At 45.3% G+C, this 237,752-nt stretch overlaps 1 protein-coding gene across 2 annotated transcripts; it reads right to left on the reverse strand.

Annotated features, from left to right (window-relative positions):
* Positions 1-678: 678 nt before the first annotated feature.
* On the reverse strand, positions 679-213,676 carry GFRA1 (GDNF family receptor alpha 1). 2 transcript variants are annotated; one of them, XM_086680958.1, is made up of 11 exons: positions 213,528-213,676; positions 212,927-213,226; positions 211,829-212,122; positions 210,540-210,623; positions 151,478-151,492; positions 64,541-64,877; positions 36,854-36,963; positions 34,029-34,163; positions 30,181-30,362; positions 4,978-5,031; positions 679-3,858 (listed from the first exon to the last, which is right to left on the reverse strand). In XM_086680958.1, the coding sequence occupies exons 2-11, from the start codon at positions 212,964-212,966 to the stop codon at positions 3,703-3,705; spliced, it is 1,407 nt and encodes a 468-aa protein (XP_086537084.1). In that variant the 5' UTR covers positions 212,967-213,226; positions 213,528-213,676; the 3' UTR covers positions 679-3,702. The 2 variants fall into 2 exon arrangements, with proteins under 2 accessions (XP_086537084.1, XP_086537085.1); XM_086680959.1 differs by lacking the exon at positions 151,478-151,492.
* Between the last annotated feature and the right edge of the window lie 24,076 nt (positions 213,677-237,752).

Here is a 237,752-nt window from a genome sequence, read left to right on the forward strand (position 1 = left end):
CAAGAACAGTGTTGAAAGAGAATCAGAAAATGTGAACTCACTTAAGCAGCCCTTTTCTGGTCTACAGTTTATTGACTCCGAGAAGTCATGCGTGTCTGACCACATGAATGAAAACTTACTTTCCAAATGACAGCTCCTCCAAAGCCACGATTTTGTAAATAGTAACAAGAGAATTACATTTTTTGCTAGATTCTAAGGAATTTGCTAATTAGACAAACTTTCACTGCCCTTCTATCTCTTTTCCCCACTAGCACTTTACACGGACTCAAAAACGCTTCTGCTCTGCTCCCTTCCTAGTTCAGCCGATGGAGTGTTTGGGAGCATCTAATTTGAAGTACAAAGGGACAGGTGGGTGACAGGATGCAGCTGGAGGGGACCCGTTCTTGGGGCGTACGCATGATAGGAACGGTCTTCATACAGACCAAATCAAAGGCCGCGGCAACTCCAGAGAAACACTGTCCCACATTTGACTAACTCGAAGACAGTTTCTAAGACACTTTTTACTGCAGGATAAAGAATTGTTAAATAGTTTTATTTTATTTTTTTTTCAATGAAAACCACACTCCTATCACACTCTGGATACAGTTCGCTATACTTAATAAAAAATAATCTATGTAATTCTCAACTTACACTCTAGGGACTTGAAACAACTCAGCTATGGAAAAATAAACATCGAAGTGGCATTCTGAATCCTTCTCTTTATTGTGCGCTGCTTTTTCCTTCATGTGCTCTATTAAACATACACTCATACACTCAAACATACATTGGTCAAAGATATTCAACATCACAGTGGAATGAATGTGCTTCCAATCAATTTGGCAATATCGCCCTCCTTTTGGGTTCTCTTAAATAAGCAGGGCGTGGCTAGACTCGAGGTGAGAGGCGTGGTCTGCACGGACGTAAGTTACTATTTTTGTTTGGTCAAAATCAACGACAAAGAGATGCTTTCTGCAAGAGGCCCAGACCTCAGCCGACAGCCCTTGCATTTGGTGCTACCCTAATTGCAGGGACAGAGGGACAGGAAGTAATCACTTTTGCTTTCAGCGCTGCACAAGGAAGTCAAAGATTTGAGTCACTTGCCTGCTTTAGTCCTGGGACAAATGATGGTGGTGTTTCAGGTCCACGGTGTTCAACTGAGAATCACACCGGACAGCAGAAACATTTGCTCGGCAGCATTTTGTAAGAATCTCTCTAACATGGTGTCATTGAACATCCTTCCCCCTGTTTATTGAATCAGCAATGTATTTTCAAATTTAGAATTTGGTAACTCTAATATGCTTCTCTCTGTGAAGAAAAATGAGATCTTTGTTGGTGATAGATGAGGCTTTCCAAAATTTAATTTATGTGTTGCACATCCCCGTGTTCTTCACTGAAGGCTACCCTTGTTAGCTCTGATAACTCGCACTTCCTCTTCGGTCATCTGAAGCTAATTACAGCTGCTGTTCACCGCAGAAGTAATCAATAGCTTTCTATAGTAGACCGCATAGAATCAGACCCATATACAATTAGTCCAATGTAGATACACAAAGATACCTTAATTAAAACAAAATACGCTCTGTAAGAGATATGCTTTCATAGATGACTGGAATTCCAAATATTTCGACACATTTAATGTGTTTATTCAAAGTCAGAGTCTTTATGAAACCTTTCACGACTCAAATCTGTTTGATGAATTTCCCTTGAAAACAGTTTGAACTGAAAAAACTCAGTACTTGGTATTATACATTTATGTTTATTAACATTTGGATATAAATGTACTTCAAACACCAATAAGAGCTAAGAGACTATGCCTTTATCTTGGATCGAACAGATTTCCCACCCCAGTGATTTGATTAATTCTTACAAGGCAAACATCAGCGGGCAAAGGGGATCAGTATGAACTGTGCACCTTGAGTTCCTCCTCCAGCCCCCCTACTGATGTGGGAGAGATAATGCTCCCAGCACTCTCTTCAGGTGGAATCTCCTCTTCTCTACTCAGTGTTGGAGAAGCATGGCTCCTAGCACTCGATCATTGCAGATTCGGAACGTCGCCATCAACCAGACTTTGAAAGTGCACTTCAGGGTCTACTTGTTTAAGGATGAGAATGATGGAAAATGATGTGCAGTGAACAAGCCAGATGCCTTGTATCCAGAGTCCTGTTCCCTATATCTTTACCAGCCAACTCTTCTCCACAGACCTATCATTGGTCCTCCTGATCCACAGCCTTCTTTCTTTCCCACACAGTCTGTCAGAGTCTGTCATGGAGGACACACAACATAACAAGATGCAAGTAGGGTCCTGATGACCTTCTGACCAAATCACTCTAACCAGCGGCGAGGTCATCACCATTGAGAGTCAAGACAACCCTCAGGAAAAGACCTGGGTAGGCTGGCAAGGATCTGCTTCAGAAGAGAGGGCAGCAGGTCCCTGCCCTCCGTCCCAGCCAAACCAGTCTCTGTCAAGTCACATGAAAACCAAGGTACTGGATTGTGTCAACTGTCACAGGTGCCATCAGATTTTGCAGGGCATTGACAAATGGCCACCAGTTTCCTCACGGGAATGCACGCTTGCATGTCAAGAAATGATAAAGGACAACACCTGGCTGTTCTGTTTCCTCCTGCCTGTCCGCAGTAATGGGGTGCAGAGCTTTCTGCTAAAGCACAGACTCGTCCCAGTCTGCTTTTGAAGAGCTGTCTTCGTGAAGTTAGCATCGGAGCGAACACCACTTACGAGAGGGAAACGAGCTCCCTGTATTTTGTATTAAATCATCAGTAAAAAATGAAGACAGTATCAGTACTTTCAAAATATAGAAAGCCAATAGTTGAAATCATTTGGTAGTAAAATTTTTTTCCTACATATAACTTCATACGTGTAAAGAGTATTAGAGTGACATATCGGCTATATTGGACTCCTGTTAGTTAAAGGGCTTCTCGCTCAGGGAAGGCTTAGGAGAGTGTCGTTCAACAATCAAGGTACTGCAAACGTTCATGCACACTCGCCTCCCCCCACTCCCCTCCGCCACACTGACTAGAAGACAGACACTACGTTTGGATGCGACAGGTGTCTTTTGTTTGGTAAGAGAGTGTAGAACTGTTTGTAGTACACAATGTGGAAAATGTTAGTACATATAGAAAAGGTGAACATTGATGCAAGCTGGTTTGCACAAAGTCCATCAAGATCCCCTTGATGAGGATCTTTGCTTTGTGACAAAAAAAAAAAAAAAAAAATCCCACCAAAACCTGCACCCATGTTAGGCTAAAATGATGTCATTAGAAACCAGCCATTATGTGACTCTGGGAGATTCTTTAGCAATACTAACTTCTTTCTCTTGCTAGTAACGGCCAGAGTTAAATTGTTAAAATCATCGACATCATCATGTAAAACATGGGCCCAGTTTGTTAGACAGCCAACTTTACAAACTCCCCCTTTACGACACAGCATGCCCCAAAGCCTTTTGAATTTGGAATGTAGCACAGCATCAGGTATCCCATAGAAGCCCTAAGGTTCACAAGATTTCTTAAAAAAAAAAAAAAAAAAAAGGAAGAAAGGAAAAAGAAAAGAAAGAAAGAAAAAGTTCCAGTTGAATGAAACTGTTTTCCCAGTGTCTCAACTGAGCTCCTAAAACTGGAATTTCAGATATACAAGAGGACAGGAAACAGATAGCTTGGTTTTTTGTCTTTTTACATGTCCGCATTGTTTTTTTTTTTTTTTTTTAAATGCAGCTACGATGTTTCTGCCAAAGATAAAGACAAAAAGGTGGACAGGGCGGTTACCACCAGAACCAGAAGCGGGCTCAGACCACACGTTGGAGGAGCAGCCATTGATTTTGTGGTTATGTGGCTGGAAGCACCAGCAAGGCCGTTCTTTTCGTAATCACGCTGTAAGAGAGAATATTTTCATTATCACCCACTACGTGTCTTCCTTCCATCCCAGCATATTTAAACCACACTCTTTCTCTCTCCCGCCCCCGCCTCCCACTGGCTGCACCACTCACTAAAGCTGATCCAAGGTGTTACCACATACGGAGACTTCAATTCACTGACTTGTACTCAGGAAGGAATCCTGAATCTGGGTTAGAATCGGATGCCTTAGGATAAAACGGACAACACCTGCTTCTTGCCCCTCTGCTATGGATTAATGAAATCCTCTTGTGGGACAGCGCGGAGCCTTCATTCACTCCTGCCTCCTGGGTCTGCCAGTAGCTGTGCAAATGGAACCTTCTCCTTCTGGTACCCGTGGGCCCTTCCCAGCGTGGAAGAAGGGCACGAAGAATCATCTTAGAAAAGATACTGGCCCAGGCAAGTATCAGTTCATGTGGAGATGGGCCACAAAGTGCCTTGAGACCGGCAGAGCAGTTGGCAATGTTTCTCTCCATTTGCCCGCCCAACCCTAGGTTTTCCGGATAAAGGGGCCTGCCTTGATTGTCAGGTGGAAAGCCCACACCAGAACTCAGGCTTTCTGGCCCCAGTCAGCACAGCTGTGCCAAGACGGATGACTCCGTCTCCACCACAGCACCCACTCAGTCCCAGAATGCCACATCCCAGCGATCGGCACACTACAGAATCTTCGTCTCATCTGGAAAACAGGGAGAGTAATGTGGCCTGCCTGAGCCATCTCTGGGTTGCTGCAGAGGTCAAAGGGACTGTGCACAGAGTAAGCAGGGGGATTTGTTGTCTGTCTTGTCCCGTGCCGGCTGATTTTACGCGACTCTGGTCACGTAGTCTCCGGGCACCGGAACGACGGCATCCATGCTGGGTCCAGCTCCGAGATGACGCTCCTGGGTGCCACACTTACTCCTAACTTTGTGGCCTGGGATCCGCAGACTGCACTTGGCACCAAGGCCAGAGGGACATGAAAGGGGCCAGAGATCTTTTTCTGGACCTGAAACCTTGTTGCCTTTGAGCCTTGACATCATCACCCGCCTTTATATCATCACCAGGGGCCCAAAGGCTCCGTCTCTAGAAAGGCAGGGAGACCCAGAGAGAAACAGAACTTACATCAGAAAGACAGAGGTGCGTGCTGCCCGATACATTGGATTTCAGCTTCTGTGCCTGAAGAAAAACAAGCACACACACACATAAAATCACTCATATACAGTATGGAATAACAATTACTGATGATCCAGTCAGTTTTCTAGGGCAAGGCCATTGACAGAAATATGTGAGCCACAACGTTGAGCCTATATATAATTTAAAGTTTTCCGGTAACCACGTAGGTAAAGAGATAAAGGTGAGGATAACTGTAATAATATATCTTATTTGACCCAATATATTATCATTTCAACACGTAATCAATATATAAAGTTATTAATGGGATACTTTACATCTTTTTTTCATACGAAGTCTTCAAAATCGGGTATGATTGACCTAGCACATCTATTTCAGACCTGCCCCATTTCGAAGGCTCATTAGCTACTTGTGGCCCCTAGTGGAAACGGCACAAGACTAGGTTACTAAAGGCAAAGTTTTGAAGTCCTTCATATTGGGAACTCATTTATATCTCTAAATATTAATTTTCAGCATGTGCCCTCGAGGGAAAAACGTGGCAATAAAAATTCCCATTCGTTGGTAATATAGAGATACGTCTCCCCGCAGCTTATCTACTTGTTTATTCTTCGCTTCAGTCAACAAACAAAAGCGTATGGTCCCCGGGCTCCCAGGGCTGCTCTCTAGTTGAGTCAACCGCTCACTGCTTGCGAGTGGCGGCACAGGGCAGAGACTCTTAGAGATGGGTCCCCTGGAGGGACAGTGCAGGGCATCACAGATCCCGATGCAGCACTCCTAAAACTGCTTCCAGGGCAGTGGGGAGGGGGCTGAGCCCTGAAGGCATTTAAGCTCCCTGTCGCCTCGCACTGGAGAAAGTCCCCACTGAGCTTCCACCAGAGAACTGAGTTGAAGGAAACGTTCCAGCGCTCAGTTACAATGCGAACTGCAGACCCAGTACAGCCCTTCTGTTTTATAAAGGAAAACAGAGTGCAGTGAAGTTAAGTGACTGTCCCAAGGTCACAGAGCAGTTTACTGGTAGAGACAGGATACAGACCAGGTGTCTAAAACTCTCGAAAGCAAATGTGCTCTTTCTTCCATTACAGTGTTTCTCCCAGGCAATCCTGGCATGCTTGATTCTTCATGTTCTACCTGCCTCCAAATCCACATGAAGACCCCTTCCCATGCCCCCTTCCCCCAGAATAGGAATCTGTTGGCACCAAAGACAGAGAGCTCATGTGCCAACAGGATGACCGTGGTTAAGCACCGCACCTGAATCAAGCAGTGTCTGGGCAATCAGCTCTGAGTGAATGATGCTGGTGGGCTGCCTGTTGTAGGAAGACTTTTGCAACTCCTTGAAGACATGCTAGGCTGATGATGGCACGTTCACCCAAGGAGTAATTTACTGACCATAATGCTACTTGAAAGGCATCATAATCTTTACCTATATTTGCATATGCCAGCTGTGAATATGAAATAGAAACCTTTAAACAGGCATCAAGAATAAGACACTGTGAGGCATCCCCAGGCTGTTCAAAGGTCACAAAATGTTATATATAAGAAGATCAGAGGAGAAATTGAAAGAGCAATTGAACCTTACTCAAAAGCCTACTTGTAATCTGTAGTAATAGCAAATCTGGTCCATTGCACTGTCACCTGCAGAGAATAATGTACAGAACTTTACATGTTTTATTTCTGTTCAAGATTGGAATTGTGCCCAGATACCAAAATGGTCTTAAAACATCACATTTTCTTTTTTCCTTGCCTGTGCATAATCTACAAAAGACACAAACCCTTGCTAAGGGCCTTTGCATAACTAAGAAGTTCACTAAAATGTACAGAGAAAGCAGCCCGACTTCTAGTCTGGAGCACATTATGCCTTCAAGTTGTTGCTGTGCTGTATCATAGCTACACTATGCCTCAGTGTCCAAAACCACAGCCCTCTAAGTTCTGAGGGTCAGGTGGGTCTCCTTCCTACCTTGTTCCGTATGATTAGCACCAGTAAGTAGCACTGTACTCATTATATGTACACGCTGAGATGCCCATTAGCTACACTTAGTCATTTCAGGAACCTCTTGAAATACTACCATAATGCCCATTGTTATTAAGTGCAGTAAAACCTTGGATTGCGAGTAACTTGTTCTGCGAGTGTTCCACAAGACAAGCAAACATTTCTAATAAACTTTAACCTGATACGTGAGTGATGTCTTGCAGTACGAGTAGTACATGACGCCGATGTCACATGGTCGCAACTGAGCCAATGGTTCTTGAAGTTCGCTTTGACGTATGAGTGCTTCGGATTGCAAGCATGTTTCTGGAATGAATTATGTTCACAAACCAAGGCTGTACTGTTTTCGTAAAGGCACTTCTGCCAATGGATAAGAAAAAGTCTTCTGTCTTAACAGATTTTCATAGGTGGACTCTGGATCTGCCTACGTAGATTTCTGACCTTCACTCGTCATTGAGGGTTTCACACTGCGTACAGGCTTATAGGTTTGCAGGCTCTTGCCTTACATCTAGAAATAGCTGGGATAACGGGTCAATCACACAGGAAAATGCATTCAGACTAGCTCCAGGTCTATGAAGCCTCTGCGCTCTTCTTTTCCCAAAGTGGACATTTTGTTGGTCTCTATCTAAAGGAAAGGTCAACGTGAGGTCTGGTCACCCTGCAGCACCACTGACTTCACTGAAAGTGGAGGGAGCATCTCAAAGCTTATCTTGCCTTGAAGACCATTCTTGTTGGCATAACTGGGTAACCTTCAGAGTAAAAGTAATAATGTGCACCCAGACCACTGCAGATGCTCTGAGAAAACGCCTTCTTTCCCGTTAAGCACCTACCCAGCCCACAGAAAGACTTAGCACTCCAGAGGCTTAGAAGTGCACCCACACAGGCCTTCAGATACTCTGCTTACATCGTATATGAACACAGCTTCCCACTGAGAGGTATGGGTGGAAACTCCCAGCACTGCAGAGGCTGAGCTGAACAGCCCTGGAGTTCTACCTGAACCTCATGTGGACCGCAGGAAAGTCTAGGAGTCTGATTACAAGGTGAAGCACAAATGTTACCATTATTGGAATAGCAGGTGGCATCCGAGTAACAGAATCGAAAGATTGCACGTAGACATAGGGTTTGTTTTTTTTTTTTTTTTTTCAATCGCACAGCAAACCTGAAGTGTATATTACAAGATGAGGGACAGTGGGTCTGCTGCCTGGACTGTCCACATCACGTACACGTGGAGCATTGCCACGCTGGGTACCTGGTGCCTTTAAGGGTTAGTAGGCTGCAGATGGAGGGGGCGGAGCCTGGGAGTTTAGACCCGTGTACGTCCAGCTCGCTGCATGCTTGCGAGTTCTGTATCCAATCTTAACCCTTCTAGTGACACCGGGGTCAGAAATCTGATAAGCAGATCAGGAGTCCACTTAAAATCCAGCTCCTAAGGCCCATTTTAGAAGCCTGAGCAACCTATGATTTCCACATTTTAAAGGCTGTTACCCCGGGCATTTTTGGAAACATCATTAAGCTATCGTTGTCTCGCTCGTCAGTTATGATAAATACAAACAAAAATTAAAGGGTGGCTCCCACCTTCCACCATTGCAAAAAGTGCTTACAGACTTTAAACATTGTGTCTCAGGTGCTAAAAACTGGGATGGTCCCAGGAAAAGTTTTAAAAACCAGGAAAATCAAAAAAAAAAAAAAAAAAAACGGAACACATAACAAAACGTCTGAGACCTTTTAAGGTATGAGGTAAGTTAGAAACTTACTTAAGAAGAGTACATTTTACTGCTGAGTTCTGAACTGGTAAAAATAAGGGTGTAATCCTGGAAGTGCTGGCTCAAGGTCCTGCCTGTGGGCCCAGCAGCCCTGCTCATCAACAGCATCCGCAGCGACCCTACACACAGCATGGCCAGCCTGGACCTATCTGGTCGCCAAAACTTACGGTGTGGCTTTACGATACGGCATCTCTTTCAAAAAGGGAGAAGCATACAGAAGAGGAGAGTGGATTTCATTTTTCTGAAAGCCAATTTTAACCACTGCCACAGCATGTTGAAAAATGAATTATTTAATCTCTTTTATGAAAGAGTGCCTCTTTGCAGCTAACTCGTACTTTTGCAGTTATGGAGGAAGCCACCTGACTCTGAGTTGAGGGGGAACAGCGCTACTAAAATACAGTACCACAGGGGCGCCTGGGTGGCGCAGTCGGTTAAGCGTCCGACTTCAACCAGGTCACGATCTCGCGGTCAGTGAGTTCGAGCCCCGCGTCAGGCTCTGGGCTGATGGCTCGGAGCCTGGAGCCTGTTTCCGATTCTGTGTCTCCCTCTCTCTCTGCCCCTCCCTCGTTCATGCTCTGTCTCTCTCTGTCCCACAAATAAATAAACGTTGAAAAAAAAATTAAAAAAAAAAAATACAGTACCACAGGGTTTTCATCTCCAGAAGAGGGAGATGAAAGGGATACTGGAGAAGACTGTGTCCGGCCCAGGAGCCTTGGAAAACTAGGGAACTTGTATTTAGGCACTTCATAAGCCTTGTCCCTCCAGCCGTGTTATAAAACCGTCACTGGCAGTAATCCACTAGTCCAGGCACGTCAGATAATAGAATTTCCACGGCACTGTAATTGTGGGGCCAGACCTCGCCAGTCCCTGGCACCAGAGGGTTAATAAATGCATTAGATGTTGTTAACCTCTGTTACCTGGAGTCAGAACGATGATGACGCTTTGGCTTTTCATCCCAGTGATTAGCATTTGGAAAGCCTGCCATGGTGCCAACGTCCTTCCTGTCCAGAACGCACAGACACTCAGGCCGCTCGCATCCCCAGTCCGGCCCCACCCCTCGGCCACTGCACGCACACTCGAGCTCTGTCCACAGGAGGCTCTCCCGGAGCCTGGGGGACAAGGCAGGCTTTGGAACAGCACACTTGCTCTGTTTATGGAATCAGAGACTTAAAAGCACACCGACTCGGAGCCTGGCCTTTGCTGCCCCAGGACTCTGTTTCTGTAGAGAAGCCAGTGTTTCATCTCAGGTTTTTAGGCAGCTGTCAGCCAGCAGGGCATGGAACATTTCTCTGCTCTCCTCCATGCATAAGGAGAGCCATTTCTGCTTTACCCCCAGAAAATAAAACCAGAGGAAGTTGCCCAATCCAATAGCAACAGACTGTCCAGGCTGCAGCCAAATGGTCATAATTAATGATGCTTCTGGTTCTTTTCTCCCTTGCTTTACTGATTAGAGAGATTCGCTATATTAGGAACCTGTTTGCTTAATGACAGAATACAAGCAATAAACAGAGAAATACACAGACTGTAAAATGCAATCAACTTTGCTCTCCAGCACTCACTAAGTACCTAGCTGCATCTATCACACTTGTCAATACCAGTTTATTAGCATATGAGTCTCTTCTGCAGCATAAATTGGTCCTTTGCTAGGGGAAACCATTGCACGAGTTCCTCCTGAAATGGCCATTTCTCAATTTAAATCTACACATCTTATGTCTTCAAGTAGGACAAAACATAGGAAGAAGGTGTGCACATAATTCTGAAGGTTAACTGAGCAGAGGAACCTGCTTCAGAGTCTGCATTGTTACATTGCATTAAAAAAAAAAAGAGAGGGGCGCCTGGGTGGCGCAGTCGGTTAAGCGTCCGACTTCAGCCAGGTCACGATCTCGCGGTCCGTGAGTTCGAGCCCCGCGTCGGGCTCTGGGCTGATGGCTCAGAGCCTGGAGCCTGTTTCCGATTCTGTGTCTCCCTCTCTCTCTGCCCCTCCCCCGTTCATGCTCTGTCTGTCTCTGTCCCAAAAATAAATAAACGTTAAAAAAAAAAAAAATTAAAAAAAAAAGAGACTCTTCTGACTTTCATGGGCAGTACTTACTATGCAGCAACTCTATTGCGTACTTGATATACACTCATCCAAATTGATTTCTACACAAAAAAGACAAAAGAAGCTGCCTGTGAAGTGAAGCCAAGCTAAGTAATGGCAGTCTGTCCAGTGCTCTGTTGTAGCATAGTCTTTTCCGCTTTTTGGATTTTGCCTGTTGGATTTGGGGGAGCCTGGGGAGGTTTTAACTGCTGGTCTGGTCACAAGCTGTTGGCCAGACTGTCCAAAATCCCTGCCGCTGTCTATTTTGAAACTCACCTTCCTACTGATTTGCTTTTCCTACAAACTTGGTAACAACCACTTGCAACCACTGGTCTGAATAATGTGCAGTAAAGTCAGCTGCGTAAAACAAGCGGACACATAAATAAGACCTGCTCTGAGCCCCTGGGTTTGGATGCTTGTCTTCTAATGCCCGCGCTCCACAGGGAAGGGATCCATTTCCTTTCCAAGCTGATTTTTGCCAGCCCCGTGGACCCTGACACGGGTTGGGGAGGGTCTGAGGGGCTGTGAGGAGGGCAGGGGTGAGATAGGGCAAGCGTCCTTCTAAGGAGTGATGATAATCCTTGGGAGGCTTTTCTACTCGCTACCTGCAAGACACTGAACTGAACCTCAGCCAGAAGGCTTTCATTACTTTAAGTTCCAAGAAAACCTTATAAAGATATTTCACTTAGCGTAGGTTTCAGAAGGCCCACTGGGTGCCAAGTTTCATTAGTCTGGTATGCTCTGGGCAGGTTGAGCCTGGTTGGAAGATGGGGGTGGGGAAAAGGCTTTGGAGGCCTGAAGTCATGCTTCCTTACCCAGAAGAAGGGCAGGCTCAGATCCTACTTGGTTGGGCTGTACAGACAAGGCCTCCAAAATCAGTGCAGTGAACTGAAATGAGGCCAGATTGAGGGTTTATGTGTGTGTGTCTGTGTGTGGGTGTGGGGGTGCGTCTTGACCTTGAATGAGACATGGATTCATGTTTAGAGTCTAGCAAGTCTTGGGTTCCTGGCACTCGTGGGGCGTTCCAAGTTTAACTGTCCAATTTAGGTTAAGCTCAGGGGCCAAGCCTAGAGTAGAAACCCTCTTACCTGACAGGTTTGGGGACTGTGCCCATAGATTATTGGATAACTGAGAAATTAAGTTAAGGGCAAAATCATTAAACTACTCAAAAATTACACACTTGTATAGAACTTTATTTCAGAGTTCCTTTTTTAAAAAATTGTGAGAAGAACACTTAAGATGAGATCTATTCTCTTAACAAATTTAAAGTGCACAATACAGGCACAACGTTGTACAGCAGATCTCGAGAACCTTTTCATCTTGCAGAACTGAAACCGTATACCCACGGAACAACAACTTCCTGTTTCCCCCTCCCCCAGCCTCTGACAACCACCATGATTTAATTCAGTATTCCATGAAGGATTGAAATAGAAGCACAGAAGAAAGCATAGTTGTTTCCATGAAAACTAAGTGGACTACCTTGAAAGAGCCAAATCCTTTTTTTAAAAGAAATGCCTTTGGATTAGGTGTGGGTGAGACAAAATTATAAAAGACTGAGAAAAGTTACAAAAATGTAAAAAGATTCTGCACTGAGATTCCTCTGCAGGTAGCAAACAAATGTCACTACCGTTTTAAAGAAACTGAAACTGGAAATTGTAGACCAGGAACTAATTCTAGGTGTAGCTTACGCAGAACATAAGCCAGGGAACTCCAATCAGCAAACTTGTTTCCATGAGTTTGAGTATTTTAGATATTTTACATAAGTGGAATCCTACAGTGTTTGTCTTTCTGTGACTGGCTTATTTCACTTAGTATAATGTCCTTCAGATTCATCCATCATGTTGCATATTGCAGGATTTCCTTCTTTTTTGAGGCTGGATATTTCATTGTATGTATTACATCAAATATTCTAACTTCAAATCTAAATGTCCATCATTTATTGATTTTTGGATACATGACCAAGGCCACCTTCTTTAAAAAAGCTTTTTGGGGGCGCCTGGGTGGCTCAGTCAGTTAAACATCCAACTCTTGGTCTTGGCTCAGGTCATGATCTCACAGTCATAGGATTGAGCCCTGTGTTGGGCTCTATGCTGACAGCATGGAGCCTGCTTGGGATTCTCTCTCTCTCTTCTCTCTCTGCCCCTCCCTCTCTGACATGTGCATGTTCCCTCTCTCCCTCTTCCTCTCAAAATACATACGTACATACATACATACATACATACTTAGGGGGGAAAAAAGCTTTTTAAAGAAAGAGTTTGTTAGAGTTCCCTGGCTTATGTTCTGCATAAGCTACACTTAGAATTGTTCATGGTCTACAATTTCCAGTTTCAGTTTCTTTAAAACGGTAGTGACATTTGTTTGCTACCTGCAGAGGAATCTCAGTGCAGAATCTTTTTACATTTTTGTAATTTTTCTCAGTCTTTTATAATTTTGTCTCACCCACAACTAATCCAAAGGCATTTCTTTTAAAAAAAGGATTTGGCTCTTTCAAGGTAGTCCACTTAGTTTTCATGGAAACAACTATACTTTCTTTTGTGCTTCGATTTCAATCCTTCCTGGAATACTGAATTAGATTATGTAAGCAAAATACAAATAAAAGAACACAAAAAGGCTTGAGAACAAACATGCCTGACTCTTTTAAGCCTGCCTCTCAACTAGAGAGAGAGCAAGGGCAGAGGTGGGCAGGAGGACAGAGGCCACCAGCTTGGGGCATGCAGTCCGCCTTGGGCGTTAGATGTTCACAAGAGAATGGAAAGGTTGGCTTCTGATGAGTTGGTTACATGAGGGTCAGTTAAAAGAACTTCTACTATGGCTTAGAACTTGCTCCTGGTACCGGCTTGACTGATAAAGTATGATACAATGAACACAGCTTAGGAAGGTCCTAGCCTTGGCTTTTCAACCATCAGCTTTAATTACAATAATCCCTACCCTGCTGCTTGCCTCGCAGAGTTGTTCTGAGAATCAAATGTGAAGGTGGAAGTCCTTGAAAACCTCAGGTTGCTGTTGACAATTGCTTTAGCCTCCCTGTGTCTAGGCTAGTGCTCTTGGACTGGGGCAGGGGCTGGAGAAATGCAAAAGCTGAAGCTAATTTGGCTTGCGAACATGATAGTGACTAGAACTGGCTTATGGTCTTCTGTGATCCCTTGGATTTAAAAAATGAATGCAGTGAAAGAGATACAGTCCAGCAGGATATATCAACAGTCCTCCATTAGCTAAGCAGTCCCTCGGGCTTGCCCGTCAGTCTCCAGCATGCCATAAAAAGGATTCCTGCAACCCTGCACTTGTAATTCAACACTAATGGCAAGATGGCCAGTAGCGCTGGGTGCAGACACCGTCTACGGCAGGGAGCTTCCCATGGCACTCGAGCTGGCCTTTCTTCTGTCCATACTTCACAGGATCATCTTGCATCCATTTTGCTCTCCCCTAAGTTGGGGCAAACACAGGTTGCAAACTACACCAGAGAACTGTGTTTTCCTTCATGGTTAACTTATTTGATTAGTAAAATATTCAGACAAGAAGCAATTATGACCTGTATTTCAGAAAAGTATGCCCAGTTAACAGTCAGATGATGCCAAACAATGTGTGAAAGACATTTTGGTTTGGGGTAGGGGAGGCGTTTTGTATAGCGAACATTCAAGCGAGAACGGTATAAAGGCAACTAGGGGGATGGCCCTAAAATGAAACATTTGTTTTCTCAGATGCGCAGTCGGAAATGCAAATGTGCAAGGGCAACAGAAAAGATTCATTGTGGTCTCTGATGAGAAGTGCATGAAGTCTGTCTCATCAGACGCGCATCCTCATAGCCATCAGATAATATTTATTAAGCCTCTCATTCTCCTGTGCATTTATGTGCAGCTGAGTGCGGCCCCGTAATGGATCTGTGACTTATGGTGGTAACTAAGGTTTGATATAAAACGCCGTGGTCTGCAGACATAACCGACCCTGGGCTTTAGTTCACCCTCTGTTCACAAAATGGAGTACCCTGGGCGCCGTGGAAAACCAGGTGAAAGCAAAAATTTTAAAAACTTGAGAGAAAAATGTGCTCTTCGTACACGGAGAAAAACAGATAACTGAGGAAAACCAAGGAGACCAAGAGTGATACTGTGACAGTTACCATTCACGACGGCCCCCTCCGATAATGACCCCATCTGTGCTTCACTGAACACTCCCCATCGCTCACTTGACTTTCTGAGGGGGGCTCTACCCCGCTGCACGGATCAGAAAAGGAGGGTTCTGAGAGGCTGGGACTCGCCGAGTTTCTGCAGCCTGGGGTGTCTGCATGGAGATGTCTCCAAAACCCATGCATATGGACTCCACGCCAGACACGGCACACGTGATCTCCCATAACCCCCAGATCACCCATAGAAGTAGTTCTTCTTATCCCGCGGACAGCTAAGAAGGGGCCCAGGGAAGCAGTAATAAGCCTGGGGTCACGCATGCTGCCTAGGAGAGGACAGCATCAGCCACCTGGGGAAAACTGCAGTGCCTACTCTGTGCCCACCACCCGGAGCTTCCTTCCCAGACAGCCCTGTCCACGCTGTGACTCCTCTCACGCTTTGAACGGGAGGGGTCCAAGGGGGGGGAGCCTTCTGTTGAACCTCACGGGAGAACCGGAGCCATTTCCCTCCCACGCATGAGCTCCGCGGCTCAAACACAAGGCAGAGCCTATTATCAGGGAGGTATGGTTGGTTAGAGGTCCTAAGGATAAGAGGTCAGCAGGGGATACAAGAAATTGGATTTATTTATAGTATGTGATCTAAGTGTACTCAGAGGTATTCTCATAGGTTACCCAGAACAAGAGAGCATATTTATGGCCAAGATGGTGCAGACGTCCTCGTCCTTTTTATTAAGCATGTTTATTATCCGGCAATTGGGTTAAGCAATTGTCCAACCGCTGAATTACTGTCCCTCTGATGGGCCAGCCTCACTGCCCTCTAAACCGCAGGTGCAAGTGGCCTAATGGCTCTTCCTAGAACACCTTGAGGGGGCCTAGTCTTCTCATCCCCATCTTTAAGTTATTAGCCCCCCTTTTTGACAAAAGCGGTAGGAGAAGGCATCATAAGTGGGTGATCATAAAAAATTGGTTCAAGTCGGGGCACCTGGGTGGCTCAGGCAGTTAAGTGTCCGACTTCAGCTCAGGTCATGACCTCACTGCTGGTGAGTTCGTGCCCCGCATCGGGCTCTGTGCTGACAGCTCAGAGACTAGAGCTGCTTCGGATTCTGTGTCTCTCTCTCTGTCCCTCCCCTGCTTGTGCTGCGCGCTCTCTCTCTCTCTCTCTCAAATAAATAAAACATTAAAAAAAAGACTTAAAAAATAGTTCAACTTGAGGCTGGCTCACTTTTGCAGGGTACATACCCTGTATGATGCCCAAGTTCATGTCCCTGAAAAATCTGGGGGTAAAGGTCACCAATTGTCCCCTTAGTACAGGCTCCTTCCGTCTCGTGCTCAGCACTCACCAACCAGGAGGATCAAATGATGATAAAAACAGTTACTGTGCTGGACTGGAGGCTCCGTTACTACGCTGGAGAATTTTAATTTGTTTAATTATTACAACCCTCCTAGGCAGTAGGTGCTCATTATTCCCATATTACAGACGATGAATCCAAGGATTAAGGACGTGAAATTGCTCTCTATTGAAATCCACAGAAAGGTTTGATTCTACTATAGCAAGAAGCCTGGCCCTTCAGTGTTGTTTATTCTTAAGCACAACCTCTTTTTCTTACAAACAGAGAAAAAAGCAACTTTGAGAACTAACCATACTTCTGTTGGCCTATTGTCTGCGTGATCCCTTGTCAAGCATGGGCACACTCAACGCTTGAGCTACATTATCTCAAAGCGAGCTTGGTTTTGGAGTAAACTGAACGATGCCTGTGCTCTTCATGGGACTTCAGAATCACTAAGGGCTACTACCCACCACCCTCCCCCCACCCCCCCCCCCCCCCCGCCTCGTTGTAACCTAGGGGGCGCCATGTGCCAGGGCAGGAATAGGTACAGACAACAGCTGACGCCTGGAGCAAGTGCCTGCCGCAGGACAGCAAGAATGCCTGCCGGCTGTGGTATCCTGGCTGTGATCTGGGAGAGAATACTCAGATGCTTCTGGGACAGGCAGCCTTAAGTTGTTCCCAAGCAGCACCAACTTTCAGCTAGAAGCTTTCTGGAGCTGACAACGAAGGGTGGGGCTGCTAGAGAACAGAGTGGGAAGCAGGGAAAGGAGGCCCCCATCATTTCAGGGTGATGCAAGAGAGTCTACCACTGCTGGGGACCTCTCTCCTGCTTACTTATCTGGTGGACAGTTCAGGGTCTGCCTCCCTGCCATTCGCATCACAGCCACCGCTGTTAATAACACAAAGCGGACATGGCCCGTGAACCCCAAGCCCATGGACTGCACCCCAGCCAGGAAGGAGCCCAGCCACATGGACTTCCTCTGGCTGTTGCCACTTCTCCGTAACTGCAACACGGCTCTGAACCAGAGCTGGTTCACCCAAGAATCACTGCACCCAAGGGTCCTGGGTCCACGTTGCCAAAGCGTATTCCATGGTAACCGTGTTTGTGTAGAGCCTACTCTTTTATTGATTTTAGCTGTCTGAGAATATAACCCAGGAAAATCCCAAAATATAACAACATGAACTGTAATTCCAATGACAGCATGAATTAATGCCTTTTGCCCAATGCTATATGCTAACACTTTTATTGCTCGTAATAATAGTATACAATTATATTATAATGTAGGGTTCCCCATTTTGCCACTCACTCACAGAATGGTTAAGTATGGGCTATCTGAAGGCATTAATAAGGGACTTTACTAAAGTTAGCAGCTGCGGTTGAAGCAGTGTGATGAAGGGGTCATCTGTAAAACAAAGAACCTTCTAAAGAGAGAACCAATTTACTCCCTGTTCCTGCGGAAGCTTTTCTGGCCTAGCTGCCATCCACCTTGTGCTTGGCAAATAGGCTTATTCTGGCTATCGGAGATTAGGGATAAAATATTTTTTTTAAAAAGGAGGAAACTATAACTCGGAGATACTACACTGGGTGCGCTTAATTTGGAGGGTTTTGTGGTTGAGAAAAATAGATGCCATGATCTGCCTTTGTTGAAAAGGTGACATCTGGGTTCATTAAAGGTGTACGTTAGATTTTGATAAAGGCTATTTTTCTAAGTCATTAAATTGGTTTTTAGGAACGTTATACTCTCCTTCATTTGAACAATTATTAAACTATAAAATAGAATTGCACAATTGCTAAAACCGTAATCTGAAGTTTTACAGCCAGCTATAAAACGCTATATTATTAAACTCCACTGAAGATGCTCAAGCCCATTACAACTTTTTAAATGAATTATAAAACCCTTTACTGCTGATAAAATAATCTTAAATTACAGTATTGTGTATTCCAACAATATGTTGAACCAACGTTTGCTACAATGCAAATGTGCCAATCACAAAAAGTCATTGCTTGAATTAAATTTGTGGAAGCTCATGAGTGATAGCCAGAGCTCCAAGCAAAGCGGAGAGCAGGTGTGTGCAGGCTGGCCGGGGCAGCCCGAGGGAGGGGCCTTCCCATGTTCTTTCCATCATAGGACCAGCCGAGAGCGAGTCTCTCACGTTCAAAGGCTATACACAAGAGATACTTAGCAGAACCCAGTGCACTGTGGGAAGACCTGTGGCAAGAGTAATTTTTTCTGCTTAAATTCACCCCATAAATGAGATTTTTTTAATGTCAAATATTTAGTTATCAAGTACCTCCCCTCAGACATATGTTATGGATGAATGGGGTCCCCCCAAAATTTGTATGTCGAATCCCTATTCCCCAGGTCCTCAGAATGTGACTGTATTTGGAGACAGGTCTTTAAAGAGGTGACTAAGTTATAGTGAAGTTGTTAGGGTGGGCCCCACGCCACTGGAACTGGTGTTCTTTTTTTTTTTTTTAAGTTTATTTATTTATTAAGAGAGAGAGCAAGCAGGAGAGAGGCAGAGAGAGAGGGAGAGAGAGAGTCCCAAGCAGGCTCCGCACCATCAGCATGGAGCCCTATGCTTGGCTCAAACCCACGAACCTGCAAACCACAAGATCACAACCTGAGCTGAAACTGATGGTTGCACGCTTCACAGACTGAGCCACCCAGGCTCCCCGCACCCTAACTGGTGTTCTTATAAGAAGAGGAGATGTGGACACGCAGAGGGACACCAAGGACATGTACACACAGGCAAAGTCACTGCAAAGACATGGTGAGAACACAGCCATGTGCAAAGCCACGGAGATGACCTCAGGAGAACCCAAGCCTTGATCTTGGATTTCCGGCCTCTGGAACCGTGAGGAAGAAATTTCAGTTGCGGAAGCCCCCCCCAGTCCGTGGTGCTTTGTTTGGGTGGCCCAATCGTGCTGATACAACGTGTGCCACCGCCCCCTGCGGTGCGGGTGATGTGCACACCGGCCACCTACCTACCGGGAAGCCTGCCCCCCGAGATGAGATTCCTGTTTTTTTGCTACCAGTTATAGGCTGCAGGCTTCCATGTCCGACAGGGTTTGAATACACAACTGAAGGTGTGCTTCAGCGTGCTGCCTTAATGGAGTAGTACCCAATTTCTGAGTTTGGAATTCAGGCACTCTCCTGGATGAAGGGGCTTGGAAAATGCTCGATAAGCAGTTCTTTCGAAAACTGTTTTTACAACAGCCTCCTTCCTCCCAGGGCGAACGTGGGTGGATCCTGGGAGGCAGCTTCCCTCTGAGCTCATCAGCTGGCAGCCGGAGCCGGGCAGATTAAATCCCAGGAGCCCACTGGCAGCCTCTTCATGCTGGGAGTAGCTGGGCCCATCACGCAGGCCCCTAGGCTCCTTGGCCGCCTGGTCCACAGCTCTGCAGGGAGGCTTCTGGGGGAGCCCAGGAGCAGCCTGGGTGGGAGGCCCCGAGGCTTAGCACTTCTGCTAAGGGAAGACACCCCTCACGGCTCGTTTCTCCCAGAGCAGGGGAAATAAACTCACTCCAAGCAGGAGAGCATTATGCAGAGGAAACGCTAGGTGTAGCCAAGATTTGGGTTTTTTTGTTTTGTTTTGTTTTATGAGACCGAAACAACAGTAGGTGCTAGAAAACACTCCGCGATATGCAGAAATGGTAGAAACGTCACACAGATCATAAACCAAATGCCACAAATAACGTGCAGCACCAAGGTCATTTTCTTAAACAAAAGGCTCAGGAAATGGCATCGGTGCTGCCACAGTCATTGGGATTCAGCACACGTGCTGAGGGCTCAGTGGCGACGAGTCTGGCATTGGCGGTCTGATCTGCATCCTGCTCTGTTACCACCCTTCCTGGAGCTCCCCCCTGCTCAAAGTCCACACGGGAAGCCTGATGGGGGTTACATATAAACGCTGCCACCCACTCCGGTCGTCCGGCAAAAGTCTCCTTTGAAATGTCACCTGTGGGTCACTCGTCCAGCACGCTGGGTGGGTGAAAAACATTCCACAGAAGAATGTGAGGGTGCGGGGCCCTAAAGCCCATGGTCCTTGGATGGTGAGACCCGGGTCAAGAGCCTCAGTTAATGCTACCTCTGATAGTATCCTCAGGTCCCACCCCAAGGGCAGTGTTTCCTCGGGCAAATTAGCTTAAATGTCCAAGCATGGGACTTTGGTGGCAACGGCAGCCCCTTTTCATTGTTCTTGCCTGGACTACCCAGGAAAGATTTGGCCCAATGTGGCTCTCCACTCTTCCATTTCCCTATGTTGCTTATCATGCAGAGAAACCTGAGAAGACTCTCCAACACCTCCATTTCCCTTGTTGTCAAAAGGAAAGGGGGGCTTTGAGGCAGCCCTCATTTCCTGGACAGTGGTCCTCCCTCAGGGACGGTTTTGCCCTCCAAGGGACTTTGGCCATGTCCGGGAACATTTTCGGTTGTCACAATTAGGGAAAGGTGCTACTGGCATCTAGAAGATGAAGGCCAAGGGTGCTCCTAAACACCCTACAAGGCACAGGACAGCCCCCACCCTCCCCACGACAAAGAACTGAGAGACCAAAATGTCAATAGGGCCAAGGTTGAGCAAGCCTGACCTGGGGGAGCTGTTCAATTCACAGCCAAGAGATCACCAAACAATCCTTATCGAAATTTCCAAGATTGGTATAGAGGCGAGCAGCCCACCCTCTGCAAAGAATTCCAAGGAAGCAAGCGGTTTCCCATGAAGAAGCATCTGAATCTAAATTACATTTCAAAAGCACCACTTTGACAAGGACTCACCTTCTCTTATCCTTAATAAGCCTGCTGCACAGGTGGCAAAGCCTTACAGGCTACCAAGCCCAGAAAAACCACTGAAAATAGGACCCATAAAGCAATGCAAAACCCAGCCTGGCCCTTCAGGGCACTTCCCCAGAAGATGGGACAGAGGGGACCAGGGAGATCCAAGTGCCAGAAGCTACACAAAGCTCACAGATGAGAAAGACTCGACCAGCACCTCCTCAGAGCTCGGCGGTACACCACGCGCACCTCACAGGTGGGATCACATTGAATCCTTGTAACATCCCAGAAGGCTCTACCACCATCATCCCCATTTCATGGATGAGGAAGTTGAGACAAAGAGGCTAAGTAGTTTTCCCAAGGATTCACGGCTGGTAAGTGGTGAACCGAGCCCACGTTCAAAATTTCGACTCCAGCTTTCTTGTGAGGAGTTTCACTGCTTGGCCCCAGAATTAAAATCAGAATCTGACTAGCTTTTGTTCCTGGTTTCTGGGAGATAACCTTTACATTCCTGGAAGTTCTTGAGTGATGGGAGGATCTTTGGTATTCATTGAGCCCTGTGCATCACCCCTGAGTTTATGGTAATGAGATGACTCAGAACGGGGGCTGGTCACCAGAAAGACCAACTAGGTTGGGGCTTTGAATCACGTGAGGTCAGTCCAACCTGCCGACCTCCAGGGACCAGAGAGGGGCAGAAGACTGCATTCAATCACATGTCCAATGGCTCAATCAATCATGCCTATGTAATGAAACCCCAATTAAAACTCTGGTCCCTGAAACCACGTGGAGCTTCCTGGGTGGTGAATGCATCAGTGCTCTGGGAGGGTGATATGTTTGATCCCGCAGGGAAAAGCACGAAAGCTCTCTTTTTGGAGACTCTCCCAGACCTCAGCCTACGTATCTCTGCATTTGGCTAGTCCTGCTTTGTATCCTTTATAATAAAACTGTAATCATCAGTAATAGTGCTTTTCTGAGTTCTGAGTCGTTCTAGTGAATTGAACCTGAGGAGTCATGGGAACCCCTGAATGTGTGGCTGGTCGGTCAGAAGTGCAGGTGGCCTGGGGATCCCTGAAGCATGGCTGGCATATGAAGTAAGGGCAGTCTTGTTGGGGGCTGTGCCCTTTAACCTCTGGAGTCTGTGCTGACTCCGAGAGCCAGCGTCAGAATTGAGTTGCTCTAGGGACACCAGTTGGTGTCAGGATAGGTGTCATTTCCTTTCTTTATGCCAGTTTATGAGCCAGTCTGGCATCTCCATCTGCCAGATGTTCAACAAGAATCTAGGAACTGATTTTAATCTATACTGAGTGAATAATGTTATCCGGAAACAAAGAGGTAAAGTGCAGTGATTTAGGTAATGTAGTGTAGCCATTTAAAACACACAGAGGGGGAAGGTGCTACCTTTCCATTTCTCCTCTCCTGCTCCAGTCTCTCTGTGTCTCAGGCTTCTTGTCTGAAAAAATGGGAACAATAGTACTGACCTCATGAAGTTACTGTGGGGACTGAGTGACTGTATATACATATAACGTGCTGAGGAAAGTACTCGACTCATGGGAAGAGCTTATGCACATTTGCTTTATTAATACCCAACCATAAAAAAGGAGGCGATGCATGTTATCAAAGCAAATAGTTCTGGGTTCTGTCACATTACATGGTTTATCATGTTTCTCCAAGTAGGGTCTGGGAGACCACTGGTGTATATGACACTATTTAGGTGGCATTACAAACACTCTTTATTGTTTTAATTTTAATATTTACGGTTATAGAAGATGAGCACACTGATTTGCATATATTTCAGATATGTTAACAGCTTCGGATGAGTCTAAAAATGACAGTGTTGACAGAAGTAAGCATATCTAGTTTAAACATAAATATTAAGCAACTAACATACAGGCAGAACGCAGATATGGGAAAGACTCAAAGTCCTGGTCTCGGAGGCGAAGAGGTGGGGCTGGTTCTCAAAACACTATCTTTCCTGCCACTAAGACTGTTTCCTGTTTACAGGTGTGTCCCCTCTTCCCAATGTCAGCAACTGACTGGTTAGAGAGACGTGGCAATGGCCCCTGGAAGACAGTCCCACTCTGGTACCCAGAACGGACCGAGATCCGACTATTGTCACGGCCCCAGTCACGCTGCCAAGAAGCTGGCTGTTAGGATGACACTCCCAGGACAGTCCTTCTGGGCATGGTGAGATGGAGTTTGGAACAGCTGTAACCCCTCAAGACCTCGTCCTTTTTTTTTTTTTTAATTGCCTTTTGGTTTCCCTTCCTCCTTGTCCTGCCGTCCCAAGAACACCTGCACTTCCCTCCTTCCTTACGACTTTCTTCAATGGCCAATTCTTAGAACTGGCTGGATATCACTCAGTTCAAACGGTTCTTAGAAATTAAGAAGGCACTAAAAAGATCCGTCTTTTCTGCTTCACGGCCTCCCCGCCACTGGGAAGAGCCCTTCCTTTATGGCCCCAGGGTCCAGAGTCAAAGCTCTTGCACATCTCATCGATCACAAGGGTTGGACAGCTGGGCCCTTTGCGTCTGGGCACCGGTTTTTCAATCTTCACAGCAGACCAGAGCGGCAGGTGATATTGTAGAGCAGGCATTCAGAGGAGGTAGGAAACGTGCCCCAGGTCACACAGCAATAAGAACTGAACCAGGGTTCTCACTCGGGTGCATCTGACCCCAGCTCATGCTCTCCCTGGCAAGTCAACTCCAAGGCTGTCAAGCACGGGTTAAAGGAAAGTACCAAGGAGGTGCACGCGGGGTGGCTCTGCCCACTGGGATCGGTGGATGAGCGTCCCCATGCCAGGGGACTCGTGTGGAAATAACCACCTCCCTCTTTCCCTTTCCAGCTTCCTGCCCTCCCACCAACCATCCTGTGTGAAATCCCACCACCCTGGCCTTGTCTCGAGTGCCTCTTCTCCGGTGGAAGATTAACAGGACGCCAAAGCACCCCATGGCTCTGCTAGCATAAATTGCAAGAAAAACATTTAGAATATTGATTAAGTGCTTCATGCTCGAAGATTTAAATTTACCTCCTGTATTTCCAGGATTAGCTGACATAATGGGGTCAGTCTGCTGGCACAAATGATTTACAGAACACCCATTGGCAGCTTTCCTTTTAAAACTCAACACTTAAAATTTTCACTTGGTCACAGCCAGAGGATCCCTGGGTATTTAGCAGGTTTGGATAATTGCCTTCCCACCGCCACATCTAGACTTTTGGGGGGCTGGCCCTGGAAGCGTTTCGAAATCACTTCCGGTCTGGTGTCACCCTATCAGGTACGAAGGGACGGACGTTGTTGAGGTGATGAGGCACTGAGGCAGAGGAGGGGTAGGGCACGCTATTCTTCCAGGATGGGAAGTCGTGCTTCAGACATAGATCATTTTCAATATTCTAATAGTCAATATTCTAATTAAATGTTTCAATACTCTAATATGGAGGAGTGTAATGGATAGGCAAATCTTGCCTGCCCTCTGTCCCTCTCAGCAACCTGTAAACATCCTACATCCTACAAGCACCCAGACCATTTCTATAGGCTTCAAACTGTACTCTGTGAAGAGAAGGAACTGGAGGGAGTAAGGGAGGCCAGCGAGATATCGATGTGGATTCCAGTCCAGTGGATGCTGCAGATTTTCTCCTCCAGGAAAGATGCCCACCTCAAGGCCTTTGCTCCCATGGCCCACTGAGGGCCAGCAGTGTCCCTGTTGTGGGACCCTTAGGGTTAGTGTGGTCCAACCACCAAGGCAGATGATGGGTTATTGTGGGGAAGGGGACAGCCGGCCTCTGCACTGGTGGTTTTAGCAGTAAGCATCCTCACCGTGGCTACCCGCGGGACTGTGCTCGCATCTCTTCTATGACTGAGAAAGCTGCATTGCTGGTTCTTTCCGAGAATGCTGCCTTAAAAGTCCCTCTAGGGAGAGGGGAGGAGCCCTACTTGAGATCTGTCTGCAACCTCTGGCCTTCCATGTCTCCCCACACAGGTTTTCTTTGGCTCACAAAAAAACCTGACTTTGGTTGTGGCTTGTGCTGTTCACCAGAGCCTTCTAACTGGTCACAGCTATTCCACACCAAGCCTGCTGGCCATGGATCCGAGTGTGTGCCCCCCAAATCTACCAGGCTTTCTCCTGTCACATCTCTTTCGTGGGGAAAGAGTGGCAGGGGCAGAGACAGCAAAATTTTCCCCGGGGTCCTCAGCTGCAGCCAAGAGGAGGTATCAACCTGTTTGACCATGGCATCCAAGACCTACAAATGCCACTTTAAGGGGTCTTCACTTTAAGCTTCCAGACTTAAGTAGTGAACAATGATGCCAAGTAGGGATTTTTCCAATGCTTACTTACATCTCCTAAAGATATTTACTTTCAATAAGCGACAAGCACAGTCCATTTGTTTTAAATATCCTGAGCTTTTTTCTAGCTAGCAGACCACTCAAGTGCACGTAAGATGAAATAATTGGTAGAATTTTTAATCTTCCTTTGTTTTTCATGTGACCACTTTGTACAAGTCCAAGGGATATGCCAACAATAGCACAGCCTGCGTCACACTTGTTACTAATATGACTGCCAATTAATCCTGACATGGGAGCTTGGCGGGTTACCCAAAACCTGGCATTTTATCACCTCAGGGGGTTAGCACTTGGACATTTCTATGACATTTTATTCCAATCAATCAACTTTCCTTTTTTAAAGGCGAGCCTTTCATAGGAACTGCAGAGGAGTCCTGTATGCCCCACACCCAAGGCCACCCATTCCTCCAAAAGAATTGCACTTGGTTTGTTGATAATTGCACTTTGAAGCCGACTTTTGAAAATGTTTATTCTTATTTCTTCCTTTCCGAGGGGGAAATCTATCTCAAATGTTAAGACAGAAACTCAAGTCCCCAAGAGTTTTCTCATATTATTGTATATTTTAAAATATTACAGGAGGGTGCCTCTCAAGGGAAGTGAACTTTAGAGCTGCCAAAGATAGTTGACTTTCTCCAAATCTGTTACCAATGGATCCCAAGCTGGTTTAAGTCAGTTCTATTCTGAGTAATGACACATGCGGCTGGGACAAACGCCATTCTAAGATATTTCTAGGACCCCCGGCAAATGGTAATTTATCTGGAGACAGCCAGGCAGGCCAAAGAAGGACAGATGGAGAGAATGAGTCTCCTGGGAGTGATACTCCAAAGCGAGAGTCCTAAATCAGTGCCAGGGACCACGTTCTCGAGCCGAAGGCTCGTCTCCTATCACTCACTCGTCTCCTATCCTCTGGCCTCCAATGATTCTTTCAACTGTTGTTAGTATAGGTCATTCTAAAGACATCACCAAGCTGCAAAAACTTTTACCGGCAAACTTTCAGTCTTTCCCCTATTTCCTGTCTCCTGGAATTGCAGGAAGAATCCCAACCTAAAGCAGGAACTTTGCGTTTTCCTTATTATTTGAATAGCTGCCTTCAGGAAGCATGGGGGGTCATAACTCCTCTGTCAAAACCAGCTTCTCCTCGCCGACTTTTCTGTTCCCCCAACCAAGCTTGACTGAGGTATAACTGACGAATGAAAACTGTATATATTTAAGGAACACCAAGTGATGTTTTGATGCATGTATCCATGACGAAAGGTTTATCACAATCAAGCTAATAAACATAGTGTCGTCACCTGATGTGGTTACCACTTTGGGTGGAGAGTGAGAACAATTAAGATCTGCTCTCTTGGCAAGTTCCAAGTATACAGTACAGTATGGTTAGCCATCATCACCATACTGTATATGAGAGCTGCAGATCCCATCCATCCACCTAACTGCAACCTGTACCTTTGACCAGCACCCCTATATTCCCCCACCACCCAGCACCTGGTAACAACCATTCTACTCTGCTTTAAAAGCCTGATGTTTTTAGATCCTACATGTAAGTGAAGTCGGGAACCTGGAGGACATTATGCTAAGTGAAATAAGTCAACTGCTGAAAGACAAATACTGCATAACTTCCTTTTCTGGTTTTTACTTCCTCCTTTCTGTCCATTCCTAATTCAAAGAAAGAGCCCAGGTTGTCCAAGCTCATGGAATAAGGCAGAGGGACACTGGCTTTGGGTCCAAAATCCCAGCCCTTCCAAAGAAGTACTACATGATTCTGGTTAAATCGCTAGCCTTTCCCTGCCTCAGTTGACTCATTTGGAAAAGGAAAGGACGTCTGCAAGCAAGGCACAACACCACCCTCCATCTGCCGTCAAGGGACCCGGTGGCCAACTGACTCGGGATGAGGCATCGCATGGGACATTTTTAAAGCACCATTCTGGAGTGTTCGTTCCGCCCCAGGGACTGAAGCATTACCCCCATTAATCCCCTCAACTCTCGCAGCTTGGTCATCCTTGAGTTTTGTAGAGGAAGAAGCTGAGTCTTGGAGAAGCCATGATGTCAGTGAGGATAAGAGCCTGGGTCTGAACACAAGCTTGGCTGCAGAGCCTATGCCCTTGCTCCCTGCCTCACATGTGCTAAAACAGGCTCAAGGAGGTCATTGTCTTCGGAAGAAAGGCAAGGTGTGGTGGAACCTGAAGGGCTCCCTGGAAGTGAAATACGGCTTAGCTCCAAGGCATGTGGATTCTGTGTGTGTGGCACAGGGTAGAGAAGTTGGGCAGCCTGCTCAATCCTCGGTAGTCCCACACTTCCATCTCCCCTCTGCTGAGAAGTTAAATGGCAGCCTTGACATAAACATCACACTCTAATTTTACTTCGCCCTCTATTTAGGAGGCAGACTTCCTATCACTGATACAGGGGAAGGAAAGGCGCTGTTTCTTGGGAACAGGGCGCACGTGTCCCCTGATGTTGCCAGGGCAACCTTGCAGTGGCACAGAGCCCTCCTTGTAGGGAGGGGTGGCTGGGCAGATATGTGTCGGCGGCAAAACACTGTGTAGCCAAGGCACGCAAGCACCAGAGGAAGCAGAAGTCAGTCGCCGTATTCTTGGTGGGGAGCGGGGGGAGCAGGGGACAGGAAAGTGGGGAGAATGCCTCCTTATGGCTAACAGAGTCGTCTCTCGTGGAGGAAACTAGTTTCGTGGAGTTTCCAGAGATGGCTATTCTTCTGAAATGTCCTCTGTGAATTCGGGCTGACCTTCCCAAAATGTTGACAAGCGGCATCTTGTCCATTGTTTGTTAAGTTCACTGAGGAGAGAAATGTTTTGAGTACCCAACTCCACGAAGTTTCCCAAACACGGAAAGAGCTCAATAAACCGGATAAATGCTGCATCTGCGGTCATGCTCTGTGCACTCAGACACGTGCAGAAAAGAACCCGGTCATGCTGCGGCCAGAGCTTGCCTCTTCTACCAGCCGAGAATCTTCTGTGGCCCACTATTATCACTGAATGGCAACAGGGTCCTATCCCTCATCTGGCCGCTTGTCTTTCCTGACGCTAGAATCTGAGTGGACCCAACAAGAACCGAAGGCTGACCTAAGAGGAAGCAGGACGCTGAGCACCGGCTGGAGACAAAGAATAGATCCTGTTTCTGTGGTGCGATGTCTGGCTCCAGACCCTCCTCTCACCGGCTGGGGGGACTTTGTGCAAGCCACCTCCCCTTCCTGAGCCTGAGGCCTCCGCTGCAAGACGGGGCAGTTAGATGCTATAATATTCTCCAATCCTCCTCCCAGTTCTGGCAGTTTCTGCACAGTGCTCTGGAGATTGGACATACTCAGGAAATGCTTTAGAAGCATGAAGAACATCTGGAAGACCCTAGGCTGCACGGCTTCCTTGCCTGCCTTCTCCTTAGTGCCGTGTGTGAGTGTGTCTGAGTGTGTCCGAGGGGGCATGTTCCCGGGGAAGACATAGGAGGACGGGGCAGAGACGAGAGTCACTGAATGAAATGTAGCATATCCAAGAAGAAGAGAGGAGACGTTGTGGGAGAGAAGACAGCAAGCAAATCAGAAGCAAAAACACTGCCCCAGTGGTCTATAGGGAACAAAGGGGATTGTGGGTCAGGGAGGTATTGGTAAAAGAAGGTTTCTGGTGAACATTCTGGTGAGCCTTATCCTTGGTGGCAGCAGGGTGGGGAGAGAGAAGGGAGGGTATACTGCAGGGACAAGTGTGAAGTGATATCACAGGGCCTCGCACGTGACTCCTTCCCCAGCATGGCAGGAAGCAGACATTATCATGTGGTCACCACTACCCTCCCAAATACAGGAAGAACCACGAAAGCAACAGGAGTCTCCTAGATCCCCAGCACCAGTTCTGTGACACAAACTCCGTAGGCTCCAGCAAAAGTGTTACCTCACCAAGCCCTGGTGTCCTCAAGTGCAAGAACGAGGCTAGCGATAATACTATTAGTCTTCCACAACCCTCAGGAGGATGGCGTCCAATAAGGTAAAATGTGTGAAAATATTTCGCAAACATATAAATATGCAACGTCTTGCTAAATAGCTGAGTACTCGTTACTACGAAAGAAAATCAATAAAAAGGAAAATAAATGCTCTGTTTTGACTAAAGGCAGGAAAGCACTGTTAGCATGCCATTGTGGGTCTGCCCTTGTAGATCTGGATTAACCCCAAGGAAATCTCTCAGCCATTCTCCCTGGCCTCTATTCACACGAGAGGCTTCGTAGGGTAGCTCCACACGGCTCCTCCTACTTTGGAAAAGCATTTTCTTCTGCTTCTGGAAGAATGAAGCCATACAGGACTCTACGTTGGAGTTAACACCTCCCTAGCGACACTGTCTCTGGCTCACCTTCAGACAGAATTAAGTACTCCACGTCGGGTTTAAATGCCAGCAATGGCGACAACCCCAAGAATACCTTCTCTTTCAATACGCTGCTGCTTTGTAGAGAACACAGAATGAGTGTAATATACAAATCAGTACCCGACTCAACTCTTCCACTCACTCCACAGACACACAGCTTAAAGATTCATCTGCCTAGCCCCCTCATTTTACAGGTGAGGACACCAAGGCCAACTACGGGTACCTGGACCAAAGTCACACTCCCAGGAAATGGGCATCCGTTCCAGAATCCACCTTTCTCCCCACTCTGTGGCACTTCACAATCTCCATTTATCGTGGTTATAATGCACTTTTAAGATTCAAACCCGAGCAGCCCTCCATCATCAGCCATCTATCTTTAAATGCAGTGTAGGAAATTGGTCCGTGTTTGCCCCTCCACCCCCAGAGGCGAGCTTCAGCTGGGAGTTTGGGCTCGGCTCTTACCTGCAGATTTGCACAAGGTGGTAAAACATGAGTGGGGATCTCATTCTCCGACCCTGCAGGCCCCAGGGGCTTGTTCTTGACCCGGAAGGCTGTGGTGGTGGTGGCAGTGGTGGTCTGAACTGGGAGGGCTGGCTGCCACACGGTCACATCGGAGCCATTGCCAAAGGCTTGAATTGCATTTTCTGCAGTAAAACAGGAGGAAATCCAATTTCAAAGTCAAGCAGCAAATGTAACAGACAGGATACACGAAGCCAGAGAGGCACGCTAGAAATTCTGATTGCAGTATTGGACTTCTCTGAACAAAACCCATCCATCCATCCACCCTACACATGCTGGGAGCCAGCCATCAGGTCAGGTGCTCAAAAATCAATTCATTCATTACACACTGCGACGGACACTTAGGTACGTTCAACGTGCAACAAATATTGCTCCTATTTATGTACCAGGTGCTGAGCAAGATGCTTGCCCAGAAATGCTCATCACTTTGAAACCCAGCCTCGAACCTGTATTTTGGGATCCCCATCACTGTCCCATCTTTCAAGAACATCCTCCCGCGCTCTTAAAATTCTATTCGAAACGGGAACTAGTTGGTGCTTTTTTGGAAAAAGTAACATTTCCTTAATTATGAGACTGAGGCAACTTGGTGGCATCCACACTAATTTGGCAGGCAGTGAAATCACACAGCGAAAACTGTGATTTCTTACCACCATGGAGCACCCTATACACTCTCCGAACAGCCTCCGTGAGCCAGGCACTGCTCAGAGTACGGATGGAACCAGTTTCTTTAAAAGAAAATTCTACCCCAAATCTCATCAATATATAGTGAAAATTTAAGTAAGATTATTTTTTTCCCTTTCCGCTCCCAGTCTTCCAAACAAAATCTGCATAATTAGGTAGGAGCAGCCCTGCTTAAATGAAAAGTTTAAAATGTAGAACTTTAAAAGCTTATTACAATTGCATGGGATTAGATTGTTTTTATGGCAAGAGTAAATTGGTTGTGTGTTGTTCCCCTCCCCACAATGAATTAAAAACAGTTTTTAATCAGGTCCTCGGGGATTTGGCCTGGCTTTAGGAATTTTTTATTTCATATTCATTGTGTAAGAAATCAAACTCCCCCATTTGAGACCTGAATGTGCAAATTGTTAATATATGACTCCTTGCTGGCATTTTTTCGATATACCAGACAGAATAATTGAAGCCTAATCTTCCTCTTAGAAGTGACATTTTGTTCTAAAATTGTTATCCTTTAAGTTCAGGCAAACTGGAAGCTTGTTTTCCAAAACTTTACGTTTTTTTAGGCTGTAAGAAACAGCTTTGAATGAATATAAATACCTTTTATGCTCCTAGCCGTGTTACACGGCTTACTGGCTCGGTAGAATGCAGAGAAAGAGAGACGCAGCGGACTGGTTGCCTCGAATAACCCAGAACAACCAGCACCACAGACCGCACAACCCTCCTTTCTCTCATGTGGATTCAAGAGACCCCTTCCCAATTATTGGAACCACCTGTGCTTTCCGGGGTGTTTGCCTTGCACTTGGGGAGTTGGTTCACTTGCTCATTCATTTACTTGAATGGAATGTGAATGCAATGTGTACTAAGTGCCAGGAGCTGCTCTGTGCTAAACATGCAGCAGTGAACATCCGTGATGGCAACAAAAGACAAGAGTCCGTGCCCTCACGGGGGTCCCATGCGGATTGCAGAGGCATGTAAGTGACATATGCAATACATTCCGTGATGAGAAATGCTTGGAGGCGATGACGCAGGAGTAGGGCATGACTCCTGATTTCGGCACGGGTTTGTGAGTTCAAGCCCCACATCGGGTTCTGTGCTGATGGTGCGGAGCCTGTTTGGGATTCTCTCTCTCTCTCTCTCTCTCTCTCTCTCTCTCTCAAAATTAAGAAACTTAAAAAGAAAAGAAGCAGCAGTAAGAATGGAATGGGGAACCGCAGTTCAGATACAGTGGTCCAGGAGGTGAAAGTAGCTTCTGGAGAAAGACCCGAGTGACAGTAACTGCTAACTTACCTCCACCGCAAGCTCATTCTTCTCTCTCTTCCCCTCATCTTGGCCAGGTATTTTGGCTTAAAACCAACTGTTCCTCCCCCCACTCCCAATAACCAGAAATAAACAATCGGTTAAAGTTGTGCTCACGACAGAGGCGTCTGGGAGAGCTCCGGCTAATCTGAAGGCAGAAGAATTAGGTTAATGCATTTGAGGTGGAACCTACAAATGTCAAATCCTTCTACTCTGGAGTCTTTTGCCAGAGAGTGAATTTACAGGTGCTGTGTCTTTGGTATGCCGTGCCCTTTCTGATCAAAGTATAAATGGAATGACTATGAAAAATTCTGGCTGGCTTTGGTCCCTATTGAAGACCAAATGTGTTTATTTTTATTGAAAAGTCATTAGCAAAAAGATGCCGGACTATTCTCCCCTTCACCAAAATATTATTAAGCGGGGACACCTTTAATTTCTCCACGAAAGAGGAGTTGTCCAGCCAGTGTGAGTATGATCTTCTGCCACACTAACCTATGTTGTCACTGCTTTATCTTCATTAAAACTTGCATTCTACCAGAAGACTATGCAGGATGTGGAAAAGAGGGATATATACATACATTTCTTCTTTTTAAGTCAAGACCAAACAAGAGATCCGAGGTACAATTCAGCGGTACACCCAGCATCTTAGCAAATGTCTCCGCACTTCTGAATATGTGTGTGATTTTCAATTTCACTTAGGTGTCCAGAAGCTTGTGTTAGTTTTAAGATGATCAAAACATTTGGTTATAGCCGCATTATTAAAAGTACCTAGTACTAGCATTATTAAAAGTACCTAGGTATTAAAAGTACCTAGCCCTCAGGGGCTGCAGAGAAAGGCACTCGGGCTTCAGATCCACCATTGCACGGATGGTCTATACAAATAAACAGCTGTTTACTCAACTGTGAAATGGAGACAATAATACCCATATCTCCGAGGGCTCTTGCCCAGATTATAAAATGAGGTAATATATATATTGCACTCCCTATAGAGTGAGTCGAAGGTTCCCAATAAATTAAAGGTGGCTGCCACAACGTGTGAGTGAGGTACTCAAGCATCTCAGCTGGACTGTCACCTCCAGTGTGCACATCTCAGTGGATAAAAGGGAGACCTGGCCCAGTCCGACGCATGCCCATTGTTCACACCTGAACAATTCTCTCTATCCCTCACCCTTTGGGAAACGTGTTTTCTAACTGCCTGAAGGACACCACAATCAGAGCCAAAACTATTTCCAAGCAGGAGCCCCCTTAGTGCTCAACTCTCTCTCCCGAGATAACACATCCTGAGGCTCCTGGCCACATGGCCAGCTTATCTCACTCAAGAATTGTTGCTTCTCCTCTGAGCCAATCCTGATCATCCAGGGGGTTATTGATGTTAACGTTCTAATTTTTCTCAGAGAGCCCTTGGAGGCCTACCCCCATCTAATTTGTCTGAGCTTCTCACATCGTATATCGTGCCCAGGTTTTAAGAACCTTTGGAACAGACTTTGTGCTGGTTGCCAAGATCAAAATTTGATCTGTGGGTAGGAGTGTTCTATCCACATAATGTACCCTCCGTTGTTTGAATCTCTTGCTCTCTTAGGCCTTTGGATTCACAGACTTAGCAGCACTGACTTGCTCTGTTCCCTGCTGCGTTGCGTAGTGTGGCCAAGAGATGCTGGGTTCACCATCAGAGATCAGGAAAAAAAGCGACAGAAAGAGAGAGAGTGAGAGAGACAGAGAGAGAGAAGAGGCAGACCCAAGAGACATGAAGGTACAGCTTGAACACAGAGAGGAGAGCATGCTTGTGTTTCCTTCCTTTTTTTTTTTTTTAAACTCACTGAGACATGTATTGTCCTTGAAGAAGTTCAAAAATTTGAAGCACTCTTCCAGATCATTCCCACTGTTGTTGCAGTCACACCATGGGGCCACGCTGAGGCTACTGGAGTCTATGTAGTTGGGGGTCATGACTGTACCTAAAAAAGTAAAAACAAGGCATCTTGTTCTTCTTGTGTGATGATACAGACTTTTCTATAGCCTAAAAGAGAAAACAAATGTTCCTCTGATGGTGGATGCACCATGGATAATTACAAACATTGTGTTTGCTGAGTGGGAAATTATGTTAAGCAGTGCATTTTCTTGGCAATTTATCTTGAGCACATAAAATAATTTACACATTTACTTAAAAAATTGTAACAGAACTCCTTCAGCTGCGCTTAGGGTATTTTTTTTTCTGCACAAATGGTATGGATGTTATGGAGTAGGAGAGAATTAACTTAGAATGCATGAGTTCCCAAATCCCTTGCATTTTCTCGAAAATGTCATTAATCTTCATAAATAGATAGAACTGGTTTTACATATCTTAAAAATCCTTTTAGGACTTTGAATCCACTTTCCTTGGAAGCAAATGGCTTCTTCAAAGCAACACGGGAAGCTTAGATGCTATCCTTTGGGTTACCACACATCCTGAACATATATAACAAGGCCTCTGGTCACCAGACTCTCAACTGATTTAAAATAAAGTCTTCCAAATTGTGAAGGAATTGGAAATAAACAACGGAAATTCTCTAAGCTGATGGCTTCTAGAGTATTGTCTCAATAGTCCTCAAAAGTCCTCAAAGAAATGCTGGGTGGTCTCTCTTGCCTACATCGTCTTGTGTTCATGGTTTTTCTGATGAGTTCTGTGCTGGAGCAAATAAACAATGAATTTATACTTAATACAACCCAAATGTCTTCTTCTGGGTGGCTTGCACCAGGCGATGCCTATTCATGCCAAGAAGCCTTCTGTTTTTATACATTTTTGTGGATGTAAGGAGTAATAGGTGGTCAGTGATCCACAGGATATATTTGGTTCATAGACAGAAGAAAAATTGCTTTGTGAGCTCTTCTGGGTCAAGGACATATCTTCTTTGCCCTACGTTCCTTACCAATCTGAACTACATGATCTCCCATTATACTCTGTGATGGGAACTTTGACCCACAGCAGACAGTGAGCACCTAACTTTGAGTGAGAAAGGAAAAGGCACCCCAAACACTGAGTCAAGAGGTTAAAACATGTGTACTAAGAAACCACTGAATGCCTGGCACCATTGTGGATCTCGGACAACATGGAAAAAGTGGGCACAGGCTTTGTCCTAAAAGAAGTTAGAACCAATGCAGAGGGAAAGATCCAGACCCAAGAGGGAAGTTAATTTTGGTCTGTAAAGTGCGTTGCCTCAACCATTTCATTCCATTACGCGATGAGTATTTCATCAACCTCAGGCATGTAATGGTTTGCCAAGCCAGAAATGCCTGGCAGCAACATGCCTTGTCTACTCATGGAGGATTTAATGAGCATGTATACCTGGAAGGATATGGACTAAGGTGTTAATAGTGATTAGGTCTGGGAGTAGAGTTGTAGATCCTTCCTACTGTCTCCTTGGGTTTCTCTGTATTTTTTTAACTTTTTATAATGAGCATGCCTTAATTATTTCCATTGGTTCTTAAACCTATAATTCCATAGTTGGTAAGTAACCCCTACTAGAGACTTAAGAAAAGGAAAGGGTGAATGCAAATGTGGAATACTGACTCAAGGAAGATACACTCATTGGAACACATACACAAAAATGGTAAACAACACCGGTGAAAGGCATTGCCCAAGAGAACACAGGTGTCCTTTCAAAAAACTCTGGGATGGGTGTGCAGGCACCTGTAATATGCCTGCATTAAGTACCATCGCTGATGTTTTTCTCAAAAGCTCTTGCTGAAGGCACTCTGGTGACAAAAACTGTAGTCCGTGCTGTCATTCTTGGTGGGAAGTTCTTCCCGCCTGGTGACTTGTGCGATCCTGACAGGAACACACACCATGGCTGAGCCATCACACTTCTGACGACTGTGATTTTCCTCACCCCTCCACAGCCTTCACTACGCGTTTTTCCTCAAATGTCAATCGTGACGGAGCCCTGCCATCGAGGCTTCTTCAGGCCCCAGGATCCGGAACACCTGCCTTTCTTCCTGCCTACCCCTTTATCCACAGACACAAATTTGCCTCGCTTGTGACTCTTCTAACTCACTGGTACCCTAACTGTGCTGTTGCCCTGAATGCCCAGAACCTGGTTCTTCTTGGGTCTTGAGAGGCAGAAAACACTGTTTCCGCTATATCTGTTCTCAGAGGGAAATTTTAGGCTAAATCACTCCCTGCATACCAGGAGCTGAGTTACCAAGAATACCAATGGCGAGAAGGACCCCAGTTAGTTAGGGGTTTTATTTCCAAAGGGCCATTTCTGGGGAACAGCCTTTTCTATGTCCCCAGACCGAATGACTTCCACGTTCTCTAATTCAGTTAAATTGGTTTGACTTGCTTCCCTCTTCCACAGCCATGCTTTCTTTCTTGCTGTTGTTCTGTGTGGTCAGTTCTCCACCTGAGATGCTTGTCAGGTGCTCATACTGTAGTTCACCTGCACTGCAACACTCCCTGCTTCCTGCCTCTGCCCTTGCATATCCAGGATCCTCAGTTGCCTTATTTTTTTTTTAAAGGTGAGTCCTATAGGGCTTAACAGCAAAGCCCCAGCACAGAGGGTGACCGGGAGATTCTTCCTTTCACAGGCAGTGACAGGCTACAACGGGAAGAGTCTGTGAGTATTTGTAAACCAGACTTTCCTCCCGTCCCGCTTCTCCCCGATCTTACCAATAAGCCCTGAGTAGGCGAGGAGGCAGTCAGCATAGTTTTCCTTTAGGCAGCTGCTGGCAGACCTTGACTCCGGTTGGCAGTTGGTAAAAAAATCCGCAAGGCGAGATCTACAGTGGGAAGAAAGGGCAAAAAGGGTGTGATTTGAAATACCCTACATTAGCTCCTGGACAAACGTAACTTTATTCCTTCGTTGACAAGCCTTTGTCCACACCAAAAAAAAAAAAAAAAAAAATTACATAAATAAATAAAATGTGAACTCTTAGGATGTTAGCATTCTCTCTTATATACCTCCCCTGCCCGCCTTGCTGTCCCCGCCTTCAACCGGCCCTTGCCTACCTGTGTGTCTGCTTATTTGCAGAGAAGTCTTCAGGGCCTATAACGGGAGAAATCTAGATGCTTTGAAGTTTGCATTCAATATTTATTTCTGACAGACTTATTTGCATCTTTAGGAAATATGCTTCTCTACACACTCACCAGAGATCCACACTGGGAAAATATTTACTTTATACAGAAACATGTCCCTGGCATCAAAATAGGATCCTACAGCCCATCTGCTCCCGTAATTCCTGCTGGCTTTAAAAATACGTGCATTTGTCTTGTAAGTTATCTCTCATCCAACAGCCCAGGGGACAGAGATTTATTCCAGCCAAGTGACATGGAGGAAGGGCTCGTCTCTCCAGAACTGGAGGGGAAAGAAGGAGGGACAGGGACGCTGGCTCTGGGTGAGGTGTCACTGTGTGACTGGGCCTTTGGTGGGAGGCGGTGCATGGAGGAACCACTGACCAACTACTGTACGTATCTGCAGTTTGGGGACTCCCCAGGGACCCACACAGTCCACTGGGAAGCCCTGAGCGGGGGCGACATGGCAGAGACCCAAGGGGGTGAAGAGGGACAACAGACACGCTGGTCGGGCGAGGAAGAGGACTGTTTGTGGCTAACTGGCTGTTTTTCAATCTGAAGAGGGTATTGTTGGAGAAATCCTGAATGAGGACGGGGCCACCTCTGAGGTCATCTCAGCAGACAACAGCTCTGCTTCTGAGTGAAGAACACAATGGACTCCGAGAGAACTGAAATTATCCAGCAATTATGGGAGACAATGGATGGTTGTCCCAGCTTTTTTCACTTCAGCTTCCCCACGCCGGCAGCCAACACACACACAGGGCTGCTTTTACTTCTTTCCATGCAAGAAACTGTATTTACGCAGCATATTGAGGATAGACACAACCTTGCATCCGTGGGCCAGAGCGAGGAGGGATGTGTGGATATCAGAGGTTTGTAAAATGTCCGCAGGAAGCCCATTAAGGTGTGCCTTTACTACGACTCTAACTAGAAGAGAGTTAGAAGGCCCACCAAGTCCTCTAAGTTCACTGCCACTGCAAAGGCAGCACGGTGTTTGTGAGGGGCTGGTCTCTCCTTGAACCCTTTTAAAGAGGGGTGTCTGAGCCTCACTACCTGTGCCGATCTGTGCGCTCTGTATAGGTGCCTGGTTCCATCACCGCCAATCCCCGGGGCAGGTGCTGAAGCTAAGTGGTTTGGCGAAATCCTCCAAATGAGGCTTATGCGTGCCTGTATGGGCGCCCGGATCTCCCACCGTCTAAGCCTAGTTGGTGTTTTCAGACTCTAATTGAACACACTGAAGGGCATAAAACCGGGCCATTTTCTGTAGCCTGGTTAAAGGATTTATTTTTCAGAGGAAATCCCTAACGGTGGCTCAGGCTTACTCAACTGGCTCCAATGGCATCCGGCTTGGACTGAGTGTTAATTTCAGAAGAATTTTCCCGGTCATGAAAGTTAATGATCTAGTGCTCCTGGGCTCCTAACTCCGCAAAGGCCAAATGCGGTTCAGGCAGCTGGGGCTCTAGTTCGGCACACAACCTGAGCGGCTCTCTTTCCCTGACAGTCCCGTGCTTCCGGCCTGTCCCCCAGAGATGGACGAATGGTCGCTCTGTCTCCAAGTCCCCGTTTCCTGTAGTCTCTCAAGCAGCCTATTAACCGAACAGCGCCGTGATGCGGATTACTATCCTTCAGCGAGAGGCTAATGCCACCAGATTCATTTTGTTTAACAACCTCAGAATTGACTCACAATTGGACTCTGGAATGAAGGGCTAATTGAGTCAGTCTGCTGCAGAGAGTATAACCCTGATGGGGAGGATAAAACCAGATATACTGCTCTGAGCAGAACCCTGGACAGGCTGCTTTAGGAGAGAAGATTGTCGGCACAGATCCCTGGTCCTAAGAGGAACACAGCCAGTGGACAGAAAAGAGTTTCAAACTAATTTTGAGCACATGCAGCACTGCCAAAACACTAACATTTCCATGGTTTTGTTTTTCACAGTGGACCCACCTCCTACTGATGTCTCTACTTGGAGACAGGATGGTAACTTCAGGGGATTTGCATTTTACTGAGAGAAACACTGAAGTCAGAGGAAGTTTATCCAGCGTTGTGCTGGAACCAGCTCATTACTGGCCAACTGGTGTATTTTCAGGGATTTCGCGAGTTGGCTAACAGCATGGTGGTAGTTTGAGAGTAACCATAGTAGGAGTATTTGCACCGTGGTGATCGCAAATGAGGGCTTTGTGTTGTTCTTGGAGAAACGGGTGTTTGCTACGTATCTGCACAACCCCGTTTAGGACTATTATGATGTGTTCAATCCTCCTGACAAAGCACCCGTCATGTCTCGGGAGTGAGGTCCCGACCCTCCTGGTGCGGCTTCCTCTCCATCCCCGGTCATTTGGGCCAAATGAAACGGTGTAGGACCAGTTTTCATCTCGTGTTTAGTACCTCCCAAAGAAAGAAAACAGTCGGCCCTCAAACACCCTTCCTTCCTAACATCTTCTCTTACAGACGGACACAGTTCTCTGAAATCTCTCTTTTTTTAGGTTTATTTATTTATTTAATCCTTCCTAACATCTTCTCTTACAGATGGACACAATACTCTATTTTTTAAACGTTTATTTATTTTGAGAGAGAGAGAGAGAGAGAGAGAGAGAGAGAGCAGGGGAGGGACAGATAGAGAATTCCAAGCAGGATCTGCACCGCCAGCATAGAGCCCAACGCAGGACTCAAACCCACGAACCATGAGATCGTCACCATGAGCCAAAGTCAGACACTTAACTGACTGAGCCACCCAGGCACCCCAGCCTCTGAAATCTCTTAAAGTCACATGTTGGTTACATGTACTGACAAAGCAGCTGACCTGTCAGTTCCATGGTTCCGCCCCTGAAAGATGTGCCAGGTGCTTGCGGTATAGTCAGTAAACTCTCTGTCTCTGAAGTCAACCCACCAAGAGAGACAAATAAAAAGATGATAACAATACAGTGGCTAGTTCTTGATAAATGACAGAAAGGCCGCTAATAAAAATAATATCAGACATGAATGAAGTATTTCCTAAGTGTCAGGTATGTCTTTACACACTTTTTATTTTTTCCAACAACTCTAATAAGGTAGGGACAGTTGTTTTCTTATCCAAATTTCAGGAGGGAACCACATCTTAGCAAGTTTAGCCTAGAGTCAAATAGTGAGCAGTAGAACCAAGATATGACCGCACACATATTAACACCGATGCCGCGTGTTAATAAGCTTTTGACGCGACACAGCTAGATGTTGGTTTCAGAGAAGCCATGACATTGGGACTGAGAGTCACAGGATGACTCCGTCCAACAAAGGTGGAGGGGATATACCAGGCAGGAGGGGCGGCATGTGACAAAGTCAGCACGTTCATGGTATTCCCGGGGTAACGACAATGGAATGTTTGTCTTGCCAGATTGATTTAAGGTCTTGACATGTAGGCACACGTTTAATATAACAACCTTAGAAGGTAATCCTACCAGCCCATTTTACAGATGAAGAAACGGAAGCAAAGAGAGGTGAAGTAACTCCCACCAGGTTGTAGACCTCTGCGGTGGAGCGCGACCACACTCAACATCAGACTCCAGAGCCGGAAATCATTTGCAACTACTAAACGTAACACAGCCATCACCCAGATCATTGTGAGCTGTGCACTTGGGATGGCTGAGCCACACGAGGGGAATGGTGAGTGATGGGTGATGATGCTGGCAAGGATGTGAAGAGCCTTGAACGACCTAAGAGTTTGGATTTTATCCTAAAACCAGTGGGAACCACTGAAGGTTTTTAAACAGAGAAGTAACGTGATCAGGTTTGCGTATTAGGAAGACTCCGGGGTCGCTCAGGTGTTCAGCAAAGATTTGCTGGAGACCTCCTCTGTGCCTTCACCATTCTAGCAGGAATGGGGAAGCAGGACACTGGCCAAAGGATATTGGCCAATAGGAGACTAAAGCCAGTGGAGAGCCAGTGGGGAGATCTGAGGACCTGAAGGAGAGGAAGAAAAGAGGATGCACGGAGAGGAGGGTTTTACTAGGTGAGTTTTACTAGAGGCAGGTTTTACTAGAGGCGGGTTTTCTAGACTGTAGAAAGGAGGGGCAGAATCAAGGCGCAGGTAACTCAGCACACAGTGGTGCTGTGGGGAGAACGCAGGAGAGGACAGGTCCACGAGGAAGATGGTGACAGGCGGGATGCGAGCATCTTGCAAATGGTTATAGCTTAAGATCTTCATCTGTCCAGTCGCCAACTATGGTCTGAGCACCTGCTACCCCCCAGCTCCCGTCCCCCAGCTGTCCCAGGACAGCCCTTGCTGAACATGCTTCCCCTGCCCATCTTGGGTTAAGAGTCACATTGTAACCTGTGTCAGTGCCTTCCCCGCCTCGGCTGCACTGATCCAAACACAAAAGCTTAAACGTCCAGTGTGGGATTAACAAAGAAATTCCACGATTGGATTTCTTCTGGAGACATGAAATCTCCATGACTACAAGCAGTGATGAACCTGACTGTTTTTCTCTGAGAAAAGGAAAAGGAAATGAATAGGCAGTAATGTAGAAATGCATCTCCCTCCGAAAGAGAAAATTCCCACCCTCAGAGAGGAGGAAAACGCCGGCAAATGCCAAGTTAGCCTTAGAGAAAGAGAAAACTGCTGAAGAGAAAACAGTGGTTTATGCAGGAAATATACTAAAGGAAGCACGCTGCTAACTGGAAATAGAAAAATGATTATAACGATAAAATCTTGGAGAATCTCCTCAAACAGCATATGGTCTTTTGACGGGGGGGGGGGGGGGCGTGGGGAATCATTTACCTTCTTTTTCAGAAACATTTTTAGGAAAAAGGTGTTATGGCAAACAGGTGGAAAAAAAAAACCATGTGAGTGATGACCAGTTTAACTCATCCTGGATCATCCCATTCTTTTGGATTTTTTTTCCAGGATGAATCCCATTCTTGGACACAAGCCACATGGTTGGTGGAACTGAACTCTGGACGAGGAATTGTGAGGTTTTGAATGAGATCCAGGCTCTGATATGAACTACCCAGAACTCCTGCAGACGTTGCTGAACCACTTAGCTCTTGGGTTACCTTTCCACTTCAGAAATACAATCTATGGGACACTTCAAGATACTCAGAAAAAGAAAGAAAAGAACACTTGTTTTCAAAGCATTATTATTGTTCTCATCCATGATTCCATTACACATGATTTTAGTGTCTTAGGCACTGGGTTTCCTTTGAGTACAGAGACCCAGATTCCTCTAGTAGATCCCCTGATCTCACACTCAAGACAGCTGAAGGCTAAAAGGGTTAAGCTCTTGGTCGGAGTCACACGGTGGGCAGTGGCCGATGGTAGGTGACAGCCTTGGAAGGGAAATATGCAGAGGGTGCTGGATTTGAAGTTCCCAGGGATCTGACTGAAGTCATCAAGTGTATAATTGCTCTCCCCCTCCCATCATTTGACCAGATTGTTCTGCAGAGCCTTCTTCCTAATGATGTTCCACTGACTTTACAGCCTCGGCAAACACTCTGAATGACATTCGGGAGCACAGCAGGGGCCAAGGATGCAGACAGAACCCTGCATAGGAGGGTGGTAAGTCTACCAATGAATTAGGCTTCCCTTAATTAAGGGGCTTTGTGGACTGCCCACACAGGACTGCAGACCTTTGACTGCCCCCTGTAGAAAGCCAGAACCTTGAGACAGGATCCTTTTATTAAGCTGTTTGTGTAAGAAATTACTAGCATTTTTCTCTGAGTCCAATGTGAACATCAGGGCTTTAAAGTCTGGGTTTTCAGCGCAAGCCATTGAGTCTCCGAAAGTTTTCTCAATTAAAGGAAACAAAGTTAAAGGAAACAAAGCAGGCCAGGCCTGAGAGGGACACGCACCTCTTTCTAACCCCAACTCCACCTTTCAGGGTCTCACACCTAAACAAATGAGTTCACTTCCCCAACTCTCCATTTCTTCACCTGGGGAATGGGGCGGATGCCATCCACAGTCGCTCTAGGTGGCTGCTGGGAGAACGAATTATATAAATTATATAAAAGCGCCTCACCCGGAACTCAGAATACACATTGCCTGATACATTTTCACTTCCCATCCCTTCATCTGTTTGCTCCCCAATTCCTAGCCCATTCCAACGTTAAGCCCTTGCTGCAAAACAACCCACAGCAAGCTCAACACTGAGAAATGCACATCTTAGCCTGTCTTCCACTGGCCCCTATATCACAGACTCGGGCTACATCTGGGTAACTGAAGGCGACTCTGACCAACACAAATTTGAGAAGTCTGAAGCCAGGAATCCTGCAGTGTTACCTAATACCCAGCAGTCCTATGAGCTCATAGAAAAAAGTCATTTTTAAAAAAAGCTATTTATTCCTCTGGGGGTTAGGGGAACAGACATATTTTTAAACAACTAAATATCAGTAAGTTTCTTAATGCCGTTCATCTCTTACGCAGAATAAAAATAATTTGAAAAACATGCTGCTAATATTAGAGCCGGGAAGACAAAGCAAGAGTTCTGGAATGGTGATTTTCTGGTACAGTGACACAAAACAGATTTTTCTCTTTCTGTTTTTAGAAAATTACCTTAGCCCTTCTTCCCCCAGCAGCCTACTGGAGAACATCTGGAAAACATCCTCCAGCAAATCAGAGCCTATATTCAAGACATTTTGCAGAGGTGTTTTCTTGCCTTGCTGTTCCCCACTTTGTGGTGTGCACACAGGCCTCTTAGAGCAAAAGCCCAGCATGTTCTCCGGGGGGCAGTCTGTGGAGCTGGGGAGGGGGGTAGTCAGGCCACCCTTCAGAAAGCCAGTCTTCCCCAGGCCTGGGAGTGAGTGTGGCCACTCCAGAGCAAAAGCCCTGGGGCGGGTTCACATACCTAGGCACAAACACTCAAAGCTCTGCACATCTTGAGTTTCTCAGCCCTTTCATGTGGGCTCCCACTCCTGGCGGGATTTTCAAAGCCTCAGCCACTTAACACACTTCTCATTGACTCAGCCAAACTGCAATCCCACATTTTTCGAGAAGAGTACTGTGAGGTCCAAGAAGCCTTGTCTGATGCTGTTTCCTGGGACAAGATGGCCCTTGTGGCCAAGTAGAGATCAATGCCTGTCGGCTTCATCCTGGTCAGCTTCATCCTGATACTTGGAGGCTATAACCCATTGAACAAACACCCCTCTCCCTCCTCACTCGTACTGGAGAACCCTGATCACAACTGCTTATCCACTACCTTGGTAGCTCTGGGCCCAGCATCAGGGTCACAGAAGGCTAGGGACATCGCCCTCTGGGCATGATCCACAGTGCTGTGACAAAGCCTGACCTACCAAGGAAGGACTTTGGGAGATGCAGGTGAAGTCACACATGGCTCTGGTCCCTATGTCCTGCTTGGGGTGTCTCTCCAGGGTGGGGACTCAGGGCAAGCAGGCTTCAGGACAGAGGTGCAATATATCCTTAGCCTCTCTGATGACATCAAGCAGCAGCAGCCCCCTGAAGGAAGTCGGGTCACCATCTGATCGATCTCGGCATCCCTCACGAAGCCACCCTGCATGAACACTGACAGCTGTCAATCAACATCTGCAGAGTGGCTGACAGAGCTTGACAGCTAATCTCTACGTGGCAAATTTGAAAAGCAAGCTATGGCAGCTGGCAAGGGAGTCCACTCCGACGGTGAAGGGGCTCTTGGCAGCCTCGGATGGGATACCCCAGAGCTGTCTTCCAGCCAGCACTCCCTGACCACCCTCACCAATCTCTCCAAGGCACACACTAATGGTCATAGCAAAAGCAGGCCGTAAGTCACAGTAGGGCGCCGAAACTCCTCAAACAGTCCCATGCTGCATCCCCAAGTCAAATAAAGTTGTTTTGTATTATCCATGCCACAACACGTCCTTTGGTGCAGAAAACTTAGCTTTGGCCGTGTTTGTTTCTACAGGAAGAAATCAAGGGAGAAAAGAAACTGGAGGTTTTCTGGATGATTAAATTATCATAAAGCTTTCAGATACCCAATAGCCATCTGTGACAAATATGCTAAAACTCTTTTAAGAGTCAATCTTATCCAATAAGTCTTTTGTATGGCTGCAGGGCAACTTTAGTGATCAGTTTTGTGACTTTTGGCCACCAGGTTTCTCCTTGGGCACCGAAATCTAGATGTTCCGCCAACGTTTCACCCATAGAACTGTGCCTTAAAAGCCCCAGACCAACATGGTATGAATTTGCTTTGTAAAATTCTGCAGGAACCTCCATCTTTAGGAGCGAAGTACAAAAGTTGCCTCACGTTTATCCTGGAACCTAAGAAGCTCCAAGCCAACTGCTCAGGAATCCTGGGGCAGCAAAGGTCACCCACTATGATTTCACTTAATTTTTTATGCCCACTCTCTCACTTCAGAAAGAATTTTGAGATGCACTTAGATGTAGCTTTGATGCAACAGAATACACGTAAAAATGAGTGAGGATGTTTGGGGCCACTTAAAGATAAGACAGAAGCAGTGGTACGGCCAGGAAAAAATGCACACACACCCTTGGCAAGCTAAAAGCTACATATTTGGCTCTGTGCTTTCTAGCAACGACTCGGGAAAAACTGGTTCTAGGATTCATGATTTATCAAAAATTAAAAACATACCTCATAAGGAAACCTACCATAGGCAGAATAAGATGTCTACACTCCACTGTAGTCCCTGGAACCATGGAATAGGTTACCTGACATCATGCGAGGGCCTTTTTGCACATGTGATTGTAGTTTTAGATCCTGAGGTGAGCAGAATGTCCTGCATCATCCAGGTAGGCTCAGTGTAATCATAAGATCTTTAAAAGTGGAGGAGGAAGGCAGATGAGGAGGTCAGACACCATGTGCAAAAGACTAGACCAGCTTTTGCTGATTTTGAAGATGGGGCAGGGGCCAAGAGCCAAGGAGTGGGAAAAAGTCAAGGAAACGGATTCACCCCTAGAGCCTCCAAAAGGAGCTCAGTCCAGAGGGCACTTTGATTTCAGCCCGGTGAGACCTGTGCAGGGCTGCTGATGTCTGGAAAGGTAAGAGAATAAATCTGTGTGAAAGCCACCAGGTTTGTGGTAATCTGCCACAGCAGCGACAGAAAACGAAAACACTACTAAATGTCAGTGCACAGTAGAGATTTTGAATATAGAATTTGAAAATGGACCAGGACCCGATTTCAACGCGGCCACTTGCTAAACATGGCGTTTGGGGTGAGTACCTTAACTTCCCTGAAGCTTCACTTACTCCAGTTAAATGACAGTTAAGTCCTTCAACACTACGAGAAGAGGACTCATCTGTGCTGTGTTTTCTGTTCTGCTCTGGACCAGCCCAGAAGGTCACACTGATCCTGAGACCTCTATGAAGCCCTAAGGTAGGGACAGCCACACTGACATTTTTCTTATAATTCATCTGCTAATAACTCGCCATATAAGATGCTTTGTCTTGAGGTCAAATCCACCTGTTTGAGGTCTACACATACTCGATACACTCATGATTAACATCAGGCTCATTCCTACCATTAAGACCCAAGAGAGATGTCTCCTATGAGTCTTCCACATCCTCTAGCAGAGAAATGTGTTTTATAGGCCAACGGAGTCACACTCACGGAAACAGGTCAGAGCAATTCTACAGGTCACTACACGTGGTCCCCATATGTGACCCTCTACCGAGCTGGCTAGCATCAGGCCTGTATAAATGTAAAAGGGTGCCGTCTGTATGCTCAGAAAGAAGTGTCGCATGGTGATGTTTATAGCCAGAGAAACTGAACTCTAATTACTTCAGAGAAACACAGGTAAATTCTAGAAATTATCCCAAATGCCGTCTGGCCTCCTTCAGTCAAACCTCGCTTCTTTGGGGGGTTCCCAGAAGATGAAAAATTGAAATTACACATGCTCTCTTGAGTTTAATAATTTGCAAAATTCCTCCCCTTGCCCTTGCCCCCAGAGGACAAGCACTAAATACCTCTGTGGTACCTGAGTCCCAAGCTCCAAGCTCTGCTCAGCAGAATGTTAATTCACCTTCCGCACATTAAAGGAACCTAACTTCTGCCTGCCCTGGGAGGGGGTGGGGAAAGAAGGTAAATGGATGTCTGAATGGCTCACAGCCTACACTTGCACAAACAGACTTTAAGCAGAAACATATGAAAATAAGATTCCCTATTAATCTTTAATAGGGTTGCAGACTTCCTAAGGAAAATTATGTTCAATAGTAAATATACACTAGGTCGTTTTTCTTCCAGGCAAGTTGTTTTAAGGTCAACAGAGACTTTGAGCTCTGCAAACAGCTAGTCCCTAATATCTTCCTTCCTGGATGGGGCAATGCTCAGGAGACAGGGAATTGCGGTGTTACGCGTCAAAAGAATATATCACTTATTCCATTGCCATCAGAGGTTAATGCTCCCTTTTTCAGAAAATCTAAACTCCCTTTAGTAATCCATTCTCACTTTGCATATCCTCTGGTCAACAGCCGCCCCTCCCCCATACTCCCAGCTCCAATTTCCCTAAAGCTCTCAGCTGAATTTCAAAGAACATTTCTCCCTTTATTCTTTAGGGCCACGGAGCTGATTTCCATGGTCCACATAAGTTATTTTCTAGTAAACTGTCCCCTCAACCACTCTATCCAACAAGGTGGCCTTAGGGCTTCTTGTGACCCACTCACAGTGCTCTCAGGGGGGAGCTTCCCCCCCAGCGTTGCTTCACTGGCTCTGAGCCCCAAGGAGGGCGTCCACTTTGGCCTTCCCGCCCACATGTTCTCTCCTACATTTCCTAGTTTATGTCTTCACCTTGTTAATAGTCCTGTCTCCACCATAAGAAGATGAGCGCCCAGGATTGGCTTGACGTCTGGCACCAAGTAAATGTCCGATAAATATTTCCTGAATGAGTGAATGAGTGAATGAATGAATGAATCCCAAGTGCCACACACCGTGGCTCCAATCACCTATAGACTGATCTTCATCATGATGTCTTGGTGTTCGGCACAGAGGAGGAGAGGAGAAACAGCGGCCCATGTCTAACTGCCCCAGACAAGGTATTGACAACGACTGCATTCACTTAGACCCAGTCACTGTTGCGATGCTTCAGAGGCCTGCATCATTTAACACACAATAGCCTGACCACCCGGGGTTAGCCTTATTTTACAGTGGAGGGCACTGGGATCCAGAAAGGTCAGCAATCAGCTAAAGTCATGGAGCTGGTAAGAGTCAGAGCCAAATTTTGAAAAGAAAACCACAGATTCTTAAACTCATACTCACCCCCACAACACTGATAGAGGAATGAATGTTCATTTTTTAAATTTTAGTTCTTGGACTTCTGCCGCCATTTTGATGTGAATTGCACATGCTTGAGGAGCTGAAATCTGATTTAAATGGATATAAGTGTTATTTACTAGGTCCAATAAAGTGTGATGACAGAATTAGTGGGCATTCTTTTTGTTTAATAATGCTTGCAGTTTAAAAACATAAAAAAATAATATCTGTTGTGACTGTTCAGCAGGGCTAAATGCAATCCCACGCCACAGCTCTGTAGAGAAATCCCTCGTTGCAGGACTTCCCTCACTGAGCACCTTCCTCCCCAGGCTGTGTGTACAGTCACCCCAGAGGGTACCACTGAAATCAGGAAATGAGGGGTACAAAAACCGGGGCTTCCCAGGCCCACAGGGAGAAGTTAATAGCACTCCCAACCAGCCTTTTCCTGACCTCAAAGAACATTCCTGAGGCCGGAGACAGAAGGCGCCTGGTAGGGGCTGGCCTGGCTGGGACCGTCTCCTTGGGTGCCTCTCCCAGAAAAGCAGACCCGTGTGTGGAGCCTCCCCAGAGCTTGTGTGTGGGCATAGTGGGAAGGGACAGGAGCCCTGACGTCAGACCGTGCGTTCAAATCTCCACTGCCCCTGCTGCCGTGCTTCATCTCTGCACCTCCCCGTGTAGAAAAGGCAGAGACACTAACAGCGTCCCCTCCACAGGGCTGCGAGAAGGATTAAGGCCTGGAACCCACTTCCTGGCACAGAAAAGGGCTAAATAGGAATGTTACTGTTATGACTCTCAAGGTGCTTTGCAATGTTGGCTCTTTCTCTCCCACCACAGGCCTAGGAGCAGGTAATGGGACAGACATCTCTCCTCCTTTACATGAAAGGGCAGGTATAGAGGAATCCAGGAGATGATCAGGATCCTCAGCCAGCGACGGCCAGACTCTGCACGCAAATAGGACTTCGACTGGGTTCGAAGCCACCTGAGGCCATCACACACGCCCCATGTGGCCAAGGAACACTTAGCCTAGCTCCCTCAAGAGGACGGTCTCCCAGAATCCTGTGGACGATATTTGGTGGCCCCTCTTGTATACCCGGAAAACACCACTTCTGCCTTCTCTGAGCCTGGGGATGCTGGGGAGCAGCCCAGGGAGCCCCACGCCTGGGGCTTTCGGGGTGGGCTCCTAAGGGTGCATCGGCAACAAGGTACCCGCGGCAAAGATGCTCCTCTTCGGCTTCACTGTCCAGTCCCAAGCACAAGCTGACACAGGGCTTCAACCTTCCAGGGACCACTGAATCCCTCCAGTGCAAGACACCATGTGTGAGGTGGTGGCCATGGGGGGATAGGGTCAAAGACAGACAAAGGGCTCCTTCGGGATATGGCATCTGGCCTCCCGCCACCTGTACCATCACTTGCCCTCTCTTACGATCGGCAGTGAGCTAGGGGTGAGACGTCACCGTGCACCGTACAGGCCAAGCTTCAAGGACACCTCGGCCCGTGGAACCACAGCACTTCTGAATCGGAAGCATGCGTGTGTATCTGAGTAATCCACATTACAGCCCCATCACGGGCACTGCCCATCCACACTCGTCACAACCACAGATGCTTCCACCTGGAAAACGTGACAAGAGCAGCGCAGAGCATGGCGTGTTAGCTGTCTTCATTTGAACAGTTCGGGTCAAAGATGGCTCCAAAGGTCAGTTTGGAAGGAGGATTCCTTTCCAAGCGATTACCTTGAAACCCTCTGTTTTATTTTGCATTTGCAGCCATCACTCCGCCAAATGAATTGCAATCGCAGGCCAAGCTCGGCCTATGAATAAGGAACCGTCTACATCCTCTGTGCAAAGGAGGCCACTGTCCCCTGGCAGAGGGGCTGCTCAGGCAGTGACTTACTAGCCATTTCTCAATGTCCTTGGTTTCTGAGGAGCTAATACTCAGGCCGGTATCAAAGCCTTTCACACCAGATCCCCACAGTCTTCCGAGGAGAGCCTGACGTTAGTGCAGCACAGAAACTCTGCAGCGTTGTCTTCGCCCTGCTGCTGCCACCGTGGGGCTGACAGCCCACAGCCCACAGCCCAGCCACAAGGTACTATCCTCTCTGACCCTCATCAGTGCCCAACAAGTCCAACCTGGTTGTGCAGCTCCTTCTAACCCCCAGCTGTGTAGACCCCTTTGAAAGCAGGGTAAGACACCTCCGCCAATGTCACTTGGTCCACATTCTTGTGCCTCTCCAAGTGCGGACTCAGGCAGTATCACTGGGAATGTTCTAGAAGTGCAAAATATCAAGCCCCACCCCAGACGTCAGGAATCAGAAGCTGATCCCAAAGCAGGCTCACGCTGGAGAACCACTGCTACAGAGCGGGGGTACCTGGGAGAAGTTCCTGAGTCCAGCTCTCCTCCCTCTCCTGGGAGGGTTCACTCTGTTCTGATGGCTCACTCGCGTCTGATCCTCTGGGTCCCTCAAAGCATGTGGCACTCCAGTCCTGCAGAGCCAGTGAATGAACCAACCACTGGCCAGTATGCAAAGCAAGAAGCACACTTTTTCAAGCCATATACTTTATTTTTAGCTAAAAATGTTTTAACTTGGATTTCTGAACCTGGAACGAGGAAGAGGTATTTCCCATTGGCTTTTGTCTATTTCCAGAGAAAGGTTTTCTAGAAAGGTTTCTAGCAGTGTCAAGATCCTTTGCTGGAGTGAATATTCTTGGAGAGAGGGCATTCCCTCTCCCCCAGACGTCCAGCCAAAGAAGTTCAAAGCTGTCAGATGGAGCCAGCTAATTCTCCAGCAGGAATTTCAACTGCTGAGTGCTCACCAAAAAAACCTCCGACCTCCAGGTTCCTGACATTTGTAACTCTCAGGGTTACCCCTGGTCCAACGTCATTATAATCCATCAGCTCTCACCATGGCAAATGATCCCCTGAGATGGCTCACATCAAGGTGTACCACCCCACCCAGCATTCCAAGGAGCAGAAGTTTACCTGCGATACGAGCTCTTACGTAGGAGAAAAGTGCCAGTGAGTCTTTCTGGACACAGACAGATTTTGCCCAGAGTTCTGCCTGCCTGAGCCGAACGTGACACTGAACCCCTCTGGCATGCCAGAACGGAGAAGGAAGGGCTGTCCGTGAAGGTGCTGCCTGTCAGAAGGGCATCTCTCGGAGCAAGAAACCAAGCTGGGCCCCGTGCACCAGCCTGCCACACGGCCCCAGAGTGACGGCTGACCGGAAGCTCTCAGCCGTTCTGCAGCCGTTCTGCAAGAGCTCTGGCACCCGGCTCCTACCCGGCCCAGCCTCACCATGTTGACCTGCTGGAGGTGAATGGGCTGGGCACGGGCTGTCACACACTCAGGGTGTCTTAGTTCAAGGGTGCGGCAGGAATGTTTGCGCGCGCACACACACACACACACACACACACACACACACACACACACCCATCTAGCCCAAGATTATTCTGGTCCTTCTGTTGTGGCAGCTGTCAGCATGAGGTCTAGGGAACCTGGCCATCTCAGAGAGCCTCTTAGGGTCCGTGAGGTCAAAGCTGTTTTCCTTCCCATGCTAAGTTCTTATTTCCCTTTCTCTCTCCCGTTGTTCTCACGAGAGTGCCCTGTTCTTCCAGAAGCCCCATGACGTGGGATGCCGCAAAAGAGTGAATGCCTGAGCAGATAGAAGGTATAAGGCTCCAGGTGTCCTGAGGCCAGACACTAGATGGTAAAAGTGTAAAACAGGGCCATACTTCTCCCTAAGTTGTTTTGTTTTGGAAATACAGTGATTTTTTTTTTAATTTTTTTTTCAACGTTTATTTTATTTTTGGGACAGAGAGAGACAGAGCATGAATGGGGGAGGGGCAGAGAGAGAGGGAGACACAGAATCGGAAACAGGCTCCAGGCTCTGAGCCATCAGCCCAGAGCCTGACGCGGGGCTCGAACTCACGGACCATGAGATCGTGACCTGGCTGAAGTCGGACGCTTAACCGACTGCGCCACCCAGGCGCCCCAGTGATTTTTTTTTTTTTAATAAAAATCTGTTCTCTTTTTTATGGTAACAGGGAACAGGGCTTCTTGGTGTTATCTTTTTTCTTCGTGTCATTTTTAAATGAAGTAATAAATATGTAAACCTTTCTTCACCTTTGATTCTCAATATAGTGTCAATAGATTTTATCCCACGCATACAAAGCCCCCTGGGAGTCTCAGTCATTTTAAGAGTGTAAAGGAGTCCTGAAACCAAAAAGTTTGAAAACCACTGTTATTTTTTAAAATTTTTAAATATTTAGTCATTTTTGAGAGAGAGAAAGAGAGAGAGAGAGAGAGAGAGAGAGAGAGAGAGCGTGAGCAAGCGGGGGAGGGGCAGGGAGAGAGGGAGACAAGCAGGTTCCAAGCTCAGAGCTGTCAGCACAGAGCCCGACGCGGGGCTCAAACCCATGAACCGTGAGATCATGACCTGAGCCAAAGTCAGACACTTACCTGACTGAGTCACCCAGGCGCCCCACGAAAACCACTGTTTTAACGAGAAGTGAAAAATGTTTGGTGAGGGGCACGTAAGGCCTCTCCTGACAAGACGCAAAGATCTCTTGTTTAAAATTTTTGTTTTAAATGGAATAACTCGACTCCACACTCACGGAGCATCTTCGGAAAAGTATGTGAGCGGTTTGCAAGGGGCACACAGGTTGTGACAGAAGCAGGCGGCCCCCTCTGGGCTTTCGTTCCAGGGACACCACTGTGTGAACTCCTCATCCGTGACAGGGGGGCAGGGGACGGCGACAGCCCCGTTTCGGGGGTTGCGGCGAAGCGCTCAGCACCGTGTTCGGGACATGGCAAATGCCACACAAACGCTGCCCTCCTCGTCATCACCTTCATCACCGTCACCGCCATCCACACATTCCTGTCATCCTGTCCCCGGCTCTGCAGATTCTGGGCTCCTGAATAACGAGCCACTCTGCCCCCAGTCGTGGCTTGCTTCCTAATGGGCTGACAGGATGATTCACAGCACAGAACCACCCAGGGGACAGGAGGGATCGGTCTCAGTGGCACTGAGTCAGTCACTGCCCTTTGCTGGATCGCTCACATCACTGACTCAGACGCAAGCACCTCTAAGAACCCTTTATCCACAGTGACTCTGGGTCACTGAAGTAGCACGTGCCCCTGGAGGCTGCCAGGGGTCCCCCCACTGCCTATTCAATTGCAACAATAGTGAATCCAGCACTTGAGGCCCAACAGTCTCGTGGCCACCTCCGCCCGTGTCTCACTGCGTATCTTTGTATGTCAATAATTGTCTATTCTCGACAGGAACGTTCTTGGGATGACACACGCTCCAAACACCTCTGGACTCCGTCCACCCCCGCCTCTGCCCCCGTGCTTTTCCCTGACGGTGCCACACTGGAGAGACGGTGATGTGGAAAGCTTGGCAATACGGCCTCGCCTTGGCATTTCCACAGGCCGCTTAATGCCGTGGGTGCATACAAGTGTAAAGCAGTAAGAATCTACCCCCTCCACCCACCAGTCCTCCTTTAAAGGTCTCTGCATGCTACTGGGGGGAAGGGAATGTTATATCTGGGTTTCCAGCTTTTTTTTTTCTTTTTTTGGTCCTCTATGATAACAACTTACGGAAAGAGCAAGGGACATACTTGTTGAGTGTTTGCTGTGTTGGGGGGCAGGCACCCCCAACTGCTGATTCATTGGCATAGATACCAGCTGCCCATGCCCTAGAAGAACCAGGACGCCCGCCTAGGTCCACCTCACTCACCAACAACACTGACAACCACTGGGAAAGGGGGGGGAGGGGAAGGCCCAACTCCAGCCTGGTGTGCAACTTTTCACACTGATGGTTCTTTTCAATTCTTGTTTTTCTTGGATGCAAAATTTTCTGCCTAATTAATTGCTTTTGGAAATTACAGAGCGATTTCCCATTCACTGAGTTGGAAATACCCCATAGAAATGTAAATGCCAATGTGACTGTGGGATACCTAACTTGGGGTGATGCCTGAGTGGGGATCTGGGGTCTCCTGGGCGGAGCAGGGCTGCAAGCCGGGCTATGAGACCCAGGCGCGAGTCATACACTATAGCTCCCCCGCAAACGAGGGGGCAGATTTCCTCACGCAGAAATGAGACTGCTCTGGGTCATGGACCGTGGGTACTTCTGTCAAGTGCAAACTGTGCGTGACTAACAGAAACCTTGTCTCCTGTGGACGGCAAGGACAGAGAGGTAACAGCCTCAGCTTATGGGGCCAGCATGCTGGTCAGCATAGGATGCCCTTGGACCCCAAAAACTTATTGGTCTGGATGAGAGGGTAGCCCCCCGGGAACACTGAGGTCTCCCCTTTCCCATTCTTTGCTCACTGGATAAAACTGTTTGCAAAAAGAGCTGTATGAAATGGAAGCAACCCTTTCCTTTGGAGTTAAAAAAGAAAGAGATCGTAAAATCTGTGTGGTTGGCTCGAGGAGAAAGGCAGTTTGCTTGCCTGTGAACTTCACGGGTTTAGTATGTGAAATGGCTGCTGGGCAGAACAGGAGGGTCCCCTTTGAAGAGGAACAAGCCGCACAAAGCAGCAGAGGGGATCGTTTGGGGCTCCTCTCAGCTGCCAGGAACTCTAGGGAGTTCCCACCCATCCCGACTTCAGCACTTCCGAGAAGGACTCCACGTCTCTCGTCCACCACCATTGTTACCAGTGCTGCGGTCACGACGCTATTCACAAGATGGAGGTTTTCCTCTGATTAATGACACGGCCACAGGGCAGGGAGAAGGTAGGAAGGCAGACACCTGGGTGACCCCAACCTGGTGACATAACCATGGATTATTTAGAGCTCGCCGTCACTCTGTGACAGCAAAGAATTCATCTCCCGTGAGGTACACAGCCAGATCCCTGATTTCTGCCACCTTGGGGTAGGTGAGGGTTGAGGACTCTGAACTCCCATGACAGTTTGGCAGGGACTTATGGAGTATGACCAGGTTAAGCGGGAGCTACTGGGTGACAGGCACATGACTCACACATCGAGACCCTCGAGGCCAAACAGACTGTGCTCAATAAATGTGCCCTGAGTGAATGATTGAGTTAACAACAACAACAACAACAACAACAACAGAATAAACCAGTGTGGTGCAAGAGGATTTTTCTCCTACCTGTAGAAACAACTCTTGTCATCAGTAAGCTGTCACAGAGAAAGCTCCCTGTAATAAGCAATGAGTGCTCAAAAGGAAATTAGATAAAGTAAGAGCTTAATGAGCATGTATTACCTGAGTAGATTTTTCTTTAAATGATGCTAGGGGGTTCTGACGGACATTATGTCCTCACTGTCTGCTAAAACTGTCTTTAAAATTGGTGCTGTCTTAGTTACTGAGCCATGAAGAGTGTCTAGATTCAGAGGCTGGCCGGAATTATCATTCTGCTTGTCTGGAACTAAAGGCAGTAAGGCTGAACAGTGTGAGAACATTGTATTCTTGTCACGAAAGACAATCATTTGGAAAAAAATGACGGAAACCAGGTTTTTGAGTTAGCAAGACCCGGTTGACCCCCTCCTCCTCCATGCAGGAGCTGGGCCATCCCTGGGCTCATTGCTCCATGGGCTGTCCCCCCCGCAAGGCAGCTGGGCAGATTAGAGACCACACTTACGCAGCGTTCTCAGCGCTGCTTATCATCAAAGCGCGGTGACTGGGTTGTCGCTTACATCGCACCTTCCTCACACCCACAGGCCCGGGCCCCTGTCCCATCAGTGCCACGCTTCTCTCTCCCAGGCTGCACATCCTTCCAGCCCAGATGGCAGCTCCTCTAGGAAGCTGTACTGACCCACCACTCTGAGTGAGCTGTTCTCACCTTTGTTCTCACTCTGTTCTCCCGTAGCGCTTTGTATCTTCCTGGCCACAGACTACCACGCCAGCCTGTAATGACTGGATGTGTGCCTGCCTTCCTTGCTGCACTATAGGTGAGAAGCTGGGTTTTCACTCCCGGCACAATAACTGCTGGCCAGTTGGATGGATGGATGGATGGATGGATGGATGGATGGACAAACAGTGGTTGGGTGGATGGACAGATTTCCTGTGTTCAAACCAGTGTTACTCTGAGTTCTACTCTTTTTGCCTCCAAGTGACTGACACCCATGCTCACCACACTTTTCTTCCTAAAATCCTGTTTTCCCTCAGATTTGCAGAGGACTTTGCTTGGTTTTCCAACTCTCTAGCTTCTAATCTCTATAAGGTCTCTTTAGACATGTTTACCATAAACCTGGTGTTCGTAAGATTCAGTCTTCGGTCTATTTCTCTTTTCACCACCTTTCCCTGGGAAATAAATCCTATGATGTATCTTCAACAACCTCTGTGTTGATCATTCTAAAATCTACTCCTAGCCCCTTGTCTGAGACCCAGTCATGTTTTAAATGTATCCATTCATTTACCTATCCAGCAAACATTTAGTAAGAACAGGGTATTTTCCTGGGCACAGTTTTGGGCACTTAGGATGTATCATAGATCTCTCCTAACTGTGGAACTTATATCCCAGTGAAGAGGAAAACAATAATCAAAACAAATAAGTAAACTGCATAATGTGTTAGAAGGTGATCAGTGCTTTGAAAAAGGAGAACAAAATAAGGTTGGGAATGTGCAGGGGACACACAGCATTAAATAGGAGGTGGTGCGAGCCTCATTAAAATGAGATTTAAGGAGAGTTGGAGGTGTGGGAGTTTGGAAGCATCTGGAGAAAGAATGGTTATAGCAGAGGGAACAGCTAGAACAAAGGTCTAGGGGCGGGACCTGCCTGGTGCATTCGAGGAAGCAGAGACATCCAAGACAGGATGGCTGGAGAAGAGGCCAGAAAGACAAGGGCAAAGGGACAGTTCCTGTAGGACTTTGGGGCCACTGAAAGGACTGTGCCTTTACCTCTAAGTGCCTGGCTGTAGGAACCTTTCATCCCCATGCAGAACACAGACATCCTTGTGCACTGCAGACCCCATCTGGTTTCTTCTGAGCATAGCACTCCTTCCCTGCCTCTAGTAATGGACTCTGCTGACCGTGGCTTCCAGTGGGTCAAAGTATACATCCCCTCTCACCTCAGTGGCTGGGCCAGGGATGGGCACATGCCACAACCAAGGCCAATCAAAGTCCTTATATGGAATTTTTCTAACAGGTTGCAGTGGGGAAACATCTGTCTGGCTTTATGAGATTATAGGATATGTGCGTGGATATGTGCATGGGTGGCAGCACTCGTGGAGAAACAGGACAGGAGAAAAATGCAGGCCGAGGGAGCAGCGAGGTAACAGTGCAGTGCTAGTGACATGGTGCCCTCCGTTCTGGTCGTGTTCAATGACCCTGCCTTCCCAGTCCTATGAGTTAATGCCCTAGAAGCTTAAGTTAGGTTTCTCTCATGGACCGAAAGAGTCATGAAAGCGTCAAACACAGCATGGCCCAAACCATTCACGGTCCTCTTCCCCCACCTCTAACCCAAGAGACAAGTCCATCCCTCCTTCTTCTGTTCCCCATCCTGGCTACTAACACCATCATCTGCCAGGCCACCAGGTTGCAGAGACCCATGTTAGCCTCCGTCTATGCCAGGTGCTCGGCAAATCCTCAAGTCCTCCCTTCCGTGGTGCCTCAAGTTTTCCAACTATCATTCTGTTCTCCTGGTCACCTCTCCTCCAGTCCACCACAAGAATCTCCCACCTGCTCCCTGGACTCTTCCCAAGCTGATTCTCCTCCACCCTACAACCCAGAAGCCCTTTGAGGCTCAGCTGCCCATGTTTCTCTCCCCTCATAAAGCTTCGATGGACAAAGTCAATACTTCAACATGGCACTGGAGGTTCCCAACCCCTTGCCTTTATATCACACTGATTTTTCTCCCTCCAGGAGAGTCTCCAGGCCCATACCTCCCACCTCTACCACTATATCATCCCCAAACCCAGGGCCTTCCTTCTGCTCGACTTTGCCTGCTTCTCTCCCATGATGCCCTTGGCTCCCGAGACCCTCCGCGATGACACCTCCTTCCCCAAAGAAATAGGGGGCTCTTTCTTTGGGCTTCCTGGGCAGACTGCATTCCATCCCTCTTCTACTCACTTTCACGAATTCAAAGATGGTAAAAGACGGTTCTGGTGCCAAGACTCCATGTGTCCACATGTATCTAAGAACTGACAGAATGTGCAAATATAAAGAAAGGAGTCTGTGATTCTTTCTGTCTTGGGGCCAAGAATGGCAGAAGTGAGTCTGGTGAGGACGTGGGCAGGTGGAGGAAGGAGCAAAGGAACTGAAGCAGGGACTCCGAGCTTTGGGCAGGCACAGGGAAGGGGCTGGCTGGAGAGACAGAGAATGGGACGTAAATCTAGACAGGCATTTTTTAGCGACAGGCTCCAGCAGTGGCAGACAAATGGCTCCACACCGGCCTCTGCCAAAAGAGAGATAAGGAAAGAGATACGAGGTGACAAGATAGAGCAAGTTGTAGCAGGCTCTCGCCTGATTCACAGCTCGGGTTGCCCCTCTGAGCCCAGACGATGGTAAGGCCCGGATAAGGCTTAGCTGGTGCTGAACGGCCACTGGCTTCCTCAGTGCACAGGCTGGGGGTGGGGGCCTGGAAGACCCAACAGGAAGCTGGGGTCAAAGAATGTGGCAGTGGATTTTGGAGGACATCCTTGCTCTTCTCAGGATCCTGATCAATCTGCCGCCTGCACACAGGAGCTCCCCGTCAAGGGTCCAGGGGGCTCCCAGCACACAGGCTGGGCGGCAGGCTGCTCGAGCAGGTGGGGGCGCATTAAAAACCTAGCCGTTCGGCACTCCGAATGCATTGCTAAAGACACCCATGTAATCATTTGAAGTAAAAACTGCTCAAATGAACTGGAAAATGTTTTACTTGTATTTTCGCATATTCCCGAACCTTTCTTTCCATGGTTCAAAAGTTTGCATTGTCTAATTGCTGATTTCCATTTGTGAATGAATCAGCGTAAAATAAAATTAAGTACCAAATTAATCTACCCATCTAGTTTTAGGCATTAATTATCCTTTGAGCCATTTTCTCCTGTGCTTGCCGCATGTCAAGACAAGCCCAGATACAGTAATACAGAATCCAGTTTTCAACTCGGGAATGCAGCCGAAGCAGTGGAGGATGTCCTTGATTTCTGAGAACCACAGTGTGTGGTGGGAAGGAGATCTGATTCCAGGCAAATGAAACACTCCTCACCTTTTAAAGGTGCACTAACACTGTCAGCCCAAGTAAGTTACTGGAGCAGAAATCTGCTGTGTGGTTTTGTGATGTGTTCTCCGGTTGTCCAGTTAATAGATTAACAGCAACACATCTCCTCGAAGTATAACACAGTCAGCCCCAGGGTGAAAAAGTGGTGCTGGCTAGGGCAGTATTTTGAAAATTACCTATGCTGTTCCTCTGGAACTGTACCTGAGAGGCCCTCCTGGTTCTGCTAAAAACAAACAAAACAAAAACCAGGCCTCCAGGACACAATTATAGAATCCTCAGTCCCTGGGGAAAGACAGAACCATATACCTGGTGACTTGATCAAAGCCACCACTCCTGGAAACTATGGGGGCACAGAGCCAGGGTGCCAGGGGAGTGAACAGATCTCCTGCCGGGCCCCAAGAAATCCTTGGGATCAGAGGGCTCAGAGGCCCTGATACCCTCTCTTCTGAGCTTCAGCATTATCAGAATCTTTCTAGAAGGAATGAGATATCCTTGACCAACCACTATTTCACCTTAAAAAGAAGGAACTTCCACAATGCATGACAATATAGATGAACCTGGAGGAATTTATGCTAAGCGAAATAAGCCAGTCACAGAAGGACACATACTGCATGATATCTCTTATACGAGGTATCTAAAGTCATCAAACTCACGGAAGCAAAGAACAGAATTACGGGTGCTGAGAGATGGGGGGCGGGGAGCAGGGTGCCGCTAATCAGTATGTATAAATTTCAGTTACACGAGATGAATGAGTTTTAGAGATTTGCTACAGCACACTGTGCCTACAGACAACGGTACTAGATCTCACAGCCAAGGAGGAAAGGAGGAAGGGAGGGAGGAAGGGAGGAAAGAAGGAATGCAACATTCACTTCCAAATGTACTTCCGGTAAAGCGAAAAGTCTCAGATACAACGTGTTTGACTCGGTGGGCTGGCTCTGGCTGGAACCTGTTAGGGCCCCACCCCCAGGGCACAATGTCAATGCTTTGGGAAACTGGTTATATACTGAGTAGGAACAGAGTTCCCCTGGTGCCCCAGGATGCAGCACCTTTATGGCTTGTGCAGAATGGCCCAAGAAGGGCACAGCCACCAAACCACCCAGCCTCCTCCAGGTCGTTCTCAACAGCAACACCATGAGGCAGCACTGAGAGCCACAGGCGGTGAGCTGCTCAGTAGCCTTAAGCTCCCTCTTTTCCTGGCTTTCCAGGTACCAAGGAAAGGAATCAGAGGGTCCACTGGCAAGGGAGGCAATGTGCTTCAGGGGAAGAAGGTGAGCCTTTTAACTTTCATCACGCCCTCCTCATAATACCTCTGCGTTTGCTTTTCTGTAGACAAGCTTGGAGGCCCCAACCACCCCAAGAGGAAAGGAACCGGTCAGCTTCTCTAAAAGGGAAAGGAAAAAAAAGAAAAGAGTCAAAAGGGAAGCCTCAAGTTGCAACTCGTCTGTTTGAAGGCACAGGGCAGGAGAGAGACAGGTTTTGTGCAGAGGCACCGCTGGACCCGGGCGGAAGGAGCCCGTGTGCCTCGAGTTGGAAACTCTTAAGTGCAGGGGAGTTTTAATGATCCGGAGCAGCTCTGACAGCCGCCGATGTAGAGATGCAAACGGAGCATTTGAAAAGTGTGAGCTTTCAAAGAAAACTGTTTTTAGGAAGCAATGTCTCCTCTCGCTGTCCCTTTCCTCTGGGAATACTTCAAGGAGGTCTTAAGTCATCCTATCCGCGGTGCCTCCCTCTCTCTGAGTGGGTAAGGGTCAGGGTACCTGTAACGCGAAACCCCGAGGCAGCCCCAGCTCCCGGGAGTACCAGCCGCTACTCTGGGCAGTAGTAACTACAAGGGCCTCATCAGGATGGACGGAGGAGAGACCGAAAGAAGGCATAAATTAAAGACAAGATTAATAAAATCTGATGAAAGAAAACACCCCTAGTCTCCCCAGCAGCTTAAATTACATTTACCACATCTGACAGGGAGGAGGTAATCCTCAGTAAGAAGTCGAGGCTCTGGAAAGAAATTATAGGCTAAATAACTTAGCGATGGGTACCACCGGGGAAGCTGCTGATTCACCTTCCCAGGGAAGACTCAAGACAGGCTACAAAGCCCATCAGTTCCCACTGAGACAAATTTCACTTGGTAGGGCCCCTGGGTCATCCGGCATCTGGATTTCCAAACAGCCTGCCAGTTATTCAGGCCACCACCCCACTGCACGGCAGCCGCGGTCACTGCACCCCCCACCTTGGTGTGACCGGGCACCGTCAGTTGTTAGGCAGGACTGTCCCCGCTGTTCCCCCCCGTACATTTCTGCCCCGTTCCGCTGAGGCCACTCTCTGCTGCTGAGGTTGTCTCAAAACACAAATAATTCCTGGAACTTTCTCAGTAGATCAGTCTGAGCCCCCTGCTCTCTGCACGTTCCTTCTGCCATCTCCCCCAGAACGCCCCAAGTTCCCAAATTTCCAGCTATTTCTCACTACAGCTCAGCAGAAAAGCAATCCCACTTGGGTAATTCACACCAGCTCTCCGAGGATTCTCTACATTGAGAAGAGCAGGCCAGGCAATGGGCTCAGGATGGGCTCTCAGCCTGTGCAGGAGGAGGCTGCGGAGAGATCTCCTGCAGAGCTTGCGAGACAAACCTCACAATGATAAGGGAAGTCTCCATCATCACCCGCCTCTCCCACCTCCCGGCCACGGCTCGCTGGGCTCGCCCACAGCTCCGTGCCCTCCCCATACAGCTTCCTGTCTTGAGGCCACCTGGCTTGGACCCATCAGAGAACACCAGTAACATCTACCGTAGAGACAGGGAGGAGCTGCAGCTGGCTGGCTTTCAGCCAACTCCGGTACCCAGAAGAGGGATCTCTTCTGTTTGAAGACTAAAGGGGGCACAGGAACTTGAGTTTCAGATCCGGGAGTCTTCGCAGGAGGGCAGTTCAGAATCTCTGCTCCTGGGGCGCCTGGGTGGCTCAGTCGGCTAAGAGTCCAACTCTTGGTTTCAGCTCAGGTCATGATCTCACAGTTCTGGGTTCGAGCCCCACATCAGGCTCCATGCTGACATGCCTGCTTTTTCTCTCTCTCGATCTGACTCTCCCCCACTCACATCCCTCTTTCTCTCTCTCTCTCAAAATAAATAAATAAACTTAAAAAAAATGAATCTCTGCTCTCTCCCAACCGGCTCTTACAGCTTCTCCCCTGTGCCTTGCTCCTCAGCTACATTCATCTCCCCCAGGGAGGTCATCTACTCCCTGGCTGACCAGCTTCCCCAGGTTACGGCTGGACACAGGCTCTGCCCCTTCCTTCTAGCAAGCTGTGTCCCTGCTTCTAGCCGATAGCTAAGAAAATCTCAGGGGAGGGGCGCCTGGGTGGCTCAGTCGGTGAAGCGGCTGACTTCAGCTCAGGTTATGATCTCGCGGTCCGTGAGTTCGAGCCCCGCGTCGGGCTCTGGGCTGATGGCTCAGAGCCTGGAGCCTGCTTCCGGTTCTGTGTCTCCCTCTCTATCTGCCCCTCCCCCGTTCATGCTCTGTCTCTCTCTGTCCCAAAAATAAATAAACGTTAAAAAAAAATTTTTAAAAAAATCTCAGGGGAGCTGAGGCCTCAGAGTGAGAGAGTCCTTGGAGAAGTGCATTGTGGGAGCACCTGGCTCATCCCAGGGCACAAAGGGTCATCTACATTCTTCCCCACACGGCAAATCACCTGCTCCCAACAATAACAACAACAAGGGGAAGGACATTACTTCCAGAAAAACCTTCAGCATGGGAGGAATCCTGCAGATAATGAGGATTTTTAATTGTCTTTGGTCACTGTTGGAACTAGTTTAAGCGAAGAATGGGCTGTCATTCTATCAGAATAAAACTGGCCAGAAACTCAGCTCACCAGTATCTTCAAAATATGACATCCCCCCCCCACCGTTGCTCTCTGCTCTTTAGAAATGGGGAGCCTATGAGAAAACAAGTACACAGTCACACTCTCATCTCCTTGCCCACCTGTGAACATTTGTTGAGTGCACAGGATTTTGTCAGAGATGGTGTTTGGAGGCTCCTGGCTCTACCCTGGGGATGCAGTGCACCTGTCGTCAAAATGACGCCCCGTCCGCACCTCCAGCCCGGGATCCAGCCTGCACGTCTGAACGCAACACTATCATCGCCTCAGGCTGCAAAGACTCAGGTCTCTGCTTATCAAAATCTGCCTGCATCCATCAGCAACTGAATGCAACCCTAAGTTCTAGAAGGACACGCATCAAATTGTTGACAGTGGCGGCTGAGGGCAAGTGGGAGCAGAGGGGAGGGGGCAGCTACCTAATTCTTTATTCCTTGTTATTTTTTTTTAACACGGAGAATGTGTTCGTGGATTCCTTCAGACATTAAAATAAATGAACGATGTGGCCAAAAAGGAAAAGGAAGGTACTGTTTTCAGCAATAAGGCAGGGCTTAGCAGAGGGTTCTGATGCGGGTTGAGATCCAGAAGCATGACCAAACAAGAGGGTGCCCACTTTTCTTAGCTGCAGGGATGACACACGGCCCAGAACAGACCCAGGCATTCTGGAAGTTCTCTTCAGGGCTGGACACAGTGCCTCTCACTGGTCTCTCCCAGATTTCAGACCTTGACAGTCAAGAGCCCCCATATCTGCAGCCCACCCCTCCCCTGACCCAATTAACCCGTTAAGATCCTTGGAAGCAGCTCAGAGCTTTGCTGAGCCAGCACAAGCCGTTAAGTCACCTGGCCTCAGGTGACCCTCTGTGCTTACTAAGCACCTCTCAAAGCTTTCCCCAGGTTAATGAGAGGAACCTTCCTGACCAGCTTCTGAAAAACCCTGTGTCAACGCAGAGGTCAGTTTCTGGCCAATCCGGTCCACCGCCTGCCTTCCCCTCAGCCTCACCCATCCCCCCTCCCGTTTCTGAAACTCAGAAAACAGGAGCTTGGCCACTGAAGCCGCCACAAAGGTTCTCCTCGCCGGCTCGTTAATCACCCGGCTGCCGGAGCCCGCTTACCTGCAGATGTAATTCGTCTTGCACGAGTCCTGCAAAGTCAGGCAGTTGGGTTTCTCCCTCTCCTCGTAGGAGCACACGGGCACGATGGTCTGCCGCCTCCGCTCCGTGCACGCGATGTCCCGGCAGGAGCAGAAGAGCATTCCGTAGCTGTGCTTGGCCGGAACCTTGTCGAAGAACTGCCGCAGGGCCTTGTGGCACTTGCGCCGGTTGCAGACCTCGTTGGACATGCTGGTGGTGCACGGGGTGATGTACGCAGACCTGTACTTCTTACAGGTGTCGTCGAGGTTACAGGCCTTGGCGGCGTCCAGGCAGTTGTTCCCTTTGGGAACGTGCTCCACTGCAAAGGAGAGAAAGGCAGGTGTGATCGCAGTGCCGGGCGCCTGGCCACGCACACTGCCTGTCTTCACCGAAATCCGGCCTCTTCCCTGGCGCTGCGGCGAGCTCTGATCAACTCTGTGTTTTGAAGCGAATAGGTAATGAGTTCACGACAAGGAGAAAATAGAAGGTGTGCAAAGGCTGGGGACCCGGGGCAGCCCACAAGTCCCTAGTGCTCCCTCAGATGCATAATTAGGCGGTACGGAGCGAGGCCAAACGAGGGAAGGTTGCTTAGGCACCTGCCTGACTACGTGTAAACAAGGCAACAGGAGAATAAGTTTCCAGCTCCTGGTCGGTAAACTGAAATTAGGAGAAAAGAAAAAAGCAACAAATTATATACTTGTTCATTATGCAGTATATAAAATGATATGCTGAATGTAAGTATAATTGCCATGCAATTCCTCCAGGAATATAATTATGTAATAAATGCATATAGTACATGCTAATTACTATATGATTACAGAGTAATTACATGGTTATTTGAGCCTAGAAGACAAAATATTATGCCAGCTCCCTAAACAGGAAGAAGCGGCTACGACGAGGTTGTATTTAAGTTCTAGCTCACAGGCCATTGGAAGAAAACCAGAACAAATTACGTGAAAATTTGCAAACCTCAATTACCACTTAACTTGCCACACACAAAATGTGGGATCTACGGGTCTTGAGGCTGCAGATTAGAAAAATTCAGCTAGTATTCTGTATGGAATTTCAATGGGCTTACAAACATAGGCTTTAGGAATCTCACAAAACATACGTCGCCTTCTGCCCAAACCCTTTCTGCTCATGCTCAGAGAAAACAGAGCTGTCCACTGCCAAGCTGCCCACGGTGCGGCCTGGACAGAGAGCAAGGGGGAGGCCAGGCCCACTGCAGTAGCCAGGTGGACTGGCAGGGCCAGGCCCAACGGACAAAGTCAAAAGATGAGTAGACAAAGGAAATGAAGCTGGTTGTGGGAGCCCTGCCCCCTGCCCCTCCTCCAGCAAGTTCCTGCTCAGGCCTTATTCAGCCCCTGCTTGGGTTCCCCCTTCACTCTCTTTGTGCCCCAGTTGATGGGAGCCATGAAGGCATTTGGGAAATTACAAGAGGCTAGAGAACTGACAAGAGAGGACAAGGGGTCCGTTGGGTTGGGTGGGTCTGAAAGACAGAGTGGTGCATTTAGTACACGTCCAAAGGGCACACAGAATGTTATTCAACCTTACACAAAGAAGGAAATCCTGCCTTAGGTGGCAACAGGGATGAACCCTGAGGACATTGTCCTAAGTGAAATAAGCCAGTCACAGCAGGACAACCGTTGCATGATTCCACTTACAAGGTTTCGAAAACACTCAGGCTCAGAGAAACAGAGAGTAGGACGGTAGTGGCCAGGGGCTGGAGGAGGGGGAAATGCGGAGTTGTTATTCAAGGGGCATCAAGTCTTAGACATGAGTAAGTTCTAAAAATCTGCAGGGCAGCCTCATGCCTACAGTTGACAGTGCTGTATTACACAGTTACGAGGGTCAGTGTGTTAAGAGGGTAAATCTCATGGTAAACGTTCTCACTACAATTTTTTTTTTTTTTTAATGTAAACCGGGACATGGCACACAAGGCAAGTCTAACATTTCAGGGAAAGAAAAACACTTCCTGTTTTACTGACGATGGGTCTTGCTTTAAGAAAACCCTGGACGCAAAAGTCCGAAATCACAAAATGATACCGTGGCACCACCAGGCAGAACCCTATTATGCCTCAGGTTCACGTCTCTGCTACAACACCTGAATCCAAAAATTTAATGTGAAAGGCAATAAACAAGACATCCAGCCCATGTCAGGCGAGCAGCACAAGAAGCCAGCGGCTGCACATACATCCCTGGTTTAGCAAGCGCACCTGGTGCATTTTCTCCATCCTGACCTTCCCAGACCAGCTTCCCTCTGGCTCCCCTGTTTTCACATGCTAACTCCTCAGGACTTAAGAAATGAAATATTCACCATGTGCTCTGACAGGATCACCAGGGCCTACAGGCCTCGGTAACACTTCCAGTCTTTTCCGCTTTTCAGACTTTTAACGTCGTGCTGTTGGGCCCATCAGCAACAGTGATTCATATTCTCAAAGGTCTAGAGTTGCACAGGAGACTTCTAAATGACGCATTCTTAGTGATAATCTAAAATAAATTGATATGACCAAATTCTGGGTATTCTGGATTAGGCCCTTAAGGCTAGAAATTGGTACATAATTTTACCACCTGCATTTCCACTTGCCTTGGTATTGAATGGTGCTTTGTGATCTCTAGCTAAAAAGAATAGAGGCACAGAGGTGTACTTAATACTGAAATGACGTAGCCAGTGATATATGAACAAACGGTTCATGTAAGTTCAAGTGGAAGAAAATGGCAGAACAATTAAGTCATCACATGACACCTAGGAACCCAGGCCTGCTATCCTCCAAAGCAGTCGTGCTGAAACAGAGAACTATATTCCAATTGTAAGAACCAATTTAGTTTACACAAAACTAGTACCCCTTACATCAAATTAATGTTATTAACTTAGCATTTCATTGTTTTCAAAGTTCTGTTCATATTTAACATGTGTGCTGTTTTTATAGTTGTGTAAAATTAAAAAAATAAAAGTTTATAGTTCTTTCTTCCTGAGTGTCAAATAAAATTATAATAAAAATAATAAAACGCAACACATGAGGTCCAGACCATTTATTCCTCTCTTAAAGTAGCCTGTATTATACATAAGTTTTAGAAAAATTGACCTGGAAGAAAGCTCCTTGACAGGGGTCTTGGCAATGAATTTTTGGATATGATAGAAGGAACAACATAAAAATAAACAAGTAGGACATCAAACTAAAAAGCTTCCGCACAGCAACGCAAACCATTAACACAATGAAGAGGCAGCCTATGAAATGGGAGGAAGTATTTGCAGATCATTTATCTGATAAGGGGTTAATGTCCAAAATATATAAATAACTCTTGCAACCCAATAGCAAAAAAAAATAATAATTCCATTAGAAATGAGCAAAGAACCTAAAAAGACATTTTGCCAAAAAATATATTCCAAAGGCCAAGAGGCACTTGAAAAGGTGCTCAACATCACTAATCATTACGGAACTGGAAATCAAAACCACAGTGAAGTATCTCCTCACACCTGTTAAAATGGCTAACACAGAGGCAAGAAAAAACAAATGCTGGTGAGGATGTGGAGAAAAGGGAACCCTGTGCGTTGTACTAGGACTATAAATTGGTACAGCCACTATGAAAGACAGTGTGGAGTTCTCTTGAAAAATTAAAAACAGAACGGTATGATACAGCAATTCCACTTCTAGGCATAAATCTGAAGGAAATAAAATCACTGTCAAAGAGATACCTAAACCCCCATTTTCACTGCAACATTATTTTTTTAATGTTTATTTTTGAGAGAGAGAGAGAGAGAGAGAGAGAGACAGAGTGTGAGCAGGGGACGTGCAGAGAGAGGAGACAAGGGACCCGAAGCAGGCTCCAGGCTCTGAGCTGTCAGCAAAGAGCCCAACGTGGGGCTCAAACTCACAGACCGTGAGATCATGACCTGAGCTGAAGTCATGACTGAGCCACCGAGGCGCTCCTGCAACATTATTTATAATAGGGAAGACATGGAAACAACCTAAGTGCCCGTCAACAGGCGAATGGGTAAAGAAAGCATGGCATATATACACACAATGGAATAACATTCAGCTATAAGAAAGGGAATCCTGCTATGTGCAACAACATGGATGTTAAGTAAAATAAGTCAGACAGAGAAGGCAAATATAGTACAATGTCACTTTTATGTGGAATCTAAACCAATCCCCCCCCCAAACAAAACAAAACAAAACAAAACAAAAACACAAAAAACCAAACTCATGGAAAAAAAAAAAAAAGATCAGCTTTGTAGTTACCAGAGGCAGGGGAAGGAGAACTGAATGAAGGTAGTCAAAAGCTACAAACCTCCAGTTATAAGATAAATAAGTACTGAGCATGTAATGTGCAACATGATGACTATAGTTAACAATGCTCCATATTATATTTGAAAATTGCTAAGAAAGTCAATCCTAAAAGTTCTCATCACACACACAAAGGCATTCTTCTTCTTTTTTTTGTCTCTGTGTGAGGTAAAGGATGTTAACTACACTTGTGATAATACTTTCACAATATATATAAGTCAAGTCATTATGCCATACAACTCAAACTCACACAGTTTAGTTATCTTAAGAAAACTAAAAGAAAAAAAATGGTCCAGTGTATGTCTGCTTAATTATAATAATGTTAGCTTCCTTTTCAAAGTTGTTAAAACTACATAAACTACTAATTTTTTCCTCTTAATGTTATCAAAAAGAAAAGCAATATTTCAAAGGAAAAGCTCTGTACAAAGTGGGAACAGAATGAATCATCTTATGTCCAAACCAATTGCGCAAACTTGACTTCATTTAGCAATTGACTCAAACCCACTTTAAGCTGATTCTGTTTTCCTCAATATATAGCCCTGCCAGAACACTATCTCTTTACCATTATTTCAGAACCTGTGAAAGATTTCAGAATGCACAACCTGGCACATTCAGAGAGGCAAAAGAAAAAAAGAACAAACAAACAAAACAACAACAACAACAGTGAATCGATTTCCAGCTCACAGGTCAGTGTGTGATTTGCTTTTTGTTTCTGAATCGCAGAATATTCCCAGGACCCTTTTTTCAATTTGATATGTGAGGCCAGTCTTACCCAAATAGCAGAACATGATGAAAACAAAAGAAGAGAATTACAGACTAATATTCCTTATAAACATAGATTCAAAAAGGTTAGTAAATAGCATTTAGCACTATGTTAAAAGGATAAGGAACCATGACCAACTAGAGTTTATCCCAAAATGCAAGGCTGATTTAATATTTAAAAGTTAATGTAATTTACCATATTAACAGACAGGAAGAAAACCTGATTATATTTCAATGGACAGAGCAAAAGCATTCAACATATTTCAGCACTCCTTCCATAATAAAAAATGCTCAGCAATCTAAGAACAGCAGAGAACCTTCTTAATCTGATAAAGGGCACCTATGAAAAACATATAGGTAAAATCATATTTAATAGTGAAATATTGACTTTTCCCCAAAAACGTCAGGAACTAATGAAGGATTTCATTCTTACCACCTGTAGTCAACATTGTCCTAGAGGCCCTAGTCATTGCAATAAACCAAAGAAAAGAAATAAAAGGGATAGAGATTGGAAAGGAAGACATTTCTGTTTGCAGATGACTTGGAAAATTGTAAAGAATTTATAAACAACTACTAGAATCAGTAAGTGTATTTATCAGTGTCAAAGGAGATAACATTTACTATATGATAACGAATTGCATTTTGGTAAGCTATTAGCAAAATTTTAGGAAAGAAAATTTAAAAACATAATTCTGCTTATAAGAGAACTCAAAAAGGGCACTTAAAAAGGAATAACAAAAGACATGCAAGACCTCTACATTAAAAACTAAAAAGCACTTCTGAGAAAATTAAGGAAGACCTAAATAAATGGAAATACATACCATGTTCATGGATAAGAAGACACAATATCATTGAGGTAACAGTTATCCCCGAATCGTAATATGCATTGACATTGGCAAGTGGATTCTAAAATTTATATGGAAATGCAAAGGGCCATAATATAGCCAAAGCAATTTGAAAAAGAACAGAGTTGAAGGAGTTTATACTGACTTCAAGATTTACCGCAAAGCTGCACTTATCAAGACAGTGTGATACAGTATAGGCATAGACAATTCAAACAATGGAACATAAAACAGAACTCAGATGAAATACACCCACAAATCTACCGTTATTTAATTTTTGACAGTCACTAAAAAACATCTAATATAGAAGTGGTCTTCAACAAACAGTACCAGGATAATTGAAAATCCGTATAAAAAACGACAACAAAATCCCCACATCACCAAAACCCACATATGTACAAATTAATACAAGATGGATCACAGAGTTAAACCTAAAAGCTAAAATCACAAAGTTTTTATAAGAAAATAAGACAATCTTGGAAGTAGGTGAAGGTTTCTTAAAGAGGACCACAGAAAGCCATAGCATAAAAGAAAGAGAATTTGGTAAGTTAGATTTCATCAAAATTGAAAACTTCAGCTCCTCCAAAGACACTGATAATAAATGAAGAAAATGAATAGACAAATCACAGACTAGGAAATATCTGCAAAACACATATCTGACAATGGATCAGTACCTAAAATATATGTAGAATACCTAAAACTCAATAATAGTAATAAAAAAATACCAATTGAAAAATGGGCCAAATATTTGAGCAGACACATCACAAAAGACAACAAAGGAACGGCCAAGAAGCACATGAAAAGCGTTCAACATCATTAGTTAGCAGGAAGTAAATGCAAGTGAAAGCCGCAATGAGACTTGCTTCACATCCACCACAGTGGTTAAAATTACAGTCTGACAACCCAAATACTGTCGAAGTTGTAGAGCTACTGGAATCTCATATGTTGTTGGTGAGAGTGTAAAATCGTCCAACCACTTTGGGAAAATATTGGGCAGCTTTTTCCTAAATAGTTTTTTTTTTAAATATTTTTTTACTTTTGAGAGAGAGAGAGAGAGAGAGAGCGAGCAAGCGAGCTAGTGGGGTAGGGGCAGAGAGAGAGAGGGAGACACAGAATCTGAAGGAGGCTCCAGGCTCCGAGCTGTCAGCACAGAGCTCCAGGTGGGACTCGAATTCATGAACCCTGAGATCTCAACCTGAGCTGAAGTCAGACGCTTAACCGACTGAGCCACCCAGGTGTCCCAGCTTTTTTTGTTTGTTTGTTTGTTTAATGTTTATTTTTTTATTCCTGAGAGAGAGAGCATGTGAGCAGTGGGGAGGAGGGGCAGAGAGAGAGAGGGACAGAGAATCCGAAGAGGAGTGGGAGCTGATGGCAGTGAGCCTAGCACGGGGCTCGAACCCACAAAGTGTGGAGATCACAACTTGAGCCAAAGTTGGACGCCCAACCGACTGGGCCACCCAGGTACCCCTGGGCAGCTTTTTTATAAAAGTAAACCCATGACTACCTTATGACCCAGCATTTCCACTTCTAGATATTTATCCAACAGAAATGAGGATAAACATCCATAAAAAGACTTGTATAAGAATATAACACTATATTGAGAATAACCCAAAACTGGAAAATCAGTTCATGTATCCATCAATAGGAAAATGGTTAAACAGGCTGTGGTCTATTTGCACAATGGAATACCACTCAGAAATTAAGAACAGATGAACTATTGTTACACACATAGCATGGATACATCTCAACACTACTACGTTGAAGAAAAAAAAAAAAGTCATCCACGAAACGTGCATACTGGGGCATCTGGGTGGCTCAGTAAGTTGAGCGTCTCTTGATTTCGGTTCAGATCACCATCCGAGGGTCACGGAATCCATCACCAAGTGAAACTCCATGTTGAGCATGGAGCCTGCTTAAGATTCTCCCTCTCACACCTCTGCCCCTCCCCCACCCAGCTCATGCATGCAGGTTCTCTCTCTAAAATACAATTTTAAAAAAAGAAAAAAAGTACATATTCAATTATTTCATATATGTGAAGTTCTAGAGCAGACAATTTATGATGAAAAACAGAGGAATGGTTGCTTCTAGGGGCTAGAGGTAAGGATTGGCTGGGAAGGGACAGGAAACTTTCTGGAGTGATGGTAGCTTCTATCTTGATAGAAGTTTGAGTCAAAACCTAGAGAATGGTACACTTAAAGCTTGTATATACAGAAATTTTACAGAAATTTTCCCTGAAAAGGAAAAAAAAGCCTAAACAAATATTAAAAACTGATTACTGATAGGTATACTGAAGTGTGTAGGCAAGTATATTGATATCTGCATTTAAAAAATTTAGATGAATTGATAGGTGGAAAGAAGGATGGATAGATGAATACTTACAAAACAACTGCATTCTCATTTATTGATAGAACCTAGATAGGTCAACTGTAACATTTTTTCCACTTTTCTGTATGTTTGAAAATGTTCAAGCAAAAGATTGGCAAAAAGAAAAAAATAAACCAAAACAAAACAAAACCCAGATTCAAATATACCCTATTAAAATAAAAAGTATCACATGCTCAGAATATGGAAAGCAACTCTTAGCACCCCTCTTTCACCTCTTTTCCTGGTTAAACACTCCATAAATCGCAGGACACATAAAGGAGAGTTGGGTTTCACTTGGTGAGAAGACTGATCCCCCCCATATCTATTTGATAGACACCCCCCCTGCCCCCACCCCCCACCGTGCATGCTCAGAAATGCTACGTTGATGACCTGAGGGCAGAGGAAGAAATGTACACAATGATTCCCGTTTAGTCCTCTTGAGTCACACCCAGTTCCCCATCAGCTCACACACTGCACTGAGGAGCAGGCATACGCCTGTGTTTTACGGTCTGGGCACACGCGCCTTCTCGCCTGCGTGGGGAGGCTTCCGGACAGCTTTGCCATAACTCTGAGTGCCATCCTCTCCACAGCTCATTTTAGAGCTCAGCACTAAAATGCTGCTTTCCCTCCTCCTCTCCATCTCTAATCTCTCCCTCCATCTGCTGTTATTCATTCTTTAACTTGGTAGAATGTCTGGGATGCTGCCTGAATGGGAAGTATTCTCAGAATGAAGGCTGTTTACTAGAAATCCTTTTTCTTGTGGGAGGACGCATGTGTGTGGGCTGTGCAGGCTAAGGAGCTCCTCTCCAGCATCAGCCTAGCACTGTTTTCTGGAGAAAGCCATTGAACCAGCTTTTCCTTTCAAAGTTAGATAGAACCACGTTGTTACTTTGTAGGTTACATATTGCTATTCTCTATCATCATTCTAAGGCTCTTTGGCTGTGATCACATCTGATGTGACTTATTTCCTATTTGTCGGTATAACCTGCCACATAGCAACGGGAGAGCCAGCTCCCAGACCCATGGAATAAAAAGGGTCAGGTGTTGCCGGGGGGAAAAAAAAAGAACAAAACAAAAACAATTAATTAGGAGTCAGGGATTTTAAATGTGGTCCAATCATCTGAGTGTCTTTGTACACGTTATCTTTCTCCCAGGGGACCTCAGTTTCCCCATTTGTGAGAGGGTATATCTACAGTCCCTTCAAGCCTCAAGGTTCTTTGACTTGATGGTTCTAATAAAAAATGCCTTTTCTGATTATAACACCAAGCATTTGGGATACAACTTGACGATCAGGGACAGGGTGTGAAAAGAAATCCTAGCACTCCAAAGCACTAGCCTCTCAGCTATTTGCTGCTCCAAAGTGTACAAGGACCTTGGAACTTTCTCAACCCTGACCAACAGGCAGAGCAAATGCGAAAGACCCCTCCAACACAGGGAGATGTGGAGGTGTCAGGCATGATTTATGCACTGGAAGAAGCTTTCACATTCTGAATTCCTTTGGAGCAAGGAACTGCCTTTATCCCAAGTACAATCCTCACACTGTCCCAAATCAAAGAGGCTATCACCATGGCCATAGCCCCTCATTATTTACACTTAGAAAATGCCACCCTTATTGGCAAATGCTGGAGCCAGCTAACCAGTCAAAATGATTCAGGATGAAACACAGATGGAAACAACTAGAAATCCATTTCTATAGATTATGAGGCGAAATAAAACAGTAAATATGTTAAAATTTGCATGGCTTGCATGAAGATGTGGTTTATGAAGCAGAAGGTTCACAAGACACGGGGAGAGAATGTCGTTTATGAATGCTTGCCAATTTCCGGATATCTTTCTGCCTTTCTTTTTGGGGCTGCAGAACTGAATTCACAACTGGTTTCCTCTTTCTTTCCGACTTGATTAATTACCATGTTAACATAACCACTGTTCTTCTTTTAATAGGATCCCTCTAACGTGTTGTTCTAGCAAATAAAACAAATGGGCAAAAGCTCCAAGATCTTCACAGGAGTAGAGCAGGCTTTTCTGGAAGCTTACACATACGGTCTGATCTTCTGATATCCACGTGTATCATACGGCAAATCCGATCATACAGGTTGTGACCCTTGTAATCGATCCTTCAAGAGCTTGGCCTTTTCCAGCTGGGGTGCTAAAAATTACATTTAAAACGCACACGGCGGCTCTTTGGAGCCCATTTTGTCATTCATATACTGTTTCGGGCATATTGTATTACACAATGATGGATTCCCTCCTCGGCCTGTTTTTTTCATACCTTACATGGCTACATTAAACCTCAAGCCATGCCCAAGTTTTCTCTGGGGTTCACAGTGACTGAACTATTCTGAAGACCTGTGAATTTGGAAGTAATTCTTCAGTCTGATGAACTCACTCACCCCAAGCTCACCCTTTAGAGCTTCCATTTCCATAATGCGCACGCTGTGGCCCACCACCCCCATCCGTACCTTAAAAAATTAGATGCCTCCTATAAGTGGTGTGCAAGTCACATACTCGCTGCTGCAAAATGATTAATAGTGCTGTCTCAGCAAATGGGATCATTACATTTTTAATTAACCTTTCCAACCTCCTCCACCTTTTCCTTTTGTTATACATTGGATCTCTGAAGTTTTCTACTTGTTTATGTTCAACTAGATTGGAAATAAAGGCATGAAAAATGGTAGCAGATGATGCAGGAGTCGTTGCCCAGGTGAGACGGCTGGTGAGGTGCCGTGCCTCATTGTACACGGAATATGGGGACAGGCGCTCAGAACTTGGTGGCTGGGTTCCCACTTAATTTTTGTTTTGGCAGCTTAGCGTTATTTAATGGCCTTGGCTACCAGGAAACTGGCTTTTTAAAATCTCTTTCAACCTAATTATAATTACGGCGTATAAATCATACAATGATCGATTATAAAAATCTCGGGTTCATAAATATTTAACTTAGCATTTAAATCCACACTGCAGGAGTGCATGAAATTTCTGAGCCCATCTCTCTGCAAACAACTGCTTTATTACAGTTCCAATGCCAATTACTGAAAGCCGAACCAAGTTTGTCTCGTAGCACACTCCGGCACATATTTGAGCACCACGGCTTTCCGTGTATGAAGATGGCACAATTTAGTTATTTCTAAAATATGCATGCCTCTCATTAAACAGATATTCTGCAAAGTCCTCTATCGTCATCTTTTAATTCCTCAAGTATGGAGAGACACAATTATGATATTATACATAAAAACACTCATTAAAATATATTTTATCTAATGTAAGATTGATTCTGAGATAATTGAGGTCAGATTTGTTTGGAAAATGTATTGTGACACGTGCAAACTCTGATACGAAGAGGAAATGATCTTCCACGAGGACTCGAGCGAAACAGCTAAATATTTTTCAGCAAAATCATAAAGCCATAATTGGATTTCAATTTAGTAATAGTCGGCCTAAGACAGGCCATTTTTAATAATCTAATTATGTGTTCAGGGCCTACCCCAGAATTCAACGGCTGCTTCAGAACTATTAATTGTACTCAACCCTGTTGCATCGTCAACCATGAAATTTGCTGTTACATGTAGGACTGGCTCCCGGTTAGGAGTATTTCCCCCCCCCAATCTCAGATAATCTTTATAACATCCCCAAATGCCTACTCCTTTCATTTTCTAAAAGTGAAATATTTTAATGACTTTCTCTCAACCAGAACACTTGATCCCAAGTAGCTCAGATTTGTGGTCCTTCTAAAGAAGAAAGAAAATTTCACAGTGAGATCTACAAAACTCTTCCCTATTTTTATGAAGACGCAGAGAGCAGCCTTTGCTTTTGTCTGATTTTCATTAATTAAAGGTATTTAATTGCTAACATCTCATTAGCAGTAAAATTAATGAGTACTTCAACTACAGGAAAAGATCTGCATGATAATGTAAACCTAATTCATTGTATGGGGTACAAACGATAGCTCCATTAATATTTAGGCTGTGCAAACTCCACTGATATTTAGCCATTTCACCAGTAAAAAGCTAAACACATCTTCAAAACCAGCGCTCCTTTGCCCCAGAGAAAACACTGAATGTGGGCCAACCAGGTAATGAAGAAGCACAGGCCCCTCTGCATTACTCCACTCATGTATCACCTCAGAGAGGAGGAATTAGAATGGAAGCATGGAATGGTTTGTTTTCAATAATTTTCTAAGTTACTATTAAATCAAAAGGTAGCCTCAAAGTATTATGCCCCAGCTTTTAAACTACCATACTCAAATTGAGAAATTTCCAAGTGTGTGCCAGGCAAAGTAATCGCTCTTGGAAGCTGGACTCTTACCCCAAGGAGGCTGCCAACACTCCAGACATTTCTTGAAACCCTTCCCTAGGAGCCTGAGGCACATTCTTTCGCATACTCTGAGCCACAGCAACTCTCTGCATCAGGGACAGATTTTCAAAGCCAAATGTCATTTAGCGCGAAGTGTAGTAACAGGCAATAATGTGGCACAGTGCTCAGGGGTAGAAAATAAGTCACAAATATACGTAAGGAGTTTTTCATATGGGTGACTTTCAAATCAGCTCTGACAATAACCAGGGAAGTGGCGTTCTTGAAAAGATTTTGAGCCAATAACAGCACGGGAGTAAGCGTTTTGCTTCTAAGGTGACTACTTTGAAGGGCATCGTTCATTCCGATGTATGCGTTCTCGGTGGGCTCATTAGCTAGTGTTTCTCCAATGAGCTAGAGAGCCGAAGGATGCCACCAGAAGGCAGGCCCGCGGCCCGGATGTTTTTTCCCCTACACAACCTATCAAAAAGCCACTTCCCAATCGATAAAAATGCCCCTCTGCTCTACATAAAGAGAAGGAAAAGTATGCATTCTGAAGCCAAAGAATCGGCTGAAACAATGAAAAATGAAGGGGCCGAAGATCCTATTAAGTAGCCTGGCTGATACTGAGATAATAATGAATCATTGATGATGCTGGCAGTCGTCAGGGCCCTCACAGTGTGGGATTTCAGCAAAGATAAGCTAAATATCAGGTCTTTATTTTTAGTTAAAGAGCATAAAATTCAATGCCTTTCCTCCCACGAGCCTATTTACATACCTGCTGTGCTACCTTTTTGCTTCACCTGCTTCCCAATTAATACCCCATTAAGCCGATCCACCTGCAGTGGCTTTTACCTTCACCACAGCCATGCAAACATCACTCATATGCTACAGCTCAATTGTTTCTTTGGGGAACATAAACAAGAGCTGCATGAAGACTAATGGCAGGACTTTGAGCTTACAGGGTGTGCTGCTTTCCCCAAAGACAGTAGCCAGAGCCTAAGAGGCCGTTTCCAAAGGAAAAGCCCTAGCCAGGCAAGAACATCTAGAAGGAAGTGCAGCCACGTTCCAGAAGATTACGGACAGAAGGGATGTCCATCTTCATTAGTCAGATAGGTGACTCCGGATTACATATATACATCTTTAATGATGTTTTGCTTCATTCGAGAAGGTGTTTCGTGTCAAGTCCGGTTAATCACTTTTTGTTTGCTTAAGGCTTCTGAGGCGACTTATTTTAATTAAGATTAGCTCCTTATTTCTCTTGTATGCAAATAGGTTTTCAGTGTTGGAAGAGCTGGCTCCTTCAAGGGGTGGCGGAACCTAAGGGGTTGGGCATCAGAAGCACCAAGAGGACAAACTTTAAAGGACAAAACCACGGGTTCCTGGGGCCTGTCTCAGCCTCTAAGAATCCGTGTTTTTACAAAGCACCCGAGTGCTGGGGTGCCTGGGTGGCTCAGTCAGTTACGCAAATGACTCCTTTTTTTTTTTTTTTAATGTTTGTTAATTTTTGAGAGAGAGAGAGAGAGAGAATGTGAGCAGGTGAGGAGCAGAGAGAGGGAGACACAGAACCCGAAGCAGGCTCCAGGCTCTGAGCTGTCAGCACAGAGCCCGAAGCAGGGCTCGAACCCGCGAACTGTGAGATCCATACCTGGGTCATCCAGGTGCCTCTGTGACTGACTCCTGATCTCTGCTTAAGTCATGATCTGACAGTTCGTGAGTTCGAACCCCACGTTCGGCTCTGCTCTGACAGCAATGAGCCTTTTTGGGAATCGGTTTCATCCTTTCTGCCCCTCCCCACTGCGCTCTCTCTCTCTCTCTCTCTCTCTCTCTCTCAAATCAAATAAACAAACGTAAAAAAAATAAAGCGCACCCACGTACTTCTGATGACCACACTTGGAATTCACTAACTTTCAGTGTGTTAAACCTTTCGTATTTACTACCCACCTGCACCCCCACTTATTCTCCTAGCAAATCCTGGCTTTCTGGTTGGTTCTGGTCACCGAACATTCGGGAAAGTAGGCCCTAAGAGGTGCTTCTAGTGGGAAGCTCTTTCGGGCCTCCTGCCTTATTCTGTGAAGTTCTTGTTGACCAGAGGGCTTTTCTTGCCCGTGGTCCCAGCGTAACTTTAGAACCAAGCCTAGGCTAGACTTACCAGGTGGGCTAAAAACACAGCTCCCCCTAATCCCCCACGACCTCCCGTGAGCTGCAGAGGAAGCAGACAGCAGAACAGGCTTGTGTGTGTCCATCTACATGCCTCGGTGAACCTCTGTGTTTTATCTCAATGGTATGTGGGCAAGTGTTCCTACTCGTTTCATTTCTGGCTTTAAATTGGTTCCAAACGCATGCACACATTTACTCCTCCGAGCTTCAGTGTAACTCTTGTCCGATCCCCATTTGAAGGACTACACCGGTTAGCTCAAGGATCACGTTTAAACCCTGGCATTTTTACATTGAAATTCCTTACTGGGGACCGCCGCTGTGTCTCTGCAACTTAATCCGCAGCTCTGTCTCCTGCAGGAATCGCAAAGTAAATATGGCTATAACTGTGTGGTGTGCCGTGGGCACCAAGCCACCTCTCCGCGGGAGGCGTTCTCCCACCTGGCTCCTGTCCACGGGATGCTGTGGGTCTGTGGAGGCAGGTCGAGGCAGGTGAGAAACTCAGCACACTTAGGCTGCTTCTGGAACATCCTTCCTCAGTTTCACACACAAGCGTATCAGCTATGGACTTGCTGTGTCCCTGATGTAACACATAAATTAAGAAGCCTGGGCTAAGTGACAGCAATGCCAGCTCTTAGAGCTGAGCTATTTGCTTAGTCAAAACAGGTACAGTTTAGGCAAACTGCACATATTCCAATCCCAAACCTCCTGCAAGCTTCAAAATGTGCCTTCCCAGAGGAAGATCAGGACCTGTGCACCAGCTAGTTTTCGTGAGAAATGGCCGCTTGAATAGTTACATTTAACCCTGGGCGAGGCGGAAGCTGAATATGAGTGTTGGGGTCAAGATGATTTCATGAGCTTTCCGCCTAGAGAGAGCAGAATGACATTCAGCACAAGTGGTGCTGATGCTGCTCTCGGCACCCCTGGATATGCCAGAGGTACAGGGTCACCCTTTCACTAGGGCATTCGGGGACAATAGATGTGAAGAAGGCCGGCCTCAGGATGGCCAGCCATGCTGCCCCTCAGGGGGGAAGGGCTGGAGGGCTGAAAAGCAGAGGTCAATTTCTGTCCTAAAGGAGGACGGCTTGGGTCCCCGACACCCCTGCACTAACAGAAGAGATTCTGTATTGCAGAAAATCCTGTTTTACAATACAGGAAGAACCACACAAAGCCAGACCTTAGATCTCGGTGATTTAGACGGCTTACCACAATATCACCAAAAATAAGTATTAGCCTTTGCGCTTTTGGCCTTAAAAAAAGAATAACGATCGGCTCCTGAGAATTTCTACTGATACTTCCAGAGCTGCCTCCATTATCAAGAATGACTGGACAGACTCCTCCCTGTGGCATTTGCTAATCAACTGAGCCAAGAAAGCTGAGAAAATTCCCAATCTGGAAAATACAGTAGGACTATGGTACCCAGAGTAGAAGCCTGGAGGTTGAAATGGAGACTGGTCTGACACAGTAACGAAGCTGGCCTTCGCAGGACTATCGCATGCCCTTCCCAAGAAGTTCCCGAGAAGTTCTTGGGGAAAAACACAACAAAACAAAATGGAAGCCCAGTTGGCTGTTTGGTGGGGAACAAGGCTTTCTGGGTGTCTATTTTATTTCTTATGTAGAACAGATGATTTTCAATACTGAACTCAAGAGCTTTTAGTTTTAACCGAAAGGAGATCCATCCCCTAGAGTCTTCTATGAGCCCTTCAAGATTTCACATAAGAAGTTCTGTTCAGTATTTTAAGGAGGACCATATTTAGTGATGTTTGAGGGTTGCAGTGGTCGTTTATGCAATTCAGAGATTTGGCTTCTATTAGAAATACATTTGTAAAAAGAAGCAAAAATTAAATGCAGTTTTCAAAAGACAGGTCAAAGTTTTAGAAATCTAACCTATACCCTGAATCTGGGAATTCATTTCTAGTATGATGTCCACATGTTAAAAAGAAAAGAAAAAGCAATTGTCTAAATCTATTTCTTTATACTAATGAGAGGTTCTCTTATTTGTGTGGTAAAGACTTTAAAGTATTGGGGCGCCTGGGTGGCGCAGTCGGTTAAGCGTCCGACTTCAGCCAGGTCACGATCTCGCGGTCCGTGAGTTCGAGCCCCGCGTCAGGCTCTGGGCTGATGGCTCGGCGGAGCCTGGAGCCTGTTTCCGATTCTGTGTCTCCCTCTCTCTCTGCCCCTCCCCCGTTCATGCTCTGTCTCTCTCTGTCCCAAAAATAAATTAAAAAAAAAAAAAAAAACGTTGAAAAAAAAAATAAAGTACCAATAACTCTGGAGTGCTTCCACATCTAAGAGAGAAGAGAAAGGAAATTATAAATGTGCTTATAAACCTCATCCAGTCTTCTAAGGAAAGGGATCACAATCATTTGCTAAGACCAAACACTGCAAAGGGGGGAAAGGTATCCACAGGAGATTAGTGTGTCAGTAAATACATAAAGTACAGAAGTCCCACATATTTGACATTTGAAGAACAAAGCTATCCATCAATGTCCTGGCACAGATCGATCAAACAGAATGCTACTGTTGAAAACCTAATAGTATGATGGTAATAATGTAGCCATAAAACCTCTGGTCTATAATTGACTGCTTCCACTTGAAGCTAACGTGTCTAAAGCAGTGACTAATGTTCACCTAAAGATTTCACTTGCGTTGAATGACAATCAGTTACACCTGACATTAGTCTCAGTGGATGGCTTATGCTGGATAATGGCTCAGGGACAGATATCCAGGGCGTGCAGGGAGAGTATATCCCAAACAAGCAGCACAGGTATGTGATGTTGATCTCCGGCATGTTTCCTCCTGGCTACCTCCTTTGCAAGTGCTGAAGCTGTCCCTCTCTGAAAAATAATTACAAATGTATGAGACTGTAGAGTCTAGTGCCATCCCAGGGCATCCGGGTCTTAGTTGTTGAGTTTTGTTTAAGTGAGCATATTACTATAAATCACATTCCTGGACCCTAAGAGCTAATGCTCTCTCTCTTTGCAATAAGAAACTAGATGTGCAGAACCCAAGGGTAGGAGGCCAGAGGGTGGAGACAACAGGACAGCACTGATGTGTCTTGACTTCCTCTTTTCTCTTTCTTTCTTTCTTTCTTTTCTTTCCCTTTTGTTATTTCTTCCTTTCTTTCCCTTTCTTTCTTTCTTTCTTTCTTTCTTTCTTTCTTTCTTTCTTTTTCTTTCTCTCTTTCCTTCCTTCTTTCTTTCTCTCTCTTCCTTCCTTTCTTTTCTTTCTTTCTTCCTCCTTCCTTTCCTTCCTTCCTTCCATCCTTCCTTCCTCTTTCTTTCTTTCTTTCTTTCTTTCTTTCTTTCTTTCTTTCTTTCTTTCTTTCTTTCCAGCTCCTGGACTGTCTGTGAATCCTGGATGTCATTCCGGTGAATAATTTGGTTATGTGGCTCTTGTTAGACAAGAGATGTGGCCGGACTGTTGACAGGGAGAACTGAAAGTTTGAAAGGAAAGCTCATTGCTGTTGCTAGATGACAAAGAAAAAAAAAAGATTATTTAATGTCAGCACAAATTCAGAGTCTTCCATCAGTACATATGTCTGCCCAAGGGGCAGGGACCAGGCAGTGCAGGATCATTCATTGTGGGCACTTGGCCACAACCAGACTGCTCAAGTTCAGTGATGCCTGGCCACACAGCAAGACCCCGAAAGGGTTGTGACCCACACCTTAGTGTCCTCTTTTGTTTTTAATCTCCAGGGAGGTTTTACCGGCACTACCTGAAAACCACCACCACTTCGGTAATGCTTAATTACAAAGTATGAGAATCCCTCCCTCCCTTTCAACACATGCCAGAGAGAAGCCCTCTGCATCTTTCAGCTGATGGTCCTGAGGAAAGCCCTTCATGTGCTGGATTCAAGTAAAATGAAGTGGTCCCCAGGTTTCACTGTGGCGAAAATCCCCAAGATCTTTCCGTGCCCTGAAATGGATTTGCATGTCTCAGCTTTTCAGTTAGCCAGCAGCTGTTGGTTACCCAAAGCAGAATTTTTTTATCCACGTTGTGAAGTTCATTGTAACTAGAAATTTTAATTAATATGTCTGGTGGCTTCTAATGGACTTTGAGTATACATCAGAATGCTTTGTGCCCTTTGATATATACTTAAAGGTAATTGGGTAGTCTTACTGATGTATTTTTAAAGAGCAAACTATTGATTAATAATGTTTCAGTATTAATATAACCACTTTGTGCAGATCAAGAAACATCAATAGTAGAAAACCCATATTTATCTACAAATTAACAACTCTATATAGATCTGTTACTTTAAACTAAATGGGGTGCATCCAGTCATTACATTCCAACAGGGATGAGACTCCTCCTCATAAAGATTAAAGCTGAAGTTGGCCTTATTTTACCACTGCATGAAATGAATGCTTTTTTTCACCACTTCATGTCCTGATGCAGCTGAAGAATACTAGCTGTAGTAAAACACAGGACCACATCCCCCTCCAACAGGCCAATATCTTTAATGCCTTACTTGATGCAAACATTTCATACTTTGGGAGATTTCACTGCTGCCACTGCCGAGCAGAATGAAATAAATAATGATTGTACTGTTCAGGACGGAGGTTGAGATGATCCGGCTTTCCCCCTGCTTAAAACCGGTTGTCCAGTTCACATATTTGGAGTGTACGTCCATTCAAATTGAATTACCGCAGAGAGGAAGGGCTGGAGCATTTTGGGCTCCTCATGAGAAGTCAGTTCCCGGGGCCGGGTTTTAGGACCCTGGACAGAGTGCTTCTCAAACAAATAGGGCCAGCCAGATCTCTTGGGTTTATTTATTCTTCTAAAACCTAGGAGTCCTAAGGATTCTACTCAAGAGGGTGGTTTGAATAAAATTCTTCAATTGTCTTTGGCAGAGCGTGAAGGGTCTCCTGACCTTTCTGCAGTTATTTTGTGTGGCCAAGACAACCTACAAATGGCAGGCACGGCAGTTTCCGCACGGGGTCCCCAAGCCAAATTTTGGAAAGGCTCCCTTTGCTCTGAGCTGATGACAAAATATCCATATGTTATGCAGATTTAGAGACAGAGAAAGAGATAGCAGCTGACAGGGGTCCTTGTCCTAGCTGAACTCCCTCCCCCTCTGTCTCCTCTACAAGGAACATGGCTGGAAGAGCCACAGCCAGGGAAATTTCACAGACACAAAACTGAGGAGCCTGCACGAGGAGGTCACGCAGCAAGGCATCAGCGCCCTGCATCAGCGCCCTCAGAAAACAGGAATGTGAGACTCCAGGAACCCAATCCCGGGCCACTGTGTCTCGCTCTGATGTGTTTTGACCTGCAAGTCTGCTGGCTTTGTTCAAAAACGTGTGTTGGCCAAAATGTCACTGCTCTATTTGGGAGAACATCTGAATCGGGGCTCTGAAGGACATTACATTAAACCAGTGACTCTCACAGTTTTTGAGCAGGTGAATCTCCTGGAGGGCTTGAATCTCACTCCCATTAGAGTCTGATTCAGTGCATCTGGAGTGAGACCAGGAATCTGCATTTTAACACAATTCCCATGTGATTCTGCTAGACCACATTTTGAGAAATACTGCACTGCTAAAAGAAATGGCTTCCTAGAAGTCTAAGTCTATTAATGAGATCAATGTTCTGCATCCAGAAGTATAACAAGCCAATAATAATCTAAGCCATAACAAGTATTCTTTAATAATTCTCTCAAAATTCTACAACATAATTCACTAATTTGGCTCACTCCTTCATTCATTTATTCATTAATTCATGGTGCTTACACTAACATTTACAGTGCTTACCATAGGCTAAGCCATATAAATTTTGCCCCTATATTCCAAGACCAATATACCTATTTGCACTCAGTTCAAGTTAGTGACTACTAACTAAACAAATGGTATAACATAAATGTGCTGTTTACCTGTGAAGAAAAAAAAAAAAAGATCAGCCACGCAAAAAATAGCCCCTGCTTAAAAACTCAAGGAACAAATACACCCAAGGAATAAAATAGAGTTAGAGAGCCATATGAGAATTTGGCAGAAACTATCAGCTGGCAAATGATGAACTACTTAAAAATAGTCTTATGACAACTGGGGATCCCCTTGGAAAAGATAAAATTAAATTCCTAAGACAACCATACAAAAAAAAATAGATTCTAAAGGAGATGAAAAGAAGTAAATGTGAAAAAAAAAATTTTACACCATTCAGAAGAAAACACAGATTATCTTCATGACCTTGAGATCGGAAAGACATTTTTAAACAAGACACACATACCCCAAACATAAAGGAAAGACTAATAAATTGACTACATTAAAATCAAAAGTTCAGTACAACCAAAACATGCCAAAAACAGAGTACAGAGATAAGCCATAGACCAGGATAAGACATTTAAGTTCACAAAATGACAAAAGAATGATACTCAGAAATCACACAGAACTCCTATGAATCAATATGAAAGAAGAATATGATGAGGTGATCAATAAAGACTGTCAGGCATAAAAATATATTGCATTAAGATAAATTCCGAGGATGGAAAAGAGCAAAATTTCCAGGTCAAAGAGCAAAGAGAGTCATATAAACTTTTGACTGTTAAGAAAAATATTGGTAGGGGCGCCTGGGTGGCTCAGTCAGTTAAGTGTCCGACATAGTCTCAGGTCATGATCTTGCGGTTCGTGAGTTCGAGCCCCACATCGGGCTCTGCGCTGACAGCTCAGAGCCTGGAGCCTGCTTCAGATTCTGTGTCTCCCTCTCTCTCTGCCCCTCCCCTGCTCCTGTTCTGTCTCTCTATGTCTCAAAAGTAAATAGACATTAAGCAAATTAAAAAAAAGAAAAATATTAGTAGTATATTACTTAAATGGTGCCAGTGAGAATCAAATCATTGCCCTATGTTCATTCTGTCGAATGCTTTGAAAAGAGTGATCTTAATTTTATCTTTAAATATCCATGTTACGATATTACATGAATTCATTTCTTCCAATGACATGACCTTAAGCTGAAATATTTTATATGTCTATTTAAAAATGAGGAAGTACACAGTTCCCTAAGATTGTTTTGGGGAAAAGCAAAAGTGCTTGTGGGCCACAGCTACAGAGACCTACCAGACATATGGATAAACACAAGATTTTCACTGTTCATTATTTACTTCCAATTAGCCATTATTTGGGCATTACCCAAATGCCCACTGACAGAAGACAGGACAAATTCCGATATATTCGCATACTATAAATGGGAGTGGCAAGAAAGAAATAAGAGCTATGTGCAACCAGATGGAGAAATCTCAGAAGAGTGTTTGAAAACAAGGCAAGTTGTAAGAGGATATGTATGGAGTAGTAACATTTACATAAAGAATAAATACCTAGAAAATAGTTGTGTACACCTACACAATACTCACATATATGTAATATATTGATACATGTAGTGAAGGTAAAAAAAAAAAAATGCAAGAGAAGGATAAACACCAAATCAAGATGGGAACAAAATCTAATACCTGAGCAGATCCCAGGTTTTGTGGTCACAGCATACATAATTGAGGAGGCTCTCTTTAAGAAGAATACAGAGTTTGGAACAAAATTTGATGTGTATATTATTGTATATGCTACAGTATCAGGAATATTCCCCATAGGGGAGCACCTGTGCAGGTATTGATAAGAACAAAATCACTTACGCATCTGACATGTTTAATGATTTTGCATCTTTTCCCCAATGGGGTAACTTCTGGCTCTATCCATTTCATACTCTGTTTCTCTTCTGCTGCCCGCACACATCAGGCATAGGTGCCCCAGGGCACATTTACATTGCTCTATGACCTCTGGTCCTGTGTGTTCGGGTCATGCCACGTTGCTCGTGAGTGGCAACAGTGGGCAGTGGGCACATCCCCAGAAGCCACACCACCAGAAGTGGGATGTCCAACAATAACGTGACCATACATGGAAGCAACCGGGACCCTCGTAAGACTGTCCTGCGAAACCCAAACTACATTCACTGTTTCCATTTGTATATTTGAAACGTTCCGTGAAGAGATACAGGCAGAGGACACTCTGGGTGTCGCGGCACCCCAAAGTCTCCTGGCGAACGGTGGTGGGGATTTCTGCAGAAGGGACTGAGAAGGCTGTTTGGCCCGAGGGGAGAAGCAGCCTGATGGATCCTGCGACAGCTGTCAGTCATCAAAGGTCAAGTTCACGTGCACCACTGGCTGAAGCTGGTGGTTCACACTGCACCATCACACCCCAAAACGCACACGGTAACACAGCCTTTCTTCCAGAAGAGACCAGTTTATGCCCCTGCTCCCGACTCCCCACAGAAGGAGCTACCTGTTTTATTAAGACAAAAGAAATCGCTAGAGCCAAGCGTTGACTCTGTCACCACATGTCACTTCACATCAGCCGGCACATGTCAAAGAATGACACGAAAAGCTGCCACCTGCCATCCGCTCACAGAGCACATCAAACTTCTTTTTGTAAAACACTTCAACAGTAGCCACGAGAAAATTTCCTTTATGAACCACGATGCCATCTCGGTGAATGAGAACGAGTGAAAATCTCATTTCCCTAGAACTGGAGACAAACAGGGGAGGAAGCGACTGCAAAAGATCTCAAGTTAAAAATACACCCTCCACTCTTCCCACCTACAAACGCTCCTCCCCCACATATCCGTTTCCTGGGGACCACAGCTGAGGTGTCAGAAAGCAGCACGGAGCCTTTTTTGAATGTGAGTGGTAACAATGTCTACCTACAATGACAGATATTATAGGATGTGACAGTTGGGATTCTTTCCACTGTGCTTTTATCAACAGTGATAACAACCAAAGTTATTTGCAGGGGGCTGGGGGGGGGGGGGGGAGGCTGTTTTGAGAATTAGGCCTTTTGTCTCCTGCCTGAACCTTGGAACGCTTTCAAACAGTTGCCAAGAATTATATATAACTTTAGGGCCAAATGTGGTTTCAGAGATAATCTAGTCCAATATTCTAATTTAAAGGTGAAGGGAAGCAGCAAAGTGTCTGGAGTCACACAGCCAGCCAAGGGCAGAGGCAGGAGACACGCTCGCGTCCTCCTATGGCACAGAAACGTGAGTGGTGGACTGCACTTATGGGCACAGACCCTCAAACCAGACCCTCCAAGCCTACGACTTGGGTGAGTGACTTGATCTCTGCGCCTCCATTTCTCCATCTGTGAAGTGGGAATGCGGTAGCAACAGTACGAACCTCACAGGGTTGTTGTGAGTATTGAATGAGATAATACGTACCCGGCACTGAGCGAGTGCTAAATAGGGCTGGCTTTTTGCATTTTACCATTAACCAGTTCACTTACTTCTTCCACAGTGCCATGACTCCACCATCACAGCCGCTGTTCCAGAAAGAGCTTTACAGTGGGTACGTACAGACAGCCTAGTGAATGTAAAATGATCATTTCCATACAGCGACTTATGTAAAATAATTGGCTTTGATGCTAAGGAAGAAAGTCATTAAACACGCGGATGCGGCTTTTTTCAGGGCCTGGAAAAAATGAGGGGGAGGACAAGAGAACGAGGAGACGCAGAACTGAGGCAGGGAGAAGAATGCATCTGTATTCTAATGGGATCAATTTTTAACTTGATTCAAATTAAATTTCAAGCGCATTATTTTTTACAGGAAAGAAATTGTTCTAATAACAAGAGTAGACTGGGTCTGAGGACTGATGCATACATCCAGACAAGGGACTGGCTGGGAACTGTCACCACATAAGCACCCCACAAGCCTAGGGGGATCACCAGCACATTATATGGATCAAGTACCTCCAACGTTATGCATGTCTTTGAAATATGCTTCCAGGATGTTCCTGTAAGACAGAGCCACTGTCATGTTGGAGAAGTTACAGCAAATTAATAAGGCTCTCGACATGCTGGAGAATACTTGGGGTATAACAATGAAGTCATTACTCTTTATCTCCTTGAATTCCAAGAAAGCAACAAATAGCAGCACAATAAAAAATCTTTCATAACAGTTGATTAGAAAATATGGCCTGCGGAAAATCAGGCTCTCGTCGTACTTTGCACATTAAAAATCCAAATATGTTAGAGAAACTGGGATTTTTAACCCCCCACAGCTTTAACACAAAGGATCACATTAATAAGATACAATTTAGATTTGCATTTTTTAATAAGCTCGGGATCAAAGGGAATGCATAGCTGAAGGGGTATTAAACTGTGAACACACAAATTGCTCACGATACACTGGAAGGAGAAAACGCGTTCCCCCCCCCCACCCCCCCCCCCCCCGCAGGAAGACACCTATAATTTGAGAAGTAGAAAATGTATTCTTTCTTTGGTGCATTGCTACTGCGTACGATTTCCAAGCATTTCAGGTCAGTCCAGGTAGATTTACCTGCCGACTCAGTCCATCCTAACTTCCCACCTTCCAACATGTGATTTGAGGACATCCGTGGAGGAGCTGGTTTAGAACTTCTCGTATCATGTACATTCCTAGTTACATAAAGTCAAGAATCGGTCCTTTAATTACTCAGGTTGGGCAGGATATGATTGTGGCTTACTATTTATCAAGCCATTCTTCATTATCATTAAAAACAAAACCGCTACCATTTTAAAGCGTGACCTCGGGGCCCCAGAGGCCAAGAGAGACTCCCTTGTGACACGTTTCAAGCACACTAAGAGTGACCTCCTGAAGATTAATGGTTATATTAGCTAATATTTACTGAGGGTTTACTATGTGTCTAGCACAGCATCAACTAAGCACTCTACATGCACTATCATACTCTGTTCTCCCCATTTTAAAGATGAGGAAATGGAGTCCCAGAAAGACTAAGTGGTGCAGCTGGGATTTGAACTCAGGCAGATGCCTCCCCTCTGGATCTACCGCATCCCTGAAAGTCTGTCTAGTTACTCCTCCTCTCGCTCTCCAGCCCAGCCCACCAGATTCCAAATCTTCTCAGTAGTTGTATATTAAGAGTCTGCGTGGGTCCTTCTCTTTCCATCTGGTGAAATGAGCTTCTTACAACCTCATTCGCTGTACTCTTGCTCTTCTTAAGGACCCCCCACCCTCCATATTGCATCTCCTTCAGGAACCCTCCCAGATCAGGGCTGGCCAGCCTTTCCTGCTAGTGGTCCTGCCTGACATATGGCCTGGAAATGCTTCTGAGGGGTTCCATGGTAGGTGTCTCCGGGATGCCTGCAAAGACCACGCCTCCCAAAGAACTCTTTTAATAGTCAATGAGCACCTCTCTAGTGTCCCTCACCCCCGCCGCATCTGATTAAGCCAAGGTGTCACCATCTGGATCAAGTACTCTCCTTGAAATCTCTCCACTGACTGCTTCAACCAGGACTGGTTATCAAGGCAAGGCCCTTTATAAACCCTGGACATGCTTTCTGCTCCTAGGTCTCCAAGAGATACAGCTGGATTCTTACCACTTCTGTGAATTAAGCAAGTTGAGTTGGTTTCTGTGAGCCCCAACCAAGAGACCATCGACTAAGAAACATTCCAAAGAGGAGCCTCTGTGGTTTATGTTACTGAATTGATGGCATGAGGAAGCCCCTCCCCTGGCAGGGATGCTAGGAACACACATACACCTGTTACAAGGCCAGACAAGGAGGGGGCACCCATGATGTCACACTCAACCACTAATTTACTTTTTGACGGGGAGGAGATAAGTGATGATCATTAATATGGGATTAGAGCAGTAACTTTTGTCACTGGGCAAAATGATATTGAAGGAGAGACTTGAGTGGTGACAATGGATCTGCTAGGCAGGTAAGAGACTGCCAGTTCCTATGGCAAGATGGAAAGAAGAGGGCCCATCTGGAATTTGTTAATGACACTGGAGGGGGCAGAGAGCAGGGCTTGGTGGTTGGAGAGGGCAGGATGCAGGTGGATAGACACATGATGAAGATCTGGCAGGCTGGTAGTTTTGAAATCTCAGATGGGCACAGGCCAATAACAAACAGTCATTCATTTATTTAACTGGTTATTGAGCCTCTACCGTGTTCTAGAAGTGAGCCACAGTTTAGATTGCAGTGGGAGAAAGAAGCAAAGCAGAAAAATAAGTTAAAACACTATGTATTATGGAGGGAATAACATCATGGTATGATGAGGAACCTGCCACCCAATTTTAGGGGCAGAAGTCAGGAAAGAGCTCTCCCAGAAGGCAAGAGAAGACCGGAGACAGGGAAAATCTTCATGATTTGGAGACACCAGGAATAAGGCTTTGTGTCTGGAGCATGATGTGCGAGGCGCAGTGGTAGGAAATGAGGTTAGGGAAGCTGGCAAGGGTCAGGTATACGCAGATTCATAAGCATGGATAAAAGCTTGGCTATTAATTGAAGTGCAATGGGAAATCGTTGAGGGCTTTGAGAAAATAGTGACATGATCTTACTCACTGCCGGGTGGAAAATGGAGGGCACAACAGTGTAAGGTGACCAGAGAGGAAACAGGAAAACTGGCTGGAAGAATATTGCAATAATTCAGTACCCTACACTGTGTTAACCATACAACATCATCTTCTCAACCACCATTTAAAAACGTTTGCGGAAACGTGCCTCTCTAGCAGAATATCCAACCCACTCAGCAGCAGCAGGTATGTTCCAATTCAAACATTTTAAGGCAAGGTCTTTCATGTATTTATTTTTTTCTGCGATGTTAGAAAGTTACACGTTTGCTACCAGGATCATAAAGCAAACTCTGCTGTGGACGTTTTAACATAATTTAGACTTATTTTAATATCTGCTGTGCTAGATTTGCGAAGCTGATGACTTTTTAGTATTCAGCAAGTAATTATTGTGTGTTAGCAAGGGAGTAGAAGACAAGTCCTTTTACTGAGCACTGAATTGCATGTCAACACTAGACTGAGCACTTTATAAACCTAGTCTTATTTAATGGTCAGCACAATCAATCATCCATCCATCCATCCATCCATCCAACAAATAAATGCTCTGCGTGATCCTCTTTATTGTCCCAATTTTACAGATCAAGAAACAGACTCAGGACACTAAAGTGATCTGTTTAACACTAGAAATCCAGTAATCTATGGATCTCGTGAGTCAGAAGAGCAGGTTTAGAAATTGGACACAAAGTTTCGAAAGATGCAGGGACAGGGTGAGCAAGGAGACTGCTAAACAAAGAATGAAGCCCTACCAGAGGCCCTAAGGCTAATGTTCCACTCCCTTAATGCATCTTATGCCCCCTCCCTTAATATATCTTTCTGGAATTCCTGGAGCAGAAGTAGGCTTGTACAGATGAGGACTAGGGCACCTGAAAACTCAGAAGTCTCCTATGGCTATCTGGTCAGGGTCAGGCCTTTGCAGAGCGGCAGGGCTTTATCAAAGACATCCCGCCTGAACAATGCCAGAGTTCCTGCCAGGTTGAGTGTTATCTGCTGCTTCAGACATTATGCACCCGTCACTTTAGAACATCGCTTTGGATAGCTTCCCATTTATCTGAGAGCTCTTTAAAAAGTAGTGACTCCAGGGGTGCCTAGGTGGCTCAATCGGCTAAGTGTAAGACTCTTCATTTTGGCTCAGGTCATGATCTCACAGCTCATGAGATCGAGCCCTGAGTCAGGTCCCATGCTGATAGTGCAGAGCCTGCTGGGGATTCTCTCTCTCCCTCTCTCCCTGTCCCATCCACACTCATGCTCTGTCTGTCTCTCTCTCTCTCTCTCTCTCTCAATAAATAAATAAGAATTAAAAGAAAAAGTAGTGACTCCACTAAATGTGAAAGTAAATACTAAAATAGTAAAGCTTCTAGAAAATAGGAAAATATATTAAAGACCTGAGATAGGCAAATATTTCTTAAACAGAACACAAAGAACAGTTACCATGAGGGGAAACTGATAAGTTGGACTACCTTAAATAAACAAGCTTCTGTTCATCAAATGATACCATTTCAAAGGTGAAAGATAATCTGCAATGTGGGAGGAGAGATTTGCAATACATTTATCTGACAAAGGACTTGTGCTGGACTTTATAAGCATTCCACAGATCAATCATGAAAAGACAGACAACTGAATCGCTGAATCGAAAAATGAGTGAAGCACTCAAACATGCAATTCACAAAAGAGAATATTCAAGTGGCCAAAAAAAAAAAAAATATAGGGAGAAGTACTTAACATCATTAGTCATCAGGAAAACGCAAAAGAAAACCACGGCACACCCACCAAGATGACTAAAATGAAGGGACATAATTAAAAGACAAAACAAAATAAAAAAAACCACGACTGAGGACATAGAGCTTCCAGTACTCTTACAGGGTGCTGCTCAGAGTGTCGATTAATATGACCGCTTGGCAAAAACTAAACTTTTAATACTAAAGCTGAGTACAAGCATTCTCTCATGGCCTAGCAATTTTACTCAACAGAAATGTGCACACCTATTCACCAAAAGAAATATACCAGAATCTTCACGGTGACATTATTCATAGTCCCCAACTGGATGGGAGCAAACGTTGAACAAATGTCAGACAGATAAACTGTGATATCATCCATGGAGTATTAGACAGCAATGAAAACGAGCAGTTCCTCCATGCAACAATAGGGATAAGCCTCATGAATATGACGATGTTGAGCAAAAGAAGCCAATCTCAAAAAGGACATATGGCATCATTCCACTTAGGTAACGTTCAAATGGGCAAATCTCATCCACGCTGGCAGGAGACAGAAAGGTGTCTCCTTTTGGGGTGGGGGCAGTGACTAGGAAGGGTGAGGAGGGGGCATCTGGAGCCTGGCAATGCCCTATTTCTCCATTGGGTGGTGCTTACGTGGCTGTGTGGCTGTGTTCACTTTGTAAAATTATGTCTAGCTGTAAGTTACGCTTTGGTCACTATTCTATGAACTTCAGTTAAAAAAAAGTCAACTTTAGGAGTTAACTTTTTGCTTAGCATAATACCCTCCAGTTCCATCCATGTTGTTGCAAATGGCAAGATTTCATTCTTTATTCATCGCTGAGTAGTGTTCCATTGTGTATATAAACCACATCTTTATCCATTCATCAGTTGAGGGACGTTCGGGCTCTCTAATTTGGCTACTGTTGGTAGCACTGTGCCCCTTGGGGTGCACACTGGGGTGCATGTGCCCCTTCGAATCAGCATTTTTGTACCCTTTGGATAAATTCCTAGTGGTGCAGTTGCTGAGTTGTAGGGTAGTTCTATTTTTAATTTTTTGAGGAACCTCCATACTCTTTTCCAGAGTGGCTACACCAGTCTGCATTCCCACCAGCAGTGCAAAAGGAAGGTTCCCCTTTCTCTGCATCCTTGCCAACATGTCTTATTGCCTGAGTTGTTAATTTTGGCCATTCTGACAGGTGTGAGGTGGTATCTCAATGTGGTTTTGATTTGTATTTCCCTGATGATGAGTGATGTTGAGCATCTTTTCATGTCGGTCAGTCAGAGAAGGACAGATATCATATGATTTCACTCATGTGAAATTTGAGAAACTCAACAGATGAACATAAGGGAAGGGAAGGAAACATAAGACAAAAACAGAGAGGAAGGCAAACCATAAGAGACTCAAATACACAGGACAAACTGAGGGTTGCTGGAGGGGAGGTGCGTGGGGGGATGGGTTAAATGGGTGATGGGCACTAAGGAGTGCACTTTTTGGGATGAGTACTGGGTATCTTATGTTAGAAATGAATCACTGGGTTCTACTCCTGGAGCCAAGACTACACTGTATGTTAACTAACTTGAATAGAAAGAAAGAAAGAAAGAAAGAAAGAAAGAAAGAAAGAAAGAAAGAAAGAAAGAAAGAAAGAAAGAAAGAAAGAAAGAAAGAAAGAGAGAAAGAGAGAGAGAGAGAGAGAGAGAAAGAAAGAAAGAAAGAAAGAAAGAAAGAAAGAAAGATTTAAAAATTGAGATAATAAAAAAATGTTAACTTTTCAAAAGTGACTCTGAACACCTTCATCACAAGCACTTATTGAGGGCCTATAATATGCCAGGCTCCAGGCTGAGGCAGAGGGGAGAGGGGATCTGCCCATGCAGAGGACCAGGTCCCCACTCGAATGGCCTACCACCAGCTTTGAAGTCCCTGAGCCTCTCTCCCTTTGCTACCCAGACTAATCACTAGAGACTAAATCAATAGAGACTATTAAACAGAGACTAATTAAGAGACACCCTACTCCAAGTAACTGCTAGTTCTTCAGAAAAAAGAAGCATCCTGAGTAACGAAATCAACCACCCAGGATCTTAGCTGCTTTCTAGAGTGGGTATTTACAAACCGGATAATCGTAAAGCTGAAAACACTTGTCATCTCAGCCCCATTTTAAAGTAATATTGTTAACAGCTTCTTAGACCTCTTATGTGTCAAGAACTTTGTCATTTAATCCTCACGGTGATCCTGCGAGATATGTGTTATTATTCCCATAGTAAAACTACAGAAATAGATTTAAAGCTGGTGCAGTAACTTGCCCAAGGTCGCAGGGCTGTGACCGGCAGAGCAAAATGGATTAAATTCAGATTCTTGAGTTCCCCCGCCCTTTTAAGAATTCGTGGTGCTGTTCTGAACACCGTACTGTTTCAAATACACGCTGTCCCTCTAAATCTTCTACCCTCTAGAGGAGGGAGGGAAGAGGCAAGCAACAGATGCCACCTATCACCTGCCTTTCACTCTTGGGGTGCTGATCGGCAGCCCCAGAATGATAGCGATTTGCTCTAAGTCACCTGCAAACATCTAGAAAGGGCCCCCATGAAAACAAAGGCTTTTCTTCCCAAGCCCAGACGCTGATGAAACATTAATGGAATACGCAATTATAAAATATGATTTTATATCGCACCCCGAATTCACTGATTTCCTGAAACAACTTTCATCCTTCCAGTACGGTCGGGTCCAGGGAAAGATGCTTAACAAAGGCAAAGCTCTGAAAGCAATGTGCTGAGGAAAATGCCGGAAAGGACAATTATTCCTCTAGCACCTCATGAAAAATTGAAGGTTTGGCTGTCAGGGTATAAAAACAGCCCTGCTTTTGTGCCACCAAATCATCACGCTAGACGCATGCTGAAACTACAGGCAGTGCCAGAGCCATAGAGGTTTATGACTTGGTAAAAAATAGATGGTTGTAAGACCAACTCCGGTGTATGAATCTGGCCAGTTGGAAAGGGAGAAGTCCTCTGTCAGAACAGGCTCTCTAGCACACCCGCGGAAAGAAAATGCTAGAAAACAAAGAAGGCTACCATCCACGCAGGCCTGAGTGGCCCCGGCACGTCAGTTTCACCTGAAGCAGTTACCAAACGAGACCATTTCCCCTTAGCCACGAAACGAAGAATTGCAGAGCGCCACATGCCCGACAAAGTGCGTTCCTCAGAGCAGACGACGGAGCCGTGGTTTTCTGAACTACTCCTAGTCCGAGATTCAAGATGGTACATCAGCAAGGACAACAAAAGAACCTTCCTTTCAGTGAGAATAATCTATTACAACTCTATCAATCTGATTAATGTAATGGGACCATTTCAAAAGGAGGAAATTACAGGTCATTAGACATAATTTCAAATTAAGTTATGGGTTTAAATTATTTTCTTCAGTTTTCTGAAGAATTTACCCAGAATTTTATTTTGCATGTTTCATTCAAAGGATAAAAGATATTTACATGACTTGACAAACCTTTCCTGTGCAAAGGGCTGTGTGGGGGCCTGAACGCTGAAACACAGCTAAAACTGTTTCCAAAATCTGTCTTTCCCCCTACGTCTCCCATGCAGTGTTTTTCTTCTGGTTCAACTGAGTATGTATCCCCTCCTGACCTATTCTTTATTTTATTCAGTGATAAAACAAACACCTCAACTCCAGGTTGTTTACAAAACAGTTTGAAAACCTGATTCCAATTAAATGGCTAAGAACTACAATAAGAACAAAAATATAAATTATGTTAACCATCTGTTTTTGGCCGACAAAGGCAGCAAATGGAAAGGTTAAGCTGATGCTCTGCATTTAGTCTGTGCTATTGTGAAAAGAAAACCCAATTAGTGATGGTATTTCACTGCGGCTTTACACTGCTCCCCTTTTGTTCTTTAATTTGAGTTGTACCCATTGTGTTACCACAGGAGGGGAGGGTTCATTATCTCCTCCTCCGATGTGTTACGCGAGGGCTCTCATTTATAAATGTAACATGGCCAATGCCTGCGAATTATAGCCAGTTACTCAACTGCCGGATCAACTCCTTTGCAGCAATGAGCAACACAGCATCACCCATCACAAAACAACACACTCTGCCTACAACCCACAACCTGCGCTGCTTTCCCAGGTAGAATAAACAAGGTGGGAACTCAGCGAACAGGTGCTTTCAAGCATTCGGCATGTAAAGGAAAGGGGAGTCCAACCATTTCCCCCAGCATTAGTTCTCTGGGCACCACTGGTGAGTGGACAGCAAAGTCTGGAGGGAGAACATCTGGAAGTAATTTACTGAAGATAAGCTGCTGGTTGACCCAAATGCAAACTGCTCTCCGTGTGGATAAAAGTGACTTCTGAAGGTCCAATACCCACAGAGCTGCTAGATCCGGGTATCGCATGTTTAGGAGGTGCAGACATGCTCTTTCTTGAACTTTTCTGAACAAGCCATTTGGGGAATTCCCAGCACACCAACGCTCCTGGGGATGGGGGGGCACTATCCTACTGGCCACTCCCCCCAGAATATCGTTCTGCTCACCTAAGCCTTCATTCTTCTGAATATGCTGCCCCTGTGCCTTGAGCACCTCCTTGTCCGCCTGGTAATTTTCTACATGTCCTTGAAAAAAAAGCCTTCCCTTAGGGGCGCCTGGGTGGCGCAGTCGGTTGAGCGTCCGACTTCAGCCAGGTCACGATCTCGCGGTCCGTGGGTTCGAGCCCCGCGTCGGGCTCTGGGCTGATGGCTCGGAGCCTGGAGCCTGTTTCCGATTCTGTGTCTCCCTCTCTCTCTCTGCCCCTCCCCTGTTCACGCTCTGTCTCCCTCTGTCCCAAAAATAAATAAACGTTGAAAAAAAAAATTAAAAAAAAAAAAAAAAAAAAAAGCCTTCCCTGCTGATTATCACAATCCTGCCTCCTCCAATGAGGCTTCTCCTCCTCCCAGCCTGCCACCCCTCACAGAGTCACTGACACTTGTCAGAGTATCTGTTCATGTGTCTGTCTGCCCTGCTAAATTGAGAGTTCTTTACTACAGAACTTAGTAAGCTTTATATCCCCGGCACCGTGTACAATAGACGATTGATAGAGGAATGAATGAATGAATGAATGAATGAATGAATGAACAGACTTCCACAGTCCAGTTTCTTGTCTTGAATCTCAGGGATGGTGATGTGGGGCAACTATGATACACTCTGATGTCCCCCTGGCTTTGCACAAACACAAGAATCTGAACGGACAAGAGCCTTCCTTTCCTTACGTAGTGAACTTGGCGGGTCTGAAAACCTCCATAATAGGAAGGGTTACCTGGCAGTATATGACGTCATTTCTACTTCATCAGGGATTGTCTCTGTAGAACTCCTACTGGATCCACATCATGCCCCCAAAACCAGTGCAGGCAGTAAGATTTACTCTACGAAGAGTAAATTAGCCATGGGCCAAAAGAGTGATACCACGATTCCTGATCAGTCTGCTACCAAGAAAGCAATGTAATGAGAGTCACCCTATGATCGAAAATCTCCCTTGTGGCAGCAATCACCAAGAACATTCAGAAATTATGTGACCAGATGGCTCGCCTGGAAGTTCCATGAGGGCTAGGAACCACGGATGGGTATGGTGCCAGGCTGGAAAGATGTTTGTTGAATGAATGAATGAATGACTCAGGCAAAAGCCTTGGATGGTGGGCAAAAAAAGTGGTTTTCTCTCCACTGTATTCATGAAAAAACTCTGCAGGCCCAAGGAAGGGCTCTGTGCAGGCTGGAGTTGAACTCTGGGCTTCTGATACAAGGCAGGAGTGGGACTTAGGGCCCCAGAGTGAGGTTTGTCCACTGAGAAAGCATTATTCCAGGGGAAAACCTAGCATTCGAGGAGAAAAGGGTTGGCATGAGGACAATGGTGTCTAGACATTGCTTAGCAGGATGCTGGGGACCCCAAAACAAGGAAGGGCAGAGAGAGACACTCATCCCTTTGCTCCCCCAGGGAGCACTCAGAGAAGGCAAAGCAAAGAGGTCTTCTATGGAAAAGCTAAGCTCAGAGTCTAGGGGGCTACCCTTGGTGCAAAGGCATTGGGTTCCCAGGGGCAAGCTCACGGGGCACAGGGAGCCCCAAGGTCTGCAGAAGTGTTGAAGGTCCCACGCTGATGCACAGTCTTGGTCTTCATGAGCAGCACAGGTGGTTCTTCTAAACATGCGCATGCTCTGGGCCCCTAAATGCCACCAAATACAGGGGCTGCCCATCCTCTGCAGCAGAACTTTGTACCTGAAGAAACCAGTGCATTGTCATACCCTGGGATATGGAGGTGTGATATAGCTACATTAAAAAAATGCTAATATATACCCTGACTGCATTCAAATATGGACAATGCAGCTATGGACCCAAGTAAGTAAATATAAACCAAAATGGCAGAGGAAAAACGAACCAGTCTCTACCATGATCTCAATGTCACTAAAATCAGGGTCCCAAGTTACCTTCTGACCCTGCCTCTCTGCAGAGGCAGAGGAACCCCACTCTGGCCCATTGTGTCCCATGATACATCTAACTCAGCCCTTCCCGAGTGTGCTCCTCAGAACTGGGTGACAGGGGTCACGTGATGAAGGTTTCCTCGGTCAAACAAACTTGGGCCATCTGGGTTTGAAAGAAGAGGAACACACTTCTTTGTTTCCCCCCCTCTTTCCTCCACTTGTCCCTCCCTCCTGTGTCCCATACCGAGTCTTTATCCTGTGAGCCCATCTCATCATTGAACTTTCCATGCTCCCGTGTGGTGGACCCCAGGCAGGTGACACCAGGTGCTATCCTGTGTCTCCCACCTTACTCCACAGAATGAGACACAGAACAGGGGAAGTGAAGAGCTCTGTGTCACGGAAGCTTCCCCATGGGAAAGTGCTCTTTTTAGGCATAAAGCTCCGTGTTGCCTGGGCCCTAGGTCCGCCCGTGCATGTGGAGAGCTGGCCTACAGCAAGCACTTTGAACTTGCATTGCACACTACACTGCTTTCATTTGCTCCACACCCCTCCTGGGACCAGGGTAATGAGACTGGCTGCAGGGTGGCAGGGGCAGAAGGCCCGCTCTGAGCACCACGTACCCACCCCCCATGGAACAAGGGCCCCAGGAGACCACACACAGAGGGCCAAGGGGACAGCACATCCTCTCCCCTCCTCCCACCCACCAGAGCTGCTCTTAGGTCAATTCAGAAAAGAAAAAGTAAAGATGGCCAACAATTCTGCAACTTACAAATCACATACGTTAGTAATTAATCCCACCTCCCACCAATAACCAAACCATAAAGATTCCAAAATAATTTGCTTTCTTTACAAAAACAGAATCATGTGAAATTTTCCTTTCTTTCTTTTTTTTTTTTCCCCTTTCCACTAACCAGTCTACCAGGACATCTTTCCTGGCCAAACACACAGGACTGCCTCAGTCATGAGATCGACTTTGTTCAGCCCCCTTGCAAGAACTGTCACTTATCCTTCAGTCCCCCGTTGCTGGATGCAAAAGCCTTTTGGTGTTCATCTTTTGGCTTTTATTACTTGTTGTTACCAAGGATGTTGCAGTAAACATTCTGGAATTGATGGCTTTGAGTGCCACATCTTCATACACTAAATTCCTAGAAAGAGGATTGCAGAATCGAAGGAAATAATTTTTTTTTAATTTTTTTTTACATTTGATTTATTTTTGATAGACAGAGACAGAGCACAAGTGGGGGAGGGGCAGAGAGAGAGGGAGACACAGAATCCGAACTAGGCTCCAGGCTCTGAGCTGGCAGCACAGAGCCCGACATGGGGCTCGAACTCACAAACTGCGAGATCATGACCTGAGCTGAAGAGGGACGCTTAACTGACTGAGCCACCCAGGTGCCCCAAGAATATTTTTAATTTTAAAAGATATTGTCAAATGACTGTCCCAAACTGCCATAACCACTTCACATTCCCACCAACACTGTAAGAGAAGGGTACTTATTAGCAGTTTCCCACAATCGTTATTTGGGTATAGGTCTCTATTTCCTCAACCAGTCAGGAAACGCCTGGCAGCAGCAAACATCCCTTTTCCATCTCTGCTTGGTGTTTCATCTCACTCACAGTAGATGCTCAAGGAATATTTGCTGGATGAATGTCAGTAAGAAATCATTAGACATCATTCAAGTGCCTGGGATGAAACCATAATCCACAAGCAATAAACTAAGATCCAGTGTTATACAACATGACAAAGGCATACAATTATCTGTAAGAATAACGGTCCTAAATGGGCTGGCGATCAATGACCAATTAATGGGCAATATAAGTTTCACAAAAGGATGTATTGCCTTTAACAAATCATGCATTTAGACAACCCCCAAGTGGCAGGGACCACCAGGCACACAGCCATGAATACATCTGAATATCCACTCACATGCCACATTAAATTCTACGCAAGCCAGGGTGGGCTCCTGAACTGCTTGGAAAGGAGGACACCTGTCAATAACCACAATGAATTATTAATCCTTCGGTTATAGGATCTTAATTTACTGCTCACCCCGGCAAAGGAAATCCATGCAAGAGTAGAAACCAGGACGTAGCTGGGACTCAGATCTCCTTCTCAGGTGAATTCTGGGCAACATGGTGCAGGTAACCAGACAAGATGGTGTCCAGCCTGGAGAATGGGTCTTAGAGGGACAACTCAGAGGCCTAAGAGCCAAGATGCCAACTTGGAGATGAGAGGTGAGCCACGGTGCCGTGAGACTAACCAGATGACGAGGAGGGTGGGATCTGCATCTTAAACGCAGTTTGGGAAAACTTCCCCTAGGAAAACACACTCTCCATTATCTTCTAAAACTCTGGGTTTTCTTCAGTGTGGTCACTGGAAGGACAGTTCTCCTGCCTAATACTTCCATGTTGATTCGCAGCATCTGATGTGCTGTTTTCCCCACTGATTCTGAATCCGGGACCCTCACCTTCCAACCCCCAAACGTGCAGAATCTCGTTTATGATGAATCCCACCGTGTTCTAGAAGAACTCATTTGGAAACAATGGCATTTCTGTAATAAAAAGAGCATGGAAACTTCTCACATCAGGAAACCAATTGATTACAACCATGCCATGAAAATGGACATCCTGTGTACAATTTTGCTACTGTTGTGCAAAAGATTGTAGGTCAATGGGAAAATGGGTCACTTGACCCTATGCAAATAAGAAGCAGTGCGTAGAGCCATTTGAAATATTTGGAATTACGTTAGGCCCCAACCTCAGGTAATCACACCTGGCTGACAAGGGGCTAGATTTCCTGGTTGTGTCCCGCTTGCCAGTTCTTTCTCAAGCTCAGAGTTTCGGAGTAGGATTCTCTCTCCTGACTTTGTTTTCTGGGACCACGTTACGTTTCACCATCTCTCCCAGAATCCAAAGGTGCCAAGTCAACAGTAGTTGGACCTGGAGTCTATGCAGCCAGGCCTAGTCTGGCCCGTATCATGGATCTGAGAAGGAAGAGATCAGGGTAGAGAAGAGCAGGGGCCTGAGGCCTAGGTAGAGAGAGGCCAGAGAATGAGATCCAATGAGATTATCAATAACTCGAATCTCAGAGCTCAGCACATGTATTCCCACGTAAGCTGGTGCACCGCATGAATTGTGGTCAGGAGGTGGCTGGGAAGCTGGAGCAGGGCAGAGGCCCCCCAGCAGCGGGAGGGATTTCCTGGGCAGGAATTCCCAAGCTCAGCTGGCTCTGGGCTCCCCTCTTGCCGAGCTCATGTGGTAGGCCTCAGAGCCCATTCCAAAGAAATTCATCCGCAGAGGCTCTGGAAAATGTGTGCACGTGCGTGCACACACATGCACACACCCGTGGGCACTTAACTTAATGGAAGAAGCTCATAAGAAAGCCAAAACCCCACGGTGAAAACTTTCAATGACCAAAACAGATTTTTAAAACGACAATCATTCCATTGTTCAAAGGATGGCTGATAAGCACGGTTACTTACGGGGTGAAGTCTATGGTATGTAAATTGTATCTCAATTGTTTACAAAAAGACAGGAGATTTCCTTGCAAGGGCTGTGCATGCCCTTGTTGGATAGATGATGTGACCAGACCCATAAGGACAGATCTGGGGTCTGCCTCTCCCCTCTCACAAAAGGCAAATATACCTGCATGTAGAACGGGATGGAAAGACAGCCACCTCCTCACTGTGATGGTCACAAGGCTACTGGCAATTCTAATGTCACATGCTGCTGCTGGCAGGCAGCCCCTGATCCACAGTGTGGGAAAGGCCAAGTGCCCCGCTCTTAATCTCCCCAGGCCTAGATGAGGAAAATCAATGTAATGACCCATAAGAGGAACCTGCTCATAAAGAAGGTCACTAAACACCTCTAGTTAGCCACTGGCTCTTTAGGAAAGAAAATATCATAAAATTCTACGAGTAGGGCATAACCCTATGCTCCATTAACACATATGATTTGGGGAGGAAAAGGGCTCACGGGCACTCATGCTAACACTTTCTTCCTCATTCCTGTTCATACCAACTGCCTTTGTTTGGATCCAGTGTTCCCTAAGTGTCCACATGCCAGGTACTCGCATGAGAAACACCAGAGGCCAAAGCACACCACAGACAACCTATTTGTTCTCAACCCATTGAAGACATTGTTGGAAAGCAATTTATCCACAGACCCAGATTCCCAGCGTCACTACGATGGTGCCTTCAAGGCCCATTTCATCTTGGGTTGCCAGTTGCTAAGCGCACACTCGAAGCAGCATCTTGAAATTCATGTGAATTCATGAATAAATGCAATTTTCTCCTTGGAAACATGCCTGTGTCTCTCCCCTGAGACCTCCCTCCCCCCAGGCTCTGCGGCCTGGCTTCCCTCGTATCAGCTGGCCTGAGGCAGGTCTGCAGAACCCAAAGCCCATGCCCCCCAACGTGGTCCTGGGTTCTTCCACTTTGCCTTTTTAGATAGGAAAGCACCTGGCAAATTTGGGAGTCATGGCGGGCGGGGGGATCCACATGAGCCACAGTCTCACACTTCCTCAAACACTGGCCACAGATTTCCTTCATGTGGCCCTACTCATTTAGGGATTCTAACTCATGTGGACCCCCAAGGGTCTGGGTCCTCGAGTTTAATCTCTCCGGCATCAGGGAGATGTTACATATCAAATGCCGCTAGACCTCGTGTAATGCCAATAAGTTCTTGCTCTAGATGCTCCAAAAATGCTCCCACTGAACCCCTGGTGCTTCTTTTCAGCTGACACCATGCCTACTCCTAGAGAGGTCGGGCGCTGCACTAGGTCAGGAGAACCTGGCCTCTTACTTCCCCTGGGGGGATCAACAAAAGACAGCCACTGCTCTGAGCCCTTCTTGTCACAGTGGTCCTGTATGCCCCAGACAGAATGCTGGCTAATTCAGGCTGACAAGCCCAAAGATTAGACTCTACCAGATAGCCTGTCATATCCCAACTCCTCATTACTGGATGTCTGAATACTCTGTATCAATTAACTGCAAGACACAACCTGGGGCTTAGTACCATTCGCTGGGCTTAAAAATTAGCCGCACCTTTGTTCTGCGTTTTCCTTCAAATAAAAACCCACCGCTGACCCCCAAAACCTCGGATTGTTTTGCTTTTCAGCAGTTTTTGTGTAACCAATTAGTGTCTTTTGTGCTCTTGGTCCTGCTTTGGTTTGGGTAAGAGTGAACAGCATTTAAAATGAAGGCATTGTTTATTCACAAATCAAATAAGCTCCCGACAGCTGCCCCAGTGGCTTCCTCATTCAGTTAAATTAATGCCCAAGGCCTCAGGGTGAATGGTCTTCTGGGGAGAATGTGGCCATTCATTTTCGGATTCCCATTTGGTGTTGGGTCTTTTAATGCCAAATCCTATTTAATGTACTCGTGTTATGTTAAACTGTGTGCAAATTTATTCTATGGACTACTTGACAGAATTCATACTATTAAAGTCAAATACTATTTGCACTTGAAAAATAAGATCTTTACTCCACTTTCAAATAAGAGCGATCCAGTGTTACCTTCAGCAGAGTTTAAGCCTGACCAGAAACCCCTCCCTCTGAAACCAGCCCTCATTTTCTCCCCAACGACCACTGTCAGATAGGTGTGTTTTATTCCTAACTCATGAAACCATTTGTACCAAAGTTTTGTAAGTTTCTTGTACAAACTGTTTCTTTTCTAAGTATTCTACCAGCACTACTCTCCAATATTGTACTTCCTCATTCTGCCCTGCAAGGGACAGACAGTTCTTAATAACATGCCGTTGGATTTTATAACTGTCCTTCAGACTTTGTACTCTCTGGAAATGCCGAGCTTTTAAGAACTTTTCATCCTGAAATCTCTGAGTCCGAGGTGTTCTGACTAAATGAGAGTCTCGGTTTCTTGGGCAATATTATCTTGAATATCTTGACCTGCCTCCAACACGTCCGAATCCTCAAATCTATCCAGGAATGCTCAAAATAACAGACATATGGTGACCCATGTTGCACAATGTTTGTTTTTCATCGCTCATCTATCCTTCTCCTGTTGTGGATAATAAGAAATTACTTTACATACTCCTGAAATATTCCAAATGTTTGGTCCATTTTTTTTCTTTGTAACACTGAGGATAGCCCAAGAGGGAAACTGACTCAATCACAGTGCCAGACTGTAATTCAACCGAAACTATACTTTCTGCCCTCTCACACGGTAATGCAGACCAGTTATCCAACCATGGCCATGAACTGCACTTTCCGTGATTCCGGAAATCACTTCTAATCAGGAGAAGTCTGGTGGATTACTGTTTCTCTCCCAGCCCAGGAAACAATTCTGGAACTCACTGTGTAACATGTGAGGTTTCCAATCACTTCCCTGGTCTTGGCGTCTCTCTCTCTCTTACATACACACACAGGAGAGACAGACAGACAGAAGACCTTGTGGCTATTTACACTCCTACACAAACACCCCAGAACCATACTTGCTCTGTGGGGCCACATCACTTCACTCGCATCTTTAATAAATCTCTCTTTTCCCACACAGTCCTTTCTGAACATAAACGCTTCTCCTAAAAACACCTTCCCACCATCCCCCAGATTGCCGTCTACTGTTGACTCTCCACCATCTCACCGCAGAGTCAGAAAGAGAAGAGCTTTCACCTCAGTCCTCCTCACCAGCCTTAAACTCTGCTTTCACCAAAACCAACCATGGGATGCCCTCCACTGGAGGATCCCAAAGATCTCTTTAACCTCAAGTCCAACAACGCTTTCTCAGATCTTACCTTCTTTCACCTTCAATTAGCAGATGGCCAACTGACTACTTCTTCATGGATTTTCCCTCCCTGACATCAGACTTTGAAGGTTTTCCTAATTTGCCAACTGCTTGTCAAGTCTGTCCCGTATCGATACTTTGGCCAAGAAATCCCTTGAACTTGAGCTCACCCTCCCCACCATCACCAATCGGGCACTCCTATGGATCATCACAGGTCTGGCTCCCTGATGCCTTCCCTTTGCTCCTGCCTCTCTGTCCTTCTCTTCCCTGAACAACTAGAGCACTTTATCTGACATGACTTCTTACTCTCTATATCATGTTATCTCTCTTTCTGTCATTTCTCCCCGGCCAGCTCCTAAACTTGTGGGCAGAAACTATCTCAATCCTTTTAAAATCCCTGTGCGTTTGGCCCAATGCCTGGTCCATGATGCCTGCTGAATGCTGAATGAGTTCATTTTGAAAATCAGTTGTAACCAAAGTCATTTTTTTTTTTTCTTCCAAGTTTCTTTGTTAGATTCTCATGTATCATCACTGGAAGATCAGGCTCTGTCTTACTGCGCAGAACAATCCAGACAGCCTGACTTTAAGACAGAGATTCCCAAGCTTCAGATAGTCCGAAGCAATGAGTGTGGAGTGGACCCCAAGAATCTGCATTTTTATCCAGCATTCTAAGGGACCAGGCCGCTCTTAGAGGAAGCCAGTTTTATATCTCAAGTCCTGACACAGCCACTGCTACAAAATACCCATAAAAATTAACCTTCAGTCAGGGGCAAAATTCAGTCCTGACTCATGAAATCCTTAATTCTTATTCAGAATCAATCATCCAAAACCCCACAGACGTTTTTTAGGCCAGACAAGCGAGTTCAACCGTCAATAAACAATTATTTGCTGAGGGCCCACTAAGTGCTAGGAACTGTTCCTAGGCATTTGGAATATGGTAGAGAGCTTAACCGAAAAAGTGAAACTTCCTGCCCTCTCAAGGCATGCCTTCCGGAGGAGGCTGGGTACAGTGCCCCCCAGCCACATCACTATTAACACAGGTCTCAGGAGAAGACCGAGGACAAGGCATGGGAAAGCCAGCTCCAGGAGTTTTTAATGGGGCCAAAGCACACATGTTCCCACAGCATGTGTAACCAGTTCCCACACTGGGTGGCCCTGGCCCGATGTCTTTCTGGGTCAGCTATTTCCTTCCCCAAATGTCTACCTGCTGTGGCGTCACCCTTGGTCCTGGCCTCCGAAGGAAATGTGTGGGTGCTGGCCTGTGGAAGTAAACACCCAAGCCCCTTCAGGTGGCCTAGACCAGTGGTAGGGCAGATCAAGCTTGTGGAGGCTGGGTAAGGAATTCTCTTAAGGTCCCCAGAGAGCCTCCCTGCCATTGTCTGTCAGGCAGAAACTGTGGGGCTGGTGCTGAATCTGTCATGTGTATTGGCTGCTGCTGAAGTTCTTTTATTCATCATTACTTTTATTTGATCCAACTGTTTCTTGAAGCCATCCACATCCAGCATGCAGATTATATGTGTACCAGATTTTCTTTCGAAAATAAAACCCACAATGACTCTGCTATGTAAACAACCTCTCAGTACTTCAGAGCACTTGAATAGCTTCCCTTTGAAAACAAAACCCTACGTGGTATTTAGACACAGGTTCCAGATGGGGCCGTTAAGTTCACCTTGCCCCTGAGAAATGAGTGGTAGCCTCACGGCCTCTGGCAAAAAGGCTGGCCCCCATTCCTTGGCTGTGCCTCCTTTCCCCAGTCACCTCACATATAGTTAGTTCCGTTCACCTATTGCCTTTGCCACCATGGACACAGGACTAACTCCAGGACCTCTAGCTAACTCTCCCAGCACCCCTGAGATCACCAAAATTCTCCTTGACTTGATCAGTAGAGTTCTCTCTTCGACTTCCAAAGACTCTCCAGGAATCTAAACTTTAAAAAGTAAAATAAGGGACACCTGGGTAGCTCAGTCAGTTGGGCATCTGACTCTCGGTTTTGGCTCTGGTTGTGATCCCAGGGTAGTGGGGGCTCAATCCTACGCTGGGTTCCACGTTGGAACCTGCTTGGGATCTTAATCTCTCCCGCTGCCCCTCTCCCCCTGCTCACATTCTCTCTCTCTCTCTCAAATTAAAAAATAAATACATAAAAAGCTCCTTCCCATAAAACTGACCTTCATCACCTTCTAATCAAAGGTCCCCGATAAGTTCACTTCAAAGAGGACCAAGAGAAAGTCTCCACGGCTATTCACAATGTGACACCAAGCCTGTCTTGATATACAGATGGAAGAGAATCCTCAACTATATTTTTTTAGCACCTAACTAGGTGGATGGCACTGAAAAGGAAGGGGAAGGGTCGGCCTCATCCTCTCTCTGGGTCACATGGCTCAGAAGTGTCTCAGTCTAGGGGGTGCCTGGGTGGCTCAGTTGGTTAAGCGGCCGACTTCGGCTCAGGTCACGATCTCACGGTCCATGATTCGAGCCCCGCGTCGGGCTCTGTGCTGACAGCTCAGAGCCTGGAGCCTGTTTCAGATTCTGTGTCTCCCTCTCTCTCTGACCCTCCCCCGTTCATGCTCTGTCTCTCTCTGTCTCAAAAATAAACGTTAAAAAAAAAAAGAAGTGTCTCAGTCTTTACTTTCAAGTTCTCTACTGAGATAATTCACATTAAATGCCTGGAACATGACCTGGACATGGTAGATGCCCAAAAGGTGGTGGTTCCATCAGCCTTCTAGATTCCTGCCTTCCGGGCCAAAGGAAAGGAATCCTATACCTATATGTTATTTTTTTTTTTAATTTTTTAACGTTTACTTGTTATTGAGAGACAGAGAGAAACAGAGCATGAGCAGGGGAGGGACAGAGAGAGAGGGAGACACAGAATCCGAAGGAGGCTCCAGGCTCCGAGCTATCAGCAAAGAGCCCAACACGGGGCTCGAACCCACAGACCGCGAGATCGTGACCTGAGCTGAAGTCGGTCACCTAACCGACTGACCCACTCAGGCGCCCCATACCTATATGTTATTGACCATAGTAGTAGGAGTGTCTTTCACCCTCTCCTTTCCTGACTTCCTGCCCTTAGACATTTAAAATGCAGGCTCTATACCCCATGACTTTTGGGCGCTTAATACATATTTGATAGCAACTTATCTTTGTTCATCAGGCTTTGGGAATTCTGAGTTACACACTCAGGGAGGCTGAGAAATCTGCTCTCCAAAAGGCCCCTGATTTTTCCAACCTGATCTTAATAAATCAAATGAAACAAACTATACTGTTTATGTAAATGTAAACCTCTCAGTTGATAAAACTGGGCTCAGATAAGCAAGAAACCCCTAAGAGTTTAGACGCGAAGGCACCAGACAAAGAGCTTCTCCTGAAAGCTTATCTGTTCTCCAGGGACTTTGATTTCAACGGCTGCTGTAACTTGATGTCTGAAAGTCCTGGGAGAATTCATTTTTAATTTTAAATATTCACAGGGCACTTCCCTTTGCTAACATACCCCGGCCAGGGCTCCAAAGTCATCCTCACGGTATTTGCGAGGCTGCAAATCTTTCTACGTTTAGCTGTAAAAGCTGTCAATTAGGAAAACCTCTCTCCCTGACAGTCAGGAACCACATCCTATTCTCATGTACACAGACACACAATGAATCACAGGCTTCACTAATCCTTTAAGAATGTTAGAGGTCCCCAGGGACTGTTCCAATGAAGGCAAACCCTACCCTGTATTATGCTATTTCCTACTAATCCTGGGAAAATGAATGTTAATTTATCATGAAAAAGGGTTAATTATGCATTTATTTCCGACGTAGGTATATGAGATCAGGCTCAGAAACAATTCTGAGTATAATGCTCTTTTTAAATGAGGATTCCATTTTAAGCATTTTTATCAAACAGACGCTAAACTCAGAGCAACCGTGCAGAAGAAAAAGAGTGGCAGGGTAATGACAAGACCCGACCATAATTTTAATTAACCTTCTGATCTTGCTTAAATATATTTTGCCTTGTAAAAATCTGTAATAACATCTATTTCAATCTCCTCTGCTATTAGTTATTAAATTGAAAATGGAGGCCTAGACTGATTTGGCAAAGATATTCAAGAAATTTTTCTTTATTCTCTCTGGTTTATTAAAGTAATCATTTGTAGCATAAAAAGTTCTCTGATTAAGTAATTTAGTGTAATTAAATCACCAGATTTATTAGGCTTCCCAAAGCAGCACACACAGCTGGAGCGATGGTGAGCTCTGGCAGATGCTGGGCCACAAGTGCATCTTGGTAGTGGCTTTCCTGGAACTTCCCTGCTTGCTCAGACCAGGGCTTCCTCCGTTTCACATGCCCTCTCCCACCGTCACTGAGGTTCCGAAGGCCTCTGATCCTGACCCCATCTTTCCCACCATTACAGAAGAGCCCTCAGGACGGGTTGCTCTGCAGGCGTCAGTGTGGAAAGAGGGACAGGGAGGTGTGGCAAGAAAATAATATTTCGATCAGCCCGCCCACAGTCACCGCATGCCCCAGTGAGGTGGTCTCGCCTGTTCCCTTGTCCTGTGCCCACCGGGATCTGCTCCCAGCTCCATTCTGAGTGCCTTCCTTTACCTGAGGATGTACTTCAAGATTGGAGCCCTATCCACCTCGGCCCTGAGAGCCCCTTGGAAGACGGGACGAGGTTAAATGTTCTTGAGCTAGATTCTCTCATCTTTACAAAACCTTTGGAGTTCTGCTGGAAGACAGGCAGAGAGCATCCAGGACTTCTCACAATCTTCAGTCCCAGGGTGCCTGGGTGGCTCAGTCGGTTAAGCTTCCGACTCTTGATTTCAGCTCAGGTCATGATCTCATGGTTCGTGGGATCGAGTCCCGTGTCAGGCTCTGTGTTGATGGCTGGGAACCTGCTTGGGATTCTCTCTCTCACTCTCCCTCTCTCTCTGCCCCTTCCCCCCTCCCAAAATAAATAAATTAAAGTTAAAAAAAAGAATACGCAGTCTCTAATTTCTTTGCACTGCCCTTCGCTCCTGACCATGGACAATATGCTAGAAATTACAAGGACTGGGAGCATATATATCTCCACTCATCAGTCCACCCACCCGCCCGACGGATGTTTACTGAGGGCCTATGGTGTGCCTCCTGGTGAAGTGGGATGGGAGAGAAATGAAGGCCCAGTAATCCTACTCTCGATAAGGTCAGGGTCCAGCAAGGAGGCAGACATGGAGACCAAAAATCACAGTACAATATGGAAAGCTTGTCCGTGGGAAACAGGAGGAACCCCACACTTAGTTGGAAGAAGGGATACAAAGGTTTTCAAGAGGAAATGGCACTTGAGTCTCTTCTTAAAGGAAGAACAGGTTCACAGAGAGCATGCCTGGCAAAAAGGAGAGCAGGTGTGAAAGCAGGAGGCCACAGAGGGACTGGCACTTTTGGGAAATTCAAGTAGCTCCAGCTGGCCTGGAGGAAGGAGCATAGACGAGGAGAAAACTAGAGAGTTGGCAGGAGTCAGAAAACACAGGGCTCTGCGTCCCGGGCTGAGGAGTGGGGACCTCATTCCAATAGGGCTGGGCCATCCCCACCTGAACGTTTCAACAGTCCACCACCCCTGCGGGCTGGAGCAGACCCACTTGCTCAGCCTTGCACTTGAGGAAGCCCTGTCTGGCAGCTACCAGGAGACAGGCTTAAGAAAAGGCACACACGGAAGCCAAGAGCCCTTGGTGAACTGTTGCAGGCACCTGGAGGTGTGAGGACAAAATACTGATGTGAAAACACCCTTAGCGGCCTCTGAGCAGCGCCTTGCAGGGGTCTCCTCTGAAGGAGACGGTATAAACTTGGATGTACAAATTCACTCACTCACACAAGTATTTGCGGAATATTTTCTGGGTGACTGGTATTGAATACAAATATCTATTTTTAAATTGGAAATGGTTACATGCTCGGGTTCTTACGTCAATATACTTTTTTTTTTTTTTTTAATTTTTTTTTTTCAACATTTATTTATTTTAGGGACAGAGAGAGACAGAGCATGAACGGGGGAGGAGCAGAGAGAGAGGGAGACACAGAATTGGAAACAGGCTCCAGGCTCTGAGCCATCAGCCCAGAGCCCGACGCGGGGCTCGAACCCACTGACCGCGAGATCGTGACCTGGCTGAAGTCGGAGGCTTAACCGACTGCGCCACCCAGGCGCCCCTAAAAGCACTTCCATACAGATACCTCAGTCTCCTCCTCACCTCCACTGCCCTGAGTACCAAGCACACCTCCACCCGTGGGGACGGGCGCTATGGGGCTGGTGCGTTCCTGGTTGCTGAGCCCATGCTGTCTGTGATTACAGTCTGAGGATGTGTTTGATGAAGGCATGATGGGGGTCCTGGCTCCCATTTTACAGACGAAGAAACTGAGGCTCAGAAGGTCCAGAGCCATATTAGCTCAGTGATGGAGCTGAGACAAGACGCCCCTACTGAGCTCCCTACTGCAGTCCAGTCCTGGACCGCCTCTGGTATAAGGCACATTTTATATTTTAACCCACATGTGATGAAGAGTGTACCTAATGCTTTCACAGAACTGCCTTTCCAATAATCTACACATTCCCTCTGAAGGGCACAAGACAGAATATCACCCCCTGCAAAGGATTCACAAAGGTTCTATCCTAAACAGAGGCACGAAATCTGATTGTTTTAAAACAAAACATTGCATTAAATACCTACCTGAACTAGAGAAAGCTTTCTGTAATGTATCCGCTGAGTTTGTGCTAAACAGCACCCCGTCCCCCAGATGAAAAAGCTCAGCCAGCGGCCGGGTCCGCCAACCCTGATCTTTTCAATAAATTAGGTTTCTCAAAGAAAAAAAAAAAAAAATCGCTTTGCTTTTTCTTTGCAAACCTCCAAAAGTGATCGTGTCCTTGTGGGTTAAAATACGATTCCGGTATATTTCTGATCTATATAAATTTACCATGTAACCAAAAAGCCCTTCTCAGACTCAGATATATCTATATTTCAGGAAAAAGTGCTAAGTGAATTCTAACGAACAAAATGAGCTAATTTTGTGAATCTTCCAACTAGTCTTTTTCCTACATTCTTCTCCTTAATAACCTATAAATTTTAGTCATGAGAATCATTCTTCAGTGTCTGGGGCAGTAAAACTCTTGCTAAAAATCAATAGTCTGCCTACTTTTAAGACTTCAGCGTGTTGTTAGGCAGCACAGGCCTTTCTATATAAAACTCCATAATGACCTAAAACAGATTTGATTCCAGAAATCAGAATTCTCACGCTAATAGGCTTTCTATTTAAGAAGGCTCTAGTATCTGAGAACAGACTACCAAATGGGTTAGATTTTTCAATTTTATACCTTAGTCCATAAGTGCTAATTTCTCAGTGGAACAGTCAGATAATATACTACTAGGGATTACTGAACTCTTGTCACAGTTCTGAAATATTAATTTAAAAGGTTACGCACCAGTGCTAATATAAATTATCTTTTAAAACTATCTGTATGGGTAACATTTAATAAGCCTTAAAACATGATTTTTTTTCCCCTCTCTCGATGTTGAAAGCAAAATATAATATATAAATGGCTCTGAGAGAGTTGTGGATTTATTGTATTTTTTTCCAAGTGATTTGCCCGACCATTCCCCATAACTGATGAGAAAGCCCCAACCGTGGGTCCTGCCTGCAAAAGCACTGTCCTAATCAATTTAAGGTGACAGGTATTCCTTGCTCCCTCCATCCTAGGACTCTAAATGAAATCTCTTTCTTCCGTAACCTGTTAGAAAACCTGTACACGGCATTCAAGCTTCACCTGAGCACATCACGAGGAAGAGGCAGGATATGGTCAGGCCCCAAGGGAAGCAAATAAAATACCAACACTGCGGCAGCCTGTAGAAATGTCAGCTTTCCTCCAGGTTAATGGCGTTTGTTCTGTGCAGAATGTGCACCGGGCTTTATCCTCAACATGGAGCCATATCCTTGGGAAAGAGGATGACTTAGAGGAAATAATGTGACTTCTTAGCTGTCTAACTACGTGCCGGCTCCAAAAGGTGCCTTGACATTTATCAGAAAGCCTGAGCAAGCGGGGAGCCCAGCAGGCTGCCTTCAGCCAAGGACAGAAGAAGAGAAATAAAATGCAATGTTAGATTACTATACATAGATCATTAAAGGGCGAGATTAACGCGGGTTGATTTTATGCTCGCTCCAATCCTCGCCTGGGAACCTCATCCAGAATTTCTTTGCCGGCCTGGCTTTGTGGGTTACATTAGAAGCTTCAGAAAAATCAGTGAGGGTAGCTGGCCCAGACCCCTACCATCCTCCGGGTCTCTTTGACTTGCCATGGTCTCACCACGTGTACCTCTCCTCTCTCACCCTGGGACTGCTCCATCACCGCGGCTACAAAATGTAAACAGCAACATGGTAATAAAAGGAAACAAATCATTCAGTCGCCTTGCCTTTTAAATTCAGAAGGAAATGGAACGCTTTTTCTCTTTTTTATGTTCACTGCCTTATTTTCCGAAGGCACCTGCCCATTTCAACTTTTGCAGGACCTAAGCGTTAAGTCAAAAAGCAGGTCCACGTGGGACATGAAGCTCCCAGCTGTTTACCAAATGATTCCCTTTACTTTTTCCTAAGTGGATTTAAAAAAAAAAAAAAAAAGAAAGAAAGAAAGAAAGGAAAAACAGGGGATACTAACGTCTGGTGCAGGCAGACTGTTTCGACCACAAATAACCCAGCAAATGCACTATTTTTTTAAAAAGATGACAAGCAAAACCTTTAATTTATAAGCAGACAATATCAACCAGTTGCCTGGTTTTTTGTTGTTGTTGTTGTTGTTTTTTTTTTTTTTTTTTTTTTTTTTTTTACAGCTTGAGAATGTCAGAACACATCTTCCACAAATATACGTCAATCCGCAAATACTTACTAAGAGCCTACTGGGTGCCAGTGCTCCTTGCTAGATTTGGAGCAGGAAATAAAAAAGGACGTGGCATCCTTAGGCATCGGGAGACAAGACGTAAGTGTCTCCATAGAGAACACCTCAGGATTCTAAATGGAATTCATTCATTCTTTCCTCCGTTTTCCCTCCCTCTCTCCCTCCCTCCCTCCCTTTCCTCCTTCCTTCCTTCTTGCCATCCCTCCTTCCATCCTTCTAACCATACCCACACGAGTAATGTGAGGCCTACCACGAAGCAGGCACTGGAAATAAAAGATTCAGTGTCAGCCCTCAGGAAGTTCACCTCTACTAACAGGCCAACAGACACGCAAGGGATTGCCATGCAGTCTGGCAGGTGCTGTGATGGGGCTGTGGTCTGGGTGCACTAGGTTTCACCAGGGGAATAAGGTAGACCAATAACATGACCAAAAGCATAAAGGCTGTAACATACCTGGCTTGTCGAGGGAAAGGTAAAAAGTCAAGTGTATCTAGAACACCGAAGATGCTAGAGAAGTTGAGGCCGATAGGAAAGGTGGAGGCCTGACTATGAAGAATATCAAAAGCTCTGATAAAAAATGCAGGCTTCCTCCTCTGGCAATGAGGAGTCATCTAGAGTTCTCAAGCCATGACAATTACAGGAGCCAATCTAGGTGTTATGATGGTGACCGAGTGACACGTGGAGGACAGAGAGACAGCGGTCCATCAGGAGGCTTGTGCAGTGGTCCAGGCAAAATAATGAGGGCCCAGGGTAAGAGAGCTAAGAGACAGGACTGACAACAAGGGGAAGGATTTGAAATGAACCCAGAAGGTAGAATGCCTAGTCCCAGTGAATATCCACATGATGAGTGGCAAAGGGGAGGAACAGAAAGAAAACAGGCTGACTCCGAGCTCGGAAGCAAGGCGGTGTGCCATCTACGCGAGGAAACAAGTAAAGGGCAGGCCCTGGGCTGGGGCACTGATGATCCTGGGGAAGCTGAGGGAGAAATGTCCAAAATAAGGATCTAGAGGGGTGCCTGGGTGGCTCAGTCGGTTAAGCATCTGACTTCCAATCAGGTCATGATCTCACAGTTTGTGAGTTCGAGCCCCGAGTCGGGCTCTGTGCTGACAGCTCAGAGCCTGGAGCCTGCTTCGGATTCCGTGTCTCCTGCTCTCTCTGCCCCTCCCCCCCCCCCCCACGCTCACCTTCCGTCTCTCTGTCTCTCTCTCTCAAAATTAAATAAACATTAAAAAATGTTTAATAAAAAAGATACCAAGGCTCTGGAACCTGGGAGGAGGGCCCGGGCCAGAGCTGGCAGTTATCAGAATACAAGTGAGTCGTTGAAACCACAGGAGTAGATGAGAGCGTGCTGAAGGGAAAAAGGAGGCACCAAGCATCCACTCCCATTCTCCACAGGGACACGACCTCCCACCAAGGAGATGGTCATTTAGCTAAGAAAATGAATCATGTGAACAAGAAACAGTAAAACTGCTTCCTGAATATCCGAGTGGTATCACTATCAATTAAACACCCTCTACCCGCCTCCCACTATTTCCTCCTACTAACAAATAAGTATACTCATCTGCACATCTGGGCATACGGAGGACAAGGTCAGATGTCCCAACTCCTGTGACAGCAAGGGAACAGGCCACAAAACAGCGTCCACTAAAGAGCCCAAGTTCAGGGCAGCCAGAGGCAGGAGGCCCTAGAGCCCCCAGGCCTGAGCCCATCCTGCCATATCCGTAACAACGGGGTCCACTGGCTGATGCTGTGGTTGCATTTTTTAAGTATTCCAGAATTGCATTGGCACCTCTTCACAGGTACCAAATGCATTAGACTCATAAAACGCACACTTCCAAAAGCAAAGACAGTTCTACCTGTAGTATACCTGAGTTTGAATTGCATACAGATGTTTTCGTTTGGGCGTGGCTTCTTCCCAACTGGTAAATCATGAAGGTTTCAAATAAAGCCAAATTATAAACACAGGAATCCTGGGTGTGCCAGGAGCCCTTCCCCCGAGCACTCCGGCCCACGAGGGGTTGGGAGGTGGGGATCTCTCTCTCCGCAAACCCAGAGCGTATGTATTGTCTTTACCGTCTTGTACCGTTAATTAACTACTTCCTGATTTATTAGTATTTAAGTGTCATTTGGCCAGATGTCAGACTTCTTGAGAACAGGTTGAGTCACACCGTTCTGGGTGTTAGAAAGCGGGGACTCAGTGACTATACCACTTCGGGCCTCTAATTCAGTAGTTTAGGAAAGCAACCCAAGGTTTCAAAGTTGGGGGCAGGAGACAGTTTTCGGATCTGATGAGCAACCGTGCCAAGCTCGAAAAGAGGCAGAAACAGTGAAGTGGATGCCCAAAAGAGGGCAGTGACTAATTCGCACCTCCGATCTGACTGGGGGCTCCACAGTATGCGACTTTGCTGGAGTCAGTAAATACATTCAAACCAGAGGAGCCCCCAAGCCAAGCGGAGACACTCTTCCTTTGGAAGAGAGAGGTGCAAATAGAAAATCATCATCCTGGCTTTTCTGTAGACTGAGAGCTTTCTCTCCCATTCTCTCTTAGGGTTCTCCCCCAGTGGGGTCACCCTCTTGGGTCCATCCTCTGAACCCCTTGTGTGCAACTGGGGCACCCCATATGTAGGCAGACCATGCCTGTTTGCAAAAGCCAGAGCTCTCCCTAGCCAGGGCCCTACTCGCCATCTGTTCTCTCCCTTAACAATGGCTGGTGTGTTAAAAACAGAGGGAGTTACACAGAAGCATGAGGTTGGCTGGCCCCCAACCAGCTTATAATCAGATGAGAAAGCCAAATATAACCCTGAGCCAACCAACTACACCCTCTACCAAATGGTTCTATTCTTAGGATTTCATTAAACATATTAATCCTCCTGTACATCAGGCACCGATACAAGCACTTTACAAATGGTAACTAATTGACCCATCATAAAAGCCTATGAGGTAACTGCTTTCATCGCCATTTTACCGGTGGGGAAACTGAGGCATGGAGATTAAGTGACTAGTAGAGGTCATGTGACTGATAAGTAGTAGGATTTGGACCCATTCCCTTCACTGTCAGCATACGTTGCCTTCTATGCAGACCCTAGAGCTGGACACTGGAGACAGAAGATCTAGGCAGCCCTTCAGGTCAAGGGGTCTAAGATAATGGTCTGACACAGAGAGGTGTGCCTTGGGCCTGGAATAATAAATGGGATCCCGATAGGAAGAAAGGACAGGAACAGGTCACTCCATGCAGAAGAGGTGTCAGAAAGAGAGCCAGGAAAGTACACAGGGGTGGCCATGAGTAACCTGGCTTGGCTGGAGTACTGGGAACACAGACAGAGTCTATGAGAAAGAAGGCTGGATCACCCCCCGGGACACAGAGCAAAGAGCTACCTCTAAATGTCAGCTGAGGATGACTTCTCCCATCCCTGAAGGCTCTCAAGAGCCACAACGGTCTGGAAGCAAGCAGACACTGCATATCAAGGCACATGTTTTATGGTCACAGAAAGGCAGGGTCAGATTCTAGAGTTCCAGGGGTGGTCAGCCCAGAGAGGCTGGTCCTACGCACAGTCCCCTAGAGATGAAACACACCTTCTAGGTGTCACCCACCAAGGCTGCCTTGCAAAGGAGACATTTTGTTTCCTACACTGTGAGTCTTATAACTCTGGCAATCTGCAATTTGTCAAATGAATTAAATTCCTTAATAATCATGATTCCAATCCATGCCAGTCAGCAAATATTTCTTTCCGAACAAATACATAATTAATTCAGACAACACCTTTTTGACTCAAAGGTTTTAAAGTGTCTAGCTGAGGTGAACATTCAGGAAAAATAATGGTATTTCCAAAGGAAAATTCATACATAGTTCAATTTACAATATTGTAATAAGACTCCGCAGCATAAATTCCAACACACTGGACAGAAAACCTATTTGTGTAGCGTGTGAGAACATAAATAAAAGCCAAATACTTACACTGTCCTCACAAATACGAAATTTTCTTTTGTGAATCTATGTTCCCTGACACATATTCCAAGAAAGTTGGGACCTGTGATAAATATTTCGACTTGAAGGTCTTCATCAATATCAACTCTCTCTCTCTCTCTCTCGTTATTCAGTTACTCCATAAAAAGGATGGTAATAATAGAGTAACAAATAACAGAGTGATATAATTAAAGTTATGTGTCAACTTTCATTCAATATTCAGTCACTACAAATTTTGCCAACAACTTCCTAACTTCTTCTCCCAACAAAACTAATGATCTCATCCTTACTTCTAGCATCAACACCAAACAACTGCCAATCATTGATCTCCTTTTCCTGTTTTTCAGCTCCTTCCAGCCCCTTCTTTTAGGGTCTCTTTCTAAGTGCTCTGTTTTGGTTTTGAATTCTGGGATTGGAGCTTCTTTTTGTGCTCCAACTGGAAGATCCATCCTTCCTGGGCTTCCACAGCCCCACAATCACCTCCTCCAAATCCTATTCTTTCTAGACCCTTCTGTAAACCACATCAGCAGTTTTTTTTTTTTTTTTTTTTTTTTTTTTTTTGAGAAAGCATCCCATTTCTGAATAGTGTTGATAAGCCTTTTGAGAAAGCATCCCATTTCTGAATAGCGTTTATAAGCCTTTATATGGATCCACAATTTCAACAAGGTAGGGCCTTGGGTTCAGAAGCCCCACCTTTCCCCTCCTTCTAAATCATCACCAGCAACCGCTGTCATCCCTAAATAATGTGTTTCCTGGTAGAGAGCTGATGTTGATAAAGCTCTTGAGGTGGATGCTAATAATGAGCTTAAGCCTACTGGATGCCATTTGTGACATCCTGGGAACAGAGATGCTATTATTCTCTTGTCCATAAGAAAAATAATGTGCTGTGATACTACCTTCGCCCTTGCATGTAGGAGGCTCTGTGTCTCTTGCTGAGCAGCAGGAAACACAGGTATATTTGCCATATGTGCGAAATAAGAGAAGGCATGGGTACTCAGCCTCTGCCCTTGGACTTTGTAAGGATGCAACCATCAAGACAACCAAGGCCAGGCTCTCACAGGCTCAAGTTAACCAAGAGACTTAAGAAAACCAAGGTCGCTGGCTCAGTAGCAGAAAGGGCACTGGGCCAGGAGTTAAAAGGAAACAAGACCTAGCCACGCATCTCGACATATGTTCCCATGTTGAAAGTCTTAGTTTAGTTATCTGTAAAATGGCCACAGTAGTATCTCATTGAGCTTTGGCTAGTTTTTTTCCCAAGAATTTATTACAAATCCCCTGCAGCAAAAGCTATGAATTGTCTAGAGAGTACAAAAACATGAACTGATCTTTAAAAGGTTAAGTGGAGGGGCTCCTGGGTGGCTCAGTTGGTTAAGCATCCGACTTCAGACTAGGTCATGATCTTGCTATTCGTGAGTTCGAGCCCCATGTAGGGCTCTGTGCTGACAGCTCAGCCTGTTTCAGATTCTATGTCTCTCTCTCTTTCTCTGCCCCTCGCCCACTCGTGCTGTCTCTCTCTCTCAAAAATAAACAAACATCAAAAAATTAGAAAACAATAAAATAAAAGTTGTGAGTAGAAATGGTTAGAAATTGAGCAAGTTCTATAGCACAGTATCATTTGTATGAGAAAGCAAATAAGCAAACATGGGCATGTAAAAAAATACCTTGTCCAAGGATACACATGCCTTCAAGAACATACACTAAGCACATGTGAGTGGGGGCTGGGGTGGGGAGGAGGCAGAGATGTGAAATGGCATGGGGAAAACCCAGATAAACCAAAGACGGGCTGTCTCTTTGACAATGCAATGATGATGGCATTCCATAAATCAAAGAGGATGACTAACCGGTCTAATGATAATATTACTATTAATAATAATAGCAATATTAATAACAACAACAACTTTCTTGCTGGCTCTGTATTTTATTTAGGAACCATAAAAAGAAAATATGTCTTAAATGTTCAGTTAAAGAGCAAATCTGTTTTAAGTGGCAGAGTTTGGATGGAACATTGCTCTGTCTGTAATCACTCCCTTACCCCCAACCCCCAGAAGTCAGAAGCCTAATTAAACAAGCACTTTGGAAAGTTGCTTAGTAAGCAGATCCGGAGAGCTCTTGATTCTGTGGCCAGTAGCATTCACTGAACTACATTCAGGAGGCCTCCAGATGCTAAGGCCAGTTCCAAAACAGATCAAGCTGTCCCCCCATCTTCTGAACTAGAGATAACCCAGAAGCAGCCCAAAAGTTGCCTCAGTGAGCCAACAAACCATCATTTACCTCACACCCCACTTCTGAGAGCACTAGCAACCCCACTCATCCCTCTTCCAAGGATCACAAAAGGAAAGAAATGCGAAGGACCTGTCACTATCACTTTGCCAGTCCTGAGAGACACCCCGGGCCCACGCTTGGAGGGGCGGCAGGAAGTAAGTGTTGGTTGTGAGAGTCGCCATCACTAAGCTAGCAGGTAAATGTCCACCTTCACACCTCCCCGGGAGCTGAGCGCTCCTGGAACACATTTCACAACAGTCTTGAGGTCCTGGTTTCCCCATGCTTGCGGCCGAAAGCAGCGCAGTAGTTTGTGATGGCCCAGCGCTGTGCAATTTATCTTTCAGAAACAAGAGCACCCAAGGGCCTTCCCAAATATCTGCCTGGACGAATTTCGCCCTCTTCATTTTTCTTCCACTTCCTGACTTTTCCCAAGCCTTGAGTGTTAAAGGGAAAAATGCATTCTTTTCCTCTGAGTGAACAAGCACGGCTTTTGTTGATCCGTCTGCTTTTGTTTAACCATTTCAAAACCATCTCTTCAGTGCTCTTCAGGAAGAGAAGGAGAAAGGAAATTTTGCTCACTGGGCCTGGGGCTCAAGGCTGATCACCTGAGGTCAGATGAGTCCTGGTGGGTGTGGACAACACTACACACTAGGAGGTTACCCGCCATTCAGGGAGCACCCCAATGGGTCTGATCCAATTCGAATGGCTTATACTCATGGGCTGCAGTGAGTGACACATACCAATGTCTGCTAAGGGCTTTAAATGCCTTATGTCACGGAACTGTCTCAGCAGCCCCATGAACTTCCCTTTATTATTATAAAGGTTCAGAGAGGTTAACTTGCTCAAGATCAAGAGGGTGGATGTAAACACTGGTCACTCTGACTCAAGTTTTTCACCCCATTCCAACCCCTCACTTGTTTTCAGCATCAAGAGGGCAGACCCCAACGGACAGAGGCCAAGGCACTCATCATGTCAACCAATAAGGGCAAGAGAGGTGAGTATAAACATTGTACCCACCGCCCCCGCCCTCCGGGCTCTCTCATTTCCCAGGCTCCTCCTCTTGGGACAAAGGCCCAGGGCTCTTGCAGGCTGGGTGAGATGTCCAGCTTTTGGTCCTCCCTGTTCTTTATGTCCTCCTCTTCTTTTACTTTTGCTCCCTCACCCACTCTTCCTTTCTATCCACCGGGTCTCTTAAAGAAGGCAACAGAAGCTGATGCTGCTTAATAAAACATTCTGGTGCCAGGCACCTGTGTGTTTGGTAGCACACCCGGGCCGCTGGCCTGAGCATCACTGCCCACCTATCAGCCCCGGTTTCTTTTCAAACTCCCTGAAGGCTAGAAGAGTGTTTGCTCCATTTCGGCATCCCCAGAGACAAGCTCTAATTTCACTATCTGGGCCTGGGAGAGATTGCCAGATCACCAGATGAATGCTCTTTGCGTCACCCCACTGCCTCCCCTGGGAAATTTACTAGAGTGAAGGTCACTGCCTTGGCCAGTGCTTGGGAGCATTCCAGGGTGCTGGCTGCTAAAAGTGCTTCTTGAGGTTGCATGGGGCATTTTCACAAGGTGTGGCACCCACCCCAACTGGAAGCCTGCACTGGCTTCTGCATAAGCCCACTTGCTCATGAAACACACACTGGTTACAGACTCTTTGATTCTCCCTACACTGTAAAGATAGCAGCTTTCCTGACCATTAAGTAACCAATTCATGGACTCTCCAGGCATACAGAGGAATTGCCTGCCAAAGCCCCCAGATGACTTGGGGATCCCCTGAAAATCCTGGGTGGCCAGAACCAGTCGCCTCCTGGCTAGCTACAGGAGGAGAGGTCCACACAGCTTGGAGGAGGCTGGATAAGCAGCCTTCTCTCTGAGCCTACCCGCCAGCACCCATTGGCTTTCCTGGTTCTCAGAAATGCCCTCACTTACCAAGCTGATGATGAATGGCAGCATTTCCTCAGAAGAGTGACATGTTTTGTATGGGGCCTGGCAGGGACCTGCAGCTCTAGGTACAGCCTCAAACCAACCCCCCAGCAGGCTAGGGTTGGAGTCTGGCCACCAGTGAAGGCCCGTCTCTGGCCAGGCCCTGATCTCCAAGAGGATGTGGCACCATAGCTGGGCTCCAGGGCTGGCTGCTCCAGCTCTAACTGAAATGTCTCCTTAGAGGTCACAGCAGAGACATGAAGCCCTCTCCGCGCATCCTCCCTGCCCTAACTTGAGGCTGGATCAAGTTCTCAAAGCAGAAAGCCCAGGGAAAATTGGCCGCATCAGTCATCCCAGGTTCCTGGCTGTTTAACCAGAGCCCTGGCCATGGGGAACTGGGACCTTCTTGCCCTTGGAGACAGGACCAAGGCAGAGAGCCTCCTACAGGACCCGTCTTTCAGCAACAGACCACATGCCTCCAAGAGGCTTTCATCTGCATTTGTATTGGCTTCTTCCACCTCCCTGTCCTCACTCCCCTGCTCCCTTACTTGTTTCTTCAGGGAGCTCTTCCTTAAGAGATCATTTGCACACACATTCTCATCTCACAGTCTGCTGAACATGAGGCAACATGATAAAAGGCTGGGGGCCATTGTTATTGTTGCTATTTTACCAATCGTTGTGCCCTTCACAATGTCCCACAAATGTCCCAAGAAACCCACCCCACAACTGGATTCCCCTAGCCAATATCTAGACATGGACTCTGTGCCTCCAGAAAAGCTGCAGTTTTTATCTTTTTTATTTTCTTTCACTTCATTCTTTTTTAGGGGGCGGGGGGGTTGTTGAGAGAGGAGGAACCAAGGGGAACCCATTCCTAGGGCCTCAGAACACAGGGGTCAGCCAGCAGCAGCTGCACTGTGGCTTGACCAGGCCTTCAGCACAAGACCTGGAAATGGCACCAGAGCTGTGAAAGCCTCCTGTGCTAACCCAAGATGGCAGCAGGCACTACTGTCCCAGTGACGGTCCCTGAGAAAGGAAGATACTTCTGAGGGTCCCGATGCAGCGAAAACAATCCTGGACCACCTTTCCATGTTCCAAATAGGTTTGTATTTTACCAGTGATGAAATGTGACTCCCACTACAACCCCCAAAGGAACTAAGTGACAAGATAAAAAAGCCACATTACTTCACGCAGAGGTGATGACAGTTCCTAATTACTGATGCACCACTAAGCAAGGGCTTGCCAGCAGCCAAATGAGCGGGTGCCCTTATAAAATGAGGGCATGTGGCACAATGGATTGGTTTACACACACGTCTGTGACATGGCACGATTCTGAAAGGCCAATCTCTCTTTATCTATAGAAGTCAAAGGGGAAAGGCTCTGCTAAAGAAACCCACATTTAAATACCATATTGTTTCCCATCCAATTATCTCTGTAGTCTGTACACAGACAGAGAAAAATGCTGAATGTTCATTTTAAGTGCCATCTATCATCTGCTTAATTAATCGCCAGCAAACTCCTACGAGCGTTTCAGGTGAACAGAACATAAAAGAAATGAGATTTTCCCTGGCAAATGAAAGTACTGCATTTATAAGGAATCTGACTCTTCTTCCCCCAAAGAAACAGAACAGCTGTAAGTGCAAATCGTGTCTCAAGCCCCTGTGAGCTTTTTAAGCAAACTTCAAGCGTTTCTTCCCCTCCCCAGGCTCAAACTAACAGTCCCTTCAAGCTGTGACCCCCCAAAGCCAGAAGGTGACCTGTTGACCAAGGGACACATCTCAGTCCTTTCCCCAAGAACCAGTAATGTTCTGGGAAACTTTAATGTTAAGCCTCAATGGAGGAGTCTGGGAGGTTTTTCACAGGTGTGTTCAGATAACTATACCATTTAAATGATGAAAGCATTGCATTTAAACGGAGATAGGGTTCTAAAGGCAACAAGGTATAAAAAACAATGACTGTAATACTTGCCTGAGTTAATAAAAGCACCATTTCCGAAAAAGACTTAACTCTTCCTGAATGCAAATATCCTGTGAACATTCAGTATTTACATATTGGTTTTTTTATTCACAAATGCCCACCTTGGGGTCTTGCGCCCTGAGTTCCAGCCCCTCCTGGGCCAGCCTCTCTGGAGAACTCTGGGTGCCCCCTGTTGCCCCGCCTGAAATTTCTTCTCTTTCACACCGTGAGTCAATTGTCCTAGGTGCTCAATGAGGCCCCTCTAAGACTTCAGCCTTATTCAAGGAATATGTTCTAATTCCCCAGGCCTAAAAACTGCTCTCTTATTTCTAATATTAATAAAGTCTAATTAACATAATAATCTAGGAGTTAGTGGCTTGGATAATGCAATGAAGGAGCTCATCCATAAGGCATTTTCTCCGGCACAAGAATGTTGGGATTGCCTGTTCTGTAGCAGGTTTTAGCTTTTAATTGCGCTTTACGGGGTTGGTATTAAGTTTGTTTACCTTCTCTGAGCATACATGCATGGAGGGACTAGAGCAGAGCAGTCCAGAACCTTACTAAGCTACAAAAAGGAGCGGTATGAGATATAAACATTTGCCATGGAAAATCTACGTGAAGGCAATGCAGACCAGTAAGAAAGGCAACAGCAAGTTGGTATTCAACTCGGAGGCACTCAAAACACAGCCACATGTACACTCTCATGATGGTTCTTGGCCAAGACTAGAGACAGAAACGCATTCTCCCATCCCTCCCTCCACCCTGTGTTTACTGAGCACTTCCCATGTGATAAGCACTGGGTTACACTCCAGGTACGCATTTAGAAGGTAGATGCTCCACCTTTCTCAGATCTTAAAATCTGGAAGACCAATTAGCCAATGACAAAGAAACCATAAACCTATATATACTCACACCCTGAAATAGGAGAAACAGGGCAAGAAGCAGAACACAGGGACCAAGAAGAAGGGACCTCTTAAGATAGGATGGGTGGGGTGGGGGTCTCCTTGAGGCACCACCATTTAAACCGAGGACTTCAAGAGTAGGGGTCCAGCCATATGCAGAGGTCCCCACGGGAGCTGAGGTTCAGAAGAATGAATACTATTGCCCCTGCTACATAGGCTCCTGGAGATGGGAACCCAGTCTTCAAACAGGAGAGAGAGAGTGAAAGTTGTCAGACGCAAAAGGAAAATACTGCATGATCGCACTTACATGTGCTACCTGGAATAGTCAAAATCTCGGAGACAGAAAGTAGAATGGTGTCACCAAGGTTGGGGGAGGAGAGGAATGAGGACTTGGCATTTGATGGGGGCAGAGTTTCAGGCTGGGATGATGAAAAAGTGCTGGAGATAGATAGTGGTGATGGTTACGCAACAATGTAAATATACTTAACGCCACAGACCTGTCTACTCAAAAGTGATTAAAATGGCAAACTTTATGTTAGCACAATTTTTAAAAGGGGGAGGGGCTGGCAGCTGGGCATTCTTATGCATCTGAGCATGCTCCCTGGGCCAGGTAATGAATCCACCTTCAGCCAGAGGACTGGTTCTGCCTCTTCCTTGATTTAAAGGCAGAATAAATGTCTGTCCCCCGCAAAGGGCAACTGTTTGAAAGGGTGGGTCTTCTCGCGCAATGGTTCTGTTCCTTCAAATCGTAGTTCGAGAAACACTTCCCTCAAGGAGTTTCCTCGATGAACACATCTTGTTCACCAAAGGAATAGCACCCCTCGCTCCCAGCATGCTGGTTGGAGCACTCATTTATACTTGTCTCCCTCTCCATATTCCACTCTCTCCCCTCCAACCCGAACTCCAGCTACACTCCAAGCACATTTTACCCTTTGGGGCAACATTTACATTTGCAATTAGATACATTAACTTTCCTTTTTAAAAAAAAAAATTTAATGTTTATTTATTTTTGAGAGAGAGAAAGAGAGAGAGACAGAGTGTGAGCAGGAGAGGGGCAGAGAGAGAGGCAGACCCAGAATCTGAAGCAAGCTCCAGGCTCTGAACTGTCAGCACAAAGCCTGACACAGGGCTGGAAGCCACAAACTGAGGTCGTGACCTGAGCCAAAGTCAGACGCTTAACCGACTGAGCCACCCAGGAGCCCCAGATACATTAACTTTCTTAAGTTTAATTCTCTTTAAGCGTCAATCAAAGGAGAATTATTACGCCAAGTTCATTCATTCACTCATTCATTCTTATTGAATGAAACATCTCTCCGGCAACAGAGACAAGGAAAGTAGTTTGAAAACCATTACTTCCGCAATTTTATTCAACCCTTCAAGTTTGATTTTCTATTACCGTTTATATTTCCAATTTTATCTAGTACAATGCTTTTTTCTAAGCGAAAGACAGGATTTTCTATGAACCACAGATATATAATAGTTATCCATTTTTCCATTTATAGCACTCATCATTGTAGAAGGTCAAGGCAAATGCATTAGGCCAGAGGTTTTTTTAAGGTCTCCCTTCCTGATGAAAGTAAAGATGGGCATAGCTCTCTAGGAGAAGACGAATGCCCCCCAGGGAGGCATTTCAAGCCTGATGGGAGCCCCAGGCAAGGCAGAGAGGGGGACCAGAGCTCAGGCAGGGCAGTGCAGCACAGCAACTGGGAAGCAGCTGAAAAGAGCACTCGTGAGTCAGGCACACACAGAGCTGGTGTGGCACACGAATGCAACAGCATACCCCCCCCCAGAAAGGCAAGAGAATCACCCACTCAACAGAATAACTGAGCCGCGTTTCTATGAAATGCTCAGTGTCCATTACGACACAGAGCAGGTGAACTCAAAACTTGAGTGGTGTTTGCAATCAAACTTCTAGAACTAAACCCAGTCACCAGGCTGCTCCTTCCTCGACCTAGACAGGCGAGGTGAGCCGTGTGTTCTCCTGCTGAAGTTCAAGAAGCGCAGTGGGCTCTGAGGAAGTCAGGTGCGCCCCAGGCCGGCACTCTGCAGACAGGAGATGGAAGGAAGCCAGACCCACAGACCTCTCCAGAGCTCCCATAAAGATGCGGCGCAGGAGCTCTGGTTCCTGAAGAGACATCAGCGATGCTGCCCAGATCCCACCCTCTGCCGGACCTCCTCCACAGGGCAAGTACACCACAAATCCCTCCCCAAACAGAATTATGATCTACCAATCCCCCAAAAGCCATTTACAGGAGGTTCTGAAAGAGAGAAGGAAAGGAGGAGGGGGAAGAGAGAGACAAGGAAGGAAGCTACATCTGACTTTGCCTGGGGGGGAGCGGGGGGAAGCCACAAAGCCTTTCCCTTCCTTCCCCTTTGTGCCACTGATGTGTGTCATTTATTTGGTGACAAAGCTCTGAATGTTAATTGAATGCATTAAAGGCATAATAACACAATCCAGAAAATTGTTTTGCTATATTTTTAAACTTCCCGTGTGCCCGGCTACCTACAGCTGAACAAGAACAGGTAAAAAAGATCTCCTTGAAATAAAAACAAGGGAGTGGGAGGGAGGAAGCCGGCACCTACTTGAGAGTTCACCAGGTTCCTGTGGAGAGAAGGGCAACTGCCTGGTGCAAGGCAGTTTGGTACCAATGCAATCGTTTCTGGATAGCTGCCAGCACTAAGGTTAAAAAGCAATATTACAAGGCTTCTATGATGACAGCCTACTGGGAGACATTTGTTGAAAATTGCTTTGCCTATCATTTAGTCAGCAAAAAACCCCACAGTACTAGTTATGCTAGAACTCTGTTGAGTGTGCATCTATAAATGATTCAAATTGTAAGCACATAAAACCCCCACACAGGTAGATGTAATCACCATAAAAGCCTGGAGCCTCAGCTCTGTTCTTTCACATTGATAGGCCGTATAAATTTGCACCATATGTTGCCAAATAAGAAGCATAATTATAAAGAAAGTATATTCTGAGTTTTCAATTCAACTTTCAAAAATGAAATCAGAATGACTTTTTTTTGGCACAAGGCAATAAACTTTTCAGCAGCCACGTTGTGAAAACCTGACATTCTAAACCATACAGCATCCTACAGCTTGACTTAATTTTCACTGCACCTTTTCACCCTATTAGAAGCGGTGACTTACAAGTGGCCAGGGGAGAATTAGGAGGTTTTACTGGACTGTCTCTTTGAGTCTCCAAATACCTGAAAACATTTTAACGTGAGCTAAAGCACTTAAAAGAAAAATAAAGGTATTTTTGTCCCGGTATTTCAGTGATCGGGGCAGTGTGAACAAGTCAAAGTTAGTTTGTAGTCCACAGAAGGTTGGGAGCTGCCTGCCTAACACCGCAGAGTCCGAATGAATTCCTTCTTTGGGTCCTCAGGGTGACCGAAGGAGTAATTTCATTTCTTAGTGGTTTGGGGCTTTTTGCCGGCCCTGATGTCAAATGCCCTTGCTTTGAATGGGCAGCTCACTCCTTGTCCTCTTGGACCAGGAATATCTATATCAAAACAAAACAAAACAAAACAAAACAACACAACAACAACAACAACAACAAAAACCACAAATCCTCGTTCCTACCACAGAACAGGAGTTTGGGTTTGTAGGTTCGGTATCTTGAGGCCTCTTGCCTATGAAAGTGGCTGGGGTCGGCCTGTGCTTGTAGCTCTGCCCCGGGCCCCCAAATGTGAGGTGCAGGCCTGTCCAGGAGCTTCCATCCCATGACCTGCTCTGGCCTCTGGCACTGTTCCTAGCCTTTGCCTTTGCAAACTCAAGTGAGATGGTTCTACCCCTGACAGTCCAGATGACATCAACATCATGGTCTGTGAAAGGTGAAGGAATCGTCCAAGGCAAACACAGCGCTGGCTTTCTTTGCAGGCTGAATTCACAAAGAGTCAAACTGCAGAATGTTGAGCTTCAGAAAAGGCTGCCTCGTGCCTGCTCGCCCAGCAGGAGTCCTCTCTCTCAAAGCTGAGAGGCTCTGTCCCTCCCTCCGGCCTCAGCCTGAGCACATCCTCTTCGGAGCACGATTCAGAAAAATACAGAAAACCATGAGAGTGTGGCTGGGCCCTCCATGGCGCTGAAGTTCCAAACTGGCCAGCCCAGCAAAGAATTATGGGCACCAAAGATAAACAGGGAATAAAAGACGCTTCTCATCGTCAACCAAGCCTGGGAAACAGAGGCATTCCCAGGGGAATGCTGAAAAGTGCATCTTCTTTTCTTTTTTTTTAAATGTTTATTTATTTATTTATTTATTTTGAGAGAGACAGAGACAGCATGAGTGGAGTAGGGCAGAGAGGGAATCCCAGGCAGGCTCCACGCTGTCAGTGCAGCGTCCGACGCGGGGTACGAACCCCATGAAACCATGACATCATGACCCGAGCCAAAGCCAAGAGCTGGACACTTAACCGACTGGGTCTCCCAGGCACCCCAAGTGCATTTTCTATCCACGCATGCTTTGAAGCAGTCAGGTGAAGGCAGACACAGCTGCCATCTTGGAATCAAATCTATATACTCTTCGGACCCCTCCACCCCCTCTATTTCTCCCCAGCTCTCTTCCACACACATAGCTCCGTACCCTCCATTCCCACCCCATGACAAAGAGCTATTCCCTAGTCGAGCTAGGAAACCCTATTAGTCAGGCTAATTTTCAGAAGTTACTAAAGTGGCCTAGAAAATGGGAGCCAAGGAGTGTCAAGATTACAAGATAAAGGGGCGCCTGGGTGGCTCGGTCGGTTAAGCGTCCGACTTCAGCCAGGTCACGATCTCGCGGTCCGGGAGTTCGAGCCCCGCGTCGGGCTCTGGGCTGACGGCTCGGAGCCCGGAGCCTGTTTCCGATTCTGTGTCTCCCTCTCTCTCTGCCCCTCCCCCGTTCATGCTCTGTCTCTCTCTGTCCCAAAAATAAATTAAAAAAAACGTTGAAAAAAAAAATTAAAAAAAAAAAAAAGATTACAAAATAAAAATAGATTTTTTTTATTATCCAGGCATTTTAAGAGCAATTATGTTGCTGCAGTCATAACAGCCACTTGTGCAAACAGTGGGTTTAGAAAAAGTACAAAAGATTCCTACCACCTCCACACCCACTCCAGGGGCTATTAAAGTTTGGGGAGGGGGAAGGAAACAGAAAGGATGTTTTAAGACTTTGGGGTTTTTTGAGTTGATTCTTAAAATCTATTAACATATTCTTTACCATCCAAAGGAAAATAAAACCAAACCTACTTTGGGGAGATGAAGTGAAAAAAAAAAAAAAACTACATCTGAGAATAAAAGATAAAGGGTTTCACCAAGCCCCAAGTTCACAGAAATGTCACTAATCCCTCACCATCAATCATATCTGTTTTATATTTTCTTTTTAAAAAAACTTTTTTAATGCTTACTCATTTTTGAGAGAGAGAGAGAGAGAGAGAGAGACACAGAGTGTGAACAGGAGAGGGTCAGAGAGAGAGGGAGACACAGAATCTGAAGCAGGCTCCAGGCTGTAAGCTATCAGCACAGAGCCCGATGTGGGGCTTGAACTCACTCCTGAAGAGTGAGATCAGACGTGAGCCGAAGTTGAACGCTCAACCGACTGAGTCACCTAGGCACCCCTTGTATTTTCTGATACAGCTAGCAGAGAAGGACTGGTCTCCCAAGAGACACAAACCAGCTTTTGTTGGGAAAATTTTGTGCTCTGCTACCTGAGAAGACAGGCAAAGGGGTACAGACAGTCTCTAAGCCAACTGCAGTTGGGATATTCCTGCATTCAGATCTGCTTTCACATGGTCCTTCCCCTCCCCCCACTCCATTTATCTGTGCCAGTCCTGTCCCAAAGCCAATCCAGAGTCAACAATCTATAAAAAGCAAGCTCATTATAAAGCTTCCAATGAAGAGCCTTAGAATGGCTAGTGAGTTACTAACAATTTGCTCTCTCTCGACCTGCTGTATATGCAGAAAGTGGTTGCTAAATATTCCCATGAATTTGTTTTACTATTTACAAGTTGGGTCTGTTAGGCAAATCGATGTTGCTGAAGTTGAATGATAAATGAGAGTAGAATACCTAAAAATAACCACAAATTCTTTCCCACCAGAAAGTCAAGAAAACAAAGCCATTTCCAATGAATCATTCCTGACCCAGCTCACCTTTCCAGGTCAGCTTTAAACTACCCCTCTCTGTGGATGAACCCAGTAGACACTATGTTTTCTAATTTATCTTGAAGAAATCGAAAGGGAGTTTGAAAGGTTAATTAAAATTTCTGGTAGAGCTGTTGTAGATATCTGCCTAAGGACACAATATTTAGCTGGATCAAGGACTAGGGTTCTGAATAATTAAGTATTCTGGTTGATACAGAATTACCTTATATCCATGGATTACCAATGCTCAATAGTTAGAATAGAAACAAAACCACAGAAAAACTTTTTTTTTTTGATGATCAACCCTTAGCCTACGGATTCACACATAGCAGGACATCAGTAATTGTTTGCTGCGTGACCAAATTAAGAAGATACTTCAGGGGCACCTCGGTGGCTCAGTTGGTTAAGCTTCTGACTTGGGCTCAGGTCATGATTTCGTAGTCCTTGAGTTCAAGTCGTACGTTGGGTTTTGCGCTGACAGCTCAGAGCCTGGGGCCTGCTTTGGATTCTGTGTCTCCCTCTCTCTCTGCCCTTCCCCTACTGGTGCTCTGTTTCTCTCTCTCTCAAAAATAAATAAACATTAAAACATTTTTAAAAAATTAAAAGGAAGATACTTCAGCATTTAGGAGCACCCCTGAGCCAATGGTAGTCTGATATCCTCTCTCTGTCAATGTCTTCATCTTAATTCCCCAAACAGCCTGAGAACCGCTTCTGAAACTTCTGATTCACTATGGCTTCTGCCCAAATACCCGCGACGGAGACGCAGAAAAGCAGGGGTCGGCAGACTCTTTCTGTAAAGGGCCACATAATGAATGTTCCCAGTTTGCAGTTCACACAGGCTTTGTGGAAACCATTTAACATGGTCACCGTAGTGCAGAAGCAGCCATAAACGATATTTAAATAAATGGGCGTGGTTGTATTCTAATATAACTTTATTTATAAAAGTAGGTGGCCAGCCAGCAGGCCACAGTTCGTAAACTCCTGCAATGAAATAATATTTTCTTTTCCTTCATGGCCAAGTTTAGAAAACACCTCCCCCATGGAGCCTTCTTCAGTGCATTCTGGAGGAACTCTTTTTTACTTTAAATTTCCCTACTGATTCTGTTCCATCTTTTTTTGTTATACCTTATAGTCAGTCTGAGATATGTGGCCTGCTAGGCACACTGCTAATGTCGTGCTCTCCAAATTGACAGCCCTGTTTGGCATTCTTGCAGAGAGCAGCCTGACTGCCGTGTCAGGGGAGCATCAGTGAGGCACTCAGACTCCTCTGCCTGGTTCCCAGCAATTCAGCTCAGACCCCAACTTGCAAACCCTATTCGGGAAAACCCATGTCTTACCAAAAAAGAAGGTTCCTCTGGGTTCCAATCCTTATTCCCAACTACTTATCAAACAATTTTCCCCACACATACCCCATACTCTTTTCCGGAAGAGTGTGTACAGTCTTTTCTAAGCCATATTTGGTGATGTTTAGCAGCCCACCTCCTCTGATAGATAAGCGCCCTAACCAGCTGCTTGGTTGGCCTGCCCACCATTTATCTACAGACCATTTACAGCCTTGTGGTATTATTCTTTTTAAAATTTATTTGTTTATTCTTGAGAGAGAGAGAGAGAGAGAGAGAGAGAGAGAGAAAGAAAGCACAAGTGGGAGGGGGGCAGAGACAGAGGGAGAGAGAGAATCCCAAGCAGGTTCTGCACTGTCAGCACAGACCCTGAAGCAGGGCTCAAACCCACAAATCACAGGATCATGACCTGAGCTGACATCAAGAGTCAGAAGCTTGGGGCGCCTGGGTGGCGCAGTCGGTTAAGCGTCCAACTTCAGCCAGGTCACGATCTCGCGGTTCGTGAGTTCGAGCCCCGCGTCAGGCTCTGGGCTGATGGCTCAGAGCCTGGAGCCTGTTTCCGATTCTGTGTCTCCCTCTCTCTCTGCCCCTCCCCCGTTCATGCTCTGTCTCTCTCTGTCCCAAAAATAAATAAACGTTGAAAAAAAAAAAAAAAAGAAGAGTCAGAAGCTTAACTAACTAAGCTACCCAGGTGCCCCTTTTCTTATACTTTTCTTATGTTCCTCATAGAAATGGAAACTCCTTGAGGGTCAGGTCTGTGTTTGACTTCCTTTTTCTTAACATAGCACACCCACGTTGTGCCTCACACAGTGCCTGGCACATAACAGATGCTCCATAACATTAAATGGATGAATGAATACGTAATCATCTTGCCCAAGTAACCCGCCTTCCCTTAGTATTTTTAATCTAACAGGAAAGGCCTCCCTCTCTCTATTCGTTTCTTATTGTTACTATAACAAATTACCACCTTACTAGTGTAAAACAACACAAATTTATTATCTTATAGTTTTAGAGCTCAGGAGTCCTCAAATCCAAGTGTCAGCAAGGCTGTGTTCCTTCTAGATTTTCTAGGAGAGAATCCTTTCTCAGCTTCTAGAGGCCACCTGCATTCCTTGGTTTGTGGTCTTCCCTGGATCTTCAAGGCCAGAGGCATAGCATCTTCAAAGCTCTCTCTCTCTCTGTCTCTCTCTCTGTCTCTCTCCTATCTTCTTCTGTCATTGCATCTACTTCTCTCTCTTTGACCCTTCTGCGTCCCCATTATAAGGACCTCTGTGACCGCATGCAGCCCACCCAGATGATTCAGGATAATCTTCCCAAATCAAGATCCTTAACTCACTCACATCTGCAAAATCCTTCTTCCCATGCAACATAACATATTTGCAAGTTGCAGGGATTAGTATGCATACACCTTTGGGGGGCCCTTATTATGCCAACCACACTTACGTTTAAGGAATGGGGGATGGGGTGGAGACAAACAGACAGACATTACAGTTTCTGAAGAAGAGGTGCACCAAATCCGAGCCAATCCCAACTGGGGATCCCTACCAACAGAAAGAAGGGCAAGGAACAGCACACTTAGAAACTTGCCAAGTAAGGCTTGAAAATCTCCTCCAAAATTCAAATTGACTTTTCAGAAACCCACATATCGCCACTGCAAATAAGAAGTGACAGAAATCACAGTCCTGAGCTGTTCCAAAAACGTTGGCAGAATCAGGGTGACTGATACTTTGTCCAGAGTGGGTCTAAACACACATGCCATCCTGAGCTATGTCATGGGGGAGGCAGTGACTGAGGACAGGCTTAAACTCTAACTAAGAAGGAAAGATATACGTTGGGGGAAAGACTGTTTTGCGGAAAACAGTTTTGTGTGCCAAAGCAGAAGTGGTTGGAAACCAGCATTACACAGAATAACAGACTGTACAGGATGGGTCCTCAAGATGATGCCAAACCCCCTCACTTTAAGGGTGAGAAACTTCAAGCATCAAAACTGACCTTCCCAACATCGCATAATAATTAGGCACGGTGCCCAAAAAAGTCCCCACGCCCTCTGAATCCCCGTCCACTATGACATGAATTTTCTACTTTGTATCTACACTTTTTGCAGATTTCAGAACCACCACACTTTAGTTACTCTGGAAAATATAAGGTAAAAAAAGGATTGAATATACTGTGGATCCACTCAAACACATACGCTGTGACTGGACAGCCCGGGGCCTCCTTTAACAGAACAGAATGCTGATATATACCTTCAGAGTGGCCACATATGTAATCATTTTTCTAAATTCTATACAGCAAGCCCTTTTTTAGAATTGCCTTCGCTGCAAGGCTGGAAGTCATCCATCCATCCACAAATTCATTCAAACATCTATTAAATACCTACTGTGTTCCAGGTGCTGGAGATAAAAGATAAAAGATGGCTCCCACCCACAAGAAGCTCGTCCTCTGAGGAGGGCAGCAGGAAAACCATTCTGCTGACCCTAATGCCACATCCTATTTCCAGCCCAGACTGGCAGCACCACACCTGATGATTTGCTCATTTTATTTAGCCAAAGGGACTGCGAATGACCTTTTAGCTTTTTCTGAAAGCCAGATTCATCCTCCTCTAACGAAGATAAGCACCAGGAGAGGGTATTAGAAAGCCTATACTCTATACCATCTTTTTTTTCCCTTAAGAACCAAGCTTTATTTATTTGCAAAAAGAAAAGAAAAGAAAAGAAAAGAAAAGAAAAGAAAAGAAAAGAAAGAAAGAAAGAAAGAAAGAAAGAAAGAAAGAAAGAAAGAAAGAAAGAAAGAAAGAAAAGAAAAGGGAAAGAAAAAGTTGGTGCAAGGACAACATTAACTCCCTTTGGTAAAAAGTGTAATAAATGTCTTGTATGTCTGTTCATAGGTACCAAATCTGAACCACATACAAGTATGGAACACAGGAAGCTAGAGCAGTTATGCTAGCTTCCTAACCAAAGCATATTTCTTTTAATAAAAAACTTACAGTATGTACATTACGTACACACACAAAAAAAGAAAAGCCAAGTTAAAACTGTGTGTGTGTGTGTGTGTGTGTGTGTGTGTGTGTGTGTGTGTGTGTAAGGGTATAGTGTGTGTGTGGAGATGTGTGTGTATCAGAGAGTGAAGCTGCCGGATGGCACCAGAGCAAACTAATTAAGAAGTAGGTACAAAGCAGGTCCACAGGAGCTAAAAAGGATAGACTGATCAGAACTTGTCGAGGCTGAGAACCAGAGGAGAGAGTAAAGGGTAGGCAGCAAGGGACTCCTCAGGAAGCAAACCCACAAGCCAAGCTTCAGGTCCAAGAAAATATCTAACAGGTGATCCAGATGTGCTAAAGTGACTGGGGTGGGGTGGGGGGGACACCAAATCTGGGGGGGGGGTTGGCGGGGGAGCAGAGAGAGGAAAGAAGCAGCAACTAGAGTTCATCTGAGCGTGAGCCTTCCCCTGTCACTGCAATTCCATCCATTCGAGGTGTGGACGGCATTGGTTCCCTCATGGGAGGTCAGGCCCGGGAGACTCTGGTGTTCACTTTGCTGCACGTCTCTGTGCTTGCGTGGCTTTCCTTCCCCTGCAGGGCAGGCTAATACCCAAAAACCCGTGTAAAAACCTCCAGCTCCGGTTTTGTAAGGTATAACACTTTTTATTTCAAAAACAGACTGTAAAGATACTAAGGATAACCTTTTTAAAATAACAACAAAACTTCTGTGATGTGGTAAAATAAACCTGACCTAGAGCACCAGAAAGCCCGAGTTTGAATCCTGACTCTTCCAAATGTGTGATCTGGGGCAAGTTAATAAACTTCTTTGGGGAACTATTTCATCAACCAGAGATGGAGACAATTTGGATCTCACAGGGGTCATTAATTTAACATACACTGAGCACTTATGATGTGTCTGGCACTATGCTCGACATAGGGATGGAGGGATGATAAGAACAGAAATGCCCTTGCTCTCATGTAGTTTATGTTCTAGTTGGAGAGACGGGCAAGGAATAAGAAAAAAAAAAAAAAAAAAAAAAAAAAAAAAAACCACGGACAAAGTAATTTCAGATAATATTGAGTACTGTATTAGTTTCCTAGGGCTTCTACAACAAAATATCATAAACTTAGAGGCTTAGGACAACAAAAATGTATTTCTCACTATTATGAAGGCCAGAAGGCTACAAAATTAAGGTATCAGTAGGACCACATTCCCTCTGAGGGTTCTAGGGAAGAATCCTTCCTTGCCTCTTCCAGGTTCAGGTGGCTTCAGGCTTGTGCCTGGAATGTTCCAATGGCTGCCTCTGGCTTTACGTGGCTTTCTCTATGTGTCCTCTCTTCTTGTAAGGACCACCAGTCATTGAATTTAAAGATGCACCTTAAATCCAGGATGATTTCATCTCAAGGTCCTTCACTAACTCTGTTTCCAAATGTGGTCACATTCTGTGGTTCCAGGTAGGCATGAATTTCAGGGGCATGCTCTGAACTACCTGTTTTACAGAAGTGCTATAAAGAAATCAGATGAGGAAATGAGGGGAATGTCTGGGGGCTACATCTTTAGCGAAGGTTGCCAGGGAAGGCATCTCCGAATGCTTACAAAGAGTAGCAGCCACAGGAGGACTGTTCCGGGGTGCCGAGCCATGATTGAGCTCAGATGATGGGCCCAAGAATCCAGATGGAGGCCTGAGGAGGTGACTGAGCAAGGTGAGGGGGAGACATAGTGAGAAGAGAGACCAGCAACCACCGGGGCTCTGGGGCCACATCACTAGAGCTGGACGTCCTAAAGGACCTCAGGAACTAGTATGCATCACCTCCTTGGAGAAGGAGCCAAAGGGCTCAAGGGTTGAACCTGTAATCCGCCCACCAGAGAGAGTGGGTGGCCCAAGCTCAGGCAGCCCCAAACCACAGCCAGCCTCTATTCCAAGAGTCCGCTAATTTATAAGTCTCTCTTCTCCCAACCCCCTGCCCCCTCACAATGCAGGTGGTTTCCTGATGCAGGATATTAACTTTCAGCCACTGGAGGACCCTAACTTCCATGCTGGCCTAAAAGGTTTCGTCAGGTTTGGATAAGCCTCAGATAAGGAGCTGAACTTTTGCAGGCTTATGAGAACAGCATCTCCAATCCTTCCGAGATTCGCTCATCACGAACCTTAATCCATCTCAAATAAAACCTGTGCATACAGTCGTGCTCTCCCACCATGGCTGTTTAACAAGGAAAAAGAACAGCTTTGTCTGTTCTGCAGAAGCCTCCTCTGTTTACACTGTGCCCGTGGATTTAATTTCTGAGATTTACATTTTAATTCTTTACGATATTCAGGAGATAAATGGATAGAGAGGCCCCTGGTGAGGCCTGGGTCTTTCCTGGAAAACCTTACTTGCGTTGCTTTCCTCTCTCTCAGACGTGTTTCTTTATCTTGCCAAATGTAATCTGATTTCCTTCTCCACTCTCCTTGGGATTTCCTCTCCCCTGCCAGCCCCTTACGCTCGTCTCTGCCCCATAAGGCTCTCTCTTCCTTTGGCCTCCCACGTTGCTTGGTCATCTGCCGTGACTGAATAGTATCCCACCAAAATGCACGTCTACCCTGAACTTCATCATGTGAACTCCTTTGGAAAGAGGGTCTTTGTAGACGTCATAAAGTTAAAGTGGGTTCATGTCGGATTAGGCTGGGCCCTAAATCCAAAGGCTGGTATCCTCATGAGAAAGGACACAGAAAAGACACACAGGGAAGAAGCCATGTGACCATGAAGAGAGGGATTAGAACAACATAGCTGCAAGGGAAAAAGCCAAGGATTGCTGGGGCCTCCAGAAGCTGGAAGAGGCAAGGAAGGATCTTCCCCTAAAGCCTTTGGAGAGAAAATGGTCCTTCTGATACCTTGATTTCAGACTCCTAGCCTCCAAAACCATGAGACAATAAATCTCTATTGTTTTAAGCCACCAAGTTTGTGGCCATTTGCTACAACAGCTTCAGGAAACTAGTAGAGTGTCCGGAGGCTGTCCTCTCCCATCTCCCATCTCCCACCTGGAGCCCTGGAACCCTGAAGCCAGACCCCAGGCCCTGCCTCCTCCTCTGGGGCGGTCCAACGCCTGACTGGCCTCTGCATTTATGGCTAATGAGGCCATGTGTTCTCTGTTTATAGGAAGGATCTCAACTGGGATCTCTCTTTTTTTTTTTTTTTTTTCCTTTCAACATTTTATTATGAAGATTTCAAGCATACAACAAAGTTGAAAGGATTTACAATGAAAACCCATGTAGCTGCCACTTACATTAACAATTAACCTTGTCCTCTACTTGCTTTTTCACAGATTTGTCCCTCTGTCTTTCCCTCTCTCCATCCATCAACACATCTTTTCGGGGTTTTTTAGATGCATTTCAGAATAAATCGCAAACACTGGTGCACTTGTCTCTGAATACTTCAGTGTGTGCATCATTAGCTGGAATTTAATATGTGTTTTCCAGTCTTCTCCTTTTAAAGAAAAATTTACATACAGTGAAATGCACAAATATTACGTGCACATTCTCTTGAGTTTTGACAAATGCACACATCTGTATAGGCCAAACCCCCATCAAGACAGAGTATTACCATCAGCCCGGGGAGTTCCCTCCTGCCTCTTTCCAAGTCAGCCTTCACTCTCCTTTCCCCAGAGGCAACCAATGTTCGGAATTTTGTCCATCACAGTTTAGTTTTAAGAGTTTCATATAAATGGAATCATACACAGTGCCCTCTTTTGTGAAAGGCTTCCTTCACTCAGCCCAACATTTCCGAGATGCATCAATGTTGCATGTATCAACACGTTGCTCCTTTCTGTTTTCGAGTGGTATTCCATTCTGCAGATATAGTAACTGTCCTTTCTCCTACTGATGGGCACCTGGGCTATCTTCAATCTTTGGCTATATGCATAAAGCAGCTATGAAGACTTGGGTTCATGAGTCTTCTTGCTGGACATATGCTTTCATTTCTCTGGGGTTTGGCTGGGACGTCTTGTGTGATAATGGCGCTGTCTATCCTGATCCTTTGGAAAGCCCAACGCAGTCTCCTGGTCCCCCCAGGATGTACGATGGGGTCATTGAGAACTCAGCACGAGTCCAACTGCCTGTGTCTGAACTCAGATTCAGTCCTTCTCTAACTACGAGACCTTTTACAAAGTAAACTTACTTAACCTTTCTGAATCTATTTTAGTGGCTAAAAAATGGGGGTAACAATGGAGATAAATGAGCATGTGAACCTTAGAGCATTATTCTGGGGAAGAAGTGAGTTCATGTACGCACCTGCACAAGCCAAGTAAGGAGAGGCCATCTTTATCCTCTGATGCCCAACACCCAGCACAGACAGTTTTATCACATGCCCATACATGCTATTTCTCTGCTCAAGAAATTACAATGGTTTTCTTGGGTTTCCTAGAACAAGTTTAACTTTGCCGCCTAGATTTTAAAACCATTGCTCAAGTCACCTAAAATATCAAGCTGATTTTTTATGGACTGGAATTTTATCAGTTCAGGGATACAACATTCACTGTGCTGATCAGGAATGGTCATTGACTGATGGGTCACCTTTGAGTAACAAAAGAAGTAATGAAATGAATAATAAAAAATGGGAAAAGTCAATAACCAATACTATTCATTTGATAGACAAAATTTTCTCAATCATACGGGAGTGCCAGGGAGCACCAGAAAATAAAGAGGTTCTTGGCAATCAACAGATAGTGAAGGCTCCATAATTGGCCCAACCCAGAGCCTGTCAGGTTCACTGCCCCCTCAACATCCATATACACAACACCATGCTTGCATTTGTCTCCACCTCCATCCACATCGTCCTCCCAGACCCCACCCACCCATGCACCTGCCCTCGTTCTGCCTGCTCAGATCTTCTGCTTCCTTCAAAACAATCTCCAGCTCCACTATTTCAGTTGTTTCCCCTTTCCCAGGGACCCTCATCCTCTTTGACTGCCTCCTACACTGGGAGAGGACAGCACCCACAGGTCCACAGACTGACTGGCCTTGGGTCTCCAGTGAAATCACCAGCTCTTGGAAGGTAGGGACAGTATCTCAACTTTATTAAAGAACCTGGACAGTCACACATAAAAGCAACACATACATGTGCACGTGCACACACACGCACGGCCCCCACACACACATACCCAGACATACACAAAATGCGAATTCCTTTGAGCCTTGTTATTTTGTTCCACTTTCTTGTGTCAAACACCTACTGAGCACTTACTATGTGGTAGGGATTGAAAATAAAAGGAATGCTCCTTTCTCTCTAGGAGCTCAATCTGGTGTGGGAAGACAGATGTTACATAGGTCATTACGACAACATGAGAGAGTGCTGACAGAGGGAACAGTGGGACGGTCCAGAGTGGAAGGCAGAATTCCCCACCCAAAAGGGTGAGAGTGAGTTACGATAACCTAGCAGTGAGGATTTAGGCTGAATTTTGAAGAGTAAGCAGAAGCAGGGACACATCTAGGAGGGGAAGTGGGTAGCACCTTCTCAATGATTTCTAGGTAAAATGTCACAATCGTTGTGAATATTGTGTTAACGAGACATTAGAGGACCATGTGAAAAGGAGAGTCCACTGCTCACACATACACTGGAGGCATCAGCATCAGGATGAACACCCACAGCACCTACTCCTGGGCCAGCCACCATGATGGCAGAACCTGGGTAGTTTTCTGAGTGTAAGGAGCAGAGCAGGACAAGGCTTGCTGAAAAGAGGAGAAAATACTCTAAATAGAGCAATCAACAGATCCAAAGGCACGGAGGTGCGATGGGCATTTTGAAGAGTAGAGGTCAATCTGGTAGAGGCTTATGGAGATGAATGGGACCAGATGGGGGAGGGGTGCCAAGAAATGATCAAGGAGGTCTGGCTTAGTGTTCCCTAGAAGAAAGATGCTTGTCAGTTAGTGCCCAGATCCAGCCATCAGCCTAGGAACATGTCACCAAATCCACTGTCAAGTATAAAGAACACATCTCTATCAGCTCACAAACTACACCCCAAAAGAGTGCTTCAGCTATGAAGAAATATATGTAAATAAGTCAACTACAACTGTTTGTATGTTCCATGGCTTGCGACAAACCAGGTTCCAAAAACAAATGAATGAAGCTTCCTGACTTTTTGGGGTTCACAAGCCCCCCACTCCTTGACTGCTGGGCTAGAGAGGACCAGGTGCACCAGAGGTAGCAGGAGAGCATTAGCAAATGGTCACCAGCTGTCTTCATAGGTGCCCCCATTGGCCAGTTGATGAAAGTGGCTGTCACGGGCAAGGCTCCAAGTTAGAACATTTCCTGTGCCTGGAGGGGACAGTGCACTAGCCCAGGCATCTGGGAAGGGGCATCAGAGAGAGAAAGCTAGGGGAAATTGGCAGGTGGATGCAGCCCAAAGAGATAAACAGGCTTAACGTCTCATGAACCTCATGCCCAAATGGAAAACACAGCCTCAAATCTGTCCCCAGAACAAACTCAGCAATTTTAAGGACTGGTCTATCTTGTACCCCAAAAGCAGCAATCAATCAAGGAAGGTACAGGGGACTTTAAGTACTCAACAGCTAGAATATTATAAACAGATCAGTTGTTTCATCCTTGGCCTGCTCAGGCTATGGGAGAAAGTACAAATGTCTTAGCTCAGAAACAAGGCACTCTTCAATCAGCCTCCACTCTAGAAAACACAAACCAACTTAGAAGCTTGCAGAGCTAGAACTAGCCATGAAGTCATGACAGAAAGCTTGGGTCTGATGTGTAAGCACAGAGGCACCATGATGGACTGATTGCTTGTGTCTCCTTCTCAAATTCATACATTGAAATCTTAACCCCAATGTGATGGTATTAGGAAGTAGGACCTTTGGGAGATGGTTAGACCATGAGAATAGAGTCCTTATGAATGGGATTAGTACCCTTATTAAAGGACCCCGGAAAGCTCCTTCCCTGCTTCTGCCATGTGAGGACAAAGCAAGATGATGGCTATCTATGAACCAGGAAATGGGCTCTCAGCAGACACAGAATCCACCAGCACCTTGATCTAGGATTTCCAGCCTTCAGAACCATGAGAAATAAATGTTTATTGCTTGATCCCCCACAGTTTATGATATTTATTATGGCAGCCCAAAGTAAGACATGTACTCAATAACCTCACCTCTCTGCACCTGTGTCATCATGTTGGGCCTTGGGAAGGGTCAAGGATTTGTGACTGTGTCCCCCCTGGGGTATTCAAAAGCCCATGGACAGCATATTACTGCCAAAAATCAGAACAGCATACTGCAGGACCAGAAATCAAACTACCTAGGTTCAAAATCCTGACTCAGGAGTTTCATCTTGGGAGTGGGAATGTACGATGAGCAAAGGAAGGAGGCTAGGATGATCCATGTGGTAATGGATTAGAGTCAGAGACTTCAGTAAGAACTGAGGCTTAACACAGATACACCTTGTTACAACTAGAAACAGATATGCATACATCTGTGGGTTAAAATGCACACTTGTATTTCTTTGTTCTGTGACCTGAGAGGGCCTAAAAGAAATGGCACTCCAGTAGCAATGAGCACACCTAGCTCCCAGATCTTGGTTTCTAATATCACCCTCCATCTTCTTAAAGAAATGGCTGAATCTAGGACAAGGGTGAGAAATAAACAAGGTGAGCCTGATGCATCTTACAGTATCAGAAAATATTGCAGAAGTGCTCAACCAAAAATTGACAGAGATATGTCAAAGGGGCACAAGAAGCCCACCGGAAAGGCTCCCAGTGGCCAAAGCAAGAAATTAAATAAAGCTGTACTGCATTATAACCCAAGGTAGAAAATAAATATGCATGACTTCATATCAATCTAAATAAATGATGGGATAAATTAATAAATGAAGGATAAGAGACGAATCTCCTATGCAAAAGAATAATTTATGTAGTTTCTCTCCCCTCGATGACATGGAGCCTAATTCCCCACTCCTTAACAGTGGGCTATGGATAGATTTCCTTCTAGAGCACACTATGGAAGGGAGGAGGGAAAGTAACCTTACAGCGGAGAAGCTCAACAAACACTACTTCAGCCAAGTGATAAAGATCAACATCAATAGCCATAGATCATGTTGATGGTAGATGCCTTTTATATGATGTGATGCCAATGGCACTTTCCTTCTGTGATCTTCCCCAAATCCATAACCTCAGTCTAATTATGAGGGGAGAAAATCACATAAAGTCCAAGAGAGGGGCATCCTACGATATATTCCTTAAAACACCAGAACTCCTCCAAGCTGTCAAGGTCATCAACAACAAGGGAAGTCTTGGAAACTGTCACAGCCAAGATGAGCCTAAGGAGACATGACAACCAAATGTAATGTGGTCTCCTGGACAGGATCCCAGAACAGAAAAAGGACATTAGGTAAGAAACAAAAATAACAAGGGAATCTGAATAAGCTATGGACTTCAGTGAATAATAATGGATCAGTATTGGGTCATCAATTGCAACAAATGTGCCATACTAGTGTAAGACATTAAAAACAGGGGAAATAGAATGTGGGGTATATGTGACTTCTCTGTGCTATCTTCACAAAGTTTCTGAACGTCTAAAACTGTTCTATAGAATAAAGCCTCTCAATTAAAAAAAATAATTGGCTCTACCGCTCACTAGTTCTAGAACTGTCACTGGGTTGATTCCACTCTGTGCCTCAGTCTTCTCCTCCATAAAGTGGGATTTTTATACTTCACAAAATTGGAGGGCATAGGCTATGAGAACATGTATGCAAAGTTCCTGTTCCAATGCTTGGAATGCAGGAGGTACACAAATGTGGCATAATTATTATTACTATTACCATCGTTGTTATCTCAATAAAATAATAATTTAAACTTATTAGCAACCATCTCAACAGAAGGATCTAAAAGTTTCCTTTTACTGATGCGGCGATTTTGAAACACAAGTTACTGGGAGGAAAGCCTCTAACACTTCACCCCAAACTCATGCCCTGGGATTGCAATGGACGCAAGATGCATCTGTTACAAAGACCCACCTATCCCAAGGTCACCTGGCAGGAAACAGGCCACCTTCCATAGCCCACACCGAATATGATAAAGCATCCCAGATAATGTGATTATTTAAATATGGTTATCCTTGCCCTCATACGCCGCACACATACACACAAAGTGAATCCATGTAAAATTAAATGGTAACATTGTTCAGTTGGTGCTGGAGAGGCGGATGCATTTCCAGAACGTACAACTCAGAATATTCCACTGGTTCTGGAAAGAATGGGAAATAATATACATACACAGTAAACATTAGCATACGGGAAATGTGAAACAGCCACTTTCCACCATAAAAATGTTAACGCATTTTTCTCATTTGCTAGTTAACTGACAACTTGGAACTTTTACCTGGAAACGGTTAACAATAAATTTAATTTATTCACCCAAATCCCACACTCACAAAGAAAACAATATTTCATGACGTGTAACATTACTAGGGGAGCCATAATTCACGGCTCAAGGGTCAGAGCTTCAGAATAGATGGGTTTTCTGAGGTGGCTGGGAAAACCTAAGATCCAGCCTCAGCAGTTTGCCCAAGAGTTTGAAATACGCATAAGAGCTCAAGTCAAGCACATTATAAATGGCAGAGGTATCCGTCACCACAAGCCCACCCCAACAATTACCAGGCTTGGCTGGGCTGCCAGAAACCAAACTATGATTTATTGTTCTCTTCAAATTAGTAAAAGCAATGCCATCCATTGTGAATTCCAGAGCTGATGCTCCAAACTGGCCGTGTGAGTAGGCTCCACTTCTGAAGCCACAGTTCTCTGAACCTTAATTCTCAGCCACTAGGGAAGCCTCTGCATTCACCCAAGTTCTTTAGATAACGGTCGTTAACCTGCAGTATGGGATATTTCTGCACTCTATTAACTCAAATCCACGTAAAACCCCTCAAGATAAAGCATCCTCAGGAAGCCACGTGGGGTCAAGGATTCTTCCCAACTCCTTCATTTTACAGGTGGAAATATTGAGGTTATAGGGCAAAGCAAGTGGCTCAATCGCCCCCACAAAGGCAATCCTGTTGGGAGCCAAATCGAGGTCTCCTAAGCATTTAACACATAACTATGTGATACCTATGATACACATGTATACGTACACTGGAGAAAGGTGGCTTTTTAAAAATCTAAAGATATGTATAGGAGCATGTTCACGATGCCCTTGATGAGCAAAACCTGCACAGCCTTAAGGAGAGGAGGTGTCAGTTATGGGCATGTTACTCCCCACAGGTAAAGCGAGCAAAAAATGGGACACTCAGTGGAGGCAAGCTCGCCGGGAATAGGGTTGCAGAGACCCACTAAGGGGAATGCTTAGGGCCTGTGGGCAGACCCCCCCCCCCCACCACCACCTCAGCCCCACCTGAGCCTGCTCAGTGCTCAGCCCTGGTCCCGGTTTTAACTTCTCACACACTGTCCTTATGCATTTGCATAGCAACCAGTATGGCAATTTTTAATGGAAATAGGACCCCACCACTGTTTTACTTAAAACCCACTGCTGACTTCCTTCCTCTGATCTCCAGACTACATTCCTGCCCTCTTCTCGCTATTCATTTCACACGACGCTCTTCCTCACTTGTGAGCTCCAGCCACACCAGTTTCCTTCTGGAACACTGGGGTGTTCTTGGCCCATCGGGGTTCCTCCACATCCTCCAATAGCTGGTCCTTCTGGGCACTGTCTAACCACCCCGTCCAGCCCTCCTGGCCACCAGCACACCATCTGTCTTCACCACACGCATCTCTCAGAATTTATGTTGCTCGTTTATTGGCATGCTGGGCGCCAGTGCCCCCCAAGCTAGACTGTAAGTTCCATGAGCAGAGAGCCTTCGCTGTCGTGTCCGTCCCCTTATCCTCAAGGTCTAGAAAGTGCCTGGCACACATATACCGTTCGCTGGAAAAACAAGTGCACTATGTTTGAGAGGTATCAAAAATTACTTGAGCCGAAAGAAAAAGCTCGTAAATAGCAAGATCGCAGCTCCAGGTGAGAACTGAGCAGGAGGAAACGCTCTGCCTCCTCGGGCTCAGAGTCTATCAGGGACTTCAGTTCACAGCACAGAGCAGAGAATTAACTCGATGGTGAAGTCTTTATACTGTGCCCACTTACGCTTTCAAATGCCCTGCTGAGTGGCATTGCTCTGATTTCCAAGCCACTCACTCAGTTTCTGTTCAATTTCAGATTCAAGGTTGAGCTTTTAGAGGAGTATTCAAAAGGTGCTTCAGTAACTTCAAATGAGGCGTGTGTGCGTGTGCGTGTGTGTGTGTGTGTGGTCCTGGCTTCATTATTAAACGATTGATATGAAAGTGCTCTAAAACTCAAGATTCTAGACACGTGTGCACATACAGCATTTTCAATTGCATCTGATGTTGGGAAGGCAGTTCTATGGCACTCTGGAATTTCTGAGAGCCATCCAGGGGCACACGGGCTCTGCTGTCCACAGAGAACATGGGTCAATTAAGGCTCCTTGAAAATGTAGCCCCGTGGCCCTGGAACTCATCTAGACAGAAGGCCCAGCTGCGGGCCCACTGGTCCTTGACAGTTCCCCATGCCCTGTGGTCTAACCGCCACAGCAAGGGGCTTTTACGGAAGAGAGAAATGTAACAAGCTATAAAATGGCACAGGGGCGGGGGAGAAACACGTCCCCACGTGCACACAGCACGGACACCGCAAAGAAAGGCCCAGCGGTAGCTGCTGAGCCATCACCTACTATAACAAGATTGATCTGTAGTGAAATAAAAGATAATGCAATCCAAGGGAAATAACTTCGGTTTCCTCTGAGAATGTCTGATGTTGTCAACTTGTGAGGCTACTTCCCTCTTCAGCCCGCCACGGTGCACAGCGGCCCAAACAGGCAGGCACTCCTCGGAGCAGCCAGGCCTCACGCACTCACCGCCGGAAGAACACAATGGCAAAGCAGCGTCTCCCGCAGCTGCCCGTGACTCCTCAGGCACCGCCTGGACGCCCACGGCACGGTCAGGAGGCCAAAGACACCCAGAGTTCCCACCGTGTGTGTAGATGGGGCCTCAGCGACAACGCGGTGGTTTCTGTTCATCTGAAGCCACGTAGCTTTCTGGTTGTCTATTTCAAGCACCATGCTTGGCCCCCCGTGTTTCAAATTAATGGTACAATTCTGGAACAGAGTTTCAACCACAGGAGACATCGTGCAGTCACGTTTTTGACTATCTCTAAGACACAGAACCCTCTGTCTTGGTTTGATGTGACTGTCACCAACACATTTTTTCAAGTTTATTTATTTTGAGAGAGAGAGAGAGAGAGAGAGAGAGAGCGCGCATGAATGGGGGGAGAAGCAGAGAGAGAGGGAGAGGGAGAGAATCCCAAGCAGGCTCCACCCTGCCAGCACAGAGGGTGATGCAGGGCTCGAACTCACAGACTGTGAGATTATAACCTGAGCTGAAATCCAGACTCTGACACTTAACCGACTGAGCCACCCAGATGCCCCATCCAACACCTTTTAACTGTCACATTTTATTTTTATTTTTTTTTATTTTTAAAAAAAATTTTTTTTTCAACGTTTATTTATTTTTTGGGGGACAGAGAGAGACAGAGCATGAACGGGGGAGGGGCAGAGAGAGAGGGAGACACAGAATCGGAAACAGGCTCCAGGCTCTGAGCCATCAGCCCAGAGCCTGACGCGGGGCTCGAACTCCCAGACCGCGAGATCGTGACCTGGCTGAAGTCGGACGCTTAACCGACTGCGCCACCCAGGCGCCCCTTAACTGTCACATTTTACTGAGCATTAATTTCATTGGCAGAATGGCCGGAAGCAAAGGTAAGGAAGGGGCACCAGCTGGTGGGTTCTTTGCTACCATTTCACGTGTCCCTCTCCACGTGTAACGGTCCTGTAAGGCCGGAGCCATGTAAATTATTCACAAAAGCAAGTTCAATTCTCTGCATTCGAAATCCTGGTAATATCTTACACAGGAGCTGCCACCCACCATCACGCAGGGCAACGGGCAGCTAGCAGCTTCCGTCTCCGGAAGATGCTATTAAGTCCCGATAGCCAGTGATTTGCAGATGATTATAACTTTTGCTCTGCATATCATTGCTACTGACAGGCAAATCCCATCAATCAAATGGAATGACTGATTATAAAAGGAGCCAAACTTGACAGAGGTAGCCTAATAAGCCGTTTTTTATACCAACCATGACAACTGACAATGCTCACAATCGTTCGAAGAAAAGCCAGTTCTGCTACAAGCCTTTTCCCTCCCACTCTCCGGTGGCCTCAGCCCTCATGATCCAGAAAGACTTCCCAAATTCAAGCGCCTCGTGTCTCAAAAGGAGAAATGCAATTCAGCGTCGGCTGGTGAGTGGACTCAAGCTCAGGCAAAAAAAAAAAAAAAAAAAAAAGGAAAGAAAACCTCTTTTCCTCCCAGAGCGTCACCGTGAACCCCCAATTTGTCAAGGAAGAAGACACACTGCACCGAGGGGCCCCGACAACAGGGCTCCCACTACATCAACAGTCACGGCACCTTTTCAATTTTGCTCATCTCTTAGTCTCTAGCCAAATGGAACTTATTACTTATAGCTTGTTGGGATTTATGAATTATTTATAAAAGTAGGTCTGTGACTCCAGACTCTTAAAAGACAAACACAACAGTCCCCTCATTGTTACCCACAACGGCGCTTCTATCAGAGAGAGCAGGCAGACGTTCTCCATAACACACGCTGCATGTTTGGGCTGAAATAATCGTTGTGAAAATATCAAGCCTGTAAGATTATTCGGAAGCTATTTATGGGATGCCTAGATGTATTTTTAAACCGGTGTCTTTTATTCCGAGCCAGCCTTGGATGCAAGAAAGACATAGCAAACACACGTGCCACAAACGTATTGCCCAGCTTGAGTATGGTTATGCCCTGCCGATCCTACTGGGTGGTTTCAGACTGTGATCTAAAAAAAAGGGTGGGGGGGAAGAGGTGGCTTCCCCTTAACGTGTGTCTGGCAGGTACAACAAGGCCGTGCCCACCCACGAGCCTCCCTCTGCACCCCAGAGCACAGGGGCTGTGCATCCTCAGTGAGGACTAAAACACGCAACCAGAAGACGCAGTTAGACTTCCCATCTCCAACTCCTCAGAACACATGACCTTGGCTGGCAAAACAGATAAGACACTCTATGCCCTCGCCTGGCTCCATCTCTGTCACAGGCACAGTTGGAGGGGTTTCCAGGGACACCTGGGTTGAAGGTGTCATGCCATGATCTTACCTACACCTCCTCTCAGGACAGGGACACATTTCTTTAGCAAAGAAACCTCCACATGGAACTGGCATCTGAAGCCCTGCCCAAGCAGCAGGTGGCCCTGATGCAAGAGCCCTGAGGGACAGGGATCTTCCATCTGAACCCCCCAGAGACACCTGCTCCTCACCAGCCCCACGCGTCCCAAGCCTACCCGTTCCCTGACAGAGACCCGGCCATGACTCTCCCCAGTGTTCCTGGCCAAACTGCCCAGCCCCCACCCTACCTCCAAGTATGGTCCGGAGGCAGAAGCTGGACAGCAGAGGCCCAGAGAGGCTGATGGCACTTCAGGCCACCTGAAGCTATCATCCTCAGGTGCCTCCTAAAGCCCCCGTGATGAGTCCACAGAGAATGCGAAGCCCCACAACCCTCTGCCCACAGAGGACACCCTTGTTCCCAAACAATCACAGCCAGTGGCAAAGCAGGCAGGCAACAGTGAACTTACCTTGCTGGAAAATATCTGCCAGGAGGGTGAAAAACCAAGGGAAGAGAGGGGAGAGAGAGAGAGAGGAGAAAAAATATTAATAATGATATTGCAAATGACGATGATGATAATCACAGCTAACATATGTTGACTTTGCTGGGCACTCTTTGTACAATATTTCCCTTAACTCAGAGGCAGTGGTTAAGAGCCCGGGCTCTGGAATGAAACTCTTGGATTTAAATCCTGGCTCAACCCTTAACTAACTCTGTGGCTTACATTTCCTAAACCACAAATAGACAGGAGTACTGGAAAGATCAAACAAATTACGTCCTCTGTTTTAAGAGCTTACATCAGTGACCAGCACGTAGTAAATGTAGAGAATTTGGTGGTTATTACTAAAATTAATATTATTATTTTTCACAACCACCTTTTAGAGTAGGTTGTATTCTCATCCTTATTCAGCAGATTGGGGAAAGCGAGACCATAGAAACTCATCCAAGGCCACAGAGGAGGAAACAATCGGCTGGGGATTGGACCCAAATGTCTGATTCCAAAACCCCATCTTTTCACCCACTACCAAGTGCTTGCCTGCTTTACAAGTAACACAAAAACAACACCACACAAGAGAATAAACAGAGGAAGGCTCTACAAGTATACTAAGGTTCCCTATTTAAATCAAAGAGAAAGACATTTGTATGAATTCTCCATATGTAACTCACGACTAATAATGCCACATCTTCCTATTATCCTAGGTCAAAGTCTCTTAAAAGGTGAAAAACTGTGACTTTATTTTTTTTCAACAATTACTTGAGAGGCCATATAGCAAGGACTATGTCTGGTACTGGGAAACATACAGGTAACAAAAAGCATAAACAAACAGTCACTAATGTCCCTCTACTGGTAACCACTGGCACGCCTTCTACCTTACATTTGTTTCTTCCTGTTTTTAATCTTCATAGAAATGCACTCACACCGTCTGCCTTTTGCTCCACAGTGACTGTGGGAATCATCCACGCTCCACACAGCATATCACTCATTCTCACTGCTATATACTATTCCACTGTGTGATTATATCCTAAGTTATTTTCCCTTTGTAATGTTGATGGATTGTTTTCAGTGTTTGACAATTAGGAATTGTGATGAATATCTTTGTACATGTCTTTTGGTGAACATTTATGCATACGCCAGGTCCTTTCTGATATCTTTTTTAAAAAAAAAAATGTTTTAATGTTTGAGAGAGAGAGAGAGAGAGAGAGCGTGGGGCAGGGCAGAGAAAGGGGGAGACACAGAATCTGAAGCAGGCTCCAGGCTCTGACCTGTCAGCACTGAGCCCGACACAGGGCTTGAACCCACAAACCACGAGATCATGATCTGAGCCGAAGCCGGACACTCAAACGATTGAGCCACTCAGGTGCCCCTTTTCTGACGTCTCATATGTGCATTCAGGCTCATTCTGTTCTCAACGTCTCAGATGTGCATTCAGGCTCATTCTGTTCTCAACTGCCTCCCAATCACCCCAAAAGTTCTCTCATCTGTTCATATTTCCCATTCAGTAACTTGAGGTCGAATACAGTGCTAGTAGGAACACAGCAGCACCCAGACATGAGCCCGCTCCTACCCTGCTTAATGGGGTGGTAGGCAGGTACAAAACTTCTGGAAGATAGCTTGACAATATGTAAGAAAATGTTAAATATATAGTCCTTGACCTGATAGTACCACTTCCAGGAATTTAATCTAATGAAATAAGTAAAGGTACAAAATGAGTCTATAAGGACGTTTATCACAGCATTGTGTATACTGGCAAAACAATGATTTTTGCCTATTTATCTACAGGGAATCAAACCAAAAATAATTTATCCCACAAAATGTATTATGGTGCAACCGTTGAATATCTTTATTTAAAGACTTTGATTACTGTTGAATGAAAAAAATCAGCCAGCAACAGGGAACACATGTCCCGAAACCACTTACGAATGCGTACGCAAGCATGTGCGAGCGTTTATCTCCATGAAGAAAGACCGTCATGGAAATGTTTGTCTTCGGGTGATGGGATCTGGGGTCACTTTTTGAAATCCTATGTAAGCATTTCTGTACGACTTTAATTTGTAACACGGACCATGCCTTACGTCCATAATCCGAATTTTAAAACTTTATTTTCATACTGGAAAGTAAATAAGAACTGGACCATCAACATCTACATTTGCTGCCAGGAGCTACACATCAGCTCCAACAAGGTCACAGAGAGTGGAGAGCCCATAAAAGGTGCAGATGGGATGCACACCTGAGTGGATTAAACAGACCACAAGGAGGGAAATACCTGTGGGAACGGTGTTCATTCCGCTGGCGTAGCTGTGACCCTCGCGAAGGGTGTCGTTCACACACAATACACACACTCCCAAGGGCATACGCAGGCTGTGGCACAGCTATGTCAGGTTGCAGGCTCCCAGGACCCAGGCAATTGGCTGAAACACCACCCTATCCCTCACGCTCACGAAAGCTAATTGGGATGTAAATGGGCATATCGGTGCCATCCCAGGACAACTTCGACTCTGCCCTAACTTATATACACTATCTGTTATTTTCTAACCTCCGCCATTCATCATTGGTACAAGTTCCGATACGGCAGTGGAAGGACGGCACTCACCTGCCATGCCTCAACATCGTCCGGAGACTGTGAGAAGGACCATGCGCAGCTCCCTAAATATACCCATCACATGCATCTGTTGCCTGGAACACGCAGTCCATACCACCCACACTCGGACCAGCCTGCACACCTGGAGTGGCTCTCCTCCTCAGCCTTCAAATGTCACAGCCACTGTGAAGTCTCTCAGTGCCTATCCCCACAGAGAGGGAAGTCTCTGTTCCCACCTCTCTGCTCCTAGAGTAAATTGTGCACTTTGCAATTATAGCTCATCTTATAGTTCGTTATTTATATAGCCCACAAGCTCCCGAGGACAAGAGTCATGGGTCTTAATCACCTTTGTGGATCCTCAATGACTGGCATGGTATGAGCCCACACAGGAGGGAAGGAAAAAGGGCTGGTGTGTCTTAGCACTCATCTGGTCCAACCCCTTAATTTGCAGAGGAGGAAACTGAGTCCCAGAGAAGGAGATATTTCCCAAGGTCACACAAGGCACTAAAGATTCAGCCAGGACTACATGAGATTCATTTAACCTTAATGAAGCACAAAAGCTCATCCCTATTATTAGCAAAGTACAAATTAGAGATTTATCATTCTCCTCTAATGAATGCAGACAAAAATTTCCAACCTTGAAAATATCAGTGAAATAAGATTAGTCTTTTAAACACGGATCCAGTCTCGACATCCGTCCCCGATCCTCAACCTCCTATCCATGGCTTTTGACAGGGAGCACTTCCTTTGAAATTCAGTAGTGATTTGAATCACTGGAAAGTATCAGTGGGCAGGGAGGGAGGAAATTCAGGCAGGGATTTAGTGACCTTATTCCTTCCCGTTTCATTGTATATTTCACGCTTTAGCAGACAAACCTGCATAGAGTACTACTCATATCCTCTATTCCAAGAAACACTCTTGAATTTTGTATAAGCTATTTAAAATTAAAAAAAAAAAAACCTTTTTCAGCTTCATTTACATTTTGCACCTTTTTATTCAAATGTAAATTTTAATAAACACCAGTATAAATATTGCAACAATTTTGCACATGAGTTATCTTGTAATTTACACTCTAAATTTATGTCTTTTGTAGTCTGTGGCATAAATCATTCTGCTCTTAGCATTAGTTAGCTCTTTGCTCTGTATAATAATGGCTTGGGTACCTTCTTTAAAGTTTCACTTGTCTAGACTCAAACAGCCATCCAGGCTCAGGCTCCAATGATTCACGGGCAGAAGAACAGAAAGAAAGTGAGAAGACTGTAAATCCTGTGCTGTTTGGCCACATTTTACCTCCCCCAGATTCTGGACCTCAGAGGGTATTAGCTACAGGAATACTCTAACCACTTTCATGTCCATCATCCCTAATCCCCAAGCCATAGGGACTAGTCACTTATAAAACTCAAAAGGCCCTCACATTTGAGTGACATATTCTCCTTTTAGTGTAACCAATCGCTCAGAATTATTTGGGAGTCAATCACTTACACACTCTGCACTTGAAGTTCCTTGCTGATGAGCTGGAGATATTTTAACACCCACGCCCTGGTGTTGGGCAGGTTCAGTGGGATAATTTCCAGAAACAGCTGCCGTTAAGAATCACTCTGAGAGTGAGACTCAGTGCCATCCTTCCTGCTTTCCCAGGAATGGGAAATCACACAAGCACGGGGCTGGGAGTCACCAACACCCACCCAGCCACAGTCAGGTTGAGCCCAAAGGACACTAGGGACACTTGTGCAGAGGAAATAAACTCCTTCAGACAAAGCTCTGCTCACACTCACTTCCCTCAATCAGTCACAGGAACAAAGAAAGCCTGTTCTCCAGCCCCAGCCCCACCCCCACCCCCGGAGCCATTCTGGTCCTATAGATAGAAGAAAGGCCATGTGTAAGATGGCGACTCAGATGTGGGGAGAAGAAAATCAAAAGGAGCTCATATTTGTCTTTCTTAGCTTGATGCCCAGTTTCTTCCGTTAGGAATGAGCATCAAGGGTACTTGTCCCCTCCCCCACAGTCACTGAGAGAATTCACACCCTAGAGTTCTTTAATGCACTGAGTCCTCCAGAGACAGGGGCCATAAAAAGACTGGATTACTTATTATTATTAATAAGTTATGGCAATTAGACTGGGTGATTCCTAAGCGTTGCTGATTAAAAACTTTCTTGAGTGCCTACTCATCCACATGGCTAGTGTTTACCTCTATTAAAAATGATTTAACTACACTCTGGGTGAACCCCTCTCTTGCGCCTGGGTTAATAATTAGCAGTGCACAGAGCCACGCGGGTTAAGTGAGTTGGCTCTCCTTTATTTATCTATTGCTTTATTTTATGAGGAGAACTGGATGGCAGTCTCATTGCCCATTGAGCCTGCTAGGAATAATTTACTATTTCAATCCACAGTCCATGGAGATGGTTAGAGAAAACTTCACTATTATTACAACATCACACTCAGCCCACACCCCACGGCACTGAAGATATGCCAAACAGAGAAAGACGGGGGGAGGTAAAGTTACCAGTCCTCAAACAATGTAATCATACTACTCTCTCAATTTTGCTTTCTCTTCTAGGTTAAATTATATATGAGGGGAGTTTAGTTTCTTGAAAATGCATGCACTTAACTCCCATTTAAGAAGTCTCACCTGGGGAGATAGCTGTCTTGTGAGTCCTCCTGTGGTTTGAGCTACAGAAAGAAAATTCTCTTTCAAGTACAAGTGCTTTTACAGTAAAGCACTGCAAATTTTACCGGGACCCAACTAACCAGGGGCAAAGGGAGAGACATAGAGAACAGCTGAAATGAACACTGCTTCCTCGAATGGGGTGAGGTACGCCATCGACCAAAATCAGTTTCAAGATCAGCTGAGCTCTCCCTTCGCCAGATTTCAAAAACCAGATTTCATATACGTCAATAGGAAGGGCAACTAGAATTCAGTCTCTACATTTCTATAAAGCTCTGTGAATGAAGAGAATCCTTTCTTTTCTTTGTTGAAAAGTGGGCCCACCAATGCCTCCTCTCTTGTCGAACACCAGCACTCCAGAGTAGCTGTGCTGGACACTCACAAAGCTGAGGTCCAAAAATGGCAGGCGTGCTTCCCAAGGAGAGCTGGGTTAAGTCCTTCTCTCCCAAATACAATCTAGTGTCATGTTACCGCATAACCATGGCCACCGGATCCCATGACCTAAGATGGGGTCCTGGCCCCTCGACCAGATGGAAACCAAGGAGGAAACCTCTTGCAGACTATGTTCTCATCTAGAAGACAGGGATGGGAGAGAGAAGCTTCTTCTCTCCCCTGCAGCTATCACGAGGATCAAGCTGGAATAATTTAAGCAAAACAGAGGACACGGACTTTAGCATCAAATAACACTAAGTTCAAATCCTTGCTAGTTCACCATCCTGGCCATCTTGGGCCAGCTATTTAAGCCCTCTCTCCGGGTCTTGGTCTCTTCATTTAGAAAACGGAGATAATAAAACTTTCTTTTAGAATTCAAAGGGACAACCCAGATACATGGAAAACAATTAGCACAGAGTAGCTGGTTTACGGTACACGTTCAATAAGTGAAAGTTAATGTTATTATAATAACAAGCAGTAGAACAGGATAGCAAAGAGCTCAGGTCTCGAAGTCAGAGCTGGTTCCACGTCAGACTGTGCGATCTTGGGAAAATTACTTTAACTTCCCCAAGCCTTGCATTTCTCATCAGCAACACGCAGATAATAACAATAGCTAATTTCTGTGCTACCTCATAAATTGCTATGGAGATTAAATGAGTAATGCATATAAAAATGGACAATAGCTGGTACTTAGAAATATTCCTATACATTGTAGGATTATTAGTCAACACACATATATTGATTGCTTACCATTTGAAAAGACTTTGTGACTTATATAGGACTGTAAAAGTATCAGAAGAGAAAAAAAATCCATTAAAATAAAATGATCGTTTTAACTCCTTCTTGTCATGCAGCTATATGCCATTAAGAAACTCTGGAGCAATTCCCAAATACCACCTAATGAAGGAAGGATTTTTAATGTTTTATATCAGAGACTGAGATCCAGTAACATCCTGATGATCTAAAGGGTTGTGATTAAAACCCAGAAATTACAGAAAGCCAGGCCTGGTCTTTCTTTATGGTGCCACTCACCCCTCTGACGTTGCCTAGCTCCTCTGGACCTGTCATTATTTCTCAAGGCCACGATGTAAAGGGCTCATGCAGCCCTGCCCTGGGCTTTCATCCATGCTTGAAGTCATGCTCCATGAGGCCCAGGGTTCCAAGAAGGTAGGGACTGCATGGGGGCAGCGGAATTGAGACCCACTCTGCCAGGGACAGTGGAGTTCTATGAAGAATTTGCCTTTAAAAAAATGGGGGGGGGGTTGCTGCTTTATTAAATAATTTTTTAAGTTTGAATACAATAAGCCACTTAAGCTCCTTCCTATCCAGGTGCAAGTCTGTGCTCTCCTGGAGCACAGCCAGAGCAAAGACTCCTCCAGAGCTCCTGGCTTGGCCTCAATGGCACCACATAGGAGCTGTGATTAGTTTTCTGTGTCTCCAAAGCCAGACAGCTCAGGCAGCCCTGTGGCCACACAGCCCATTTCCATGCTCCCCCGGTTTCCCCCAGGCACACTCAGGCGGCTCAAACTGAACGCAGCCCTGTGATTCTTGGTTATTAAGCACTAGCTGCAAGGCCTCACTCCTCAGTCTCCAGCCCTCGATGCCAAAAACTAGCCCATTCTTTCATGCAGGTGGGCCTTGTATCTCTCTCCCTCTTTCTTCTCCGTCTCACTCTGGATGCAGGCTAGGGAAAGTTCTATGGTTTTCCTTGCTCCTGGCCTCTCCTCACCTTGTATCATGTTGGGAATGAAGACCAATACTTAGCCCGTCATTGGCGTACCTCTGAAGGCACATGGCACTCAGTAAACGTCTTTTAGTATTTGTGAGTCAGAAAAGAAATTTTTTAAAGCCCCGAAGTAGCTTCCTGCTACATTTTCTGAAGAATGTGCTACCGACATCAATCTTGGGCCGTGTGCCTGTAACACATCACCCTGCACTGACTTGGGGAAGGCAGTGCACTCAATGCAAGCTAGTAAGTCCCTAAGATTTTTATGACATGCTATCCTTAGTATATCTCATTCCTAGCACAGAGGGATAAAGCTCTTAACTACTGAAAGAACATAAAAAAATAGATTTAGGAATAATACTTTTTATGATTGCATTCTGTATACTGTGGAAGTTATGTTCAAATCTGCTAGTACTTTATGGTGCTGATAAAGTAGAACAGTATGGCTTCCCGGCTAACAGTGTATTTTATATCCATTTAAAATGTTTTCTCTTAAATTGAATTACTTTTTGAGTAATTATAATAAGACTAATCTGGGCTTAATGAATTCATGTACAAATACTTTAGACTGCATTATTAAAACCTCTATGATATGAAACTATATTAAACTCAATCCCTCTAGCAACCAATGTTTTTCTTTGAAAAGCATACATGACTTTCTCTGAATTCTTTTAAATCCGCTAACTGAGAAATCATAAGAAGCCACATTAAAAGCTCGAACAACAGAGTTCGATAAATAATATTGTTCGAATTTCCCTAAACTTACATAATTGAGTATTAATTGAGGGGGGGGATCACAGAAAGTATTTTTTATTAAGGATCCACATATGCAAAGGGCTGAAGCATCAGTCCACCTTCCAGAAGAAATCAGTTTGGCTCTGATTAGCAATGCTATAAGACCATTATTGCTAAAAAAAAAAAAAAAAAAAATGAGCCTGCAGCAATCAAGCCTTATGTTCTAAAAAAGTCTCCAAACACAATAGTCCAAATATCTGGATTCTAGTTCACACTCGAGGCAAAACCACTCATCTTCTCTGGGATTCAGTTCCTCCAGCTACAAACCGGTTTGATCTCTGAGGTCCCTTCCAGTTCTAAAGCACGATGGTTTTAAGTTTAAAATTACACACATTATATCAAATGGGCTCTTGTTGCATACTGCTTATTCGTCATCTTATCCACGCTAAATTACATTCACAGAAAAAAAAATTTCATTCCCTGCAATTCACATACATCCACAAACACATCCATAATACAGCTGGTGGTTTCAAATTTATCCCAAGATATTATCTCAGTAGAGCATTTTTCCCATTACAGATAAATTATAAACCATCTGAAATCTTTAAGGTTCTCATGCCTTCCTGAATCAATTTCTATGGCCCCCACCCAACATAAAAGATGCTCTTTCCAAGCCAACTGGGTAACTTCATCACCCATGCATTCCTCAGGCAGGTCTCCAAGCACCAGGCTTTAACTGGATTGGTTGCCCAGTTTTCTAAATTCAAACTAGATATTTATAGATGTCCAACAGGATAAGTCTCTCTCTTTGCCAGGTGATCATTACCAGGATAGACAACTTTAAAGTAAACATAAGACAATGGCCATCATCATTATTCTGATGGGTTGGCACAAATTACTATCAGGAGAGCTCCCAGGAGCCAGAGACAATTAAAGTCTGAGTTCAGAGAAGCCGCCCCCAACATCAAGCATTGCTGATTAGGATGATTTGGGAAGTAAATATGCTTCGGCAAATTGGCCCACGTCTTCAAGGAGGAGGTTCGGCCACACAATACACTCTGGCCCAACCTCAGTTTCAGGAGGTACAGGTTCTGGCCTGGCTCTACCATAATTCCTCTTCATAAATGTGGACAAGCCATTTAAGTGCTCTAGATCCCAAAGACGGTTTGACTGGAAAACTTCTGCCATCCTTTCTGGGTCTACAGTTGTATCTTGAACATTCCTGAAATCCTTCCTAGGGACTCTGCTATGCACCCCCAACCACCTGCACATCTCCTTGGTGCACTAATACATATCTGTCCTTTTCTCTCTCTTTCTCTGCAGCTAAGCTGAAAGCACCATGATGTTCTGTCCATTGAAGTCCCAAAGTCCAAGGCAGAATATTAGAGTGTGGTAGACACATCTTAACGTTAACAATAACTGATATGTTTTCAGAGCCTTCAGTAGATCACCCACTATTTCAAGTTCTTTACACAGACTGCCTTAATCCTCTCAGTCACTCTAAAAGTTAGCTATCATTACTATTCTCATTTTGCATATAAAGAAACAGAGGCTCAGGGAGGTTAGCTAAAGTTACCGAAGGTCACGGGGAAGCAAGTGATCTGGGATTCAACCCAAGCAGTCTGGCTTCACAGCCCAACTCTTAACCACGGTGCTACACTGTGTCTTAATGAATGCCCCCAACTGTCCTTCTACACGAAGGACAACAGTTGAAGTACCTCATTCCCTCAAACACCCCCAGGGAGTTAACTTGAGCCCTATCCATAATACCTTTTCATATCTAAACTCCCCTATTTCCGGAACCCCAACCACATTTTTTTCTCTGCCTTTATCGTCATATGGATTTGGAGTCCAATTGCAGAAACCACCTAGGTGAGCCCTGACTTTTTAAAAACTTTACAAGTACTCTTTTTTGAAAAAAAAATGCAACTATCTCAGTAGGTTTATGGCAACAGCTAAGGTAAGATAAGGACACAGGGACAAGACGCAGAGCCAGATGAAAAGAGAAGAATTCCAAGAAGAGGTCAAGGGAAGGGAGGACAGTCCAACACAAGGACATACACCTGAGCTACAGAGACTTGTGCAGCTAATGCAGCTGTCATCCTTCTAGGATTCAGGAAGAGGAGGAAGTGGAGGTGGGGGGACAGAGGGAGAGTGGCAGGTGGGGGGGGGGAGCCAGTGCAAGCAGGACACATATGGGCTCTGGAGTCCCAGTGCCTGAGCTGTGACCCTGGCTCTACCACCAGCAAAGTTAGCTGCCCTCTTTAAGGCTCCGCATCACCATCCAATACAATGGGAATCACAGAAGCTTTTAGGAGGATTAAGGCACATCCATTCCCTAAAGCCTTTTTAAAAAAGTTTTTTTAATCTTTATTTATTTTTGAGAGAGAGAGAGAGAGAGCATGAGCAGGGGAGGGACACAGCGAGAGGGAGACACAGAATCCGAAGCAGGTTCCAGGCTCTGAGCTGTCAGCACAGAGCCTGACGCGGGGCTCGAACTCACAAACCGTGAGATCATAACCTGAGCCGAAGTCCGACATTTAACCGACTGAACCACCCAGGTGGCCCTAGCCCCTAGAGCCTTAACACAGCACCCGGCACACAGAAGGCACTTAGTAGAAGCAGGGAATAAAGGAATAAAATGTACTTGCTTGGATCTAAAAGCAAAAAGGCTACTCCCCATGGCCACCAGCCCCCTGGCATCGAATGATGCAGCCCAGGGGAACAATAGGAAAAAACATGTCCAGCAAAGGGGCATTCATTCTCTCCTAGTTGTACTCATTCCTGAGGAAGCAGGATCAATGTTTATTATGTGAGCAAACATTAAACCCTAAAGTATTGCCCCACACTCTCTATCACATAAATGCTAGTATTTTGCAGAGGGAGGTGGGAGCGAGTAATTAAATGTGCACTATAGGCACTCCATGAATCTTTCAGAGCGCGGGTCTTTCTTCCGGAAAGCAGTACATTTGTTTAAAGTCACCCACTCACAGGCTCGGTGTAGATAACGTGGCTCCTCTCTCTTCATGGGCCCACGTCTTGGCCGCACATGGAGGGACCTCACACTGGGCTGGGCTCTTCTACAATAGAACCGGGCATTTCCGAGGGGCAGAGGACCCAGAGAGCTGAGGACACCTTTTAAAAAAACCCTGCGGCTGTAAATTTTTATCCTTGTGAAGAAGAGCCGGCAAGCAGTAAATGTTGTTACCACACATCATACCCCACTGAGTAGCTTTTCAAAAGAAGGGGAAGTTCGCTTGGCAGTTTAAGATTCTTTTAAACCTGTACGACATTATTCACCGGCTCAACACAGTCATGAAATGTAAATGTCATTTTCACGAAGGATTTGGGTGGTTGGCTTGCCCTGAAAAAAGGATTCCAACATCTTACAGAGCTTAAGAAATTTTAAGTATGCTTTCTATACACACACACACACACACACACACACACAACACATGTATATGTGTGCACACACACATATGCACACACACACACACATACATATACGTACATAGATATGTATATATGCATTTTTTCCAGCATCATGGTTATTATTCTTCAAGTCCAGAATCTGGCTTCTAGTTCTAGCTCTGCCCCTAACTGGTCATGGCTGGTACCTAGTCCCTCTTGGAATGCCTCAGTTTCCTCACCTGTAATTGAGGATAAAGCAGCCTTCGTTATGTCATCAAGGAAAACATAAGATAATGGATGCAACTGCACTCAGGAAAAATAAACTTAAATTTTCTGATGCTTTGTTAGTGTTCACTGAAGCTGATACACTATAATGAACAATCAATGGACCTATAGGAAACTAAAGCCCAGATCCTACAGGGAGCTTACAATAAAAGAAGCATCAGACACGCTCAAGGCAAAAGTGTTAAATTCTACAGGAAGAATAAAACAGAACAGTGAAGAAAAGAGATCTTTCAAGAATGGGACTTCATGCACCAGATACAAGCTGGGTTGGATGGTGAAGGGCAGTCCTAAACAAAGTCAACCTTTGCGGAGCCTTTATTTCTAAGGACTTTACCTAAATATTTAATATAATACTCCCCAAACTCTGTGAATGAAATATCATCCTCATCCTCTTTTAAACAGTGAGTTAATTTGCCAGAGATCCCACCCACAATCACAACTATAGGACACTCCTTCGTCCCTACTGCACTGAAGAACTCCGAAAGGAAGAAATGAGAGAAAAGGAACCAACAGGACGAGTGACTCAGAAAAAAACAAAATGGGCTCATGAGAAGTCAGAGAAGACCTAAAGAAGTAGAGATACATGCTGTATTCACACACTGGAAGCCTCAGTAATGTCAAGATATTGGTTCTCCCCAAATTGATCTATAGATCCAACAGGATCCCAATAGTAATTCCACCAGACTTTTTGTAGGCAATGATTAGCCAATTCTAAAATTTATAAGAAACACAGGTACCTAGGATAGGCAGCAGTCTTTAAAAAAAAAAAAGGCAAAGTCAGAGGGCTGACACTACTCAACTCCAAGACATATAATAAAGCCACAGTAATCAACACAGAGTGTTACTGGCATTAAGACAGACAAGTCGATCAATAAAGCAGAACAGGGAGCCCAGAAACAAACCTGCATTTTTACAATCATTAGATTGTTGACAAAGGAGTCGATTCAATCCAGTGGGAAAAGGCAAGTATCTTTAACAAATGGCACCGGAACATCCATATAGAGAAAAATAAACTTAGACTCCTACTTCTCACCATACACAAAAATTCATGATAGATCTTAGACCTATAAGTAAATGCTAAAACTATAATGTTTCTAGAAAAAAACATAAAATATTCTAGTGACTTGGGAGTACATAGAGATTTCTTAGATAGTACACTGAAAGAAATAGCAATAAAAGAAAAAATGAATTCAATTTCATCAAATTTTAAAACCCAGCTCAATAAAGAATGTCATTAAGAAAATGAGTAATAAGCGATTTTGGAGAGAAAATATTCACAAATCCTGTATCTAACAAAGATCTGGCATCCAGTATTTGTAAAGAACTCCTTCAACTCACTAATAAAAAGACAAACAACCCACCATTTTAAGTGAGTAAAATATCTGAACAGACACTTCACAAAGTGATCAATAAGCACATAAGAAAAGTGTCCAACATCATTAGTCATAAGGGAAATGCAAATTAAAACCACAATAATATATCACTATGTACTCACCAGAATGGCTAAAATTAAAAAGACTCCACAACATCAAATGTCAGTGAGGATTAATAAATGGCATCTGAAACTCTCCTCCAATTGCTAGTTGTAGTGTAAAATAGCATTACCTCGGGGGAAGATCTGGTAATTTCCTATAAAACTAAACATATACCTACACCATGATCCAGCAATTCTGCTCCTAGGGATTCACTCAAGAGAAATGAAAATGCAGAGCCACGAAAACAACTTGTACGTAAATGTTCTTAACAGTCAGAAATAGTCCACAGGTCCCTCAATGGGAGAGTGGATAAACAGATGTGAAGTATGTTCATACAACAGAATACTACTCTACAACATAAAAAAAGGGAAGTATAGTATACACAACAACATGAATGAATCTCGTTAATATAATGAGCAGAGAAGTCTTACACAAGAGAATACTTATTGTGCGGTTTCATGAATATAAAATTCTAGACCAGGCAACTTAATCGATAGTTTAAAAAAAATGGCAATACTCCCCATACTGATCTACAGATTCAGAAAAAAATCCTATCAAATCCAGCTTTCTTTGAAGAAACTCGAAAGCAGATTCTAAAATTCCTACGACATCTTAAGGGATCTTAAAGAACCACAACAGTCTTGAAAAAAGAGGACAAAGTTGGAACACTCATACTTCCCAACTTTAAGACTTCCTACAAAGCTACAGTAATCAAGACAGTGTGTGATGGGTATAAAAGTTAGACACACAGATCAATGGAATGGAATTGAGAGCCCAGCGAAAAATCCTCACATTTATGATCAACTGAATTTTGAGAAGACAATTCAATGAGGGGAAAATAATTTTTTCTACTAATAGTGATGGGGCGGCTGAATAGCTACATGTAAAAATTGAAACCTTGTTTCATACCATATATAAAAGTTAACTCAAAATGGATTAAAGATATAAAACTCTTAAAAGAAAACATAGGGCTAAACCCTTGTGACTTTGGATTAGACAACAGTTTCTTAAATATGACAAGAAAACCGTAAGCATTGAAAGAAAACACAGACAACCTGAACATCTGCAAAATTAAAAATTTTGTGTCTCAGGGAGCATCTCTCTACTTGCTAGATAAAATGTCGACCAATTCACGAGTCACTTAATAAAGCCAATTACATCTTCAAAAAAATTATTGAAGATGGTGTCTCAAAGGGCACCATCAAGAAAGTGAAAAGACAGCTCACAAAACTATGGAAAGTAATTGCAAATTACATATCTGATAAGGCATTTGCATCAAGACTATGCAGAGAACTATTACAACTCAAAAATAAAGAGACCAATAATCCAATTAAAAGAGGCAAAAAACCTAAATAAAAATTTCTCCACAAGAGGGATACAAAGGGCCAATAAGAACCTGGAAAGATGCTCAACGTCATTAGGCATCAGAGCAATACAAATCAAAACCACAGTGATAGAACACTTCATACCCACTAGGATGGCTATAATCAAAAAGACAGGCAATAACAAGTGTTACCAAAGATCTGGAGAAACCAGAACGCTGCTGCTGGGAATGTAAAAATACAGACTCTGGAGAAGAGTCTGGCATGTCCTCAAATGGTCAAATACAGAGTTACCATATCATCCAGCTAGACCAGTCCTCCGTATACACCCAAAATAAAGGAAAACATATCTGCACAAAAACTTATACACAAATGTTCATAGCAGCATTAGTCACAATAGCCAAAAAAAAAAAAAAAAAAAAAATGGAAACAATCCCACTGGTCCTCAAACGGCAAATGGATAAACAAAATGTGGTATATCCAAACAATGGGATATTATTTGGCAATAAAAAGGCAGGAAGTAACTAATACATGCTACAATATGGATGGATCTTGAAAACCTCATACTTGAAAGAAGCCAGTCACAAAGGAGCACATATTGTATGGTCCCGTTTACATGAAATGTCCAGAACAGGCAAATTTAGGGACAGAAAGCAGATTAATAGTTACCTAGGGCTAGAAAGGATGAGGGAGTGCGGGATAACAGCTGGGTTTCTTCTTAGGGCCATGGAAATATTCTAAAATTGACTGTCTGACAGATACACAACTCTGTGAATATGCTAGAAATCACTGAGCTGTATACTTTAAATGAATAAACTGTATGGCATGTGAATTATATGTCAATACAGCTGTTTGAAAAAAGAGTCCTGGGCTGTGACTGTATTTCCAATGACGAGTTATGCCAACCTCCGCTGCTCGGGCCCACAGCTAGGCAAGCCAATCTCATAACTGCATTCAGCTCTTCATCATGAACACATCTAAATAACCTCGCTCAGGTGCTGGCACCACACTGGGTACCAAGAAAGGTTGGCATAGACGGAAGACCGCATCCCTTCTTCTCGAGGAATCACAGCCCAGTGCCTCGGTCTACACCGACCCCTGCGTGGCTGTGAGTACTTGACCATGGTGAGTCTGAATGGAGATGTGTTCTAAGCGTGAAACAGACACTGAATTTCAAAGACTCTTTTCAAAGAGAAAAAAAAGTAAAATAGTTAACAATCGTTTATACTGAATTACATGCCGAAATGATATTTTGGGTAAACTAGGTGAAAATGAAACATCAAAATGAATTCACCGGTGCTTTTTGTTTATAGTTTGAATGTGGCACAGAAATTACAAATCACATGTGTAGCTCAGTACTACTGGGGAGTACTGGCTCAGATTTTTAAATACAAATAAATCATCAAAACTTTCCTGATCCCCAGTGTTTTAGAGGATTGTTTTATGCAGACTTCTAAATGGTGATTAACTTTGAAGTCCACTCAGCAGTTATAAAATGCCTGCTGCTGTGCAATTATGGAGGCACAAAAGGTTCCTTGTGTGCTGCCCTCTGTCAATTGGTCCCTTGGACGAGAGTCGAAGATGCTCGGCATGGCCTTTAAGCATTGGTGTGCCCGAGTCTTTACAAAGCACAAATGTTTCCCAAATAAGGCAGGCCCAGAAAACTTCGTCTGAACTCTTTAAGACTCATGATCAAAAGGGCTGCCTTTTAAAATGATTAAAGACCAGACTGAGATGACAGACCCCCCCATTCACAGAAGGAAGACTTCTCCTCAGAGGGGTTTCATCTAAAAGGGGCTCTGCATATCATCTGGGAGGGTTCCCCTGTGCGCTCCTCACTTGTGAACTCTGAATTGTTTAGGGAGGTCTCCGCTTCTCCTTCTCCAAGTCCCTCTTGCATCCCCATGTCCAGGACAATAAGAACAGAGCCTGTGAGGCAGAGGCAAGCTCCAGATCTCTGGCCCTGGAGAAATCCAGAGGTATGTCTGTGCCCCAAGAGAGGAAACGGAAATGGATCTCAGTGATAAAAGATGGCGTCACCGGGCAGCCGAGCAAAGACTCCTACCAACATGTCTGGTTGCTTCTTCTCTCTCCGGCCAATGCCCAAAGGACTGTGTCAACTGGTGCTTCGGTTCCCACTCTCTGGAGTTAAGAGAGCAGATCTGGAGGTGAAGTACATGGCCAAAGCTGGTAAGTGGCACCGCCACGATTCTAACTCGACGCCTCCTAATTCCAGAGTTACTGTCTTTAATAAGCCGGTGCGCTATACCATCAGTCTCTCATTCCACAAACACTACTCCCTGTGGCATGCAGAGGGACTACATTAGGGTAATTTTTTTAATGATGTGCGAACTAGACTCCTGCCTCCTCAAACAAGACACTCTTCAATTCCTGCAGCTACTTTTGTTCAGAATCTCCAGTAAACTGAAATAGAAGACACTTTCACTGACTTGATTGCCTCCGTTCTGTGCGTTATGGAAGCAGAGACAAAATATCTCAGAGTCCTTAATTTCTTGAGTGCTCCATAAGTAGAAATGGGAAACGTGCTTAATCCCGTGTCCTGTCACACAAGACTCACTCCTTCCATGTGCGCATACGTACCGTGCCTGTTCTAGCACTTAGGGCAGGCACGCATTGTGCTCAGCGCCGGGCTTATACAAAGATAAATATACCACAATCTCTGCCCTCTAGGATATTCCTCAGTAAGTGCCCATCAAGTTATTTTAAAGGACCTGTGTTTGGGGCTAAGTGTGCTGTAAAGAACAAAGCTCATTTCTGGAGCCGGTTTGTGGCTTGAGACATCTTCAAATTATAGCACTTGTTACAAAATGTACCTGACTTAGAGTTTCAGAGAAACTGGATGTAACAAGGAGATTTCGAGATGAACTGTTTCAGGGCCTTGGTAATCACAGCATCATTTTCCACTCTCCTCCCACCCCCTCCCATTATCTCTCATGTTTGGTAGTACATGAGCAATTGACTGCCTTTGAAAGCCCTGGGTGGTATGATTTGGAACGTTAAGAGAATTATGATGGAAATGTCATCGCAGGCTACCAAAAGTTGGGAGGCCTCTGAGGAAGAGATTTAAAGATGCTTCAATCATCTCCCAGCTGGGCAGTCCTAGGAAGCCAGGATGGCTCCAAAGGGTGGGTAAGAGCACTGCCCTTCTCTCTCTCTAAGGCGGGCAGAAAAATGCCCCCCTAGAGAGGTCTTTATTCTAATTCCTAGAACCTGTGGCCATGTCACCTTACACGCCAAAAGGGGCTTTACAGATGTGATTAAATCAAGGAACCTGACATGAGGAAATTATTCTGGATTATCGGGTGGACCCAACCTAATCATCACTTTGAATCCTTCAAAGCTGAGAACCCTTCCCAAGAGAGATGTTCAGGCAGGAAAAAAACGGCCAGAGAGATGCTACCTTGATGACTTTGAAGATGGAGGAAGGGAGCCAGCAAACAAGAAACGGAGGTGGCCTCTAGAAGCTGGAAAAGGCAAGGAAATGGATTCTCCTTTAGAGTTTCCAGAAAAAAACACAGCCTGCTAACACCTTGGTTTTAGCACAGGAAGACCCATACTGGATTTCTGAACTAAGGAACCACAATCATTTGGTATTGGTTAAGTTATTCAATTTGGGGTAATCTGTTAGAGCAGCAATAGAAAACTAATGCACTTGTTATATACAACTGAATACCAGGAAGGTCAGGCAATGAGGCCAGGTGACCAGAGCAATGATCACACAGTCAAAACAGCTGGCTGAACCAACTAGTCAATTCTGCCCCAAAAGAAGCTCAACCATTTTTACGGAATGACCTACTACAAATTGCATCAAAGCACTGGGCCATGGGGAAGGAGCCGACACTCTGGGCTGATTCTGTACGCTCTTGGCCCTACAGAGTCCTTGGTTCTTGTTTATCTGGAGCCTGCTGAGCACCAACAATAGTATCCCACAGATCTCTTCTCATGTGGAAGGAGATTAGGGAAAGGAAGGGTTGTGCTCTCAGAGTCTTATTCCTAAGACTTCAACCCTCCCCAAGCTCCCTTAATTGCTGCATGATGCATTCAATACAGGACAGATACTTGGAGTGACTAACGAAGATGAGAACAGTGCTCCCCTCCTAGCTTAAAACACAGATCTATGGTGCATCTATACAGACAATCAGCTGTAGGATTGCCCTTCCCCCTAACTACCTACATGTTTTAAGGAAATCTGTTAGTGCCTGGATACACTTGGGGCTCAGTTACTGATGGAGGGTTGGAGGGACTGGTGGTATCCTTCCCTGTAAAGGTGAGATGATAGTTTATCTTAAGCAGTTCTCACTGCTGCAAATATCTGTGTGGGAGGGGAGGCTGTTCCACAGTATTAGGTAGCCCCACCTGGCACCCTTTGGGAGGCTGCCTCTTCCCTAGATTTCCCTGTAAATCTCTAGCTGTGACTTTGACTTAAAATTCCCAAGGAACTTATTTTGGCCATTTTGTACTTTACCAAACCATCCACTCGAGGGAGTGGTCACCCACCCATGTGACAACTTTCTGGAGTATTGTGTCCATGTTTCATCTCATCGATCCAAAGGGCATCAATGAATAGCAAATAAAGTAACTGAGGATTTACAACCTAAAGTGGTTCCTTTTATATTTATTATTTTTTTTAATTTTTAAGCAATCTCTACCCCCAATATGGGGCTTGAACTCACGACCCTGATATCAAGAGTCACACACTCTACTCACTGAAACAGCCAGGTGTCCCTAAAGTGTGGTTCCTAACCAAAGGGAGTCTCAACCCATCATGAAGATTCTTAGCACCATTTTCTGAGCGCCTACTGTACTCCAAGTATTTCATACGTATTTTCTGATTTAATCCTTATAGCATCTCTGAAAGATAAATAGCATGATCACATTTTAGAGATGAGGAAACCGAGACTGATAACTTGTTCAAGGTCACAGTGACAAAAAAAAAAAAAAAATGAATGAGCTGGATTCGAAATCAGGTCTCTCTTGTGCCAAAATCCAAGTTTTTCTCACTATGTGGTGTGGCCTCCCAAGATGGGAACTATTTGCTCCCCAAGAGTTTCTGGAAAATTGCTACAATGTATATACATATGCGCAAAAGCATTTGTTGACTCTCAGTTGAAATCTACTAGCTTCTCCCACTAGGGAAGGGAAGACCCTTGATGATATAAACAAGACTGGTTTCACTCTAGAAATTTTTACTGAGTAACTACTAGACAGAAGCCATGCATATCCACAGGCCAGAGCCCCTACCTTCTACTGAAGAAATCAGGCGTGTGTGCACATGGGTGCACACACACATAACTGTAAGATAGAAAATACTTTATCAAAGCTGTCAGCAAGAAGAGTGTTACAGAAGTAAGCAGCAGCCCAGCCACGAACTCAGAGAGGAGGAGTCAAAGCAGAAGCAGACAGAAGACATGGGCATGTGGAAATACAGAACATCTCTGGACAAATGAAGCATCGTTGTGTTCATAGGGGAGAAGAGAACGGGAGGAAGACAGAAAGGTAGGACAGGGCTACATCACAGTTTGGGAAAGACTTTGAACGTGATATTAAGGAAAATTTGGACTTTATGTTCTACTTTCAAAATATTCTTCTATATTTTAAATTCATTCCATGGGGAGCCAAGAAGACTTCTGAACAGGGAAGAAGAAATGCTCACAGTCATGTTTTGATGGAATTCCTGAAGGAGGGATAAGGGACCATCAGTGGCAAATGGGTCCTGGAGAAGGCGATCGAGCAGGCACAAAACCTGTCTTCGGGAGTGTTCCAAAAGCTCTGATATGTACAAGACAGCCTAGATTTCTAGTCCCAGCTTTTCCGTTAGCTGGCTCTGTGACATGAGTCAAGTTACTGCAACTTCCTGAGCCTCAGTCCCCTCGCGTGTTAAATAATGTTGAACAAAATAACTGCTAAAAAAAAACACATCTACCTCTACAATGTTATGATTCAAGGTTATAGATTTGTACACACCACAGCAAATGTGGAGATAACTGTTAGTCCTAAGATCACTTGGATCTCATTGCAGATTCAGATGATATAATTCATATGAAGGGTTTTTTGGGACACCTGGGTGGCTCAGTGGGTTCAGCATCCGGCTTCAGCTCAGGTCATGATCTCATGGTTCATGGGTTTGAGCCCCATGTCGGGCTCTGGGCTGACAGCTCGAAGTCTGGAGCCTGCTTCAGATTCTGTCTCCCTCTCTCACTGCCCCTCCCCCGCTCACGCTCTCTCTCGAAAATAAATAAACGTTAAAATTTTTTAAAATTTTATATGAAGTGTTTTCTTCAGTGTGTGCATGTTAGGTAAATCCAGGTGCAAGTTTTTTGTTCTGAATGCTACCTTGATTAAATAATGTTTTCCTTCCTTAAAAAGTATTCCCCTTCTCCCCTTTCCAAATTCTAGACCTTTGTCTTAACTAAAAACAGCTGCCAACCTTTTCCCAACTCACCTGCTTAGTGAAGAAAAATAATCTGTTGGCATATACCCATAAACTTGAATTCTAACTACAATATAAAAGCTAATGCCCTGTGACAGGCATTATTTCACATTTCCACAACACCTAAATCAAGCCCTGGGTACGCAAGCTTATTTAAAACTAATTCTACCAAGTTGTGAAGGAACTGCACTTCCTTCTACAAACAGGACCACTTCAGAAAGATTTCCTTAAAATGTGGCCATGTCTGTGGTGGACAAGTTGATGTTATTACCAGGATCCAACTGGGACCCCAGTAGGGAGAGAAAAACCAAGGAGGAGGAGGAGAGAGAGAGAGAGAGAGAGAAGGCTGACCCTCTCTTTCTTCTTTAATGGCTCACTTTCTCTTCTCACCAATAAATGTCCAGTAATTCAAACTGGTGGGAACTTCAGGTAAGGGTGCTGGCCCTTTGTACCCACCAATCGACCCTGCTGTTGGACTCTAAAAACTGCTAAAATAAACATGTTAAAAAATTAAACATACTCCATACTATTCAGAAATAATGTGAGCAAATACACCAGCGATCTCACCCTCCTGGGGAATCTACATTACAGAGTATAATTTGGCAACCCTCCAGGATCTTGTCTTAAATAGCTGTTGGGTGATTTAAAGAGCTGAGTGTTTTAGTGGCTTGACTTCTCTTTAAATATACACCATTTGAATGAATCCATTTATTGTAAATATCAAGGAATTGTGTTTAAAAATTTGTATCTCAAAAAACAGTTCTCTGCCATTTTTCTTCAAACCTTTTATGATATTTAAATGATCCCTAATTTAAAAAAAATACTAATCCTAGTGTTTAATGATGATAAAGGACTTGTCTATTTTTGTAACAAATCAGAACAAAAGCTATTACGGAGTAATTAAACACCACATTCAGCATAGATATGGAGAAAAGGAGAACTGCAAATTACTTTTTACAGCTTGTTCTGAAGTTTTCCGAAGTGGAACACATTTTAATCATTAAACTCCTCAAAGGTGTTAAAAAGTAATCAGGAGGGTTATGGGATAGCCTCCAGTTCTAGGGCCACCAAAGCCTCAGATCTTCCCAGGGCCTCCAACTCAGGGTTGTCACCAGTCTGAGGCCCCCACAGTCAGAGGTAACTGCTAGAAATAGAAAGCCCACTTGTCATGTGTTTTCCTGCTCAGGGGGGCCACGAAGCTTTCTGGCCTTTAATTAAATATTTGCTAGTTCCGGTCAAAGAACAAGTGACTTTAAGTTCAGGCCAGAAGTCTCACAACTCATCTTTACTTCTTTCCTGTTATTATTTAAAAGGTATAATTAATTTTAATTGAGTGAGTCAGCTCTCTGAGTACACCTGGCAATGTGTAAGCATATTGAAATATAAGGATTCCCTGCCTCACGGAGTTCCCAGGATTCATTCCAGCATCCCAGAGCAATCCGGTTAGTGATCTCTCCAGACAAACACCCTGGACAGACAATGCTGCAGCCTGGCCGGGTCCAGCCCAGAAACTTCTTGGTGTAAGTACCCACGGCTCACCATCCTCTCTGGTGACACTCTCCCCACTCCGCCCTGTTAGACTAGAAGTTCCCTAGAGGCACAGCCTTCCTACTCCCCTTGGTCACCTGGCCCTTCTCACCAGTTCACCAGAGCCACGACCTATCAGCTGCCCCCAAGTGACCAGCAACTCCCTCCTTTAAAGGCATCTGTCCTACCCAACTGGCTCTTCTTTGAAAACTGAATCACCTAAATACAGTTGACCTTGAACAGCTCAGGGACTATGGGCACCCACCCCGTAGAGTAGATAATTGGCATTTAACGTTTGACTCCCCCAAAATTCAACTACTAATAGTTTACTATTAAGTAAACAATTAGTTTGAATAATTAAGTATTAAGTAGAAGCCTTAACAGTCAATTGACACATATTTTGTATGTTATATGCATAACCTACTGTATCCTTACAATAAAGTAAGCTAGAGAAGAGAAAATCGTAAGGCACCAAAAATACATTTGTGGAACTGAACTGTACAGAAAAAATTCACACATAAGTGGACCTGCGCAGTTCAAACCTATGTTGTTCAAGGGTCACCTGCACTTTGCCTGGTTTCTTCTAGGAAATACACTTGATTTTTCATTTTCCCCCAACACATGTTATGCATAAAAGCCTATCTTACATAAAAGGGGAGAAAAAGAATGATATTCCTTAGACCTCACTGGACATGTCTTTGGAGAGGAGTCTGTTATGTGCTAGAATCAATGTTCCCTGACGTGGATGATGGGAATGGTCAGCTGCGGACTGATTCATTTTTGGATATGACTTGTTTTAGCTCTTTCCCCAGTCCCTAGGTTGAATAAGCATCTGAAATCTCCCCCCTCTTTGGGAGAAGGTAAAAACTGTGCTTGTATTTACGATGCTGACAAATGCAGTCTTTTTGTGCTAAACCAGAACCTCTGATTATTCTACAGCCATTTTCTTCTTGGTCACCTTCGAGGAAAATGCCTACAACCAGGTTGCCTTTGTTTCCCTCCCAGTGAAACTTTTAAAGTGCTAGGAAGAGCTTCTAGCTATAAGAACCCATTCAGTTTTCACCTGGGTAGGGTCAAAACAACTTTTTAGTAGACAGCATCTTGGGAATCTAGTGAAATAAGGAAACAAGAATAAAGAAGAGGGGCGCCTGGATGGCTCATTCGGTTAAGCGTCCGACTTCAGCTCAGGTCATAATCTCACGGTTCGTGGGTTCGAGCCCTGTGTCAGGCTCTGTGCTGACAGCTTAGAGCCTGGAGCCTGCTTCGGGTTCTGTGTCTTCCTCTCTTCTCTGCCCCTCCCCTGCTCACTTTCTCTCTCTCTCTCTCTTTCTCTCTCTCCCTCTCCCTCTCAAAAATAAATAAACATTAAAAAAATAAATAAATAAATAAAATAAAGAAGAAACCAGCTCCAATTGGTGTGGAGAAATAGGGACTAGAATCCTAAAGCCTAGCCAGCATTTTTCACCTAGGCACAGGTGTTTCTGAATCCTCAGTATAGCTTAACCTTAAAATACACAGCAAAAGAGACCTCACTCAAGGGAGGCCCATCCATTTGGAGCCAATCTAGCTAGCTCCTCACAGACATGGGTCTGTAAACCTCGTCATGCCCTCCATTAGATCACTCAGTGGCCTCAGGCAATGCATTTGGCCTCTTAATGTCCCTCCTGGTATACACAAACATTCTTTAGCGTAAAACATTACACACATACAAAAACTGTATTCCTCAGGGCCCCGCATGGAGGCCTGGGGTGGAACACGGATCAGCACCACTAACCAAGAGTAACATTAGGAAAATCTCAATATTCATGCTCCAGACCCTCTCTCAGCAGATCACCAAACGAAACCATACTCTCAGAGCTGGTTTACCAAGGCCAACAAAAGGGAAAAAGCACGCAGCTAAAATGGTCACTGCAACTTAATCTGACAACTTATGATAAGCCAGAGCATCCCCAGGCTGTCCAAAGTTTCTCTTTCTGTTCCACAGTGTCCTTTCATAAGAAGTGAGTCTCAGAGTGATAGACTCTCCCTAACAATGAGTGAAATCATGCTTATGACATCTGATTAGACATCCAAACATCTTGCTAAGGTCCTGCACCAAAAGTCACTGCACCTCTGAGCACTGAGAAACTTCCTGACCCCGTGCAGCCCCACCTCATGACCTACCTCCAACACGTGAAACCCTAATCCAAACCAAGAAGGCAGATCTGGCCTGTCTGTGGCTGTTACACAGTTGGTGAGAGGGCGGGGTTCACCATAATTTAGCTCCAGCAACTTTCCTTCCCCAGAACCAACAAATGTCCATCCTACTTGTTATGGACTGAATGTTGAAGTCCTCCCCAAATCCATTATGTTGATGTTCTATCCCCCCAATGCAATGGTATCTGGAGGCGAGGCCTTTGGGAGGTGATTAGGTTTATGTGAATTCCCTCATGATGGATTAGTGCTGTTATAAGAAACACCAAAGAGCTTGCTTGCTTTCTCTCTCCCTGAGCATGCACAAAGAAGTCATGTGAGCACACAGCGAGATGACAGTCACCTACAAGCCGTGGGGAGAAGATTCAGGATGAAATCTACCTTGTTACTTGTAAATATAGATTCCCCAACCTCCAGAACCGTGAGAAATAAATTCCTGTTGGTTTAGCCACCCTGTGTATGGTTTTCATTACGGCAGCCTGTGCCAAGACACTGCCTCTATGAGCTTTGTCATTGCCCTCCAGGACAGTGACAGAGGAGGAGTCCAATGAAGGGAGCAATGAAGATCACCTCTGTTCTGATCAAGACCTTCCTTTGCTTTGGCATTTGTTACAAGCACATAACCAGCAGGCCATGAATGTTGGCGCCCCCTAGTGCCGTCTTGGGATAACCACCCTCGTCCAAAATCCCCAGGAGAGACCTGCCCCACAATGGTAGGCACTCCCTCCCATGCCTGGTCCAAACAACTTTGGGTGCTTTGCCAGGAAACATAGAATTGGGAACAACAAGTCCCTTTCAGCAGAAAAAGGGGCCTGGGGTGGAAAATTTTCTGTCCATCCCCCAAAAGAAGATTTCCAGTACCTTCTCAGATAGAGAAAAAGTGCATACTATTTCATATTTATAAAAATCACCGAGTAAGAACAAATTACTATGAAGACAACAAGCTAAATTAATATGGTTCCTGATTTCCAGGAGGAAGGCGATTTAGGAAAAAACAGACCCAGTGGGGAAAAAAAAAGATGATTAAAAGCAGGCACTGATGAAAACCACAGAATAATCCCCAAATATATACAAATTAAATGTACACTATGTGTATCCCATAAGAGGGAAGGGGTAACTGTCAGAATTAAAGAACACATTTATTTAATCAAGAAAGGAGATGAAGGAGGAAAATGAAGACACAGCCTTGTCACCACCTCTGTGAGGGTTCTGTCTTCCCCCAAAGCTGGGGTGTAACCTCATCTGTGCTTCCAGAACATTCTCCCCCACCCCCACCAACACCTGGGTTACATCCTGTAATTATCTGTCTTCTCCACTAAACTGGAAACGTTTACTTCTTATATATAACTTTGTTGCAACAGTACTGCCACCATAATCATGTTAGTAAAAACATACCCTGAGTGCTTATTTTGACACAGGCATTGAATTTTTTTTAATGTTTACTTATTTTTGAGAGAGAGACAGACAGAGTGTGAGCAGGCGAGGGGCAGAGACAGAGGGAGACACAGAATCGGATGCAGGCTCCAGGCTCCGAGCTGTCAGCACAGAGCCCGACGCGGGGCTCGAACCCACAAACTGGGAGATCATGACCTGAGCCGAAGTGGGACGCCTAACCGACTGAGCCACCCAGGCGCCCCTTGACCCAGGTATTGAGATACGTGCATTATCTCATCCAATCCTCACAACAAACTTACAAAGCTGTACTATGATTATTTCATACAAAAATACAAGAAAAAAAAAGCAGTGAAGTCTCCCTCCCACTCTGTCCCCCATATGCCAAGTTCCCACACCCCCTTCGCATGTAACTATTGTTACCAGCGTCTTGTAATATCCATTCAGATTCTATGTATATATAAGCTTCCTGTCTTATACAAAAGGTATCACATTATATAAGTTTCTTTGCACTTGGAAATTTTACTGCTCTTGGAGGTCTTTACGTAGAAAGCCATTTCACACTTCTTTACTGCTATACTGTATTCCACTCTGTGGCTGGACCATAAAATATTTAACCGCACTTCTACCGATGGACACATGAAAGCTTCCATGACTACATTTTACAGATGAGAAACCCGAGACTCAGAGAGGTTCAATGACTTGTCCAAAGTCACACAGCCAGTTAGTAGCAGAGGAAGCTCTCACGTGGAGGCTAGTTAGATTCAAGCCTAAATTCTTGAGTAACTTGTATCTATTGCCCAGAACAACACGTGTAGTGAACATGCCACAAATACCTGGCGAGTAGATGAATGAACCAACCAACCAGTGAATGAACCAACAAACCAGTAGCAAGAAACAATAGCAAGTGGGACAATTCTGCTCCCTTTCCGGCCCCCTTCACTTCTCTCAGCCCGCTTCCTTCTCACTCTCCAGGCAGCTGCATCCACACAGCTCCACGCCTGGATATTATCAGGATGGTGAGACGAAGACGTTTCCAGCTATTCCTGGGTCCTGCCTGATCCGCACACATTATTTTATCTTACTCAAGCCCTGGATAAAGGACATGCCACAATGGATGCAAGTGTCACCTCTGCCGGCCAGTGTCACCTCTGCCGGCCAAAAGCTCCCCAGGTCTGCTCAACAAGGTCACAGGAGAAGGGGCAACGTGTGCCTGGGGGCAAACAACACCTGCGCCCAGATCCCCGGGGGGCGTCGCACTGACACATCCGAGCGTCACTGCGGATTAGATCACCGACCGACGTCCACACCTCACTCCGGGTTGTCACGGCCGGTCTCCCTCCACAGCGCAGACGTCCTGAAAACCCTCACCTCCTTCCAAATGCGCCAGAAAGCTGACACACGTAGACTGGCTTTTAACACTGTGTTTTACATTTGTCTCAGCCTTCCAATAAATTCAACACCGGAATTATATACAACGTTAAGTGCGTTCAAACACAGCTGATTTCTTCACGGGCTCCTCTGCGAGCAGCTGCCGGGAAGGTGGGGCATCTGACACCAGGAAAGCTGTGTCTTTCAGCGTCACGGGCCCCCGGGGAATGCTGGCCTGAAAGGTAACCTCCCTGTGACCTCACACGGTCTTCGAATGGTTTACTTCTTCTGCCTCGTAAGTGTTGGAAGAACATTGCAAACTTCGCCACCTGCACTCAAGTCCTCCAGTGCCTCGAAAGATAGCAACAGCTGCCTGCGAAAGGCCCAGACTTCAAATTACTCAGAATGAGACGCACAGCGCTCCCCGTCCACATTCTCTGAAATGTATTCCGTGCCCGCGTGCGGTTTCTGGACGGGGACTGACGGCGTCGGGGAAGCTCACACCCGTCTTCTCGCTGACACTGCGCTGTCGTGTCTGATGACAAGAGATATTTATTTCACGAGGGCTCAGAATTACAACTTAATTGGTTGTAATCTGCTCAATGAAGGAATAATGTCCTCCGCAATTATTCTAATCTAATCCATTTAATCTAAAATCCATGGGACCTTACAGATTTTTCGGAGACAGAATATTTAAATCTCTTCCTCCACATTTAATTTTCAACTATTGACATGCAAACAGATGACCACTCCTTTTAAAGGCTGCAATACCAGAAAATTAAAAAAAAAAAAAATCTATAATATTTACCCCCGTTAAAGGCTAGCTTGCTAGCTAGAGGATTAGCATCTGCAATTCCCCTGAAGTGAGAAACTTTGCAAGCTTACGTGTTGTGTTTTTCATTTTCCTCACCGGGTGCATACAGAGACCTGCGGAATAGAAATCTCAAAGCTCGAGTATCATGAGGCATGTCCAACTATATTAGAAGCAAATAGAACAATTTATTTTACCGAGATATCCAGAAAGGAAGAGAGAAATCAGCTAGCCAATCAATGAACAAACACGTTCATCTTCATTTGTGGGTTTTTCCACTAAAAATGTTTATATTCACGTTCTTCTTAACACCTCAAGTTGATAAATTTTGTTCAAACAAAGCCTGGCTCTAAACATTGTTATGCTTTGCGGGCCTCGTAATTCTAGGGTTTCGTGTGTAGTCAAAATGCAGATCACGACAGAAAAATTTCTTGACGTTTTTTGTTTTATAATTATTATTATCACAGTGCAATTCTAGCGGGGCTTTGCCAGATATACATCACAGGTGAAATTCTTTTTAAAGTAAATCATTATAAAATCCCTTTCCTTTATAACATGCTAGAAGTGTGGTGTCTAAAGGCCTTTTGGGAAAATAAATAATGGAAATTTTGTTATTGATCTCATGCAGAGGCAGTGAATCTAATGAGTTATTGTTATTTTACCCACAGCAAATATTATGAGGTCCAAAATAATAACATTCAATTAAAGAAAGCAAGCCAGATAGGATGTAAGATAAAAACGTAACTTAACAATGAATTCTTTTCAGTACTTCCTAAACACTAATTTAGTCTTGGCATACGTGTAGAATAAAATTCTTTTGAAAAAGTAGTTTCCCATGCCACAGAAATAATTAAAATGATTGTTTATCTTGTGATAGACAAGTATCATCTCCAACAAAAGAAGGTCACTGGTCTCCATTAGAAGATAACGTATCCTTGGGATTTTTTTTTAATCCAACAAGAACAAAAACTTAAGCTGATAATCAAGCCTCCTAGAAGATATCAAAATTTTAGAAGAGTTAAATTTCAGCAAAAACCAAAAGCAATCTTGAAAAGTGTTGCACAATAGGGCCCTGTTAGCACGTCTCCTCACGACACAAGTAGTGGGGTCATCAGACTGAAAGGTCCCCACGTGCCCCTTAGAGCTTCACGAGATCCAGGAAATCACAGCACTTCAACCAGGGACAAAGGACATCTACAGCAGGTGTTCACCTGATTTCTCCACAGTGTGGTATAAAAAATGGGAAGCCATTGCATTGTCAAGTTCTGTGTCTGGTTCCTCAAGCCACCAAGAAAATCCAAGTGACTCGTGAGTTCTAGGAAGCAGCTGCCATAATCTTAAATCTTCGGGACAAAGCCCCTACTGTTGTGCTCCAGGCTGACCTAACGCACCCGCCTGTTACTCCCATCCCTGCGACCAACCGTGACAAACTGCTCCTCCAGTCCGCTGCTGGGCGTGACCTACCCAACACCAGGCTCCTTCCTTCTCTTTTCAACCTTGCCTCTCTCCCTTTCAGAGCTTGGGTGGGGCTCCACCCACTTCCCCACGCAGCAGAGTTAAGAGTGACTCCTTGGCACCAAATGACTGTTTTCTTTCTCATAATCAGTAACAAAACCAGACTCACAAAGAGGCATTTTCTGAGATGGATTTTTCTTCTAGAGGTCGGGTCCGGCCATCTCTCAAAAATCAAAGCACCTAAAGAGCGAATGACTCACCTTGAACTTTTGTCCTTCGTGGCCACCTGATGACACCACTTGCTCAGAGCGCAAAGAAGGCCCTCAAATAGGTGGGAAACCACTACCAAGGGTATGTCTATCTACCCTTCACTCACCACAGTGCAGCACAGGTAACTTTCATCTGCTTTTCTAACCCATTAGCCCGAGGGGCTTGCTGAAGAAGACAGCCTAAATCACACCTCTCTGCAGCCTGGCATTGCACGCAAATGTCTGTACAGTGAAAGGAATAAATGAGTGAATAGCATTTGGTCATATTGAAATATAAACAAATCGATCTTTTCTTTTAAATATGATTATTGCAATAAAATCGATTTTGAAGGGCAAAAAAAAAAAAAAAAAGTGACTATCAGCTTAATGACAGAGTGCTCACTCTGTGCCGGGGATGACCCTAAGCTTTCAATCTTCAAGACAATCCTATAAAGTAGGTACAATTCAGATCAATCCATTGTACGGATGGTGAAACTGAGGCTTAGGAGAGGTCACGATCATCCAGCTGAGACTCACAGAGCTGGAACCTGCCAGGTAACCATCTGCTCCAGACCTTATGCTCTCAATCACTGTGCTAAAGTGACTAATAGATAAATAAAATGGCTCTCAGTCCTCAGAAACAAGTCCCTACTTAAGGTGCACCGATCTTCACATAATGGGAAATGTATAATTTCATAACACACTGGATTTCCAAAACGTGTGGTTTTGCAAGACAATACTCTCAGATACTGAAGTGACAGAGTGTCACTTTGCCAGAAGAACTTAAAGAACTTTTAAAACCAACAACAGGAAGAGAAAACCAATTCACACATTTCCAAGAACCTGTCACCAAGAGCATCCTGGTCCCCAAGCTTTCATCCAACTATCTTGTGAGCGTTTCAAATTGCCTGGAAGAGACTGAGAAAACAGAGAGGCCTTGGAGAACCAAACCTGTCAAAACAAATCTCAAACACACAATTTCTCAGTTCTTACACTGCCTTCATTCAGATGCAAAAATGCAGAGTCTCAGAAGGTCTCAGAGGCCTCCCAGCTGAGTGTCTCTGCATTGTCTCCCTTTACTAGATTAGCATCCTCAGCAGCCGCAGCTCAATGGGTATTAATACATATTGCCACACGAGGCAGATGAGTTTGGGAATGGAATTCAAATGCATTGGCTCAGATTCCACATTGGCAGTAAATGGAGACTCATCAGATGCAGGTACCATCTGGAACCGATAGGATGGTCAAATTGGATAGTTTTCTAAACTTGGAAGGATTTGCCACGCTATCTGTGATCATTAGATACAGGTGAAGACCCGCTTTTTTTAGGTGCAGGATTTCGTAGCATTAGCTAGATTACTACTGTCCATTGTATTCTGACACGATCTAGAAATTTCACTGGATCCAGAAACAAGTTTCTTCAACACAAAGATGAGGAAGACCAACTTGCTACCCAGCCATTTTCACTGGAAGGCAGCAGGTCATCTCGACGGACCTGAAAATGGGTTCAAGTACCCAATTCCTGAGCAAGAGTTTTGATCTGGAAAAATGGTGATTTCCAAAAGGGAGACTTAAAAAAAAAAAAAAAAAAAAAAGAATGTCAATCACACAACAGCTGTGTTTACACATACAAAGTGAAGTGGAAAACTGTGGCAATTACTCAGATGATTTCAATCAAAACATCCCCTCCACTGAAATATCCAGAAAATTGAAGCTATAACATGGGGAATTCTTGTTTTTTTGGCTTGAATTATCCAGATAATTGCTTTATCTCCCCACTGTTCTTATTTAGACCTAGCCTAAAACCCATCCTGTGCATTGGCAACTGAAAGTGCAATTATTTGCAGATGTACATACTTAGGGACACAAGTGTCTATGGTTACAATTATGCACAGATGTACCTCAGCACAGACCAGAGTCAAGTCTGCAGTTTTAAAAACCTATTTTGAAAATCTGACTCTACACAGGGATTATTCCTTTTAAACTCCACCCCGAACAAAAAGTCACTTAAGCAAATAACAACAATTTGTCCTCAAAAAAAAAAAAAAAAAAACCCAATCTATCTACAATAAAATGTGTCCTTCAAACTGCCATACTTTGATCCTTTTATTATTTGGAGAGAAAGTATCCACGAAAACAGTTTTAAATAACAAAGAACTCCTTCAAAAATGGCCCTCTTTCCACTTCACAAATCACATTCATATCAAATGTATTTTCTTAAATCAACTAGAAAAACTACTACCCTTCTAAATATCACTTCTCTCCTTGATTTTTGAAACGATCTACTTTATCCACCTCCCTAAAAAACAATTCCCATCATTTCCTAGGTGACATTTAAAATCTGACTACACTTATGCCTCCTAAATTTAACTTACTTTGTAATATATTCTCCAACTACAGAATATGTTCAAATATTTGTATCACAAAGGAGAAGCAGAGAATACCATTAACTTAAATTCGGCCCCAAACTATAAATTCATTTTAATTAAAGATATGTGATAAGCACACATGCCCAAAGAAATGAAGGGGGGAGAGGAGGCCAGAAAAAGAGTTATCTTTTGCAGAGAAATTGAAAATTGTGGGAAGAATTCAATAAGCCAGGAAGGCCTCCCAAAACCTTCTGTTTCCATCCTTTTATCTAAGCACGCCGGTTAAAATTTGGTGCTTCTCGTTTATGATCAGTATGGTAACGTGAGCTGATCCAGGTATACAACCCTCCCCATTCAGTCCCCCCAAAAAAAACAGAAAAGGAAAAACAGGAAGTACTAAATGTAATCGAACAACAATAGAACAACATTGTTTACGAAACAATGATTTTCGACTTGGGCTACACATTTCGAATCACCTGGGAGCTTTCAAAAACCTCTGGGGGTGGGGTCCAGGCATCAGACACCAGAGTTCCCTGGTTGATTCCAACGTGTAGCCCATCTTGAGAACATGAGAGAGCAGCCACCATGGTCACAGGCCCCTGGCCAGGAGACTCACAAAGACCTCCCTGCCCTAAAACCGGTGGCCCGGAAGGCTCAGATCTTAAAAACAGGCCCAAAGTATCTCTGCTCACACCCTGGGGAAAGAAGCTTGAATTTTGTAAGACTGTGGATTCCTGAGGATGTTCTTCACATGATGTGTGGATCCCAGGCCAAGGAATTCACTTAAAACTGGCCCATAACCCGTGAAACCAATAAGGCCCAGCCAAACAAATATAGATTACTTCAAGACTCTGTGGTATTAAATGCGGTTTCTGAAGCAAAAAGGGGGCAATTTTTGAAGGGGTTCTTTATCATTAAAATTCTGTTTTCATGGACACCTCCTCTCTTCAAATAATGAAAGAAGCAAAGTAAGATGATTTTAACGGACATGTTTTACTGTATACAGATTAGCTTTGGGGGGACAAATCATCATCACCTGCTTAAGTGACTTTTTATATAATGTGGAACTGAAAAGAAATCATCTCTGATTTGAGTCAGATTTTCAAAACAGACTTCCAAACCTCCAGACTTGACTGATGTGCAAGGAGCTACACTGCCTTCCAGACCTTACACAGGACTCCTGGGGAAAGCCACTCCTGAGAAGACGAACTTCTAGTTGAAATATTGAAACACATGGCAAAATAAACAGTCATGATAGAGTCTGCAGGGGCAAAAAAATGGGAGGAAAAGAGAAGAGATCAATCAGAAAGGAGACTTTAAGAAAATATGTTAATATGTTCAGTGAGATAGAAAAAATGGAAACCACGGAACATGTCTCATAAAAAGGAGTACGATTAAATCATATACATATATATAAATATGTATACCCTAATTCTAAAATGAAAATATATACCTGTTGAAATAAATAACTCAATAGATGGATTCAACAAAACCCAAAAGGGAGAATTAACGAGGAAGGCAGGGCCTATAGACCTGACTCAGAGTGTACCTCAGAGAAATAAAGAAATGGAAAACATAAATCCAAAGTTCTTAGATATGGAAGACAGAATAAGAGTTCTGTCTCACAGAAGTTCAAAAGGAAGACCATTTGAGAGAACAGAAAAGTATTAGAAGAATCACTGAATGTTCCAGAACTAAACAAAGATACAAATATCCAGATAGGGAAAAAAAAAAAAAAAAAAAATCGATTCTGTGTCTCCCTCTCTCTCTGACCCTCCCCCGTTCATGCTCTGTCTCTCTCTGTCCCAAAAATAAATAAACGTTGAAAAAAAAAAAAATCAAATGTACCTAATACCAAGTAGGAGAAACTTAAAAATTAAACCAGACTAAATATCCATGAAATCAGTGGACAAAAACTACTAGAAAGAAGGAACAGTAAAAAGACAGGTCAAAGGAACGACAGACTGACAACAGACTTCACATCAGCAATAACAGATGCCAACTGGTGGTGGAATGGTGTTGCAAAATTGCTGAAAGAAAATAATTAGCAAAGTAGAATATCATAATACCCGGGTAAATTATTCAAGAATGAAGACTAACGGACACCTGGGTGGCTCAGTCAGTTAAGCACCCGACTCTGGATTTCAGCCCTGGTCGTTGATCTCACGCTTTGAGAGATCAAGCCCTGCATCAGGCTCCACTCTGACAGCACAGAGCCTGCTTGGGATTCTCTCTCTCCCTCTCTCTCTGCCTCCCACCTCTCTCTCTCTCAAGATAAGTAAGTAAAATTTAAAACAAAAAACAAAAAATAAATAAAAAATAGTATTGATGGAAGCCCATTTGTAAATAAAGTCCATCCATTTCTTAAATGAAGACTGCATAAAGACATTTTCAAATGTAAAAAAACACAGTGAAACACATACATGATAAAGGATATGTACCGAAAATATTGCACTCCGCAATAAGGAAACAAACTACCCAATTGTTAAAATGAGGCAAAGACCAGAACAGACATCTCACCAAAGAAGATACACAGATGGCAAATAAGCATATGAAAAGATGTTCAACATCACATGCCATTAGGGAACTGGAAATTAAAATGAAACAGCCATGAGATACCGCTATAAACCTATTAAAATGGCTAAAATCCAAAAACCTGATGACACCAAATGCTGACAAGGGTGCAGAGCAATAGGAGCGCTCTCGTGTTGCCAGTGGGATCACAAATTGTCCAGCCGCTTTGTCTTTCTTTCTTTCTTTTTTTTTTTTTTTTCCAACGTTTATTTTTATTTTTGGGACAGAGAGAGACAGAGCATGAACGGGGGAGGGGCAGAGAGAGAGGGAGACACAGAATCGGAAACAGGCTCCAGGCTCTGAGCCATCAGTCCAGAGCCTGACGCGGGGCTCGAACTCACGGACCGTGAGATCGTGACCTGGCTGAAGTCGGACGCTTAACCGACTGCACCACCCAGGCGCCCCAGCCGCTTTGGAAGACAGTCTGGAAGTTTTTGCAAAGCTGAGCATGGACCTAGAATACAGTCTATCAATCACACTCCTACGCATTTACCCAAATTAGTGGAAAACGTATATCCACACACACACAAAATGTGAACACACCTATTTACAGCAGCTTTATTCACAATCTCCAAAAACTGAACGCAATCAAAGCTAGAAGGAAGATATCCTTCAAGAGGAGAGAGGATACACAAACCGTGGCACATCCAGACAATGGGACGTTATTCAGCGATAGAAAGAAACGAGCCATCAAGTCATGAAAAGATATAGACAAACCGTAAGCACAACTGCTAAGGGAAAGAAGGCAGTCTCAAAGACTGTATGGTTCTGACCACATGCCGTTCAGGTAAAGGCAAAACTACAGACGGCAATCAGTGAAAAGATCAGTAGTCACCAAAGGCTCAGGGGAAGGGCAGAGAGAAACCAACGGAACAGAGATGGTTTTTAGAGCAATTAGACTATTCTGTATGATACTGTAGTGGTGGATATAGGACACTATATATTTGTCAGAACCCATAGAACCATATAGCATAAAGTGGAATGGTAACATATAATAGAGACTTTAGTTAATAATAACTATCAACACTGGCTCATTAATTGAAACAATGCACCATATTAATTCAAGAAAGACTCAGGGGAGAAGATATATGGGGACTCTGTGCTACCTGCTCAATTTTTTGTAGATCTAAAACTGTTCTAAAATAGACAGTCTATGAGTTGAAAAAAAGAAGAAAATGTTTATAAAGACAATGATTAGTCTGCACAGACACTTGATGAAGTAACTATTAAAAGATACACATCTACGGGGCACCTGGGTGCCTCAGTCAGTTGAGCATCCGACTTCAGCTCAGGTCATGATCCCGCAGTTCATGAGTTCAAGCCCCACATCAGGCTAGCTTCTGTCAGCCTGTCAGCACAGAGAGCCTCTTTCCCCCTCTCTCTGCCCCTCCCCCGCTTGTGCTCTCCCCAAAATGAATAAATATTTAAAAAAAAGAAAGCTACACATCTGCAAAAAGGACACCAACCCAGAGGGATTAGCAGAGAAATCCGTTAGTAAATTGATAACGTAATTGATACATTAGTAAATTGAAAATGTATTGACTACTTAAAAACAAAATCTAGCTTTGGAGGATTTAAAAACAGGGTGAAGGGGCACCTGGGTGGCGCAGTCGGTTAAGCGTCCGACTTCAGCCAGGTCACGATCTCGCGGTCCGGGAGTTCGAGCCCCGCGTCAGGCTCTGGGCTGATGGCTCAGAGCCTGGAGCCTGTTTCCGATTCTGTGTCTCCCTCTCTCTCTGCCCCTCCCCCGTTCATGCTCTGTCTCTCTCTGTCCCAAAAATAAATAAAAAACGTTGAAAAAAAATTAAAAAAAAAAATAAATAAAAACAGGGTGAAACCGTATGTCTCCTTGAACGATAATGTGAATTATATCTCAATAAAACTGTTACCCGAAAAATGTGCATGGTCCAAAATACCCAGTAGTTCTATTTATAAGGGTAAATTCCCCTATTTATGCACAGAGAGGACAGAGTAAAAGTATTATTGCAGCATTATTTGTAATCTCAAAAGCAAGAAACTAACCTAAACACCCATCCAGAGTGGATTACCATTCATGGAAATACCTATGCAGTAAAAGCATAAAATATGGACAGGATGAACAAACAGCTCCGTGATGACTGAATTCCAGAGAGGCAGACAGGAAGACATCTGCTCAGAACAGCAAAAGGCATTTCAGAGTCAGTATGTCCAAAATAGAAGTCTAAATGCTCGACTCCCAAAGCAAAAATAACACTCACCCCTGGTCTTCCCCACCTCAGAAAACAGAACCACCATTCATCCAGGTAAATGACAACACCAACACTGGCCAGTAGTCATCCCCGACTCTTCTTTATCTCTCACCCTCCATCAGTACATCCTGGGCATTGCCTGGAACTAACTGCTTCTTATCACTAATGTAGTGTGAGTCCCCATCCGCTCTGGAGTTGGTGCTCCATCAGTCTTCTAACCAGGATTTCTGCTTCTCCTCTTGCCCTACAAGAACCAAGACCCACAATCCAAAGATATTTCTAAAAATAGATAAGATTATGCCATTACCCTATCAAAATTCCTCTCGTCTCTCCAAGAGCCTCTCATCACACTTGAAATAAATCCCAGTCTTTATCACGGCTCACAAGGTCCCCCAGCCAGGGGGTGACCAGCCCTTCACTGGCTCTCTCCTACCCTCACTCGCTCCACTGCATTCTGACCTGTCATTCTGTTCCCTGGTCCCACCTGGCCCACCCACCCCCACTGGGCCTGGCCACTGGCTGCTTCTCAACCTCAAAGGCTCTTTGCCAGATTTTACTTGACTTTTGGTCAAATGTCTCACCAGAGGGGGCTTCTTCTATTTAAAGTAGTGCCCACCCCCTTTCACTCTCTACCCCGTAACTTCCCTTTGTCTTCATTACATATTCCTTTATCATCTACCTCCCCTCCAGATGGAAGGGAAGCTCCTCAAGGGCAGGACCTTTATCTGGCATGTTCCCACCATATTCTCAACATAGAGAACAATGTCTGGCTCAAAGAAGGCACTCAGAAAATACTTGTAGAATTAATCAATTACTCAGTGATGCTTTTATAGACTTCTTTAACCCCAGTAGTTCCTTTTTTTTTTTTAATTTTTAAATATTTATTTTTGAGAGAGAGACAGAGAGAGAGGGAGAGAGAGAGAGAGACAAAGCATGAGTGGGGGAGGGGCAGGGAGACAGGGAGACAAAATCCAAAGCAGGATCCAGGCTCTGAGCTGTCAGCGCAGAGCCAGATGCAGGGCTCGAACTCACGGACCATGAGATCATGACCTGAGCCGAAGTCGGCGCTTCACCGACTAAGCCACTCAGGTGCCCCTCAGTAGTTCCCTTTGAAAAATATATGAGGCAAATTGGGCAGCCAATGGTGTGTTCCACAGGCTGAATCAGACAGATCTATGTACTTACACTCCTCTGGAACATGGTCCAGGTGGGGTGAGGGAGAAGGGGGAGAAGAGGGGAGCAACCACAGAGCTGGAGACTAGAAGACGGCGGGGCTTTGCCGTTCTCTCACTGTAAGGCTGGGGCCAAGTGACCCACAGTCTCTAGACCTGAGCTTCACCTACAACATGCCAGGTTTGCTCCAATCAGGTGGGTAGAGAAACAGCCGCTAGTTCCCCCGGAGTCTTAAGAGGCATGGAGGGGACCCGCTGCCCACAGAGGACGGGAGGTAGCCGGCCTTGAGATGACGTCAAACCCCCAGCTGGTAGATAGCCTCAACAATTCACATCTCACCTTGGACAGTTTAACCAAAAGCTCCCTCAGGTTCCCTCCAGCCCCAAAGTTCTAGGACTCATGGTTTCAAACTGTCTTGAATCTGTATCTCTTCCCACAGTTGAAGGAAAATCAAAACACCCAAAACAACTTGGTTTTGAACCGTGGAGTTCACAAAGCATTTGTCGTGTGTCATTTCAAGCAAGCCTGCCAACAAGGCTATAAGGTACCTAGGACAGGCATGAATACGAGCCCAGGTCACAGCTGAGGCTGGGAGAGTGGAGGGGCCAGCCTAAAAGAGCAGAGCTGTCTTTGAAAAGTAAATGAATTAAATCCCTAGTATGCCAGCACTCGTGCTCCAGAAGCTTCTTTTTCACAGATGGGTGTAGTCGGTCCCCAAATGTGACAATGACGACAATGGCTGAGCAAACCACGCAGGCCCCACAGTTCCCGCCACACTACACTCGGATGTTTAGGCACACAGGCTGAGTATGCAGCCTCCCCGCGGAGTCCTAACCAGCCTGAGGCCACTTCTTCAGTCTCATCTCACACTGGCCTTCCCCAGGGCCTGCTCCTTCACACTACTGGCCTTGCCCTTTCCCTGCCTGGAGGGTTCTTCCCACCCAGCCCACATCTGATCCCTATTACAGGCTCTTACCACTAGCCTCACCTTGAGAGCGCTTGTTACGCTTGGGATTTTCCACGTATTTGTGACTATAAACTCCATGAAGGCAGGGCCAATCTGACTTTGCGCACCATTATATCACCAAGTACCTGGCCGAGGATGGCATGTGTGAGGCTGAGATGTCTGGAAATGCTGAGGCCCTTTTGTGACCTTGAGGGACAAGTGCGGAGCTTCTGGAAGATGTCACTCTTCCGGGGAAGGGCGGACCCTGAGGACGATACCCTAATACAAAGGGGCAGATCCAAGACTGAAGGTCAAGTCATGTTCTTGGGGCACAAGAACATGGTGCCCTTGTGAACTCCATGGGTTCACAAGCCAACCCTTGGTGGCTCCATGGGTTAAGCGTCCGACTCTTGATTTCAGCTCGGGTCATGATCTCATGGTTCATGGGATAGGGCCCCAAGTCAGGCTCTGTGCTGAGAGCACAGAAGCTGCTTGGGATTCTCTCTCTCCCTCTCTCTCTTTGCCCCTTCCACTGTTGTGCACACATGCTTTCTCTCTCTCTCTCTCTCTCTCTCTCTCTCTCTCTCTCTCTCTCTCAAAATAAATAAATAAACATTAAAAAAAAGAAGAAGTCATGTTCTTGGGGACAGTGCCAGAAATCTGCCCTACCTCTGGATATATTATAAATTCCAAGAGCTAACAATTTCCCTTTGTTAGGCAAGCCTGTTAGAGGTAGTCTTGATATATTTGAGGGGCAGAAAAAGGCAGAGTGACTACAGAGTCCCTGTGCCCTTCTGGAAGAGAATAGGACAAGATGAGGCCAGAGAAGTGGGCACGAAGCCAATTACTTAAGAATTCCTTTTCCGAGGATAGTCCAGATGCCGGCAGGGACAAAGTCATCACAGCTTCAAGTCTCCCCACCCTTCAGGCCTATTTTACTTGGACATTCTGCATACGTCTACTGAGGGCAGAGAAAGAAGTGTGGGACTCTGCTCCTGGACCAGTTCGCTCCTTAACCATTCTGGTCTCCTGTTCTGTCATCCATGCATCCACCGACACCTGGACTTGGGGGCCATAAAAGACTCTTTCGACTCCGACATTCTAGAATTATTTCCCTCTGCATTCTTTTTATAGGAGAGACCAATCAACAGAGAATAGGAACCCAGCCCCCAACAAAGAACTGTCACTGAAGAATTACATTTTCAAGGCAACAGGACAAAGTTGGTCACTTTGGCCACACCCAGATACAGTCTCCAATTCAGACAGCTGCTCTGTTCGCATCTCAGAGTCCTGGAGTGGGGGGATGCAGCCATGGATGCTTTTTTGGTATAAGTTACACGAGCACCCCCAAAAGCAGAGGCAATGGCCCTAAAGCCTCTCACTGCTCCCACCACCAACTGCCCTCCGGCCACAGGTACCTAGTGGAACCCCTGGTGGTGATCTGTACCCCATCACTGTTTCCCTGCCCCAGGCGGCAAGAGGTGATCATCAGAGACAAAGACACACAGGCTCCCAGGAGCCTGGCATCCCTGTTCGTGAAGAACTGCACCAGCCTTTTACCCCCCTAGAGCCCTTGGCGTTCTAATGTTGCACTTCAGCCAGTGAGGAGAATGGTCAGTTCTTCCTTGACATTTAGGTCTCAGGGCAAAGTCACCTCCTCCAAGAATTCCCTCCTCACTTCCCTGTGTGATGGGATTTCCCTTTCCCTTCCATTTGCTGTCACAGTGGTCTGTCTTCTTCAGAGTACTCACTGCCATCAGAAAATGCTTGTTTTAATTCACTATGTCTCCTCTGCTAGACTGTAAGCTTCATGAGTTCAGGGGCCTCATCTGTCTTGTCTGTGCCCAAGCCCTCAGGAGCCAGCACCATGCCCCGCCCACAAAGGTTGGCTTGCTAAATATTTGCTGGTATTTTAAAACTTGATATTTAAAAATTTTGTCAACGATTTGTTGAAGCCACCCAAAGATCCTTGTCAAATCACGGAAGGGCACGTGGCAGGTCAGAACAGGAAGTTCCCGGGGAAGTCATCTGTTTGTTGCACAACAACTTTCGACCGACACAGCTGGGTTGGGAACAGCTTTCAGAGTTTCATCCCCCTCCCCCACAGGACAATGACAGCACAAAATTCGTGAACTTGCTAGCTTAGAACCGATGGTCTGACCCATACACTGCGCATTGCCAAAGAGGAACAGAAGGGTCTAGCCAAAGAAGCAACTTATTTAATGGGACGTTCAGAGACTCAAACCCAGGGACTTGACACATGCCAAGAATTTCTCAAGTCCCCAAGGCCAGTCCTTTGGGAGTTTAAACACCACAGTCTATAGTATTCCTTTACTCCTGGAAGCTGGTGGGGAGGAAAGTCTGGAAACACCGGCATCCACGCTCAGCATGTGGAGATTCATGAGGTTCCCCCCGGTGAGACGGGGCCAAGTCCATGGTCAGGGATTACAGACCTAAGTCACCAGAGTCACTCTGGTCAGGGGGGAGGTATGTTCTGAGAGGAGAACACGGAAGAAGGCTGAACGAGCAAGGGGAAGGTACAGGAACGGGCAGGCCAGGGAGGCCACCGCGTTGTCGTCATTCTGCATTCTAAGAGGCCGCTCAGAAGAAGCAGAAAACAACACAGTCCTTTTGTTTTGTTTTGTGTTTACAATGACCAAATATAAATCCCCGAGTATAAATTTTTCTATTTTAGGGTTTTCTAAACAACGTTTAACTTGGTGTTTTACATCTAGGGTAAATATTTGCCCGGAATTTCTGGCCCACATCAGAGTGCTTATCTAAAAAGTTATCTGGTCCTGCTCTTAGTAGGAAAATTCCCGTTCGAGTCGGGATACTCACCCTGCGTGTGAACCCGCAAGAACCCTCCTTCCCTCAGTCTCCAGGGTTCCCCACAGCATGAGCCCAGCGCCGGCCGGATCTGCATAAGAGCCCTTTCTGGTAGGTCCATCTGTGTGTGCTGCACTTTCTCTTAACTAAGGGAGAGGGTGTGTGGAGCAACAAGTCGAAGACTGACCCTCCGCTCAGGTGCCAGGCTGCGGGGAAGGTTGGGGCAAATTAAGCACCCAAAAGGCAGGGCTGCAGATTATAACAAGGGAGGCAGGCAGCCGGCGCATACGACGGGGTGTGGCCGCCCTGTATCACACAGGAAACAGGCGGTGGGGTCATCGATCGTTCATCTCAAGACTGCAACTACAAACCCACGAATGGGTCTGCAGAAGCAGCCACAGAACCTGAAAGAAAACTGGAAAGCCAAGACAAGGGCCACCCTCACAAACGCCTTCCCTCGGTGCAGTGAGATGTCTCGAGGCCAATGAGTGCACTCTCATTTTCTCAGTGAGAACTTCTCGAGGGGTGCCCGGGTGGCTCAGTCAGTTAAGCGTCCGGCTTCGGCTCAGGTCACGATCTCACGGTTCATGAGTTCGAGCCCCGTGTCGGGCTCTGCGCTGACAGTGTAGAGCCTGCTTGGGATTCTCTCTCTCGTTCTCTCTGTCCCAGCCCTACTCACACTCACTGGCGCCCTCTCTCTAAAAATAAATAAACTTAAAAAAAAAAAAAAAAAAAAAAGAGGGGCACCTGGGTGGCTCAGTCGGTTAAGCGTCTGACTTCGGCTCAGGTCGTGATCACACGGTTCGTGAGTTCGAGCCCCGCATCAGGCTCTGTGCCGACAGTGCAGAGCCTGCTTCGGATCCTCTGACCAACACTCTCTCTGCCCCTCCCCTACTCTCTCTCTCAAAAATAAATAAGCATTAAAAGAAAAGAACTTCTATCATTTTGAGGCCCCCGCACAGTGTGTTATACACACACACCACTGAGATCCCAACCTCACGGTGACTCTGCAGAGCAGATATTATCTACATCTGACAAATCAAGAAATTTCTGAGACAGAAATAACTTGCCTAAGTCATGATCTGATGAAGTCCGGATGCAAACCCAGGCCCAACTCCAAATCCGCATTCTTTCCACCACAGGCGCTGCTCCCCCCAAAATAGAAAAACACCTCCCTAAGATGCTAACATGCCTCTGCCTCCCCTCCCCTCCCCCCCACCCCAGGTTGAAGAGGGAAGGCAAGCTTAATAGGGAACTTGCCAGACTTCTAGCCAGAATGTCTTCATGGAACTATCCAGCAGGCAGTTACATGGATAAACTCTAAAAAGGAGCTCCTCAAATTGAGAGTGCAGACTCCAGGGTCCTTTGAACCCCACGCAGGAAATATTGGTGGGAGCAAGGGACTCAGTGTGGCACCAGCACGCAAGAGGAAGCCAAGACCGCGAGAGGGCCCATATCCTTGGGGGCCCAAGGTCAGTCCCGCCAGTCATGGCAGGTGCTCAACAAACTAAACTAGGGTCAAGAACAGGGAAGCATCTGGGAAAACTTCTGGCCAAGTGCAGAGACTTCTTCCTAAGTCTCCCTAAAATTAGAAAGACGTCATTTTCCCCGTTCAAATACAAACCAGTGCTTAGACCAGAGGTAGCTGAGAATCCATCTTGCTTTGGTTGCTTTGGGTTTTGACCTCACAATCAAAGAGGCGACAAGAGCATGAAAGGAGCTAGCCCTTTGGAGCTGGATGCACTTGGCTCATGTTCCGGATCCTCCACCAGCTAGCTGTGCAGCCTAAGGCACACCATTGGACTTCTCTGAGTTCTTGGTTTCCTCTCACGTAAAACGTGAATAATCCTCCCCACTCCCACTCCCCCACTCCAGGCCAACACTCAGGGCTTTTGTGAGCATTAGACAAAATAACCTATGAAGGCATCGCGAACCCTCCTGCTGGGCAGACAGCAGGCATTTCACAATTAATGTCTTCACAACTGCTCTCTGGCAACCACAGCAGCTTTGACTCTGACCTCGGGGCTGGGACTTGAGTTGGAGGCATCTCAAAAACATGCCTGGGGGCCATCACAGCTAAACCTTCAAGCCTGAAGAGGCTTATTACTCTGGAGAGCTCACCCCTAGCTGGCAATGCCTGCTCTCGCGAGGAGTCCTTGTCACAAGAAGGGTACTCCAAGAGCCGGACCCTTGGTAAATGCACACGTGACAAAGCAGCCGGCATTCAAACAGCAGTGGCCACCAAACCCAAAAGTAAGTCACTCCCAGCCAATGCCCTTCGGTGAGAGGATTCCAGAGAGATCTCAAATCCAGACAAAGGGGACTAGGATGAATGGGTCGTGTTCAAGAATTCTGACCCTCACCTGACCCCATGCACGATATAGAAGCAGTAACTTCACTTTCTCTGCAGAGCGAGGTAGCCACCAACAGCTGGGAAATGTCAAAATGAGGCTGCCCGGGTCTAAACTTATCCCTCCTCCACCAGGAGAGGAAAGCAAACACATTTCTGAGTCTCTAATCTTTATGTTTTGCTTATGAGGAACAAGTGTCGACAAGATACAGGAGACGTTGCTTTGTTTGCCACCAAAATGCATAGAACATAATTTTATATGAAACTACACCCGCTTAATTGTGATGCATTAAGTATTATGTTCATTGTTTCTGAAACTGGGTAGAAATGAATAATTTATTTCAGACAAAGGAAACTCTTGAATATGAAACGTCTCATCTTTGAAAATTACAATTTGGAAGACAAGGATGAAAAAGTACCCACAGCCAGTGAACCCTATACCACTAAGAGAAAACAATGCGTCGACTGTTTCCACTTTGTTTTGCAAACATTACATTTTTTAAACAGCCTTGAAAATAATAATAGTAATAAAAACCCGCTAGGCTTTCACCACACCCACATCCACTCAACACAGAATCAGCATATCCAATATAAACTTCCGTGCTGGGTGAACACCTTTACTTTTCCCACCAGTGTGCCTTGGCTCCCCTGGAATCATTCCCCAGATCCCTGCACCCCAGGAGTCCCTGGCACCTCCTTCTAGAACTTTCTTTCTACCATCGAGTTCCTTTCGTCTTTCCTCCTCCTCCCCTCTCCCTCCGTGGCACTTCACTCTGCCCTGAGCTTTCTTTCTGGTTCTCCACCATGTCCCTAGAAGCCAGCACAGTGCCAGGCACAGAGAGAGTTCTCCAAGAATGTGACTACTGTTACTTTAGAGTAGATAATCCATGTTTTGGACTGAACTGAATTGGTGATCTTCACTTCAGGTACGGCTATTAAAGTCTCCCTCTCCTTTTTCTCCTTGTCATTTTTTTTTTTTTCAGAGCAGAAGATATCTACATCCACTCAAATAATCTACCATTCCTGTTTCGTGCTAATAAATTGCGAGAGGAAGAAGGGAGGCAGAGACTGGCAGTCACTCAGCCACCATTTACTGGGCGCTTCTGAGCACTCTTCCTAAGTGTTACCTCCAATAACCTTATGCATTAGATACTATTATTATCCCCATTTTGAGATACAGAACCTAGAACTGGGTAACTATTTACCCGTGCTCCCACAGCTAGTAAGTGCTGGAACGTGGCACGTAAATCTGGGTGTGCTTAACCCCCAGACTTTTGCTCTGTGCCTCTGCTCTTAGACATTTCATAATTTCCCCGGATCATCAGGACCTCATCTCCTGCCCCTCCCCAGTCCCACCCCAATCTCTGGAATGAATGCAGATGGTCTGCCTGCTGATTCTTCATGTGGGAAAGTGCTGCCCAGCTCTGGGTGCGTTCCTACCCAGGGATCACTTACAGCCAAAAAGGGCAGCGCCCTCTCTCCCTGCTCCCCCTCCGACAATAGCATGAAAACAATGTCATAAACACACCCTGGGCTCAAGAAAGGACACAGGGGAGGGTCCGGTCACTTCTTCAGACCCAGCTCTGTGAGCTGCAGTAATTACCGGCTCCAGTTCCAGCAGCCGCCCCTCCTCAATCCTTCCCTCGCCAGGCGTGCCCTGGGGTGAGCGGGCATCTCTTTCAATTAAGACAGCTCCTTGCATTTAGGATCTTTGAGTTTTTATTCAGACACTCTCTTGCGAAACGTTCTGAAGCAAGTCGAGAGACTGCTGCAGGAAACAGCCAAGTGAGACACGGGATTAGGGAGCCAGAAGAATGAGACAGTATAGAGAAAACAGAGGAAACACAAGCCCCTATGTCGAGTCCTCTAAACAGGTACTACCCAACGGGGGTTGAAAGGTCCACAGAGAAGCTGGGAGGGCCATGCCTCCCATCCAAGAAGACAGCCTGAGCCACTGGCCACGAAGGGAAAAGGCAGAAGCCCATCCTGAGCCCAGGACAGAGGGCAGCACTGGGGTTGGGACGGGGATGACGCAGAAAGGGAGGCGGAGACTCATTCCTCTCAGGGGGCCCAGACTGTCCACATTCCCACCGCCCACCAACGGAGGCCTCCTCTTACCCGCCAGGCAACCCAGCATAGAAGGAATGATTTTCAGGGACGTTCTCTCCCACCACGATCATTAAGACCCTCCAGGCCCTGGCTCCAGACCACTCTGCCTCCTGCACTCATTCCTCCGGGCACCCGTCTGCTCTGCTGTCATCTGTTCTACGGGTGCCTCCAGCCGCCTTCCCAGGACCACCCTGCGAGGACCAGGCGGCCCCACTGACCCCCGCGCCTCTGTGCACCGCTGGCACCTAAATGGGAAGCTGTGCGCGCTTGGTCTTTGCATCCTGGGGCCTGGTGCACCTTCTCTCCCCGCAAGAAGAAGGTATCAGGAACGGAGGCTAATAGCCCAGGGCTCCTGGCCTCACTGTTTCCTTCCCCAGAAGGTACCCTGTGTGATAAGAAGTTACTACTCATGCTAACAGGCCTACGTCATCCTCTAGTCTAGGAGCATCCAGAGCCCTTGTATGCTTTGAGGACACAGAACGTACTAAGCCGAACCAGATGCGACTTCTGCTTTTGTGCCACGCTGACCTACCAAAAGTGGCAATTTCATACGATTCAACCTAAAAATGCAGCACTGCTGAGGTAAAGGAGTCCGGTTTCTCTTTCTCCGGTTCTGCTGAGACAAAGGCCAAGCCTCCGAGTGTGGCAAACCCGCCTCTCTGTCCCGTTCTTCTCTCACCACAGTCTGTACCTTGCGCTCCGGCCATAGCAAGCGACTTAACACTAGCACCCTGGACACTCCGTGCCTTTGCCCACGCCGTTGCCCCTGCCTCGAATACCCTCCCCAACCATCTCTACCTACCAAACTCCTAACCGTTCCTCAAAACCCGGCCCCAAGTCACCTTCAGCAAGCCTTCTCTGACCCACAACTCCCATCAAGTCAGGTGAATAGCCCTCCCTGGGGCTACTTGTGAGCCTGGTGAAGTTCTTCTCAATCACTCACCATTTTGCATCATGACTTCTTTTGTTTATACCTATTCCTAAACCAAAAAGAAAAGTTTTAGAAGGCAATGGCTGGGTCCTATTTACTCCTGAATCACCCAGGCTTCATACTAGGCTCTTGGTAAGTTCTCAATAAATAAATATGCAATGAGGGAATTTGGCAGAAATGTCACTCCAACACGCTGAAGTACTGAAAATTGATAGAGATCACAGAAACTGACCAACTCTTCTCTTTACCCTAAAATAAATATATGCATTATATTTTATCTCTGCCTCTACTGTCTCTGTCAGTCAGTACGAAGTGCCTAAGAATCCTTCATGCAGTTTGTGCACCTAACTTTCCCAGACTATCTCTCCTCTTACATATTTGCAAATGGAGGCTACAGCCTGGGTTCTGGAACCAGACTTCCTGGATGAGAATGTGGCTCAACCAATGCCTAGGTGTGTACCCCTACACAAGTTTCTCATGTGGACCTCGGTTTCCTTATCCACCAAGTGGGGCTGAGCGTACCTACCATTTAATAAGGTTGACACAAATTATTCCACGCGAAACGCTTAGTCAATGACCTCTCTCAGCTGTTGCAATTATTATTATTTTTATTCCTCTTGACGTCTCATGGGGAATATGGTTCGAGTTTCAGTGCGGTCACTCCTTTTCCCATTCAAACGCCACTTACTATCTTCAAGGGCACAAGAAAACGGTGGTTCCAACGAGGGCTCCCCAGAATTCATGGATTTCCTCGTATCTTCTGCATTTGAAACTCATAGTAACAGGGATCAATGAAACATTTCATAAACATGGGCTTTAAGAAACCTGCTGGCCTGTTCCTACAAAGAATGCAATCAATACTTATTTTCATACATTATTAACTGTATACCAAACGATAATGTGCAAAGGGTAATAGAAATAACAGCCGGCATGGTGCTTCTTAGACCATTCAGAGGGACAGAAAGGAAAGTGGTACCAGCATGGTGAAAGACAAATGAATAGCATATTAGGTCACCTTAAAGTGGGACTAAACTGCATATTCCTTTCTTTACCACTGTGTAATGCTATTTATATGACAACATGACAAAAAATGGCCCTAGGCATTCTGCTCTAGTTTAGAAGCCTTCCATCTCACAGTGCAATGAAAAAAAGATACAATCCAGAAATTGCTTCTTTGGTTAATATTTCTGCAGTTCCGCAGGAATGGTTTTAATAGCGTGCGTGTTCTGGATTTCGGTTGTCAATTAAGAACCCCACAGAATGCAGGGATAAATATTAAAATAATAGAGATTGGCTCGTATTTCAACTTTAGAGGCCCTTTGTCGAACAGTGTTTGAAGGTGGAAGACAGAGCAGGCAAGACGGGGAATTAAGGAGGGAGAGAAGCAGATCTTCCTTCCCTTCAGCATATCCTTACTAAAGGGTCCAGGCCTGTGTTGAAAAGTTCATCACTTAACAGCAGAAGGAGACAGGAACAAGATACAAATCTGCACTCTTCCGCTCATGGGCAGTGTGGCCCTGGGAAAGCTACTCAACCTCTCTGGACTCAGGTCTCTGTCTTGGAAATCAGAGAGAATACCTGCTGCTAAGTGTCATGGGGGACCGAAAGGAACTAATGCCCATGAACAGGCTGGGCAGTGCAGGACGATCAGCCGGGACACCCCGGGGGACTCTCTCCCCACACTCACCTCCACTTAAAAAAAAACAACAGGGGCGCCTGGGTGGCGCAGTCGGTTAAGCGTCCGACTTCAGCCAGGTCACGATCTCGCAGTCCGTGAGTTCGAGCCCCGCGTCGGGCTCTGGGCTGATGGCTCAGAGCCTGGAGCCTGTTTCCGATTCTGTGTCTCCCTCTCTCTCTGCCCCTCCCCCGTTCATGCTCTGTCTCTCTCTGTCCCAAAAATAAATAAACGTTGAAAAAAAAAAAAATTTAAAAAAAAAAAAAAAACAACAACAAAAAAAAGTGCAGGTCTGGAGATTACAGAGCTCTAGTACTGATGGGCAGCATCCCGGAGGGAACTGTGGTTTGACCAAAAATAGGCCATTTGACCAAATGATTAAAAGTCTGTCATATGCTAATGTTTGGATGGGGCGGACCCTGGGCCAATTTAGTAGGAGTAAATTGCAATTGATTTTCGAAGAAATTGCTTGTTCTCTTGCCTTTCCTCAGCTGTGTCACACTCTCTCACACACAGCTGCCTTTGTCACAGCCAGAACCAACTGCAACACATGTCAAGGAAGATCTTTTGGAGGCGAAATGCTTAATAATATAGATAGCCACATTCACGCATACGCTATAAATACAGGCAGACACGAACAGGCAGACGTACAAACATATCTCCCTCTGTGTGCATATACATGTTTATATGTGTTTTAGAGGCCTCGAATTTAGAAACAATTCTGCACCATGGTTGTGCCCTTCTGTATGTTTTGCAAATCCCTCGGTGGTTGGAGAGCTATCCGGAGTCATTTTTATTTTTTTACAACAACCTACTGTTTGAATAAAGCTCGTGAAGGAGCACAGCCCCAAAACCTCCTCTCCACACACTCCCCAGCCCTATCTATGTAAATTCTTGGATATGAAAAGCAAATGGTTAAAAGATCACAGAAGATAAAAAATCATAAGAATAAAGGTTAACAATGGCTGCTTTCACCCCTAATTTCTGATATGGTGATAGACCCTCTTAGAACATTAATTAGAATGGAAAGAGATGAAAGAAATGCCCAGGGGACATAATAAATTAGCCCCTTATGCAAATCACCCATTCGTTTTCATCACTGACCCAGCTAGCGGAGTCTCTAAATTACGGGAAGCGGTTAGCTTCTTTAACAAAAAATTCCAGATGAAAGATTAATTTTTTTTTTTTTAATCTGAAGGCTGGGAGAGCTTACAGCAAAAAATAATTTCTCACTTTCCCCTGCAGACAAGTCTCTGAAGGGGGCCGAAAAAATATGAAAATTAACCTTCCGGCTATCGGCTCCTGTTGCCAAACAGAGACTTAGTAATTAACCCTTACTCTGAAACAATTCCAAAACAACAGACAACGACCTCCTTAACGAAAGCCAATGGCTGTGGTTCTCACCCTAACTGTGGAAAAACCAAGTATGGCTTCAGAACAGGTGCACAGACCTGAGCAGGGGAAGGACAATATAAAGGAGGTGGGGAAATGCCAGGATGTGGAGAGTTTCGAATATCAATTTAAAAACAAACACACACCTAATTTTACTTGTCATCACTGTCCTGCACAATTTATGTTCTACTGCCCTAGAAATTTATGGAACTCTCAGATTTCTTATCAGTGAAATAAAGGGATTGGACGAGAATGACCTCCAAAAGTCCTACTCCATCTACAATCCAGGGATTTTATTTATCCCTCTGTAAAACAAACACGGCGCTTCTGATGATTTAATTTGTTTAAATATAATCTGATGACGTGCATTGTGTCTACTGAACTCACTCCTGGCTTCATTTTTCTCTTTCCTATCTCATTTTCCCCTTGTCCCTCTTTTCCCACTCACTTCTTATTTTGTTTCATTTTCTCCCATGTATTCAAATGAGATGCTTTAAACACATTCTGGTTCAAGTAAGGTATATATTGCATAAATCATGCTTTATAAGTGTAAGTAATATGAAAAATATATATACCAAGATCACAAGTTTCTTTGGTATGAAGAAATTGCTGCAAAGAAAAACAGTCTGTCCCAGAATAATTCAAGATTCAATATGCAGGCCCTTTAGAAAAGGAAGGAAAATACGTTAAAGACCATTCTAGTCCACTGCCCTCATTTTATCAAAGGAGTGGCTACCTCCCAGAAAGGGCAGACACTTGCCCAAGGTCACCTGGCTGGTGAGGGATAAAGCTGGAGACAGAACACCAGTCTCCTGACTCCTGAACAGTACCCCATGGACCAAACAATCCTGACTTGACACCTTCTTTTGCAAATTCAGTACTATATCCCAGAGACCCAAGAAAGAGCATCTTGTGGAAAGAATAAGCTTGGGCAGCAGAAAAATTAAGAGATGGCAGAAAGAAACACTTCCAAGGACTAAGGAGAAGGAATGAGGACAGACCTATTGGCCATAAATAATTTTGCACCTTGTCACAATCTTCAGTTCATGCCGTTACCTGTCACGTACTGATGTTTTATCTCCCCTCTTCCGGTAACAGGACCTATGGTCCTGCGATGCAAAAATATTTGGCTCTCTGTAGCTTCACATCCCTCACTGGAACATTCAGGCCTTGGCCATAAGTATCTAGACACTGGAGTGACCTGCTGTTTTCTCCATGAAACTTCTCGAGGTTGACAGTTAATCTAATAAAGTTTGCCTTCGGGAAGTGGTCAGTGATACAAGAAGACATACATTCCTCGGGTCAACATGCAGGTAGTAAGAAAGTACATGTAGCCTATGACTACCTTATTTCTGGAAAAAGAAAAAAAAAAGACATGTGTGTAGATGTGTGTATACACACCTACGTATATACACGTTCACATTTAAAGGAAAACACATTCTGGAAAGTCTCATATCAACATGTTTACAGTGGCTATCTTTGGGAGCTGTGACTAAGGCTGATTTAAATTCCTTTTCCTTTTTTACTTGTTTGTAATTTCTTATTATTCTACAAAAAAAATGAGTTGCTGAGGGACTAAGAGAGGGAGAAAATAAAAACCGAAAGTCATGGTCTGCGAAAGTGAAATGTAAGTGTACTCAGCACGGCCTGTGGAGACGGACGCATCTCCCAGGTTTAAGGCATGCCCTTCTCAGGGAGCAGTAATTCTTCCTGCTATGAGGGGCGTTGGAGAGCAGATTTATGAGCAGAGGTTAGAAGAATGGGAATCAGTCAAGCTGAGAAGGGAAAGCTGATCACAAGAATCCTTAAACACAGGAAGAGCCCCCACCCCGGGTTATCACCACCTGCAGCACAGGCACCTCTGACCAAAGAACATAAAAACAGGGCCCCAGAGGAACAGGGGGATTCAGAGCAGGAATACGGAAGACTTTCCCCAAAGGGAAGTTAAGACTCAAACAGGGTTATTAAGAGACAGGCCTTTCCTCCAGGGCCCTTAGATAAAGGATAGATTTTTCATTTTTGTCCCAGGCAGTTTATGAGCAGCCTTCCTGAAGCCTTGGGATGGCCATCCTTTTCAAGATATAGAATCGTTGTTCCATGACCAGGGAACAAGGTCTGCTGAAAAGAGTCCCGGTCTTGGAATCAGGAGCGAGCCAACAGCTAACGTGACCTTGGCACCACATGAAAAGTGGCTGAGACTTCCTGGGGATCAACGATGCTTCTGTCCAGTATTTTACATATAGTGTCTTCAAGTCCACAAGAACCTATAAGGTAATAACCTTCATCTCATTTTATATCCGAGGAACCTGAGGCAGAGTGAGCTCAAGTGATGTGTCCAAAACGAAGTGAGTGGCAGGGCTAGGATGCACCCAGGCCGGTAGGCCTCAGAGCATAAGTTCATTCTCCAGCACTGGTACCCACAAAGGTGTGGACGCACGAAGCTGCCCAGGGCACTGGTGGGACAGCAGACAGTGGCCTGGCTTGTTTGGACGCAGGGCAGCTGCGGTGAGATGGAAAGTCAGTTAGTGGAAGGATCTACGGAGGAAAACTGAAGCCAGATTGTTCCTACCGGTCACCAGGGTGCTAAGATAAGCCCTGCCAATGAGAAGGCCAGGTTGGATTGAGAGGAACTTGACACAGTGATGGCAATAAGAAGGTCAATGTAACATTCAAGTGCAAGTTGAGTATATTTAGGGAATGGAGAGAGGAGAGCAATTCAAAAGACAGCTGGTGGACTGCAAAAGACTTGGTGATGGGTCTGGGTGAGGAATGAGAATGGCAGACAGGGTGGAAGTAACCCCAAAGCTTACGATTTAGGCAGACAATGTCACATGTAAGACAGGAGAGTCGGAAAGAGAAGGGTGTAAGGAGAAAAGGGGAGAGATGGTGAGATCCGTCTTGGATGCGTTGGGTGTGAAGTAACTGAGACACATCCGGACGGAGTTGTGCAAGACACAGCTGGAAATGTTGGTTGAGAGCTCTGGAGAGGCTGGAGTTAGAGGGAAGGCACTGAGTGGTCGGTCTAAGCGGTAGCTTCTATCCCAGGAACGGATGAAGTTTGTCCAGAAAGCATGCAGAACAGAAAGAGGCCAACAGTGGCCTATGGCATTGCCATGTCCTGGCAAAGGTCTTAGAGGCCACCCTCAGGCAGTGTGGCCCTGGCCAAATCACTTCCCCTCTCTGAGCTTCAATTCTGTAAAAACAGAAGGTCAGACTAGACCTCTAAGGCCCTTCCCTGATATCCAAGCACCCATGGTTAACAAGATGGCTACTCAGAGCCAGGAAGAATGCTCCATGCTGACAGGAAACTCGGCATAACAAGCAGGTCCCTAACTTTCCAGCGGGAAAGACAGACACATACATAAGGCCGCTCAATACACTGTGATAAACTGCTATCATAAAGGCAAGAGCAAAATGCAGCATAAAAGAGTCCTGAGTAGAGGGTGCCTGTCTGGGGGAATCCAGCACAGCCCTCAGAGATGAAGTTGGATCTACGTGTCGAGGCACTAACAGAGGCAAGAGCATGTGCAAAGGCACAAAACAGCGAATGCACATGGAATACCTGGGGAATGGACTGCTCGGTGCGCTTGAGTGCAGAGGAGGTGACGGGGTTTGTAGAAGGAGGGCAGGCGCCAGCCGGCCTGCTGAGGAGTTTGCCAGACAAGGAACAGCGGGGGTTCTAAACTATTGGCAAAACGTGATTAGAGTTGTTTTGGAGAGCCGAGTGCAAAGCAAAGGGCCACCAGACACCCCAGGACTTGGTATTTACAAACACCTCTCTCGTGTCCTGATTTCACAAGATAGCGCAGGACCTTATAAGACCCATCTTCAATATATAAAAGTTTTAAGAAAGCTTTTTTTTTTTCATACTGACATAAATACGATGGCACATTAAAACAGAAATGTTCAACATGGCTAACTATTCATAACATCATTCAGAAAAAGAGAAGCCATACTCAAAAGAGTGTTTAGGGCCATCTTCTCCTGAAGCAATAGATTTCCAAGTATGTGGGAACCAATGTCAAGATCCTAAGGCTTCCTGGGAAGGTCTAAGCCACTCCTGGGACTCGGCAGGAAATGATGACAGAGCTAGAGGGCTAGACCTTTGTCTTTCCCCAAACCAGAGTCAGCATGTTCAAATCCTAATAGCGCCCTTTCCCCACCTCTATCTTGTCTCTTGCCTGCAGTACCATCAGCTTTTGTTATGTTTGAGAAAGGCTGGCGTCTCTTGACTCTTCTCTACAAAACCCAACCTCCCAGTCAATACTTTTAGACCCTGAAGCCCTCTTTTTCCCTTGCTGCCATAGAGGTGCTTATATTCCCCTCTGATTGTCCATCCTCAGGCTTTTCTTGGCAGCCACTGTGCCTTCCAAATTTCTCGTTACTCTGCTCTCCCCCTAGAGAGTCCAAAAGCACGGCCAACGCATTCATGTCCCTTTCGAATCACTATGTACTTTTTGCTGTTTCTAGGACTTTCACGAAGAAGAAAAGGCGAGGTGAAAAGAGCAGAAAGTTACGGTAGAGGTGAAACAAACGTGGTAGGTCTGTCCTCTGGGGCTCCATATGCCCACGTGGCTCTGCTCTCTTGGCTCCCAAGACACTTTTCCGTGTTCTCTCCTCTCCTCCAACCTCCTTTGGCACTGGCTCCCTCCTTCCTTTGTGCACTCCCCCTCACGGTCTGGTTCTTCCCATTTGAGACCTCTAAGAACCACTCTGGCATCAACCCACAACAAAGGCACCTCCTTGAGCCCTTAAAAGTGTTTTTAAGGTCAAATGCTTCCACCAACACGTTTCCACAAGGGCTGTCCCTCCAACTCCCCACTGCAGCTCCCCAGTTCTCGCCTGACTAGACTGTCTGATTTCCCTCCTGCAGCGCAGGCTTCAGACCAGAGATGACAGGTTTTAGACTCTATCTTCTTTTCCTCCCTTCCTTGTTCCTGCCAGGCCACTGATCGCACGTCAACACAGCCTTTGGTGATCAAGTAAACAATGGCAAAGATGGCTGTGGGTTTGAGAAGCCCAAAGAAAATGGAAACACAAGAACGTCAAACATGTCTTGTTCGGTGAGACAATTCAGTTCACATTTAATGTACGTGGATAAACATTCTCTTCACATTAGGCAAAGAAACCCAAATATGGAAACTGTGATTGCTACCATATCTGTAAAAGGCAGAGGCCCTGTTGTCCTGGTTTCATCAGAGAGCTTTTCAAGACAGAAGAGATGTTCTAGAAACTCGGATTCAAACCACGAAAGCAACATTCGTCATCCTGCTCTTCTGTCTTTCTCTATCCTACAAATGCCAAACTGGATAAGATGCATTATTCAACGACTTAAAGCCTCTCAAGGTTCCATTTGGCTTCCCTAGGCCCACTCAGGGGACACGGTCACTGTCAGAGGTCAAAGCTCATTAGCACTGGAACCTAAATTCAATGCCCTTGAGATATAAAACCTAGCTCCTGGGGCGCCTGGGTGGCGCAGTCGGTTAAGCGTCCGACTTCAGCCGGGTCACGATCTCGCGGTCCGTGAGTTCGAGCCCCGCGTCGGGCTCTGGGCTGATGGCTCAGAGCCTGGAGCCTGCTTCCTATTCTGTGTCTCCCTCTCTCTCTGCCCCTCCCCCGTTCATGCTCTGTCTCTCTCTGTCCCAAAAATAAATAAACGTTGAAAAAAAAAATTTTTTTTTAAAAATAAATAAAACCTAGCTCCTGACAAGGCCTTCCTGGCTCTGATTAATTCATTATGACTTCTGGGTTCTCAGCAGGACCGGTCTCGCAACCTCAGGCTCCTATCTGCTATGGAAAGAAACCTGGCTGAGAAAGGGATCCAAGAAAATGAATGAGTGAAACTTGGTCCATGCAGAAGAACTTCCAAAGTTCATAAAAGAAATTCAGACGAACCAGTGGTATCTGAGAATGGCCAAGCCCTTTGAAGTGTAGAATGAAGGCAAGGATTGAAAATACCACTGCAGACCATAGTGAATGGGCTCTGGAGGTGACTTCAATCTTCCATCAGAATCATGAGCTGTCAGGACTAGAGATTAGTTACTTCAGTGGTCTCATTATACCAAGCAAAGAGAGACCCCGACAGGGAAAATGAGTTTGCTGAAGTCCTATCGTCCATAGCAGTTCTGAAATTAAAAATTTTTTTTTTCAACGTTTATTTATTTTTGGGATAGAGAGAGACAGAGCATGAACGGGGGAGGGGCAGAGAGAGAGGGAGACACAGAATCGGAAACAGGCCCCAGGCTCCGAGCCATCAGCCCAGAGCCCGACGCGGGGCTCGAACTCACGGACCGCGAGATCGTGACCTGGCCGAAGTCGGACGCTTAACCGACTGCGCCACCCAGGCGCCCCGCAGTTCTGAAATTAAAACCCAAATGAACCTTCTTCCTTGCCCACCTCCTCACTCCTACTGTACCCAGGGGGGGGTTCAATCCCTCCAAGCATCTTAGGACAAAGACTAAGGAGTAAGTCTTCCCCAGGGCAGGTTCAGGCAGGAGGCACTGCTCCTCAAAGGACCAGGAAGGTCAGGTTCGCCTCCAGTATGCCGTGTGCCATATCCCACCCCAGCTCCTACAGACTTGCTCCCATGAGAGCCCAGATGTGTCTGTGGGTCTTTCTTCCAGGGCTTGAGACACTGCCTTAGAGGGGCCAAGGGGACAGGGAGCATTAGTAGGGATTTGGAGTGGAAATTATCAGTATTGTTTAGATAATACACGAATGCCTCTGGTGCTAAACTTATACCCTTGTATCTTATCCCAGAAAACGTGTAGATGTGCGCACGCCCACACACACACACACACACACACACACACACACACACACACAAACACACACACACTTTTTTTCCTCTGAATCAAAAAAACAGAATAATGTAGAAGAATGCTTCTCAAGCTTTATGTGTATATGAAGCACCCAGTCCAGGGATTTTCTTAAAGTGCAAATTCTAATTCAGTAGGTCTGGGATGGAGCTTGAGATCCCACGCTTCTAACCAATTCCCAGGCGATGTCCACGCCACTGGTCAAAAGACCGCGCCCTGAACAGCTAGGGGCAGATATTACAAAAGCCTAGAATCAGACAAATCTAGGTTTAAATTCTGGTGTCACTGATCATGAGCTTTGTGGTCTTGGGTTGGTTTCCTGACTTCACACTGCTTCAACTGCTTCATTCCTAAAGTGGAAATAATAATATCTAAGATACACGTGAAGATTGTTACCTAAGTTCATGATGAAAAGCTCTTAACATCGTGCCTGGAATATAAGAGGGGCTTAATAAACGCCAGTTGCTGGCTGTCTCTAAGATTCATGAGGGCAGGGGTGACATCTGTCTGGCTCACTGCCAAAATCCCAATGGCTAGAACGTAGTAGGTACTCAAAGGATGTCTGTGAATGTATGTATAATACACCCACACATAGTATCACTATTTACACACTCCCTTGGCTGTCTATGGCTTTCTGCAGGAAAACAGAAAACGTTTAGAAACGTTAGAAACCAGGACACCCTCACCAGTCACAAACCATCATCTCATAGAATTCAACATGAACCGCCATGTAGAACCACCAAGAAAACATATAATCTGTGACGGCTGTATACACTTGAGAAAATGTCTTAACTGTAAACAAAGAAAGGCAACATCAGTCTGGAATCTGTATGTCATTAAGAGAAACTACTACCTTGCTCATTATTTATGGAGCTGCCTGAACGCCAGTGTTATGAAAAACGTAATTCTACAACGCAGTGCACTTCCAAAACAAATGTAGAACTGCAAAAGGAGACCAAACAAATCCCGGGAAGCGAGACCACTTTTTAAAGGGCCATTGGAGCAGTAATACATTCTTTTATACATGCCCACACTTGCTCAGGAAAAATTAAAAATAGAATTGTTAACAAATGGTAGAGTTTAATCTTTCAAATCAAAGGCAGACCCGTGGGTCCGTCCGAGATTCTTCAACAATCTAAGATTATCTTCAGAAGTCTCGGAAAGTAAGCGGCATCATTTAAACTGATCCCTTTGCAGGGAGGCACAGTGAATGGTGTGTAGCAAGAAGGGAATATGATTGCCACCTACAGACAGAAGTAGCACTCCCTATGCAAGAGCCAGCCAATCATATTTCAATGTGAAAACAAAATGCAACCAAATCACCTCCCTCCAACCTTTCAAATCACCACACCACATTACTTCATTTAGAATTACTTTCAAGTCATACAATCATCTCTAGGCATTCTGCCTCTTCATTATCATCATCCTACTTCTAATTTCCCAGAAACACTGTGCCATTCCAATATCTACTTATACACTATCTGAGAGCCAAAGCGAATGCAAGCCAATGGATTTCAAGCAGGCAGAGGCATCAGAGTGGAAGCACGAATCTGCTTACCTGGTATGAATGGGACCACCCGGAATATATCAGACAATCTGCTGTTAACTGGTTCATAAGGGGAATCTTCGAGCAGATCATTTCCTAAAAACAACAGAATGACTGGGCTTAGATCTGGAAAGCAGGCATATTTCAGAGAGTTGTTGTTATTGAATCTAAATTCTAATTATGCTATGATTGTGTAACAAAAAGATGCTGAAACCTTCAAAGATCTCAAAGGCATCTATTCGGCCATGGATATTTTTCCCTCCCTCCGCCTTTGTTGTCCTTGCTCTCCCCAGAGTGCCATGAAAACACTGGAGAGCAACCCAGCCTGATCTTGCCCGAAAACTCTCCCACTCTTTGCAAAGGAATGAAATAGGAGAGGAAGAAACCAGTGATGTCACCAGCCCAGCTTGCCTCCAGGAGCCAATGGAAGAAAGGTGGCCCAAAAGAGGCCCCCCGTGTCTTTGCTCTTAAACATGGCATGTGGTCAGAAAGCCGGTATGCTGGCTATTCAACAGGCATAGGTTCTGGAGGAAGTGGCAGCTGAGAGGTCAAGTCTGTAGGTTACAAATTCTTGGTGTGAGTCTCCATGGAGAATGAATGCACTGAACGTTTGTGTTAGATTTACAAACCTCAGACACCTCTGGCACACAAGGACCCCCAAATTCCCCTTGGAATGGATGGTTGTGACAAGTGGTCCTTTTTCTCTCAAAGCCACTTCTGTGTTAACTGGGGTTTGAACCACACCAGCTGGTTCAAGACTCAGGGAATCTAAGATGACAAATGCTTTCTCACACATCTGCCTTTGATCAGGTTTGTGGGGGGTTAAGATAGAATAGATTCTACTGGACCTTTTATTCTTAATTCTTTATCTGATGTCAGAATAGATAGAAAGGAAGAAAGGGGAGAGAGTCCGGACACGATTCAGGGCAAGTCTTTGTATTATTATTCTCTGAAGCCAGCTCTCCTTGGAGAAAAGTTGTGAGTTCCTGCCAAGTCTTTTAACGGGCTCCTGCTCGGATGCTCTGACCAGGTTTCAGAGAGGTCAGCGGGGGCCCGGGGGTGTCCCCCACCCCCTCATGGGTTTTCCAACAACCAGGCCCCAACAATGCTGCTCGGGAGGCAGCAAACACCAGCTGCGGCTGTCCCTGGGGGCCAATGAAAGGTCCTCATTCTGCAGCTGGGGAGAAGCGAGTCGCGGATGAGGTCAGCGGGACCCGGCCGAGGGGCCCGCCTGCCTTTGAGGGGGGAGGGGGAGAGGTGGGAGGGGGAGGGGTGGGGGGGCGAGGACGGCGGGCGCGTACCCTGCAGGCTCTGGTACATGCTCCAGTAGATGCGCAGGCAGTTCTTCTCCTTCTTCATACCCCGCTTGCAGCGGCAGTTGTAGAGAGACTTCTGCTTGAGGGCCTCCATGGCACTGCGGCACTCGTCCTTGGCCTCCAGGCCGGATGTCAGGCTGAAGTTGGTCTCCTTGCCCGCCACGCACTGCCTCAGCGTGCGGTACTTGGTGCTGCAGCTCTGCTCTTTCAGGCACTGATCGCTGGCTTTCACACAGTCCAGGCGGTCCCCGCCGCTCACCTCCGCCGACAGGAGCAGGTCTACGGGCGGAGGGGGAGGGAGCGTGAGGGCAGCTGGGCAGGGGCCCGAAGCCCCAGGCTCCGGGGAGGGCGCGCGCTAGAGCGGGCTTCTGGGGTGCCCTGCGCAGCCAACGGGCCCGCCCCTCTACGCCGGGGAGTCCTTTTCCCGCCCCGGGACCTCCTGCCTCCTTGGTCTCCCCACCCCCCACGCCGATCCCCAGCCAGCCAGGCTTTGCGGGCTTTTCGCGGTTTGCCCCGCAGCGCGCGCCGCCCACCGCGCGTGCCCGCCCCGCCGCTCCGGGGCAGAGGCCGGCGGGAGCAGCTGCTCGGCCCCACCCGACTGCAACCCGGGGCTTTCCGAACAGGAGGGCGGCTGCGGGCCGGGCGCGGGGCGGACGAGCCCCGGTCCGCGGCCGGCCGGGCGGGGAGCGCTCAGACGCTATTCGGTGGAAAAAGTTTTCCCTTCCAAGTTTGCTCTCCCAGTCCAATGCTGGCCCACACCACACCTGCCCGCTGCGCCTCCGCAGGCTCCCGAGACTCGCTGGAGGCGCGGGTCCCGGGGCTGGAGGACTCGGACCCCTTCGCTCTCCGCCAAGATAGGGCATGAAAAGGCACAGAAATTAAAAACCAAGCACAAAAAGCTGCGGGCAAGTGCCGCGCCATCCCCGCCTCCGAAGCCCAGCGTGCTGAGGATTCACGATCCCCTTCCCCCAAATGAAACTTCGCCCGCCCACACCCAGCGCCACCGCACTGCAATTCGAAGGGGCTGCCGCGAGGACCCCTCGGACTCAGCGGGTAGGAAAGCTAGCGGCGGCCTCGACTTACCCAGGAGCGGCAGCGCGAAGTACAAGGTCGCCAGGAACATGGTGCCGGCGCGCAGCTGGTCCCCGCCCCCCAAAAAATCCCGAGCCGCCGCTGGGTCTCTCCGGGGAAGCTCAGCATACAGCGTTCCCCGGACGGCCGCGCTGCTCTGGCCGCCCAAAGTTCAGCTCCATCCAGTGCGAGACGAAACTCCCGGGTCCGTCCGCCGCCGCCGCCGCCGCCGCCGGCGACTCAGCTCCCGGCGGGCGGCTGGCGCGAAGGTGGGAGGCGGTTCCGCTTTTAGGGGTTCAGGTCTGACCCAACCTGGAAGGGAGAGCGCGCTTTGAAATGAGAGCCGGGAGCGCTAGAGCCTCCCCCGCCCCTCTGCCCTCCCCTGCTCCCGCCTTGGGGGACTTTCTAGCTCCCGGGTGAGGGCCCACCCCTAACCCGGTCGGGGCGCAGGAAAGGGGCGCGGGGGGGAGGGCATGTACGTGTATTCCGGGGAGCCGCCCGCAAGGGCAGGGCGGGGGCTGGAGAGGTCGGAAGCGGGCTCCCAAAGTCCAAGGGGCGTCTATCGGGTCCAACCCAAGAGGCTGAACGCAAGCAAATAAATAAATAACGTTACTTTCCGAGCGCTGCGAGCGGAGCCAGCAGCTGCCGGGAGTCGAAGCACACGGCGGCAGCAGCTCTTCCTCCAGCCCTGGCGCAGAAAGAGCCCCTTCTCCCTGGAAGTTCGCCGCCCCCTCCTCCAGCCAGCTCGCTGGCTCCGCTGCCGGCCCTCTTCACCCAAACCACCAATCGCCGTCCCCGGTCGCCGTCCCCCCTCCCCTCCCTGGGCTCGCCTCCTTTCGGAGGCAGCGGGGCCATAGGGAACCGACGTCCCGGCTGGGGCCGAAACCCGGTTCGCGCGCCCCTACCCGCCGTGCGACCGCTGCCTCCCGGGTGTCCGCGCCGTGCACACACTCGCCCAGAGCCCTGGACTCGGGCTCATCAACGCCACCGCCCGGGGCGAGCGCAACGGCCGGCAGCCCCGGAGCGCTAGGGCAGGTGCAGCCCGGAGTCGCGCGCGCCCCCGGACCCCAAAGTTGAGGGGCGCCTGCAAAAGGGGAGAAGGGGGTGGGGGAGCGGCGATGGGTTCCCAAACCCACAGAACGAGAAAACTCTCTCCAAATGCCACCAACCTGGACTCAACCGACCGTGTCCAGCTGTGTCGAGGAGCCAGTTTGTTTATTTATTTATTTATTTATTTGGGGGGGGGTGTCCCCGCCCCTTCCTTCCCTTTCCGGACTCACTTCTCTGCGCTAGGAAGAAGATGCGGTAATCTCCGAGAGCTCAAAGGACTGAGTGGGGCCAGGAAGATTTCCGAGCAGAGCCCCGGCTCTCGGGTGCCGGTGAGGGATATGGGAAGCTGTGCGGAGGCTAGCGGGTTCCGAGGCCAGATTTCTTTGCCTGAGGACCCTCGGCCTGCTCCTGCTCCCGCCGCCTCGTAGCACACCCGCCAAGCCCCTCTGAGGCTCGCCCGCCGGGACGCCTCAGATGAACACGCCGGTCCGCGGTGGGATCCGGCGCCAGACCCAGCACGCGCGCACAGGACACACAGCGCTATGCAGCGGGCCGCGAGTGCTGCCAGACTCTCTCTCTCTCTCTCTCTCTCTCTCTCTCTCTCTCTCTCTCTCTGAGACAAAAAAAAGGGGGGGCACAAAGCACAAGGGCTCTTTCTTCCGTCCTAGTGCAATCGAACCAGACCCTTCTTCCGAACACAAAGTTTTTCCCCACGTCACTCGTGGCTATGACTCAAGACTTGGCGCGTTAAAGACACACTCAGACCCAGACCCTCGGAGCCGAGATCGCAGGATATGCCCACGCACCGATGCACGCCAGCGCGCACGCACTCACACATGCACACGCAGTCTCGATCGCTCTCCGGGAGCTTGGGCAAGGAGACAAAAGCGGAACCCTCCCGGCCATTGCATTTAAACCGCGTCAGATCTGACTTGGGGAAATTTATAAGCTGACCTCCATCTTGGCTGTTTCAAGAGTAAATTTTTAAATCATAAATTAAAACCCCAGCACATACACAGCCTCTCACCCCAATTTCTGCGAGCACTCAATCTCTGCTATACTGCTGACCACCCCCCCCCCACCCCAACACACACTCCTCTCCCAGTGCACCGGGGGGCGCCCGGAGCACTGAAGTCTACACTGGGTGGAGAAAAGGGTCTGGGGAACAGCCCTCCTTGGCGGATGGCAGTCCCGCTGCTCAGGGCTTGTGTTCGGGATCGTTGCTGATATCCAAGTTCATCATTCACGGAAACCGAGTTTGAATCGAGTCTGGGTGAGCTCAGCTGTCAAATCTGCAAACCCATCGCACCAGACAATGGGCCTGGGAGGAGAGAAAAGGAACGCTGATCTTCATCAAGAGAGGTTAATTGAAAAGGGCGCGGGCTTTGGGTGAAGTTTGAGGCTGGGGTGTTAAGGGCGGGGAGATAAGAAGGAAAGAGGAGGGTAGCTCTTCATTCGGTTCCACAACAGCCAGGCGCGCCCCTAGGCTGTGGTGCCTCCAGTGCGTGCTGTGTATTGTTTGGTGTGTCTGCGCCTCCGTGCGCGCCCCAAACCCAGGGGACACTCCACCGATCTGCACGTCTGTGCACGTGTTCCTCAGGAACAGTAGGAAAGGACTGACGCTCAACACATGAGCTCTCTCTGTCTCTCTCTTTCTCTCTCTTTCACACACACACACACACACACACACACACACACACACACACGGTCATACCATACACGGATTTCTTGTTCAGTGTATCAGCTTACACTTGGTTGTTGAGTAAACAAAGCAAGCATATGTCACATTTTCGCGACAGATGGTTCAAACCAAGGGCTACTTAGTTCTCTTTCTCTAACAGTGGTAACAGTCCAAGTTACTGGGCTGACTACGCGGAAATGTAATTAAGTCTTCTAATCAATTTCTTCACGTTAAGTTTATTCTCATATTTTCACACACAAACCAGAGAAATCCCAGGGAGGTGGTTTTAGTAAGAGGAGGGCCCAAAATGAATCAAGACTGTGTTTCTCCATGGACACCCAAAACATAAAACCCTCTTTCCTCATTCCACTTTATAAGTGGAGGTGAATATCTCCCTTTGGGAAGTCAGTAATTAGAATTCCAATTCTCAATGGATAGACTAGTATCCATCATTGCTGACCACATGGGATGATTGGATGACAATGAGGTTTCATTTGAGGACAGCCACCCACCCCCCCCCCCCCCGCATCTTTTGTGAGTGTTGTTTAGAAATGATTCTATGTTGCCCTAATGTTCCACAGATATGTTTTAAATAAAATTTTAACAGGGTGGGGTAAGGATGGAAAAAAAAAATTCTCCAAATGTAAAACATGGGACTTCTTTAAAAATATTTATAGCTTCAAGAATGTATTGGAACCATTCAGTCAAACTAGTCCTCGTTAAGTTCTTACCGATGATGAAACCAGAGCTTTATTTTCTTTCAAAAATAAACCGCCAGCCACTAGAAGTCTGTTGTCCAAGACAATAGTTACTAGCCACATGACTATTTCAAGAAAAGATAATTCAAATTAAATGAAAGAAAAATGGGGTTTCTTGGTAGCACTAGCTACATTTCAAGTGCTCAGTGGCTGCATGTGGCTAGCGGCTACCATATTGGACAGCCCAGATACGGAACGTCACCATCACAGAAAGTTCTGTCGGGCAGTTGGTGTGAAATTAGTTAATGTGATGTATACGTAAAGTTCTTAGAATTATAGAATGATGCACACGTGGAATGGGTGCTGCATAAGAAACAGTAGTAGTAGTTATTGTTGTGATGATGATACGATCATGATCACTATGCCTTGCTACTCTTTTGAAGAAGCTGAAGAATCCATGAAGACACAACTCCCTGTTGGTGTGCCCTCCACTCAGAATGGAGATGACCAGGCAAACAAGCCAAAGAATGGAGAATGGATGCGTCGAAGGCTGATCTTCCAAGGAGAGCTGCGCATGGAAGGATGTGGCCCTTACTCTATCTACCCTGAGACTTCTTGTAGAAGGAGTTAACAAAACATTACTGCCTTGCAACTATAGCTACTAACTTCTAAATGTGAGGCAAACACACAGCTGAAAAGCCCTTGCAATATGGAAGATAGAAACGCATGTGACTTACTGTATTAATATTATCTCTGTTTCCTTGGAGCTTATCTATTCTCATGTGTACAGGCCTGATCTCAAGATGAAAGGTGACGCTGAAATATCAAATATTATTAATGATGATAAAGGCTCATGCTATCCTCTGTGACATGTTTTCTCGGTGGGAAATTGGTTTTAATGCTACAAAATTAGGTTCAATCTACCCATAAGCATGTGAAATGAGCAATTTGCTTGCATTTCGTCGTGTGTTTTCATGAGTTAACAGATGAGTCATGGTGAGAATGACAGTTTTATTCCATGCAGTATTTTGTCTCCTACTCTCATTGCCTTGGCCCTATAGAGTATAATGTAAAACACATTCATTTTGTAAACTTATACTGCTCAACAACCACTCAAGTTTCTCTAACTCAAACTAGACCATCAAAGTATCTGACATTAGGCGGTTTGACAGACTTACCTCTAGCTACACAAAACCACTCACTATTCCCTAAATGTGCCATGATTTTATCCATTATTATTATTATTATTATTATTATTATTATTATTATTTGCTACTGCTACACCTTTGCCCATGCTGTTCCACCTGCCTAATATGTGCTTCAAAATAAAATTTTAAAACGCAGTACTGGGGCACCTGGGTGGTTCAGTCAGTTAAGCCTCCGACTTCGGCTCAGGGCACGATCTCACCGGTCATGAGTTCGAGCCCCATGTCGGGCTCTGTGCTGACAGCTCGGAGCCTGAAGCCTGCCTTGAATTCTGCGTCTCCCTCTCTCTCTCCGCCCCTCCCTCACTTGCGTTCTGTATCCCTCTGTCCCTCAAAAATAAATAAACATTAAAAAAATGTAGTACAGCTCCAACAGGCCACTAAGGATAGCAAGGATGTCTTCAGCCAGAACGACTAGTTCTCTGTAGTATATTCCCACAGCCCTGTTGGGATCTTTATTATACCTGTTGCAACACACATTGGAGTTAATTGCTGTATCTGTCTCTTCATCTGGAATGGGAGTTCCTTGAAGGCAGGAAGACATTCTCCTCTTATTCTCCTCCTCCTCCTCCTCCTCCTCCTCCTCCTCCTCCTCCTCCTCCTCCTCCTCTTCCTCCTTCTTCTTGCTCTGGCATCCTCAGCATTTAGACTGATGACTGACACATAGTCACCTCCAATAAATGTATATTGATTGCATGAATAATGAGTGATGTTGTTTCTCATTTTCCTCTGACACAATAATTCTACTGAAAGGTTTACATAAAATCCCTTTACTATATGAACAATACTAAATATAAGTACTTCACGCAATTACTGGTATTGCCGTACCAATAATAGTATCAAATATGTATTATTCCTTTGGGGATTTGACATTTACATTTTCAAAAAAAAAACACAAAACCCATTATTGTAATAGAATGCTCTTTTTCTAGTTCACTTTAATAGTAGCATATGACATATTTCATTTCTGGGAAATGATAGCTCGCCTTAGGTCATATTTTAAGGCATAAAGCCAGAGGCAGAGTAGCGTTCTCACCTGAAGTTCTCTAATCATCTAGAAATGTGCCTCTCTCTGGGAGAGAAAGATTTAGAAGAGCCAGATTACAATTACCCTGGAGCCTTCATCCTGGAAGGCAAAATTTTAAAAGCCAAATTGACCCCATAGTGTTAGAAATGCTTTTATAGACACACAAGACCTCGTGCAATCTTTTAGGAAAATGAGAAACTAGTCATCATCCAAACTTGGAAGGCTGGTGTGAGGGTGCACCTGCTGACACAGGGCTCACCTTCTACTGCTGTACCTTCAACATCTGCCCTTTGGTGACAGGGGAAGAGCTACTTGCTCTCAGATTTCAGAGCTCTTTTCCAGGCTGACTATATTAAGATATGTCTTTTGAACATTATTTGCAAATGGTAGTTTCTTATTGGCTGTCAAGGTGCCTGACCCCTAGGAACCTATCCTAGGGAATCTCTCTTCCTCCTTCGTTTTCAAGCAATTTTCATTTCTTCATACTAATATGCCAGTGCGAAGATGTTAATGCATTTGTTAAAGAATAGTGCATTTCATGAGCGTTGAAGTCATTTGTACTTTGGCCTTATGCCACCGAATGCATCGAAGGTATGCAGTCCTGATGAAATAATGTGCCTGTCAAGTCTTAGTGCTTGAATATATGGCAAAAGGTAGACCATCTTCGGGGGACTTGCGAGCTTTTCTTAGTGATCGTCAAAGGTGCCGGAGTAAAAGCCCTGTACATGTCGGTCCTCCTTATCCGGAAAGGATGGGGAAGAAACGCCTCTTCTTTCCACCACTCTCCTCTAATGAGTCCTAAACCCTGTTCCGGAGGGACTGTTGCTTCATAAGGGCAAGAGGGAAGCTTAATCCCCAGCTTTGTCCAGTAATTAGCCTCTCTCTCTGGAGACAGCAAACACAGATGCAGATCCAGATGAGCTTTGGGACGTGGAATGAAAACATTGACTCTTTTCTTCAGAAGCCCTTTAGCAGCCTTTAAGACAGCATAAACTTCTGATTTCTACTGAGGCTCACTGGGTCCGGGGTGGCGGAATGAAGCAGGGAGGTGGCAAAGGCAATCAGAAACCAGGGGTCAGCGGGTCGGAGGTCCTGGCTGCAGCGGTCAAAGGCTCTGTGGTGCAGATTGTCCTTGTCAGGCCACTTGCCCAGGCGTCTTTCCATAAACACCATGGAAATGCCCTGTTTACCAAAACCCAAATCTCTGGAACCACTGTAGTATGAGCCCACTAACGCAATTAGCTTGCAGTTAATGATGATGCCCCCACCAGAACTAATTAAGCCAACGGTGCTTGTAGCACAAAGGATTTGGGGCCTGTTTTAAAGCATCCATTGTGACATCATTTAAAAGTCATTTCAAACTCATCCAAAACTGTGGCTCTGAAAACAAATGCCGTGTAATGTTCTTTGAGTTGTTGGTTTTATTTTCCCCTGTCAAAAATCTGACAAAAGTCAGTTGAAACTGTCAAGAAGAAAACATCACGGGAGATGAGGTTTTCCTCAAATTTGAAGTCTATGGAAAGAATGACAAATCTGATATATAGATTACTCGAGCACAAAAGTGAATTAGGATAGTCTAGGAGATACTATCATAATGAAAATATGAGGTTGCCCTTGACACCGTCCATATATTAGAGGCCATGTCAAAGAATTAAAATGAAACCAGTTTGGTTTTGATGTGAATTATCCGATAAGCCTAAAATACAGAAGGATCAATGGGGGTGGATATTTGTGTTTGCGGTTTATCTACATACAACCTGTGTTAAGAGACAAAAAGAATTTCCTCTTCTCCCACCTTGAAAGGTTCTCTTGGTGAAAAGTCCTCTCTAGCCTTCAATATTCTGCCTCAAGTGTCAGTAGAGAGATTCTATCTATACTCTCTAAGATTTCACTGACTGCTTGATTGATTCATAGACTGATTGCTTTGGTTGACTTATTTATTTTCTTGTGCCTATCCAGTACCTAGCATTGTGACAGTCACCACTAAGAATGCGGGGAGATGATCTTGCCTAAGATCAGAACTGAATGCTTCCTTCCCAGTGGTAGAGACTCCTAATTGCCCCCTAGGATTCTTCTCTCTTCCTTCTATAGCTGTGCCTTTCAGGTCGCAGGCCACTCTTCATTCATTAGTCGCAGACACCTTTATTTTATAAACGATAAAATCATCATAATAAAATGCACTGCACAGAGTATGAGTAAGTATTGTTTCAAAACACTTTTAATTTCTATTTATGTATGGTGCCTGTATTGAATCGCCATGCAAAAGGTCTTTCTTATTGTGAGTCGTGGTTAAAAATTTTGAAAACCACTGTTTCATATTAGTAATGCTCTGATGTTTCTTTGGATGGCTGGCCAGCCAGAATAAAGACTACACTTCCCAGCTTCCGTTGTAGCCATTATGGTCACGTGGCCAGGATACGATGAATGAGATGTGACAAAAATGACGTGAAGGATATCTGAGGGGCGCTCTCTATACTTTTCCATCATCAACCATCCTCCTGGCTTGGTGTGCTGTTCGACCAGGCAGGTGCGAATAAGGAGAGATAGCAGAAAGAAGTGATCCGAGTCCGAAGATGACCTCCTGGAGGAAAACTGACTGCCCACCTCAGATTTCTAGCCCCATACTATCATGTGAGGGACAAATAAACTTGTCTTATATAAGCCACTGTTACACCGGGTTTCCGATCCATGCGGCTGATCTTGTGGAACTAGTACAGTCAATTTCTAATGAGAGAAGAGAAAGAAAGGAAAACAAATTTAATTCAACAATTATTTACTTAGATTATGATGCGCCGGCCCCCCACTAGGCTGTTGTAGGACATACAGGAGAATGTTGGCTCTAGAGGAAAATGTAATCTCCCTGAGGAGTTGCCCATCTGAAATAATCAAATAATATTGTAAAGGAGTGTATAATGAATGGTCAACATAAAATGAAAATAGGCTCTACAGAATCAGAAGACATAGGTAGAAGGTATAAAAGCAAATGGATCCATGGAATTGGGAGAAGAGGAAAAGAGAGGGTAAAAGAGTGAGAGGAACATTCCTGAGAGGTTTTCAACTACTTTGAAGAACTTGAATGAAGTGGAAAACTTCCAAGACAGAAGTGGTATGTCCCTTCATCTGAGGTCTCCCCATTGCAGTCCCACATAGAACTCAACCAAGGTTATCAGAAGGGGTTTGTGATACGGAAGAGCAGCCCATCTATATACCTGCTCCTCATGTAGACACAGACTCATCCTCACTTGTCAAAAATCCCCGTCACCATCATGACAGACCAAAGGCCAAAGGCCCCTTTGTCAGAACCTTAGGGAGAACAGGATGTTATTCTGTGGGAAATCTTTCTGGATTTGATGAGAACGACTTCCCTATGGGGTCATAGTCAACCCACCCTGACACACCTCCACTTCAAGACGCATTGGTCTTTTTCCCTATTCTACAAGATTTTGATGAAGCCTCTATTATTTCTTCTAGGTATCTTGAGCAGCTAACAATGTGGATATTCTGGAATTCGGTTTTCTGCATACCAACTCAAAGCCATTTCACACTCTGGCTTCCCTACTTGGAAGATGCATAACTTGGAGATGCCTTGCTGGCAAGGCAGGGGCATGTAAAAAGGAAAAGTGTTATTTCAGCAGACTCACCACAGAGGTATGTGTTAATTAAGTTAATTGCGCCATCAGTGATGCAGACAATGACAGTAACTGCTCCCCATAATGGGGTTGGGTTATTGCCATCATTTATTAAGCATGCTGGCTTTCTTAAATGTAGTCACTTTCCTTTATTCTTTAAGCATCACCCCCCCCCCCACGATTTGATTTATAGTTTACCAACCACTTCCACATGAATTCAATTACATTATTTGGTTTCTATACCTATTCTGTAATGAAGGAGAGATGTTATTTTTTCCACTGAGCAGATAAGGAAACTGAAGCTCAGAGCTGTCTATGACTTGCACAGGGCCACATAGCTTCTTAGTGGAGGAACCAAGTTCTAAGCCCAGTATCCTTTCCTGTAGGCCAAACTCTCCAACATTCATGGCATCTTAGAGAGCAAAAACCAAATGTTGATATTGCCACGTTCCTTGCACATTGAATTGGCAATTGTTAAATACTAATTTACCTTTGAAAATGAATATTTAATTGTCTGATTGTTTCATTTATGGAATACTAAAATAGTAACCTCATATCGACTGATTAAGACTAAATACAACCTGGATAAATAGAAATTTGAATATCTGGAGAATTACCCCAGACCCCTTCTCCTACATGTTTCTCCAAAAATACTACAGGACAGTTGGCTTAACCTGAGTTATCGTCCCTGTGATCACTGTGAAGGCCAAACAATAGTTCAGAACATCAAGTCAGTGCAGCCTTTCAGTGGGCAGATTTTTGTTGAATGCTATCAATTCCATAGTGAGCACGAGGCTCATTCAGGGACTTGAGGACTGATGCTTGTCCTACCAAAATGGTTTCCTATCTTTCTGGCTCATGTCTGAAGGTCTATGGTGACAGTTTAATGTCACTAATATCCCCTGCTATCCTTAGAAAAGCCTGCTTACAAGGTTGGCCCTTGGCTGACACCTGGGAACTTGGATTTCAGGATGGTTCCCATCATTTCCTGATAAGAACAGCTCATTCTGCCTGAACTACTTATGAAAACAATATGGTTTATGCTAAACACTCATTTTCCTCCTGGGAGTCTAGAATTTTGGTTTACGCTAGGAAGAAGATTATTATATGACCCACTCCCAAAAGAAACCTTGGATACAAAGTCTCTAATGAGCTCTTCTAGTAGATAACAGTTCCCGAGCTGTTACACCTCCTTGCTGAGGGAATTAAGCACATCCTGTGTGACTCCTTAGAGAGAGAACTCTTGGAAGCTTGTGCTTGGTTTCTTCTGGATTTTGCCCATTTGTCTTTTCCCTTTCTGATCTTGCTTTGTTTCCTTTCACGGTCATAAATCACAGCCATGAGTACCACCAGATGCTGAGTCCTGTGAGTCTTCCTAGGCAATCCTGAACCTAGAGGTGGTCTTAGGGACCTCCAACACAGAAATATTCTAAATGTAACTCATCCAATGAGCACACAGCAGTATAAGATTATAAAGGATTATGTTGGGCCAGTCCAGGCAGGAGTAGCTCCATGAGCATGGTCACATAGGGCTCCGTGCTTAGAAGAGCCCAGATCTTGGCTTCATGCTCTGTCTTTTGAAGCTAATTAATTTATAAACAAGAAATCCTGTATTTTAATTTTCCACTGGGTCCTGCAAATTATAAAATGACTCCTGGGTCAAGGTAATACTTAGAGATAAGAGAATGGAACATCCTATCACCCTAAATGCTTACTCTCACCATTGGCAATTTTTTACTCAACTTCTCACAGGGCTTAAAAGTCTGCCAATTACAGAGTCACCTTGCGGAGGAGAATGTTCTGGGAATGGGTAATGGCTGTTAGTTATTCACAATTTATGGCAAACTTGTTTACACTTTCACTCACTACATATTCTCCTCTTTAACCTTTAGCTGAGTTCAGGGACCTAGGTGGACATCTCGCAAAGTTTGTTCCTCAGAACGCTCATTCCCATGAGGGAAAAAGTTTCATTTTCGAATAAGTTAGGGATGCTCTGAACCCTTCTGGAGATTTAGATGTATGTTAGCATATGAAGGACTCTGAAAAAGTCTTGCACTGTAGTAAGCCGTTTGGCACTGTATTAGTTTCCCAGAGGTACCATGACAAAGTGGTACAAATTAGGTGGATGAAACAACAGAAATGTACTGTCTCACGGTTCCAGAGGCTGGAAGCCTGAGATCATGGTGTCAGCAGGGTTGATGTCTTCTGAAAGCTGTGAAGGAGAATCTGTTCCATACCTCTTCCCTTGCAATGGTTTGCAGGCAATCTTTGGCATTCCTTAACTTGGAGATCTATCACTCTAAGCTCTGCCTTCTTTTTCACATGGAATTCTCCCTATGTGTGTGTTCCTGTGTCCAAATTTCCCCTTTGCATTGGGACACTGGTCATATTGGATTAGGCTTCACCCCAATGACCTCATTGGAATTTGATTACCCTTATAAAGACCTTATTTCCAAATTAGGTAACACTCTGAGGTACTGGGCATTGAGAATTCAACACGTGAATTTGGGGGGCTGCAAAATTCAACCCATAACAAACTTTATCGTCATTTCCCAACATATTTGAGTATTTGAAAGTCTCACTCCTATAAATATCCCATGGAACCAGTGTTTCATAGCATAAGTTGAGAGATGCTCACTTTGATGAAGAGAGGAAAGTCTGTGGGGCTTTATGGCTACAGTTTGGGATGGTGGGGAAGATTGGCTGGGGGGTGCAAAATGGCGGGAGGCCAGGCTGCTTACATGGATTGGGGCCAGAAACTGCTTTGGATTCTGAACTCTGGCAAAACAGATTTATCAGTGGTTCATCTAGGACTTCTCAGAGATTTTTAGCCAGGGAAGTGACATTATTAAACCTGGCAGCTGTTTGGAGATTGGAAAGGAGAGAGGCTGGAGGCAAGAAGACTGGAGAGGTTATTTCAAAGTCTAAGGGTGTTATGAAAAAGAAGTCTGCACCAAGGCAGCCTTGGAGAAACGCAAGGGAAAAGAGAAAGGGCTTCACTGAAAAGTTGATAAAATATGAAAGATGCACCTAAACACGCACACATAACACACACGCATACATACACAAAGATACATATAAAATATATATGAAAATTATTCACAGTTAATATATATATATTCATAAATGTAAATAAACATACAGATGTGTGCCTATATATGTAAAAGATTTCAAACGAGGTGCCTTTGCCCTTTGAGCCTTTGCTTTGCCCGGCTAGTGGCCCCCAAGTAGAAAAGCTCATAGCGGACTGGTCTGGGAGACGTGACAGTCTGGGAGGATCTAGTTTGGTCTCCCTATTAGGGGCCATGACTGTGCCATGAATTCTAAGAGGCAGACAGGGAAACAGGCTCCTGTGTGGTCTTTCCTAGCCTCATCTTATGCTCCTCCCCCTCACTTTCCTAAACACCTGCCACGCTGACCGTCTTTCCTTTCCTCCTCAGAGCTTTGCACTTGCTGCTTGCTGAGCCTGACCGTTGACCTGGCCCTTCTTGTCTTTGACCGAAGGTCTTGAGTTATAGGACACTTCCTCTAGGAAGCCTTGTCTGCCATGCCCTGGCATTCTGTCTTCAGACTTGTAATCCCTTGCTCAACATCTCTCTTTTCTGCTAGACTCTAAGCTCCATGAAGACTCTAAGCAAGGAACATGTCCACCGTGTTCTTGCTGTACCCCCAGCACCTGGCACAGGGTCTGGCACAAATGGGCGCTCTAAACATGAGTGGAGTGAGTGAAAGCTTTACTAAAGAATTTGAAGCAATGTAATACAGGAAATGATAAAAATAGATGAGGAACTAGGTGATGTGATAGTTTAGAAGTGAGTTCGGGGGGCGCCTGGGTGGCTCAGTAGGATGAGTGTCTGGCTCTTGATTTCGGCTCAGGTCATGATCTCACAGGTTCTTGAGTTTGAGCCCCATGTCAGGCTCTGCGCTGACAGTATGAAGCCTGCTTGGGATTCTCTCTCTTTGCCCCTCCCCCACTCACACACTTGCCTGTATTCACTCTCTCTCTCTCAAAATAAATAAATAAAGGGGCGCCTGGGTGGCGCAGTCGGTTAAGCGTCCGACTTCAGCCAGGTCACGATCTCGCGGTCCGTGAGTTCGAGCCCCGCGTCGGGCTCTGGGCTGATGGCTCGGAGCCTGGAGCCTGTTTCCGATTCTGTGTCTCCCTCTCTCTCTGCCCCTCCCCCGTTCATGCTCTGTCTCTCTCTGTCCCAAAAATAAATAAAAAACGTTGGAAAAAAAAATTTTAAAAATAAATAAATAAAGAATAAATAAATAAAAGAGTAAATAAAATAATTTAAAAAAAGAAGTGAATTTGGAACTCCCACCCTTACCGAAATGACTTAAATTTGGAGCCAAAGTCAAACCCTACAGAGTTTATATTACTTTAATCTTATCCAAAAAACATCCTCTTTCTTAGGAAAAAAACAGGGGGTGGGAGGGGAGATAACCAAAATTGATTTTAAAAGCTTTGCAGACTTCAAATTACTTTCATAAAGAAAAAAAAAAAAAAATAGAACCTTTAGATGAATGTATTTGAGGAGAATGGCCAGGAACATGTGGCTTGCATTTCCCTTAAACTCTCTTGGGATTGCAAATTGGAAAGAAAGGTCTGGAAGAAAATGCATTTTCTATTTTCCCGAAGTCAGTATATTTGGGAAACAGTGATGTTGGAGATGTTCAGAAAACTGAAGCTATGTTACTTGTTTAAGTACTGTTATTTCCAGTAGTGCACTAAAGTGGCTGATAAGAGAGAGGAAGTGGGCAGTTAGCATCTGAAAAGAACCAATTCAAAAAAAAATTTTTTTTTCTGTGTAGCTTTCACGTAAGAGAAATCTCCCTTTGCTCCCCCCACCCCCACCACAATCAATATTTTTAGGGGATGAAGGCAGAAGGAGGAAAGAGTTTATTCAGGCTTTTGTATGCAACTGAGCTGTGGAAACAGGATGAAGATTTTTGCTAACTCTGCCCATTAAGGGCCTCTAAGTGCTTTTAAAACATGTCCTAGAGCAGAATGGAGGGCACAATAAAGAGAAACTGGGAATTAAGGCTAACTTATTACATTTAAGTGTCTTGATGGTGGAAATGTCAGAAAAAATAGCAGGAGTGACGAGCAGCTAGAACGTAGATGTACCATTTAAAGCTGCTTTTATTGAACATCCCTAAGAGCTGAAAAGTTGTTTGGGTTCTAAAATGGTCAAATTATGTAATTTTGGTGGAGTGAGAACTTCTTATCTATCGGTATCAATATATAATTTTTCCCTAGATGTGCTGGGTAAGAATTGAGTGAAAATACACCAACTTAAATGCTTAGTATGATTACTAAGCCTCTCCCTTATTTACCACAATCATAGAAATTTACTTTCTAATTGAGATCATTTAAAAAACACTTGTAACATAAAATCAAGAAGCTTAATTACACAAAGAAAAAAAATTCATGGACGGGAGAAAAAGTGAAAAAAAGAAAATAATATTTGACAAAGAACGTCAGCGTGTCAATAACATTAATATATCGATATTTAGAGATTCCAATGGCAAAGCATCCATTTTTAGATTTGAAACAATTATTGCAAATCCATTTGTGTCTGAAAGGTGGACTGCTAGAGCCCCCTAGCTGTTGGAAATAATTCTGTCCTCCTAGGTGTGGGTAAATAACCTAACTCAAAGGCAGTTAAGTACTTCACCAAGAAACCTACTGGAAAACAATGAAATAAAAGCATACGGCAGGATTCTCCGCTATTGTCTTACCATTTGGGTTGGTAGTCATGCCAACTCTGGTCTGAGCGTCCATGGACATCTATCCTGGCCCTCCACACTCCTGAGCCCCTTCATAGGTCAGTTATAAGGAGGACACTGTCATCACCCTTCTTTTGATTGATTTGATTGATTTAAACTAGATGGTCTCCTAAACCCAGAAGTACAGTAAGCAGGATCATGATGGACGATTCCAGTTCTATTGTCAGCAGAAGGAGTGTCTATCCTAGGAACCTGATACCCGGGCTTGAGGTATATCAGAGGATATAAATTCATGGCCCGTGGACAAATGTATTTTGTTTGGTTTGCACAGAGCTTTGAAAATCTTTAAAGAACGAGGTGACTTTTACAAATTGGGAAATTTCATATAAAAGTTTACTTTCCGCTTCTCTTAAAGAATCAAAAGATCTGGTAGCCCTGGGCCGGAGAACCTATATAGCACCAAGGACCTATACGGCACCTCTCATTCTTGGGAGGTCAGTGGTGGTAACCTCCTTTATATGGCAGGTACACATTCAGTTCCCTGCAGTGCCCACCCCTTCCTATTGGCTAGTATAAAAGCAGCATGCTGAATGCAATCACATTACCTGCGTGGAGCCTGTAAGCATCTGAGTCTGTAACTCCTGGTCTAAACCCTGAATAATTATACTCTTCCTCCTCCCAATAATAATTATAATAATAAAGCAGCTTCTGGTGACTGAACACTTACTATAAATCTGGCATGGTGGGAGGTCCTGTATTTGTATTATCTCAAATCTGCATACCAACCACTCAAGATAATTATTATAGTTTACAAGCAAGGAATATGAAACTCTTGTTCAAATAAAGTAATTCAGTCAATATATAATGGATGCCACTCTGAGCCAGGTATTGTATTAAATGCTGGGGATTCAGTGTCCACCAAGACAAGCCAAGCCATGGTTTTTGCCCTCATGGAGCTTACGATCGAATTACGAGCATGATCGTAAAGGGAAAGAGTAGACTGTGATGGAGGTATAAAGCAGGGGAATTTGTTCTGGTCTGGATCAGTGGTCTCAGATTTTTGTATCAGCGTCACCTGGGAAAATTTCAGGTCCCCGCTGCATGCTTATCCCTACCTCTCAATTTTGTGATTTACATAGGCCAAAGTAGAAGCCAGGAATCTGCCCCTACCCTTTGCGTGTGTGTGTGTGTGTGTGTGTGTGTGTGTGTGTGTGTGTGGTAAAGGGTAGAAAGCAAAGTACTTATCATTTGAGTATTTAAAATTTTAGGTGCACAATTCAATGGCATTAATATATTCATCGTTGTGTAAACATCAGCACCATCCATCTCCAGAACCGTTTTTCTCTTCCCGATCCGAAACTCCACGTGTTCACTCCTCACCTTCTCCCTTAGCAGTACAACGTCTTCCAGGTTCAACCACACTGTACCATGCCTCAGAATCTCCTTCCTTTTTGAGGCCAAATAATATTCCATTGTGGATATGGAATGCAGCCTATTTTGTGTATCCATTCATCTGTGGGTGCACACGTGGATGCTTTCCATCTATTGGCTCTTGCGATTAATGCTGCTATGAACATGGGTGTGCAAGCATCTGCTCAAGTCGGGATCTGCGCTTTGACTAATAACCCAGGTGAATCTAATACAGGTGGGTCATGAGCCAGACTTTGATCAATGCTGGTCTAGGAGTCAGGGAAAGTGTCTTTGAGGAACTGGTATTCACACTGAGTCAAAGCATGCGTAAGATTTGATCAGGTGAAGGGAAGGGAAGATCAGTAACCCTGTTCGGTGTGCACTCTCCCCTTCACCTGACATACTGAGATACTGGAGTTGCCATGAACATTCATCAGTACTGAGGACTGTAAATGGGGGTCATAACTTAGTTGAGTACCTAAAACAGGAGTTATTAATCGATCATTCCCTTAACAAATATGTAAGCGCCTCTGTATGCCAGGCACCTTACTAGGTCAAAGAAATGCGTGTGCTCATTTATCTGTTCACTTACAGTGCGCGGAACCCTATGCCAAGTACTGGGAAATTATAGGATATTGTTGCTGTATATAATTTTGTGTCACTTATCAATATTAAAATCTCCTTCCATGCTGTTCTCTGAGAATGTCAAAGAATTATTTGATACTTGAATACCTACCTGTAGGCCCCTGAGCTGATGGCATTAAAAATGTTTTTCCTTAGCCATGAAGAAATTATTACCTGTGATGATTTCTGAGTTTTTGAGACATCTTTTACTTCAATCACTAATCTATGTTTTTGTTGTTGATGAAACATTGACATCGATTCCTGGGTGTTCACATTTAAGAATGACTCAAGTTTGTCAGAGTTTACCGATGCCCCATAAGGGCGATCTTGACGCATTGACTAGAAAGCTGTGGTTCTTCGAGAGGGAAAATAGAGGAAGTCTTTCTGGTTAAATTACTTTTAAAAGATCTGATAGAAAAAAAAAAGCCTAGTGGGACATGATTGTTTAAATGTTTGAGTCAGAGATTAAAGTTTTAGGCTATAGGAGTCTCAAAGAAATTCAGAAGAATGTTTTTATGAATACTTAGGTTATTTAATTTTGATGATATTTATTACAGCATTCCTTGTGTTATAGGTTACTGTGTATAGTAATGATTTTTGCCTTACCTGATTGCAAGTTTCTTGAAGGTAGGAGCTATTTCTCAATCAGATTTGATCAGTTCTCAGCATCTGAGAACTCACTGAGTAACTCACAGCACTGGATAACTCACACTGGATTATGCTTCCCTAATAAAATAGAGATCCAAAAAAAAAAAGTCAGTGAATGAACAAATAAATGAATATGACCCACAAACAGCAATTTTGGAAGAAGCAAATTGGCTTACCAGCTGCTTAAAATCAATACATTTATGTGTTAGAGACGCTGGGTAGCAAAACAATTACGAAAACAAAATGTTGCAAATAAAACCTTCACTTGTTTTTTTTTTTTTTTCTTTTAAAGAAAAGCAGAGCCTTAAGAAGCTTGTGGCTTATCCTTCAAAACGTGCCTCTCTCAGAAGTGAGAATACTCCTGTCTGTAAGGATAAACCAGACCAAGAATCAGAGGAAGAGAAATGGAGGACTCCACATCGCCTGGAATAAAGGAACTGTTTGGGGCAGGTTATAGAACATGAGAGAACAAGCAGACATATTTTGTACTCTGTGCATGGAGGAATCCAGCGGCTCACGCTGACCATAATAACACCAGCGGAACTGTTAACTTGAAGTTTGGAAGGCTCTTTCGCCTCTATTCCAGAAAGAAAGAGAATTAAATAAAGCCTCCATAGGCAATAGAATTGTATTCAGCCTTTACAAAGGAGGAAATCTGTAATTTGCAACCGAATGGATGGACCTGGAAGAATTGTGCTAAGTGAAACCAAGCTGGAGGGCAAATATTGCAGATCTCGCTTATAGGTGGAATCTAAAGAGGTCAAATTCACAAAAGCAGAGAGTAGAATGGTGATTACTAGGGGCTGGAGGCTGGAGAAAATGGGAGATGTTGGTCAGAAGTATAAAGGTTCAGTTACGCTGGATGAGTAAGTTCTGGGGTGTCTACTATACTTCATGGTGACTGTAGTTATTAATACTGTATTGTGTCCTTGAAATTTGCTGAAAGAGTAGATCTTAAATGTTCCTAGCACAAAACAGAAATAGAAAAAGAAAAGAAAAATTGTAGCTAATAAGTAAATAAGTCAGTAAAACAAAGATTGAGCCTCCCCATATTAAGTGACTCTGAGACATCCTCGGAAAATCTTTCCTAGAAACTATTTTCGTAGTTGGTCATTTTCGATGGAAAAAGTTCTTGCAGTCAGAGCTGTTTGCGTTGGGCTCACATACACCTGCCTCTCTGCCATCCACTGTTTCTGCGGGCTAATCGTGTCCCAGTTTCTGCTTCACTGGTTTTAATGGGAGTTCAAAAACAAAACAAAACAAAACAAAACAAAACAAAACAAAACAAAAAAACCAAAACCAAAAACAAATCTTGAATCTGTTTATTTCTACAGATTCTTGGCAACTGACTTCCCGGGCATTTTCCTGTACTGCTGATGAGTCCCAGTTTTTTGACCCCCATTTAACCAGAACACTTACTTTTGGGTCAACTTCAGATGAGGTCAAATTCTTTGTAAATGAAGGGAGGCTGAATTATTACACTGGGGAGAGAATCTAGGAAGTCAGTAGTGAAGACTTGGAAAGACAGGGAAGAATCTGCAAATCCCTCCACTTCTCTCCAAAGGCAAACATAAAAGGGTCATGCTGGCTGACATAGTGTAACTTAAACCATATTGTTTCCAGAGAGTATGATCCTTCCACGTTTTTAAACGCTGTCTTCTTATAGAGATGACTTAGGAGTCTGGGCAGAAGAGGTTCACAGTGTGTCAGCAAATCAAAATCAAGTGTGGGGGTTTCCTTTCAGCTTGTTCTGGGCTGTATCCTACACAACTGGGAATAAAGCCGGAAATGCAACAACTCCCTCTACCATTTGACACTGACTCGTATATCATTTCTGATAACTTCACTGGCTCTGCTGAAAAAAAGTGAAGTTTTTTTGTGTTTGTTTTCGTTTTTGTTTTTAAACTCGGAGTCATCAACATACGGAAGTCACCACGTGTAGCAATTACGTATAGTAATTTCTAGCTTCTAAGAGAACACAATCTGAGGTACAACCTCTGTTTCCAGAACACCGTGCTCTGGAGAAAACCCACGCTCTGGCAGCCATTTAGTCCCCTTCGGTGTTCTCTCAACACCTGGCACATGGGGGAAGCTCCAGAAATGTCTGTAGAATGGAGGGGAATGAACACAATATTCTGTGCGGATAATTGTATAGCATGTAATTAGGAAGAGCTTTCTAATTCATAAAGTAAGCAGTTGCCCATGTGAAGTGATTACCCAATATAACAATTGCTAATCACTCAGACCTTTGGATTAATCCAATGGTGCCAACAATGTACTGTTTTTATTAGGTGGAACCATATGAGATTGCCAACACTCGATCATTTTTGATCTCCCACATGGCGGTTCAATATGGTTCAATCTAATATGCTAATTATCATGATCGTAGTAGTAGTAGGTTGAACTCTAAGAGGTTGTTATTTTTGTAGGTCAAACACTGTTGACTACCAACAACTTCATACAATTCAACTATAGTAATAATCACTACCTATTTAGGTATTGTATAATTATTTGTCATTAAATAATAGTGGTTACTGCTTGCCACCTAATGAATATCTGTCATGTCCACACATTTTACTAAGTAGTTTATATACAGTTTTTCATTTAATCTTGAGACAGTAGGTTCTAATATTATCCCTCAAATTAGGTAAACGCTTCAGGAAATCATAAGATGTTAAGCTGTTAGTCACCACCTTGTGAGATCAGCTTCTCGCTGGGCCCTGTGGCATGATTTGAAGGCTATAAGGATTGAAGTTTCAGGTCACACCCTTCCAGGGAAACAAGTTCAGTGAGGTAATGGCTTGGGGTCCAGGTTCCAATGCCAGGTGACCTTTTGAAGAACACACCCGAATTTCATACATGGTTCCTGATTGGTCCTGAGGCCACAGCTATGCCCTGGGAAAGGTAGTGTATACACTGGTGGGAGATAAGTCGCACACGTGTATGTGCACACACACATACACACAAAGAGATGCTCTATAGATGGTGCGCTGAGAGCGAGGGCAATCACAGGTGTCACCGTGCCCAGGAAAGTACTGACGTATGCCTGCTGTCCCCACAGAGTTCTTCAAAGTCTTCCATATCACCCCCACCACAGAGCCAAAACTAGGGGAATGAAGTGAGTGAGGTACTTGCCTAGGATGCAAAATTCAAGGAGCACCAAAAACTCAGCAAGCAAGATACACCACATTTTAAGGCAATCCTCTTAAAAATCTAAATCAATACCAAAAAACCCATGATTATCAAAATACCCACATTTTAAGTAAAAGAAAGATCAGCATTACTGATTTTTTTTTTCTTTGCCTCGGGCTCCCATATGGCTCCACATGGCACTGCTCGAAAGCATCCCAGTTGGAACAATAAATTACACGGTTCCTTAATTTAGAGTACTTCATAAAATAATGGCTAATGCTTACATAGCTATTCGGAGAGGCCAAGCACTACTCTAAGTGTTCTACGTGTACTAGTGAGGAGACAAGTACTGTTATTACCCCATTCACGGTCGAGGACACTGAGGCTTGGAAAGTTCAAGGAGTTTGTTTAAAGTCACACGCAGACGTTACGCAGAGGAGCCACGTTTGGAGTCCAGGAAGCTGGGCTCCGAAGTCCCAACCGTTACACGGTGCCACTGCCACCTCTGGAGAAAGAGCTTAACAATGGCCACTACTTTGCATGTTACTATAAATAATGAAGAGGGAGAGGGTAGTCTGGGAAAAGGAGGCGGGAGGTAAACAAGCTTTACCTACTTCGCCATTTGGCCTAAGTACAGCCCAGAATACAGCTGTTTGCCGGCTGTAATTTAACCTTTTTAAGTCGCTGCTTCCTGTCAAATGAAAAGATTGGACCCACGGATCTCTGAGGTCTCTCTCAGCTCCAAATAATAGCCTTTCAGTCCATGAATCCTCATTACTATCTAGCATTTCTCTGGCACTCGCCAGTCTTCCAAAGTGCTTTTTCTCTCCTTTTATGTTCCGTTTCCTCTGGGCTCCTCCAGGCCCTCCCTCCATATGTTTTTCCTGGTGGTTCTCATCCATTCTCAGGGCTTCTACGCTCACCTCGCTGTGGCTGCCTCCCAGGTGCTTATCTCAGCTCCGTCCTCTCTCCCAACCACATTTCCAGATGTCTGCTGGACTCTTCTCTTCAGTCTCATGCCGGAAACTTCAAGTCAACGTGTCCAGAATGGAATTCATCACCTCCTACCGCCCTGTCGTTCCCAGGGCTCCAGCCCTTCCCTGGGCTCTTGCCTCCGCCACCCCACTTGCTGAGACCTGACAGTTTGACCTCTGCCATGACTCCTTTATTGTTCCCCTTCTTTCCATGCCAGCTGCCTGTACTCCACTCGGCCCCTCACTGCCTTTCTCCTGGAAAGCTCCTCCAGTCCGCTCCCATCCTTCTCTGCAAGAAGAATGGTACTGGGGACACCTTCCCAGACCTTACCGAGGACCCTGTCTCTCCTCCCGAAGAGCACTGGTCTCCCAGTGTCTGAGAGGAACGTTCAAATTCTGTTTTCGTCTTTAAGACCTATCCTGCCACACTTTGGCTCCAATCTGCTTTTGCAGTCCCTTCTTTCCCCTAGATATTCGATGTGCCGTTTATGCGAGACAATGTTTTCTGAATACGTTATATATTTTCTGGGCTTTTGCTTATGTGATTCCCTTTGCATAATGTTCTTCCCCCCATCTCTCTTTACTCACCCTTCAAGATTCAACTCAAATGCCCTTTCCTGGATAAGTCTGCTCAAATTCCCCAGGGCAGAGATAGTCTTCCCTTCCGGAAGTATTTATAGCACTTTATGTATAATTCTCTGCAGGTGCCTATCTCCTTCTGCATTGTCTTAGGGTTCTGTACATTTGCTTTATACCCCCACCGTATTAGAGGTCCCCACCGTATGAGAAGCCTCTTAGCTGCGAGGGCCACCTCTTCCATCTTCCCCTCCCCCATCCCCACCATGATGCCCATCACATCATCCCACAGTAGGTGGGCGCTTGATAAATACTAAAGCGCTTGGTGTAATTTTTGTTTTAATTACCATGTCTGCAAACTAAGGGGACTGACCTACACTTTTGAGTGAGTAAAAGGATAGAATCCAGATTCTCTCTCTCCCACAGGGTAGTTATCCTCTCTGACGAGTGTTCCTCCCTGGCAGGCAGCAATCCTTCGGGGACAAGCTTGCCTGCCTGGCCAAAATCTCATATCCCTTCTAACAGTTTGACAACATCTCATCCCTTGTGAGGAGACTCAAATCTTTTTTCTTCTTTCCAAAGACGTGTCCAGGGATCCTGGGTGGTGGTTATTTGACTCCCCTTCTTCCCGGGTATGCTGAACTCAAGTGTTCCTTGAAAGGATCATTACTCAGCTATTTCCAAAGCCAAACCTACTCTTGTGTGTCTGCGTATAGGGGGTCGGGTAGGGGGCATACTTGAGGAGGGCAGAGAAGGGCCTTGGGTTAGGCTGCTCTTATGATTACTAACTAAAAACACTAGTGACACCTGGAAATGGCTAAAGGTAACTTTCCACACTACATTCATATTTGGGCTAAGATCAAACACAAGAAATGAGTGAAGAAATGCTGAGAACGAAGGCCACTCATTCTTAATCTCACAGCTAAGAGACAACATTTTTAAAAAAATGCATTTCCTGCTCCAGTGTGTCCTTGAACTAACAACTGATTATGGAATTTTAATTTAATATTACAGCATATGTTGTCTTTCTGAATTTAAAAATCCATGTCTTGACTCCAAAGTGTTTTCAAGTTCTGCAGGAAAATATTCTCACCAAAATAAGGTCATCAGTGGTAGTATTTATAATGAATTTACAATTTCTGAAAAAACTGAATCAATATATACAATTAATATTGCAAATAAACGTCAAAATGATATACTTCCCACCGTATAAATGAACCTTGTTTCACACATAAATGTGCTCTGTGGCAATGGTTCAAAATCCCTTTTCTTCAACAGTAAGCAGATTGAATGAAATAAAAAAATGATGTGCCAGGACTTAAAGGTACAAATGGTACAAATTTCAAATTATTGATTGCTGACTGTGCTTACAGACATCAAACAATACTTTTTCAGGCAGCTGTAATAGTCCACTTCAATGGAGACATGATCTATTACAGGAAAATTGAAAATGTGAGAACTATTTGACTGGTCAATGGTCATTTTAAATTATTTAGGTTTGAGTTTTGTTTTGTTTTTAGGTAGTAGAAGAAACAATGCAAACTAAGAGGAATCTCCTTAACTTCAAGCCTTTGTTACCAAGCAAGGTACTTGAAAAGTACCCAGACACTCAAAATATAAATTCATTGTATGTTAGAGGAAGTATACATTTGGGCAGAACCCATAGGCAGTGACATCCCTAATGGAAACTCTAGTAGACCAAAGCAGCCACTTTTGAGAGACCCAGATGTATTCATGTAGGCAAGAAATTTTATTGGGAACTAACTTCTGATCTATGGGTGACGCATGTGCTCTAACAGAGCCTGAATGGGAACCCTCTCGAGCTACCCACTCCTTTGAAATCATCTTTAGGTAACAATCTTCCCAAAAGTAACAGTCAAATATGCCATCGAGATTAACTCAATGGCCCTGCATCGTTGCTCTTGAAGTGCTCTTCCCATAACTTGAAACGATAAGCAGATTTGTGTATTAGAAAAATCTACTGGTCAGAATGCTTTCAGTTGCACGTGAGAAAAGCCAAACTCGAGCTATCTTAAGCCAAAAAGATCACTTATTGTTGCATGTTATTGGAGAGCTCAAGTAAGCCTGGATCCAAGTGTTCAGACAATGTTATCAGGAAGGTGTCTGTCTCCATCTCTCAGTTGTTCTTCCTCTATAATAGATTTATTCCCACACTTGCTGTAACTATGTGAAGACCCCTGACAGGCAGGGCTGCTGAGAGCTGGTGTGACATGGAGGAATTCTTTTTTCAGGCGTTCTGGCAAGGATGAAACTGTTTAAAAATCTTTACACTGGTTTTGTATGGAACAGCACATGGAGGCCCAGAGCACTCCTCTGGATCTCTTACCCCATAACGTGTACTATCCTCTCCCTTCATTGGTCCAGTTCATGGGCTTCCATGATGATTTTACAAGGTAAGAGATTCCATCTGTCTCTATCTTGCTCTGTTTT

This window comes from Puma concolor, chromosome D2, assembly GCF_028749965.1.
Source record: "Puma concolor isolate L17-30 chromosome D2, mPumCon1.1.hap2, whole genome shotgun sequence".
Taxonomy (NCBI): Eukaryota; Metazoa; Chordata; class Mammalia; order Carnivora; family Felidae; genus Puma; species Puma concolor.

Bases quoted from the DNA above. Each gene is read 5' to 3' on its own strand.
- GFRA1 (XM_086680958.1), bottom strand. From the start codon at position 212,966: ATGTTCCTGGCGACCTTGTACTTCGCGCTGCCGCTCCTGG. The intron at 210,624-211,828 runs GTACGCGCCCGC...TGTTGTTTTTAG, and splicing joins CATGTACCAGAGCCTGCAGG to GAAATGATCTGCTCGAAGAT. The intron at 36,964-64,540 runs GTAAGCGGGCTC...TTCCCACTGTAG, and splicing joins AAGACGAATTACATCTGCAG to ATCTCGCCTTGCGGATTTTT.